The 288,358-nt window shown below is 39.6% G+C and overlaps 2 protein-coding genes, 1 non-coding gene and 2 pseudogenes across 8 annotated transcripts; 1 reads left to right on the forward strand and 4 right to left on the reverse strand.

The window, feature by feature from the left end:
- Positions 1 to 36,354: 36,354 nt before the first annotated feature.
- ANKRD12 (ankyrin repeat domain 12) lies at positions 36,355 to 170,673 on the reverse strand. Of its 3 annotated transcripts, none has more exons than XM_025364896.1 (13): positions 170,468 to 170,673; positions 131,363 to 131,499; positions 118,558 to 118,705; positions 109,531 to 109,599; positions 105,280 to 105,426; positions 102,300 to 102,500; positions 97,224 to 97,366; positions 92,092 to 92,239; positions 53,675 to 58,386; positions 48,900 to 48,998; positions 44,140 to 44,283; positions 40,484 to 40,579; positions 36,355 to 39,196 (listed from the first exon to the last, which is right to left on the reverse strand). In XM_025364896.1, the coding sequence occupies exons 2-13, from the start codon at positions 131,447 to 131,449 to the stop codon at positions 39,011 to 39,013; spliced, it is 6,180 nt and encodes a 2,059-aa protein (XP_025220681.1). In that variant the 5' UTR covers positions 131,450 to 131,499; positions 170,468 to 170,673; the 3' UTR covers positions 36,355 to 39,010. The 3 variants fall into 3 exon arrangements, with proteins under 3 accessions (XP_025220681.1, XP_025220682.1, XP_025220683.1); XM_025364897.1 differs by having other exon boundaries at positions 170,337 to 170,637; XM_025364898.1 differs by lacking the exons at positions 109,531 to 109,599; positions 170,468 to 170,673 and adding an exon at positions 169,556 to 169,860 and having other exon boundaries at positions 37,944 to 39,196.
- LOC112611764 lies at positions 42,030 to 42,130 on the reverse strand. Its single transcript, XR_003116741.1, has one exon. It is a non-coding gene; the product is annotated as a small nucleolar RNA U13 (small nucleolar RNA).
- A 2,762-nt stretch (positions 170,674 to 173,435) lies between the features above and the next one.
- Positions 173,436 to 207,856, reverse strand: NDUFV2 (NADH:ubiquinone oxidoreductase core subunit V2). 3 transcript variants are annotated; one of them, XM_025364899.1, is made up of 9 exons: positions 195,610 to 196,121; positions 194,898 to 194,905; positions 190,425 to 190,490; positions 188,968 to 189,030; positions 188,766 to 188,882; positions 185,472 to 185,640; positions 183,112 to 183,221; positions 181,202 to 181,278; positions 173,436 to 173,586 (listed from the first exon to the last, which is right to left on the reverse strand). In XM_025364899.1, exons 1-9 carry the CDS (start codon positions 195,698 to 195,700, stop codon positions 173,493 to 173,495), a joined length of 795 nt encoding a protein of 264 aa, XP_025220684.1. In that variant the 5' UTR covers positions 195,701 to 196,121; the 3' UTR covers positions 173,436 to 173,492. The 3 variants fall into 3 exon arrangements, with proteins under 3 accessions (XP_025220684.1, XP_025220685.1, XP_025220686.1); XM_025364901.1 differs by lacking the exons at positions 194,898 to 194,905; positions 195,610 to 196,121 and adding exons at positions 178,706 to 178,710; positions 207,687 to 207,856 and having other exon boundaries at positions 173,440 to 173,583; XM_025364900.1 differs by lacking the exons at positions 194,898 to 194,905; positions 195,610 to 196,121 and adding an exon at positions 207,687 to 207,856.
- Positions 202,006 to 203,604, forward strand: LOC112611265 (annotated as a pseudogene). The gene has a single exon (XR_003116621.1). The product of XR_003116621.1 is annotated as an adenylate kinase 2, mitochondrial pseudogene (transcript).
- A 78,429-nt stretch (positions 207,857 to 286,285) lies between the features above and the next one.
- Positions 286,286 to 288,358, reverse strand: part of LOC112611712 — a 3,496-nt pseudogene continuing 1,423 nt past the window's right edge.

Below are 288,358 nucleotides of genomic sequence, written 5' to 3' on the forward strand. Positions count from 1 at the left end.
CCAGCCACTACGCTGAGGATATGCCGTGTAGTAAAATTCCTCAGCACTCCTCACAGCCGCCCTGTAAGGAAGCGGCCATGGCCGGGTTCTACGGATGCCAGGCCGAGCGGGGCGCTGAGTAGCCTAGCGCGTCGCCGAGGAGGGCTGGCATGTGAACCCTTGTCGTTTGCCGTCAGAGGTAGGATTTGTATAAAATTGAGTTTCCTAGATCTGCCTCAGACCTACCGAATACGGATCTCCGAGGATAAAGCTTTCGGAACTTCGTTCACCAATGCGTTAAAACTTGCCGGGCTGGCGCTGAGCTCGGCATCCGGACTCGAGAGGAGGGGGCGCCGCGGATCCGGGCGCGGAGGTCGCGCAGCCTAGGTAGAAGGTGCGCGGTTAGCACGTAGGTTAAAAACATTGAGAATGACACTCAGTTCTTTCCCACAACTCTGGGTTGTTTCTTTTTTTTTTTTTTTTTTTTTCTTTTGAGACAAGGTCTCACCAGGTTGGAGGGCAGTGACGACATCAGGGATCGCTGCAGCCTCCACCTCCCAGGCTCAAGCAATCCTCCCGCCTCAGCCTCCCGAGTAGCTGGGTCTACAGGCGTGCACCACCACGCCCGGCTAATATTTTATTTTTTTGTAGCCATGGGGTCTCGCTATGTTTCCCAAGCTGGTTTCAAATTTCGGGGTTCAAGCGATCCACTCACCACGGCCTCCTAAATCGTTGGGATGACAGGTGTGAACCATAGTGCCCGGCCAGAATTTGCTTTTTAAAGAAGATGCCAGGGTGATTAAGTTAGAGCGCACTAGACTAGACCGTCCGCGGGGCACCTTCCCTTGGAAATAATGACCTAGTGTCAAACCCTTATATAAGCTAGTAAGTCGTAAATACCTACCACCCCACTTTGTTGATTGGAAGGAAACAGAAAGAATGAAAACAGCTGATTGACTGAGGGGTGGATTGCATTACTGATACTAGCCCACTTTTGTACAATAAATATAGGTTTTAAAAATCATCCCTGAAAATTATCCTGGAGAAATGATTAAGGGTATACCCAAATTTAAGGATAAAATTCTTATTCTTGGCATTACATACTAGTTAAGTGAATTAGGAAACTTCCGATCAATGCACTAATTCAGCCATTAAAAAATGATACTGCAGATCAGAGGTTCTCAAACTTTTTGGTCTCGGAATCCCTTTACACTCTTGAAAATTATGGAGCATGCCAAAGAGGTTTTGTGTATGTGTGCTACATCTGTTAATACTTTCAAAATTAAAACAATTTTTACATATTCATTATTTCATTTAAAAATAAACCCATTATATGGTAACAAATATTTTATGAAAAGTAAGTATATATTTTAAAACAGTAGGAAGAACAGCGTGGTTTTACATTTTTGCTATTGCCTTTAATATCAAACTTAATAGCCACTGTTTTTATATCTGCTTCTGTATTCAAACTGTTGCAGTATCATGTATTATGTAGTCTCTACTTAGTATTATGTAGTCTCTCTAGTAGAGAGAATGAGGGAGAAAAAGTCAAATAATGCCTTAGAATTAAAATTAAAATAGTTTTGAGCTCACAACCCCCTGAAAATGTCTTAGAACCCCTCCCTAGCAGCCCCAGATCACACTATGACAACTAGAGTTGCAGACGAATATTGCAACTAGAGATATTCATGATACATAAAAAACGTTAAAGTACCGCATAGTGTTTGAATAATTAATTTTGTTGTTGTTTGTTTGTTTTTGAGACGAAGTCTTGTACTGTCACCAGGATGGGAGTGCAACGGCGTCATCTCGGCTCACTGCAACTTCCGCCTCCAGAGTTCATGAGATTCTTCTGCCTCAGCCTCCCCAGTAGCTGGGATTACAGGCGCACACCACCATGCCCGACTAATTTTTTTGTAGTTTTAGTAGAGACAGGGTTTCACTATGTTGGCCAGGCTGGTCTCAAACCCCTGACCTGGTGATCTGCCGGCCTTGGCCTCCCAAAGTGCTGGGATTACAGGCGCAAGCCACCGCGCCCGGACTAGAGTTATTTTTAAAGTGCTGGAAAGATAATGATGGTGTTAGTGATTATCTCAGTGAGCTGGAGTGTTGTCTGTTGTTAATGATGTTTTTTTCTTTTTGCTTGTCTGCATTTTCTGATGTCTTTGCCTGTATTAATTTGATAATAAGAAAAGTAATAGTTATTTTTAATTTAAATTAAAGATCCTCTTTGATAGGACCTGGAAGGTCAAATGGTAGTTGAGCCCTCAGGTGAATATCAAGTGGTTCTGGATCTCAAATGGTTGGCCATTTGGGAATCTGGGAGCCACGGGGGTCACTGCAGTGGCTATTTTATTTTACCAGAAGACTTTCTGATCGTTGCAAGTGAGTCTGACAACAACATGATAGACCTCCTTGTAGAGTTTAATGAAAAGGTCAAAGGATTCCCTCCCAACCCTCAGTCAGATACAGATGTGTCAGTGGGTGGAGTCTCTCAGCCAGCCACAGCTGCTCTAACAAATTACCTCATATTTAGTGGCTTAAAACAATACAAATTTGACAGGGCGAGGTGACTCACACCTGTAATCCCAGCACTTTGGGAAGCCGAGTCAGGAGGATACTTTGAACCCAGGAGTTCAAAACTAGCCAGGGCAACATGGCACAACTCCAACTCTACTAAAAAATATTTAAAGATTAGCCAGGCATGGTGGCATACACCAGCGGTTCCAGCTACTTGGGAGGCTGAGGTGGGAGGATCACTTGATCCTGGGAGGTTGAGGCTGCAGTGAGCTGTGGTCATACCATTGCACTCCAACTTGAGCATGGTAGTGAGACCTTGTCTCAAAAAATAAATAAAATAAAATAAAAGAGCACAAATTTATTACTTTACAGTTCTGGAGGCCAGGAATTCTAAAATCAGGGTGTCAGCAGGGCTGTGTTCCTTCTGGAAGCTCTAGGAGAGAGCCCATTGTCTTGCCTTTCTAGCTTCTAGAGGCCACCTGAAGTCCTTGGTTTGTGGTCCTTCCCTCCATTTCAAGGCCTGCAGCTTTAGCATCTTCATATCAATACCTCCCTCCTATTTTTCTCACTTTTTGTCTCAACTCTTCGACCACAATCACACTCCCTCTGCAATTCTGACCCTCCCATCTCCTCTTTACAATGCCTTGGGATTATGTCCAGCCCACTTGGATAATCCAGGATAATCTCCCTATCTCAAGATACTTGGCTTAAACACATTTCCAAAGGCCCTTTTGCCATGTAAGACAACATACTCACAGGTTAGGATACAGAAGTCTTTAGGGGTTGATGGGGCAGCATTATTCTGCCTACCATGGGGTTATAATAAGGACAATTGTAGTTTGTGAATTTCTGATCTAGAACTCACTTCTCAGGGCTGGTGGATTATACCTTCTCAATTCTAGGCCTTCCTTTGCCCCAGCTAATCCACCCCAGAGAACAAGGAATGAAAAGAGGTTGAAGCACAGGTTAAGTGCTCCTATTGGTCTGTATTCCCCACTTCTAAGCTCCACATTGTTGGTTCTGTGTGGCGGGAGGGCAAGCCCCAGCCCTAACCTGCAGGAGGTAGGATGAGGAGTCTGGGAAGGGAAGCTTTCCAGCATGAGGCCCTGCAGCCCAGTAGAGGCCTGAAAATCACTGTCTCCCCTGGGTGATCAGCTGACTGGCAGATTGGGATTTTGGTTTAGAATCCATATGCCCATTCTTATCTCTTTCCACTGGAGTGAGTCAACTGAGTGAGCTGATTTGGTTTTACAGATTTGGAATAAAGTGAGCTACACTTTCTCAGCCCCTCAGCCTGCTCTTGCGGGAGGGAAGACGTGCTGGGGGTAGGAGGGAAGACGTGCTGGGGGTTCTCTCCTGTATGAGGAGAAGCCTCCTCCTCTCCTCTGCTCTCCTCCCTCCTCCCTCCCTGCTTTGTTAGGGGAATTACTGCAAAGGGGTCAAAAGAATGAGGAAAGAAAAAGGAATTACTTCCAAAGACCTCTACACTCTTCCTGTTTTAAACAAGAAGAAATATAGGAATTATCAAGGATGTTTTGGTTTGTTTTATTTTGAATTCTGAAGTCCCTGTACTTCCCTCTACAATTAAGGAGTTGTTAATCCACCAGGCAAACGTAAGGTGCAGGGGCTTGGGAGCTGTAGGATTCTCAGGTGGAGCCTGGGAAAGGAAGCATGCAGGCCCCTCCATACTGCTCTTTCAGCAAAAGATATTTGCAAACAGTTATCAAGAGCTATTGAGATATTTACAAATGTTCTTAAAAACCTCTAAGGCTTTACAAAATCCAATATTTATACCTGGCTCATTGGTGCCTACCAAATTTGGTCCAAACACTACAGCTTATGTATTTAAAATATTTAGTAATTTTCATTTTAGCCCCCTCTCCCATTACAGAAGCAATATATGCTTGACTGGGGAAAATCCAAAAACTATGGAACTTCATAATGAGAACCCCATGCCATCAAATCCCCTAGATATTACTCCTAGCAAGAGTTTCAGGTATATCCCTGCTTTCTTTTTTTAGTTATGTATCTTAAGATGTATTTGCAAAAAGAAAAGAAAAAGAAATTATCTTAAGCACACTACACTGTAATTTGTTTTTTCCACTTAATATAGGCATACCTTGGAGATATTGTGGTTTCAGTTCCAGACCACTGCAATAAAGCAAATATTGCAATAAAGTGAGTCACATGAATTTTTCTGTGTCCCGGTGCATATAAAAGTTACGTTTACACAAGAATGTATTAAGTGTACAATAGCATTATGTTAAAAATGTACATACCTTAATTAAAATATACTTTACTGCTAAAAAAAATGCTAAAGATCATCTGAGCCTTCAGAGGATTGTAATTGTTTTGCTGGTGAAGGGTCTTGCTTGGATCTCGATGGCTGCTGACTGATCCAGGTGGTGGTTGCTGAAGGTTGGGGTGGCCGTGGCAATTTCTTAAAATAAAACAACAATGAAGTTTACTGTATTGAACAACTCTTCCTTATATGAAAGATTTCTCTGTAGCAAGCAATGCTATCGTATAGCATTTTACTCCAAAAGAACTTCTTCCAAAACGTTGAGAGCCAGTCCTCTCAAACCCTGCTGCTGTTTTATCATCTAAGTTTATCTGATATTCTAAATCCTTTGTTGTCATTTCAATAATGTCCTAAGCATCTTCACCAGGAGTAGATTCCATTTCAAAAAACTACTTTCTTTGCTCATCCATAAGCAGCAACTTGTTATCCATTTAAGTCTGATCATGAGATTGCAGGCTCCATGTTTTCAGGTTTCACTTATAATTCTTGTCCTTTTGCTATTTCTACCACATCTGTACTGAAGTCTTGAGCCTCTCACAGTCATCCATGAGGGTTGTACTCAACTTCTTCCAAACTCCTGTAAATGTTGATATTTTAACCTCCTCCCATGAGTCAAACATTTTTAATGGCATCTGGAATGGTGAATCCTTTCCAGGTTTTCATTTTACTTTGTCCAGACCCATCAGAGGAATCACTATGCATGGCAGTGATAGCCTTACTAAATGTATTTCTGAAATAATGACTTGAAAGTTGAAATGACTCCTTGATCCATGGGCTTCAGAATAGCTAGTGCATTAGCAGGCAGGAAAACATTAATCTCCTTGTACATCTCCATCAGAACTCTTGGATGGCCAGGTGCATTGTCAATAATCAGTAATATTTTGAAAGTACTCTTTTTTTTTTAGAATAGGTCTCAACAATGGGCTTAAAATACTCAGTAAACTATGCTATAAGCAAATGTGTGCTGTCATCCAGGCTTTGTTGTTGTTCCATTGTTAGAGCACAGCAGACTAGATTTAGTCTAATTCTTTTTTTATTATTATTTTAATTTTTTTGGAGATAGGTTCTCTCTCTGTCACCCAGGCTAGAGTGCAGTGGTGCACAATCTTGGTTCACTGCAGCCTCTAATTCCTGGTCTCAGGCAATCCTCCCTCCTCAACCTCCAGAGTAGCTCAGACTACAGGAACGTGCCACCAGGCCTGGTTAATTTTTTAATTTTTTGCAGAGATATGGTCCTGCTATATTGCTCAGACTGGTCTTGAACTCCTGGCCTCAGGTGATCCTCCTACTTTGGTCTCCCAAAGTGTTAGGATTACCGATGTGAGCCACTATGCCTGGCCTAAATTCAGCACAATTCTTAAGGACCCTAGAATTTCTGGAATGGTAAATGAGCATTGGCTTCATCTTAAAGTCACCAGCTGCAATCCCCTAATAAGAGAGTCAGCCTGTCCTTTGACATTCTGAAGCCAGGCATTGACTTCTATTCCTAGCTACTCCTAGATGGCAGCTTTTCCCAATAGAAGACTGTTTTGTCTACATTGAAAATCTGTTGTTTAGAGTAGCAGCCTTCATCAATGACCTTAGCTATGTCTTTGGAATAACTTGCTGCAGCTTCTGCATCAGCACTCGCTGTTTCACCTTGCACTTTTATGTTATGGAGACAGCTTCTTTCCTTAAACCTAATGAAGCAACCTCTGCCAGCATCAGACTTTTCTTCTGTAGCTTCCTCACCTCTCTCAGCCTTCATAGAATTAAAGAGAGTTAGGGCTTTGGTCTGGATTAGGCTTTGACTTAAGGGAATGCTGTGGCTGGTTTAATCTTCTGTCCAGACCACTCACACTTTTTCCATATTAGCAACAAGGCTACTTTGCTTTCTTATTGTTTGTGTCTTTACGAGAGTAGCACTTTTAATGTCCTCCAAGAACTTTTCCTTTGCACTCACAACTGGGCTATTTGTTGCAAGAGGCCAAGTGTTCAGACTATCTCAGCTTACAATGTTTCTCACTAAGCTTAATCATTTCTAGCTTTTGATTTAAAGTGAGATACTTGTAATTCTTCCTTTTTCTTTAACACTTGCAGGCCATTGTAGGGTTATTAACAGACCAATTTCAATATTGTTGTGTCTCAGGAAATAGCAAGGCCCGAGGAGAGGGAGGGAAATGGGGAATGCCGGTCAGTGAAGCAATCAAACACACAGTATTTATTAATCAAGTTCACATCTTATATGGGTGTGTTCATGGCACCTCAAAACAATTATAACATCAGAGATCACTGGTCATAGGTCATCTTAACAGATAAATAATACTGAAAAATTTGAAATATTGCAGGAATTACCAAAATGTGACCTAAAGACACAAAGTGAGCACAGGCTGTTGGAAAATGGCGCTGATAGGCTTCTTGACACAGGGTTACCACATACCTTCAATCTGTAACAAACATAACATCTGCAAAGTGCAATACAGCAAAGCTCAGTAAAAGAAGGTATGCCTGTAGATATGTAAGACATCTTTCCATACCAGTCTAGGTAGTTCTACATCATTCTTTTGGATATTACACAATTCCACTCCATTGGCCAAGCTGGTCTATTTTCACACTTCACACTTTTCCACTCTTATATTTCTTCACATTCTTCTTTTTGCTTGGGACAAGATTCTTTCTTTTTTCCGGCAACACAAATTCTACTTACTCTTTAAACCGTATTCAAAGATCCAATATCATCTTCCATGAGCCAACACAGTGCCTGGCACACAGCAAGTGCTCAATCCATGGTTACTGGATGTATCGGTTAAACAAAGGGCCCTCCCAGCTGAAGTCTCCAACAGCCTCTGAGCTGCTAAGCATGTATTTGCACTGGCCTTTCACTACTATTGTACATATGTTTTGTTTTTTTCAGCTAATTTGAGATGCTTCCTCAGAGCAGGAATTGTGTCATTCATGTGTCATGTCACTGTGCACAGGGATTGCTGAGGTACTTAGAGGATCCACAGAGACTAGGACTTGTGGTCTTCCCTGTATTAGCCAAGATGACAGCAGTAGTCCAGAGGTAGAGATAAAAGAATTCATGAAAAGAGAAGACTGCATAGGCAGAGTCAAGAGCTTAATAGGTACTTTAAGAGATTAGGAAAAACAGAAATCAGTGAAGCTGCAATAATTAGGAAGACTTCCTCAAGACTTATGCTTGAACTGAAGGGGAGATTGAACTTGAAGGGGCAGAGGGGAAGGAGACATTGGAGTGGAGGTGAAGGAGGGGTAATGATGGTAGGATGTTTGGCTAGGAGGACACCTGAGTTCCCTGCAGCAGGCCACCGGGACAACCATAGTCCCTGCTGGCAGAGCCACATTACTGTGCACAAGAGGGATCATTCAAGCGCCCAGTAGACTTAATGCTCATTGTGTGCGCATGATAAAGTTTACATATCATAAAATTTACCATTTTAACCATTTAAAAGTATACAATTCAGTGGCAATTTAGTGGTTCAATTTAATACGGCCACAATGTTAAGCAACCACCATCACTATCAAATTCCAGGATGTGCTTATCACCCCACAAGGAAACTCAGTACCTGTTGAACAGCACTCCCCATTCATTCCTCCTCCCCTATCCCTTGGCAACCACTAATCTGCTCTCTGTCTCTAGGAGTTTGCCTATTCTGGACATTTCGTGTAAATGGAATCATATAGTATGTGGTTTTTTGTGTCTGGCTTCTTAGCACAATATTTTCAAGATTCCTCCCTGTTGTAGCATTTATCAAAATGTCATGCCTTTTAATAGCTGAATAATATTCCAATGTTTTTATATACTACATTTTGTTTATCTACTTATCACTTCATGGACATTTGAGTTGTTTCTGCTTCTTGGCAATTGTGAATAGTAGTGTGCTGTGAATGCTCATTTACAAGTTTTTGTTTGAACACCTATTCGTTTTTTTTTTTTTTAACAGATCAAAGTGTATGTATTTATCATGTTGTACATGATAAATGTTTTGAAGTATATATACATTGTGGAGTAGTTAAATATAGCTAATTAGTGAATGCATTAACTACCTCACATAGCTATCATTTTTGTGGTGAGAATACTTAATACCCATCATCTTTGCATTTTTCAAGAATACAATGTATGATCATTAACTATACTCACACTGGATTTCTTGCCCTTATTCCTCCTACCTAACTGTAATTATATATCCTTTGACCAACACCTTTGACCATGATTCTAGTTCTCTACTTTTTATTTATTTATTTATTTATTTATTTATTTATTTATTTATTTACTTTGAGACAGTCTTGCTCTGTCACCCAGGCTGGAGTGCAATGGCATGATCTGAGCCCACTGCAATCTCTGCCTCCCAGGTTCAAGTGATTCTCCTGTCTTAGCCTTCCGAGTAGCTGGGACTACAGGCGTACGCCACCACGCCCAGCTAATTTTTGTGTTTTTAGTAGAGATGGGGTTTCACCATGTTGGCCAGGCTGGTCTGGAACTCCTGACCTCAGGTGATCCACCTGCCTCGGCCTCCCAAAGTGCTGGGATTACAGGCATGAGCCACTGCCCCTGGCCGCTCTAGTCTCTACTTTATGAAACCAACTTTTTAGATTCCACATATGATAAGATCATGTGGGATTTGTCTTTCTGGACCTGGTTTATTTCACTTAACATAAGGTCGTCCAGGTTCCTCCAAGTTGTTGCAAATGACAGGATTTAATTCTTTTTTGTGTCTGAATAGTATTCCATTGTGTATATATGTCACATTTTCTTTCTTTCTTTTTTTTTTTTTTAATTGAGACAGCATCTCACTGTGTCATACAGGCTGGAGTGCAGTGACACAATCATAGCTCACGGTGGCCTTGAACTCCTAGGTTCAAGTGATTCACCTTCCTCAGCCTCCTGAGTAGTGGGGACTACAGGTGCATGCCACCACGTGCAGCTAATTTTTGAAAATTTTTCGTAGAAACAGGGTCTCGAAGTGTTTCCTAGGCTGGTCTAAAACTCCTGGGCTCATGCAATCCTCCCGCCTAGGCCTCCCAAAGTGCTGGGATTGCAGCATGAACCACTGCACCAAGCCTCATTTTTATTTTTATTTTAATTTTTTTAGAGAGACGGTCCCACCCAGGCTGGAGTGTAGTGGCTGTTCACAGGCTTGATCATGGCTCACTGTAACCTCAAATTCCACACTAACAGGAGTGAGGCAATATCTCATTTTGGTTTTGATTTGCATTTCTTGAACACCTGTTTTTAGTTTCTTTGGGTGTATACCTAGGAGTAGGATTACTGAGTCACATGGNAAGGCTCCGGGTTCAACACCCGCCCTGGGGACTATGGGTGACCCTTTGTTTTTAAAATTTTTTTTTTTTTTTTTTTTTTTTTTTGAGACGGAGTCTCGCTGTGTCGCCCAGGCTGGAGTGCAGTGGCGCGATCTCGGCTCACTGCAAGCTCCGCCTCCTGGGTTCACGCCATTCTCCCGCCTCAGCCTCCGAGTAGCTGGGACTACAGGCGCCCGCCACCATGCCTGGCTAGTTTTTTGTATTTTTAGTAGAGACGGGGTTTCACAATGTTAGCCAGGATGGTCTTGATCTCCTGACCTCGTGATCCACCCGCCTCCGCCTCCCAAAGTGCTGGGATTACAGGCTTGAGCCACCGCGCCCAGCCAACATTTCTTTTTTTATGTTTTTTGTATTGTAGCTATCCTTGTGGGTGGATGTTTGTATCCTGCCTTATTCCATGAAGGATTGGAGAGGCTTACAGAAACTCATACAAAATTGAAAAGGCCAAGCAAGAAGGGGGCATAAGGTTAAGATTCTCTTAATAAGATCTTAAAAAGATTGAGGCACAAAGTGGCACGAAAATGATTCATCTAGATGAGTGTAACATATTAGTTCTAAGTATCCTAGCAGTAAAGGCAAAGATAGAAAGCACAACCTATTATGATATGAACAGTGTTTGTGGGATAAAACTAGAAGTATTACTTAATACTGATGTTTGAGAGGAATTTATCCCACAGGTTCCCATGAAAAAATGCATTGAATGATTCAAAATAAGTATATATTTGATCAATAGGTTGAAGATCTATTATATGCCAAGCACTGTGTGTCAGGCACTGTCTATTGCTAGTGTGTAATTCTGGACAAGTAACGTAGTATCTCCATGCCTCAGTGTCCTCATTTGTAAAATGGAGAGAATAATAGTATCTACTTATTTTGATTGTTTTGAGGATTAAATAAGATAATGTCAAGTATCTGGCATACAGTAGGCTCTCAAGAAATGTCAGCTGCTGCCACGGTAATGATGATGTTGGTCATGATGATAAAGAAGATGCTACCCGAACTTTGGAGCTTACATTTCAGTGTGCATTTGGGGAGGAGGGAGACAGATGATAAACAGATAGACAACTAAGTCTATAATTAAAAAATAGGATGAGCTCTTTGAAGGAAGTTAACAGCATGCCAAGAGAGAGAATAATAGGGAGAGCCTCACTTAGATAGAGTGATAAGGAAGGTATCTGTGTGGAGACGACATGGAAGCAAGAGCCAGGGAGAGTTCCAGGCAGAGGGAACAGCATGGATTAAGTCTCTAAGATGAGAAAGAAGAAATGAGGTTAAAAAGATAGACAGGAGGCGCCAGATCGTGCAGGCTCTGGAAGCCCTGGGAAAGATTCTAAGTGCAACGTGAAACTGCCGAAGGTTTTAAAGCGGGAAGTGGCATGTGTACATTGATGTTCTTAAAAGATTGACCCTGGCCGGGCGCGGTGGCTCAAGCCTGTAATCCCAGCACTTTGGGAGGCCGAGACGGGCGGATCATGAGGTCAGGAGATCCAGACCATCCTGGCTAACACAGTGAAACCCCGTCTCTACTAAAAAATACAAAAAACTAGCCGGGTGAGGTGGCGGGCGCCTGTAGTCCCAGCTACTCGGGAGGCTGAGGCAGGAGAATGGCGTAGACCCGGGAGGCGGAGCTTGCAGTGAGCTGAGATCCGGCCACTGCACTCCAGCCCAGGCGACAGCACGAGACTCCGTCTCAAAAAAAAAAAAAAAAAAAAAAGATTGACCCTGGCCATGATGTGGAAACTAGATTTAAAGTAGGTGAGGGTGGAGCAAGGAGACCAGTGAGGCTGTTGAGACAAGGACGGTTTCAGCTGGAGTGATGGCTGTGGAGATGGACAGATATGATGTATATTTTGGAGTAGAAATGAGACTAGGTAACAGACCAGAAGCAGGAGGGTGTAAAGGAGAGAAAGAGGACGGTTTGAGGATGACTCCTAGGTTTCTGGGTTGAACTGTTGGTGGTGCCATTGAGTGAACTGAGGAAGAAGGGGAAAAGAGCAGGTTTCAGAGAGGAAATCAAGAGGCTGGGTCATGGAAGTTTGAGATGTTCGTTAGGCATCCACATGGAAGTGTCAATTAGGTTGCCACATATGGCGTTTGGCACTCGGAGGAGAGATTTGGGCTGGTGACTTAAATTTAGGGATGCCTACATCCCTAAATTTTCAGTGTCAGTGACACTGAAAGCCCTGGAAATGGGTGAGCTCCCCAAGTGAAAGAGTTATATAAAGAGAGAAGACAAGACGACTAAGCCTTGAGGAAGTCTCACATGTAAAGATTTGGAAGTGGTCAGAGAAGTAGGAGAAAACCAACTCTTGCTCCCCTACGTGGCGTAGGATATGCTATCCTTAGCACCAGGCTTGAAATAGGAAAGCATTCTTGAATAGAGAGGGGGTACAATACAGAGACATTTAGCTTTTCTATGAGGCACCAAAACAATGTGGCTCAATTTACTCAATTCTCTGCACTTGAGTTGTCCCCTTTCTAAAGGTCAGTTTCTTAGCTCATTGCAAGTTAATTATTTTTTTAAAAGCCTAGGTCTACTTGGGGGGAAAAAATGAAAAAGGCAATGGAATGAATATAAGCTGGTGCAAAGCAATGGAGACAACTGCTTGGATTCACCTTTTGCTTTTGTCGCAAGTGTTATGTGGTGGCCCTCTTTCTCCACACATGGAGCAGACTCTAGGATCTGCAGTTACTGTATGATGAGCCCTTCTGAGTATTTTGCTTGGTAAGTGCACACATGTCATGTCCCTGATTACAGCAATGTGATGTTGGACATTTTATCACCAAGAAAAGTGGGCGTGATTGTCTGGCTCCAATTCAAATGCTGGCATTTGCCAACTAACAATAGTTTCACCTGAAATTCATTTAACAGGGAAAAGAAGGAATGGCTTTGATGAGATTCCAAGTACAGTACAAACACCAGGCTGACCTGCAGGTTGGGCACAGCAGGGTCAGAAGCAGCAGGGGAGCCTTGCTGGGCTCCCCACTCTCATCTGAACAACAACATAACAGCAGGACCTTTCACATAGAGTTCCCAATCATGTGAGAACTGTAAGAGCCACGCAGTCTAGTCCTACCTCCTCGTGGGGCAGCTGAGGAAGGGGAAGCCTGGGAAACTGGGGGTTGCCCAGGGATGTGGGGGTATTTTGTAGTCAAAACTCTAAGACAGTAGTGGGGATCAGGCCCTGAGTGTTGACATATTCATGGAGCAACAGCCATGTGTCCAGCACAGGGTGAGGCACTAAAGATATGTCAAACTTAAATAATGAGATTTAGAAAACATTAGTAACTATATAGTTTATTTGAGCACAAACCTTGAGAACAGCCACCCAGGGAAATAGACTCCAAATGAATGGGATCAGCATCCCAAAGTGGAGAAGTTAAAATTTCACTTATGTAGGCAGAGACAAAGAAGTTTTAGCTGGATTATGATATTTTCCATATGAGACTAGTGCATACATCATAACTATTTGATTGATTACAGATTGCTACACTCCAAGGAAGTTTACTTTATTATTTGATGAGGAGGGACAATGGTCTGAGGGGATCTTATCTCTGATGCCATTTAGTCTTCATAATTATTTACAGGAAAAAAGGGCGGAAGTTGCAGCTGCATGCCACGTGACTCAGGCTGCATGGCCACATTCCTCTCAAGGCTCAGAATAATCTAAAGTTCCAACAGCTTTAAGTTTGAATTATTAATTGCACAGATACAAAGAGGAGCAAGACCAAGAAGAGATAGAGAGCTGTAAACAAATAGCCATGAACAAATAACGAATGAAAGAATGTGACCAAGTTTTCCAACAAAGGTGTGAACACAGTGCTATGGAAAACAAGAGGCCAGCTGGCTCTAACTTTGTTTTTAAATCTAAATCAGAGTCAGACTGATAATTGCCATTTTTTACTACAAATTGAGGATATAGTGTTATAATCAGTGCTTCGGGCTGAGACGGAATGATAGTTAATGCTCTCAAACCTGTAATGGCCTTGTTTTCTTTATATTTCTAAGCCTGAGTCACTGTATAGATCAGAATAAAAATGTGATGATGTTATATCCCATACTGGGAACCTGACCATTCATGGATAATAGAACCTGGTGCCTGGCACAGAATAGGTGCTCAAGTATTTTAATTAATATCTCTACAAGGCCGGGCGCGGTGGCTCAAGCCTGTAATCCCAGCACTTTGGGAGGCCGAGACGGGCGGATCACGAGGTCAGGAGATCGAGACCATCCTGGCTAACATAGTGAAACCCCGTCTCTACTAAAAAAAATACAAAAAACTAGCCGGGCGAGGTGGCGGGCGCCTGTAGTCCCAGCTACTTGGGAGGCTGAGGCAGGAGGATGGCATAAACCTGGGAGGCAGAGCTTGCAGTGAGCTGAGATCTGGCCACTGCACTCCAGCCTGGGCGACAGAGCGAGACTCCATCTCAAAAAAAAAAAAAAAATTAAAAAAAAAAAAATCTCTACAAATAGATACATTAACACTGCTCAGACTTGGAAAATAATTTAAGCTCATAAAAAAACAAACAGTGGTAATGGAGCTGATGATAAATACATCTGTAGCATTTTAACTTAAGTTAGATATAAATACTGTCTGCCCAGGTAACATGTAGTCCTCTTTCTTTATCTTTCAAAATCATCTCAGAAAATTTCCTTGTGCATATGTCTCATATTCCAGTTACTATTGCTACATGACAAATTACCCCAAAACTCAGTGGGCTACAACAACAACAACAATCATTTTTCTTCTCTCATGTGTTTTGTGGGTCAGGAATTCAGGAAGGGCTTGGCTTGGTGGTTTTCTTCTCAGCATCTCTCATGCAGGTGCTGGTGGACAGAGGCTGGAGCTGGAAGGGGGAGGGCAGGTGTGCAGTTGCAGCAGCTGGGGATAGGCTGGGCGTTGTTCTTGCTTCATGTAGTCTTGGGTCCTCTCAGGTGGTGGCTTGGATCATCTCCTTGGGCTTCCTGCCAATATGGTGGCTTCAGGGCAGTTGTTCTGCTTTTATGGCAGCTCAGGACTCACGAGTGTCCCAGAAGAACCAGTTAGGAGCTTTTTTTTTTTTTTTTTTTAAGACGGAGTCTCACTCTATTGCCCAGGCTGGAGTGCAGTGGTACGATCTTGGCTTACTGCAACCTTTGCTTCCTGAGTTCAAGCCATTCTCCTGCTTCAGCCACCCGAGTACCTGGGATTACAGGCATGCACCACCATGCCCGACTAATTTTTGTATTTTTAGCAGAGGTGGGGTTTCACCATGTTGCCCAGCTGGTCTTGAACCCCTGACCTCAGGCAGTCTGCCCACTTCGGCCTCGCAAAGTGCTGGGATTACAGGTGTGAACCACTGCGCCCAGCCTGAGCTGTGTTACCTTTTATGACCTAACATTGGAAGTCACAGAGTACCACTTCTGTTGTCCCAACCTCACCCAGATGAAAGGAGTGTCACTGTAAGAAGAGTATGTGGAATGGAATTTATTGTCATGGCCAACTCTGGAAAATACAATCTATCACATCCCACAAAACCCCAAGATTCTTATAATGGTTCCTTTTTATTTGTTTTTGTTTTCATTAACTCAGCTTAGAGATAACTTAAAACTTGCCTTTGCAGTTGTCTGCTCTGAGTCTGGTCTGCCAGATAAGATAGCAATAATGAATCAGTGTGTCTCAAAAACGCGTCAGTAGTTCATAGTTTCAAGAGACCTGATTAGATGTTGCTTGAAAAAAGTTAGAAAAATGAGGGATTGAATAGGTTTCTTTTTTATAGAACTTTTCAGAGCTCTTAATTTACTAATGAACCTTTTATTATAGATCATCTGTGGAGCACTTGCAGGACTAGAGTTCCAGCAACACTGGCCACTAATTATTTTGGATGCTTTGCTGGATTCAACTATAATCTAACAATAAGTTTCTTTATGTATCAGGGTGGAAAGTTTCTGTGTCAGGTATGTGTATTTCTAATTAAAATCAAATATTGTTACATAGGCTTTGCACCTGGCGAGGTAACATTGAGACTAGATAATCTCTACACTGGAATCCATCTGGAAGACCACTCAGTAACTCATCACTAGCGGGACATGTGGTGCAAGCCTGGAGTCCCAGTTACCCAGAGGCTGAGGTGGGAATATCGCTTGAGACCAGGAGTTCGAGGCTGCAGTGAGCTGTGATTGTACCACTGCACTCCAGCCTGGGTGACAGTGCAAGACCTCACCTCTTAAAAAAAAAAAAAAAAACAAAACTCAAAAAACCTCATCATTGAGCACCTATAATGTGCCAGCAACTGTACTCAGTGGTGGTGATTCAAGGGCGAAAAACCAGGGACAAGACCCTTGAGCAGTCACCATCTGATCAGTTAACTGGGAAAGATGAATTAATGCCCTTCCCCAAGATTCTTCTCTGATCCACAAATTCAATTACCAATTTATTTGTTCACTGCTCTTAAACTTAAATATTTTTTAGTAGGTAATAAAGATATACTAATGTAAACACTCTTAAAAAGAAAAAATACAAAAAGAAGGAAAAGGAAAGTCTATTCAAAATAAAGTATTCCAGATATCTGACATTGCCGCATTGCTGTATCATTCATTAACATTCACACACAAAAAAAATGAGTACCTTCCATGTGTGTGCAGGCACTGAAGATTTCACATTAAACCAAAACTTCTGTTCTCATGGCACCTACCTACTAGCAGATCCAAGCCATGGTAGTTGTTTAAGAGCCTTCAGCTCTTTTCTGCTCTGTTGTCAAAGGCTTCTAAAATTGGGTCCCCTCCTCCTCAGTTCTTCCTGACCTCTGACAGGGATCCTGTGCTTCGGTCAGGCTCCAATCCCAACCACCACCAACAATGAAATCACAAGAAGACACCTAGGCTATTATTCTTAACCTGTTTGCCAGTTTCAATTTGTTAACCCCCTCTGGATTAGGCATTATTGTCTTTGGTCTTGAGTTTTGTCTGCCTCTATGTGGAGTGTCTATTTTTGCTCACTGAATTTTTACTCATTAAACTTTACTGGTGCTATGCTTGCTAACTTATTTCAGATAATTAGAGCTTTTGGATGCTTTCTCTAGGACAAACTCTTCCTTTCCCCATCCTCAGTCTTCCATGCTATTAATGTACAAAATCAGATGATTTAAACAGAAATCATCTTGAACTCTAGAATGGCCTGGTCCCCTTAGGGAAAAGCCATGGCATCCAACACTGCCCCTCAGTAGTGATGGCAAGGCTCTATGGGCAGTTGTTTAACCATCATCCCCAGGTGCCCTCACCCACAGCCAGCCTGCTGGAAGGACTATTTCCCATTCAATAATGACAGAGCTAGGAGGGAGGCCATGACTAATAAAGACATATAAGATGTTACTGCAGTGCAGCACACCAACATGGCACAAGTATACATATGTAACAAACCTGCACGTTATGCACATGTACCCTAGAACTTAAAGTGTAATAATAATAATAAATAAATAAATTTAAAAAAAAACTTATTTGATGCAAAAAAAAAAAAGATGTTACTGCAAATTCCTTTTTCTATCCATATGAATTATAAACTAACTAAAGACTATTGACAAATATTAGCAATTACGTTGAAAGAAGAAGGTGGTTGTCAAAAATAAAAACCATTGTTATGTTTTATAAATGTTATTGAAATCTACGGGAAATACATTAATGTGGTGGTTTTAAAATTGGAAGAGTTGAAAAATGTAGGCAGTGGTGTAACCACAAACATAATCATGATATTTCCCTCCCTCCAGAGTTTCCTTTTGTTCCTTCTCCCAATCTCTGTTTCCTGTCAACTAATTATCTGCTTTCTATCACTGTAATATTGCTTGTTCTAGGAAATTATATGAATGGAATTTTCTATTATGTGGTCTTTTGTGTCTGACTTCTTTCACCAATTATACTGACTTTGAGATTTATCCATGTTGTTGCATGTATCAGTAATTCATTCATTTTCATTGCTAAGTGGTATTGTATGAATACAATTTATCCGTTCATCAGTTGATGGATGTTTGGGTTCATTCCAATTTTGAACTATTATAAATAAAGTTGCTATAAATAATATGCAAGTCCTTATGTTAACTTAAGTTTTCTTTTCTTCTGGGTAAATTTTGTGGAGTAGAAATGCTGGGTCATATGGTAAGTATATGTTTAACATTGGAAGAAACTGTCAAGGAATTTCCAAAGTGACTGTACCATTTGACATTTTATCAGCAATGTATGAGCGTTCCAGTCGCTCCACACTCTCACTGACAGTTGGTATTTTCAGTCTTCTTAATTTTAGCCATTCTAGTGGGTGTGTAGTGGTGTGTCATTGTGATTTTAATTTGCATTTCCCTAATGACCAGTGATGTTGAGCTTTTTTAAATGTGCTTATTTGCCATTTATACATCTTTTTAGGTAAAGTATGTTCAAATTTTGGCCCATTTATTGGTTTTTGTAGTTACAAGAATTTATGTATTCTGGAATCAAGTATTTTATCAGATACATGTTTTACAAATGTTTTCTCCCAGTATGTGGCTTATATTTTTATTTTCTTAACAGTGTCTCTGAAGAACATATGTTTTTAATTTTAATGAAGACCAATCTGCTAATTTTTTTTCTTTTACAGTTTGTGCTTTTCCTATCCTACTTAAGGAAACTTTGTCTCACTTAATGTCACTAAGATTTTCTCCTGTTTTCGGCTGGGCGTGGTGGCTCACTCCTGTAATCCCAGCACTTTGGGAGGCTGAGGTGGGCGGATCACCTGAGGTCAGGAGTTCGAGACCAGCCTGAGAAACATAGAGAAACCCCATCTCTACTAAAAATACAAAATTAGCCAGGCATAGTGGTGCATTCCTATAATCCCAGCTACTTGGGAGGCTGAGGCAGGAGAATCACTTGAATCTGGCGGGGCGGAGGTTGCAGTGAGCCAAGATTGCACCGTTGCACTCCAGTCTGGGTAACAAGAGTGAAACTCTACCTCAAAAAAGTAAAAATAAACAAGATTTTCCCCTCTTTTCTTTTCCTTCTTCCTTCCTTCCTTCCTTCCCTCCTTCCTCCTCTTCCTCCCCTTCCTCTCCTTCCTCCCCTTCCTCCCCTTCCTCTCCTTCTTCTCCTTCCTCTCCTTCCTTCCTTCCTCTTTCTTTCCCCCTTTCTTTTCTTTCCTTCCTTTCCTCCCTCCCTCCCTCCCTCTCTCTCTCTCCTTCCTTCCTTCCTTCCTCCCTCCCTCCCTCCCTGTCTCTCTCTTTCTCTCTTTCTCTCCCTCTCTCTCTTTCTCTCTTTCTTTCTTTCTTTCATCTCACTCTGTGTCCCAGGCTGGAGTGTAATGGCCACAATCTCAGCTCACTGCAACCTCTACCTCCCAGGTTCAAGCAATTCTTGTGCCTCAGCCTCCTGAGTAGCTGGGATTATAGGTGCATGCCACCATGACTGGCTAGTTTTTATATTTTTAGTAGGGACAGAATTTCACAACATTGGCCTGGCTGGTGTCAAACTCCTGAGCTCAAGCGATCCACCCTCCTTGGCCTCCCAAAATGCTGAGATTACAGGCATGAGCCACCATTCCCGGCTGTTTCCTGTTTTCCTTGAGAAGCATTATTCTTTCAACCCTTACATTGATGTCTTGATCCATTTTAGGTTATGTCTTGTATGTGGTGTAAAGTAAGGGTAAAGGTTTATATTTTTGCAAATGGCTGTTCACTTGTTCCAGGACCATTTACTGAAAGCACTATCCTTCCCCACATTGAATTTCCTTGGCACTTTTGTTGCAAATCAATTGCCTCTACATATGTGGGTCCATTTCTGCATTTCTAGTCAGTTCCCCTAATATATGTGCCTATATTTATGCCACTACCATACTCTTGATTACTGTAGTTTTTATAGGAAGTCCCAAAATTAGGTAGTATAAATACTCCAACTTTACCCTTTTTCAAAAATTTTAGGGTATTCTAGATTATTTGCATTTTCATATAAATTTTAGAATCACCTTGTCAAAATCTACAAAAAAAAAAACCCTGCTGGGATATTGATTTGATTTGTGTACAGACAACTTTCTGTATTGATTGGAATTGTACAGACAACTTATGATTGACATGTTAACAATATTGAGTCTTTCAATCCATAAGTATAGTATCTTTTTTTTTTTTTTTGAGATAGGGTCTCGCTGTGTCACCCAGGCTGGAGTGCAGTGGCGCAATCCTCAGCTCACTGCAACCTCCGCCTCCCAGGTTCAAGTGATTCTCCTGCCTCGGCCTCCCAAGTAGCTAGGACAACAGGCATGCGCCACCACACCCAGATCATATTTTGCATTTTTAGTAGAGAGGGGGTTTCACCATATTGGCCAGGCTGGTCTTGAACTCCTGACCTTGTGATCCGCCCACCTCGGCCTCCGAAAGTGCTGGGATTACAGGCGAGTATAGTATATCTTTCCCTTTATTTCAAAATTTCTCTCAGCACTATTTTTTGGGTTTCAGGATATAGAACTTGCACAATTTTCTTGAGTTTATTTCATATTCTTTTTTATTATTTTATTTTAATTTCCAGGGTACATGTGCAGGATGTGCAGGTTTGTTACACAGGTAAACATGTGCCACGGTGGTTTGCTGCACTGATCAACCCATCACCTATGTATTTTGCCCACTATGCATTAGCTATTTTTCCTGATGCTCTCCACACCTCTGCCCTCCTCCAGCAGGCCCCAGTGTGTGTTGTTCCCCTCACTGTGTCCATGTGTTCTCATTGTTTAGCTCCCACTTATAAGTGAGAACATGCAGTATTTGGTTTTCTTTTTTTTTTTTTTTTTTTGAGACGGAGTCTTACTCTGTCGCCCAGGCTGGAGTACAGTGGTGAAATCACAGCTCACTGCAGCCTCAACCTCCTGGGATCAAGCAATTCTCCCACCTCAGCCTCTTGAGTACCTGTAACTATCAGCATACACTACCAAGTCCAGTTAATTTTTGTATTTTTGTAGAGACAGGGTTTTTCCATGTTGCCCAGGCTGGTTCTGAACTCCTGGGTTCAAGCAATCTACCTTGAGCCCACCTGCCTTGGCCTCCCAAAGTGCTGGGACTATAGGCATGAGCCACTGCGCCAGACCCAGGGTGTTGTTTTAATCTGATAATTTATAGTAATTTGTTATTAGGAATTTTTGCTTGTTCGTTTTTGTTTAGAGTCTTGCTGTATTGCCCAGTCTGGTCTCAAATTTCTGACTTCAAGCAATCCTCCCACCTCAGCCTTCCAAGTAGCTAGAATTACAGGCTCATGCCACTATGCCCAGTTTATTAGTAATTTGATACGTAGTAATTTGATACTAGTGTAGCAGCAATAGAAATCTAATACAAAAAGCCTTTCAGAACTTTGAAGACTTTCCACTAGAGGCCACAGAGCATAGTTATGATCACACGCTCTGGAGCCAGACTGCCTGAGTTTGAATCTAGCTCAGCCACTTTTTACCTGGCTAATGTGTACTCTTAAGCAAGCTATTTAACCCCTCTGTGCCTCAGTTTCTTCAACTGTAAAATGGGCATGATAAGAGTACTCCTATCCCATAGGTTTGTTGTAAGGATAAAATAAGTTAATAAAGTGCTTATAATAGTGCTGATGGATGTAACAGCAACCATATATATATAGATAGATATGCTTGCTATTTTTCCTTTTCCTTTTCCTTTTCCTTTTTCTTTCCTTTCTTTCTTTCTTTTTTTTTTTTTTTTTTTTTGAGATGGAGTCTCACTCTGTCTCCCAGGCTGGAGTGCAGTTGTGCAATCTCAGCTCACTGCAACCTCCGCTTCCCAGGTTCAAGTGATTCTCCTGCCTCAGCCTCCCAAGTAGCTAGGATTACAGATGTGTGCCACCATGCCCGGATAATTTTTGTATTTTTAGTAGAGACAGGGTTTCACCATGTTGGCCAAGCTGTCTTGAACTCCCAACCTCAGGTGATCTGCCCGCCTTGGCCTCCCAAAGTGCTGGAATTACAGGCATGAGCCACTGTGCCCGACTCACTTGCTATTATTATTCCATTGCCTTTTAGCATCCTGTTTTAGTTGAGAAGTCGATGAGCTGATTTGATGCTCATTCTTTGTAGTTTATCTGCTCTTTCTCCCCAGATGCTTTTAGAATTTTCTTTTTCTTTTTAAGGTTTAGAAAAGTCTCCAGGATGAGCCTAGTTAGGTATATGTCTTTGCATTATTTCCATTTGTCATTAAGCCCCATAGACCTGAACACTCAGATCTTTATAAAGCTAATAATTATTGTGTGTGTGTGTGTGTGTATGTGTGTGTGTTTGACAAAGAATCTCGTTCTGTCACCGAGGTTGGAGTGCAGTGGTGTGATCACAGCTCACTGCAGCCTCGACCTCCTGGGCTGAAGCAATTCTCCCGCCTCAGCCTCCTGAGTAGGTGGGAATACAGGTGTGCACCACCATACTCATCTAATTTTTAAAATTTTTTGGTAGAGACAGGGTTTTGCCACATCGCTCACGCTGGTCTTGAACTCCTGGGCTCAAGCGATCCACCCGCCTCAGCCTCCCAAGGTACTGAGATTACAGGCGTGAGTCACCATGGCCAGCCATTTATCTCCTTAAAAAAAAAAAATTATCCCCTCTCTGTTTCTATGCACAGTCTCTATAATGACTACTCTATTTATAATGGAACTCCTGGTTCACTTATTTATGTTTTCTTTCTTTCTTTCTTTCTTTTTTTTTTTTTGAGATGGAGTTTCGCTCTTGTTGCCCAGGCTGAAGTGTAGTGGTGTGATCTCGGCTCACTGCAACCTCCACCTCCCGGGTTCAAGTGATTCTCCTGCCTCAGCCTCCCAAGTAGCTGGGAGTACAGGCATGTGCCACCACACCTGGCTGATTTTGTATTTTTAGTAGAGACAGGGTTTCTCCATGTTGGTCAGGCTGGTCTCGAACTCCCAATCTCAGGTGATCCACCCGCCTCAGCCTCCCAAAGTGCTGGGATTACAAGTGTGAGCCACTGTGCACAGCCTTATGTTTTCTTAATTTTCCATTTAAAATATACATTTCTTTTGATAGGAGATGGCAAGTGCCCATGGACTCCCATGGATGCTTCAAACAAACCTAATGTACTTTGTTTTGTTTTTTTTTAAAAAATCTGAACAAGGTGATTTAAAATTTCGACCAAAGACTGAATATTTAGGAACAGGCATGAGATTTTTTTTAAAAAGATAGTATTGAACTGACATATAAAAGAATAATAAAAATGATTTAATATTAGTACCAAACAAATAGATTAAAAAGAGAGAATCCTAAAACACATTCATATATACTCAACTTTAATACCATGGTAGAATCAGTATTTCAGATTGGTGAATTTGTGCAAAAAGCAGATGAATTCCCAGATATCCTCCTAATCCAGACTGTGGAGCAATAGTAGTCTATTTTCTCTATCCTGACAGATAGAGTTTTCTAATAGCTCTTGATTTTCAGAATACAAATAGAGTAAAATTATAGTATGGCCACCCAATAGATTCATTTTGCCCACTGCCCATATACAGCCAATTTATCAAGACAGGGGAATTGCATCAGAGAAAAAGTTTAATTCACACCGAGATGACTGCATGAATTAAACCCTGTATGGGATACCAGAGTTTTCTTATGACTCAAACCAGCCTCTCTGAATTCAGAGGCTAGGGCTTTTCAACGGTAGTGTGGCAGGCAAGGGAATGAGTGCTGCTGACTGGTTGGAGACACAGTTGCAATGGTGTGGAAAATGGTTCTCATGTGGCTGAGTCTACTTCTGGGTGGGACCACAGGGCCAGTTGGTAGATCCAGGTGGAGCCATCAGTTGTCAGAAATGCAAAAACCTAGCCAGGCGTGGTGGCTCACATCTGTAATTCCAGCAATTTGGGGGGCTGAGCTGGGCGGATCACCTGAGGTCAGGAGTTCCAGACCAGCCTGGCCAAAATGGCGAAGCCCTGTCTCCACTAAAAATACAAAAAATTAACTGGGCATGGTGGCGCACGCCTGTAGTCCCAGCTACTCAGGAGGTTAAGGAAGGAGAATTGCTTGATCCTGGGAGGCAGAGGTTGCAGTGAGCCGAGATCACGCCACTGCACTTCACTGCAGCCTGGACAACAGAGCAAGACTCTGCCTCAAAACAAAACAAAACAAAACAAAAAAAAAACAGAAGCAAAACCCTGAAAAGACATCCCAAAAGGCCAACGTTAAGTTCTATAATAGTGATGTTATCTGCAGGAGTAATGAGGGAAGTTGCGAATCTTGTGAGCTCTATAATAATGGCTGGTCGTTTGTGGCTACCCCTTAGCAGAATTCAGGCTCCTCTCATTCTGCTAGCCTGGTGGTCTTTCATCAGCTTTACAAAGGCAGTTTAGTTTGGGGAAAGAGCTATTATCATTTAAACTATAATCTAAATTTCTCCCAACGTTAGGTGAGCCCAAGCCCAGGAATAACTAAGGGCAGTTTGGAGGTTAAAATCAAGATGAGGGTTGATTAGATCAGATCTCTTTCACTGTCACAATTTTCTCACTGTTACAATTTTTACAAAGGCAGTTTCAATGGAGTACAAGTCTCTATGTTTCCCTTCTCTTCTCACTGCCAGCTCTGTTCTGCACCTTAAGGACCCTTGCCTGAATGTCACCTTGTCTGAATGTCACCTTGAATGAATGACACCTTGAATGAATGACACCTTGTCTGAATGTCACCTTGAATGAAGGACACCTTGCATTATGATCTTCCATGAATGATGATCCTGTGAGGACCTTGCATGTCATCTTGCAAAAACGTTGCCTTGTGGGAATGACACCTTCCATGAATGACGTCTTCAGTGAATGACACCTTGTCTGAATGTCACCTTGCCTGAATGTCACCTTGTCTGAATGTCACCTTGAATGAATGACACCTTGTCTGAATGTCACCTTGAATGAATGACACCTTGAATGAATGACACCTTGCATTATGATCTTCCATGAATGATGATCCTGTGAGGACCTTGCATGTCATCTTGCAAGAATGTTGCCTTGTGGGAATGACACCTTCCATGAATGACGTCTTCAGTGAATGTCACCTTGCCTGAATGTCACCTTGCCTGAATGACACCTTGTCTGAATGTCACCTTGAATGACACCTTGTCTGAATGTCACCTTGCCTGAATGACACCTTGTCTGAATGTCACCTTGCATGAGCATCCTCTTGCATGAATGTTGCCTTCCATGAATTACACCCGTGAATGACACTTTGCATGAATGTTGCTTTGCGAGAATGATGCCTTCCATGAATTACACCTGCCATGAATGTTGCCTCGCATTGATGTCATCTTGCATGAATGTCCCAATTCTGTCCACACTCTTCCAAACAGCAGCCCCTTGGCCACTACTTGGGTGTTGACACCTGCAGAGAAATTCACCCGCAGGGAACAGATCCAGAGGAAGGAACCATATGGACCCTGAAAGTGGCCTCAGGGTTAATTGGGTAGGGAATTAGTGTCCAGGAAACTTGTAGCATGATTAAGAAAGGGGCTGGGGGAATGCATGTGGAGTCAGTGAGCACGTTCCCTTGCCTGGCAGATGCCCCATCCTGTGAGGACCTCTAAAGCACAAAGTCTAGGACAGGGGACCCTCCTGGTTGGGGCTAAGGCAGCTCTGCCCATACGGCACAGTTTGCCCCAAACAGACTCTATTTATACCTACTGTCATGATGTACTTTTTAATAGAGCTTCCTTTCACTCATTAAAAGTGTCCAAGTTTGGATGACAAATTCTATAGTCACTCCGCATGTAGACTTCAGTTCTATGAGGGCAGGAACCACATCTATCTGGCACCTAGCATAACATCTGGCACATAATAAAGGCTAAAAAAACCCTGCTGAATGGATAGTTTATCTTTCATCCATATTGCTGACCAAAAGAGTCAAACTCTCTCTGTAAAATATTTGAAGAGATTTATTCTGAGCCAAATATAAGTGACGAATGGCCTGTGACACAGCCCTCAGGAGATCCTGAGAACATGTGCCCAAGGTGGTTGGCCTACAGCTTGGTTTTAAATATTTTGGGGAGACGTGAGACGTCAATCAATGCAGGTAAGATGTATGGTCTAGAAAGGAAGGACAACTCGAAGCAGGGGCTTCAGGTCATAGGTCAAAGATTTTCTGACTGGCAATTGGTTGAAAAAGTAAAGTTATTGTCTAAAGACCTAGAACCAATAGATGGGAATGTCTGGGTTAAGATAAGGGGTTGTGGAAACCAACTTCCCATGATGTAGAGGAAGCCTCTGGTAGCAGACTTTAGAGAGAATATATTGTAAATATGTCTTTTTTTTTTTTTTTTTTGAGACAGAGTCTCACTGTGTCGCCAGGCTGGAGTGTGGTGGTGTGATCTCAGCTCATTGCAATCTCTGCCTCCTAGGTCCAAGCCATTCTCCTGCCTCAGCCTCCAGAGTAGCTGGGGTTACAAGTGCATGCCACCACACCCAGCTAATTTTTGTATTTTTGGTAGAGACGGGGTTTCACCATGTTGGCCAGGCTGGTCTTGAACTCCTGACCTCAGGTGATCCACCTGCCTCAGCCTCCCAAAGTGCTGGGATTATAGGCGTGAGCCACTGCGCCCAGTCTGTAAATGTGTCTTATCAGAGCTGATTCTCTTTCAGATCAGGAAAAAGGCCTGGAAAAGAAACAGGATTCTCTTCAGAATGTGAATTTTCCCCACAAGAGACAGCTTGCAAGACTCCTTCAAGATACGGCAAAGAAACGTAATTTGGGGTAAAACACTTCAATTTCTTTCAGGACCTGTGATCTGTCATGTAATGCTATACTAAAGTCAGGCTGGAATTTGGTATCTTATTGTTACCAATAGTCTTCTTTGTCAGTTGTTAACACCTGTTTTAATGTTAATGCTGGTCAGCTAGACCTGACTTCCAAAAGGGAGGAGGGTGCAATGATGGGTGTCCAGCTCCCGCTTCCCACCATGGCCTGAACTAGTGTTTCAGGTTATCTCTGGAATGCCCTTGGCTAAGAGGAGGGGTCCATTCAGATGGTTGGGAGTCTTGGAATTTTATTTTTGATTTACAATATGAAGTTATATTTGAATTTGTCATGAAGTAGGGATCTATCATTTTATGTCCTCCAGCTGACCCAGTACCACGCGTAATCAATATTGTCTGTTACACACAGACAATATACAGGAAATACTGCCTATATCATGGTACAGAAGTTCAATATATATGAATCTGTTTCGGGGTTCTCTCCATTTGATTTATTTGTTCTGCACTAATATCATATTATTTTTTGTTTAGCCCATTAGAGAATGTATATTTAAACCATTATTATTTATATAATCTGTTTGTATAACACATCTGTAGAATATTTTTCTTTTTCTTTTTTTTTTTCTTTTTTTTTTTTTTGAGGCGGAGTCTTCACTCTGTCGCCCAGGCTGGAGTGCAGTGGCGCCATCTCAGCTCACTGCAAGCTCCGCCTCCCGGGTTCGCGCCATTCTCCTGCCTCAGCCTCCCGAGTAGCTGGGACTACAGGCGCCCGCCACCGCGCCCGGCTAATTTTTTGTATTTTAGTAGAGACGGGGTTTCACCGTGTTAGCCAGGATGGTCTCGATCTCCTGACCTCATGATCTGCCCGCCTCGGCCTCCCAAAGTGCAGGGATTACAGGCGTGAGCCACCGCGCCAGGCCTGTAGAATATTTTTCTTACCAGAAGTGTTGTTCCAGAGGGCAGTCGTGTCAACAGGGGATAGGGGTGGAGGCCCTGGAGGAAAGAGTTTTCTAATAGCCACAGCTGTTCAGAAATAACAGGCTGGGCGTAGTGGCACATGCCTATAGGCACCTCAGTTTCAGGAGGCTGAGGTGAAAGAATCACTTGAGCCCAGGAGGTTGCTGCTGCAGTGAGCTGAGATCAGGCCACTGCACTCCAGCCTGGGTGACAGGCTGTAACAACAAAACAAAACAAATTAAAACAAAAAACAAAAACCAAATGACTTAGAAAAGTGTACCTACAATGTAATGTATTAAAAGCAAAGTGTCAGATCTCAAACTCAGGAAGCCACCGGGGGAATTTAATTCTTATATAGCACCAGTAGCCATCAAGGAATTGGTGTGGGGGAAAATTTAGGTTTCCATTTAAATTTGGCAAAAACCAATCAACCAACCATATAAGTCTAGTTCCTTTCCCTTCTGTTATACTTACACAGTAACTCACTGGGCAAATTTATAATGTATTTTTACTCACCTTTATTTTATAGAAGTGCTAAGTCAGCAGTTCTCAAAGTGTAGTCTACAGACTTTCTAATGATAGGAAAACATTCTTTATTATTTGCAATTGTAACAGTGTTGCCATTTGTACCCAAACAATGGTACATGAAACTCTTGGTGCCTTAGCACAAACTGAGGCAGCTGCAGCCAACTGTACCAGTAATTATTGCATTCTCCACTGCCAAGCTCTCATTGTTGAAAGCAAAAACCAACCCCCACCCTGCCAAAAAAACCCACCAAATTAGCTGGGAGTGGTGGCACGCACCTGTAGTCCCAGCTGAGGTGGGAGGACCCAAACAGTGGAAGAATACAAGGTTATAGTGAGCAGTGATTGTGGCACTGCACTCCAGCCTGGGCGACAGAGCAAGATGCTGTCTAAAAAAAAAAAAACAAAAAAACCAACCTTTTTTTTTGAGACGTAGTTTCACCTTGTTGCCCAGGCTGGAGTGCAGTGGTGCAATCTTGGCTCACTGCAACCTCCACCTCTTGGGTTCAAGCAATTCTCCTGCCTCAGTCTCCCAAGTAGCCAGGATTACAGACATGTGCCACCACGTCCCGCTAATTTTGTATTTTTAGTAGAGATGGGTTTCTCCATGTTGGTCAGGCTGGTCTCAAACTCCTGACCTCAGGTGATCTGCCTGCCTCAGCCTCCCAAACTGGTGAGATTACAGGCATGAACCACTGAGCCTGGCCAGAAAAGCCAGCTTTTTAATGTTGCTGATAAAACAGTAAAAATCATTGATTTTATTTAACCTCAACCCTTGGATCCACATCTTTTTGTTACTCTGTTTTAAAAAATGGGAGAATGCATAAAATACTTTTGTTGCATACCAAAGTAAAGTGATTGGAGAAAAGTCCTTGACTGAGTTGCAAATCCAACTGCTTTTTCCATGAGACATCATTTTTACTTGAAAAAATGACTGACTGACAAACTGTGGCTATATAACCAAATATCCCAGCCTTGAAAGGCATTTTGAAACCTTTGTCGCTTGGGCCAGGCACGGTGGTTTACACCTGTAATCTCAGCACTTTGGGAGGCCAAGGCAGGTGGATCACCTGAGGTAAGGAGTTTGAGACCAACCTGACCAAGATGGTGAAACCCTGTCTCTACTAAAAATATAAAAATTAGCCAGGCGTGATGGTGCACGCCTGTAATCCCAGCTACTTGGGAGGCTGAAGCAAGAGAATCGCTCGAATCTTGAAGGCGGAGCTTGTGGTGAGCCGACGTAGCGCCATGGCATGCACTCCAGCCTGGGTGACAAGAGTGAGACTCCACCTCAAAAAAAAAAAAAAAAAAAAAAGAAAAGAAAAAGAAACTTTTGTTCCTTTTCTTCCTAACCTCAGAATATAGCCTTGTACTTCAAAACTCTTTGTTTCTCTCCCTTTGCCACCAGGCAGTTTCCGTGCACAGCACTTGTCTAATTGCGTGTTTGCTTACAGATTCTAGGGGCCAATTTTAAAACAAACCAGGCGGGGTGACCTCGTTGCAGAATCCCTTCCCTAGAGGGAGTTATGAACAATTAGTTCCTCACCACAGGCCAAGTCAGTATGACGCAAACTGGACGTCCAGATAGGCGGTTCCTCAAGATAACCACGGGAAGGAGACAGGGAGTCTCCAGATCCCTTCACTCAGCCCAGAAGGTTGAGATGGCTTCTTTGAGGCAGAAACCTGGCCATCTCCCATCTGCTAGCATTTGATCAAAAAAGTTGCTTTCCTGCCAGGCGTGGTGGCTTACACCTATTAATACCAGCACTTTGGGAGGCCAAGGCGGGTGGGTCACTTGAGGCCTGGCCAGCATGACAAAACCCCATCTCTACTGAAAATACAAAAATTAGCTGGGTGTGGTGGCACACATCTGTAAACCCAGCTATTCGAGAGGCTAAGGCAGGAGAATCGTTTGAACCTGGGAAGCAGAGTTTACAGTAAGCCGAGACTATGCCACTGCACTCCAGCCTGGGCAACAGAGTGAGACTCTGTTTCAAAGAAAAAAAAAGAAAAACTGTTATCTCAGCACTTTGGGAGACCAAGGTGGGCGGATCACGAGGTCAGGAGTTCAAGACCAGCCTGGCCAACATAGTGAAACCCCGTCTCTACTTAAAAATATATACAAAAATTAGCTGGACATAGTGGTGGCGGGCACCTGTAATTCCAGCTGGGGAGGCCGAGGCAGGAGAATTGTTTGAACCTAGGAGGCGGAGATTGCAATAAGCCAAGATCATGCCATTGCACTCCAGCCTGAGCGACAAGGCAAGACTCTGTCTCAAAAAAAAAAAAAAAAAGGAAAAAGAAAAAAGAAAAAAAAAATTGCTTTCCTTTCATCACACCTGGGTTCTCACGTTTGGCCTCTGTGTGGCGTGCAGCCAGACTTGAGCAGGTTGCAGTTATGCACACGTGGCTCCTTCACAGACATATTCTTGAAAATAAATGAAGCGAGCATGTTACTTTTTAAGGAAAACAATGGCAATTGTTTGTTGCCAATGAGAAAGCCTATGCCTTCAAGTGAAAACTGGGATTTTGGAAAACTTGTGTATGTCATGTTAGGCAGGAATCTAGACCCAACATGGTGGCATTATCCGGCGTAGCAGGCCTTTTGTTAAAGACTCCCTTCACCCTTGTACACACCCGCAGACTTACACACGTCAGAGGTTCTGGCTGGGCAACCACACTTCAGCTCACCTGCAGCTCACCTGCATTCCACAAGTTCGTAAACAGCAGTTTCGGTTAACAGTTTCCAAAGACCCCTTCCTCATGACCCTTACTCAACTCCTGCCCTAGTAGTTTCAAGAACCCCCAGGCCCTGTTTGCACAACCAGCTTCTCTACCTCTCCGGCTATAAAAAGCCCCTACCCTCCTCCCTCAGCACGACTTCCTCGGCCCGCACCTTTGGACAGAGGAACCTTGCCCGCGAGTCCTAATAAAGGCTATTCTCACTGCCATTTGCCTTGTGTCTTCATTCCCGGTTTGGCTCCAGCCTCAGTTTACCTTTACACGTCATATAGAGTTTAAGAGCTTCCCACTACTTAGAAGATTTTTCTGATGAGATCACTGGTGATAAAAATGTGAATTTTTTTTTTGATATTGTATAATGAAAGGTGTCAGCATTTGGAAGATCTGAATACTTCAGTGAAACACTATTTTCCAAATGATGAAGGCATGATGGTACAAAATAATGCATTGGCAAAAGATCCATTCAAAGTACAAGATGGTCAAATGAATTTTAATGTAACAGAATTAGGAAAAGTTCCTAAAAGCTCATGGATGTGGTTTCCGATTCCACAAGGCAACTAACCTTTTAGAAACTGCTTGTCATGTTTTGATGTGGAATTAAATAATAATGCCCATAATTATCTAAAAATCTATTAAAGTATTTCTCTTTTTCTACTACATATTTGTGATGTCATGTTTTCTTTAACACCAAAAGAGCAAAACCAAAACAGATGCCAACACACTGAGTGTGGATGCAGAAATGAAATTCCAGCTGTGGCCGGGCGCGGTGGCTCACGCCTGTCATCCCAGCACTTCGGGAGGCTGGGGCGGGCGGATCACGAGGTCAGGAGATCGAGACCATCCTGGCTAACACGGTGAAACCCCGTCTCTACTAAAAAATAGAAAAAATTGGCCGGGCGCGGTGGCTCACGCCTGTAATCCCAGCACTTTGGGAGGCTGAGGCGGGCGGATCACGAGGTCAGGAGCTCCAGACCATCCTGGCTAACACGGTGAAACCCCGTCTCTACTAAAAATACAAAAAAATTAGCCAGGCCTGGTGGCGGGCACCTGTAGTCCCAGCTACTCAGGAGGCTGAGGCAGGAGAATAGCGTGAGCCCGGGAGGTGGAGCTTGCGGTGAGCATCGCGCCATCGCGACAGAGACTCCATTAAAAAAAAAAAAAAAAGAAATTCCAGCTATCTCCTATTAGGCTACACATTAAGAAGATTTTCCAAAATGTAAAATAATGTACTTTTCTGATTAACTTTGAGAATATATTTTTTATAAAAATAAACACAAAATGGGTTTACTGATCAATATTCTTTAAAATTGTTTTAATCTCTAATATAGTAAATATCAAGAGATCTCACAGAGACAAAAGCTCTCAAAGTACTTTAGCAGTCCAGAGGGTACTATGACCAAAATGTTTGAGAACCGATGACCCAGGTAAATGCTGTGTAAATCCTCAAGTGATACACACCCTGACACACCCCATGGAGTCCTAAGTGTGTGCTGGTTGATTTCATGCATAGATGCATGTAAATCAGCAGGAGGGCTGGACACTTGCTCACGTGACCCAGTTCAGACAATTTATCTCCTTCCTAAAGTTCACTATGATACCGGGCTTTTTCATGACTATCCACCGTGTGCTTAAAAAACACCCTGTATTAAGAACAACATAAATACTTGTTCTACAACCCAGGCAATATGGAAAGGGTGGTCAAGAAGTAATAGGTTAATTCAGGAGGGGTTTTTGAAAACTCCTTAATGTAAAATACAAATGGCCTTAAAATGAATAGAGGTAGTGCTCCTAAGAGACCGACAGGTACTGTGTACCCATGTGGCCTCATGATCACTAGTTATTAAAGGGAAAAACTTGTTTTTTGGGGTGACTTAAGATATCTACTAAATACTCTGGGAGGATCATCATCAGTTTAAAGGAATGTTAAAAGGTGAGGAAACTAGTCGCTAAGAGAAATGGAAAGGCAAGCCACACACTGGGTAAAAACATCCATGACAATTGTATCTGACAAAGGACTTTTATGCGGCTTATAAAGGACTCCTACAAATGAATAATAAAAAGACAACCCAATTAAAAATAGGCAAAATAGGATATTTCACAAAATAAGATGTATAAATGGCCAGTAAGCATATGAAAGGTATGCTCAATCTCTTCAATCACCAGAGAAACGTAAATTAAAACCACAGGATACCACTACACATCTAGGAGAATAGCTGAAATTGAAGACTGACAATACCAAATATTGATGGCGATTCAGAGAAACTGGGCCTCCTGCTGGTTGCTGGTAGGGGTATAAAATGATACAACTGCTACTGAGAACTGCTTTTTTTTTTTTTTTTTTTTTTTTTTTTTGAGACAGAGTCTTGTTCTGTTGCCCAGGCTGGAGTGCAGTGGCACGATCCGATCTTGGTTCACTGCGACCTCTGCCTCCCAGGTTCAAGCGATTCTCCTGCCTCAGCCTCCCAAGTAGCTGGGACTACAGTCACGCACCACCATAACCAGCTAATTTTTGTATTGTAGAGACGGGGTTTCACCATGTTGATCAGGCTGGTCTGGAACCCTAGACCTCAAGTGATCCAACTGCCTTGGCTTCCCAAAGTGCTGGGATTACAGGCATGAGCCACCATGCCCAGTTGATAACTGCCAGTTTCTAATAAAATGAAACATGCACCTACTCTATGACCTAGTGTTTGCACTCTGTGGTATGTACCGAAGAGAAATGAAAAAATATGTCCACAAAACAGGCTTGCAGATTCACAGGTTTATTAACAATAGTCCCAAACTGGAAACAATCCAGATACCAACAAGAGAACGAATAAACACATTTGTACAATATACTACTACTCATTAATAAATTACGACTCATTACTGATAGGTGCAACACGGATGAATTTCAAAACGTCATGTTGAGAGAAACAAGGCAGACACAAGAAAGTATGTATGACTCCGTATCTATGAAGTTCAAGGCTAGGTACAACTACCGTATGGTGATGGGAAAATCAGCACAGTGGCTGCCTCGGGGGTAGTGACTGGAGAGAGGCATGAGTGAACTTTCTAGAGTAATGAAAATGTTTTACAATATCTTAATTTGGGTGATGGTAACATGAGTGTTTACATTTGTCAGGATTTATCAAACTGCCTAGTTGAGATCTGGGTAATTTTATTGAATATAGACTATAACAATGAAAAAAAAACCTGAGAAAGTTATTGATATTCTCGAGTGATGGGTGCATAGGTGGTGCCTTTTAAACTTGTAAACACATGCTACATATGTGATAAGACTTTTATTTTTGGAGACAGAGTTTCACTTTTGTTGCAACGGCGTGAGCTCACTGCAACCTCCGCCTCCAGGGTTCAAGCCATTCTCCTGTCTCAGCCTCCCAAGTAGCTGGGATTACAGGTGCCTGCCACCACCCTTGGCTAATTTTTGTATTTTTAGTAGAGACAGGGTTTCACCATATTGGTCAGGCTGGTCTTGAACTTCTGACCTCAGGTGATCTGTCTGCCTCGGCCTCCCAAAGTGCTGGGATTACAGGCGTAAGCCACCTCACCTGGCCTGTAATATACTTTTCAAAAAAAAAAGGGAGAAAAAAACATGGCTACCTAAAAGCTTCGTATCTAGTACTAGTCAGATATGTGGATATGGAATCCAATTTTTAAGAAATGCAATTAAAAGCTCATCAACAGAATAAATCAACGTACTTTATATATTTGTTCACTTCTCTGAGTAACTAACGGACCTAATAAAACTGAATCCCCATACAAGCAGATTGCATTCATCTTTAGGTTAAAAATTTTAGGCTGGGCAGAGTGTCTCATGCCTGTAATCCCAGGACTTTGGAAGGCCAGGGTGGGAGGATCACTTGTGCCCAAGTTTGAAACCAGCCATGATTGTGCCACTGCACTCCACCCTAGATGACAGAGTAAGACCCTGTCTCAGGAAAAAAAAAAAAAAAAAAAAAAAATTATATATATATATTTTTTGGAGACGGAGTCTCACTCTGTCGTCCAGGCTGGAGTGCAGTGGCATGATCTCGGCTCACTGTAACCTCCACCTTCCAAGTTCAAGCAGTTCCCCTGCCTCACCTCCCAAGTAGCTAGGACTACAGGCAGGCACCATCACGCCTGCTAAGTTTTGTATTTTTAGTAGAGAAAGGGTTTCACCATGTTGACCTATTTTGTGAGGATGCCATCCATGTACAGAAAAACTATTATTTGCAATTATTATATAGGATTTAACCACTAGGAAAACCCAACCTTTTTTTTTAAGTTTTGCTATTTTTATGCTAATACTTAATTTGTTTAAAGTCATTTTGATTAATGGACTTGTTTAAATTTAATTTGCCTCAGTTTCTTCTATGAATTCTGCTTTTACTGACTGGAAATACTTTGGGTGACTATTTCTGTGGAGGCTTAAAAGAAAACTCCATTTTAGGTACAAAGACGACTCCCAAGAAGCCACTTGAAGAATGATGAATTACAAGATATTTTAACCACTAAACTCACACAAGCTTTTCCATTACTATCTAACAATTTTGCCCTAAATATTTAAAAATAATTTTTACAAATGGTGAAAATGCTTCCTTTAAACTTAAAAAGAGGACTATTTCATTGAGTTTTACAGAGTCAATTTCTTCTATATAAAAATTTGGGTTTTTATGTTTTAAGGTATCAGAGACAATTTTTCTTTTTGGAAATGTACTTAGGTCTGCACTCAATTTCTAGAATAACTGTCTAATTGTTAAGTCCCATTCAAATGAGCTTCATGGGGTCTTTGACATGTTTCCAGTTAAGAAGTTTGTAGCATGTCTGATACAGGCAATCCCGTTTTACTGTGCTTTGCTTTATTGTGCTTTGTATATATTGGCGCTTTTTACAAATCGAAGGTTTGTAGCAACCCTGCTTCAAGCGTCTATTGGTGCTCTTTTTCCAACAGTATGTGCTCACTTTACCATTTTTTAGCAATATTTTTAAACTTATGTACATATTTTTAGACATAATGCTATTGCACGCTTAATAGACTATAGTACAAACAAAACTTTTATATACACTGGGAAACCAAAAAATTCCTCTCGACTCGCTTTGTTGTGGTATTTGCTTTACTGTGATGGTCTGGAACCTAAAGTATATCTGAGGTATGCCTGTACTTAAAAATTCACTTGTGAGACTTCTCATTATTAAATAGATTTGAACTTGAAAGGCTAATTCTTCAAAGGCTGTTTCTTTTCCCAGGATGAATATTTCTGCAATTTTGCTAGCTGCCCAAGTAAAGTTAAGTAAAAAACAGTTAGCACACATTTCACTCTTATTTTTTCTATAAAAATATAACTCTTTATTAAATAACATGCACAAATATCAACTAGTCATTAAACAGATATTTAGAACAAATTGTAAAGAAATACAAATCCTTAGGTACAATTTAGTATCTTGTTCATGATATTTGAAGAGTTTAAAAAGAATCACTGATTAAACTCACCATCCTTTTTCTTTCTGAATTCAAAACCTTTTCAGGCATATACTCCATTCCAAATTTTTTTCTAGCATTTCAGAGCTTCAGAATATCTTTAATACCAAAAGCCCTTAACTACTTATTTGATTATACATTTCCAATGAGAAGGCATTAACTTTTCTTTTAAGCTATCATTAGCTTTGAGTCTCTTTACAAAGGAAATTTGTAGAAGCATAATCATGGCAGAGAGGCTCCAGCTTTTTGAGGTACCATTGAAGAAAGTGAGAACTGTGGTTAAGACTAAAAAGCTGGGATGACTAAAATTCACCAGATTCCTTCTTGCTCGCTTTTATCTTCTAAAAGGTTGTTCTGTTTGGTCCAACAGTGCTATTTCCCAGCCCTCTGGTTGAACCATCAGAACAAAATGCCCTAATAAACTTACCCCTCTCTGATTTTCTATAACTTCAAAGTTCAATTATCTGGTTTTTGATTTTTATGATTTGCCACAGTATCCCATCAAATTTCCTTTTTAGGCAAAAGTATAAACAAACTTTGCAGTAAGTTTTCATATTAAAAAGTATTGCTTTTATAAATTAGCTTTTAATGTTCCCAGGCTTAATAAACTTAACTTCAACAGAACCAGTGCTTCGAAATCTACCCTGCCTTTCTGGCCCAATTTATGCAATAAAAAAGGCCAAAATCTGTCACCTAAATTTCTAAATAAAACTACATCCAACCTTTATAATAAAGTCCTTGCACTGTGTATTTTTTTTTTACATGTGCTGCATTATTGCGCATGCCAAGTACAGTAAGAATTAAAATATAAATTGACGTAAAAATTCAAAAATTCCTAAGCTTAATATGTACCTTTGCACTCAAAAACATTTACATTCTCTCCCATTAGCTGGAATTTCCAACTTCCACTAGATCACTTCATTCCTCACATATTTGCTTCACTTTTCTCTACTGGAACAGAAAACATTCAGTATTATAATTCAAGAAAGTACTGTGGAAAATTTTGCAAATTTTACCTCATATACTTATGATATTGTACACTAACCTAATTTCCTTTCAAAAATGTCTAACAAGTTCAGCAGCAGATTTCAGACCTGAAATATTCCTGAATATTTAATTTACATCATGTTATAGGAGAAACTGGATTTTTTTCTAAGTATATTGCTAATTTATTATAAAACAGCATATCAAGTTTTATTTCAATTATAAAATTTTGCAAATTATGTTTTGCATCTTGATACAAGGAAAAAAATACAACATATTAACCTGTTTTTCATAAACATTTCAGAGACTGACTGGAATATTCCTATATTTCTTTTACTTATTTTGACTACCAAATATCTTCTTTTGATTTGCATACTTGGTTTTTATTTTAAAAGTGCAAAGGCTATTAAGCTTAAAACATTAAGCAATGTAAAAAAGTTTTACAATGATTTAACATGACCAATAAAATTTATTAAACATATTTACATATATTCACAGATTCTTTCATAGTTGAATATTAAAATAGACATTTACAATTTCAGAATTTTCATTCAAAGGCATTTATTTTTTTCCTGGGGAAATAGGCTCTACTGTGAGATGAAAAAAGAGCTAAGTTTGTTTGTATGACTAAGTCTAAATAATATGTCCAACACAGTAAGTCACAGGTCTACTAGAGGAGACTAGTATGAAACGCCTTACACTATTGCAGGCATCAATTATGGAGAGTTAAATTATAGGAAGCATGCAATACAACTAAGCCACATCTTTGCAGTTATGGTGATGGAAAACAAGCTAACTGAAACACATGCATGCCGTATTTAAAAGTTTTCTACCTGTACACACTACTACTACACTCCATACAAACCACAACTTTGGTCCAATAAAACATGAGACAAAACAGTTTTACAGGTATTTCTTTGTACATGTTTTGACTACCAATCCCTTTGTATACAGTTTGACCATTAATTACAAGATTTACATCTGCACAATATGTATAAAATAAGTTATTAAAAAGGAAGACAATATTAAAACTTTCAAAAAGAAAACTGTACAATTAATTTACAGATAATAAACTGAAGAAATTTTGTGCCAAGTTTTTCTCCCACATTAGAAATTATTTGGTAGGAACTGATCCTTTTAGTTTACTGATATATTTTTAAATAAAACCTGAAAGAGATTTGAATACTAGTGGTTATTACTCAGAGTGCTAACAACTTCCAGCGCTGTTAGCAGATTCTCAACTTTTTAAATATCTACCAGTCTGCCAACATGCTCTAATGCAATAGTTACCTTTCCCAATATAAATAATAGTTTTCTATTAGAAACTGTGTTTGGATCTAAGATCCAAAATAATTCTCATTTTTTATAAAATGACAGTGTTTACTACATAACCAACTATAATCGAACTTTACTAACAATTGTAAAGGCATGAGTATTTTTGTCAAAAGGCAGTATTCCACAGTATAATGCCTGAGCATCACCAGTTTAGGACAAGACCATCAGGAAGTACTGACTGCTATATAGGAGTCAATTCAAAGTCGTCGTTAACATCAACAAGGGGAACATAAAACTCCTGGATTTCATAAATGCTGATAGATTTATAGGTGGCAGGATCAAGTTCCTGGAGTTTGAGCTGCCATTCTAATCTCTGGACAGCATTTAAAGCCGCAGCTTCATGTTGTTGCCTCATTAAAAGACAGGTCTATTTAAAAGAAGAGAAGAGTTACTTGATTATTCTGTTAACTTTGTTTAAAAATTAATCTCATCCAGTTTCTTTAGGGACTAAGATGGACACATCAGGAGCATAAAAAGCATTTGAATTACAAGTCCATTTCTTTCTTTTTTTTTTTGAGACGGAGTCTCGCTGTCTCCCAGGCTGGAGTGCAGTGGTGAGCTCTTGGGCTCACTGCAACCTCCGTCTCCTGGGTTCCAGCGATTCTCCTGCTTCAGCCTCTCAAGTAGGTGAGACTATAGGCATGTGCCACTATTCCCAGCTCACTTTTGTTTTTGTTAAAGATGGGGTTTCACCACGTTGGCCATGCTGGTTTTGAACTCCTGACCTCAGGTGATCTGCCCACGTGGGCCTTCCAAAGTGCTGGGATTACAAGTGCGAACCGCCACACCCGGGCTACAAGTCCATTTCTGTTTCATCCTGTTTGTACACACATACCAACTATTTGTGGGTCTGCAACTTCATTTTCATCTTATACAGCAGGGGTCCCCAACCCCCGGGCCATGAACTGGTACCAATCCATGGCCTGTTAGGAACTGGGCCACACCGCAGGTGAGTGGCAGCGAGCAAGCATTACCACCTGAGCTCAGCCTCCTGTTAGATCAGCAGCGGCATCAGATTCTCATAGGAGCTCAAACCCTACCGATAACTGCACATGCGAGGGTTCTAGGTTGCATGCTCCTTGTGAGAATCTAATGCCTGATGATCTGAGGTGCAAGTTGCATCCCCAAACAATCCTCCCAGCCCAACCCATGGAAAAATTGTCTTCCACCACACTGGTCCCTGTTGCTAAAAAGGTTGGGACTGCTGTTACAGATTTTAATTTGAAAATATTATTTCAAATTATGAGATTTCAAGTTATCAAAAGAAACATGAAAATCTAGGGGGAAAAGACTTCTGAAATGATTCAAAATCTCAAAATAATTTATAGATTTGAAAATTATATTCCTTTTCTTACCATTCTCCCATTCTTTTATATGTTCAAACTACAACTAGACAGGTACACTGGATAATAAGCATGAAGACCCACACTAGAAACTGAATCTTCTGTGGTAATTTCCTCTTTCATACTACAGCTAGTCCTTAAAATGGACTTGTGGTCTTTATCTTTCCAATTGTGACCCAGTGTGAGGATTCATGACTAACCTAACCAGTATTTCCTCTCCTAATTATTTCTCCCTAATACAGCTGTAGAGCTTTTTTTTTTTTTTAAGAAGGGGGAAACATTCATTCAAACTGACTTCTAAACATACATACCTTTAATTTGTCAAATTTATCATCCACATCTTGTAACCAAGACATGAATTGTCTTGCATTAAAGCGATCCCTCACAGAAGTTTTACTGTCATCAGACTAAAAGAGAAAAGTTGAATATTATAAAATACAATAAACCACTTTAAAATCTATATGCCATTATAGTGTTTTTATGGGATATGCCCCTTTCTTAGTAATGATGAAAATATATTTTGAAAAATATATAAATTGAATACTGTTGAAGTTTGGTAAAGCTTTTACTTCCACATTGTGTAGACAGACTGGTTATTAGAATTCTTGGGATGGTGGGTTTAATTATTAACTACAATAGATTCCTATTGCTCTAAGTCAAAGATGTTTCACAAAAAGGCATGTTACATTAAGTACTGTGCCTGTGACATTATTACTGTATAATCAATTACAGATTTAATTTTAATGTCACAGTTTACTATCTGTAGGGACAAAAAGCATCCAGTTGGGAGAGAGCTGCCTTTGAGGCCAAAATTTCTTCCAGGACCAGTATCTGGGGTGCTTATGAAGAAATTCTTTATCAACACTTAAGAATACCAGTTTTGGAGTTAACACACTATATTCAAGTTTCAGCTCTGCATCTTATTATGTCATCTTGAATTACACAGTTTGATTCTTCTACTGTGTAAAATGCAGTAACGGTGCCTCTCTTCAGCTTGTTTTGAGAATGAGAAGTGTCTATAAAGCCTTCATCATAATGCTTAGGTACACAGGAAGCACTCAATGCGGCACTCACTCCCTCTATGACTACCACCACCAGTGCTGTCAGTCACTTCCAGGCAGCAGGTAGCCCCACACTCACAATTTTTTTTTTTTTGAGACAGAGTCTTGCTCTGTACCCAGGCTGGAGTGCAATGGCGTGATCCTGACTCCACCTCCCAGGTTCAGGCGATTCTCCTGCCTCAGCCTCCCAGGTAGCTGGGATTCCAGGCATCTGCCACCACACCTGGCTAATTTTTGTATTTTTAGTAGAGACGTGGTTTCGCCGTATTGGCCAGGCTGGTCTTGAACTCCTGACCTTCTGATCTGCCCACCTCGGCCTCCCAAAGTGCTGGGATTACAGATGTAAGCCACCGTGCCTGGCCACTACTCACATTTTTAGTCGTTTTAATTTCTTCCTTGGTCTCCAAGTTAGATGTTTTGACTATTTAAAATGTATATTGTTGGTTCTTTTAAATATTACAAGTTTATTTATTTTTCTTTACCACATTTCAGGTGCTCAAACAAGTTTATTTTGAAAAGGAAGAAATGATAAGAGAGTAGACTAATGGATGATCCAAGCCCCTACCCAAAGAAAAGTAGACTTTTTTCCCTTTAGTTCCTTCCAAGGCTATTCCCATAGGAAATACGCATGCTACCTGAGACCTTCTACTCTAAAGCCAGCTGTAAAAGGGTAGATAACAGTTCCATATTTAAGTAAGTCACCAAAAATGCAGAAATGTTTTTAGCCTAAGTTTCTCTCTGTCAAGAGAATACACCTCACATTTTGGTATCTCATCAAGCTAAATTTCTTACCCCATGTCAGACAGGTAATGCGTGCACGATGCAACAAGGTTTGAGAGAGGCCTGTCTCACACAGTGTGAAAACCCAATCATCAGGCTTATGATCCACAAAAGGATCTCGGCAAGCTTAATTTAATCTAAAGTCAGGTGGTCTGGATGACTAAGAAAATCTGGGGCAGGGTAAAATGAATTACTCAAATTCTCAAAATCCCTTTATAGCTGAAAATTTATACTGTTCTAGGAAAACGCATTTTTTAACAAATTCTCTTTTTAATCTATATGATACTGGGCATTCCTCAACTCTGCTGTATTTGATTACCAATATGTTTTCATCTATTTTAAATCTTATCAGAAATTCCTTAATGTTTTTGTCTAACAGTTAGTTTCCCACCTCAATTTCCAGGTCTGCTATGAATTTGTTTTTATTTTTAACGAATTTAATTAATTACTTTATTTTTAAGAAACAGGGTGCTGCTCTGTCACCCAGGCTGGAATGCAGTGGTGCAATCACACCTCACTGCAGGCTCGAACTCCTCGGCTTAATCCATCCTCCTATCTTAGCCACTGGGGGCAGCTGGGGCTACAGGCATGTGCCACCGTGCCAGGCTTTTAAATTTTTGCGTCTTTTGTCATTTCAATGAGTTTTGGGAGAAAGAAGAAATCAAGAGGTATGTATGTTTACTCAACCATTCTGAGCTAGAAATCTTCAAGAGACTTTTCATTGTAGCTTGATTACAAAGCTCAATTTATATTGCTCTAAAATTCATTTCATTACCCTATGCCTGCTCAAAACTTGAAAAGACCTCAAGATACCACTGTTTAGTCCAGCCTATAAGAACATGGTTAAACTGTTAATTGCAGTTATTAAAAACCACCCATTCTTCCCTTTAAACATCTTTAAATATGAAAGTTATAGAAAGTCCCTCAGTGGCCTCTCCAGTGCCTATTTCTTTAACACACAGTTCTTTCTGAAGAGATTCAATTATTCATGTTAATAGCGTCCTCAGATATCTCTGAACACTTTCATTTGAAATAAAAGTTGATGCCTTAAAGTTTTTTTTCTTTTTCTTTTTTTTTTTTTTTTTTGAGACAGGGTCTTACTCTGTTGCCCAGGCTCGACTGCAGTGGTGCAATCCAGCTCACTGCAGCCTTGACCTCCCAGGCTCAACAGATCCTCCTACCTCAGCCTCCTTGGTAGCTGGGACTACAGGTGTGCCCCACCACACCCGGTTAATTTTTGTATCTTTTTGTACAGATGGGGTTTCACCATGTTTCCCAGGCTGGTCTTGAACTCCTGAGCTCAAGTGATTGCCCACTTTGGCCTCCCAAAGTGCTGGGATTACAGGCACGAGACACCACGCCCATCCGGTGCCTTAAGTTTGAAATCTACCTATCTAGTTCAATCTTGATTTTTTTATAGATGAGAAAAATAAAGCTCAGAAGAGCCTAAAAATATTTTTCTGTGATATACCATATTATCCTTTGTATTACTAGCTTATTTCCTTAACACAGCATTTCCTAGTCTGTTTTCAGGTGATAATCCTTCACTGTTTATTATAAAAATTTTAATCATTAAATTCTTTCTTTTCTGGTTTATGAGCCATAAAAAAATTCTGAAAACTAATATGACTGGTTCTGAGTTCATGTAATTTATATGTAGCAGTAAACTTTATTGAAGGTATTTCTCCAGTCTTCCACCATTCATGTATTCCACCAACATTCAAAGTTAAATCAGAAGATTCGCTGTTTTTAGGACTGTCACAACCTAGAGGTACCATCTAGCTGTACTATTTTTCAGTGTACAATAGCTTTCTAGCTGCCTGAAGGTCAGAACTAAAGGTATAAACACTCACTTTAGAAACAAATTACGTGTACCTATAAGGGCACTATCCTAAACGTACAGGTGTTTTGTGATCATCTGCTTTTATAATAGAAACCTAATGTTTACAGTGCTTTAGAAAATGGAGGACCAGTTGATCTGGAAGTACTCTGGCTTGAAAGAGTTTTTCTTCTTTGACCTTAATGATTGTTGAATTCAAGTTCTTTCCATGGAAATAGATTCTAAAAACAGCCAAGTTGCATTTTTTTCAGAGCATTCCTTCTAAATGTATCAACAAACATTTTACCTGAGAGTCCAATGGTACATTGTATACTTCGGCATCCAGCAAAACAGTACAAGCACTAAATGGCAGTGTTTGATTTGCCAATGTTCTTGCAGCTCTGTAATGAACTCGCAAAACTTCTTGTTCGTTGGATACAATGAGTTTTTCCTAGTTGAATAGAGAATTTAAAAAAATAAATTCTTCAACAGTTTTTTTTTTTTAAAGAACAATCTTACTCTCTCGCCTAGGCTGGAGTGCAGTGGTGTGATCACAGTTCACTGCAGCCTTGACCTCCTGGGCTCAAGTGATCCTCCTACCTCAGCCTCCCTAGTAGCTGGGACTACAGGGGTGTGTCATCAAGCCCAGCTAATTAAAAAAATATATATATTTTTAGAGATGATGTCTCACTATGTGGCCCAGACTAGTTTCAAAATGCTGGGCTCAAGTGATCCTCCCACCTCAGCCTCTTAAAGTGCTGAGATTACAGGCGTGAGCCACTGTGCCTGGCCTCTTCTCACTCTGTCACCTAGGCTGGTGTGCAGGCATGATCATAGCTCATTGTAATCTCGAAATCCTGGGCTCAAGCAATCTTGCCACCTCAGCCTTCTGAGTAGCTAGTACTATAGGTGTGGACCACCACACTTGGCTAATTATTATTTTAAATTTTTTTGTAGAAATGGGGGTCTCACTATGTTGCCCAGGCTGGTCACCATCTCCCGGGCTCAAGTGATTCTCCTCTCTCAGCCTCCCAAAGTGCTGGGATTACAGGTGTGACCCACATACCTGGCCCGCATATTTTAAGTGATTTTATCTTATTTCAAAAACAATTTGTTAGGCCAGGCATAGTGGCAAGACCACATCTCTACAAACACACACACACATACACACACAAGCTAAAGAACCCAAATTTCAGAGTAGTCTTTTCTTCACAGTAGGCTTAAGAAATTTGAGAACTCCCAGTGTTTCAAAAGTAGAAATATATTCTCTCTCCCCAAAACTAGCAGTTTCTCTATTTTAAAATTATTTTTCAAAGTATGGTGGTATAAAATAGTGGCTTTTAGTGTATTGACCAAGATGTTCCACCATCACCAGAACATTTCCATCACTCCAAAAAGAAACCTGCTACCCATCAGCAGTCACTCCTCATTCCCCGCACCCCTTCCTCTATGCTCCTAGTAACCACCAACCTAACTTTGGTCTCTATGAATTACCTATCTTGAACATTTAATATACATGGAATCATACAATATGCAATATGTGGTCTTTTATGATTGACTTCTTTCATTTGGCATAATGACTTCAAGGTTCATCCATGTTGTAGCATGCATCAATACTTTATCCCATTTTATGGCTGAAAAATATATTCTACTGCATGGATATACCACATTTTATTTATTCATCAGTTGACAGACATTTGGGCTTGAAGGGTGGCAGAAAATGCTACCCCAAAATATGCCTCTTTGGCATAAGGATTATTTTGAGCTAAAGGCAATTTGAACTCAGCAGGCTCAAGAGTGCCCTGACCTCCCCTTTCTACCTGAAAGCCAGAGAGAAAACTCCCATGGGAAAGATGGTCTCCTGAAACCAGGAGGAAAGAAACATTCTTATGACTAGTGACAGGGAGTCAAGGCCAAGAGAATTCTGTACAAACAGACCTTGTTAAAATAACTTTCATCTTCCTTTAGCCTTCCAGTGGATTTTAGTTACTTTTCCACAGCCGCCTTTCTTTCTTCAACCTAGCATAAAATCACTCAGGTTTTCAGTTCTTTGGCTCCCATGTGACATAAATCTTATATGAAATAAATCTGCACATTTTTCTCCTGTTAATCTATGTCAGATGAAGTAAGATAAAAATCACTTAAAACATGCTGGCCAGGCACGGTGGCTTCCGCCTGTAATCTCAATGCTTTGGGAGGCTGAGGTGACCTTAAGGCCCAGCTGGAGATCTTAAGGTGGTGGAGGTTAACTTTTGCCTCCCCTACAGGCTGTTTACACTTTGAGGCTAATATAAAAAATGCTGCTATAAACGTTCACACTCAAGTTTTTGTCTGGATGCGTGTTTTCATTTCTCTTGGATAAATAAGTAGGAGTGCAACTGCTGGGTCATCTGGTGACTCTGTTCAACTTGTTGAGGAACCATCGAACTGTACCACAGTAGCTGTGTCATTTCACATTCCTATCAGCAATGGGAGGGTTCTAATTTCTTCACATCCTCGCCAGCACTTGTTACATCTGTCTTTTCGATTACAGCCATTCTACTGGGTGTGAAGTGGTATGCCTTTGTGTTGGCAGCTTTTTTATACTGAATATTTTTATAGAAATAAACATACTGTATGATGACGTCAACTACTTGTAAACCTGCCACACACAATAAAATCCTGCCTGGATGTATTCAGTGGGGCCCAAAACTAATTATGTAATACGCAGAGTCACTCTACCACAAGGTTCATAAAACGATCCCGGCAATCTTCTGCATTTAGCAAACTGAGAATTCCTGGGGTCCAGCTACAGATCCCAACCCATTCTAATCTTGGCTACAGATTGTGCCATCTGGTCCTAACTACATTCTTTGGCCTAAATATCAATGGGGATAACCCTGGGACCTGTGGCTAGCTAGAACTTCATGGAGAGGTAAAGTGACTCCAGGAACTCGCCAGTTTCATAACAGATATCATTTTATTGGCCCTGTCTGGAAGGCTGGGCTGGGAGAATACAAAGAATATACCTAGTCTTCTCCTCCCCACCATGTTTCCCAATCTCTCCTCAACTCCAAGGAATTTTGGTCTTCTCCTGATGGAGAAAACAGGCCACAATATATCCAAATATGTATTATTGCAGAGTTTTAATGTTTTCATAAATTCACGAAAAAAAGAAGCATGGCCCTAATTAACTTAATTCTTGTATGACAAACGATATTCAAAGAGGTAGGCCTAACACTTTTGATTTATTAAGTACAATTTAAAGTGCAACTTGAAGTAATACATATCCAAAACCTTGACGCAAAAGAAAAAATAGCTAGATGTGTCTTCCTAAAAAGTTGGCTGTAGTACTGTAGAGATTAAGAGCAATAACCAAAAATCCCTCAAAAGCAAACACCATGTGAGAAATACATTTTCTTTTTTTTGAGACGGAGTCCCACTCTGTCGTCCAGGCTGGAATGCAATGGCGCGATCTCGGCTCACTGCAACCTCTGCCTCCCAGGTTCAAGTGATTCTCCTGCCTCAGTCTCCAGAGTAGCTGGGACTACAGGTGCCCGCCACACACACCAGGCTAATTTTTTGTAGTTTTAGTAGAGACGGGGTTTCACTGTGTTAGCCAGGATGATCCCAAAGTGCTGGGATTACAGGCGTGAGCCACCACGCCTGGCAAAAAAATTTTTTTAAAAATTAGCTGGGTGTGGTGGTGCATGCTTGTAGTCCCAGCTATTTGGGAGGCTGAGGCAAAAGGATGGTTTGAGCCTGGAAGGTTGAGGCTGCAGTGAGCCATGATGATCACACCACTGCCAACCTGGGTGACAGTGAGACTGTCTCAAAAAACAGAAAACAAAATCCCTGCAGTTATGAGATTTGCTGCTACATGACACCTAACTGCAGTTCTGTGTAGAGATACTTGTATGACATAGCTGGCCAGGATCAAGCAATTTGGTAGCTAGTAGTTACTGAGCCACCAGACGGTGAAGTGGTTTGTTCTCACGTTGGTGAGACATTTAAAGTTGCCCTCGAGTATTCTGCAATTCTAAATTGTTTACTGGTCAAATATATGGAAGATGTATCATTCTGTTATGTGTTAAAGTTCTACAAATTGCACAATTCAAATAAGAATTTTTAACTGTAAGGTGGCAAGACTTTCTGTAACCTGGACAGGTACACAGATGAATCTATACCAGGTGACTTCAAACGTCTGATAGTTGAAACAGCTATTGATGTGTGTTATATTATCTAACTTCTTATTGCTGACAAATTGCTCATTGTCAATGGGTCATGCAGTGTTGTAAATTCTGTATTGTGCTTCTTTTATTTGTTGCTTCTCTTTGTAATCCTATGAATTTTTCTTTATTTAAAAACATTCTGAGAAGAGGTTCCAAATTTCCCAGACTGTTACAGAAGTCCACAGTAGGAAAAAAGTTAAGAACCTGTGCCAAGAAAATCGGTCATGTATGAATCAAAGAAATTATACACAAATTTTGTTTGCATATGAGTATGTATACATTTTTGTGAAGCAGGATCATAGTTTACATCACATTTTCAGAGGTCCTCAACCCTCCCCCAAAATTAAGAACATACTATATTTTGTAAATCCAAGTGAAATGACTTATAATTTCTATAAATACTCTGATAAAAGGTTTTTCTTCCTGTAATTTCAAGCCAAGACTAACCACCGGAAGGCCGATACTAAGGCAGACCTACGTGGACAAATAAGCATAGCCTTTATAAGTATTTTGCCCTCTTGCCCTGAAATAGCTGGAACCAAGCAACGATTCCAAAACTTGGAAATTCAAATACTCCACTAGGAATCTACTGTTATAATTCTACAAATTCAACAAATAACAAGATGACAGAGACTTACATATTAAAAATATATTCAACATAAATTATAATATGGGAGCAGCAATCCTAAAATAGGCTTAAAATTTTTCCATCTAATTAAACACAAGATAAAACCAAATCATTTCTCAAAATGGTTCTAAATTTTAAAAATCCACTAATAAAAAATTATTGGCCATTTTAATGTATTGGTAAAAACCAGTTATTTTTAGCGTAAGTACAAATTTAAACATTTCTTACCCTTTCAATACTGTGTTGCAAACGTAGTTTCATCCTTACAACTTCCTGTTGCCGAAAAAGCTCTTTAAGTGGATCTGACAGTGAAGGTGGTGGTGTAATCTAATTAAAAAGACATATATAGTTTAAAATATTAGGTTTTATTTACAATAATGGGCTATTCTTTTAAAATTAAACCCTTTTAGTGCATAAAAAAATCAAATTCCAATGTCCTGTGAATTAAATAATACAGCACTAACTATAGAACTAGTTGTTACTTCTGTTTGAAACACTGAGCACAGTTTAGATGTTTTGATTCTAACGCCACAACAAATTTCAAACAGCAAATCAGAAGGACTACCAGATACATTTTAGATCATCAGTAAGTGTCAGCTCACAGACAAGGAGGGAAGGAGGGAGGAGTCGCAAAACCAGAAAAGCTGGTATAAACATGGAGGAAACACTCCTAAAGATTAAAGCAGTTCAACTGTATCTATATAAGTGAGGTCTGTCTGCAGACATAATACAATATCAAACACTAAAGTCCTGAGTGTTACACTTAATTCTTTTATAAAAGTAGATGAAATGGTCTAACGAATTTTTTTCAAACTTTATCCCACATGACTTTATCTATTCATACTCCAAAAAGCTTTTGGTTAATCTCCAATTTGATATTGTAGTGAACTGTGTTTTCTGGTAGATGCTGGAGATTAAGGAAGCTGATTCAATCTATGCATGTAACTCCACTCTTAAAGTAAGATACACTGGCCAGGCACGGTGGTTCACACCTGTAATCCCAGCACTTTGGGAGGCTGAGGTGGGTGGATCATGAGGTTAGGAGTTCGAGACCAGCCTGATTAAATGGTGAAGTCCTGTCTCTACTAAAAATACAAAAATTAGGCAGGTGTGGTGGTGCATGCCTGTAATCCCAGCTTCTCAGGAGGCTGAGGCAGGAGAATAGCTTGAACTCAGAAGGCGGAGGTTGCAGTGAGTTGAGATCATGCCACTGCATTCGCATTCTAGCCTGGGTGACAGAGCAAGACTCTGTCTCAAAAAAAACAAACAAAAAAAGGGACATCTTGGCTGGGCATGGTGGTTCTCACCTGTAATCCCATCACTTTGGGAGGCTGAAGTAGGACTGCTTGAGACCAGTAGTTTGACACCAGCCTGGGCAACATATTGAGACTCCATCAAAAAAAAAAAAAAAAAAAAAAAAAAAAAAATTAAAAGTTAGCTGGGTGTGGTGGCGTCCACCTGTAGCCTCAGCAACTCAGGAAGCTGAGATGGGAGGATAGCTTGAGTCCAGGAGTTTGAGGCTGCAGAAAACTATGATCGTACCACTGCACTCCAGCCTGGGCAACACAGCGAAGCCCTGTCTCGTAAGTTAAAAACAAAACAAAAGATATCCAAGAGATGGCAAAAACCATCTGTGATCCCTAAATACTCTTTTTCTACCCCTTGGAGAATGTGTATTTTCCCCCTCTTATTCTTGCTTACAATTCCTGCTAGCACATTAGTGCAAAGGAAGGTATCTCAGTATGTTTTGGCAAGTTATAACACTTCTGGTTTAACAGTCAATTCTATATGAAAGTGGGACAACCAGGTATTTTCCACTTCTTGATGTAGTGCCACAGGAATCATAATACAACACCATGTATGAAAAGCTCGACAAAAATCACACCTGGCTCTACAGACTCTATAATCAGCAGAGACTGAAGATATGTTAAATACAACCACAAAGACTCAATCAGTTGAATCACAATGTGGAAAATTCTACAGGACAAATAACTTACTGGAACTGATCATTTCTCAGGCCTCTAATAGAAGTAATCCATTTGTTGGATTTCTGCATCCTGTGAACTGCTTTAAATTTAGCATGAGTTATAGGTAGTTTGGTGCTGTTTTAGTTCTAGAAAACCACATGGGCCTCTAGTTATTTCAAGGAATGTAGAGGACGGATTATCTACTGTCTGATACTGAGGTGCCAGAGAAAGCTTCCTCAAGAGGGTAAATGCCTGACCTGCATCTTACAGGAAGTGCCGGAGTTAAAGAGTTAGTGAAATGAGTCATGTGGGAAGAAAGGAAAAAGAAGGAGAGAGGTAATTCCCAGAAGACAGGATGTCATGCAAAAACAAACAGAATGGTATCTGCAGACAACTCCAGGTTGGTGCAAAAGTAACTGGGTTTTGCCATTACTCTTGTCATCCTCATTTCACACCATTTTGTCCAACTTGATCTTCTAAGAACTTAAGATCGCAGAAGAGATCAGCAGGGGCAAAGTAATGCAGGCTGCAGTCTATGCCGTAAATGTGCTTTTCTTAAAGTATGTTCCACAGAAGATTGGGCCCACAATTTCTCTTACAATTCTTTACAATCTTACAATTCTGTAAAGATCCACAAAAATGCTTCCAAGAACAAGTTTGGAAAACACGGTATAAACGTACTCACTTAGAAAACTCCCAATACATCAAAGTTTCTGGTAAGTTCTGCAGTGAACCTATTTTTAGATTAATAGTGCTTCCCAAACTTACTTGACCATGAAAGCCTCCCCCATTTGCACAGGAGGTTTTCAAATAACATACTGTGGAAGAGGTATTATGTAGAACATGTTAGAGTTAAGTAATAGAGAACCATGAAAGGTCTGACAGCTTGCTGCTGTGTGTGAACAGACACTATGGGGACAACATTGTAGGCAAGGAATTGAGGCAGCAGATTACTATTGTGTTGGTGTGAGATGGAGGAGGGAGTGAAGGAAATGGGTTGGTTCAAAAAATACTGGTGACTGGCCCAATAAACATAAACAAGAGGGAATACCTCAGAAGGACTTGAGGCTTAGTGTGAGAACTGGAGGGTGGTAAGAGAGGCCACAGGAGGGAACAGGAGAGGAGAAAGAGAAGCAGGTTATTGGGTAAGTTCAGCTCAGTGCTGACTTACTGAGTTTCTGAAGCTTATGGACATTCAGGTGGAGCTATGCAGTTACAAAAAAAGAAGTCAAGGAGAGAGATCTGGGCAGGATATTTAAATGTAGGAATCATTAACATAGATCACATATAGCAGAAAGGGAAAATCAACAAAGAGATACGGAGGTTTTCTGAGGAAGCTTTCCCTCTGCTGTTTTCCTCCTCTGTATTTTAAGTAAATCATGCTTGGAGATTTTGTCTTTCAATATCCAGGTCCCAGGAGTCTTGACAATACTCCCTTGACAGCTTCTCATGGATTCACTTTCCTTTTATCATCCACTCTTGGAACCCCTTCAAGACTTCTGTAGTGTGTAATCAGTGGTCACAGCAGAGACTAGACTGTAACAAGTCTCGTCTTCCTCCCTGTTCATTTGATTTTGGGGATTTGACCTGCAGTTTTACTCCCCTTGATTTCTTCTGGAAAAATGGCAGCATTTTGGTTAAATTATGATTAAAGTACTGGAAGGATAAACAAACTGACTCTGGGTATGTTTTACCATATTTGTTTCATTTTTCATTTTTAGTTTTGTAGACATCTTGTTGGTCTTGAACTCCTGGCCTCAAGTGGTCTTTCCACCTTGGCCTCCTAATGTATTGGGATTACAGTTACTGTCATCAGGCCTGGCCTCCACTTTACAATTACTAATGGGTTCTATAATTGGAGTACATAAATGTGAGGAAAGATTACTTTCATAAAATGGCAATTAGTTGGCTGGGAGGAAACAAATGGATAAAGCCATATTGGAAAGTAAAAAAAAGAATGTAGTGCCCACAAGATTTTTGTTATTCTGGTCTTTATTGTTTTTCAAACTAAATTTTAAGTAAACGAGTTTCAGTCCAGTAAACTCAAACACACAGCATTTTATGTACAAGTCTGGAGTTCATATATTAGCTTGAATAAATACGACCCTTACAGGGATTTGCAGCTGTATAAAACAATGGTAACGACCTTAAATCTATATAGTGTTTTAAAGTTTTAATGGGCTTTGGCATATACTATTTCAACCTGTTTTGAAGTAGGGTAGACATTTATTCTTGTTTTACACATGTGAAAACTAAGGATCAGAGATGGGAAATGAATTATTTAAGATCACACAGTGGGTCTGTAGCAAAATCCAGACTGCAGTAATATATGCGAATTGGAAATCTACAGTGCTTTCTATTATATTGTGCTGTGTTTTGCTACTTTAGTAATTCTCATTAAAAAACGAAAATTAAAAAAACCTTCCCACTACATCCAGGAATATTTCTCACCTCTGCTTACAGTCCCTTTTAGAACAGTATTCGATACAGCTAAACTTCTAATATAACTAGACATATCCCAAGAATTGTTTCAAGGAAGTCAAACTTGAATTACATCACCTTTGCAAGAGTAAGAAAAGGTGACAGTACGAATATAACAAACACATTTAGGTGTTTACAATACATATGCAGATTCTATATAGTCTGTGTATAAATCCCTGGATAAATTTATACAATAAATGTATACATATATAAAGTCAACAGACTGATTTAAGGCAGAACCTAATATGGTTCATCTGAAATGATTTTTACTGAAATTGTACAAAGTTCTAATTTAAATTTGTTTTTTATAGTTGTACCTATATTTCAAGGCTATGTCACTACATATTATTTCGGCTAAAATTTCTTACTCTTTAAGAGAAAATAAAGTTGCGGAATGAAAGAAGAACGTTACTAGCTTTATATTTCTTGACTCATTAACAGACGGCTTTGCTGAAAGAATCTACCTACTAGAAAACTTCAAATTACCTATGCGGCTAGCGTTATACTTCTATCGGGCAGTGTTACAGGTGTACAGGAAGGGATGATGTTACTTACTGTGGGAATACAAATCTTGCTTAAGGGGTTTCCATCCAGGAGATATGATCCGTTAAATGTTACATATTCGTCATAATACTGAGGTGCTTGAGGAATCACACTACACAATAATTTGCGTTTTTCTTCTATTTTTTTCCTTATGTGCAAGTACTCAAAATATGGATTTGCTCTCTCTGAACTGTATGGCTGAATCTCATCTAGTTTCAGAGAATCTACAATGGCTGCCAGAGATTGCTGAGTTTTCTCTTTTGCTTGTAGTAAAGAGGGACTCACTTGCACAGGCTGAGGTACACGTGACACTTTCCTTTTCCGTGGATGGTGAATTTGTGGATCGTCATCTTCAGTTAATCTTATTCTTCCTCTAGGAGATGAGGATTCACTGTCTTTTTCTGATGATAGTGTACAGCTAGCAAGAATCTGTTTGCTTTGATTTGCCATTGTATTTGCTTTGTTTCTAGTCATTCTTTGAGGAATTTGGTTTTCAGTTTTATCATCTTCGGCATTTTCTTCTAATTCTACTTTAACTAACTGACCATATTTATGCATTTCTGGTTGAGCTGACTGTTGTGAATGGTTTTCCAGACTTGATAAAATGCTTTGTTGAGATTCTTCATCTTCTATGGAAAGCAAACACTTTTCACTTTCAGGACAATGTTTTGGATCTTGTTCATTTAGGTTTCCTTTTGGCATCCCTGCGTTCATTTCACATAAATCAGAATCACACCTATTCAAATGAGTTAAAACCAAACTCTCCAGTTTATTTTCTTTTTCATGTGAAATGACCTGAATATCAGTTGTGCTATTCTCAACTTCATGGCCACTGGAAGACTTATAAGTTAGTTTGCTAAACGCATAATGTGTATTTAGCTGGGTAGAGGCATCATTTCCATTAAAGTCCTTTTCTGATGGTAACACAGGTAAAGTATAAGCCTTCTCAAAGTTTGGTGATGCTTCTTGAATAGTGCTGTCAGAGTACACTGGGACAAAGGCATCTGTTTTTTGAACATCTCCTAGGACAAAAGTATTTTCTGTATCTTTTGTAGATTCATTATCAGTATCTAAAACAGAACTACTAATCTGAACTGCATTTTTTTGCTGTAAAATACCTGGCTCTTGATTGGCAACGTATGACAAAGACATATGTTTAGAAATCGATTCAGCATCTGAAAGTGATTGGCTGGGGAAAGAGCAAGGCTGCTGTGAAGGCATAAATGATGCTGGATCCTGAGCGCAAGAGTTTCCTGGCAGTTCAGTCTGGGGCAGGGATAAAAAATCAGCATTTTCTTTCAATATTTTATTTTCAGAATTACAAAAACTCTGAAGAGAGGATTCTTGATCGGGTATGTTAGAATTTGGGCAGATAAAGTCTCTAGTGCTTAATGTCTCTAGTCTATCAACAGGCATCTCCCATGACTTATTCTGGATCACACCAACCTGACTAGATGGCTCTAAATGCACTGGACTGTCCATTACAGTGCCCACTGGGGCAGTATTTTTGATGACATTTCTATCAGCTGAAACATATTTGCTGTTTGAAGCTCCAGTTGGAGAAATTGCAAAACCGGAATGTATGTTAGACACATTTGAAAGGTCTCTTTCAGGCACATTTGAGAATACCTCAGGTTTGGGAGAAGGACTAGTATCTCTTGGCACAGTTAATAAGCTACCTTGATTGCTCTCTTCTGATATTGTCTGGAATTGTTTTGTATGTTCACAAATGACAGAAGGCATGCTACATCTTCGAACTTCTACAGTAGGTCTCCCCTCGCTTATAATTAGTTTAACATCTTCTACAGAAGATGACCTAAGATGGGATGTTGAAAGTCTGTTTGCATACGGTGGTTTAATCCGCTCTGGCAAGTCAGCCAGGCTGTCCAATTCCCTTTCATGCAGGGCAGGAGATTTGGCAATTGACAAAAAAGGTGACTGGGAAAAGGACATCTGGGATTCTGAACTCTCTAACATAAAGTCAGAGTCATACTCAACTGGAGGCCTTGGGGTTGTCACTGTAGTATGGCAGGAATCTTCTGAACTAGCAACAGAAATCAAGGATACAGATCTGGAGCTGAGACCCGGCTTTTCATTTTCTGATCTAGGAGACCTGTTTAAACTATTATCTGAAACAAAAGATGACTTCCCTAAAGTCATTACATTTTTGGTGTCAACAGATTGTGATCTGTTACTCACAGCATCTTTAGGTTGTTTCTCCTTGGTATATGCATCAGTCAATTCTGAACTCTTTGACCTAGTAAGTTCTTTATTTTTGGATTCAGTTGGTGTATGCTTTGTTTTTTCTTTATCTTTTATTTTAAGTTCTAAACAGTTACGGTTTCTCAACCGTTCCTTTTCTTTTTGTTTAATTTTTTCCTTATGTTTTTTGTGCCACTGCTCTATTTCTAGGTCTTTAAGGCTTAGCATCCGTTCAAAACTTGTCTGCATTAAATCATCATTCACTAACCTCTTTTCTTTAGGCCGGGTATCTTTTGACGCTGGTGATGACTTAGGTTTAGGCTTATCTGCTTCAGATTTTAGTTTGAGTAAGCTATTTAGTTGAATTTTATCTTTATGTTTGTCTCGTTCTTTGTATCTATCTATATCTTTCTTATCTTTTTCTTTTCCATCTGGAGTTTTCAAAGGTTCATCTTTTGTTTTTTCTTTAAGGGATAAGGGTTTTTCATGTTGTGCTTTATTACCGTCTACTATACTTGATTTTTTTTCTTCCTGTATGTGTTTGGAGTTAGTTATATTTATACTTTCTTTATCTCTAGATTTTTCCTTTTTATCTAGCTCCCTGTCTTTTTCTTTGTTTTTGCCTTTTTCTGATTTAGTATACTCACTATTATCTGATTGTTTATTTTTTTTCTCCATCAAGTGCTTTTCTTTGCTTTCTGTTAGATGCCTCTCTTTTTCAGGCTTTTCTTTGTCATGTTTCCTATCCATCTTTTCTCTACTTTTCTCTCTGTCATCAGTTTTTTTAATAGCAGCAGTATTTTTGCTCTTCTCACTTTCTTTATGGCATTTTTCTGTGTGATGTGAATATAGCTTGTCCTTTTCTTTTATTTTATCTACACATTCACTAAGATCTAATTTGTCTTTTTCTGACTTATGCTCATGTTTTATCTTCTTTTCTTTTTCAAAGTTTTTTCTTTCCATCTTCTCAATGTCCTTTTCTTTAGTTTGAGATCGCTTCTCAGGTTTTTCTTTACTTTCCTTTATATGCTTTTCTTGTTTTTCAATTTCTATTTCCTTTTCCACTAAATGAAGCCCCATGGATTCCTCAATGGCACTCATACCCAAAGTAAATTCTGAGTCTTTATCTGTGGGTATGTTTTCTCTCTCTTCTTTTAGATCTTTTATTTTTTCTTCCCTAAAAGATTTCTCGCTTTCCTTTTTAATCTTGTCTCGTTCCTCTTTAAAGTTCCTCTCTTTTGAGACATGCTTTTCCTTGGTTGATTTATCTTCTTTGATGTTTTTTTCCAATTTTGATTTTTTTTCTAATGTTAAGGATTCATGTTCCATATTTAAAAAGAGATCTTCAGTTTCATCACTTTTAAAAAAATTCTCTTTCCAAAATTCTCTATCAAATTCCACACTCCTCTGCAGTTCTTTGGCACTATCCTTATTTTTGTATTTTTCCTTTTCACCTTCGATTTCTTTTTTATGCTTTTCTTTTTCCCTCTCTTTATGCTTCAATTTATGTTTTTTTAATGTTTTACCTTCTTTATCCATTTTTTTCAGTGTGCAATCTGAATTTTCAAATGTTGGACTATGATCTTCATCCTTTATTTTGGCATTTGATTTTTCACCAAATTCTAAGTGGAAATCTTTCTGATGTTTGCTTTTTTCTTTATGCTTACAGGATTTTACACTTGAACTTTCTGGCAAGAATTCAGATTCTGTATTATCATACCGAACAAGATCAGGTTGTAATGACATTTCGGAACTTCCTGGTGATAAACATGTTTTAGTATGTTCTTGTTTTAGTGGTGTTGACTGTTTTTCACTTAATCCACAAGAATGTTTGGGAGATTTACCAGTCGAAATATGAAATAAATGTAATGAAGTATCATCTTTTGGGCTAAAAGATTTCCTAAAGTTCCCCTCCTCTCTGGTCTTTTCTGAACAATCTAGTCCAGTATTTACTGTCAAGTTTGTTATTCTTGTATTTTCTTTTCCTTCCTTTTCTTGCTTTAGCTCTTGGTTCTCTTTATTTTTATTCTGATTTTTCAATTTTCTTTTAACTTTGCCTTTCTGTTTGTGTTCACCTGAAACTACGTATTCCTTTTTGGTCTGTATATCAGAATTTGATGTTTCAGGGATGACAGAACATGAAGTAGAAATCTTTTTATTCTGAAGAGCTTCTTCATCAGAACTTTCAGTACTTGAATATAAGACCCTAGATGGCTTTTGTTTTTTACTTTTAAATGATTTAGGATAGAAAGCTTTCTCCTGTTTTGCAAATAAATGAGTTTTTTCTGCTTCAGGTTCATTTTCTTTTCGTTGTTCTTTCCTAAGAATATGCCTATCATCAATCATCTTATTAATTTCTTCATCATCATCATCTTTGAACTCATACTCATCAAGGGCAGATGGAAGAGGTGCTTTACTGGGAAGTATTTGTTTACTTTCACAGATGAGAGAGTCTTTCTCTGTTTCAGAGTCAATATTTTCATCAACACTAGAAGGATTTACAGATTGAGCCTCTTCGGAATCTAGAATAAAAAAAGAAAATGTGGTGTTGGTCAACACACAACTGTCAGAAAAAAAATTTTCTTTTTTCTGAGAAAAAGATATAGCTTATACAATACACACTTCAAATTCATAATCACTTCAGATTTATATGGAAATAATGTAATAGCAATATGTAAGAACTCTGATAGCGTTGTAGAACAGCTTTTCTAGAGAATATGCTTTATGGTGAGGCTCCTTTTGACACTTCTAAAAGCACCGTGTATGTTAAAATCACAATATATAGTATAAAAATATAGTCCTGCAGTCAACATAGAAGTGCATATCTCTTGTATATACTGATTTCCTTTCTTTTGGGTGTATACTCAGCAGTGGGATTGCTGAATCATATGGTAGCTCTATTTGTAGCTTTTTGAGGAACTTCCAAACTGTTCTCCAAAGCGGCTGCTTCCCACCAACAGTGTACAAGGGTTCCCTTTTTTCCACATTTATGCCAGCATTCATTACTGACTACCTTTTGGATAAAAGCCATTTCAAATGGGGTGAGAGGAAATTAGTATATGGAAGAGATAACTGCACTCCCATGTTTACTGCAACACTATTCACAATAGCCAAGATATGGAATCAATCTAAGTGTCCATCAACAGATCAATGGATAAGGAAAATGTGGTTCATATACACAGTGGAATATTACTTAGCCATAGAAAAGAATGAAATTCTATCATTTGCCACAACATGGATGGAACTGGAGGACAGTACTTTAAGTGAAATAAGTCATGCACACTAAGACAAATACAGCATGTTCTCACTCGTATGTGGGAGTGAAAAATTAAACTCATAAAAATAGAATGACAGCTGTCAAAGACTGGGAAGGGTTGTGGAAAGGGGGAGATGAGAGAGAGTTAATGGGTACAAAAATATAGTTAGATAGAATAAATTAGATCTAGTGTTCAGTAGCACAATAGGGCAACTATAGTTAACTATTTATTCCCTATTTCACCATAACTGAGAGAGGAATTAGAATGCCCCATCACAAATAAATGATAAATGCTTGAGGTAAACCAATTACCTTGGTTTGATTTTTGCACATTGTATACTTGTAGCAAAGTATCACATGTACCCCACAAATTACATACAACTATTATGTATCCATAATTAAAAATTAAAAAAATAACCAAAAACATACATATTTATATATACATTTATATACATATGCATTTATATATATAACCCAGGGGTCTTGATTAGGGGGAAACATTAGCTAGTAAAATGTGTAAATTCTGCACATATGCACTTTTTTAGGAGAGAGAATATTTAACTCGAATAAGATCCTTTAATCCAAAACTGACTAAAAAACACTAACTTAAAGGGTTTAATTATATAAACATCACAAATTGTTTTACGTGTTTCAGAATATTTTTTGTATTTTTGGTAGAAATGGAGTTTCACAAATTGCTCAGGCTGGTCTTGAACTCCTGAGCTCCAGTGATCCACTCGCCTTGGCCTCCTAAAGTGCTGGGAATACAGGCATGAACCATTGCACCCATCACCCAGCCCTGTAAATTCTCTTAAGGGAGTTAAACATAAACTGAGAGATCCATGGTTTGTCATTTGTGTTCCTGATTCATCAACTTGAAGCAATGCATTTCAATTCAGATGTCTTTTTCTAAAGGTTTTTTAAAAAGATGCCTACTTTTTTTTAAAACGAAAGAACGTAAATTCTAACATACATAAGTTATCCTGACACTAATGTCCATGATGAAAGCCGAGACATTTCTACAGCTGAATGACCCTCACATGGCTCTGGATCCTGGGACACACATGCCCATCAGACTCATCCCTCTGAACACTGGTTTCTCAGTGCCATCTGCAATGACCCTGTGTTGCTCAACCAGAGGCTGGCCAGCCTGTGGGCCTCAGCAAAGACCACTACACCTCCATGATGCCATTTCATTTGCAGACCACTTCCCTTTCTTTGCCTGAGCAGTCCCCAATTTTTAAATTTACTCTAATCACTCAAGAACATAGCTCAACCTGGTCCTGGACTCTAGTGGGGCAGTAACTCTTCAAAAAAAAGTTTGTTCTGCCTTTCTTAGTAGATGACTGCTATGGTGAGAAACTCACCTAAAATCTCTAAATCCTCAAGTTCCCTTAAGTAAAAAATGGCTATGTTTATCATTACAGTAGTTATTTTCCATTTTTCCAATTTTTAAAGTCTCTGCTATCTATAAATTTAAACCTGTATTTAATAAAACATTTTATACAATTATTTTTAACAAAACGCTCTTTAAAAATTTTTAATGTTGATCATCTCAATTTATTCTCAACAATTTTATTTGGTAAACTAGGAAAGAAAGTGAGAAATAGGTTAAGCAACTGTTAAAACATTTTATTAAAATTTTTATTAAGACATTTTTCTTTTTTCTTTTGAGATGGAGTCTCACTCAGCCGTCCAGGTGGAGTGCAGTGGCACGATCCTGGCTCACTGCAACCTCCGCCTCCTGGGTTCAAGCAATTCTCCTGTTTCAGCCTCCTGAGTAGCTGGGATTACAGGCACCTGACACCACGTCTGGCTAATTTTTGTATTTTCAGTAGAGACAAGGTTTCACCATGTCGGTAAGACTGGTCTCAAACTCCTGATCTCAGGTGATCCACCCGCCTTGGCCTCCCAAAGTGCTGGAATTACAGGAGTGAGCCACTGTGCCCAGTCAGCATTTTTCTTCTCCGTGAAAAAAAATTAAGTTCTTATTATTTAAATCCATTTAAATACATTGAAAAGTTCTTGTACATCTCAAGGCAGCTTCAGATATTTGCAACTAAAAGTGTAACATTTAAAGAATGGTGAAAATGTTATTTGAATTCTCTATTATCCTTAGGCTTAACTGTTCTCCTGAACCATCAATTTCCATCTTTTCTTGTATGGTATGCAAATGGAACTGCAACCAAACGAAGCAGATGTGGCTGATGTGGGGAGATAATAATATATAGTGTAAATCCCTCCCTCAAAATCTCTCAAAAAAATAATAGGCAGAGAGGTGTTGACACATGACATCTATTCTCATGTTGACATCTGACGAAGTAACTACATTTCACATGCCTAATAAGAAATGATTTAAAAACATTTGAATTGTACTAATTACATATTTTTAGAAAATATAATTATGACTGTCACATATATTTCAGGGGTAGGTGATAATGATACAAAACTAAATATACCATAACTAAAACAACAACAACAAACAAACAAAAAAACTTATAGTCATAAGTTCCAGTCTTTACTTCCAATCTTTCCTCTGATATTCAACCTGGATATTCCTGGACTCCTTACAACTACCTCAAAAACAAGACTGAAAATATTCAACTCATTACTTTTCCTTCCACAACTGCTTTCTCTTACTGCTTAAAGTCAGTATTCCTCACCTCCGTGGCACACCAACCAATCCGGCTATTCAAATGTAAAAATTTCAGTCATTTCTAACTCTCTCAATTCCTCAATTTCCAAATTCAACTGCTCAGAGTTTTCATTTCTGGACTCTCTTGTTTTTCTGAGAGACAGGGTCTTGTTCTATTGCCCAGGCTGGAATGCAGTGGTACAATCATAGCTCACTGCAGACTCCTACCTGGGCTCAAATGATCTTCCTGCCTCAGCCTCCTCAGTAGCTAGAACTATGGGTGTGCGCCACCACACCCGACTAGCTTCTTTTTTGTGTGGAGATGGGGACTCACTATGTTGCCCAGGGTGGTCTTGAATTCCTGGCCTCAAGCAATCCTCTCACCTTAGCCTCCCAAAGTGCTGGGATTACAGGTATGAGCTACTGTGCCCAGCCTGGACTCTCTCTCTTTTTTTTTTTTTTTTTTTTTTGAGACAGAGTCTCGCTCTGTCGCCCAGGCTGGAGTGCAGTGGCGCGATCTCGGCTCACTGCAAGCTCCGCCTCCCGGGTTCACGCCATTCTCCTGCCTCAGCCTCCCGAGTAGCTGGGACTACAGGCGCCCACAACCGCGCCCGGCTAATTTTTTGTATTTTTAGTAGAGACGGGGTTTCACCGTGGTCTCGATCTCCTGACCTTGTGATCCGCCCGCCTCGGCCTCCCAAAGTGCTGGGATTACAGGCGTGAGCCACCGCGCCCGGCCTGGACTCTCTCTTAAATCCATTTTCTCTCTATTCCCACTACTATTATCTCAGCTCAGGGTCTCATCATCCCTTGGCTAGATCAGTAATCACCTTAAACAACAATGTGACCAACACTATCATCTCTCTTCTCACCTGAGGGCTCCCCACTGTAGGATAACGTAAAAACTCTGACAAGGATAAAGAACTCTCAAAATCTGGACCACCATCTCCACTATTACCACCATTTTCTTTTAAGGCTAGTCAAGTGAAGTAGTGGGAGGGGAGCAGCAACAAAGATATCTGTAACTAGTTGTAATCAATTAGCTGTAAATACCAGTGCACTTAGAATGGCCTCTACCACTATTTATTAAGCCCTATCATTAGCCGAGCAGAGGTCTTTACAACAGCTGTTATTATCCCCATTTAAGAGAGGAACCGAGCTACTAAGTAGTTTTTCCAAGGTCACCTACAAAGCGATGCAGCCCAGAGTATTTTTGTCTGATTTCACAATGTGTTATACCATGACTCTCCTCTTTCATTGCTTCTTGCTATACACATTAGCCACAGTAGTGGAGTACACTTCCTCTTCCCCAAAATTCCATGCATATTTATGTGGGTTCTAATCAGTTTCTCTATTATTTTCCAACTTTTTAGGAGATATTTCAGATTAATGGGTCAGGGAGAGGAGCAGTTCAGGAATTTATACCTATGTTAGTCCAAGTGCAATGGTGTTTAGAACTAATTGATCACAACCAGTTACAGATTTATTCTTTTTCTACTCCCACTGCTTCATCTGACTAGCCTTTTTAAAAAACGTATAGATAGGAAGGGATTAGGGTAGTAATCTGTTGAGGAAAGGAAGATGGGAAGTAGACTTGTCTTGAGAGTGTATTTGCATTGGAATTTACTTAGATTATGTTTATTTGAAGTGGTTTGGAAGGAGGTAAAGTTAACCTCCCAATCACTCCTTGGGAAAATCACTGGTTTAGAATCATTTCAAAGGTATGCATTTCTACCACAATATCCCCAATGCATTCTATGTATTCTAGATGAGTAAGTGCTCAAACACACACATTATTTAGCTTTCTGTAAACTTATCAAAGCATCACTTTATTAAGAGCACCATTTATAGCACCCAGGGAATGAAACTTTCATGTGTCATATATGTTCAGTGAAGGATGAGAGGGGTGAGAGTGTGGTTACTGAGGGAAAAAAGGCCAATTTATGGAATTTGGAAGTCTTCTGTAGAGAAGGTAACATCATCGTGGTGGCTGTAAATTTCTCCTTTTGTTTTCCACATTATTCAAAAGTTACTTCCAATATAAGCCTGTGATCTATACAGAGAGACTTTCGTAATGTCTAGCACATAGTAGGTGCTTAATGTTAAATGTCCAATGAGTTTTAGAACTGTATAAAGACATCAAGAAATTAAGTGGGGGTGCTTATGGTGGGATAAGAGATAAGTGCAGAAAGAGATACAAGCATCAAATACAAATTTATTCACCATATAATTTTGTGTAGTATCCAGGTGGCAACTACTGTCTGGATAATTCACTGCTGATGTTTCCTCTAAACTCAGCAATTTGAAGAGGTGCCAAATGTTTCATCCATATGCCATGATTTCCCGTACTGCCATGTGGAGCACAGACATGCTATTTGATTTGCTTCCCATGCCATCCATAGCTATCATATAGTATGCGCTTTCACACATGCACTGACTTGCCTGTCTTCCTACTTTTCTCAGTTGTTGAACATTTTTGCCAAACAAAATTTCTTATTTTATACAATGGAGCCACGTTTATATAGTGGTGTTCGTATAATTACTTGTATATGTACTTTATGAATATAAAAAAACTGCAGACACAGTAACACAATTAAGATAAAGGAGGAAATGATTAGGTAAAATGAATCTTTAGCCTCCTTCAGAAGCTCACTGGAAGACTGTTCAATTGTGAAGCAAGGAAAATTAAAGAACGTATATGAAATACTTATTTCACTTAGAGAGACTGAGATACAGAGAGTCATTAAGTCTGTCAACATTTTGAGAAACAGCAATGAAAAATAAGGTTTTAAAATTATGGGCAAGTCATTATGTAAATGATTTTAATAATTGTACAGCAAGTTTATGTCAATACTGAGTGCCAGAAATATTTCAAAAGAAGTCCAATGTTCATTTCAGTCTTGACAAAAATTAAGAAAATCGATCAGAACCATTAAAATTACGATCTCATGTTAAACCCCTGCAAAATCCCCACATGCAAGTTGTTCTTCCCAACGTTGAAATCACTACAGGTTAACTGTAAAAACTTGAAATAAGATAATAAAACACTTGAATAAATGTGCTTTAAAGGAAACTATGGGTTGGGCGCGGTGGCTCATGCCTGTAATCCCAGCACTTTGGGAGGTTGACATGGGCAGATCACTTGAGGTCAGAAGTTCGAGACCAGGCTGGCCAATATGGTGAAACGCTCTCTCTACTAAAAATACAAAAATTAGGTGGGCGAGGTGGTGGGCGCCTGTAATCCCTGCTACTTGGGTGGCTAAGGCAGGAGAATCACTTGAATCCGGGAGGTGGAGGTTGTACCATTGCACTCCAGCCTGGGCAACAAGAGTGAAACTCCATCTCAAGAAAACAAAAACAAAAACAAAAACAACGATGGAGATGCAATACTCAAAATCCTGACTCTGGGAAAACTTATCAGGGAGATTTATCACATTATTTCAACAGAAAATTGCAAGAACATAAGAAAAAAAGGAGGGGGAGTATCTATAGATTGAGAGATACTCAGATATATCAACCAATTGCAATATACGAACTTCACTATTATTTCAAAAAAGCTTTTAAAAACACATGTTTTTATGAGGCAATTAGAACAGTAACTGGATATTTTAAGATAAAAATTAATTAGCCTAGATATAATATTGTAGTACACTTAATCACAATAACAAGCAGCCCTATAATTAAAAAAAAAATTTTTTTTAGATAGGGTCTCTGTCCATTGCCCAGGCTGCAGTGCAGTGGCACGATCACAGCTCACTGTAACCTTGAGCTCCTGGGCTCATGCGATCCTCCTGCCTCAGCCTCTCAAGTAGCTAGGAGTACAGGTACACATCACCACACCAAGGCCATTTTTTTTTTTTTTTTTTGGTAGAGACGGGGTTGGCTGTTGCCCAGGTTAGTCTCGAACTTGTGGCCCCAAGCGATCCTCCTGCCTCTGCCTACTAAAGTGTTGGGATTACAGGCACGAGCCCAAGGATTTTAAATTAGTTAATAGTAGGTTCTATGGCAAAACAAACAAACAAAATCATTAATTTATTTCATTTTCAGCATCCTTTTTGCCCAACAGAAGGTGTAACAGTCAAACATAATGAAGAAATTGTCTTGGCACACTTCAAAATAGGTGTAATTAAATCAAATAAATGTACACAAAATTCATATTCCAGTTACATGCTAACAGCAGGATCATCTGACTCTGAACTTCCTATACTCAGTAACAATCAGCCTGCTGTAATGCAAAGTCACATTGGTTCTGGCATTAGCCCTAGGTTCAAATCTTTGTTCTTCCATGCAAAAGGTCAGTAATCTAGTATGAGGAATTAATACTCACAGGACTGTTGTAAGGATTAACTAATTTATGTAAAGTGCCTGACATACACCTGGCACATATACCATGCATGTGATAAGTAGTAACTCACTGCCTACAAAAAAGAGAAGAATGTATCATGTAAATTCAGAACTTTTAGGCCAGGCGAGGTGGCTCATGTGGTCAGGAGATTGAGACTCGAGACTATCCTGGCTAATACGGTGAAACCCCGTCTCTACTAAAAATACAAAAAAAATAGCCGGGTATGGTGGCTTGAACCTGTAGCCCCAGCTACTCGGGAGGCTGAGGCAGAAGGATGGTGTGAACTCAGGAGGCGGAGCTTGCAGTGAGCCGGGATCACGCCACTGCACTCTACCCTGGGTGACAGAGCGAGACTCCATCTCAAAAAAAAAAATTTTAAATAACGTACTTTTGACATCAAATACTACCAAATTCAATAAAGCACATATGTCAATGTTAAAAGGCCAAAGTCTAATCCCTTATTTGTTTAACACTGTACTATATAAGATTGAAGACAGAAAGATTCAAGCTTGCTCTGGGCACTTACTTCACTTATTACAGGGCTACAATGGAAGTATGTGGTCCTTTAGAATAAGGGCAATGGAAACCATCAGTCTTTCAAATAAACAATGGAAATATGTAGATAGTAATTTTTCATGGGCAGGGAAGGAGAGGTACAGGGAGCCGTAAGGGGAAAGAAGAAGTAGAGTGAACCAAGAAACTTATTTTCTTATATCTAATATTTCATGTATTAGTGCTTGGTGGAATTTATACTATTATTATAAAAGTACTAGTCATAATTGACAGTTATTTGTGTAACATATTTTCCAGTACTCCTTAAAAGGGAAAGGAAATGGAGTGGAGACAGCAAACAGGGGAGGGACACAATAATATCAACTTTGTTGCATTTGCTAACTACAATTTAATGCCAGTATATAATGTTTAAAGTTTCTACAGCTAAGCAGAGAACTTTTCACTGAAAATAGGCCTTAGTAAAAGGTTAAAATGAATACTGTATTTATGCAAATCTATAAATTGTCTCATTCATCTAAGTCTATCTTACATGTCTAGAATACCACTACGTAATGTTAATAATATATCTGTCATGACCATAAAGCTAGTAAGTGGCAGAGCTATGTCTTCAAATCCAAGTTTCTCTGACTCCAAAACTGGTACAACCATTGTGCTATGTTACCTCCTAATAGAGGTAAGACAAAAACCAAATATAGGTAAGACAACTGTATAAACATCCAAAAAAATGATGCCATACTTTGTAACCTTTCCATAAGTATTTGAGTATTTTCTACTTCTATCTTGATGTCATGATTGAGTATACTGACAAAACAGCCCTGCCACAAAAATCTAGGTTCTAGAACAAAGTATTATTTTAAAGGAGATTTACTATTATTGATTTACATAAGAGTTCAATTTATGAGCTTTAAATTAAGAAAACAAAATGCTATGAAACATACTCACCTGAGATTAAAATTGAATTTCAAATATGAATTTTGTGTTTGTCTATTCTTTACCTGATTCTGAGATATTCACAACTCAGACATAAATATCTTGATTTACATATACACTATTAATATAGTTTATAAACAAAATAGTGATACCTTGACCTTAAACAATTACAAACTAGTGATTATAAACTGGTCTTTTTATTTTTTTGAGACAGGGTCCAGCTCTGTTGCCCCAGCTGGAGCATGGTGGTGTGATCACAGTGTCCACAGCTCACTGCAGCCTCAACCTCCTGGGCTCTCCCACCTCAGTTCCCTAAGTAGCTGGGACTACATGTGTGCCCCACCACACTCACCTAATTTTTTTCTTTCTTTTTTTTCTAGAAATGGGGTTTTGCCATGTTTCCCAGGCTGGTCTCGAACTCCTGGGCTCAAGTAATCTGCCTGCTTTGTCCTCCCAAAGTGCTGGGACCCAGGTGTGAGCCACCACATCCGGCCAGGTATTCTTTTAACAGTAGAATTACTACTAAGAAAAACTACCTTTACATTGGGAATGGTATTTGAAATTTATATGGCCTTTTTTATTCAGATAGGCTAAGCGCATAAAAAAGTCCTAAGGTATATTTTAGTGATTATTTTATTTTAAAATAACATTTATTGTGCTTCTGTTATAAAACTACATGTCAGAAAGTCACAAAAACAGAGAGATGGGTAAAAGAAAAGAATAAACGCTACCTATAAAATAATCCCACCACCCAGGAGAAACATTTTTAAGCTTATTTTAAAGTATTATGCTTGATTTTATCTGAATTTAATTAACTTGGAAATAATAAAGAGAACTTTTAAACCTTAGGCTTGTCCTCTTGGCCCTTTTAAATTACCTGATCTACTACTGTCATTTCAGAAAGCATGCTTATACTCCATGAGAAGTCCAAAATCATGCTATTATTTTAGCCTGCGTCATACTTACTGAAATTTTTGTCTCTTTTCTTGTTCATCAGCACAAAATGCCATCATATCATCAACAGCATGACACAATGAACTCTCAGAATCAAAATCACACAATACAAGTACTAGGAACTACTCTTTTCTTGATAACATTCTTCACAAAGTTCTCTAAAATTTTGTTATAAAATACGTCAATTGCTTGTTGCTGTCATTCTGGAATTTTTTATCAAAATCTTGAGTTAGAGCTTGGCATGGTAGCACACATCTATAGTACTAGCTACTCAGGAGGCTTCAACAGGAGGATCTCTTGAGCCCATCAGTTCAAGACCAGCCTGAGCAATACAGCAAGACTTCATCTCAAAAACAAACAAACAAACAAACGGAGTTAAGCCTCCATGTCGTTTAGTTTTATATTTTGTGTCACTAAAACGCAGTATTTTTGAATAATTTTCCAGAAAAGGAATAGAAAGTATATCCAAGGATGTTTTTAGCCTTTTTACCCGATTGATGGTTGGCTGATGACAGCATTCTAGGTTTAAAATAACTCCCTTTGATCTAAAAGGCTGTCTGTCTTCAGTTAAGAGATACTTTCATTCATTCATTTTTTGAGACGGAATTTCGCTCTTGTTGTCCAGGCTGGAGTGCAGTGGTGCGATCTCGCCTCACTGTAACCTCCACCTCCTGGGTTCAAATGATTCTCCTGCCTCAGACTCCCGAGTAGCTGAGATTACATGAGCCTGGCTAATTTTTCTTTGTATTTTTTTTTTTTTTTTTGAGACGGAGTCTGGCTCTGTTGCCCAGGCTGGAGTGCAGTGGCCGGATCTCAGCTCACTGCAAGCCCCGCCTCCCGAGTTCACGCCATTCTCCTGCCTCAGCCTCCCGAGTAGCTGGGACTACAGGCGCCCGCCACCTCGCCCGGCTAATTTTTTTTTTTGTATTTTAGTAGAGACGGGGTTTCACCGTGTTAGCCAGGATGGTCTCGATCTCCTGAACTCGTGATCCGCCCGTCTCGGCCTCCCAAAGTGCTGGGATTACAGGCTTGTATTTTTAGTAGAGACGGAAACCGGTTACACCATGTTTGTCAGGCTGGTCTTGAACTCCTGATCTCAGGTGATCCACCCTCCTCAGCCTCCCCAAAGTGCTGGGATTATAGGCGTGAGCCACCGCACCTGGCTCAGGACACTTTCTTCAATTTAAAAAACTATCTTCTTTCTAATATTTGCATTTTGTAAGATAAATAATGTATGTTTTGTCCATTTTCTTAAAAAACCATTTTCCTCATATTTCCAACATCTTTGTTTTCTACATGCTTCATATGTTATCAAATTAGATCTTCAGCAATGTCTAGTCTATTACTTAGTCCTCGATAGAATGTTTACTTTAGTACCCATGTATTATCTTGAATTCCAAGGACTTTCTTGGTCTCTGATTACCCTTTTTCACTGCAGCTTTTTGTTATGGTTGGTGGATCCACTGCCCTCTGTAACCTCCAAGGATACTAGCAACTTACCCTTCTGCTTCCTACATTGTTTGTTTGAGGATCAACTGTTTTGTTTGTTCATGCTGTCCCTTCTTACCTGTAATCCACTTGATTTTCCTCAAATCTCTGGATTTCTTTTCATATTGATACAGGGAAAAATTCATTTTTCAGCGGTTTTGTGGAGAGTCTCCTCTGAGTGAGAGGTCTGTCAGTAGTGATCTCAGCTGAATCTGGTTCCCTGAACCAGCTGACTCTGAATTTCAGAGATTCTCTGGGGCATCACTGGGAGGAACATTTCACATCTGCAGCAGGACTCTGCCTCCTATTGAGTGGTTCCTTTGTTACACAAACAGCTCACTAACTAAAACTAATGTATTCAAGAATTATGTACATGTAACTGTTATTTATGTTGCCTAAACAAGTAACAGAAAAACGCACCTGCACTTTGGGAAACAAGTCTTTACAGCTTTCACATCCCCAAACTGATGGAGCCAGGTAGCTTCGAGACAGGAAAATCAAGTACGAGGTAATTTTACATAGTCTCTTCTAAATTTCCATTTCTAAATCTCAATTTTCTAAAGGAAAGGTTATGAATTTTAATTCTACTTTACAAAAGAAAAGTAGTCACAAACATCTGTTCAGAGATAAGTATGCCAGAAAAGAACTTATTTTCATTGTATTACTATAGTATTACATACTGGTAAGAGAATTACAGTTAGGACTTTAAGTGTGAGATGGGGAAGGAAGAGAATATAATCAATAGCTGAAAATACCTAACTCTAAAAGCAAAATCTACATACAAAATAAAATCAAGTACCACAGCACTCTATGTACTCCCCTCAATCATACAATGCCTTTCTACTAAATTGTAACACAGAATCTGATTCTATAATTAATCAAGAATTTTTCCTCTGAAAATAAGACTTGTATCACTACAAAAATTTTGATGTCGCTAAAGGAAACTGACAAAATTACCCAGTCTCAGCTCTTCCATCATAAATATATACATTACATGAAGGTCCTTTTAACCCATGGCTAGACAAAACATTTTTCTGCAGACAGGATGAGATCACTAAAGCTGAACTCATTTTTTTTGTATGCATATATGATATTTTTAAGCCAAAGGTATTTTTTAGTGTTCTGCCCAAGTGTACCCTTTATGGAGAGTTTTAGTCTTAAATATTCAGCAATATCTCACTACTATAATTATGTGACAGACTCACTTTAAGTTGATAGGCACTGATAGAAATTCAGTTTCTAAGGAAAACACATCGCTAATATTTTAAACAAAAAAATTATTAGCTTTGGTATCTGCAATAAATAACTACATTTTTTGGGCAAATACATTTGAAATTTGTCTACTATATTTACATGAACTTCAAAGAAAGATATTTAATAGTCTTATGTACCATAAAGTTTAAAGACTTACATTAATTTGCAGCCATCCAGAAAACACTGCAGCTGCAAGCACAATTTGCATTTTTCTGGTATGTCTCTGTGTGTGTGTGCGTGCGTGTGTATGTATACATATATATATGTGCAAGTCAAAGATGTTTCGATTTATAGACACTGCTAAAAGTGATTTCTTACAGTGTATGTTAATTTACGTATTCGCAATTTCTTTCCTTTTTTCCTCTGCGTAACACTGACATATATTTTTCTTTTGGAAAAAAAAAAAAAATCTACCTGGAATTTAAAACTCTCAGGCTTTGGAGCTAGCCTGATATAATTCATTTACATTTGTATGTGTTCTGTTCGCTTAAGACAGAGGCAGAAGTTGGTGATATATACATTTAAAAAGTTTAAAAAACTAAGATTCAGAAATCTGTGTGTAAAGCACACCACATACGTTACAAAGCAGAGCAGGAAAAATAAAGCATGCAAAACACTTTAAGTGTTCATTAAAGAATACCTCATTGCCTATCATGCTCTATGCTAAGCCCTCTGCACATAATAGATACCTAAGTGCCTAATTTTTCTAAGCACTCGTATCACAGGGATACGTGACAAAGGTGCTTAACACCAAACACGATGCTTGCTGCTATTCAACAGCCTCAGAAATAGGCTTAATCAGGGAGGTAGCTAATAGTCCTGGTTAAATAAAACAAGGTTCTTGGTTTACAAATGGATTGCAATTTTTTGTATGAAGCCTGAATTATTACCTAATACATACACTGGAAGCTACTAAGACGTCATTTAGAAAGGACAAAAATAAAATACTACTTACATTTTAACTACATGTTAAATGAAAAATCTTGTATTCTAGGTATACTAATATATAAACTACTCTATAAAATGCTCTATCAAGTCTAGATTCCCAATGATCAAATTTGTTGATATATGTATTTGGACATACTAAAAACATCTAATGTAACCTCTTCTTGTAGTCTTTATGCTTCTAGGTTAAAAAAATTTACTTTAAAACTTCCTAAGCTGACGCTTCTCCTGATTTATGGTTAACTGTTAACATCATGTAATCCATTTGATAAAAAATTCTGGTATATTTTGACTTAAATAATTGGGGTTTTTTTTTGATCTCTTGATTTATTAACTATTAAAACTCCATGTAAGTATGTACCAATAGTTGTATTTTCATAGTTCCTGAAATATAAAACTGACGAAATAAGTTGTACAAATTACGACAATATATTTATAATAGTACAATTTACAGTTATAACTGAGAAAAGTAGGCTTCAAAGGCCTGGTCATTTTTTTTTTTTTATTTTATGACACAGAAATGCACTCAGGCCGGGCGCGGTGGCTCATGCCTGTAATCCCAGCACTTTGGGAGGCCGAGGCGGGCGGATCACAAGGTCAGGAGATCGAGACCACGGTGAAACCCCGTCTCTACTAAAAATAAAAAAAAAAAAAAATTAGCCGGGCGCGGTGGCGGGCGCCTGTAGTCCCAGCTACTCAGGAGGCTGAGGCAGGAGAATGGCGTGAACCTGGGAGGCGGAGCTTGCAGTGAGCCAAGATCGCGCCACTGCACTCCAGCCCGGGCGACAGAGCGAGACTCTGTCTCAAAAAAAAAAAAAAAAAAAAAAAAAAAAAAAAAAAAAAAAAAAAAAAAGAAATGCACTCAGTAAACCAATGGGTAACAACATATTACTGTAATTTCCAATCTCCTAATCTGTCTTCAGTAAGCTCGAAAAGTAGCTTGTCTATTTATTAATGAAGCATTTTCTTGATTAAGTTGAAGTATGCAAGTGAGGAACATTTATAGGAGCCGCTTAATAAACAAAACCAGTTTAGACAAAGGAAGGTAGAAAATGGTGACTAGCTCTTTTGAAAGTGACTGGCATTTTAAACTTTGTTCATTAGACACTCTAAGTAATAAAACCAGTGTCTGGCAAAGTTGTTAACAAAATCTCTACTGGCAATTAATGAATGTCAGAAAGTATGCGGGAGGGGTGTTATGTGACATAAGTTACCCACTTCTCCACTTCCACGATTATGGTTTATGAGCAAGATCTTGTTCTCTGAATATGACTGAGTTCTCGCACAGTAGCAAGAAGCAATCATTTGTAGCAAACACTACTGCTGGACAGAATTTCTATACAGGAAGGTAACATGTACTTAGACTAAGGGAAAACGGCAGAAGTTAGGGGAAAAAAGACTAAATAATTGGCTGGGCATGGTGGCTGATGCCTGTAATCCCAGCACTGTGGGAGGCCGAGGCGGGCGGATCACGAGGTCAGGAGATCGAGACCATCCTGGCTAACACGGTGAAACTCCGTCTCTACTAAAAAATACAAAAAACTAGCCGGGCAAGGTGGCGGGCACCTGTAGTCCCAGCTACTAGGGAGGCTGAGGCAGGAGAATGGCATAAACCCGGAAGGTGGAGCTTGCAGTGAGCTGAGATTCGGCCACTGCACTCCAGCCTGGGCGACAGAGTGAGACTCCATCTCAAAAAAAAAAGACTAAATAATTATGTACATCTAAAAGTGCCAAACATTTATACACAAATAAGCTGTATTAACCAGGACATGTATTCCTGCAACAATATCATAAATGTCTGATATACATGATATAAAACTGCTACTCAAAGTGTGGTTCATAAAGATAGGCCAATCTGCAAATTATTACTGACCCATCATAAAATAAGGAGCTGGTACCAAACATGGAAATCAATTATGTCACTAAGCACACTGCTTATTTTAGTGGACATTTTTTCCATAGTATTTTTTCCTTTCTGATGAAGGAAGCAATGCACTGACTGACATTCTGGCACAGGCTCCTTATCTTGAGGGCTGGTAACAAACAGTTAATGGAAAGGCTACTCTGAGTAGCACTGGCATAAAGCGCAATGACTAATGGAATAAACCACATTTAGAATGCTACATACATGACACCCTCTTAGTTACTCCAAATTTATTAAGTTCTGAAATTCACAATTTTGGTTATTCTTTAACTTTCAACACTTAAAGTGTATCTGTCACACAGATGATGTGCTGTATTAGATTATGCTACTCGACTTCATATATACAAACATCTATGGGCACTTATATGATTATACCCTCGTATGTTCTGAATTTAGATTGGATGAAGTTTGGTACAGTTAAATCTAATAAGGACCTCATGTAAATTAAGTAATAAATTTTGGGTATTTTCATCAGTCTTTTTCAGCAACTCCAAAATCTTTATATGATACTTACTGATGATTTTTGTATCATTCCTTGAGGGACTTTGACCAAGCAATAATTCAGGCACATTCACCATGTGGAAAATAAATATTCTGAAAAATCAATATATAGCTGATGAACACATGAAACAATCAAGATCAGTGAAAATCAAAAAGGTTCTAGAAGGTGTGTTCTGCACTAATTAAACATGTAAGTTCAAATAAAATACCTCCCTTCTTCCGTGGGAAAATTTGTTGCAGCACTTCTTTCTAAAAGCAAGTTTATAACAAAGCTGCTTTTCATAGCTACAATCTTCAGAAGTGACAGCAATTAAAAGAATTAGCTGATTTTTGAGATTTCTTAATATCCAGAGGGCAGCCAAATATATAATATTTAGAATAGCGTAACAGTTAACATACCATATAAACATTTTTTACCTTTAAATATTATTTTCTTTCCTTTGAGACAGGGTCTCACTCTGTTGTCCAGGTTGGAGTACAGTGGTGCAAACACAGCTCATGGCAGCCTTGACCTCCCAGGCTCAAGTGAACCTCCTACCTCAGCTCCATCCCGAACAGCTGGGACTCCAGGTGTGTGCCACCATGCCTGGCTAATTTTTTATTTTCTGTAAAAATGGGGTTTCACCGCGTTGCCTGGGATGGTCTTGAACTCCTGGACTCAAGCGATTCATCCATCTCGGCCTCCCAAAGTGTTGGGATTACAGGCGTGAGCCACTGCATGCACCCAGTCTTAATATATTACTCTCTTACTTTCTCACGGAAGTTAATGCAATTCCAGCTATTATAATCTTTATTCCAGTTTAGATTGGACGAAAACGTTCAAAGGACTCTTGGCTTTTAGCTGGAAGATGGATTTACAAATATTTTGAAAGCTGAAATTGACAGGAGTTACTGGATTATGTTTTCTCCATTTTCTTAATCAGCTGTATCCTCAGTATTTAAGCAATGCCTAACCTATAATGAGTGCTCAAAAACAGATGTTGAGTAATTGAAAGAAGGAAAAGGAAGGAGTTTAGATGACTCTCGAGTGTATGACTTATATGTGCAGATGAATGACGTTAACACTAATAAAGTGAGAAAAAAACACGAAGAGGAGTGTAATGGTGGGGGTATGCTGATTTTTGAGATTTAGCTGAGGAAATCCAGGTGGAAATATTCAGAGAGCCGCCAAATATGTAAGTTTGAAGCTTAAGAGAAATGTCTGAGACAGATGTATTTGCAAATCATTATATAAATGGCTGTAAAAACTCTAAGTGTGGGTGAAATTTATTTGAGAGAGTATGCACCATGAGAAGAGGGGTCCAGAAAGTAAAAATCTTGGGAAAACCAACACAGGGGTGTTATGGAAAGGAAATGAGGAAGCTATGAAGACCAGAATCTAGGAGGAAACTGAGAAGGAAGAGTCTGGGGAGCTGGATGAAAGCCAAGTTTGTCCCAGGAACCAAGGCAAGAGAATTTTAGGAAGAATATGGTCAACGATGTCAAATTCTATGGAGAATTTCAAAGGATAAGGACTGAAATATGACTGTGGGATCTGGCAGTGACAGCAAATGCAATCTCAGTAAAACTAGGTTCCATGCAGGAGAGTCAGTCAGTCTACAATGTACCTTAAGAAGCTTAGTTGTAAAGGGAAGTGCATAAATGATTAAACAGCGATGCAGGGCAGAAGAAGATTTTGCTGAGTCTTGTAAATATATGTGTAAAAAAATTATCAATGATTGTGTTCGACTGTACTTCGACCCTTCTATCCATCCAAATCATCATCTCCTCTGCCACTAGCTCCCTAAGACATGTCTCCTTAATGGCCTGGTACACACCCTTCCAGATTTTGCTCCATGCTAATAAAATTTTTCACAAACATATGTACATAAACATACAGATTTTAAAAACAATTCATCTTACAAAAATGAGACATAACTGTTCTTGATTTTTTGAACTCAACAATACTTTATAAAAATGTCTTCAAGTAACCTTACAACTCCAAGCACGGCACTGACATGTTTTTTTCATGGTTGTGCCATAGTTTATGGTGAGGCTATACACTGATTTAATCAACCAATCCCTTAGTGAGGGCTATTATGTTTTGCCCCTAAAAAGAATGTTATAACAAACATAAGATACTCCCACAAGTCTGACTGCTAGATCATGAAGCCTAAGTATTTTTAAGAGCATTTTTGTGATGGTAAATTTTTTACTTACACAAAAGTGAACAGAATGTTATAGAGACAATTTGTCTCAGCTCCACTGACCATCAATCTTTGACCAGTTCACACCTCCATTCGCCCCATCCCTGTATCATTTTGAAGATCTTGTTCCTATCCTATCATTTCATTGATAGATATGTCAAGTATGTATCCCTAGGACTCCTGAGTTTTGTTAGCTGTTGTTAGACTCGTTTTCTAAAAGATGGTAAAATTTACATAACCTCCATTTTTACCCCTTTCCTTATTAGGTAACCATTTTATAAGTTGTTGGTTTATTCTCTCATTATTTCTTTTTTTAAAATGTGTAAGAAAATATATGTATTTATAGGCTTTTAAAATCTTTAAATGTTTGCAATTATCCTTTTACCCTGACAGATGAGTAATATCTCAGCCAGGGACAGGATTCTTATGTTGCAGTTCTTTTCTCTCAGTAGTCTATCTTCCACTATTGCAAATCTGAAGTCCAGTGCCAACCTGACAGCATTTCTTTGCCCGTAACTTGTCACTTCACAGCTAAAGAATTTGGCCAATGTATGTCAAGGAGTATGTATGTGTGTTTTCACCAAATCAATCTGAAGTCCACTGAACTTCAAAACTGATAGGCTTTTCCGGCTCAGAAAAATTTTCTTCTATTATTTGCATAAATAATATCTATCTTCCATCTGTTTTTCTCCTTTTTAAATTCCTAGAAATATTATTCCCATTATTTCTGTTATGTCTCCTGAGTCTGTTCCTTAAGTCTTTTACCTTTTCTTTCATGATTCTCTTCCTATTTTTGCTCTACATTGTGAAGATTTATCTTACTTTATTTTTCCAGTCTAATAATAGAAGTCTCCAGTTGAATAATTTGAAGTCTCCACAGTGACCATCCCCCGTTTCATCGAGTTTTAAGCTCAGAAAAGTATTTTTATGCTGTACTTGAATTTTCTTAAGTGCCCATTTTTGTTGTTGTTTAAGCTGTTTCCTCTAGTAGTTTCACTTTGGTGGGTTAACATTCTGTTTGTTCAATTTTATCATTCTCTCACTTTTCTAGGCAATCTTGGAGGGTTGGTAAGCTCGTTTATTTTTACTGGATAGTGAAGAGGTGAAAATAGATATTAAAAGCAAAGTTGCCACCTTCACCATTTTTTCTATAGTTTTAGCTCCATTCATTATTTCCTTTCAATATCGATGTCAATCCTTTACCACTGCTATCTTTTTCTTCTTCATTCCCCACTTCCCCTGTCTCCTCTTCCTAAATTAGTTACACTTTTGGACGGGTATAGTTTAGTGGAAGCCGTGATTGTTTCCTAAGCTAAACAAAAGAACTATACTATTGCTGGTCTCTTCTCAAAAGCGTGGAAAACGTATCAGGCTTTTCCCTTAACATATAATCAAAAATTTCTCAGTACCAAAAAAAAAAAAAGGTCCCTCAATATCTAGATATTATATATGCCATTTATCTTACCTGAGTTTTCTATAAGATTTTCCCAGAGAAGAATAAATCAACTATTAAACACATATTTCTCAGTCTTGCCCATTAAAAGTCTGATGTGCCTTTTAAATCATTTTTATTTTTTTCTACATGGTCTTCTTCTGTTTCTTTTCCACACAAAATATCTGTTAAAGAACCAAGGCTGTTTGGCCTTCTCACAATCTGGAATTTGCTGATTGCATACTCTTGGTATAGTTCAACTTGCTCCGCTGAACTTGGCATTTCCTGCAAATTGGTAGCTGGATCCTAAGGATGAAGAGACTAAGGTTTGATCCCTTTGATAAGGCTATAGCAGGAGTACAGTATATTCTTTCATCAGCTGTGCAAGAATATAGTATATTCTTTTTCTCTTTAGTGTTAGCAAGTGTTGATATTCAATGTTTAGATATATTGACTATGGCAAAATAGTCATATTTTAACTTTTTTCTTTTTAGCTGGATTAATATTATAAAGATACTTCTCCTTACCTATGACGAAAGTATCCAGTGACAGAGTTCATATAACGAAGGCAAGATAAAGGAATTTTTTCTCCTCCTATTCCACTTTTGTTTTTGTTAACAGACATGATCTTTCTATGTTGCCCAGGTTGGCCTCAAGGGATCCTCCCACCTCAGTATCCTAAGTAACTAAGACTTCAGTTATGCATCATTAGGCCTAGCTATTGGCCTATTTTTTAAGATGACAAACTGGTTCTCTATCACCTTCTTGTGATGATGAATTAATTTTTAACTTATCATAAAGAACTAAGCAAGATGGCAGACTAGAGATAGCAGACACCCACCCTCTCCAGAGTGAGCTAAAATTACAAATAGGTAATCATACCTTGAATAGGTTATCTAGGAAGAGAACATTAAAGTCCAACAGAGAAGTCACAGGAAACACTTGAGGCAGAGAAGGGGAAGGAACCAAGCAGCCTACTTGTCTGAGATCTGCTGGCGGCCATGAGGGGCTCAATATTGGGGCAGGGGAAAGAGTAAGTGAGAACTTTAGTAGTCCACAACCCCATCACAAACTGCTGCAATCTGAACCACAGGAGAGCTCCTCTACTCACACCAACCCTGAAACTAGTGTGGGCAGTGATTTGGAGACCCTGCACAAGCACTGCACCAGACAGGGAACTTGCACTGGGTCACTACCCCATCTCCCTGCCCCTGGTACCTAAGCAGCTGGAGTTGGGCACCACCGCGAGAGCCCAGCTGTCATGGGACTTCATCATGTGCTGGGAACCATAGCCCCCGTATCTCCACATCCCAGGAGCTTCCATTGACACTCCCCCAGTCTCCACCCAGAGGGCTAGAGTGGCACAGTGCTGGCTGGACCCAAAGATGCTATGGGGTTTCTGGTACTCTAACTCAATAGAGTATTCTCCAGGGAAATAATGATGCACTGTACCAAAAGGGAAGCCCGTGGGACAAAGGAAACTAAAGCACCAGCTTTCTAGAGCCCAGAGCTCCCTGCATACGGCTGTGAAAAGTGACCCCAGCACCAGCAGTGGCACAAACTCTGTGCTCAGCCTTGTGGGAGTGAGCCCCCCCACCTCCCACTAGTGGAGCAGCTTCTGTGCCTGGGCTCACATGTAGAGTGGGACCCCTTCTCCCACTCCAAACACCAATGCAGGCACAGCTGCTGCTGCTACCATTGGATGTTGGGGGGAGCGAAACAGAGAGCTGCCTGTCTAGGCCTGTGAGTGGTGATTGTGCCCCTACTGGTGGCATGGCCTTTGTGCTGGGGCTTGTGTACGAAGGCTGTATTCCCTTCTCCATTCTGTGCAGTTCTGCTGAAGAGAGTGAGAGAGCCTGAGAGTTGTGTCTGGGGCTGTGCGGTGACCCTGCACCACAGCCATTGCCAACACCAGCATTCACTACTTAGAATCCAGGGGATCATCCCACCACTGGCACTGCCCATACCACACTGGGACCTGAGAACCTGCTCACCTGCCCAGCCCACTGTGCTGTTACTGGCATCTAAGCAAGCTACCTGGACGTCTAAGAACTGACCCACCTGGTCCTGCTAACACCAGTGCCAGAATATGCTAGGCTGGGGCTCAGAATAAGCCATGTTCAGCCCACCACTGCCACCACTGGGGCCAAAGACTGGCCCACCCAACATGTCTGTCCCTAGCAAAACTTCACCGTAAACTCCACTAAGTGCACCCTAAACTACCAAGGAAATCACAGACACCAATGACACTGTTTACAGCCAAAGAAAATCATACAGAGTACACTGCACTATCATACGCACTCCAAACCAAAGCCAAAGGGCCCTATCAAACTAACACCATTGACACATCCTTGGGAAGAAGCTCTCCCCTATGAAAGCAAATTCGAAAAGCTGGAAGAAGTACTATTACACCAGATACACAGGTATGAATGTAGGACACAGGAAACATGAAAAAAGAAGGAAACATGACACCCCCACAGTAATTCCCGATCAACAGATCCCAATCAAAAAGAAATTCAAGAAATCCTGGGGGGAAAATTTCAAAACCATGATATGAAGGAATCTCAGTGAGAGATAAAAGAATTCCAAAGATAATACAAAGAAATCAGAAAAGCCATTCAAGAAAAGAATGAGAAACTTACCAGAAAGAGATCATAAAAAAGAACCAAACAAAAATTCTGGAACTGAAGAATTCCTTGAATGAAATACAAAATACAGTAAAAAACTTCAACAACAGACTAGACCCAGCAGAAGAAACAATCTCAGAACTTGAAAACAGGTCTTGGCCAGGCACGGTGGCTTATACCTGTAATCCCAGCACTTTGGGAGGCCGAGGTAGATGGATCACTTGAGGCCAGAAGTTTGAGACCAGCCTGGTCAACATGGTGAAACCCCCGTTTCTTTTAAAAATGCAAGAAATTATCCAGGTGTGGTGGTGCACACCAATAATCCCAGCTACTTGGGAGGCTGAGGCACAAGAATTGCCTGGACCTGGGAGGCAGAAGTTGCAGTGAGCTGAGATCACACCACTGCACCCCAACATGGGCAACAGAGCCAGATTCTGTCTCAAACAACAACAACAACAACAACAACAACAACAACAAAAAATCAGGTCTTTTGAAACAACCCAGACAAAAATAAAGAAAGAAACAAAAAAAAGAATGAACAAAGTCTTTGTGCTATATGGGATACTATAAGCAATCAAATATATGAATTACTGGTATCTCCAAAGGTGAGGTGAGAACAAAAGGGATGAAAAACCTATTTATCAAAATAGCAGATGAAAAATTCCCAAGTCTAGCAAGAGATTCAGACATCCAGATGCAGGAGGCCCAGTGATCCCCAATGCAAAAAGGTTTCCACAGCACAGTATAGTCCAACTGTCTAAAATCAGTAACAAAGAGAGAATTCTAAAACACTAAGAGAAAAGTATCCAGTCACCTACAGAGAGGCCTCCCTGCACCACCGTGAGACTAACAGCAGACTTCTCAGCAGAAACCTTATAGGCCAGGATATAATAGGAAAATAAGTACTGAAAGAAAGAAACTGTCACTCAAAGATACTACATCCAACAAAATTATCCTTCATAAATGAAGGAGAAATAGAATCTTCCCCAGACAAGTAAATACTGAGAATTCATCACCACTAGACCTGCCTTACCAGAGATGCTCAAGGGAGTCCTAAACCTGGCAGTGATAGAACAACAGTTACTACCATGAAAACACCTGAAAATATAAAACTCACTGGTAAAGTAAATACACAAATGAGGAAGAGAAAATAATCAAACGGTAGTACCACAGAAAATCAGCAAACAATAAGGACAACCAAGACAAAAAGGAACAAAGAATAATACACAAAATAACCTGAAAACAACAATACAACAGAAACAAAACTTCACATATCAATAAAACTGAATGTAAATGGGTTAAATTCTCCACTTAATAGATACAGACTGGCTGAATGGGTAAAAAAACATGATCCAACTATATGTTCCCTATAAGAAATGCATTTTACCTGTGAGGACACATATAGATTGAAAATAAGGGGATGGAAAAAGATATTCCATGCATATGGAAACCAAAAGCAAGCAAGAGTAGTTATAATTATATTGGATAAAAAATATATATATTTTTTGAGATGGAGTCTCGCTCTGTTACCCAGGCTGGAGTGCAGTGGCATGATCTCGGCTCACTGCAACCTCTGCCTCCCAGGTTTGCACTATCCTCCTGCCTCAGCCTCCCGAGTAGCTGGGACTACAGGCACCTCCCGCCACGCCAGGCTAATTTTTTGTATTTTTAGTAGAGATGGGGTTTCACCGTGTTAGCCAGGATGGTTTTGATCTCCTGACCTTGGGATCCACCCACCTGGGCCTTCCAAAGTGCTGGGATTACAGGCTTGAGCCACTACGCCCGGCTCGGATAAAATATCTTTAAGTATAAAAAAGTTTTAAAAAAGACAAAGAAAGTAATCATATAATGATAAAGAAATCATTACAGCAAGATAATATAACAATTCAAAATAATATACGCACCCAACACTGCAGTACCCAGATTGACAAAGCAAATACTCCTAGATACAAAGAAAGACTCCAACACAGTAGTAGTGGGGGACTTCAACACACCACTCTCAGCATTAGACAGATCATCTAGATAGAAAATAAAGAAACACTGGACTTACACTGGACTTCAGACAAAAGGACCTAACAGACACTTTCAGAACGTTTTATCCAACAACTGTAGAACATACATTCTCATCAGCACATGGAACATATATATGACTGACCACGTTAGGCCACAAAACAAGTCTCAACAAATTTTTAAAACTTGAAATCACACTGTATTCCACAATGGAATAAAACTAGAAATCAATACCAAGAGGAACTTTGAACACTACACAAATACACAAAAATTTAAAAATATGCTCATGAACGACCACTAGATCAATGAAGAAATTAGGTGGAAATAAAAAAAATTCTGGAAACAAATGAAAGCAGAGGCTGGGCATGGTGGCTCATGCCTGTAATCCTAGCACTTTGTGAGGCCGAAGTGGGCTGATCACTTGAGGTCAGGAGTTCAAGACCATTCTGGCCAACATGGTGAAACCTCGTCTCCACTAAAATAAAAAAAAATACAAAAATCAGCCAGGTGTGAAGGCACACATCTGTAGACCCAGCTGCTTGGGAGGCTGAGGCAGAAGAATCTCTTGAGCCTGGGAGGCAATGGTTGCAATGAGCCGAGATCGTGCCACTGCACTCAAGCCTAGGCAACAGAGCTAGACTCTGTCTTGAAGAAGAAAAAAAAAAAAAAGAAGAAGAAGAAAGTAGAAACACAACATACCAAAACCTGGGGACACAGCAAAAGCAATGCTAAAAAAAGAGGTTTATAGCAATAAACACAAATAAATATTTCAAATAAACACTCTAGTGATATACACCTCAAGGTACTAAAAAAAGCAAACACAAACTAAACCTCAAGCTAGCAGAAGAAATAATAAAGATCACAGCAGAACTAAACAAAATACAGAGACTTTAAAAAATGCAAAGGATCTATGGAATGAAAAATCAGTTCTCTGAAAAGATAAACTGCTAACTAGACTAACCAAGAAGAGAGGAGATCCAAACAAAATCAGAAATAAAAAAGGGATATTACAACTGATATCACAGAAATATCAAAAATCACCAGAGACTATTATGAACTAAACACAACGAACTGAAAAACCTAGAGGAAACGGATACAGTCCTGGAAATATACAACCTGCCAAAATCAAACCAGAAAGTAATAGAAAATCTCAACAGACCAATTCAGTAATAAAAAGTCTCCTAACAAAGAAAAGCTGGGGACCAGATGGACTCACTGCAGAATTCTACCAAAGAATTACTACAAAGAAGTACAAAGAATTACCAATTAGTACAAAGAACTAACACCAATCCTCCTGCAACTATTCCAAAAAACTGAAGAGGAGGGGATTCTCCCTAACTCATTCTACAAAACCAGCATCACCCTGATTCCAAAACCACACAAGGACACACCAAAGAAAGAAAACTATAGGCCAACATCCCTGATGGGCCAACATCCCTGATGAACAGATGTAAAAATCCTCAACAAAATATTAGCAAACTGAATCCAATGGCACATTGAAAAGATAATACAACATGATCAAATGGAATTTATATCAGGGATGCAAGGATGGTTCAAAATATGCAAGTCAATAAACATCATACATCACATAAACAGAATGAAGGGCAAAAACCATATGATAATTTCAACACAAGCAGAAAACACATTTGACTAACAACTGATAATCAAATTCAGTAACGTTGCAGGATACAAAGTCAAAATACAAAAATCAGTAGCATTTTTATACACCAATAATGAAACAGCTGAAAAAGAAATCAAGAAGGCAATCTCATTTACAATAGCTATCAAAACAAAACAAAACAGAAATAACTTTAACCAAGGAGGTGGAAGTTCTCTACAAGAAAAACTACAAATGCTGATGAAAGAAACTGAAGCAGACACAAACAAATGGGAAAATCTCCCATGCTCATGGATCAGAAGAATTAATGTCATTACAATGACCAGGCTGCCCAAAGCAGTCTACAGACTCAGTGTAATCCCTATCAAAATATCAATGTCACTTTTCACAGAAATAGAAAAAACAATCCATAAACATGTATGGAAACAAAAAAGAGCCTGAAAAGCCAAAGCAATCCTGAGCATACAGAACAAAGCTGGAGGCATCACTTCAAAATATATTACAGGGACTGAGAGAGCACAGCATTAGTATAAAAATAGACACAGAGACCAATGAAACAGAATAAAGAACCCAGAAATAAATCTGCATATTTACAGCCAAATGATCTTTGATAAAACCACCAACAACATACATTGAGGGAAGCACACTCTCTTCAATAAATGGTGTTGGGAAGACTGGATAACCACATGCAGAAGAATGAAACTGGATTCCTATTTCTCACCACATATAAAAGTCAACTCAAAATGAATTAAAGACTTAAATGTGAGACTCAAAATTATAAAACTAGTAGAAGAAAGCACATGGACAACTCTTTAGGACATTGGTCTAGGCAAAGATTTTAGAGCTAAGACCTCAAACGCACAGGAAACAAAAACAAAAGTAGGCAAACGGGGCTTTCAAACTAAAAAGCTTCTCCGTAACAAAAAGAATCAAGAGGGTGAAGAGACCTCTCGAATGGGAGAAAATATTTGCAAATTACTCATCTGACAATGGACTAATATCCAGAATATACAAGAAATTCAAGTATCTCAACAGTAAAGAAAACTCCAAATAACACCATTAAAAAATGGGCAAAGGACTTGAAGACATTTCTCAAAAAAGATATACAAATGGCTAATATATGAAAAAATTCTCGACATCACTAATCATCAGGGAGAGGCATCAAAATCACAATGAGATAGCATCTCACCCCAGTTAGAATGGCTATTATCACAAAGACAAAAAATAACAGTTACTGGCGAGGGTGTGGAGAAAAGGGAACCTCTTTTACACTGTCAGTGGGAATGTAAATTAGTACAACTGCTATGGAAAACACTTTGGAGAGTTCTCAGAAAACGAAAAATAGAATACAATCCAGCAATCCCACTACCAAGTATCTATCCAAAAGAAAGGAAATCAGTACATCAAAGGGATACCCGCACTTACACGTTTATCGCAGCACTGTTCCCGACAGCAAAGGTAAGGAATCAACCTAAATGCCCATCAATGGATGAATGGATAAAGAAAATGTGGTGCATATATACACTAGGAAGGAAACCAGTCACACAAAGGAATGAAATAATGTCATTTGCGGCAACATGGATGGAGTTAGTGAAGTAAGTCAGGCACAGAAAGACAAATACAGCATGTTCTCTCACTCTTATATGGAAGCTAAGAAACTTAAGCTCATGGACGTAGAGACTAGAATGACAGATACCAGAGAATAGTAAGGGGATTGGTGGTGGAGAGTGGGGAAGCAGTGGATGTGGATACAAACATAGGGTTAGATGAAATAAGTTCTAATGTTTGATAGCAGATTAATGTGACTATACTTAGTAACAATATTATGTATATTTCAAAGTATATTTCAAAGTAACTAGAAGAGATGACTTGAAATGATACCAACACATAAAAATAACACTTAAGGTGATGGATACCCCAATTACCCTCCCCTGATCATTACACATTCTTTGCATGTAACAAACTCACATGTACCCCATAAATATGCAAATTATTATATAGCGATAAAAGGGGGAAATCATCATTATAAACTCATGGGTTACAACATATTTGATGGGTTTCAAACCATGGCAATTTACACTGTTCTTGAAGCTCACACTGTCCCATCTTTGGTCAACACAAAACTGCTCCAAATTGTCTCCTAATACCTTTTGGTAAGATCTTATATTAGTCTTTGATAGCTTCCCTGAAACCTGGAATTTTAAGATATTCTAAGCTCAGATATTTCCTGCCCCAGACCTGGAATCATCTTCTAAGAAATCTTGGTTTTCTTTTTGTACAAAACATTTTTAGATCATAATCTGGGAGGTAGGAATGATAATTGCTATTTTAGTCATTCCTTTTAGTTATTTGTATATATATTTAATTTTATTCAGAAATAATTTCACACTCACAAAAAGTTAGAGAAATAAAAATACTGAACACTATATATCTGTAACCCAGATTTATCCAGTTAATGTTTTACCTCCTTGCTTTATAACTTGTTTTCTTTCTAGATATATATGTATATATATTACATATCTTTTCCTGAAGTATATGAGTGTAAATTAAATGCATCATGGCCCTAAACCATATATACTTTAGTACTTCCTAAGACACAAGAATATTCTCTTCTGTCAGCACAGTAGTCAACTTCATAAATTTACACTGATATGACACCAATCTACTGTATATTTCCTTGTTAAATGATCTAATAATGTTCGTTATAATCATTTTTCCCCTCCAGTACAGGATCCAGTCTAGGAGCAGGTACTGCCTTTAATTACCATCTCGGGAGATAATTTGGCATATTTCTACTGCCTTTATTGGTCTCTTATGATAACTGCCATTTCTTAATCTTTCATTACATAAAACTGGCTTTTTTAAAAAAAGAGCACTTCTCATGATGATGCATTCTCAGCTGTAATACTAATAAAGTGATGTTATATCCCTCTTAGGTATCCCATCTGGAGGCAGATACGGGCATATCTCCTTCCTTTGATGATGTACATAGAGATCACACAGTCTAGGTGCTGCTGGATTTCTCTACTATATAATCATTCGTCTATTTTTCCTCTACCCACCCTTTCTGATTTGAAAAGCGTATGTAAAAATCCACCTCGCAAGTTTATCAGCCATTAGTCACTACTGTCTAATCATGTTTACCATGATGGGTATAAAATGATCAGTGGAAGGGGCAGGAACTGACGATGAAGGGGCATCAAGGAACTTTCAGGAGTGATGGAATTTTTTTTTTTTTTTTTTGAGATGGAGCATCGCTCTTGTTGCCCAGGCTGGAGTGTAATGGTGCGAACTCAGCTTACTGCAACTTCTCCCTCCCAGGTTTAAGTGATTTTCCTGCCTCAGCCTCCTGAGTAACTGGGACTACAGGCACGCACCACCACACCCGGCTAAATTTTTGTATTTTTAGTACAGATGGGCTTTCACCATGTTGCCCAGGCTGGTCTTGAACTCCTGGCCTAAGGTGATCCACCCACCTCAGGCTCCCAAAGTGCTGGGATTACAGGCGTGAGCCACCGTGCCTGGCCTTGGAAACAGTCTACATCTTGATGGTGTTGGATTATACAGGTGGAGGCATTTCAAAAACTCATATGTACATTATATTTAAGAATTATATCATGAATATTGCAAAAAAATTTAAACTCTAGTTAATGAAATGCACGCTTAAGTACTTAGGAATGTCTTCAACTTATTACAAAATGTATAAAAAAATAATATGGATTGATGGATAGCTATGTGATACTGTAATAAAGGAAACAGAGCAAAAGGTTAACAACTGTTAAATGTAGTTAGTGGGTACAGGATGCTCATTATACAATTCTTGAGCTTTGCTACATGTTTGAATATTTTCGTAATAACATATGGGGATTTTTAAAAAAGTACTGTAAGTGGTTATGTTATAAAAAGCACAAATTTTAAGTGGGTAATCTGGGATAAATTTTCCTATGGCATCATATTTGGATTTCAAAAGTACTGAGTATCTAAGGTTGTGGACAGAGAAGTTAAGATGGAAAATCATTCGTAGCTAAAAGGTGGTTCTGGTGTTGATGAAAACATTGATTTCAAAATATGTGAACAGTTTTTACAAAATCATTTCAGGACAGAGTAGGGGGAAAATTAGTATTTCTACATTAATACATATGTTATCTCAAATGTATATATTTGAATACTTTTTTTTTTAAAGATAGGCTCTGTCAACCAGGCTGCAGTGCAGTGGCACGACCTCAGCTCCTTGCAACCTCCACCTCCTGAGCTCAAGCCATTCTCCCACCTCAGCCTCCTGAGTAGCTGGTACTACAGACATACGCCACCAGACCTGGCTAATTTTTGTATTTTTTGTAGAGATGGGGTTTCACCTTGTTGCCCAGGATGGTCTTGAACTCCTGGGCTCAAGTGATCTGTCCGCCTCGACTTCCCAAAAGTGCTGGGATTACAGGCATAAACCACCATACCCAGCCAAATTAATACTTTAAATAGATGACTATTTTATCCCTATATTGTTTATTTATTCAAATAGTTCACAAGCCTTTTGTGTTTTTAAAATCTTTATTTCCATCTGTTGTCTCTTAATTACTAAAGAGGTGTTCTTTTTTTTTTTTTTTTTGGAGGCAGGAGCTTGCTCTAATGCCCAGGCTAGTCTCAAACTCCTGGGTTCAGCTCCTGGAATAGCTGGAATTGCAGGCACATGCCACCATGCCTAGCCCATAAGACTTTTTAATTTTTTAATTCTTACTGGAGGAAAATGTAGATTATCTTTTATTTTGGTATATACGGTATATAGAAGAAACTTAACTATATCATTAGAAAAATTTACAAACACAATGACTACACAAGATACATAAACTTTAAAAATTATTTCTCTGCCCATTTTGGGGCATTTAAGTCATTCTAACTTTTTATTACAAGCACTAATATGTTAACAGCTTTACACACATATATATAGTCAGCACTTCTGGTTATATCTTTGCAGCACTTCTGGTTATATCTTTATGAATTTTTCACACTTATTAACAAACTGTTTTCCAGAAAGCACTCTCAACAACAGTGTATGATGCCAACTTCACTCCAAGCTCACCAACATCCGAATACTATTTTTTTTAAATCTTTACCAATTTTATAGGGCTGTTTTATTCAAGCACTTCTGTATGTTAAAATTACTGTGTTAAACTGAAGACTGTTCTGCAGTTTTCTAGTTGTAGTCTTCCCTTCTCAAAGTATCAGGATTTTGCTGGCTTTAAAAAAAGCTGCAGCTGTTTCTACTTTTATACCATTAGACCATTTAACAGTATGGCAACCTGAGTTTGCCTACACCTACCCCTCTCTCTGCCTTCCAATCTTTCTCCCTTCATATCCCTCTTTCTGTCTGTGTTACTGTCTGCTCTGTGTTGATCATTTTTAAATTTTTTTGGTAACATCTATATACAGTATTCTGTTAAAGTCTGAAAAAACATTTTATACTTTTGTGGTTCTATCCATTTTCTTACTCATCAGTGACGTTTATGAATTTCTACTCATTTTTCCTTAACTAGACTTCCTAGATGTTCTAGTTAATCTTGTCAGAAAAGCAACTCCTGGTTTCATTCTGCTGTATCGTCTAGAAATATTAGGACATTTGTTTCTTTATATAATACTTACAAAATTTGTTTTCCAGTCATTTAATTGTGCTCTTTATTATCTTGCTTTTCTCTGTGGATCTGCTTTTACTTCCTCCTCTTGATTTCTTAAGTTCATTTATTTTCATTCTTACCAAGTTTAATGAAGGTAACTATGAACTTTCACTGAACACAGAACAACTCTGGTCTCATCACATAAGTACTAACTGTTATGTATACAATGTCTATAACTGAGACTTTCTACTTAATAAGAAACTGCATGTGCTGGAAAAAAAAAAAACTTAAAAGTTTCCAACTAGTATTCTGTTTCTGGTCAATTTTATCTTGTATTTCTAACAACTTTTGCTTTATATATTTTGACAGTGTTATCTAGTGCTTAAGGCAGTACACTTTCCTTATTTTTTTTTCCCAAACAAAAGCTACATGCAATTAAGAAGGCAACAATACATTTTTATCTTTGCTTTGTTCATATGCTTTTATTATCACAAAATTATCTTTTGTCATGCGCTACTTTCTGACTTTAATTCTTTGTCTAATGTCAATACTGAAATTCTTACTTTGTCTTCAAAAGCATTTTTTATTTTTATTTTTTTTTGTATTTTTTGTAGAGATGGGGTAAAAAACAATTAGCTGGGCATGGTGGCATGCCCCTGTAGTCCCAGCTACTTGGGGTAGGCTGAGGCAGGAGAATGGCATGAACCGGGGAGGCGGAGCATGCAGTGAGCCGAGATCACGCCACTGCACTCCAGCCTGGGCAACAGAGCGAGACTCCGTCTCAAAAAAAAAAAAAAAAAAGAGATGGGGTTTCACCATGTGATCTGCCCGGGTTGGCCTCCCGAAGCGCTGGGATTACAGGCATAAGCCACCACACCCAGCCCTGAGTTTACTATACTTTTATCATCACCTCTCAAATGTTGTTGTTGGTTTTAATTTTGTATTTAAATTTCAGATAATTAAATTTTTTCATTTTTCCCTTTTCAAGTATGATGATATTTACATTCAATTTGACAATATTTACCACAGTTATTTAAACATCTTGTTTGTAATCAGTGCTCACTGCCAAAAGTTTTTATTCCGTGACTTCATTTTTTTTTGTTTATAATTTGGCATCATCTCAATCAGTTGGAGTATATTTACAATTTTTGTTCAACAAGTAAAACGTTATATTCAGAAGGTGCGTTCTTTCAATTGCTTTTCCATGTGAAAGATAATTTAACGATATTACATGAAAATAAAGGGTAGAACTTTCTGCCTCAAAACTATAAATGATCCACTGCCTTCTGGCAATGGCTGATATTAAATGAGTAAAGTATGGTTTTTACTCCTTCATGCGTAATATAAAAGTAACATTACCTAACTGTTTATAGGAATTATTTAAGACTTTATGAGGAAACAGCCATTTGTAAGACTGATGAAACTCTTTTTCATTGAATTTTGCCTGAAATATGGTAAACCCCTTCTATATAAAGACGACTTTCAACACAGTAAAGGTTTTTTTGTTATCTTCAAAACAAAAATTGTGTTTAAAAAAAAAATTGTCCTTCCCTGCAACAATGATCAGAATTCAACCATCTAAATCACAAAAGTAAAACCATAGAGATGACTCGTTAACACCAGGACACCAGAAAAAGACATGAAGTGTTTAGTTAGTAGCTCTGTAATTTATAACAGAATGAAAAGAAGTCAGAGTAGCAGTGGTGGCAGCTATGCATGGGGAGAGGTTCTGCAGCAGGCTTAAAAGTAATAATGAGTACTTCAGCACTTTACAGAAAACAGAAATGGGGCAATGGCATTATGACTCCATTCACACAGGGTGTATGTAGTAAACACCTAGGTTACTAACTTCATCATTCTTAGCTAGTTAGCTGAGTATGATTCTAGCTAGCCAGCAATATTCTAAGGTATGCAAACATTTTGTATATTATAAATGAATCCAGAATGTTCTATCAAATATCATGTTAAATGAACGAGATGAATGTAGATTATCTGAAACAAACCTGTGTAACTTTCATCATCATCAGATAAAGGCACCTCTCTCTTTAGTAGCAACTCCAGCTCCTCTGTTTCTGCTACATCCACTGGACGCTCCCCATGTTTATTAGCTTGAAATGGATTTCCACCATGACGAAGTAACAGCTTTACTATCTGCAACAATAAAAAGCAAGACGACTTAGTCCCTTCACAGACTGTATCACTGCACCCATTCTCTTGATAATACTCATAGTATCCTTCTGAGTGTTATCTCATTTACTATGAATCCATTCCTCACCATCTACTCTAAATTGTTATTCTCTTCAAGATCCATTTTCCCTGACACTCCCCTATCTGATGACCTCAACTACTACAAAAAAATTTCCTCCTTAAAATTTAAACTGGGTTACTTTAGCAATTAATCTCATCATTTTTTCATCCTGTTCCATCATAAAGTCAAATATTTATTGAGAACCTGTAATAACTACATTTCCGAGTTCTGCTAATAAACCAATGAACAAAAACAACAAGTTCCCTGGCCTCCTGAAATGTGTATCCTAGAAAAAGTTTCAAAGAAGTATTTCCCTTCTGCTTTAGGCTAATATCACTGTCAATGCTCTTAATCTTACTCTATTTCTCGTAGCCCAGGAACTGTAAGTATCATGAACTCCAAAGCTTAAACTTCAAGACCCTTCACTTTCATGGGTCCTTACAGGAGGATGCTGTATCTAATTTTGTAGTTATCACTTTGAAAGGACCTCTCTCCTTCTCTAACAAATTACATAAGCTTCAAGTTCCACATAACCAGGATCTGCCCTGTTAGTTATTATTTGTTTTTTCTTCATATCCTCTTCCTTTCATAGTTTTAACCTCTTTTTGGTTGGCTCCTTTCTAGAAGCCCATCTTTCCACAGTTCATATTTCTTGCAACTTAAAAAAATAATGGCATTAAAGAAATGAAACATGGACAAAACAAGGAAACTTTGTTGAAACCTATATCCTCTTCCCCTAGCTAACCTTTCTTCTTCACTGTCAATCTCCTGAAAAGACATCTGCCCTTACAGCTGTTACTTGTTGGCCCTTCACTCTTTCACCTACTACTCTGCTACCATCAATCTTATGGAATGGCTCTTTTAAGAACTGAAAAGATCTAAACCAATGATGAGTTTCCCTATGATGCTGTCCTTGATATACTTTCTCACGTTCTAATATATATATCATCTCTTTGGAGAACTTATCCACTCTGAATGTGATGACAATTATGAGATCCACGCATTCATTCTCTTGTCTGTTTTCTCTCTCAGCCCTCTTGAGCTCCAAACCCAAACATTCAAATATTCACGGGATACATCCAACTGATTGTATGTGTATTTTAATACAAAAGCATAAAACCAACAGGATCTGAATGGAGTTCACTAAACTTGTACTATTATCTTTTATCTATTTCCATTCTCAATAACTGCCACCAAAATTTACCCAGTCACTGAAGCCTTGAAGCCAGAATTTGGGAGTCATCATTAATTCTTTTTCACTCATACTCTACATCAAAGAGGTAGCCAGGTGTTATTGATTCTGCCTCCTTACCATCTCTTCTTGTTTTGATATTTTGTGTATTTCCATTAACACTGGTGTGTTCCATCATACATATAAATTCAAGTCTCTATTCTATCATACATAAACCCATACTACAATTCATCAACACATTTCTCCCCTTGGACTATAAGTTTCATATAAAATCAAGTCTCTATTCATCTCTGCATTCCGAGGACATAACTATGGTGTTTTCTGGTACTTAGAAAATATCACACCTTTAAAAATACTTAAATGAGTAACATGAAACAGATGAATATTGACTGCATTTACCATCAAAGGAACAATTTAAAACAAGATGCTGAAATCAGAAATTTGTAACGAATTAAGAATGATTCACAATGAATAAAGAAAAAAAATTTTCAAGATTACTGCAGAAAATGTGAAATGTAATAATGTGTAGAGAAAACAAATTACTCATACCAACTGTAACTGTTTAATTTTTATCAAATTACACATGCTTATGATTTTAAAAGATCAACTAGGTTTCCAAATCTGCTGGTGAAGAACAATTGTCCCTGATACTTATCTCCATATTCCAGTCATCTACCAGGGTGAGAGAGGTGCAATTACTGGGCTGTGTAAGATTGGGGAGAGGATGCGAGAGCTAAAAAAACCTTTATCTAATAGCTGTTTCCAGTCATATCTTAAGAAGCACTTCCAGAGGTCATTGGTGCTACCAATTCCTAAGCTTTTTTTTTTTTTTTTCTTTCTAGGATTCTGTGTTGTAATGGCTTTGGTTTCAATTTTCTTGTCTCTTTTAAATCAGAGGTGGGCAAATTATGACCTACGGGCCAATCTGGTCTGCCAGTTAAGAATAGTTTTTATATTTTTAAAGGACTGTTGAAGGAGAAGAGTTGAAGGAGATGGACGAGGTGAAGGAGGGAGTATGTGGCCTGCAAAGCCTAAAATATTTACTATTTGGCCCTTTATTGAAAAAAATTGTCAAACCCTGTTCTACATCAGTAACTGCTCATTTCTCCAATTTCCATCTTCCAAAATATTTGTTTCTTCTGTTCTTTGCCCTTGTGGGTCTACGTCCTTCGAAACTTCCCCTTACTGTCATTTTAGGGATTTGAGAAAGTAACTGGAAAAAAAATCTTCTAGTCATTATAAATAATACTGCAGTGGATATCTTTATGAGTTGAAATTTTTCCAATTTTAGGCTGATTTCCTTAGACTACAGCCCTAGATTGAGAAAACAAAATAAAGAATTTTGATATTGCTGAAAACTTTCTATCCCCATCAGGAATACATCAATAAATACTTATTACACGACTATGAAGAATCAGGTACAGCTGGTTCATTCATGTTACAAACACCCTAAATCAAATAATCAAGATTTTACAGATCATCCTCAAATGCAAGTAATTGTTCTTAAAGTTGCTTAAAACATAACAGTCAACAATTAGAAGTAGGTAAAAATGATGACAAAAGAAGATAGGTATCTAAAATAGAACTAGAAATAAGGCTAGTATTAAAATGTGTATTATGGTGAGGTGCGGTGGCTGACACCCATAATCCCAACACTTTGGGAGCCTGAGGCAGGAGGATCGCTTGAGCTCATGAGTTCAAGACCAGCCTGAACAACATAGGGTCTCCACAAAAAAAATTTAAAAATTAACCTAAATTGGTGGTGCATGCCTGTACTCCAGCTACTTGGGAAGCTAAAGCAGGAGGATCACTTGAGCCCAGGAGGTTGAGGCTGCAGTAATCTGTGACTGCACCACTATACTCTAGTGTGGGTGACACAGTAAGATGCTGTCTCCAAAAAAAAAAGGGGGGGGTTTTAGGAATTACTACACATTTACAAAGAGCAAGTCAAAAATTGGGTTCTTAGTAAGCTATGTCAATCCTCTCTATCATAATTTAGACCTGGCTATAGAACTGTTATGTTTCTGCTTTTCCCATCTTAAAAACGCTTTATGGATGGCTGAAGTTGTCATGACTACTACTGAAAGAAAGAAATCTAATTATTTGGGAGCGGCTCAAAAATACACATTATGGATATACAGAAATGAATTTTTCATGACTCTCCTTCTTCCTCCTAAGGCACAAGTAAAAGGAACAAGGAGAAAATAGCTCTCAATAGCTCTTGAATGGTGACTCCTACTATCCTAGGCATGTTGGTAGGAGGAAAAGCCAAGGTCCCTCCCTCTGGGAAGAGACTGGAAATAGTGTGAGTCCTTGTAAGTACATGAGCTCAAAAGGTCAGCTTCTGGAAATATCTGCAGCTATGTGCATATTTAGAAACTTGTGTTCACAGAAACCATGTCTTAGTCACAGGCACAATTCTTTAAAATTACACTTTGAAATCGGGAAACCTTTATTATCATATTCAAAGGAAAATCATTCATTCCTGGTAAACTATCAATAATATTTTTTAAAAGGGCAATATTTAAAATATCAAAGCCAGAAAATAAGTCAGTTTCCAATAAATTCAGAGGAAAGAGCAACGTACCCTACACGTTGTCGGACCTGATGGATTAAGTTTTTGTCATTCTGCCTATCCTCAGTTGCCCATTCATCTACCTATCCATCTGTCTACAAGTGCATCCATGATGGATTTACTGAACATTTCTAGGTGACAAGCAGTTCCAGAGTAAATAACAGAAAACAACACAAAATGCCAGCATGTACGGTAGTATTTGCAGTCTAGTGCCAGAAACATGACACTAGACAAGAATACCACTAAAAAATAAGGTAGTAAATGCTATGACATACGTTTGTACAAATCGCCAAAGAAGCACAGAGAAAAGAGTAGACCACTGGTAAGCAAGAATCAGTTTAGAAAAATTATTTATAGGCTACATTTTTCTTCATTCAAAATAAGAGTTCTTTACTAAGAAACATGGAAAAATGCCTTTTAACAATGTAATTGAGAAAAATAGCATTTTTAATGTCTGAATTTTAGGTGTATTTGACTGCACCCATAAAGGCAACTTTTTAATCTTTTACCCCTGGTATTTCTAGACCATCTTAAATTTCAATGTGCATTTACATGTAGTGTCTTTTTTTTTCCTTCGAAGTTATCAATTTTAGATAGGTATTATTTATCATATAATTTAAAGATGAGGAAATGGAAGTTCCGAGGAGGGAAGTAACCTGCTCAAGATTACAGAGTTAGTAAACTGGCCAGGCCAGAACTGCACTTGTATCTATCTTTACTCCAAATTCTATTTTTGTCTCAAATAAAGTAAAATGCCTTTCAAAAGATAGGCAATTCAACACTGTACAATTTTTACTATATATAATATAGTAAAATAAAGTATATATATACCCTTTAATACATCCAAATGTCTTATAAAAGAATGCCTTGAAATAAAAGTTTTGCCAAATTATTTAATCAACTATCAAATTAAATGGGTTTTCTGAAAAGAAAATGCTAAATCTAAACTATGAACTAATAGTTAGAAAGTAGAAAAAAGGGAAAACAAAATATAGATGAGTTGATCAAGCAATGAGTGGAATATGACACAGATCATATGACTAAGAAGTAAATGAAATTACTTTGGGTTAAATTTGTATTTTGAAAATGTGTATTATTGATTTTTTTCTATCATACTTACATCTCTGTGCCCACTACTAGCAGAATCATGGAGTGGAGTGTCATCATCTAATCCTTGTGTGTTAACATCTGCTCCAGCTGCTATAAGTATCTTAGCAACATCATAATATCCAACATTGCAAGCTTCATGCAGTGGTGTCCAACCTAAAGTTAGATTATTAATTTAACATGATTCACTTGCGCTACTTCAAAATAAATGCTTTTTATATACATACCTATGTGTGACACATCAATTCTAAAATTGCACATCGTGCAAAAGAAAAAAGAAGTGATAAAGAAGCTACTAAAAATAAATATCTAAGAACAATACCAATTTACTGAAGGTTCATTCAAGATAATATTACAGTTGACCCCTTGAACAAGGTGAAGGTTAGGGGTGTTAACCCCCATGCAGTCAAAAATCCACATATAATTTTTGACTTCCCAAAATTTAACTACTAATAACTGACTGTTAATTGGAAGCCTTACCAGTAACATGAACAGTCTGACTAACACATATTTTGTATATATATTAAATATTGTACTGTTACAACAAAGCAAGAGAAAAATTATTATTTAACAAAATCGTAAGAAAAATCTATTATTAAGTAGAAGTAGATCATCAAAAAGGTCATCTTCATCATCTTCACGGTGAGCAGGCTGAGGAGAAGGGAGAAGAGGGGTTGGTGTTGCTGTCTCAGAGGTGGCAGAGGGAGAAGAGATAAAAGTAAAGGTGGGAGAGGCAGGCACATTTGGTGTAACTTTACAAAAATACACTGTAATTTGTGTTTGACGTTTTTGCTTTTTCATTTCTCTAAAAATGTTTTAACACAGTACCACCGTCCTTCTTCCACTGTTTGCTTTGGTTTCAGTGCCTGGATCATACAAGCGCTCATGTTTTTTTAAAAAAAAAAAAAACTCAAAGCAACCTTAAATTATTGGAAACCTCTAAGGTCAATCTGTTTACTGGCATGGCTTCTTCTTCTGTCTTCTTCCTCATCACCTGAAACTGGTTCAGAAGCACTCAGCTCCATCAAGTCACCTATTAATACCTCTGATGTGCTATCTACTAGCTCCTCAATTTCTCCAAGATCCATATTTTGAAACTTCACCCCCTATCACCTTTTTTGCCATATCCACAATCTCTTTCATGATTTCCTTGACTGGTCCTGTGGTAAATCCTGCAACGTCATGTTCAACATCTGGACACAGTTTTCTCCAGGAGGAGAGAGCTTTCACAGCTTTTTCTTTAACAACGATGGCGTCTTCAATGGTGTAATCCCTTCCAGACTTTCATGACATTCTATCGGAGTTCTCTTCTACGGCGTTGTGTAATGAGCCTTAAAGTGCCTTATGACCCTCTAATTACAGGCTGGTTTAGAAACACTGTGTTTGTAACCCACTTCAATGCCTTTGGTGTTGAATTCATAGGGTTCCGGGAGGCCAGAGGACACTAAAAGACAGCCTCCTTCCCGGCAAAGTACTTCCTGACTTCGGGAAGAAATTAATGACATCAATCCAGAAAAGAGTTCTCATTGTCCAGGCCTTCTTGTTATATAACCAAAAGACTGGCAGCTGGGTTTATCTTTTCCCTTCAGGGTTCAGGGGGCAGTCCTGACCATAAACCCAGCTGTATTTACATAAAACAGGAGAGTTAGCTAATCCCTTCCTGCCCTAAATCTTGGTGCTTCTCTTCCTAATAAATGTCCTTTGTGGATTTTTCTTTTTCCCAGAATACAGTACTTTTGTCCACATTAAAAAACTGTTCAGGCAGATATCCTTTCTCCTCACTGATTTTCTTAATGGTATCTGGGAATTCATCTGCTGCTTATCAATGGACAGAAGCCACTTCGCCTGTTATCTGGGCATTTTTTTAAAAACTAAACCTTGCTCTAAAATTATTAAACCATCTTTGCTGGCATTAAATTCCCCAGCTTTAGATCCTTCACCTTCCTTAAAATTGTTGTATAAGATAACTTCACGTTTTCTTCAATCTAACCTATAGGTACACTTTTTTTTGTTTTTGTTTTTTTTAGCAATCTTGCATCCACATAAAAGCTGCATGACACAAAAGAATGTTTTACAAAAAAGTGCAAGGTTTTCAAACCCACTAGCATAGATGCAGCAATAGCTTCACAAATTTCCTTTCCTTTTTTCCACTGGTCCTTATGCTGGATTCATTTATCTTCAAATGGCAGGTAACCACAGCTGTAGACCTCAATTTATTATTATCAAGTACATTATCAAGCAATTCAATTTTTTCTTTTAATGTCTTAACTTTTCTGTTTCTTAGGAGCACTTCTGGTATCACTAGGAGTACTTAAAATGGGTCCCCTGGTGTTATTCAAGGCTTACGGTATTCTACTAAACACGATGAAAAATATGCAAGAATCAGATGTTTCACTGTGGCACGCAACTTACTAGAGAGATGAACTGCTTATGTGGAGATGATTTGTGTCAGTCACATGGTGTTTTAACCAGATAGTCCCAACATTTGAGCTCACCACAATGGCAACAGGAGGTAGCTATGCAATTATTACAAGAGTACAATATGTACTACGGTAAATTTTATGTAGTTATGATTTAATACTGTATCTTTATGTCAGCTTACATTTCTCCTGACTCTGAATGGTGCTATGTATAGCCTATGTTTGTATGCATATGTTTTAACTTTTTAGAACAGATTTGTTTATATTTTACGGTAGTAAGTGATAGAATAGTATCTAGGTATCTTTTATGCACTTATAATGTATTTAATTTTTTCCTCTTTTCAACATTTCTAGGCTATGCAGTTCATCTGAGTTTTTCCAAATTGTTCCAAATCTCAAAAAAATTTTCCAATATAATTACTGAAAAAAATCCACATATAAGTAGACTTACACAGTTCAAGGGTCAACAGTATTTCCACTGTGCTAAATTATTTGACAAAAGTATTAAATATTTAAGCTTACAATAAATATAAGCTTGATATATTTTAAATAATTTAAACTATGAAAAAGAATATTAAAGGGGTGAAATATTAATAAGCTTGATTAGTGTCTTTCAGTAAACAAAACTCCTAATATCTTAAGGGCTTTATTCTGTTGATACAATGTTTTCTGGACTTAATACTTATTTTAACTAAAATAAACTTAATTACTTTTGTAATTAAAAAGTTACATGTTCACAAAAGAAATATTAGATAAAAATACAAAGAAAAAAAAACTGTCCATAATCTTACCACCCAGATATAATAATTTCAAGAATCCAACATAATATCTACTCGCTCTCCCACATATTTATAAAACTTAGAAGAGTAACAACCTGCTTCCTCTACTTACTAAAGTGAAAATAATTACCTATGTCATTATACCTTCCTACAACATAGTATTGTACTAATCAAATATACCATAATTTCCTTCAACGAGTTCCTATTACTAAGGGTACAGATTATTGCCAGTTTTTAATTAGAAACAATGCTGTAACAAGTATCATTACAACTAAACCTTCATGTTCATCCATGATTAACTATTTAAAATAAACCCTTGGAAGTGGAATTGTCAGATGAAAGAAATATTTTTTAGGTTTTTGATAAACAATGTCAAGTTTTCCTCTAGAATAAATGCCATGCATTTTTAAGTCTCATTATTTAAGGTAGATACTGTATATCACACCATTCCCCACTCACACCAAATAAAGACCTAAATTCCAGGTGTATTATAATAGGGCTACATGTAAAAACAAAACAGAAACAAAATTTGAAAAAAACAGAAAATATAGGAATAGTTTTATGATACAGAGAAAGAGAAGGCCTTCTTAAATAAAATACCAAACCAAGAACCCATAAAGGTCAATTGATACGATACATAAAAGATGAAAACTTTAGTACAATAAACACTGTAATGAGAGTGTATTCAATCTAAGCCACAGACTGTGAAAATCTTTACATATTTGATAGAGAAAATCTAGACTAAATAAAGGCTCTTGTAGGTTAAAAACAGTACTAAACCAAAAGAAAATGAGCAAAGGAGTGGATCCAACAATTCACAAAATACACATAAATTCAAAATAAACATAAGAAATGTTTACCATCACTACTGATCATGAAAATCCAAATTAAGATTTTTCATTCGTCAGATTGTTAACAATCAAAAGTTGGTAATATCCAGTTTTAGTGAAGCTATGTGGAAAACGGCTCTTTCATATACTCTTGATGGTAGTATGAACTGATACAGAATTTTTGGGGCGACAATTTCCACTATTTCAGAAATTTAAAACATGTATCTCTTTTGATTTACCAATTTCACTTCTACTGAAATACTTCCATAAATATACACAAAGATGTTTCTATATAGGTATTTACTACAGTGTTGCCTTTGGAACGCTATACCAGAAAATATTATGCAGCTATTAAAAATTAATGAAGGCCTACCTATATATACTGACCGAAATATCTGTAAGACATTAAGGCAGACTGATACAGATGCAATAATTTCATTTTAAAAAGTTGATATGTAAGTAAATACTTTATATATATATAAAATAAAAATGAACTGAATGAGTAACCTCCTAGGTGTTAACAATAGTTCTATGGAAGAGAAAGAACCTGTGTGGGAGGGAGGGTAAGGTTGTGCAGTATGTGAAGTTAAAGAAAATTTTTGTATTGTTCTCTACATACTTTTACTGTTGAATTATTTACAGTAAGAACGTACTGGTATGCTACTTGAATACTGAAAATGAAAGTAACACCACACTCTCACAGTCCTCATGGTTCAAGCTAATAAATGTTCTTAAAATACTTGTGAATGAATCAACTACTTTGAAAACATATAACTCAATCTCATCTAGGGCAAAACCTAACTTGGATAGAGAACGATACAGCAAGTAATATGTCAACTAAAGTATAAGTTTAGTATGTAAAAATATGAGTAAATGATTGACATGGAATTGCAGTAGAGATGAGGGGTTTTACGTGCAAACTCCAAAAGTTTTGTAATAAAGAATATTTTTAGAACACTTTCATTTCAGCTAAAGGAATAAAAGAATATGGATTAAATTGTAATCAGGATCCGTTTAAATGTTAGTGCCTCAATAGTAGGTATTGAACTACTAGTCTTACCTGCAAAATCTTTCACATTCACATTTGCCCCTAAACTTATTAATTCTTTAACTTGTTTCACATCTCCTCGAATAGCAGCCATGTGTAAAGGAGTTTCACCACGTTCATTTCTTTTATTAACTTTATCTTTCTGTCGAGATGAAGAACTAGGAGTTTTCTTTTGGGCAGGTGTTGTTTGTGACGGATGATTTGGTGTGGAATCTGTAAGAAAGAAGAAAGTTAGCAGAAGTTCTAGGCTAAATATTTTGTATACTTACTTGAAGGTTTTTATTGGTAATATGCTAATCTCCTGAAACACAAGGAATGCCTTCTCCCCCTAACAACCTAAATGTTAACTTGGACGATACGTTAGTGACCCAAATACACAGAGATCTTCCCTTAGGGCTATCAAATATCATGAGCCAATTAAAAAAAATGTTTTATCAATTCATAAAATTGGTTTAAAATGATAAAGTATCAAATATGTACTCTAAAATGTTTGCTTAATGAATGATGTGATGAACTACGAAATATTTTTCCTAGGAATGTTATGCTATTATTCTAAGACCTACAGGAAGTGAAATTGAAGGCTGGAGTCCACACCTCTGACTCAGACAAAGCATTGGAGTTCTGTTCTTATATTATGTGTAAATCAAGGTCATGATGATTATACTATGAAAATGAAAGAGAAAAGTTACAAAAAAATAAGGGCAGTCTGGAAAAGTGCCTTTAAAAACTGTACTTTGCCTTCTCATATTTTGATATTTGTTCTAGTTTCTATATTTAAAATAAGCTAAATTAGATGATGCCCAAAGTCTCCTCTCCAATTTCAAAACTACAAAAAAAACAAAAACCAGTTTCTTAATTAAGGATTCAAGACATACATACGGTGTTAGTTAATTCTGAACATTTACAACTATCTAAAAGAAACTGCTCTAAGAGAAAAGAAATCTATGGAAAAGAACTTTTTACCAGTTTAAAACCTAACATGATTAGAGCTCTAAGGCAATATCATCCTTTCCTCAATTTAAAAAAAAAAAAAGTGTTAAGGTTCACCTTTTAGACTTTTTTTTTTTTTTTTAGATGAAGTCTCGCTCTGTTGCCCAGGCTGGAGTGCGGTGGTTTGATCTCGGTTCACTGCAACCTCCGCCTCCCGGGTTCAAGAAATGAAATTCTCCCACCTCAGCCTCCCGAGTGGCTGGGATTACAGGCGTGTGCCACCATGCCCAGCTGACTTCTGTCTCTTTTAGTAGAGACAGGGTTTCACCATGTTGGCCAGGCTGGTCTCAAACTCCTGGCCTCAAGAGATCCGCCTGCCTTAGCCTCCCAAAGTGCTGGGATTACAGGTGTGAGCCACCATGCCCAGCCCTACCTTTTGGATTTTAAAGTACATTGTCTCAGTAATAGTTTCCTACATAAGTTTTTCTAGAAATTTACACTCCCTAAGAGAAGGGCCTTATCTATCTTACTCATCACTGCTTAGAAGACTTTTTACATACCACAGTGGTATTCAAGAAATATTTGATGAATGAATAAATTTTAATATAATCCTTATAATCAAATTATTTGTCAAGAGAATTTGCTTGCTGAATTTCTTAAAATCTAAAGACGTATCTAATGAATAAAACAACCATAAACTCCGAGTGTATCTGTATGATGGCAAACATCTTGATATTTCAAGTTTTCCATTTTAATTCTATAGATATTAATACAGAGAGTTGACTAAGAATCACCCTTAAAAGGGCCAACTGCAGAACAGTATTATAGTATACTCCTATTTATACTAAAAAAAATTAAAAATAAAAAAAAATTAACCTATAACAAAAGATACATATTTGTATGTTTATGCCTAGAAAAGCCACACAAATAAAGATAAGGAACTGTTAACAGTGGTCACCTCTTGAGGGGAGGTGACTGGAGATGAAAGACTTTTACTTTTTATCTGTTGGTCTTTTAATTTATTCTAAGAAGGACAAAGGTTCACGTTATTTTAAAAAATCAGTTTTAACAAATGTCTTTCCATTTAACTATTAAATCAGACTTAAAGTCAAAGTCAAAATTTTACAGAAACAAAGTTTTTACATGGTAAAATGTCTTTAATTTGGTCACAGACTTTCCCACATTGGAGGTGGAAAAGGTAGGAGTAACCACAACGTACTCTATTTTTAAAAGCAGGAAGCCCTAAAACGTTTTTTTAGCAGTGACAGATATTAGATACACTTATGCTTTGAAATTATAATACTCAGAAACTCTTAAGAATTTAACCATGTCATCCCATTTTTTAAAAAGGGCAATACAGGAAAAACTCACTGAAAAAAAATATCTTTTTCAGTACATTTCAGCATGATCTGTTATGTAACCCAGAGTCTTACATAAAATTGCTTTGAATTCAGGGCCAACAGAAATTTTCTCCAGACAAAAGTGATTTATTTTCTTGAATCAGTCAATGAGAACTATGTAACTCAAAATTTTTCCTCTGTACTTTTAGCTGCCAGGATGTGAATAGTAATAACTGTCTCAGGCCAGCTGTCTGGATTTTATCTACCTTTTTAGCTCCCTTTTATAAATCAGCATGCTGTTTGGTTTGTTCCCTTTTTGTTTTTGTCCTGCTGGTAAGTCATCATCAATTATCTTTGGAGCACACAGTATATAAACAAACATACATACATGTGGCACAACACCTTAATTGGAAATGTGACATAAAATATGAAATAAACATAATATACTGCTGACATTTTTCCTTATAAAAGAATTCAGATCTTAATAAAATATGGCTTACACACAGTGTAAAGAGCCCTACTCTCATATAGCTTCTACTTTAGCAGAGGATACAGATGATAAACTGTCACACAAATAATCATAAAATTACCACTGACTTACGAGTAATTCTGATTAAATCCAAGAAAGAATCAAAATTGAAAGCAGTTAAAATAATTGTTAAGACCACAATTGTGTGAGGAAAACTAAGGATACACATTAACTCAATGATGGTAGGTATCACCTGGACTGTTGTCTCTTGCTGTCATCTGCATAAGAAGTGCCATCTGTTTTCGCTCAGAGAGTGGATAACCAAAAAGAATGCTAACTGGTGTGGATTTCTTATTTCCAGCTTCCTTTTTTGTTTTCTTCTTTTCTGGACCTTCTTTCTCTGGAATTATTAACACATATGTAAGAATTTGAAACAAATCCAAGTACTCAAAAGCAAGGGTAAGATGATCTTTTTGATAGATGCTGTACATATATATGAGAAATGTGTACAATATATGAACTAGTACTAGCCAGACAAAAGCACAATGGGTTTTATATTATATAAACAATTTTCTTCCTGACTGCTTTGAAAAACATAGATTCTTAATTCTATTGTTTTCAGAAAATTAGTAATACTTGGAAATTTATTACTAGTAAAATTTTACCTTAATGACTTGTTCTAGTAAAATTTAATTCCTTGATTAACAGTGCAGACATTCTTTAGTATTGCATCTTTGAAACCTCTTTTATTCAATTTTATTCATAATCGCTGATAAGCCTATATAGCAATGCTCCTTCAAATTACTTCCTTAATTCCAGCAATGATTAATACAATCTTCCAACGAGCTAAATATTTAAGACAAGTCTTATCACACAGAATAACTACTGAAAAAAAGTACCAAATCATTTTATTCCAGTCACAGGATAGCTGAACATGAAATAGTCAAAGCCAAGAACGTGCAAATTAAAGATTCTGTGTGGCTATGGGTTAACAGATCTTGCAAAGATCCAAAAATTTTCAAGGATCTTTTCAAAGAGATCTGACCCATCATCAAGTTAGCTCTCAGATTTAACTATCTGGAAAACCCATTAGCAATGCAGCCTGCATTCCCCATTAAGTGTCAGCACATTCAGACTGAACTGAATTCTGTAAGTAAGAGATACAGATATTTGTCTTTTCTGTAAGACTCCTTTGGGAGTTAAGGCAGGTGCTCTGTGCAACCAAATGCAAAGGTCTGGCTATTACCTGTCCAGGCATCTATTTCTTGGGAAACCCTATACAAATATCTGGAATTTATTGATCCAGGATTGAGGGTACCTGCAAAGAGGAGCTGCAAAAATAAATAAGTAAACTAAAGAATATTTAAAAATAGCAAAAATGGGAGAAGGAAAGGCTTAGCAGTCAAAACAGTGTCTTTTTTCAAGCATATATGAAGAGCAGCTAAAAAACTCTAAAAGAAAAGCATGTTTTAATCTAGCAAGTTTAAAAAAACTAATTAAAACCTGATATTATTAGCAGGCATAAGAAATTAAAGTAATAATTCTTCCAGTGTGCCACTTAATCAGGATACTCTGTCACCTTTATGGCTGAGAAAAATCAGAGGTCCTAATTTTAAAAACTCTGCTGCCCACAAATCTTTCAAAATTAGACATTTCCTAAAAAGTCCATTTTCTTGAATATTTGATTTTGCATAAAAACAAAATTTCAAGACTTATTTAAATCGACTTTATTTTTTCCAGTATAATCTTTTCTTTTCATATTTATTTCATTATCATAAATGATCCAATTTAGTATAAATCCAATTTTAGCACAGTACTTTTCCTAACTTACACTGTATTATAAAGCCCTAAACAGATCTTTGGAGAAGCCAATTTTTTTCCTGAAGCATATATGGATTTTTTCTCTTAATTTTCTGCATATCCTGGTTCTCTAGTATTTAATAAGGAACCACAACCGTTCTTGTTTTAATGGTTTTCCATTTGAATAACAAATCTTTACCTATAATGAATGTATTTCTCTCCTAAAATAAATATATTTAACTTTGTGAAAATTTTATAGAAAATAGAAAAGATGTTTCAAAGACAAGAAATAAAATCTAGTAATAAGAGGAAACAAAAAATACTTAGCATCTATCCTCAAAATGTTTTCTTAGTAATGGGGAAAATTTCGTATTTTTGTTTGTAAAACGAGTGCCTTTTTTTTTTTTTTTACTGCATTTTAACACAAGGTTTAAAAAAGCCAGTCTAACGTGATAAAGTAATATATATCCAGGCAACAGTAAAAAGATACTTATAAATGCATCATTAGAATGCCATGCTGCCAAATATTTAAAGATGCAATTATTTTGGAAAGAAATAAACAAATTGTATACATTCCAAATATTTAAACAAAAATTCGAATCAGATGCTAACATCCAATATAAACTCTATTTTCTTTGAGTTACCATAGTCATATGTCTGAGTTCATATTCTGCATGAGACAGGAAAGTAAGAAAACAGCAGCCGGTGTAAGGCAGCTAGGAGAGAGACAACTATACTGTTTATCAAAACTGTGTTAGACTAGTATGTCCCAAAGTATGCGTTTTCAAGTTTAAAGCAGTCAACAAGACTATCTGGGATTTGTCCTAGAAATAATTTGTTTCCTGTGATCCATCGTAAGTAACAAATGATAATATACTATATATCTTATAAAGAGTTAGCTACTTCTCTTATCAGGAAGGTGATTCAGTAATACTTAAAAACAGAGTTACTTCTCAAGATTCAGTACCTGAAAAATGTATTTATTTGCCCTAATAGACAAGAACTTTAAAGTTTAAATGCTAAGTATACTGACAAATGTGCTCATTTAGCACGGTCTACTATAAACTTCCATTCAGACAGCCTAGGGATTTTTTTAAGAAAATATACATGAGATTCACTTAAGACTATTCAAAGCAAACAGAGAAATGGACTTTTCAGTGCTCCAACATTCTTTCAAGGTTTAGAGGATCTTCAGATACACAAAGATGTTCCAGTTTTATAATGCTGAAAATTAATGCTTTCTTTTCAGGTCTTGTCAGAATAAATAGAAAGCTCAATGTCATCACATCCCAATTAAGTATTAAGTACCTATTAAGGAGAAGAGACAAAATTGTTTTTCTTAGGGAACTCGGTTCATAAACCTATTAGTGTCTCTGAAATTAAAGAATATAACATCTTCCCACAAAGCAGTCACTATAAGAATCAAACAATGGAATCACAACTCAAAGATGAACATAATTAAATCAATCCTGTTTGCAATGTGCATACTTCAATTCTGAAAAAAAAATTGCCATTACTCTCTGGTTCTACAATATCTACATGAATCTCTTAATTGAATGTCTGCATCTTTTGATTTCCAGCAATGATACTCAGATTTTGGATGGCTTCATATACATACAGCTCTTTCAGGGGCACTTTGGTGCTTAGAAGTCACCTTTTAGAAAAGCATGCATAATTCCACAGTAACTGACTGTAAATATGTGCCACCCCCCTCAATTTTGGTAACCAGGCATGACTGACTTATCAGCTCAATTAAAACTTTCAGGATAATTTGAAGAATAATTATTTGGTTCTTCCACCGCCCCTACCCAACCCCACAAATGTATAAAATAAATAAAAAGTGTATAAAAACAGGTTTACTTTAGTTTTTATAGCTAAATGTCATATGCTGAAAACTAGACACTTAAACACCCCGGGACTAAAAAAATTAACATTTTTATTTAAATTCAGAGATAACAAAGTTAGTCAATTTAAAAAAAGATAATCAAAAAATATTTAACTAATTAGCTTTCACATACTAGAAAACACATTTACTCTTTAAGAGGACACAATACTTGTATATTCTCTTGTATTCTATCTGGAGCAATTATGGATCAGTAACATATAATAACAGGTGCCACAGCTTAACAGAGAGGTTGCAACACAGTTAGTAGTAATGCCATTTCTCTAGGTAACCTGGTATTTTAATTTAGTTATAGTTAAATTTAACCTAGACAACAAAGTCACTAAAGGCTAATGAGTTCAATGGAAAAAAATTGTATTAAACGTGTTTTTTAAAAAACATCACATGACTAAAGGGTAAGATGACACTGTCTACTGAAATCAGTACACTTGGTATACCTTGTGAAGGGTATACAACAAAACACTTGGGTATCTTCCCATAGGAGTCACTGCACTATGCAATACCAGGGGTTGACTTTCACACTGTTTTCTACATGAATGGTGTTCCCCACATCGTGCTGTAAAAAATCAGAGTGGAGGTATATAGCAGTCCTACTACAAGGTTCATACAGCTTGTGTTGGATATGATACACTGAGTACCTCAGAGCAAAAATGGGAAAATGCGGTGTCACCCATGTAGTTCATTTATTTAACCAAAGATATCTATATACTGGTTTGAAAATAAGTTACTTATAGTACAATAATTAATTGTAAATGTGACAGAAACCACTGGCTAAACAGGAGCACCTGATAATCTAATTACCTGAGTATGTCCTGTAAGAAGATATAAGTCTCTCCCCCCAATTTTCACTTGTATGTCCTGGATCTGAATCTACAGAATGAGAAGAGACAGGAGAAGAGAAAAAAGCACACGGAGGGAAATGCAGAATTCAACAAACCAACATTTTTCAAAAGACCACCAGTTAATAAGCTGTCATTGTTTTGCCAAAAGATTATTTTTAAAGTAAAGCCAAAATTATATTTAAAACACAGGTTTGATCAACACCTAATATTTTAAATTCTTCAACAAAAATATCTTAAAGTTGGGAAATTCAATCATGCAGTTTCAATAACAGGTATTACTGATGTCATATATTAAAACATACTATCTTTTTTGAGGCTATGTATTTTTTCAACCTCTGAATAACAGTAAAAGCGCCAGTACTTTATCACTGGTTTTCTGTTTAGAACTTGTCTTACGCTTTTTGTTCTATGAGTGCCAAAACTACTCTGGAGATAGTAGAACACTTTGGACTGCACTATCATCCTACACCACAGACCTTTCCACAAATTATATACACTTCAAATGGTATAAATTACTACAGTGATTACTACTGAAGACCGCCTGGAAAGAAAGTAACCTAAATCAAAACAAAGTTTATCAGTTAAGAATATGGAATTCTGGCTGGGCGCAGTGGCTCACACCTGTAATCCCAGCACTTCAGGAGGCCAAGGTGGGTGGATTACCTGAGGTCAGGAGTTCAAGACGAGTCTGGCCAACATGGTGAAACCCCATCTCTACTAAAAATACAAAAATTAGCCAGGTGTGGTGGCGCATGCCTGTAATCCCAGCTACTTGGAGGCTGAGGCTGGAGAATCACTTGAACCCGGGAGGCAGGGATTGCGGTGAGCTGAGATCGTGCCATTGCACTCCAGCCTGGGTGACAGAGTGAGGAGACTCCGTATCAAAAAAAAAAAAAAATATATATATATGGAATTCTGCCTAACAATTCATGACAGAGAAACATGAATATGGAGAACTGACTTCGGTAATATGGCCAGAGCAGATATTTTTACTTATAAATATATTTTGACTTACAAATGCCATTTCAACTCACAATATTATTGTGATCTTCATATCGTTAATTGACAAACTTTTTCCCAGGATCACTGTTACACAGTATTCATGATTTCAGTTAGGTATAAGTAACCAAGTGTTCAAAAAAAAAAAAACAACTTAAGAGAACAAATAAACCCTAAGCATCGTATTTGAAAATTTTACAGATAATCCTAAAAGTTTAGTGATGAGAAAGTTCACTCAACTGAAAAAGGAATCATCAATAACATTTAGACCAACACTAAACAGGTAAATGGGCTGAATGGTAAAACTTTCAATGAACACATATTTCAAAATGGAATACATTAAGTTAGCAACTAAAAAATTTCATGAAAAATAGTATTTGACAAAGACAAGCAAAAAAATTTAAATAACCACCACAGATTGCAAAGCAAACCAGCAACCATTAAATTGTGCCAATAGGATTAAATGAATTGTTGAAAGCAGATATTATTTTAATAGATTAAACCACAGTGAATAAACTAACCTTTCAATTATATTAATGTAGTTTAACAGTTTATCCAAATCTTCCTTTGGAAGTAAGCAACCACTCTGACCCCACATTGGCTTTTACTCAAACAACTATGTTTCTATTGGTGGCATCTGCATAGTCTACAAAGCTTTAACTCAGGAACTAGAAAATTAAAGCTTCTATTAACATATCCCTGTCCCCTTCCTCAACTACTTCCTTTTATGCTGTACTAAGACTAGGCTGTATGAGATTACCACCGTTTATGAGACTGATACAAAATACTGAGTGCAAAGCAGAGCCACTCTCTCTCCCACACATGTTCTTCATAGCGAGGCAAAACAAGTGATACTTGCATTTTAAAACCAATCTTTTTAAGTTAGTATTTTGCTTGGGTTGCAAGGAAATAAGAGAAAAATACTAAAAATAATTTTAAAAGCCTGTACTGTATGTTTGAAACTTTCATAATGAAGTATCAGGAAGGGGGCAGAGGTAAATGTATCATGAATAACTGCCAGGAAAAAAATCACCAAAGGTGATTATTCTTACTAAGTAAAGCACTAATTTTATCTATTTTAATATAGTTCCCAGAAAAATTGTATCTGTTTTCTTTTCAAAAGAAGCTCCTCTCCTCAAATTTGATTGAGTCACATTATAATATGGTAAACCCTTAAACGGCATCTAAAGTCTTAGGAAAATAGAACTAAGGCTGGCTGGCAGAGATTTTGTTAATAAAATTTCAACACATTCTACAACTGCCTCCATAGACTTAGTGAACACATCATACTGTGTTCTCTGAATTTTCTCATATTCTTTTTAAAATGCCAAAAAAGGTTGGGCGCGGTTGCTCACGCCTGTAATCCCAGCACTTTGGGAGGCCGAGGTGGGTGGCTCAATTGAGGTCAGGAGTTTGAGACCAGCTTGGCCAACATGGTGAAACTCCACCTCTACTAAAAATACAAAAATCAGCCAGGTGTGGTGGCGCATGCCTGTAATCCCAGCTACTCACTCAGGAGGCTGAGATAGGAGAATTGCTTGAACCTGGGAGGCAGAGGTTGCAGTGAGCCAAGACTGTGCCACTGCACTCCAGCCTGGGTGAAAGAGCGACACTCTGTATCACTAAAAAAAAAAAAAAAAAAAAAGCCAAAAAAATTAGTAAACTATTTGCCTACTAATAATGCTAAGAGGAAACAATTACTTAAAGAAAAAAGTGAAAGACATTCAATCTTTCTGATTATTTAAACATGCAAACTAAAATGACAAAGGACTACTGGTTTATCTCTATAGAACATCAGATTTATCAACCTAAAGAAAAACGTGTCCCCCAATGCTATCTGAGGTTAAAGAACATTCATGTACTGCTGGAGGCTTTCTAACTAGGTATAATTATTTTGGAGAAACCTGAAGAATCATAGAAATGTTTAACCCTTATAACACTGTAACCTTACTCCTGGGAATGAATAAAGAAACAACTCAGTGTATGACAAACATCACAATCTGCAAAGATGCTCTTGATGGCATTATTCACAACAAAAGAATTATAAATTTAGTTTGAGGGCCAAGAAGAGACTCTCTCATGTAGCCTCAAGACAGCTGTTTAACACTTTCACATTAAGAGAGTTTGGCTTTCCCTTGGACACCATAAGACTAGGGAAGAAATTAAGTATGATTTCGTGACTGATAATGCAGGAATAAAGTTCACTTAGGTGGAAACTGTATTAATTATTAAAGATAACAAAAGTTATCAGTTATTGATTACACTATATATGGTGGCAGATATTATATGATACCTATACAACATTCATTCTCTTTTTCTTACCAGGAGTACCCCAGTTTTGATCAGAGAAACAATATGCCCGGCTGAAAGTATGATTTTTCAGACTCCCCTGCAACTAGAATAGCCTAACCAATCAGATGCAGAAACAAAAAGGCCAAATCTCACTGGGAAAAAAACACTTTTGTCCTTGGTCTTTTCCCTCCTACTTTCTACCCAGGAAGAAGCAATAATCTTGTGATTATAAGGCAAAATGATTAAGGATAAAGCCCATGTATGAGCTAAGAGTGGCACAGCATTAAGATGAAAAGAGATCAGAGTCTGATGGCATTATTGAACTGCTATGCCAACCCTGTACTGCCTATGCTTGGCCTTCTTACTGCATTAAACTGTAAAATTCCTATGTAATTAAACCAGTGTTAGTTTTTGGTTATGTTTAATTTAGTTTTACAAGCTAAATGTACATGCTATGTCACTTGAAGGTCACAATTCTCTGAAACTGATACTATTATACGTACTTTTACAGATAAGGAAGCTGGGACTTACAAAGAAGTCAAATTACTGGGCCAAAGCTTGTAGGGGACTGAGGGTCAACACTAGTCAGATTCCAAAATCTTCAGTAATAAACACTGCCATGATTTACCTCTGCTACAACTAAAAAATTTATCCTGTCAATTCTAGAGTAGCAGAGAATGAAAGGAGAAGGTAAAAATTAGTGATAAAGCAATCTGATGTAGGTGTAAGAAATGTCTTTTAGATAAGCAGTTGCTTTTTACTTCCATAGGTTCAATGGGTCATTGCATATATTGGCTTAATGTTCCACAGGACAAAATTCATGGGAATTCTTTGACACAGTAAGACAATATTAGTGATTTGTTGAAATAAATTAATTCAGAATGAACATAGTACTATGATAGAGCTACAAGGACCCACTGGCCTGATTTCAAATTACGTTGTAATTCATTCCGATTTTTTCTGTCTAGCCAAGCACTTACTTTTCTAGAAAGTGTTTTTTTTTTTTTTAAATTAGTAAGTATTAAATAATTGAGAATTTAGAAAGTTTAAGACACACTATGATGCCTCGCAAAACGGAGGCTAGGAATCTCTCATTCAGTAGACAGCATTGCTGCTAATCTGGGGTGCCAGTGGGCTTTCCTTGGACAATGTTATGAATACCTCTTTTGAAAAGTAGAGACTTTATAAAAGTAACATATGTCCATTATTTCAAGAATTCAAGCCATACAAAAAGGACCAAGAAGAAAGTAACAGATACCCCACATCCAAGAAATAAAGTGTTAACCTCTGGCAAGCATCATTCCCAGCATCCATCTAAATACGTATTAATGACAAAGGAACTAGCAGAGACAGTAATAAATTTATGTAAGAACAAGAAAACAATACACATATGCTGTTTTGAAATAAAAGGCTTAAAGACTTATTTTAATCCAACATTTAAAAAAAAAACTAAAGGCATTGCTTCTTCCTTATAAAAGATACTACTATAAAATATAAACAAAAATATAAAGAAATTTTAAATACAGGAACATTAAAAAGTTTATATAATCATTTTAAGAAACTATGTACTTGTTTAGATAATATCAGTTAATCCCTTGCTTAGAGATAAGATGATATGCTTTCTCTTTATTCCCTACCCCTTGTTCTATTATTTCCTTAAGTCAAGGTTTAAAACATTTATATTTTGTTCTGTACCCAAAACACATCCAACAGGCATAGTTCCTATAGTGAAAAAAGTCTTATATTTAGACAGTCTTAATCTTTCCACGTGTTAATATACATGTGTGCACATATATACACACAATAAATGTAAATACACAAATTACAATTTTAATGCAAATAGCACATCCTGTTTCATAATCTAATTTTTTACTTCCAATATATCATGATCATCTTCCCATATTATGTATTCTTCTACAGCTGGAGTACCGTGGCATGATCACAGCTCACTGTAGCCTCAACCTACCAGGCCAGCAATACCCATGCATCAACATCTCAAGTAGCTGGGATTACAGGCGCACACCACCAAGCCTGGCTCAGTTTTTAATTTTCTTGTAGATACAGGGTCTCACTCTGTTGACCAGTCCGGTCTCAAACTCCTGGCCTCAAGTAATCCTCCTGCCTTGGCCTCCCAAAGTGCTGGGATTTCAGGTGTGAGTCACCATGCCCAGCCTTACAGCATTATTTTTAAGGGTGAAAACTCTATTTCTTCATTGAATTTATCATAATTTAACAAATCCTGTATTAGTCAACACAATTCTCCTGACTTTTTTGCTATTATAAAGAAAGCTGAGGCTGGGCACGGTGGCTCAAGCCTGTAATCCCAGCACTTTGGGAGGCCGAGACGGTGGATCACGAGGTCAGGAGATCAAGACCATCCTGGCTAACATGGTGAAACCCCGTGTCTACTAAAAAAAATACAAAAAACTAGCCGGGCGAGGTGGTGGGCGCCTGTAGTCCCAGCTACTCGGGAGGCTGAGGCAGGAGAATGGCGTAAACCCAGGAGGTGGAGCTTGCAGTGAGCTGAGATTGCGCCACTGCACTCCAGCCTGGGCAACAGAGCGAGACTCCGTCTCAAAAGAAAAAAAAAAAAAAAAAGGCTGAGATAAAACATCCTTAAAAATAAATGCTTTCATCAATAACTATTTATTAGAGGCCAGGCATGGTGGCTCACTCCTGTAATTCCAGCACTTCGGGAGGCTGAGGCTGGCAGATCACTCGAGGTCGGGAGTTAAGAGCCTGGCCAATATGGCGAAACCCCGTTCCTACTAAAAATATGAAAATTAGCTAGGCAGGCACCTGTAATCCCAGCTACACGGGAGGCTGAGGCAGGAGAACCACCTGAACCCAGGAAGCAGAGGTTGCAGTGAGCTGAGATGGCACCACCGCACTCCAGCCTGGGCGACAGAGTGACTCTGTCTCAAAATAATAATAGTTATCATTATTATAATAAATGCCCAAAGAAAAAATTAGTCAAATGTTAAGAAACAATTTTTATATACATTGTCCTATTTACCTTAAACAAAGTATTTCTATAATTTAGACCCACTAAAGCAAATTCCTATGTCCAACCCGTAACTACTGGGTGATTCAGACCAAAAACAATTTTGTCATTCATCATAAATTGTATTTCTTTGACTACTACTGATGTATTTTTTCATGTATTTCTTTGCCAACTATAATTGTTGTTCTGAACTGTTTGTATTTTTTTGTCCATTTTCCCATTTTTGAGTTTCCTTTTCACACTTAAGAGATCTTTAAATGCTACATATATTAAGAGTTTTGATGAATGCTGCATATGTTTCTCCCTTCTGTATCTTTATCTTCACAGTTTCAGCTAATAGTTTAAAATATAGCATACTACACAAAAAAGATAAACGTCAAATATGAAGTCTGATGCTGTATTTTTCATATGGGAAATATCACTTAATGGTACTGAATTCTACTTTTGTTTTAAAATTATATAAAAGACACTTGAATCTAAATAACACATTTTGTACTGGTACTAGGGAAATCCTCCTTAATGTTTTCATTGTGTGTGATATGTTAAACTAAAGATGTCATCTATTACTTTCTAAAATTTATAAATAAAGCCTACCAAAAAAATAAATACAACTGACCTTGAACCACCTAATTTTGAACTGCACAGATCCACTTACACAGGAATTTTCTTCTGCCTCTCTCCATCCCTGAGACAGCAAGATCAACCCCTCCTCTTCCTCAGTCTACTCAGTGTGAAGACGATAAGGATGAAGATCTTTATAATGATACACTTCCATTTAATGAACAGTAAATATATTTTCTATTCTTTATGGTTTTCTTAACATTTTTTTCTCTAGCTTAAAGAGTACAGTATATAATAATATAACATATGTCATCTAAGACTTAGTAAAGAAAAAAATAACAGAGTACACAAAAGATGTGTTAATTGTTTATGTTATTGGTAAGGCTTTGGTCAACAGCAGGCTATTAGTAGTTAAGTACTTGGGGAGTCAAAAGATACACAGATTTGACTGTGTAAGGGGGGGAAGGATGGGGTTAGCGCCCCTAGTCCCCACATGGTTCAAGGGTCAGTTGTGTTTTAAATCCATCAAAATTTTGTTTGGTGACAACATGTAACTTTTCAAATGGAAGAATAAGTGTTATGAAACAGTCTTACAGAGAGTTACAATATCCCAACTAAAGTCCAATAGTAGAAAAAAATGTAAGGGGGAAAGTGTATATAACCCAATTTTAGACATATGAATTAGGTTACATTTATTCAATACCTAAATTTTTATCTTCCTAAGTAACATTTTCTCCTTTATTTTATTCTAAATAAAATAAAAATCCATCTGATCTAATGACAAAGGTTCTCATGTAAAGATTATCTTGAAACTTTATTCCTTAAAAATACTAATATTCTTCAAATTTATCAAAATCTATTTTTCGAACAACTATCAGAAATATACTCTCATTGGAAAACAAAACCCGAGTAACGTAATTTAAAAATGACTAGCAAAGAAACTTTTAATATGCGAGAAGAGTTCAATCTTAAATGGCTGTCCAAAGGCACATAAGCACCTTCTTCTCAGCTAAGCGACTTAGTAATAGCTTGAGAATATCACTTAGGATGCTTCGGGGGGGAAAAAAATAGGTTCTGAATCTCCCAAAGAAACCAGTGTAGCTTAAAATGAAAAAGCACATGATTTCGTAATCACTGCAAGAAAGAGCATCTTCAAAGTTTAAAAATGTCATGAGTGTTTAAGAACAATTTTTAATTCACACAACAGCAGTGGCAAAATACACAAAAGGAGACCTGGCTACCAAAAGCGTATACTACACGATTTTCTAAAGCTATGTTAGTATAGAATGTTTCAAAAATCTTGAGTATTTTCAGTTTCTGGAGTCAAGATCATTTCTGAACTGACCATTAAAATGACTAGAAAGATATAGGCAGAATATAAACTATGTACATAAACTCAGAATGGAATACTTTCTCTGAGGCTAAAACATTTTTAAGAACAGTTCATTATTAATATTTCATGCAATGACTAAAACTACAGTAAATACATACATTCAAGTTTATATTAGTTTCAAAAATCGGTTAGTTCAGGGCTAAAACACAAGCTAGTAATTTATTAGATAGCAATAATAAGAATCTCATCTGCTATGAATAACTGGGATTGGTTGATTTCAAGTATCAATTTCTGGTATGTAGGAATTTGGGAAACAAAAATTCTATGAAAAGCACTGAGGCAGTTTAGCCTCAATTTGTGTGTGTGTGTGTGTGTGTGTGTGAGAGAGAGAGATGCATGTTTCTAATTCATTTCTGAATCTGAAGTGCCTAAACTTCTTTGGGGTGTGACCTTATGTTCATAAAAGCTCAATAACTTTTTCTCAAATCTGCATATTCTATTGCTTATCACTGAGTAAATTTTAATCATTTGAGTGCTCTCCCCAAAATTAATTTCTTGATGAAGAAATTCACAATAAACATTTAAAGAGTAAAGAATAAAGAAAACTGTTGTCATCTCTGGTTAGAAACCACACTTGGCATGACAGATGAATTTCTGCCCCAAAATGATAAATCTGAAACAGTGAAATACAAATATTTCTCAATAAACTGGGATGTCAAGAGGAGTGGTGTACAAGAAACAAAAATCAGAATTAAAGAATGAACAAGATTTTACCAGAGAACAGCAAATTATTCTACCTGTGTCTGAATCTCGTTCTTCATTTCTTGATGGGCTAATGGTAAAAGGAAGTTTACGTTTCATGGATGATTTCTCTTTCATCTCCTTGCTCACATCACTGCGTTCAATTTTTGGAGTTTTGCTGTAGGATGCAATCTTGTCTTTACTCTATTAAAAAGTCAAATAGAGTAAAGTTATATCAACATTAGCTAAGCAATACAGTATAGAAACCCCTCCTTACTGGGGAAAAACATACACAAAAAGAGAGACAGTGTTACATATCACTGTATTCAATATACTCAAGACTCAGCTTCAACAACTATATTTTTTCCTAACCTGTTTCATATTTCCCTACTCTTATTTAATAACATAATTTTATATTTATTTTTAAATATTTTACGTTCAGGGGTACCTGTGCAGGTCTGTTATATGAGTAAATTGCATGTCACTGGGGTTTGGGGTAAAGATTACTTCAATACCCAGGTAATAAGCATAGTACCTGATAGGCAGTTTTTTGATCCTCTCTCTCCTCCCACCCTCAAGTAAGCCCCAGTGTCTGCTGTTCCCTTCATGCCCATGTATACACAATGTTTAGCTTCCACTTATGAGATCACGTGGTATTTGGTTTTCTATTCCTGCATTAGTTTGCTTAGGATTATGGCCTCCAGCTCCATCCATGTTGCTGTGCAAAAAAACACGATCTCATTCTTTCTAATGGCTGCATAGTGTTCCATGGTGTGCATATACCACATTTTCTTTATCCAGTCTACTGCTGATGTGCATTTAGGTTAATTCCATGTATTTGCAACTGTGAGTAGTCCTGCAATGAACATACGCATGTACGTGTCTTTGTAATAGGACAATTTATATTTTTTTGGGTAAACAAAAATGGGCTTGCTGGGTTGAATGGTACTTCTAACAACAATTTTAAAACAACAGTAAAACAAAATATCTTGCATAGAACCACTATATCTAGATGTAGCGCCAATGAATATGTAAATTTTAAAAAGCAATTCTGAATTGAATCAAACTGATGGTATTTTATTTAAAAAATAAAGTTGGCTGGGCATACTGGCTCATGCCTGTAATCCTAGCACTTTGGGAGGCCAAGGTGGGGGTATCACCTGAGGTCAGGAATTCGAGACCAGCCTGGTCAACATCGTGAAATCCTGTCTCTACTAAAAATACAAAAAAGTAGCCAGGTGTGGTGGCAGGTGCCTGTAATCCCAACTACTCAGGAGACTGAGGCAGGAGGATAGCTTGAATCTGGGAGGCAGGGGCTTCAGTGACCTGAGATCATACCACTGCACTCCAGCCTGGGCAATGAGAGCAAAACTCTGTCTCAATAAATAAATAAATAAATAAATAAATAATCTGTATCAGCAGTTCTCAAAAGGCTTCTTGACTAGCAGTATCAGCATCACCTAGAAACTTACTAGAAATGCAAAATCTCAGACCTACTGAATCAGAATCTCTGGGGCTAGGGCCTAATGATCTGTTTTTAATAGTCCTGCCACATGATTTTGATGCATAGTAAAGTTTGAGAACCACTATTATTTATCAATAAAGAAGAAAATATGTAAGGGTCACAGGAACCAAAGAATAATCTATCCAGGTCAGTAGATTATAACCCTATTTCTTAAATCAGAAAACCAGAAATGGATTTATAATTCAATTCAGAAAAAGAATGACATACCAAATAAAAATACTGTGTACTTGCCCAGTTAGGTGAAGTGACCTATAGGTAATATGAAGTTCACTCCTATAATCAAACATCCAAATTGATATGGCACATCTAAAACCAGAGCATGACGACTCCTTTGTGAGAAATGTGCTTCATACTGATAACTAAGCCACACTGCCTTAGCAGGAGATCTTAAAAGAACATTCCCAAGCTATGGTAATAAGTGATATTTATCATGATTGCAGAAATTCTCAAAAGCAAATGAAAAGTAGATTCAGACTATAAAAGATACCAGTTTTCAATCCAAGATGAAAAATAAAGGAGAGATAAGGAGGAAAAAGGGGCATGACAAATTAATGTCATTTTTTTAAAAAACCAAAAGATGACTCTAAAAGAGCAAATGAATAAACAAACCTTTGGTGAAATCTAATAATGAAAATCAGAGAAAAGATTAAAAAAAACAACAACACTGAGATTGAGCCTGAATACAACTATAGAGGGAATATTAAAAAGTTATGCAAGAATGCTGTTGGCTGGGCATGGTGGTTCATGCCTGTAACCCCAGCACTTTAGGAGGCCGAGGTGGGCGGACCACTTGAGCCCAGGAGTTTGAGACCGGCCTGGGCCACATAGGGAGACCTTGACCTTGTCTCCATAAAAAATTTAAAAGTTACCCAGGCATGGTGGCATGCGCCTGTGTTCCCAGCTACTTGGGAGGCTGAGGCAGGAGGATTGCTTGAGCTGGGAGGAGTGAGGCTGTAGTGAGCCATGTCCTCACCACTGTGCTTCAGGCTGGACAACAGAGTGAGATCCTGTATCCAAAAAAAAAAAAAAAAAAAAAAAAAAGCTGTATTTAGTTTTATACTATTAAAAAACTTACAGACTGTAAAAATTCGGTAATTTCCTTGGAATATATGGATTACTAAAAATGAGCTCATGAGAGGATGACAGGAAGGGAAAACCAGAATAGACCAATTACCACAGAAAACAGTAAATCAGGCTGGGTGCAGTGGCTCACATCTGTAATCCCAATGCTCTGGGAGACTGAGGTGGATGGATCACTTGAGGACAGGAGTTTGAAACCAGCCTGTGCAACGTAGTGAGACCTCATCGCCATAAAAATTTTTTAAAAACTAGCTGGGCACAGTGGCACACAACTGTAGTCCCAGCTACTCAGGAGGCTGAGACAGAAGGCTGCAGTGACCTATAATCACGCCACTGCAATCCACGCTGGGTGACAGAGCAAGACCCTGTCTCTAAAAAAAAAAAAAAAGGAAAAAAAGATAAATCCATAGTGAAACATGTTTAAAAAGGCACCTACTCCAGAAGATTTTACAACAGAGTTTTAACCAAATAAACAAAACTTCAAGAAACAAGTATTTTCCATTTCTTATAAATACCAGAGCACAGAAAGATTAGAAGTTACCCAATTCATTTTAGAAGTCTAAAATAAAACTGACACCAAAAACAGTACAAGATACAAAATTACAGACAAAAATCAACTTATGAACATAAATGCAAAAGTCCTTAACAGACTATCAAGCCAAATTCAGTATCTCAGAATATATTATAATCAAGCAGGGCTCATCTAGAGAATGCAAGGATAGTTCACGGATAGAAAACCTCTTAATTCACTGTATCAAAACATTAAAGAAAACCGGATGATGGCAAGAACAAAGTGACAATAATAATAACAATAAATTCTACATTCATTCTTGATCAATTTCCAAGCTTTCAAGCAAAATCCTCGAGTTGTTTTTTCACTTCTGCCAATGAAATGGAGCTTCAAAGACAAGGTGTTTTGCTTATAAGGTTGTTCAAAATGTAGGTTTTATTATATGGTGAGACCAACAAATCAGGATATTACTGCTATGGAAAAGATTGTTACTCACAGTTCCACGGGGTGGGGGGCATGCCATGCCACATCATGCCACTCCAGACCACACAGGGAAGCACCAGGGTGGTTGGTCAAGAGGTAAAAGAAGAAAGATGAAATGTGAGCAAGAGCCTTTATTGTAGTTTCCACAGGAAAGAAAGTGTGAAGCAGGGTAAGCAGGCTTGGGATTGGCTACCTTGAATAATTTCAGTAGGCTCTGGGGTATAGAAGCTGTTTCTCTAATTGATACCTGGTTCTGGGGTGATCAGGACAGATGGCTAGTGGCCCAGAATGTGAGAGCCCAACAAAGTTGGGAATTTGGATGTGGGGTCTAGATAGGTCAGTCTGCGAATGAAAGATGTGCTCACAGTGAGTTTATTATCTCTAGGAACTGGCTAGGCCTGGGAGGTATAGTATCTCAATGGTCAGCAATGCCTGAGAAGTCAAAGCATCAGAAATACAGAAAATAAAAAGACACAGCTAATACACAGGTTAACCAACAAAACTCCAGTAACTTGCCTTAGAAAATGAATCATTGTTATGAATAAAAGATTTAAGAATCACTTAAAAATCCGTTCTCCCTTGCAGCTATACAGGATACAGGTCTGTGCTACAAAATGAGTTTAAAAAAAAACCTATGTGATATCATATTGAAAGAAAACAGCATAGGAATATATGGAATATGTTCTCCCGTGCAATACGGTGATAAGTGTAACTATTCATAACTGCTAACTACTTGTTATGTCCTCTATAAAACTGTCCTTCAAGGCGTATTTGAACAAAGGGTTTCTGTGAGATTCTTAACACTTTAACTTTCAAAAGAAATATTTTTGATAGTCGTGAAATTTCTGTATTACCGAAGAATAGAAATACTCTATCGAATTCAAGAGACTCTCATTAGCACATACGAGGCCCATAACTCTGTTAGGTTTATTATCTTAAAACATTTCTGGAGTCTTTTCATTTAACATTATTGTCCCAATAACTGGCAACAACCATCATACATAATAATGAAAGCATCAATGGTAAGAATTATCTTCTATTAATTCTATTAAATGATGTACTGATAGCCTTTGTCATCTCAGTAAGATAGAAAAAAATGGTAAAAAATGTATCCAGAAAACAAGAATATATATACACACATGCACATATATAATCAGAAAAGTCAGGAACAACATCAAGGCATACCTTGGAGATATGGCAGATTCAGTTCCAGACCACCATGATAAAGCAATTATAATGATAAAACAAGTCACACAAATTTTTTGGTTTCCCAGTACAAAAATTATGTTTACACTATGATGTAGTCTAGTAAGTGTGCAATACTATTATGCCTAAAATATATATATACCTATTTTAATTTTAAAGTACTAAATATACTGAAATATGCTAAGGAGAGCATGGGCCATCAGCAAGTTGTAATCTTTTTGCTGGTGGAGGGTCTTGCCTCAGGTTGATGGCTGTTCGTTGATCAGGACAGTGGTGTTTGATGGTTGGGGTGGCTATTACAATTTCTTAAGACAACAATGAAGTTTGCCATGTGAATTGACTTTCTCTCACAAGAGATCTCTCTGTAACATGCAATGTTGTTGACAGCTTTTACCCATGGAACTTCTTTCCAAATTGGAGTCAATCTTCTTTAACTCTGCTGCTGTTTTATCAACTAAGCTTATGCAATATACTAAATCCTTTGCTGTCATTTCAACAATCTTTATAGCATCTTCACCAAGGGTAGATTCCATCTCAAGAAATACTTTATTTCCTCATCCACAAGAAAGATGAGCGATTTTTTCTCTTCTGCCAATGAAATGGAGCTTCAAAGACAAGTGTTTTGTTTATAAAGTTGTTTTAAAACTAGGTTTCAAGTTTGATTATGAGATTTCAGCAATTCAGTCACATCTTCAGGCTCCACTTGACTCTCATTCTCTTGCTTTTTCCAATCCCATCCACAGTTAGTTCCTCCACTAAAGTCTTGGACCCCTCAGTCATCCATGAGTGTTAGAATCAACTTTTCCAAACTCTGGTTAATATTGGTATTTTGACTTCGTCTCATGAACCACGAATGTTTTTAATGGTATCTAAAATGGTGAATCCTTTCAAGATGGTTTTCAATTTACTTTGCATAAATCCATCAGAGGAATCACTCTCTATGGCAGCTACAGCCTTACAAAGCATATTTCTTTAATAAGGCTTGTTTGAAAAGTTAAAATTATTCCTTGACCTATGGGCTGCAGAATGGATTGCATGCCAGCAACCATGAAAACATTATTCTCCTTGTATGTCTCTGTCAGAACTCTTGGGTGACAGCTCATTGACATGTTGTCAATAAGCAGTAATATTTGAAAATAATCCTTTTTTCTTAGTAGGTATCAACAGTAGGCTTAAGCTATTCAGAAAACCACGCTGTGAACAGATATGCTGTCATCAGGCAGTGTTTTTCCATTTATAAGCTACAGGCAGAGTAGATTTCACATAATTCTTATGGGTCTTGGCGTTTTTGCAATGGAAAATGAGCACTGGCTTTAACTTAACAGTCGTCAGCTGCATTTGTCCCTAACAAGACAGTCAGCCTGTCCTCTGAAGCTTTGAAGCCAGGGATTGAATTCTCCTCTCTAGCTTTCAAAGTCCTAGCTGGTATCTTTTTCCAATAGAAGGCGATTTCATCTATACTGAAATCTGTAGTGTAGCCATCTTCATCGAAGATCACAGCTAGATCTTCTGGATAACTTTGCTGTAACTTCCACATTAGCACTTGGTGCTTCACCTTGCACTTCTATGTTATAGAGACAGCTTCTTTCCTTAAACCAAACCTCATGAACCAACTTACGCTAGCTTCAGACTTTTCTTCTGCAGCTTCCAAACCTCTCTCAGGCTTCACAGAATTGAAGAGAGGGCCTTGCTCTGGATTGAACTTTGGTTTAAGGGAATATTGTAGCTGGTTTGATCTTCTATCCAGACCACTCCAAACTTCCTCCGTATCAGCAATAAGACCGTTTTGCTTTCTTATGGTGTGTTCACTTTAACAGCAGTTTTAATGTTCTTCAAGAACTTTTCCTGTGCAAAAGCTCTCTCAGCTTTTGACATACCTTCCTAAGCTTAATCATTCAGAGCTTTCAACTTAAAATGAGAGACATTCCACTCTTCTTTTTCACTTGAACACTTAGAGACCATTGAAATACAATTTCAAAATTGCTGTTTCAGGGAACAGGAAGGCCCAAGCAGGGGCGGAGTTGGGAGAACAGCCAGTAAGTGTAGTAGAACACATACAGTATTAAGCTTGCCATCTTTTCTGCATATAGCTTGTGGTGCCCACAAAACAATTACAATAGTAACAAAGATCACTAATAATCATAATGATAATGAAAAAGTTGGAAATAAGAGAATTATCAAGATGTGACACAGAAACAAGTGAGTACGTGCTGTTGGAAAAATGTTGCCAATGAACTTGCTCAAAACAGGGTTGTAAAAAGCACAATTATCTGCAAAGCACAATAAAGTGAAGGGCAATAAAATGAGGTACGCCTGTAAACCAAAATGTTAACAGCTATCTGTCAGTGGTGCCATTACAGTTGTGCTGGGACATAATTCTCTATGTCTCTCTTGCATTTTTGCACATCTTGCAAGCAGAAACACTAACTTCCTTCGTCCTGGACTATCTTTTCATGGGTATTTGTATGATAAATAGCCTAGAAAGAGAGACATAGTGTCTCCCTCTAAAGCAAAGGACATACCTCTTTGCTGTCCAGTGTAATAATGTCTCCTTCTAGGGAAAAGTTCAGGCAGACTTACTGCCCATCATAAAAGATTTGGGGTTTCTACCCTGTAATACAACCCACTGCATATGCAGTTGTCATCTGCCCATCACTGCATCCCCCTTGTGAGAAGCGAAGCTCAGGGAACAGGCACACACACTGATACTCCGGCTACTGCTATTGCTGAGTAGCAAATATTCCCTCATCACTGACCTAGCAACTGTGTCTTCTGCCAGCATCCATGAAGCTAATTAGCTTACAAGTAGGGTAAAATCTCAGAACCTTCACAGTTGTTGACAAGGTAATTGGTAATTTCTATTTTCATTATTCTTAAATGTATTTTCTAATTCTTCACAACGAACATGTATTATAATACTTGGATAATAAAAAAAAATTATCAATAGTCACTTGGAAAGGAAATAATGAATGTCTGAACTACACTGATGACGAAAAGATACGAAAGAACTATTCAGATGGTTAAAACAATTAACATCCCCTCTCACATTTTATGAATTTAACCAGGTTTTAGATTATCTTAACAGATTTTATAAAAGATCTGTTTTGCAAATTATAAATACTGATTTATAGCTAAAAGAGTAGTAGAGAAATTTCTAAACTAAACTAGAATCAATGGGAGGAAAAGAACACAGATGAGCAGTGAAAGGTGTGAATATTCTTGCCAAAATCCTAACTATTTTAGTATTTAATGAGAGGACTTTACATAAAAATTAAATTGCTATAAAATACAATTATTTAAGTTATGCTCTACTTAAATGAATTTAAGGAGTGAAATTTTGGTTTAGGTTATTTTATTAATTTAGGACCTCATAACAGCAACAGTCTGTCATATTGAACTGTAAACGGGGTGTCTACTTACCTAAGAGAACTGTTCAAAAAAATCAGAAAGGAATAGAGACAGACAGGCTCCTGCTCTGCTGCCCAGGCTGGAATGCAGTGGCACAAGCATAGCTCATTGTAGCTTAAAGTAATCCTTCCACTTCAGTCTACCCAGTAGCTAGGAATACAGTTGTATATCACCACATTCAGCTAATTTTTTTTTTTTTTTTTGGTAGAGATGGGGGTCTTGCCCAGGCTGGTCTTGAACTCCTGGCCTCAGGCAATTCTCCTGCCTTGGTCTCCCCAAAGCACACACTACAGGCACGAGCCACCATGCCCAGCCTCATTTCTAAAAATGTTATGGGGGAAAAACAACTTAGCAGAACCCAGAAGCTGGCTTCAACGCCACTCACTATGAAAAGACAATCAAAGAAATACGCAGTGAAAATATACACGTGAATAATGGTCATGCCTTCTACCCCCGACCCCAACTTACTCACTTTGTCTTAAAAACGAGCAGCAACATGGTCTACACCTAGCATCTTTGGAATAAAAACTACAGCCCTTCCTCTCAAGGTAAAATAAGGGGTTAAATATTCACTAAAAAACTGAGGAAAATACTTCTAACAACAGCTTTTGACATCAAATTGCACTGAAATCCCAAAGCATGGCAATTTAAGTACAATGCATGTTGCCTTAGAAGAGCTTCTGATCCTTACCCAAACTAGTGATCTTGAAAAACATACAGTTAAACAGAGACTGAGAATAAATACATCCCTTTATGTAAGCCAAACATTTGTTAACTAGAGGAATGCAATAGTTTGTATTCATTCTTGCCATTTATTTTATAAATCCAATGATTAACAAGTATTGTTAACTAATGAATGTTTTAAATAGAAATACGTTAGTGAAATATTTGGTTTTTGCTATTGTTGTTACACTTTTAAGAAATCACACTTTTTTCCGCACCACTGCACTCCAGCCTGGGCGACGGAGCGAGACTCCGTCTCAAAAAAAAAAAAAACAAAAAAAAAAACAAAAAAAAAAACAAGAAAAGAAAATAAAAGAAACTACAACTTTTAGGAGGGCAATATTCAGGCACTACTTATTTAGTGACAACTTTCAAAAGATACATGAAAAGTACACAGGAACAATTAAAGCTTCACTGAGTTTAGCCTTATAAATTCAAATCCAAAAAGTGGCATCAAGCAGCCCAGATGAATTTCCACAAATGTAACCTTCACTATACCTAAACATGCAGAAATAAAAGTTCTGATGCTTTCTTCAAGTCTAACATTGTATTCTGTCCCCACATCTCCAAGCAAACTACTTTCATCAAGGTCATTTAAAATGCTTCAATGGCCTCGTCTTTCCTATTAAAAACTCTCTGTTGCATTTGGCAATGCAGACTCTCTCCTCCCTTAGCCATTCTCTGTGGAAACTCCCTTGGTTCTCTCTCTGTCCTCCTCTTCCTTTGTCTCTTTATTCCTCCTAAAATATTTGAATTCCTCAGAGTATATCCTCCTCCATTCTTGTGCCACTTTATACACACTTGATACACTCTTTTGCATACTTACTTTCTACAAATCCTTGTATATTTATTTCCAATCTAGACTTGTTTTGAGTTCTTACACTCATATGTAACTGCCTACTAACCACTTCTACTTGGATGTTCCCAGGGCCAACTCAGTTCAGCAAGTACAAAGCAAATTTATTCAAACAACCTGTTCCTTCTCTTGAATTTCCTTTCAGGAAATGGCCCAATCATTAACCTAGTAACGGAAACAAGCATCAGAGTGGACCCAGACAATTTTTTCTCCATGCACAAGTTTAATGCATTCAACAGCTTTTTGATCGGCCAACTTCTCTTCATCCCGAAAGCCACTGTCCACACTGCCTCCTACTTATATTTAATTAAACAGCACTCTGACTGGTCTTTCTATGACCCTTCCCTCCCAAGTCACTGACAACAGAATGAGTTCCAAGTTCCTTCACAAGGCACACAAGGCTATAATGAACTGCTTTTTGTCTAGTGCTAGACTCACCTCCCATCCTCCATAGGCTACATCCCAACAAGTTTTTCATTTGCTGTTTCTTTCACTTATACTACCCTTTACTTTCACTTTCCTTCTGGTCAAATATGTATTCAACCTTGAGAACCCAGATTAAGTACCTATTCTACTGTTAGGCTATCCCTGAACCTGTTAAGTAGCATTCTCTCCTTTTTTCCTCCCATCACTATACACTCAGTAGTTTCATTAATGAGCTTATTACACCAGTATAGCAGTTCTCAAATTATGGTCCCTGAGACCAACTGAGGAGATCTGCAAGGTCAGTATCTTCATAATAACATTAAGATGTTATTTTTTATCTTTCTCATTATCTCAAGAGTATATATTGGGGTGAAACTTCTAAAATTGATCGTGGTTGTGACTGTACAACTCTGTAAATATAAAAACAATTGAATTGTATACTTTAAATGTATGATATGTGAATTATATCTCAATGAAGCTATTTATTAAAAATGGCAAAATCAGCCAGGGCATGGTGGCTCACATTTGTAATCCCAACACTTTGGGAGGCTGAGACAGGTGGATCACTTGAGGCCAGGAATTTGAGACTAGACTGGATGACATGATGAAACCCTATCTCTGGGCATGGTGGTGTGCACCTGTGGTCTCGGCTACTCAGGAGGCTGAGGTGGAAGGATTGCTTGAGCCTGGGAGGTCAAGGCTGCAGTGAGCTGAGATCATGCCACTGCACTCCAGCCTGGGCAACAGAGCAAAACTCTGCCTCAAAAAGGAAAAAAAAATGGCAATATCAAGATATTCCTACCTAGATCAAAAAAAGACTGACAGAATTCATGGCTGAAGACTTGCCTTATAGTAAGTACTAAGGAAAATTCTTATACCAGATAGTAACTTACATCTATAGGAAGAAACTAAGAATCAGTAAATTTATGGGGAAACCCGAAACTTCATAAACACAGATTTCTCTTGTTTCTTTAAAAGATACATTTTGTATCAAACAATTATAACATTCTTTTGTTGGGTTAATAACATATCCAGATGTAATCGACGTTATATAAATAACACGAAGGAAGAAAATGGAGCTATATTGAAACAAAGCTGCTATATTTTACTGGAATTGTGTCAAGATCAACCTGTAAGTAGACTGTGATCAATTAGGATGTGTATTACAATCTCTAGGATCAACATCTAAAATAATAAATCAAAAAACACAGTTTTAAAAAATCAGAGAAATTAAAATAGTACACTGAAAAATATTTAAAACCAAAAATGGCAACATAAAAGAGGTAACAAAAAACACATGGAATACATAATAATGAGCAAAATTGCACGTATAAATTATCATCAGATATAAGTCATATCAATAATTACATTAAATGTAAGTGGACTAAATACTGTAATCAAGAAGAGTTTGCCAGTGCAATCGGGGGAAAAAAGTGGAGGAATAAAGGTAATCAAGCAAAACAAGAAATATCCAGACTGGAAAAGAAGTAAAATTATCTTTATTCACAGATAATATGATGCCATACGTAGAAAGTCCTAAGGAATTACAAATTGTTAGAACTAATAATTGAGTAAGATCACAGGATACAAAGATAACTACATCAAAAATAATTATATTTCTGTACTAGCAATAAAGAACCCAAAATAAAACTATCCATAATAGCACTGAGAGAATAAAATACTCACAAATAATTTACCAATAGAATGCAACACTTTTACACTGAAAACTACAAAGCACTACTGAGACAAACTGAAGATCTAAGTAAATGAAAAGATATTCCATGTTCAGGGATTGGAAGACAATATTAAGATGGCAATACGACTCAAAGTGATCTACAGATGCAATGAAAAAATTCAATAAAATTCCTTCAAAATCCCAGCAGGTATTTCTAGAAACTGACAAGCTGATCCTAAATTTTATATGAAATCATGAAGGACTCAAAACAATTTTGAAAAGAATAGTTTGAAAACTTATACTTGATTTTGAAAGCAGATTTGGGGTTGCCTGGAGGATTTGGGGTTGCAGTGGAGACTGACTACAAATAGGCAACACAGATCTTTCCAGAATGACGGCAAAGTTCTAAAACTTTATTGTGATGATGGTTGCACAATTTCATTAGCTAAAAATGTCTGGGAACACCTCAGACATCTTTCCATAAGAAAATGGCTTTAAAAAAGACTTAAAAAAGCAAACAGAAAAAAAATTCAAAGACAATGTATAAAACCAGAGATAAGGAGAGACTAGGAATAGTGAGACCAGTTAGGAGACAAATTGCAGGAGTCCAAATGAAGGTTCTGAGGGTCTAAATTACATAAGAATGAAAAAGGATAGATATAAAAAGACAGAATTACATGTCATTGACAATGACTAATAATAAAAATTTTTCCCTCTCTCAATCATTATTTCTTAATTGCACCATCTTAGTAATTGTGTTTTACTTAGTAGTTAGTTGTGTGTTCACCTTAGGGAATGATAAACAATCACTTCCCCAGGAATCCAATTTATTTCTAAAGAGCATAAATGGTTTGGGTTTACCCAGCATCCATATTGGTTTTTATCTTATAAGAAATTACTAAAAATACTTAATTGGGAGTCTTTTTCCCAGTTCAAAAAGTCAACAAATCTTTAGTATAATCACATACCTTTCTTCCATATGGTTTCTCTACCATATTGCTGTCACTGTCAGAATTTTCACTCTGAACTGGTTTTGTAAACCCAGATTTGGGCATTTTATAGCTGTTCAGCTAGCTGCTTCTTTTGTCAGTCTTCTCATCCTGATCTGTAAAGAATGGATAGGTAAGGGTTATTTGAATACATATACAATAGAACCTACTTGAAGTTTATGAACCAAAGTTAGTTCAATTTGTTTTCTCTGTGTCTCTGTAAGATACCTTATTTTCTCAGAGAGGCTATCCTAAGCTAAAATAAGTTTTCGCTTTATTTTAGCTTCTGGTTCTCTTAGTCAAGTCCACTCAGCTTGTCACCGAAAAGAAAGGAGAATTACTTTCATAAATATCTTCCCATATTCTCTAGACAAGTAACATCTCCAGCTTTGGGTATCCAGAAGCAGTGAAAGTGGAAGTCGTGACAAAACGTTTCTCTTTTCAGTAGGAATCCATAATGGGAGCTCCTAATCGATGACCTTGGAGTTTTGTGTTGGTTTGGAAGTCATTTCTGAAGACCCAATCAAGAACCTGCTAGGTTTAATCAGTAATTTTACAACAACTAATTCCCTACATTAAATCCTTCCCGTTTAAAATCCCTAGAGCAGTTTATTTTCTTTACTGAACATCCTCAGCCATTTAGTCACTTTATCAAACTATTCACTAATATACTTCTATTGTACTGCAATCACCACTGTATACATTATTTTATTTCCAATTCATTCAGCCTTCTCTTTCCTATTCTACAAGCTTAATAGGTCAAAGATTCTCCCAAGAGCTTATGATTATGGCAAGTTGATGACTGAATGATGCAGAAAAAATTCCAAGGGGTTTTTTACATGTTAAAGAGGAACCTATGAGGCTACAACTATGTTGCTGTCAGATAATCTATTACCTACATGTGGCAATTTAAAATTAATTAAAACGAAATTAAACTACCCACTGTACTATACAGCATAGATATACATTTATGTAATCACAGAAAGGTCTACTGCACAGCACTGGGCTAGATTGAGGCTGTTGGCCAAGGGGACTATTTACTTCGGCTACAACAACAAGCAGAATGACTGACAAGATTACTTTGAACTCTTTCATGCTATAAATCTCCTACAGATGGATATCATAGATATAAGTCAGCTGTCATTCTAGTATCTACGTAAATTATTAAAACTCAAGACACCTTGAACAGAATATTAGTAAAATCTGCTGTCCTGTTAGTGTTTTAAAATTTCTTTCGTTTTGACAGAAACAAAACCAAAACTCCCTTAAATAAATTGAGCTAATTTGTAAACTATCAAAACCATATTAATCTGGCAATAATTAAATTAGACTACATTACAATACAAAAATCTACTAAAGAAAAATTGTTCAGATCTTTCATTTTATAGAGAAGGAAACAAACTTGAAGAAATTAAGAAACATTTTTAACATTACACTCAAGAAGCAGAACTTACCTTGGGGCCATTCAACTGTTTCATTAACATAAACAATCATTTAAACATAGCACTGTCCTCAAAGCTAGCCATTGGTAAAGCGTATGGAGTTAAAGTTATGAGCCACATGAAAACAAAAAGACTGGCTCAAAAGCAAAACTGAGCTTTTGCTTTTGATAGAAACATCAGCCTAAGTGAGACTGTGAAGATGAAACGATGTCTCCTTTGTAGATGAAGCAAAGCAAGTTATTAGTGAACTAAAGGAGCGCCAAATATTTTTTGAGAACATTCTACAGGGCAATATTATTATACTAAATAGATTCTATGTAAAGAAAAGCTTATATTATTTCTCAATAACTACTTAGAAAAATGCCACCAGTAACAATAAAAATCACAACTGGATTCCAAATATATTCCTTCAATCAACAAACATTAAGCATTTAATATTGAGTTAGCTTCTGGGTCCAAGATGTATACTGTAATCCCTAAAGCAATCACTATATAATAACTACACAAAAAGTAATACAAATCACACTAGGTAAGTTAAAATGGAATACTGAAAAAATACAAATAATCCAATGGAAGGCAGGAAAAGAAAAATTGAGCAACGAAGAACAGAAAGAACAAAATTATAAAATGATATAGATCTAACCCCAAATACGAATAATTATATAAAACACAAATGGCTTAAACACACCAAAAGACAGAGAATGTCAGATAGTGGGGAAAAAATCAACAAGAAGTTCGCTTCAAATATAATAATAGGTAGGTTAAAATAAAAGAATGGAAAAAGAACCCATGGAAGTACTTGAGTTTCCAAGTGCTTAGAAAGAAAGCAAGCTTGAGTGGCTATATTAACAACATCAACAAAACAGACTTCAGAACGAAGAGGGACATTATATATGACATATTGATAAAAGGGTCAATACACTAAGACAACATACCAATCCTACATATGTACGCAACCAACAACAGAGCTTCAAAATACATGAAAACAAAAACTGCCAACTGATAGACAAAACAGATAAATTCATAACTATAGCTGGAGGCTTCAACTATTATACTTTTTATTGACAGAACATCAGCAAGGATTATATAAGAACAGAAAAACACCATTAATCAGTTGGTTCTAATTGATATTTACAGAAATATCTGCTCAACAACAGAATACTCTTTCAAGGGCACACAGGACATTCCCCAAGATAGGCCACATTCTGTATCATAAAACAAACTTCAACAAATTTAATTAAAACCATACAAAGTTTGCTCGTAGACAACAAAGAAGTTAAACCAGGCCAAGTATGGGAGCTCACACCTGTAATCCCAGCACTTTGGGAGGCCAAGGTGGGCAGATAGCTTGAGCCCAAAAGTTCAAGACCAGCCTGAGGACAACATGGCAAAACTCCACCTCTACTAAAAATAAAAAAATTAGCTGGGCATGGTGGTCCGTGCAGGTGGTCCCAGCTACGTGGGAGGAGTGCTTGAGCCCAGGAGGTTGAGGCTGCAGTGAGCCATGATCACGCCACTGCACTCCAGTCTGGGTGACAGAATGAGGCCCTGCCCCTGTCCCCGTAAAAAAAACCAATCTTTATAATTTACTGTATTAATTCAAACCACAAAAATATATGACCATCTCAACAGATAAGAGAAAATGTATTAGATAACATTCAATACCCATTAATAACAAACAACTCTCAGCAAACCAGAATTAGAAGGGAACCTGAATGCTTTCTCTTCTAAGATCAACAATGAGGCATGGATGTTGAGTTCGCTTTTACCATTCCTATTCAACATTGCACTTACTGGCGGTCCTATATAGTTCAATAAGGCAACAAAAAAAAGGCATACAGCTTGGAAAGTGGTAAAATGGCCTTATTTCCAGATACCATGATAATCTATGTAGACAAAGATATCTACAAAGAAGCTATTAGAACTAATACATGCGTATAGGAAGGACATAGAATACATGATCAATATATAAAAATTAATTTATTTCTACATATTAGAAATAAGCAATTAGAAATTAAAATTAAAAATACAACCTACAACAGCACCAGAAATACTAAATTCTTAGGGATAATATAACAAAATATGTGTAAGAATACATGGTGAATATGTGAAAAACTTTTTCTACATACTAGCAATTAGAAATTAAAATTAAAAACATAACCTATGATAGCATCAAAAACACAATTCTCAGGAATATAGCAAAATGTATATAATAAGACTGTACAATGATAAATACAAAACACTTCGGAAAGAAGTGAAAAAAGATCTAAATACATAGAGAGATATGCCATGCTCATGAATCAGAAGACTCGATGTTGTTAAAATGTCAGTCTCTCCAAATTGCTCTATAAATTCAAGGCAATCCTAGTCAAATTTCCAGGATCCTTTTTTTTTCTTTTTGGAAACTGACAAATTGTTTCTATAATGTATATGAAAATGTTAAGAACCTAGAAAAGTCCAAATAATGTTGGGAAAAAATTAATTGGTAGACTCACATCACCTGACTTCCATAGTTACTAACAAAGATACAGTAAGCAAGACAGTATTTACTAAAGACAGACTTATAGATTAATGGAACAGAATGGAAAGTCCAGAAACAGATCTACACATATACATCCAATCCAACAGATTTTCAACAAATCTGTCAACGTAATTCACTGGGAAAAGGATACATTCCTTTCAATAATGGTCTTGGAAAAACTATATATCCAAATGCAAAAAAAAAAAAGAGAGAGAACCTTGACCCTTACCTCACTCCACAGAGAAAAATTACCTCAAAATGCATCATAAACCTAAATTTGCCACGCACAGTGGCTCAGGCCTGTAATCCCAGCACTTTGGGAGGCCGAGGCAAGCGGATCACGAGGTCAGGAGATCGAGACTGTCCTGGCTAACATGGTGAAACCCTGTCTCTACTAAAAAATACAAAAAATTAGCCGGGCGTGGTTGCAGGTGCCTGTAGTCCCAGCTACTGGGGAGGCTGAGGCAGGAGAATGGCCTGAACTCGGGAGGCAGAGCTTGCAGCGGGCGGAGATCGCATCACTGCTCTCCAGATTGGGGGACAGAGTGAGACTCCATCTCAAAAAAAAAAAAAAAAAAAAAAAAAAAACCAACACTAAATTTATGAGCTAAAACTACACCACTTCTAGCAGAAAAAAGAATATTTTAGTGGCCTTGGATTAGACAAAGATTTCTTAAATAGGCAATGAAAAGCAGAAATTACGAAAGCAAAAAATGGATAAATTACACATCATAAAAACTTCTGCTCTTTAAATGATCCCGTTAAGGCATTAAGAAAATGAAAAGCCAGCCATACTGGGAGAAAATACTTGCAAATCACATCTTTATAAAGGACTTATATCCAGATTATATAATTCTAAAGGAATTATATCTGGAACATATAAATAACTCTTATGAATCAATAAGATAACCCAATTTAAAAGTGAGTAAATGATTTTTTAACAGTTCAGCAAAGAACATATAGTGAATGGCAAATAAGCACAGGAAAAGATGTGCAACCTCACTAGTCACCAGGAAAATTAATGAGATGTTCTCACTCATATGTGAGAGCTAAAAAAAGTTGATCTCATGAAGGTAGAGAGAATGACAGATACCAAAGGCTAGGAAGGGTATCTGTGGACGGTGGGGGATGATGAGAGGTTAATTAAAGGGTAGAAACATAAACAGAAGAAATAAGTTCTAACGTTTGACATCACAGTATGTGACTATAATTAACAACAATAGGTTATATATTTCAAAATAGCTAGTAGACAGGACTTGAAATGTTCCCAACGCAGAAATGACAAATAGTGATGAATATCCTAAATAATCTGACTTGATCATTACATGTTCTATGCATAGAATAAAACATCAGATGTACCCCCATAAATATGTACAAATATTATGGGTCAATTAAATGATTAAATTTTTAAAATAATAAAAATGAGATGTCACCCACCGGAATGGTTAAAATTAAAGACTAAGAAGACCAAATGTTGGTGAGAAACTGGAACTCTCAAATGTGGCTGGAGGGTGAGAGGGGACGGGCAAGATGTATAGCGGTACGGCCACTTGCTAAATGAAAATACTTGGTGGTATCTTCATGTGGCTAAGAAGAGTTCTTCATATTCCTCCAATCTTTGTGTAACAATCTTGGTGGCTATTACACAGATTGCACTTCAATTTCCATGCCCTAAGGGCTGCACAGAGGTATTAATACTTGTTCAGGGCTACTTTCCTGTTTAAGCCAACCAGCTGCAAGCTCTACTGTAGACTTTGTTATCCAATGGCTAAATGATGCAGTTTACAGATTCTATTCTGCCTTTGAAGATGTTTCTTCCCTTAAAATTAGTATGTTCTTGCTCCTTACAGACCAGTCTATGTATTGAACAGCAACTGACTGGCAGGATTATCGAACAGCAACTGACTTTCAGGATTAACATTCTCTAAATGTATGCTATTAGACCGTTTTCCACTCTAATTTACAGCAGTAAAATATACCTTCTTCTAAAACAAAATAACCCAGTATTCTTTTGGTGGTTTTTTTCAAATGGCATTACTACTTGGGATCACTCAAGGGATACTAAAAATACATTGTTCAATATCACTGCTATTTCTAAATAATTTTGTTTATAATGAAGGCAAAACATTCTAGTTGCTATTCTGAGGTACCAAGATATACATACATCAAAAACTCTAGTGTAAACTAAACATCATTTGGGTGAAGAAGATGTACAGATGCCTTTTTTTTCCCCAAGTATATGCACCTTAAGAACTGAGTTTGGGCTGGGCACAGAGGCTCACACCTGTAATCCCAGCACTGTGGTAGGCTGAGACAGACAGACTGCTTGAGCTCAGGAGTTTGAGAGCAGTCTGGGCAACATGGTGAAACCTCGTCTCTAGAAAAAATTTAAAAATTAGCTGGCCATGGTGGTATGTCCCTGTAGTCCCAGCTACTGGGGAGTCTGAGGTGGGAGGACTCCTTGAGCCTGGGAGGCAGAGGTTGCAGTAAGGTAAGGTTGCACCACTGCAGTCTGGCCCGGGCAACAGTGCTACTCCAACCTGGGTGACAGAGCCAGACCCAGTCTCAAAAAAACAGAACGGTATTTGTCTGTTTTCTAATTCAGTCAAAACTATAACCAAAACTAAAATTTTCTATCATTCAAAGATATTAGGCAAACAGAAATGTTCACCTAGCTGTGACTCCTCATAGATAATCAATATCATTATCATAGCAATGTCACCAAACTAATGCTAAGTTATAATAACAAGACTAGCAGAATCAAAACACACAACTCAAGACAACAGCAATGATACACAGATAAACATCCTTCTTGAAAGCTGAGGTAAGTGCAATACAAGAAGTCTTGTTTGACAAACTTCTTACTACAATAACTAAATTGACTCTTCAGGAAACAAATAGTTCTTTTTTGTTCATGAATTGTCCTTCATCCTAAGGCTAACAATTTGGAGAAAATTTTATCTTAGCAGAGAGTACAAAATCACCTATAGGATGAGGTTGAACTTTGTCAAAAAGAGGTTTTGGCTGGGTGTGGTGGCTCACGCCTGTAATTCTAACACTTTGGGAGGCCAAGGCAGACAGATTGCCTGAGCTCAGGAGTTCAAGACCAGCCTGGGCAACATGGTGAAACCCCATCTCTACTAAAATACAAAAAATTAGCTGGGTATGCTGGCATGCGCCTACAGTCCCAGCTACTCAGGAGGCTAAGGCTTAAGAACTGCTTAAACCAGCAAGGCAGAAGTTGCAGTGAGCCGAGATAGTGCCACTGCACTCCAGCCTGGGTGACAGAGCGAGACTGTCTCAAAAAAAAAAAAACAAAAAAACAAAAAACAGAGGAGGCTTTGAAAAGCTGATCAAGTGATCAAGAAGGACAGAAGCCTTGGGACCATTTCTGTGGAGGAAAAACTACTGAACACTGACAAAAGGAGGGAGAAATGGAGGAAAATCCAGTAACAGAGAAAGACAACTCAGACTATTTACAAGATAGGACTGAGAGAAAAAAACACCTCTAGTTGCCAATGTGGCCTAGAGGACTACAGGGAACAGAAATAATAGAATTTGCAAATCTATATGCTACAGACATGGAGACTGCACATGTATAACACAAGTGAGTATCTACAGAAGTGTTCCAACTACAGAAAGTCTATTTTGAGATCACTTTATAGTCCTGCAGCATTTAGTGAGTTCTCTCAGAATCAATGCTTTAAATGCTTTGGTCATATAAAAACTTAGCCAAGAGTGGTGATGCACGCCTGTATTCCCAGCTACTTCAGAGACTTAGGCAGGAGTTGCTTGAACCTGGGTGGTGGAGGCTGCAGTGAGTCGAGATCACACCACTGCACTCTAGTCTGGGCAACAGAGCAAGACTCTGTCTCAGGAATGAACAAATTAAATAAATAAATAAATAAATAAATAAATAAATAAATAAATAAATGTATGTTTTGGTCTGTTTGCTCTAGTCACTATCTTCCAACTTAAGCTTGACTTGAAAATTCTTCATAGCAGTTTCACAAAGCACTGGGATTATTCCTCAGCTTCCACCTGTAAGACAAGAAGGGGGCAGGAGGGGCCAAGATGGCCAATTAGAAACAGCTGCAGTCCCTGGCGCTCTCAGAGAAGAATGACAACAGCAAGTGAATTCAGCATCTTCAACTGAAATGTCTAGGTTCTCACACCGGGACTGACTAGGAGGACGGCATGACCCACAGATAACAAAAAAAAAAGCAGGGTGGGGCAATGGCCCACCCAGGAGCACTGGGGAGCCAAAGGAACCGCACCCCCAGCCAAGGGAAGTGGTGAGTGATTGTGTAACCCCACCCAGGAAACCATACTTCTCCTACGGATCTTTGCACCCATGGATCAGGAAATCCCCTCATGAACCCAGGCCACCAGGGCCTTAGGTTCAATATACAGAGCTGTACGGAGTCTTGGCAGAGCAGTTGCTCAGGCTTACACAGAAACCCGGGAGTTTTACAGACTCCAGCCTTGAGAATCCCAGCAAGGTGAGAAATCTACCCATAAACTCCCCTAGGAAGGGGGCTGAATCCTGGGAACCAAGCAGTGTCGTTCTGCGGGCCTCACTTCCGTGGCACCTCAACCCACTGGCTTGGAATTCTAACCAGCCAGTGCAACAGGCTAGAGACTGCCTAAAATGGATGAGTTCCCAGGGGGAGGGGCGGCTGCCATTTCTGCAGTTCAGTTGACCCAGCTGTTCTAGCCTGCTCCCAAAAATCCAGGTGGTCTTGATGAGGAGAAGTCCCTCACAGGGCAGCACAGTTGCTGTGCCAGACCATGGCCAGACTGCTTTTTTAAGTGGGACCCCAACCCATCCCTCCTCACTGGGTGGGGCCTCCTGCAGGAACTTCAGCAACTCCAGCCAGGGTTAAAGGAACAGTACTCTCATCTCTCCCTGGGACAAGCCCCTAGGGGGAGGAGTGGCCAATGTCTCTGCGGTTCAGTTGACTCAGCCTTTCTAGGCTGGCTGGCTCTGGAGAGTCCAGGCAGTCTGGGCAAGGAACGCTTACTCCCAGTGCAGCACACCTGATCTCAACCAAAAAGCAGCCAGACTGCTTCTTTAAGCAGGTCCCTGATCTGTCCCTCCTGATTGGGTGAGACCTCCTAACAGGGATCTCCAGACACCTCCTACAGCAGTGTCCAGGCTGGCAACAGGTCAGTACTGCCCCCCATCCCCCCCAACCCCCCACCAGGATGGAGCTCCCAGGGGAAGGAGCAGGCTGCCATCTCAGCTGTTTCATAGCCTTCACTGGTGATATACCTACAGGTAAGGGAAAGACCAAGGCAACTAGGGTCCGGAGCGATCCCCCAGCAAACTATAGCAGCCCTATGGAAAAGTGGACTGACTGTTAAAAGAAAAACAGAAAACAACAACAGCATCAACAAAAAAGACACCACAAAAACCCCATTTAAAGGTCAGCAACTGGCCGGGCGTGGTGGCTCATGCCTGTAATCTCAGCACTTTGGGAGGACAAGGAGGGCAGATCACCTGAGATCAGAAGTTCAAGACCGGCCTGGCCAACATGGTGAAACCCCGTCTCTACTAAAAATACAAAAATTAGCCGGGCATGGTGGCAGGTGCCTGCAATCCCAGCTACTCCGGAGGCTGAGGCATGAGAATGGCTTGAACCCGGGAGGCAGAGGTTGCAGTGAGCCAAGATTGTGCCACTGCACTCCAGCCTGGGCGACAGAGCTAAACTCAATCTCAAAAAAAAAAAAAAAAAAAAAAATCAGCAACCTCAGCTGGGCAGAGTGGCTCACGCCTGTAATCCCAGCACTTTGGGAGACTGAGACGGGCAGATCACGAGGTCACGAGTTTGAGACCAGCCTGGCCAACATGGTGAAGCACCATCTCTAAAGATACAAAAAATTAGCTGGGCATGGTGGCGCGTGTGCCTGTAATCCCAGCAACTCAGGAGGCTGAGGCAAGAGAATTGCTTGAACCCAGGAGGCGGAGGTTGCAGTAAGCCGAGATCGTGCCACTGCACTCTAGCCTGGGCAACAGGGCGACACTCTGTCTCAAAAAAAAAAAAAAAAAATCAGCAGCCTCAAAAATCAAAGGTAGATAAGTCCACAAAGTTGGGAAATAATGCAAAAAAAAGCTAAAAACTCAAAAAGCCAGAGTGCCTCTTCTCTAAATGACCGCAACACCTCTTCAGCAAGGGCACAGAACTGGGTTGAGGCTGAGATGGTTGAACTGATAGAAGTAGGCTTCAGAAGGTGGGTGAAAATGAACTTGGCTGAGCTAAAGGAGCATGTTGCAACCCAATGCAAGGAAGCTAAGAATCATGATACAATGGAGGAGCTTCTAAATGGTATAGCCAGTTTAGAGAGGAGCATAACTGACCTGATGGAGTTGAGAAACACAACACAAGAAATTCACAATGCAACCACAAGTATCAATAGCAGAATAGACCAGGCACAGGAAAGAATCTCAGAGCTTGAAGAGTGTCTTTCTGAAATAAGATAGACAAGAATAGAGAAAAAAGAATGAAAAGGAATGAACAAAACCTCGAGAAATATGGGACTATGTAAAAAGACCAAACCTATGACTGATTGGGATACCTGAAAGAGATGAGGAGAACGGAATCAAATTGGAAAACATACTTCAGGGTATCATCCAGGAGAACTTCCCCAACCTAGCAAGAAGGGCCAATATTCCAATTCAGGAAATCCAGATAACCCCAGTAAGAAGATCAATCGCAAGACACATAATCATCAGATTCTCCAAGGTCAAAATGAAAGAAAAAATGTTAAGGGCAGCCAGAGAGAAAAGCCAGGCCACCTACAAAGGGAAACACATCAGACTAACAGCAGACCTCTCAGTGGAAACCCTACTAGCCAAAAAAGATTGGGGACCAATATTCAACTTTTTTTTTTTTTTTTGAGGTGGAGCTTCACTCTTCCTGCCCAGGATAGAGTGCAATGGTGTGATCCCAGCTCACTGCAACCTCTGCCTCCCAGGTTCAAGTGATTCTCCTGCCTCAGCCTCCCAAGTAGCTGGGACTACAGGTGCCCACCACCACACCCGGCTAATTTTTGTATGTTTAGTAGAGATGGGGTTTTGCCATCTTGGCCAGGCTGGTCTTGAACTCCTGACCTCAGGTGATCTACCCACCTCGGCCTCCCAAAGTGCTGAGATTACAAGCGTGAGCCACCGCACCTGGTCTCAACAGTCTTACACAATTTCCAACCCAGAATTTCATATCCAGTCACACTAAGCTTAATAAGCAAAGGAGAAATAAAATTCTTTTCAGACAAGCAAATGCTGAGGATATTCATCACCATCCTGAAGGAGCTCCTGAAGGAAGCACTAAATATGGAAAGGAAAAACTTTCCTATTTGGCAGACATAAAGAAGTCTGCCAAATAACCAGCTAGCATCATGATGACAGGATCAAGTTCACACATACCAATATTCACCTTAAATGTAAACGGGCTAAATGCCTCAATTAAAAGACACAGAATGGCAAAATGTATAGTCAAGACCCATCAGTATGCTGTCTTCAAGAAATCCATTTCACATACAAAGACACACACAGGCTCAAAATAAAGGGATGGTGGAAAACTTACCAAGCAATGGAAAACAGAAAAAAGCAGGGGTCGCAATCCTAGTTTCTGACAAAACAGACTTTAAAACAACAAAGATCAAAAAAAGATGAAGACCATCACATAATGATAAAAAGTTCAATTCAGTAAGAAGAGCTAACTATCCTAAGTACATATGCACCCAATACAGGAGCACGTAGATTCATAAAGCAAGTTCTTAAAGACCTACAAATAGACTTAGATTCACGCATAATAATAGTGGCAGACGTTAACACCCCAATGACAATATCAGACAAATCACAGAGACAGAAAATTAACAAAGATACTCAGGACCTAAATTCAGCTCTGGATCAAGCAGACCTGATAGATATCTACAGAACTCTCCACTTGAAAACAACAGATTATATATTATTCTCATTACCACGTGGCACTTACTCAAAATTTGATCACATAATCACAAGTATTAATAACACACTCCTAAGCAAATGCAAAAGGACTGAAATTATAACAAACTCTCTTAGAATACAGCACAATCAAATTAGAACTGGAGACTAAGAAATTCACTCAAAACCACATAACTACATGTAAATTGAACAACCTGCTCCTGAATGACTCCTGGACAAATACAATTAAGGCAGAAATCAAGAAGTTCTTGGAAACTAAGGCAAAGAGACAATGTACCAGAATCTCTGAGATGCAGCTAAAACAGTGTTAAGAAGGAAATTCATAGCACTGAATGCGCACATCAAAAAGCTAGGAAGATACCAAATTAACAACTTAACATCACAACTAAAAGAACTTGAGAACCAAGAGCAAACAAACACCAAAGCTACCAGAACACAAGAAATAACCAAGATCAGAGCTGAACTGAAGAAGACAGAGACACAAAAAAATCAAGTTGGCTTCATCCCTGGCATGCAAGGTTGGTTCAACATACACAAATCAACAAATATAATTCATCACATAAACAGAACTAAAGACAGAAACCACATGATTATCTCAACAGATGCAGAAAAGGCCTTCATCAAATTCAACATACCTTCATGTTAAAAACTCAATAAACTAGATATTGAAGGAACATACCTCGAAATAATAAGAGCCATATATGACAAACCCACAGCTATTATACTAAATGGCAAAAGGTGGAAGCATTTCCCTTGAAAACCAGTACAAGGCAAGGATGCCCTCTCTCACCATTTCTATTCAACACAGTATTGGAAGTTCTGACTAGGGTAATCAGGCAAGAGAAAGAAAGAAAGTGCATTCCAATAGGAAGAAAGGAAGTCAAATTATCTTCGTTTGCAGAAGACATGATCCTATATGTAGAAAATCGCACTGTCTTCGTGAAAGCTTAAGCTGATAAGCAACTTCAGCAAAATCTTAGGATACAAAACCAATGTGCAAAAATCACTACCATTCCTATACAGCAACAAGCAAGCAAGCAGAGAGCAAATCATGAATGAATTCCCATTCACAATTGCTACAAAGAGAACAAAATACCTAGGAATACAACTAACAAGGGAAGTGAAGGACCTCTTCAAGGAAAGTACCAATCACTGGTCAAGGAAATAAGAGAGGACACGAACAAATGGAAAAACATTTCATGCTCATGGATAGGAAGAATCAATACGGTGAAAATGGCCATACTGCCCAAAGTAATTTATAGATTCAATGCTATTCCCATTAAACTACCACTGACATTCTTCACAGAATTAGAAAAAACTACTTCAAAATTCATATGGTACCAAAAAAGAGACTGTACAGTCAAGACAATCCTAAGGAAAAAGAACAAAGCTGGAGGCATCATGTTACCAGACTACAGGGTTACAGTAACCAAAACAGCACAGTACAGTACTGGTACAAAAACAGACACACAGACCAATGGAACAAAATACAGAACTCAGAAATAAGATGGCACACCCACAATCATCCGATCTTTGACAAACCTGACAAAAACGAGCAATGAAGAAAGGATTCCCTATTTAATAAATGGTGTTAGGAGAGCTGGGTAGCCACATGCAGAAAACTGAAACTGGACCCCGTCCTTACAATTTATACAAAAATTAACTCAAGATGGATTAAAGACTTCAATGTAAAACCCAAAACTTTAAAAATCCTAGAAGAAAATCTAGGCAATACCATTCCAGAGATAGGCACAGGCAAAGATTTCATGATGAAAACGCCAAAAACAATTGCAACAAACGCAAATATTGACAAATGCGATCTAATTAAACTAAGGAGCTTCTGCACAGCAAAAGAAACTATCATCAAAGTGACCAGACAACCTACAGAAGTAGAGAAAATTTTTGCAATCTGTGCATCTGACAAACGTTTAATATCCAAAGTCTACAAGGAACTTACATTTATAAGAAAAAACAACCAACCCCATTAAAAAGTGGGCACAGAACACGAACACTTTTCAAAAACAGATTTCATGTGGCCAACAAACATGAAAAAGAGCTCAACATCACTGATTACTAGAAAAATGCAAATCAAAACCGCAATGAGATACCATCTCATGCCAGTTAGAATGGTGATTATTAAAAAGTCCAGAAACAGATGCTGGCGAGGTTGTGGAGAAAAACAAATGCTTTTACGCTGTTAGTGGGAGTGTAAATTAGTTCAACTATTGTGGAAGACACCGTGGCGATTCACCAAAGATCTAGAGGCAGAAATACCATCTGACCAAGCAATCTCATTACTAACTAGGTATATACCCAAAGGAATATAAATCTTTCTATTATAAAGATACATGCATGTGTATGTTCACTGCAGCACTATTCACAATATCAAAGACGTGGAATTAACCCCAATGCCCATCAATAACAGACTGGATAAAGAAAATGTGGTAAATATACACCACAGAATACTATGCAGCCATAAAAAGGAAAGCGATCATGCCCTTTGCAGAGACATGGATGGTGCTGGAAGCTGTTATACTAAGCAAACTAACGCAGGACCAGAAAACCAACCACCACATGTTCTCACTTCTAAGTGTGAGCTCAATGATGAGAACACACAGACATACTGGGGTGGTGGGGGGAGACACACACTGGGGTCTTTAGGAGGGAGGGGTCGGGAGAGGGAGAACATCAGGAAGAACAGCTAATGGATGCTAGGCTTAATACCAAGGTGATGGGTTGATCTGTGCAGCAAACCACAATGGTACATGTTTACCTACATAACAAACGTGCACATCCTGCACATGTACCCCATAACTTAAAAGTTGAAGGAAAAAAAATTAGCTGGGTATGGTGGCATCCCCCTATAGTTGCAGCTACTCAGGAGGCTGGAGTGGGAGGATGGTTTGCACCCAGGAGTTTAAGGCTGCAGGGAGCTATGATTGCGTCACGGCACTCCAGCCTGGCAACAGAGTTCGAGACCCTGTCTCTAAAAAAAATTATAAATAAATAAATAATGTATGTAAATGTTCTCACTGCAACAAAATATGTAAGTATGAGCGATAATGAAAGTGTTAGCTTGGTATAATCATTATATATATACATGCATATATATACACACACATACACACACACGTATATACGCATATATATACGTATCAACACATCACATAGTACTCTGTAACTATATAAAATTCTTTTTTCAATTAAAAATAAAAACAGAAATTGAAAAAAAAGGGACAAAAAGGGATCAAAATTAAAGTCTGTCTACAAATCTTTCACAACTAAGTTTTCAGATATACTTAGCTTTACCATGGCTACATACTGAGCAAGAAGTACTCACTCTTTAAGAGCTCATTTTTACTAAGGTACTGGAGGTCATGGAGAAGGATGGCTTCCCTCTGATTGAACTAAGGTAAGCAGGAGTTTTTAAAAATTTTAAGGAAAAAAAAAACCACCACCACCACACACACACACACACACACACACACACAGGCCAAGTCAAGAGGACTGTTTGAGCCCAGGAGTTCAAAACTAGCCTAAGCAACAGAGTAAGACCTCATCTCTACAAAAACAAACAAAAAAAAACTAGGGGAAACCAAGGAGAACAAAACACACCAAAACTGAGTGATGGACGAATAATGACTACAGATTAAATTTACCCAAAATCTAAACATGGATGCAACAAGCTAACAGTTTGTAAAATGATTTCTTTATCTCATTTCAATCCTATCTAAGATGACTTTTAAAGACAATCAAATTGTGTTGGCACTGTTTTTAGCTTTGATTAGGTGCTCCTTGATTCATAACAACTGCTTCTAGAACATTACAATTTATTCTCAAATTTAATAAGCTGTTCTTTTAGGCTCATAACACTTGATAATGCAAACTTGCCTGGTTACCAGAAGCAAGTAGAATACTTTTTTAAAAAAGATACAGATCCCTACCTTCATTTTCAGAGCTACAGAATCGGAGTATCTGAGTAGAGTGATAAAAAAAACACTTTTTAGAAAGCTCCATCAGTGCTTGCCAGGGGATTAGGAAAACATGGAGTGACTGCTTAATGGTTACAAGGGTTTCTTTTGGGTGATGACTGTATTCTGGAATCAGGCAGTGGCAACAGTTGCACATCATTGTGAATATACTAAAAAAACCACTGGATTGTATACTTAAAATAGTTCAGGCTGGGCGTTCATGTCTATAATCCCAGCACTTTGGAAGGCCAAGGTAGGAGGATCACTTGAGGTCAGGAGTTTGAGACCAGCCTGAGCTGGTAAGAACCCATCTCTAAAAAAATTATTTTTTAATTAGCCAGGTGCCTTGGCACAGCCTGTGGTCCCAGCTACTCAGGAGGCTGAAGTGGGAGGATCACCTGAGTCCAGGTAGCTGAGGTTGCAGTGAGCTGTGATCATGCCTCAGCCTCCCAAGTAGCTGGGACCACAGACTCACACCACCACACCCAGCTAATATTTTGTATTTTTGGGAGAGACACAGTTTCACCATGTTGCCCAGGCTGGTCTCAAACTTCTGAGCTCAAGCGATCTGCCCACCTTGGACTCCCAAAGTGTGGGGATTACAGGGATGAGCCACTGGGCAAGAATAAAAAAATATTTTAAAATGAGCTGTGTGTGGTGGTGGACATCTATATTTCCAGCTACTTGGGAGGCTGAGGCAGGAGGATCACTGGAGCCCAGGAGTTTGAGCCTGCAGTAAGCTATGATCGTGCCACTGTATCCTAGCCTGGGTGACAGAGCAAGACTCTGTCTCAAATAATTTTAAAAAAAGAAATCTGAAACTACTATACGTGTATAAAGAAAATGAACAATTAAATATTAATAAATGGATGGTGAATAGAAGCCAGATTTCTTGCTGTTGGAGTGGGAGATTACAGATAGACAAGTCAGGAGAAGGCTAGAATGTGGTAATGGATTACAGCTGGAAATACGAATACAGACTCATGTTTAGTTTAATGCAGATACAAAGTTACATAGGCATTATAGATATGTATATAGAGTTAGTAATATACACATACATTTCCTTACTATGTCAGCTGGAGAGAATCCACAAGCTGCAACACCCCAGTAGCAAGAAGCACATCTAAAATGCAGATCTTGGTTATTAACCTTTCTCAGTAAAAGGAGAAATGGCTGATCCCAGGCCAAGGCAGGAAACAAAAGATGAGTCTGGATAATCTTGCACTCCCAGAAAGGAAGTACTCAAAAAGTATACATAAATAATAGTGATATGTCAAAGGCATACGGGTGCAAAGTGAAAGGGGTCCCAACAGACAATGCCAGAAAAAAACTGAGAAACAGAATATAGTAGTATTGGATTATAACCCAAGGTATCAACATCTGTAAGTCCACACTGATTGGTAAATTGAATAAATGAGAGAGAATGAGTAAGTCTTCCATGAAGAACCGCAGATAGTTTATGTAGACACCTCTTCTCAAGGAGGAACAGCATGGAAGTGTGGGCTGGGCAGAGTGACTTTCTTCCAAAGCATACAGCACGGAAAGAGGAGAAAAAAAGAGTAACTGTACTGTGGAGAAATCTGACAAATACTGTATCAGCCAGGTGATCAAGGTTAACACTAATAGTGCTAAGTCATGTTGATAGTATGTACACTTGATGTAATGTGATAAAAATGACATTTTAACTCTGTGATCCTTCTCCTCAAAGCCATAACCCCAGCCTAATCATGAGAAAAACTTAAGACAAATTCTAATAGTGGAGCATCCTACACTTACCTCACCGTAATCCTTAACACTGTCAAGTTCATCAAAAATAAGGAAAGTCTCAGAAACTGTCATGCCAAGAGCAGCCTAAGGAGATATGATAACTAAATGTAATGTGGTATCCTGGATGGGACCTTGGAACAGAAAAAGGACATTCAGTAAAAACCAGGGAAATCTGAATAAAGTATGAACTTTAGTTAACAATCATTTATTAACATTGGTTTTTTATTTGTGACAAATGTATCATCCCAATTGAGGCAACTGGTATAAAGGTATACAGGACACCTCTGTACTATCTTCATAGTTTTTCTGTAAATCTAAAACCACTCTACTAAAGTAAAAAGTTTATTTTAAAAAGTTTCTCAGGTAACTGCTGGTTTGGAAGCCATTAAGCAACGACTCCATCCTTTTCAGAGCAAGCTTCTACATCTCTAGTTACTTTACCTCATATTGACTTTGTGTCACTCACAGCCTTTATCTCTATCTCAAATCCTGTCCCCATCCTGGTTTCATGTCTATATCCCATCTCAGTCTGACCACTTAGGTTCTTTGACTTCTCAAAATTAAAAACCTTTTCTACTCCACTTAAGCCACTTACTTTATTTTTGTTTTTCAGAATTTTTGTTAGTATCTTTGGTCATTTTTCTGCTGTAGCAATCATTTTCCTATCAATTTGTAAGAGAAAAACCGATGCTGTCATTTTTGTTACATATGTTTTAAAGCTGTGATTAAATATACATAACATACTGAGGCAGAAGAATTGCTTGAACCCAGGAGGCAGAGGTTGCAGTGAGTCGAGATCACGCCCTGCACGCCAGCCTTGGAGACAGAGCAAGACTACATCTCAAAACAAACAAACAAACAAAAATACACACACACACACAAAATTTACTATTTTAACCATATTTAAATACAGATGGTCCTCAACTTACAATGGTTCGACTTACAATATTTGGACTTTATAAATAGTACAAAAGTGATACGTATTCACTAGAAACAGTACTTCGATTTTTCAATCTTTACCTTTTCCTAGGCTATTGGTATGTGGTATTACACTCTTTTGTGATGCTGGGCAGCTTCCAGTCAGCCACACAATGACAGGGGTAAACAACCACGAGATGATCAACACTTTATTATAAAATAAGCTTCATGTTATTTTGCTCAACTGTAGGCTACCGTAAGTATGCTGAGTACATTTACAGACGCTAATCTAAGCTATATGATGTTCAGTAGACTAGGTGTATTAAACGTATTTTTAACTTACAGTATTTTCAACTATTGTTTAGTTGGGATGTAATGCCATTCTAAGTCTAGAAGCACTGTCTAGAGTTCTGTGGCACCGGGTAACATCCACACTGTCATGCAATCATCACTACCATCTACCTCTAGAACTTTCTCATCTTTCGTAACTGAAACCCATTTAACAGTAACAACTCATTTCCCACTTTTCCCAGCTCACTTCCCACTTTTCCCAGCTCCTGGTAATCACCATTCTACTTTCTGTCTCTATGAACCTACTCTAGGTACTTCGTGCACGTGCAATCATATGATACTTTTCCTTTTATGTGACTAGGTTATATCACTTAGCATACTGACTTCATGCTGTAGCATGTGTCACAATTTTTTTCAATGCTCTCTACACAGCCAATACTTTCCTTTTTAAAGCTGAGTAATATTCCATTTACGAATATACCACATTTTGCTGAGTGGATATTCGGTTGTTTCTACCTTCTGGCTATTGTGAATAATGCTGCTATAAACATGGGTAAACAATGCAAACACTTTTTTGATGCCTGTAGTTTTCTTGATAAATCCTTCCTTTGCTTTTAGATATAAAGCTTCTCTAGCTGAAGATCAGAATACATTCAATCTTATTTCAACTACTTTTGATGTTTAACTCTTTTCATCCACTTATCTATAATGCCAACTTTTATTTTTAAACCACAATCTTACTCCTTTATATGTTAATAACTAAATCTCTTTTCAGGCTTTCTAGTCTATTCCATCACTACTCTGTCTTTCCATTCTTGTATCAATACTGTATTGTTTTTATTGTATAGTTTTCTAATACTAATTTTACTCCCTCCTCACCATTTTTCTTTCTCAAAATTATCTTAATTCTCACCAAATGAAATTTCAGAATTAATTCTGACAAGGTAAAAATGTTGGTATCTGGGACAAAAAAATATAAAAATTAAACCACAGAAGTATTAGGGGGAAAAAAATCCTTGGAGAGAGAAAGCCTTTCCAAAATACGATATGGAAGTCAAAAGTCTTTTTTTTTTTTTTTTTTTTTTTTTTTTTTAGACAGAGTCTCACTCTGTTGCCCAGGCTGGAGTGCAGTGGTGTGATCTTGGCTCACCACAACCTCCACCTCCCAGGTTCAAGCGGTGATTCTCCTCCTAAGTAGCTGGGATTACATGCAACACCACGCCCAGCTAATTTTTGCATTTTTAGTAGAGCTTCAGTTTCATCATGTTGGTCAGGCTGCTCTGGAATTTCTGGCCTCAAGTGATCCACCCACCCCAGCCTCCCAAAGTGCTAGGATTACAGGCGTGAGCCACCATGCCCGGCCTTAAAAGCCATTTTTACAATGTAAATATCATAAACAGAAATCAGAAGACAAATGAAAACATTTGCAACACTTACGAAAAAGAACAAACCAAGAGGTATAACAAAACAGTGAAAAACAGAAAACTCATTACAAAAAAAAAAATCAGACACGAAGAACAAAGAACAAAAAACACACAAGTTAAATAAATATACAGAAGTATGCAAACCCATTCACAGTTTTGAATCTATAAAACAATGACACGACTTCTCACTTAAAAGTACGACCAAGATTAAAACTGTTGGCAAGGGCTTGGGAAAACCAGCATTTTAATCCACTGCTGATGGGGATACAAACTGGGATATTCTCTTTGGAGACGTATTTGGCAGAAACCATAAAAATTTAAATGCTCAGCCTTCTCTTCTAGTAATTCTACTTCAGGGATTATCCTACAGGTGTACTTACACAAATATGTAAAGATAACATAAAAATATATTCAACAAAGTGTTACTATAGTATGCCCAAAACACTGGAAGGGAAATCTACATATCCATTTATACCCGGTTAAACGAATTATGGCGCATTTTTATACTGAAAATTATCTTCAAGCATTTATCCTTTGTGTTGCAAACAACCCAATTATACTCTTTTAGTTACTTAAAAATGTACAATTAAATTATTTTTGGTTATAGTCACTCTGCTGTGACAGCAAACACTAGGTCTCACTGATTCTTTCTACTTTTTGTACCCATTAATCCTCCCCACTTCTCCAAAAAGCAGCTTTCTTATTTTTTTAACCTCTTCTTTTCTGAAGAACTTGTAAATATTAGGAGTGCCTCAGCATTTGAGGCTAGGTCACTTTTTATTCACTAACCCAGGCTACCTAAATGTGTGAAGTTAGAAAACCTAATCCAGTCTCACGGCTTTGAATACCACTAATAAGCTACTGATTTCCAAATTTGTATTTCTAGTCCTAGACCTTCTCTAGAACTTCAGATTTGTGTATGTAAATACCCACTTGACATCTTCACATGGATATCTAATACACATAACCAAACCAAAAAGGACTACAGAACTCTTGTCTGTTAATCTTCTCTATTCCAACACATGCCACCAACATCCATCCATCACTTAAACCAGAAGTGCTGATTCCATCTCTAAAATATACCACAAATTAAATTCATGTCTTCCCATCTCACTTGCTACCATCTTATTCCAAGCCACCATCATCTCTTGAATAGACTATTGCAAACACTTCCCAAATTATCTTCCTGCTTACATTCTTGTCACCACGTCCACCTTATATCCTATGTTCTACAGGGAGTAGCCAGAGTGTTTGTTGTTATTGTTGTCGTTTAAGAGACGAGTTACACTACGTTGCCCAGGCTGGCCTTAAGCTCCTGCCTCAAGTGATCTGCCCGCCTGTTGCCCAAGCAGCTAGGAGTACAGGTAAATGTGCTTCTGCACCTGACTTGGAGTAATCATTCATTCATTCATTTATTGAGACAGGATCTCGTTCTGTAGCTCAGACTGGAGTGCAGTGGCATGATCATGGTGCACTGCAGTCCTGACCTCAAGTGATCGATCCTCCCACCTGAGCCTCCCAAGTAGCTGAGACTGCAGGCACATGTTACCACATCCATCTAATTTTTGTATGTTTTGTAGAGACAGGGTTATGCCATGTTGCCAAGACTGGTCTTGAACTGCTGGGCTCAAGTCATCCTCCCGCCTTGGCCTCCCAAAGTGCGGGGGATTACAGGCTTGAATCACTGTGCCCAGCCGCAGAGTAATCTTTTAAAACTAAAAATGAAATTATATCACTGCCCTGCTTGAACTTTTGTATTGGTTTCCCATTCAAACTAAACTATGTATACAAAGCAGAATTAATGGAAAAGACATATGAAGAATTTTTAAAACATTTAAAAGCCTCTTAGAGCTAGAAGACTGATAACACGTAGAACTAAGTAGTTACAAAAAAGAACCAATACAGAGTATGAACATACATGGGTTGAAATAAAGAACTCTTCAGATTAGGTATATAATAGATAAGCCAAATAATGAATTAGTGAGCTAGAAGAACAAGTAGAGAAGACAGTCCCAGAACACATCAGGAAAGGATTATAAAAAAAAAAAAATATATATATATATATATATGTTATATATATATATATATATAAAGGTTTTATATATATATATATATATATAAAGGTTAAGAGATATAAAGAAACCAGAAGTGAAAAAATCCATATAACAGAATTCTCATAAAGAGAAGAAAACAAAATATTTGAAAAAATGACCAATATTTTTCCATAAAAAGAAGAACATGGAGAAAACAAAATATTTGAAAAAATGACCAGTAATTTCCCCCAAATGAGAAAAGGTGAAAGAACTGAGATTAAATTGACTGGAATACATCCTGGGACACACAGTAGGCTCCCAACAAATTCAATATTTGGTAAATGAGTGAGTAAACATGAATCCAAGGGCCAAACCAGGAAAATGAACTATACACAGACCATTATAATGAAACTGAAAAAGACAAAAGATTTCAAAATGTTCTAGAGAGGAAAAGAAATCAAATTGACATCAGAACTCCCCCAAAGTAATATCAGAGATAAGAAAACAATGTAGTGATGTTCTCAAAATGTTAAAGGGAAAATATTTAAAACCAAAATCATTACTTGAACTAAGCTACTGGTGATAGTAAGCGATCAGCTATACATGAGGCTTAACTAAAAATATTTTCAGACATCAAAAGGCTTTAGAAGGACATACAAATACCCCGTTTGAAAATCTGCTTTTGAGTAGGCACTCAAATAATAGAAAAAAATCTGTGGGCTGGGTACAGTGGTTAACGCCTGTAATTCCAACACTACGGAAGGCTGAGGTAGGAGGACTGCTTGAGGTCAGGAGTTGGAGACCAGCCTGGGCAACATTCGAGGCCTGTCTCTACAAAAAAAATTTTTTTAAAAGAAATATATGAGGATATTATGTAATATATGGGAGTAACAGTGAGTTTATAATCTAATAAGTCTATTTCATACAAAAAGAAAAAGGACAAATATGTAAAAGAATACCCCTATCAATCAACATGGCTTCTGGGAAAGGGTACGGGTCGAGGAGAGGGAAAAAGGCCACAGGAAAGTGAGAAAGCACTTAAAGGACTTATCTGGCTTAGAGGAAAAGTACACATTAAAATTTAAAAACTGTAGAAAATGAATAGAAATATAGGTCTCAATAAATCAAATGGATACCTTTGAAAACAAATGAACATTCAATCTATGTGACAGAAGGCAGAAAAAAAAAATGTTTTTAAGTGTGGTAAACAGAATGTAAATAATTTCCAATATATGTGTTACTAAAATAAATGAAATTCACTAATCAAGAGTCTGTAAGAGTGGATAAACAGAATCCAGCAATATACTTTAAAAAAAAAAAAAAAAAAAAAAAAAAAAGCAGACCACAAAAGAAGACCAAAAATGGTGACAATAAAAAGACAGGAAGAAGTTATATCTGGAAATACAAACCCAGGCTGGTAAATGGCCTGTTTTTTAAGGCCCTATTTATGAAAAATTGAGAGTCCTCCTGGTCTGGACTTTTACTCAAAGAGCCCAGTCTCGGCTTCCTGCCATTCCTGGGCTGATGGATTCCACTACTACATTAAAGCTCACACACTAAAGGTATCTTTTTATTTTCCCTATAGGACAAAGTTTCAACTTATGTTCTCTGTTATGACTGTGTTCTTTTTCATTTCAGGCACCTGCAGATTCCCCTTTCTTTAAATGTTTTATTTTTATCTAGCATTTCCATGTTTGAAAAAGAAGGGGGCATCTCCAGTCTATCCTTTTGTCCAGAAGTCCCTAAAACATTACTTTAGATTAAATACAACTGAGAGCAAGTTCAAATTATTTTTTTCTTTTTGTTTTTTAAGTATTGAGACCAGGTCTTGCTTTGTTGCCTAGGCTAGCCACAAACTCCTGGCCTCAAGCAATCCTCCTGCTTCAGCCTCTCAAAAGTGCTGAGATGACAGGCATGAACCAATGCACCTGGCCTAAATTACTTAATTTCATCATCTATATTATGAATGATAAAGTTCAATAAAAAGGCCATGAGAAGTAACTAAAATTATAACTTAGCATAGACCCCAGTGCATATAAAATATTCAAACTTACCACCCACTTTGTATTCTAACTGGAGAAACTAAAGAGAGAACTCTGAGCATGGAATGCAAGTTCCTAACTTTATTTCAGTTCCAGCTTCCACTGAGCTGCAGCCGCTTTCAGGGCAAAAATGCTTTCTTCGAAATTGATTTGAGAAAAAAAGACAACTAGTAAAGGACCAAATCATAGTAAACAATTTTGAATGGCCCTTAAGGGTCATTCAGTTAGGAAAGTGACCATCACTTTTCATGTAGTTTGATCTGGGAGCTTGAGGTCCAAGATTCTACTGAGATCTACTAAAGACTTTTTGATTGACCTTCATCAGTTCTCATTATTTCTGTTTCTTCTTGAAAGTAAAATTAGATTAGATGACATTTAAGATCCTCTCGTTCCAAAATTCTGATTCTTGCATAAGAGGTTTAGAATGATTTCACTTCAAATTCTAGTATTTTTTCTATGAATGCAAAATGATACCTTAAATTATTACATGTACTTACTGCTGTTTTCCTCACATGCAAAAAATAAACCATTAGACATAAACACTAATTCCTACTTAAACCGAACAAACAGCTTAATTCCCTCACATTTTTAAAATGGTTTTGAAAAAAATGCTGGAAAAGGCCTCAAAATAAATAGCCGTGCTTCTGAGATATTAACTGGACTTCCCTCCCTGCCTTAACTATTTAAGCCATTCAAGTGAGAATTCAGTCTATAAAAAGGGAACATGCTCTCTTTATCATATTTTCCTGAAGTAATGGTTAATTTTCACCACGATGTTTTCTGGCAGTTATTCCATAACATTTTCCCACAAAAACCTAATGGCTGCACTCCAGATCAAGAAATTAGTATCCTTTTTTTTTTTTTTAATCACAAAATTGGCCGGGTACAATGGCTCACGCCTGTAATCCCAGCACTTTGGGAGGACAAGGCGGGCGGATCACGAGGTGAGGAAATCGAGACCATCCTGGCTAACATGGTGAAACCCCATCTCTACTGAAAATGCAAAAAATTAGCTGGGTGTGGTGGCAGGTGCCTGTAGTCTCGGGAGGCTGAGGTAGAACAGTGTGAACCCGGGAGGCGGACCTTGCAGTGAGCCAAAATCGCACCACTGCACTTCAGCCTGGGCAACAGAGCGAGACTCCATCTCAAAAAATAATAATAATAAATAAAAACAAATAAATAAATCACACAATCACAAAATTTAACCACCAACAGCATGCAAAAGATGAAGAAAAAAGTACAGGCATCTACAATCTTTTACAATAAACTGTCCTCAATGATGTCCTTAAAACAATGTTCTTAAAAGTTCTTAAGGAATTTTTATGGTCTATTTTATAAAGTTCTCTAAAGTTTTAACTTTAGAATGGACATGTATTGCTTTTATCAGCAAATAAAAATTCTTTTAAAATAATAACATAGGTCCATTTCTACCTGATTTCCTCTGGAGTCCTAGAGCATTCTGGGTAGAACTCAAGAGGAAGTAATACATGAGGCGGCAGGTAACAGAGTGTTTCGGACAGTGGTAGATGAAAAGAGATAAAAGGTACTTATTTTCTAACTCTAAAACCACAACAGGGAAAGAAGCAAAAGATTTAGGACACAAGCTCAATCCATTAAATATAGGCTTCATTTTTTATTAGTGTTGCTAAATATTATACCTTTCAGGAATCTGAGCATGAGAGAATTCAGAAGACTATACAAAATAAATACATTACAGGCCAGGCACGATGGTTCACTCCTGTATTCCCAGCACTTTGAGAGGCCAAGGTGGGCAGATCACCTGAGGTCAGGAGTTCAAGACCAGCGTGGCCAACATGGTGAAACTCCGTCTCCACCAAAAATACAAAAATTAGCCGGGCATGGTGTGCGCATGCCTGTAGTCCCAGCTATTCAGCAGGCTGAAGCAGGAGAATCGCTTGAACCCAGGAGGCGGAGGTTGCAGTGAGCCCAGACTGCACCACTACACTCCAGCCTGAGTGACAGAGTGAGACTCCTTCTCAAAAAATAGAAATAAAAATAAATAAATAAATAAATCATTACAAATAGCCAATTTGCTTTAGCTATATGTCTATCATTACTTTCAAAATTCCACAAAGGTAAACCTATAGGATAGAGTTCTATATAGATAGTCCAATTACCTGAAATAATAAACAACCAATATCTACTAATCCTAGCCAAATCTAGGTAAAATACATTAGAAGGAAATTAGGAAAGTAGAAAATAAGCACTACAAGACTTGGGCTCTAATTGTAACTTGAAATTTCTAGTACACTGTTTGGCTTTCAGTTTCCTATTTTAAAACAATGTCCATTCCAATTCTAAAATTCTACCATTCTTTATCTCCCCCAGCCATCACTTTCCTTAATATAGACATCATGAAAAGTATGTTCAATAAACACTAGCTAGTCTAAATCAACTAATTCTCCTTAAAACTTCAACAAAAATGAATGAAGTCTGTGATGTTAACTTATTTAAGTGTGGGTATTTCCTTTAGCTATCATATCCTAGTTTGCTCATGCAATTATTCTATCACTTAGCATTTACTAAACACTTAACATGTCACATAATGGAACTAAGATGAACAAAACACAATCCTAGCCTGAAGAGAACTGACAGCCTTTAACAGGAAAAAGACAATTTAATTACTACGCAGAATAATAAATGCTATGTAAGCAAGCACCCAATTTGGGTGCATGTGTACGGAGGTAGGGGTGGGGAATTACAAGAAGAGGGAACACTAAAATAGAGTCTTGAGAATGACTGAGGCAGGTAGATATAGATGGGGCTGGTGTGGGAGCAGGATAAGCATATGCACAGGTGTACACACATGCACACACAGAAGCAGACCACAATGAAGGAACAGCAAAAGACTGAAGCAGAGTGGGATAGAAAATGAGGCTGAAGAAAGCAGGAAGGGATCTCATCATGAAGCCCGTTGTCATTGTGTAGTCTGTTCTTTATGGTAACAAAAAAGGCTTCCAAAAAAGTAGTGACATAATTTGAGTAGTGTGTTCAGAAAGGTGCCCTTGGTGAAACTCTGAAAGACGGACTTGAGAGGAATTAGCTAAGACACAAGGAGACCACTTAAAGCACAATGACCAGATTGTGGTGGGAGGAGGGTCACAGGGGGCAGGGGTGGAAGAGTAAACAAGAACAAGAAGGCTAGAATGAAACCTAAGTTTCCGGCTCCAGCAATAAATAAGAAGTAAAATTCCTTTGGAAATAATTTAAATAAGCAATTAGCATTTATCTGTTGTATTTATCTTCGAATAGTAATAATACCTCAAATTTTTAAAAAATAAAATTCTTGTTATCTCATCAAATATTTACAAGACATTAAAGAGATGTTTTTGACTATGTGAAACACCTGATTATAAGGGATCACATTCTAACAATGCATTTAGAGTTTGTAAATAAATATGGGCAGTTGTATTTACAATTATCTATTTGCCTAGGGTATCTCATACATACATATACATACGTGTGTTTGTGTGTGTATACAGTCTCCCCCCTCCAGAATTGTTAAGGTAGGTATATAAAATATTCATCTGCAATTGAGACGGTTGGCACAGATGACTTCTAAAGGTCTGAGATTTTTAAAATGAGCTGCAGAGTTTACTGACCTTCTGGCCCTAACAGGTTCTAAATTGCTACAACTTCCATAAACCAGTAGAGGGCTGCAACAGCTCAGAGAAAATGGTTAGGCAGCTTTACTTGCATTTCTGGCACAGGGAGCAGAAAATACTACCAATGCTGAAAAGTAGAAACCTAACAGCCACTGTATTCACTTCACTGTCAACAGGGAAAAAGCTTACAGGTTCTAAAAGGATTCTAAAATTCTGAAAACTAGAAACATCCACAATTAAGAATTCTGCTATCTCCTTTCTCTTCTAGCAAAACGGTAAACTGTTTGAAGGCCGAGTAAAATTTCACAAAATAAGTACGGGGAAAAAGTCTATCAAAATGAGTTGGCAATTCACCACTTCCTTTTAGACCTATTGTGCCACACAACTGATCTTCCTAAAATAATTATTTTGTTTCTTTCCTCTCAACTCTATACTTTATCAGTTTTGTCCTGCATATAGTGGAATGTTGAAGTTTAGCTTTCACAAGATTTCTAGGTACATTCCTACCTCATACATAAATCTTATTTTCAACTCCTCTAGTCACACTGCTCTCAATACTATATACAATGTGCAACAGAGTTAAGATGGAAGAGGTCAGGCTTCACTGAATAAGTCACAGTTGAGATGAACCATGAAGAAACAAAAGGATTTAAATAGGTCTAGAGAAAAGCGAAAGTTCATCATGCTATTTTTTGTACCTTTTAAATTATCTAAAATATTCTAAATAAATTTTTTTTGTATTTTATTTTTGCTCCCTCTGCGGCCCCCTCCAAAAGATAGGCTATTGCAGCCAATCTTTGCAACATATCATAACAATTATAAATAAGGCTGGTGCTACTCTTAAGTATTACTCACAGCTTAATCCCCAAAAGTGCCCTGTCTCACTTTTACTGCTTTCTATAAAAATGACAGGCACACACTTTAGCCTTAAATGAAAGGATTTTTAATTATTTAAATAATGGATACAGTTTTAGCAGTGGTACATAAGATAAATGAGATTGGGATAGGTCATTAAGAAACCAGAATAGTTTACAATAATCACTGCCTCTGCAACATAAGCCTGAGATCCTAAAAACTATGTCCAAATTCTTGATGCAGTTGTGGAGAGCTGAAATCAATCCCTACGAGACAGCAATCCAAGTAACAAAGTATTTCTAACTTACATACAACATCATTTCCACCCTGATCCAACAATATGATGGGTTATAACACTGCTCAAATTACACATTAAAATTGACACTTCCATGACTATACCAGGACTGAATTGTTTGGGCCTTTATTTTAGTCTTGATCTGCTACCTTTTTCTTTATCCTGCTTACTCTCCAACACAAACCTACCTCCTACAATATACACTAGATTTCAGAACAACTGTACATTCCAGGGCATTCAAAGGAAAACACACTTTAAACTGGTTTAATGTAGCATTATATGTCACTGGTAGCTCTTCTGACCAAAGTCATTTAGAATTATAAACTGTTTTCCCTGACAAAGCATGTTGATGAGAAGAAGGAGAAATATGGTAATGAAGGACCAGAACAGAGTAATTTCACTGTATTCTAATAGCTGAAAGAAAGTAGTATGAAAAAGCTGATACTCTGAAAACTCCAACAACAACGCAAAAGAATAAGCGTGTATTTGGTTGGTTTTTACTTTTTTTTTAGTTTTATGGAGATGGAAGCTCATTATGTTGGCCAGGCTACTTTCAAAATCCTGGCCTCAAGCAATCCTCTCACCTCTGCCTCCCACAGTGATGGGATTACAGGTGTGTGCCACTGTGCCCAGCCAAAACTCCTTTTTTTGTGGATGGAGTCTCACTATTTTGGCCCAGGCTGGGATCAAACTCATGCTCCTCCCACCTCAACCCTCTGGAGTAGCTGGGATTACAGGCATGTGCCACTGTGCCATGCTTGGTTTTATTTTTAAAATAGAACACTTTCTGACATATAACCACACAAATGTTTTTGAATCGGGGGAGAAAAAGGCAAATGTCACTGATGGTGCAAATGTTAAGCAGGTTTACTAAAGGAATTGTATTATAAGAAGTAACGCCTAAAAAAGAAATTAAGGACTAAGAATCTAAAAGTTCTACAGCAAAAACTGAACCTACATTTCCAAGTCAGTGATTCTCGGCCTCTTTGAAGAGACCTATTTCAGTACCTAAAACACACAGGTCCTTTTCCCTGAACTCATATTTACCAAAAAATCTACAACTTCAAAATACACACAGAACCTCTTCCTAATTATGCATCTTGATTTTAGGTAATTACCTCTTCTTGCTAGATTTTAAGTTGCCCATAAACAGAGAATGCCGTCTTCAGATATCTGCTTACAACTGGGGCCTAAAACCTTAAGAACCTTTCTAAATAGTTACCTCCTATTTAAATTCTATACCTCTAGAATTACTTTCTAAGAAAATGCGTATTATATCATTTCCCACCTTGGAAATTAATTTTTATTAAGCCCCTCATCCTAGTAATTGTGGCTGTTCTCAACTGCTACCCACTTTTAGTCCCAGTTCATCCTCTTATGCCAGTCAGACCATCCTCTTGCCACTGTCACTGAGGTGATTCTCATTGATTCAATAAATATATGCTAACCATTTACAACACGATGGAATAGAGAACAAAACAGAATGATTTGTGTCTTTACACGGCTTACCATGTTCCTTTCCACATCAACTAGAAAGCAATTTGGATGATTAAGGAATAATACTATCCTCCTATGTGATTATGTCTGTATTTTGTTTCCTGAGTGTGAATTCTTAAAGAGACATATACTATAATATTGCCTTCACTTGTATCTTCCCAAATCCCTGCCTCAACAATGCTAAATGTAGTGCTGTACCTAGAGACTTTCCTTTAAAAACTGTTAATTATGTGTTTAAAATTTCACTACATCCAGAGTCTGGCATGGTGGCATACGCCTGTAATCCCAGCTACAAGAGAGGCTGGGACAGGAGGATTCCTTGAGACCAGGAGTTTGACGCTGCAGTGAGCTATGATGGCACCACTGTACTCCAGCAGGGGCAATAGAGCAAGAACCCATATCTAAAAATAAAACTAATAAAAACTTCATTATATCTACAGTACTTGTTCATTGTGGTAAAACTGGAAAATTCAGAAATGAGAAGATAAAAATTCCAGAGACTTTCAAATTCAAGAACCCATTACATTTTCAGACTGAACACTTCATAACTTTTCACTTTTTACTCCTTGTAAAAATCCATAATCATAATACAAATTACATATTTTCCCCTAAAGTGTCTAAATTTATCATTTTATCTTTTCTTTTAATATCATCATCTTTGAAGGTGCAGTACTGAAAGGAAGCAATACAGTCACCATCACTTACTAGATATGTGTAACTTTAAATGATTTAACTTGAACCTTAGCTGCCTATGATCAACTATGGAGTAGTTGTAATTATACCTCTGCCAGTCTATTAGCACTTCCTAATGAATATGACTCAAGTGTGAGAGTACATGTTTCCCCTATGCTCAAAAGATTCCGTTTTCTGCTACTCCCACCCTAACATGTGAGTATACAAAAGCTATAGGGAGGGGAAATTCTTAGACTAGGAGTGTGAATGGAATAATAAAAGAGCATAAAGAGTAACCATTCCAATAAGGGAGTAGTACTCTGGAGACAGCCTGTTTCTTCTGGGGTTTCTGAAGGGGCACTGGTGCTATAAAATAAAATTTGTAACATATAGAAGACTAATAATCACTAATATACAAAGATTATGCAAAAGGAGGTTGGAAAATTAATAATCTTTTATTACAGTCTTTAAACAATAGCATACAATACTTGCATGCTGTAAAACCCTAATAAAAATGTCAAAATATTATTTGTTTAAATCATTGATTGCTACTCCTAGAAGTTTTGAGTAAGAAAAAAAGAAAAATGGCCAAAGGATATGATGTGTCAAGTCACAGTAGAAAAAAATGCAAATGATTATTTTCTCAGGCGTTAGCTAATGTAAAATGAAAGTAATATAATTTTTAAGTTTAACACCACAAATATAGGTATGTAAGGCTCTATGTAAGTATAGACTAATTTTGAATGGGCCCTTCCAAGAAAGAGCGCTAGTGCCTGAAGGAAGAGGAGGAGCCTCAAAGGATGATAAAGGACAAGGGAAAGAATGAGTAAGCCAATTTGCTGTCAACCATTCTTGCTTACTTTCAATAACATGAGGACAAATAGAAACACAGTAAAGGGGGGGGGTGGGGGGGGTGTTTGGTCATATTCAACTGCAGCTTACAACTGCAGCTTAAAGAGAATTCTTGGCAGGGAGCAATGGTTCACGCCTGTAATCCCAGCACTTTGGGAGGCTGAGGTGTGTGGATCACGAGGTCAGGAGTTCGAGACCAGTCTGGCCAAGATAGTGAAACCCCATCTCTACTAAAAATACAAAAAATTAGCCAGGCATGGTAGCGGGTGCCTGTAATCCCAGCTACTGGGGAGGATGGGGCAGGAGAATCGCTTGAACCCGGGAGGTGGAGGTTGCAGTACGCCAAGATCATGCCATTGCACCCCAGCCTGGGCGACAGTGTGAGACTTAATCTCAAAAAAAAAAAAAAAAAAAAAGGTTCTTCACTCCTGATATGTTTTTACAAATCCTGGAACATAAGCATAATTTCTGAAGGCTGAATAACCACTACTGGATGATCACGTCAACTATAAATACATTAGTGAATTGGACTGATCTTAAGAAAAAATTTCTCAAAGTAACAAACTTAAATTTATATAATTTATAAATTTCAACTTAAGTTCTTGAGTAAAAAAGATCCAGTTAGAGATATTCTGACAACTTTCTGAAGTGTTTTCTTAACTAGATATTTAAGATATCTGCACTTACATGTAACATATATGAAGGTATCTAATAGTATGCAGCATACAGAAGCTCAAAAGAAGTTCTTTTCCTTGATTACCAAGTAACTCCCAAGTAGTGAGAATTAAACTCTGGTAGAAAGGATTTATTTTAACTCAGTGGTTCCAAGACTAACATGGAACACTGGAATGCAAGTCAAGGCTTTATTCCTAGTTACAATATTCTTGTGCAAATTACGGTAGGAAATGTGTTATGAAATTTTAATTTTCTTATCTAATCGTCTTTATCATCATTAACCATTACAACTAAATTTTTTTTTTTTTTTTTTTGAGATAGCATCGCTCTGTCTCCCAGGTTGGAGTGCAGTGGCTCAATCTTGGCTCACTGCAACCTCTACCTCCCAGGTTCAACCAATTCTCCTGCCTCAGCCTCCCAAGTAGCTGGGATTACAGGGGTGCGCCATCACGCCCAGCTAATTTTTTTGTATTTTTTAGTAAAGGGGGTTTCACCATGTTAGTCAGACTGGTCTCAAACTCCTGACCTCAGATGATCTGCCAGCCTCAGCCTTCCAAAGCGCAGGGATTACAGGAGGGAGCCACTAGGCGCCTGGCCCATTACCACTAATTATTAAAGCTGTACAAGGAATGTTTTTAATGTTTACCTCTACTCTGTTTCAGAAGAGGTAAACAGAATAGAAAGTTGTGTACAATTTGAATTTTGTGGGAGAAAATAAAAGTGCATGTCTCTCCTTTCTCTTCCTTTAGGTTTGCTAATGCTTCTCTTTCATGAGTGAATTTCAAAGGAATCTAACATTACTCCAGATAATTTTAACCTGGATTCAATCCACGGCTCAATATCATCAGATTACCTGACAATCCTTGTTTTGCCTTACTGAGCTGTGAGGTTCAAAAGAGAATCAGATGTAAAAAGCACTGTGTGAACTACAAAGCACTGCAATTTTTAAGGTACTACTTTTCTTTTATCTTGAGAGTCAATATAGCTATTTCTAGGCAGAAGAGAGAGCCACAAATGGTTTTTGTTCTCTATTAGAAGTTAGAATGCCGACAAAACTCCTATGTGGGAGGAACAATCTGAAATCTGAGAAGCTACAGAGGTCTATTATAACTCTTTGCTATTGTTACAATAAGAGACTATATATCCAGGTAAGGTGGCTAAGACCTGTAATCTCAGCTACTAGGGAGGGTGAAGCAGGAGGACTGCTCGAGGTCAGGAGTTCGAGACCAAAACTAGTCTGAGCAACATAGCGAGACCTTGGCTCTAAAACAAAACAAAACAAAAACAAACAAACAAAAAAAACCCTATTTATTTTGAAAGGTTAACAATTCCCCAACCTATGCATATTATTAGAGATTATTAATCTTATATTGTCAAAATAAGATAGATAACAGACACAGGGTAGTTAAAAATGTACTTATCGCTAACATTTGTGTTATTTTTCCCAGTTATGGCCTAAATACACACTGATAACCAGAAAAGTAAACTATTACATATTTTGAAACAATTTTAGCTCAATAAACAGATGTTAAGGAATTGGCCAAAGATGACACAATTTTTTTAACTTTTAGAATTTTTTTAAAGTCAAAGAAAAAGAAATGACTTCCAGCCTGTAACTTGCAGCTTCATAATCTACCTCCTTCAAGTTGGAAGTGTCTCCATGTTACAACTGAATTTTCTAAGGACTTATGTTTGAATTTAAGTTTCTTAGAATTTTGGAGGATCGCACCAATCAGAAAACCTGATCTTGGATACTGTTTTCTAAGCTGGACAAACTCAGCAAATTTTCTATTGCTGGATCTATTTCCTTATGAAAGTCCTAAATGAGTTTGGTTAGTTTTTTCTTCAGTCACTGTGACGAAAGAATGTCTCTTTAGAAGAATGGTATCAATAGAAAGGTGGAATTCGTTAGGATAGCCAACAACCATGGCCCTTTCCGTAGCTGGTAAGAATAATGTGCTCTGACAACTAATAAAAAACCACCACCACAGCAACAAGTATATCTGCATCTCATAAAAAGGGTTGCTGGCCTACGTTCTATGATTCCCATAAAGGTACTTCTTTTTTTTTTTTTTTTCCCGAACCACCAAGAAGGTAGAATAGCTGTCCCCCAAACGTTTTTCATGAAATCTGGAATTTAAGAATCCCTGCCTTAAAACTCTTAGAAAACCAACTTAATTAGAGGCACAGCAGATAAATGGTTAATAAAACAGGACAATGAAATCTATTATTTAGTGTGTAAAATCTACACATCACATAACTGTTCACAGCCTCAGTTTCCTCTCCATTTTACAAGGTTATTATGAAAATTACCTAAACTGTTTCACTTAAAACGGAGATTTGCATATTCTAAGTGTTCAGCAAATATTATCTATGATTATTAGTAGCTTTATTTTCAAAACTATAAAAACTCCGATAATCTATGTAATACTACAATACTGATGTTGGTTTCCAGGATTATCAATTTACAGCACTAAGAAGTTTCAAACTTAACAGCAAAGGCAAACAAAAACTGTTTTTAACACTTCTAAATATTTTAGATATACCAGATAACCTTAACATGAACTATTCAAAGACGAGTTTTTAAAGGAAATCATCTCCTGCTTCTGCGTATCTGAAAACTAGCAAGAGTCAAATTAACATTGCTACTAAGATTACTTTCACTATTACTTTTAAAAAGCCATTGTCTGTTACAGAAACAGATTATGAATGCATGAGTATGTATGAGAATATTTTCAAATGCTAAAGAAACTTCATATTCTCCAGGGAAAGTCAGATTAATAACTGCAATATTTAAAATGTTCATAAGCAGCTTAACTAAGGTTAGAACTAAGTGGGGATCAGAAAATGTATCTACAGGAGTTATAATCTGCAAAACAGCAGAAGATGAAAACAAAGCTAGAGCTATGCAAAAATTCAGGGATCTAAACACCTTGTTATGCTTTAAGAATTGTATTTTCTTTAAAATAACATCACCACGTTGTACAGAAGTTTACAGTATACAATGTGCTTTCTAAAATATTCTCATTTGTTCCACAGAATAACATTAAATTATGCAGGAAAATTACTTTTGCAGGTTAAGAAGGCAAAGTTATTATTATTATTGTATTTTTAAAGTTGCAGCTGATAGAAGGCAAGGTTCTGAAAGTGAATGCGATATGTCAAAAACCATTGTTAGGAAGTGAGGAAGTGATAAATCAAGAATTTAAACCCAGGCCTTCTCACTTATATTTCAATGTCCTTTCCACAACTCCATAAAACTTCTGAAGAGGCAAATTAGCATCTTCACAGAAAGAAACCTCTCGGTCAAACCACAGGTTGTTTTTAACTAGCTGCAGACTAGCTTCAAGTGTTTTCACCTTTATTTTCTCATGTGTAAAAATAAAGAAAACGAATAAGAAAATCAGAGGTCCCTTCCAGTCCCAAGGATAAATCTCAACACTGTACCCTTTATAAGGTATACGCACTTTACAAATACATGTTGTTAGCAACAAATTCCAAGTTAGAAAGCAGTGTCAATAGCTCTTAAGCAACCTACAGCAATTATTAGACAAAGTCTTCACGACCACGTGATACATGTTACCTTAACATGACTAAGTCTATATACAGAAAGTAGTAGGAGAAACCTCTTATGAACTAGGATGGAAATGACTCCATTAACCATCCTCTTTTTGGACTGAAATAATGCTATTAAAACGTAAGAATGGTTTAAAGAAAAGTTTACGTGTCAGCTAATAGCAAGAAATCAAAATGATACTTTTACAACCACTCTTAATATTTTTTTAAGAATAAAAATCTCTTCTCCAACGAAGTGTTTTCCAAATATCCTACCATTTCTCCAATCTACTTCAAAAGAGTATCAGTCAAGTTTTCCAACTTCTATAGGGAAAAAGTAGTATCGACAGCTTGATAAAAACATCTTCCTTTTAAACTCATTCTACCAGCTGGACACTAGTCTGCAAATAAAATTCAGGCTTTTTTTCCCCCTTCGGTATTAACAAACCAGTATAAGTCTGCACAATATATTTTCAGCTAAATTCTTTCCTCGTCTGAATATTTTTGTTCTCTTTACTCCTCCTCAAATATTCTTCATGGAATACACACCCAGAGATTTCCACTTTCCCAGTTCTGTGTAGTTCATGAAACTATTCCAATAACTAATTCTTAACAACTACTATGAGAACTATGAGATTAAGAACATTAAAAGTATCCTACATAAGTATACTTAACACTCATTTTCCTTCCATTTTAACATCTCGTCTATCTCTAACATAAAACACATAACGAGTTAAACTTGACCTTAGCCAAGATGCCTGTAGAGCTTCAGAAATGTATTCAGTGCCTGTATCAAATAAAATATTCTGAAGCACTAAAACCTATCTCCTTGTCTATAATTTCCAGGGGAAAATATTTCAAATCTTTAAAGGTTTCGCTTTTAACCCAAATTAAAGATTTTTCTCAACAAGATTAGTTAATATAACGACTTCATCTTACACAGTGGACACTATTTCATTTTGCTTTTAAGCCACCTGGCACCAATAGAGCATATGTTCGGCCAGTTCTGAGCTAATCTCCAGGAAAGGCTTTGTATAACAATTGAAGAAACTCAGATCTGTGCCCAAGATTTTTAACGTCCTACTTCAGCATATGCTTTTGGTTTTTTTGTTTGTTTTTCTGTTTGTTTTTGAAAAGGAGTTTCACTCTTGTTGCCCAGGCTGGAGTGCAGTGGCACGATTTCGGCTCACTGCAACCTCTGCCGCCTGGGTTCAAGCGATTCTCCTGCCTCAGTTTCCCAAGTAGCTGGGATTACAGACATGCGCCACCACGCCTGGCTAATTCTGTATTTTTAGTATAGATGGGGTTTCACTATATTGGTCAGGCTGGTCTCGAACTCCTGACCTCAGGTGATCTACCCACCTCGGCCTCCCAAAGTGCTAGGATTATAGGCATGAGCCACTGCACCCAGCCGTGCATATGTTGTTAATAAACAGTTAATTTATGTTAAAATATCTATTTTCCTAGCCTTTCTTTATAATTTACACAAACCATTCTAAAATGAAAACGAAATACACGACGGAAGATGCAGGCTCATTTCAACTTTAGGATTAGAGATAATTCCGAACCATTACATACACAGCACTGGATGTGCAACACACTTCACCTTAGTTCGCAGTTTAACCACGGGTGTCCAGTGGAAATTACAATGCCTGTGACAACACTGCTTTAAATGTTTCCTAAGGTTTCAACGAGTGCAACAGTAACTTCCTATCCCAGACAGCGTCTTACTGTTATTACTAAAACAGCTGTCAGCTAAGCTTCGGATACCTCTTTGTACAACCGTTGATTCAACGCTTTGGGATCTGGAAGGATGCGTCATTCCACATCACTCCTCAAAACGAGATCTAAGCACCTGACGTGCTCCAGGGGTCTTGAAGCATCTCAAGTGGGCACTTGAAAAACGATGAACCGCCTGCCCAATGCGGCAAGGTTAGATTACGCCGACATTTAAGACAGAACTGTAGAGTGGCAGCTCTTTCCCCGTACACTACTAAAGCAGCAATTTCCCCTTCTTGCTTTCATCCACCTCTCCCAGGACCCGGGTACCTCCAACGCTCCGGGCCCGAGCGGCCCTAGCAGAATTCCCGGCGTCGGCGCACGCCCGGCGGCTAGCGACGGGAACGCGCGGCGGGCCAGGCGCGCCCCCGCCCCCGCGGGTCCGACCGCCGCACGCCAGCGGCGCCCTCTCGGCCGCGCACACTCACACTCGCACGCACACGCTCCTCCGGCCCCGCCATGTTCCGGGAGGCGGCGGCAGCCCAGCCCCGACAGCCGCGGTGAGGGCGCCCGCGCCCAGGCCAGCTCGCGGTCCTCCACCCCGGCCCCCGCCCCGCCCCGCGCGGCGCCCCCGCCCAGTTGGCGGCTCCCACCTGCGCCAAGGCTGCTCAAGACGCGGGGAGGGGCGGCGGCAGCGGCGGCAGGCGGGGCCCCGGCGGACCCGCGCCGGGGGGCACTAACGGCCTGTCACTGTCAGGCGGGCTGCGGCTCGGGCCAGGCTGGGCGGGCGGCGGGTCGGGGCCGGGTGGGGCGGGCAGGGCGCGTCCCCTACCTTGCTCTGGGGTGGGGGAACGGGAGCAGCGCAGAACTGAGGGGGTCTCCTCCCAGGCGCCGGGGACAAGCTCGAAACCGCGCCCCTCCTTCCTCCTTTCCTGTCGCCACGCCCCCCTCACCCGCACGGACCCGAGGCAAGGCCGGCGCAGGAGGCTTCACCCCCGGAACGAGTGCCTCGGCGTGGCCGTCGCTGTCGTTGTCTTCGTCGCCGCTGCAACCGCCTGTAACACCGCCGGGGCCGGGCTTGAAAACATCTCCGGTCTCGGTCCGTCTCTCACCACAGCCTCCTCGCTCCCAGGACAGGGCCGCCCCGCGATTGGCTGCGACGCGAGCACGTGACACCTGCGGACACGTGACTCCCGCGGGCACGGGACGGGCGGCGTGACCGCCCCGCCCCCCGGCGCCCGCCCCTCCTGCTGCTTAACCAGGCTCCGCGAGCTGCAGGGCGGGGAAGCGGGACGTACCAAGCGGCAGGCGGCGGAGGGGTGCGGGCCGGAACCCCGCCCTTTGTGTTAGTCGGTCTCCACGCCCCACTCGGGCTAGTGTTACCGCCTCCCCGCCGCAGACACCATCCGACAAAGGAGGGGGAATCAAAGGCTGGGTGAAGAGGCAGGGCAGGCGCCGCTGACGCTGCTGGGCAAGCGGGCTCTGCAGTAGCATTTGTGGCGACCGTGGCAGTGGCTGTGACTGGAAGCTTCTGGAAAAGGCGGCGATGAAGATCCCCACATAGGGTATACACCTGTTATTTTTACACGGGATGGGTGGACGAGCGTGATCCAACTCAGGCAAAATGACGCTGCGACCGCAGCTCGAGGACTAGGCGAAGTTCCCCCGCGAAGCCGGCGGCGGCCGCCTGGCCCCGCACCAGGCCGGAAAAGCTGCATCTGCGCCCAGAGCCCGCGGCCCCCCGCCCCAGGTGGAGCCCTGGGCCCCGCCCCGAAAGCGCAGTAGCGTCCACCTGCCCTGGGACCAGGGAATCTAGAGCGCGTCCCCTTCCAGCCACGCCTTCCAGTGGCCTCTTTAAAGAGGAATTCAGTGCACGTTCCCACACGTAGTGTTGGGGATTCGAGAGGGAGCTGCTCAGGTACTGGGAAGGGTGCCTGAGGAAAATTGACCGTCGCAGCGTGGCAACCCCGTGTGCTCACTTCCTTCTGGGCGCGTATTATTTACGCAGAGGTTAATCTGCAACAACAGCGTCCGTTTATGACTTACTGCATGCAGTTACAAGTTTATGTTAAACTGTCCTTTAGTCTTGATGAACTGAGGGTTCAGATGTGATCACAGCAGATGAAATGACATTCAGACCTGACAGGGACGGCGAGGTCCCATCAAATTACTATATAAAGCATAAACCTGCATTAAAGATCAGGAGTTTTCCCTTTCCTAGGTTCCCGATTTCTCCCACCTGCAAATCATTAGGGTCAACAAGACTAGAAAGAGAGCACCTTACGGCTAGAGGTGGAATAGTGTTACATTTAATTTGGTTATTTATGATGTGAAATACAAAGAAAAAGTCGCCTATGAGAAAGTCAAGAGAGCTCCAGGCTAGGACATTTTCATTACTTTTTTGTGCCACTTGGAAAATTAACTCTTGTTTACCGTGTCTCAATTTAAAAAAAAAAATTCTTAAAGATATACTTAAAAATAATCATTATAGCCGAACGCGGTGACTCATGCCTGTAATCCCAGCAATTTGGGAGGCTGAGGCGGGCAGATGGCTTGAGCCTGGGAGTTTGAGACCAGCCAGGGCAACATAGTAAGACCCTGTCTCTAAAAAAATATATTAAAATTAACCAGGTTGGTGGCACCTCTCTGAGGCCAGAGTACTGCAGTGAGCCATGATCACACCACTGTACTCCTGCCTGGAGACACAGCCTGTCTCAAAAAAAAAATAAACAGTGAATGGTCTGTTTCAAGTACAAGTGACTTTGAGAAATTAAGGATAGATAAATCTAATATATATAAATTTATTCATGCATTAAAGCTGGCTAATCCTATTTGTAAAACTAATGTACTACCGCTAGTTTCTTTTTTTTTTTTTTTTTTTTTTGAGACGGAGTCTTGCTCTGTCGCCCAGGCTGGAGTGCAGTGGCCGGATCTCAGCTCACTGCAAGCTCCGCCTCCCGGGTTCACGCCATTCTCCTGCCTCAGCCTCCCGAGTAGCTGGGACTACAGGCGTCCGCCACATCGCCCGGCTAATTTTTTGTTATTTTTTAGTAGAGACGGGGTTTCACCGTGTTAGCCAGGATGGTCTCGATCTCCTGACCTCGTGATCCACCCGTCTCGGCCTCCCAAAGTGCTGGGATTACAGGCTTGAGCCACCGCGCCCGGCCTACCGCTAGTTTCTTAATACACAAATGGTTTTATCCTTTTTTCTAAGTTGTAATATCCATACCACTGCAGAGTGTATACAATCATGCTTCCAATACCTTCACCCAATTATTTTTTTGTGTACTTGCAGTGTCAGAATAGCTAAGGATAATGTCAAAAGTGTTTTGGACCTTTCTTTTCTAAAGATGGTAATGCTTCGGTTGGGCACGGTGGCTCATGCCTGTAATCCTTGCAGTGAGCCGAGATTGCGCCACTGCACTCCAGCCTGGGAGACACAGCCAGACTCCGTCTCAAAAAAAAAAAAAAAAAGGTAATGCTTCTAGAGACTAGAGACAATTACCATATCCTCCTTAAACCTACCATATCCTCCTTAAACCTACAGTGCACTTGAGGTCTCACCAGTTGGAAATACAGTAACCATTATGTGTTGTAAATACAATAATGTTTACAGGGAACACTGACAAAAGTTTATAGAAAGATCATGTTAACTTAAAACTTGGCTGTGGCTAAAGATGGGAAAGCAAAACGTGAAATTTGACCAAATTTTTACTTCACAGTAACCTGATCTTGATAAAAGCAATCTGGAAATTGAAAATGGGTGACACCAGAGTAACTGTTAACTAGATTATGTAATGTCTTCACAGTCATAGATAGAAGACTTTAAAATGGTCCTCTGTCATTATGACATAATACTTAGAGCTGCAAGTTGCTAAGGTTACCACGAGGATGTACACAGAGCAGAATAAACATAATATAAAAAGTTTATGTAGATTGGAAGTCCATATTTTATTTCTCTAGTGACATATTTACAGTTCAATATAAATTAAAGGCCTGCTTGTACACCAAAGCCAGGTCCCTTGGGTGGTTCAGTCAAAGAGGTAAGACCTCCAGCTGGCTCACAAGAGAAGCGTCCACTCCTGAAATGAAAAGTAATATTAAACTATTAATGATTAACATTTTTAAATTTCTACTTAAATTGTAATTGTTACCTCACAAGAGCCCAGTTAAGTAACTATTTTTACCCCAAGAACTAGCATGGATTATTTAATTCAAACATTTCAAGTGATGCAAGATCTTCTCTTCCTAAATATGGAAAAACATCAGACTTCACCATAAACATAAAAAATACAAAAGTAGCACTAACAATAGTTCCTATTTACTGAGCAGTATGCATACATTAGCTCATTTAATCTTTACAATGCCACAAGACAAGTGATACTGACTTTATTTTACAGATGAGAAACCAAATTTGGGAGATTCAGCATCTACCCAAGAATCAAAGCAAAGAACTATGGCAAAAATACCCAACCCCAGAGAACATTTTTAAAAACCATGTTTTAATAAACTAGAGCACTGTATTTCTTATAATTGAATTTTATTTAGATCGAGATCCACAGTCACAGTGAATACAGGGAATACACACACTTATATATAGTATTTGGAAATAGAGAGAAACTGGATTCCTTGAGGAAATACGATTTGGGACAATGTCCCTTAGAAGCAGCGAAGTCAAAATCAGTTTGTATTTATGTGTTATAAAGACTGTATTAGTAGCAGTAATTTTCTGGAAAAGTTTCCAAACCAGGATGGCCACAGCAGCCACAAAAGGAAGCAAACAAGAACAAGTCCTGATGGAGCAATTTATGAAGACAGGCAGCATAGAGGGAGAAGAACCTGTCTGTCAACCCCACACACACTTTCCCAGGTAATTGCGCACCTCTGCCCTGTCTGACCTCTGTTTCTAGAGCCCAGCTCAGCGCTTACCATATCATGTCACCCGTCCACCACTATTGCCTGGCTTTGCTAATTTACCTGTTCCTGCCACAGATTTACCTAAAGAAAGAACTTGTTCAGTTTATATCTTTTCAACCCCCTCTGGCTTTGCCCTTCACATTGTGTCATCAATCCTTTAAGTCTGTTCTTTACAGCCCTAGGAAATCATTTTTTGTTGGAGCCTGGAAAGTGACACCACATAATATTTATAAGATCTTTCAAGATATCACAGCATATAATACAAGTTACTAAGTAATGAACAATGTCTACAAAGTCAGAAATCAGTTAATATGTTTGGATTACAGGTCTTGTTCACTACAAAAACAGATCAAAAAGCAGTCATATATTGTAAGAGCCTGAAACTTGTAGAGTAAGCAGCAAAATGATACTTAACTTAAAAAAAAAAAAAAGTATTATATTTTGCAATTTTTAAATTTTATTTGTTTTTGAGACAGGATCCCACTTTGTCACCCAGGCTAGGGTGCAGTGATGCAATAAAGGCTCACTGCAGTCTTGACTTTCCAGGCTCAGGTGATTCTGTCACCTGAGCCTCCCGAGTAGCTGGGATTACAGGTGTGCGTCACCATGCCTGGCTAATTTGTGTATTTTTCGTAGAGACGAGACTTCACCATGTTGCCCAGGCGGGTCGTGAATTTGTTGGCTCAAACAATCTGCCCGCCTCAGCCTCCCAAAGTGCTGGGATTACAGGTGAGCCACTGTGCGCGGCCTGTAATTTTTTATGTTATCTATTGATAGGCACCACTGCTGCTCTTTAAATGCCAATGAAATTATTTTGGAGAAACTTTATTCGCCTTTACTAGGTTTCTTCTTACGGTTTAAGCTCAGCTACCTGTTTTCTTTTCTGCCTAAAACTTTTCTCTTGATCAAATGTCAGAATGGAATAGGATTTGAAAGTTTCATTTTAGATGTCTTCTGAAAGCTGAGCATTTGGTATCTTAAAGTGTCTTACCAGTTTGGATAGATACGGATCTTCTAAAATTAATAAGCTCCTTAATATCGACACACAGTTTTTCAACACAAAGGATCAATTTAGGAAGATTATAAAAACTGAAGTTTCCGGAACAATAAATGGGAGAATTAATCGTAAGTACTTCCTGAGTTCTTCACAGGATTATACAATTTTATATATGGAAGTAATTTTATTTTATTTATTTATTTTTTTGAGATGGAGTCTTGCTCTGTCACCCAGGCTGGAGTGCAGTGGTGCGATCTCGGCTCACTGCAAGCACCACCTCCCGGGTTTAGGCCATTCTCCTGCCTCAGCCTCCCGAATAGCTGGGACTACAGGCTCCTGCCACCACGCCCGGGTAATTTTTTGTATTTTTAGTAGAGACGGGGTTTCACCATGTTAGCCAGGATGATCTCGATCTCCTGACCTCGTGATCCGCCCTCCTCGGCTTCCCAAAGTGCTGGGATTACAGGCGTGAGCCATCACGCTTGGCCGGAAGTACCTTTAAAAATAATTTGGTCATTTCCTAAAGTTTGTTCCATAAAATTACAATCCCATGGCATTGTCTAGAAAAACGGAAGTTCCAGTGATCCAGTATGTCTGGCTGTAAACCTCCCTTCCTTGCCATTCACACAGTATACCTTAAAATACTACAAAGGCTACAAAATCCTCCAATAAAGCCTATCATTTTGTTTAATCTACTAAAAATGTAACCCCCCCTTTCATCTGTAAACATGCTTCAGAACACTCAAGAGGCAGTAAGCTAGCCCTATCCACTCACCTGACAGCCACAATTTACACTAGTGTTTTTCACTTACTAAACAAAAAATGATTTTCCTGATATCTCGTGCTTAAAATGCCATCTAATAATTACCTTGTCTTCATTAAAATTCAAAAAGTATGGTTCGTCAGTCATTCCAACACTATACGTATGCGTACCATTTTAACTCATTTGCATTCTAGAAAACTTGGCCTTTCTGTAAACTTTCATGGCTTAAAGTAGTTTGTGTACACAAATCACTTTATGAAAGTTTAGTGCTTATCTTTTTACTATTGCTGAGCTATATCCAGCACTGTTCCTACTTTTAGTATAAAAAACCAAAAGTGATACTATTGTCTAGAGTCATCTACCAGCCGCACTGGAACTATAGCCTGGCTCTGTATTTTTTACATCTCAGATATTACCTGCACCCCATGGAATTATGCAAAATTTAAAATGTCTTTATAAACTAAATATGCAGAATTAAAATTGGATTTAAACTGAGTTATAAACTAATCCACGCTAAAAACTTTCTACCTATTAGTAACCTGAAAACAAGTTTAGAATTTTTCAGTACTTTAAATTCACTGAAAATAAGAACAATCTCAGCACAAACATATTTAGTAATGTCAAGTTTAAGAGAGTACAGCTGACCCTTGAACACCACAGTTTTGAACTGCATGGGTTCACTTATACATGGATTTCTTCAGCCTCTGCCACCTCTGAGACAGCAAGGCCAACCCCTCCTCTTCCTCAGCCTATACAACATGGAAATGATGACGAAGACTTGTATTATGATCCACTTAATGAAGAGTAAATATATTTTCATTATGATTTTAATAACATTTTACTTTTTCTAGATTATGGTAAGAATACAGTCAATATATAATACAACATGCAAAATATGTGCTATGTTATTTGTAAGGCCTCTGGACAACTGCAGGCTATCAGTAAAGTTTTGGAGGAGTCAAAAGTTACACATAGATCTTCAACTGCATAAGCAATCAATGTCCCTAATGCCCATAGTGTTCAAGAGTCAACTGTACTATCTTACCACTGCTTTAATATTTTCAGTGGTCATTCACCAACGATAATACAAAAGCAGTTTTCAACCACAAATAGACATCAATCTTTTACTAATTTTGGCCAGGATAAGACCTGGCAGTGGTACTCAGGGATCAGTTACTATTGAAACAGTTTAATTCCTCTTGGTTTTTCATTACAGAGACTCACCATTAGTACTTCTTTCAAAGAGCAGAGATATTTATTATTAAAATACCAATAAAAACGGATCAGACAGCTTTGGTTAAAGAGTTAACTATAACTGTATTATGGTTATTGCTATCCCAGTCTCTGTCATTATCCTATATATCCGAGATACTGGGTAAGTAAAGTGAAAAGATCTTGTTTTCATATGCTGACAAGACATTCTAGTATTGCTATGTCCAAATACAAGCTTTATATAATACAGCATTGGTGGATGCTTGCAATTATTGAAACCTAAGTAGACTTTTGTCTGCTTTTTAAATGAGGTAGTAAGTTAAAAAAGTAGATTCAGACACTAATAATTTTAAAGTATCTGGTTCAAATCCAGAACACTATCAAGAAAATCTCAGTGAAAAACTATTCATGATTACTGATAAACAACATCCCTATTATTATCAGATGTTGTTGAAAATGCTTAACTGAGTACTTAGTTCCTGCTTATTGTTAAAGTACAATGTTATAGTACCTCATATTACAAATAACAGATTTTAATTTCACCCCGATGTCATCCGGATTTATAACTTTAAATACTACCCTTAATCACTGATGAATCCCCAATTTGCATTTCCAGCCCTAACCTATTCCCTATGTTCCAGGTTCATATCTACCTGTCAGCATCACACCATGGATGTCTAGCAGGCATCCCAAACTTACTATGTCTAAAACAAAATTGGACTTTTCTTCCCCGAACTTGCCCTACCACAAATCTCCATTTTCGGTAAAGGAACCTCAGAGATGCTCAAGCCAAAAAGCTGGAACTCACTCATAAATCCTTAGTCCCACACATCTACTAAATTCTAATCTCCACATAGCAACTATGACAATATTTTTTAAGATTGCTCATTTCATTCCCTACTGAAAACATTCCAACAACAGTTTTTATTATATTTAAGATTCAGCCCAGATTACTGATCTGGGCCTTATCTCCTCTGACCCCTTCCACTGCTTGCTTTCTTGAGCACCTCACTGCAGTCACACTGTTACCTTACTTTTCTTCCAGGACTTTGATACATCCTCTTTCCCCTCCCTGGAACACTGTTCCTTCCACTTCACATGGTTCCCTCTAGCTCTTCATTCAGTTCATGGCACAAATGTTACCACCTCTAAGAGGCCTCTCCTCACTAAATTTACTCCCAATCTATCCCCTAACCCTGCTTCATTTTATTGTGTAGCCTTTTTATCACTCACATATTACACTAGTCATCTGTTTCCATCACTAGAAGATGAGAACTTTATTTTGTTCGTAATTGTACGCGCAACCTAAAACAATGCCTGACACAGCAGGCACTCAAAAAAAGTTTGTGAAAAAAATGACTGTTGAGTATGTAATGTAATGTGACATAACAAAGTAGACAAAGCAACTATCAATTTGTGTGGCAGGAGAGTAATAACTGGATTAATGTTGTGAACCATAGATCCCACAGTTCATAAGAAGCAAAGCAGAAGATTCTAAACACCAAAGTGGCCGGGCGTGGTGACTCATGCCTGTAATCCCAGCACTTTGGGAGGCCAAGGCAGGCAAATCACTTGAGGTCAGGAGTTCGAGACCAGCCTGGCCCACATGGTAAAACCCCGTCTCTATTAAAAATACAAAAATTAGCTGGGCATGGTGGCACATGCCTACAGTCCCAGCTGCTCAGGAGACTGAGGCAGGAGAATCGCTTGAGCCTGGGAGGCAGAAGTTGCAGTGAGCCGAGATCACACCACTGCACTCTAGCCTAGGTGACAGAGCAAGACTCCATCTGGGGGTGGGGGGGGGAACCCAACACCAAAGTTATGACTATAGAATTTAAAACATCTAATCAGAAGAGAGGGGCCATCTAAAGAACCCAAGTGGATTTCACAAGGAAATCTGCACTTGAGATATTCTTTAGAGTACCCAAAAGGTGAAAGAAGTTATGGGTTGAAGTACAAACCTAAGAATAGCATGCATGTATTTTAAAATACCTGACTCCTAAAAAGCAGGTGAAGCTTGTGGAAAATACTATGGAATTTGTACTTTTAGTGGGGGGAGAGTGTCTATTTAAAGCAAGAATAAGTAAAAGACAGAGGCACTAGCTAAAAAGATACTGTAATGTTAGATGACTAAAGATTTCACTTCAGTTGCCTCCATAAAGGAGAATGATTTTTCACCAGGGAAATGATTTACCTCCTAAAAAAGGGGGTATACCCAAGCAAGTGAGGAATTAGGAAGAAAATGCCAAAACTCCTTAAGGAAATTCAATTCTATACGCCCAGGGTGTTGAAAACAGTATGTGTTTCTTAGAAAAGAAAGTAATGGTCAACAGGGGTCAGCTAACATTTACAAAACTTAAGTTATCCTGAATCGACCTCAATTTCTCATTAAGTAGGGTATTATTAGTAGTTTTAGCAAACTATAGAACCACTCATAACCTCTTAGTAATTCTACTTCAGGGAATTTTTATTTATAAATAAAGCTTAAGAAAAATATTTTAAAACTGGAGTAAGAGCACATCACAGCTGTTTTAAAACATTAAAATTACCGTATGGACATCAAAACCTCCAGATGTGCTGAGGGAAGAAAAAATTTATATATATAAACACAAAAAATTTGAGGGATTATGACTAAAACCATGCAAACATTTGCTAGTATTAAGAGAGAATTTTGAGTGATTTAACACTTATATATGGAATAAGGGTTTGTTTAAAAGTAAAAGTTCAAGTTCATAACTGAAAGGAAAGTAATTAATATAACACAAGTATGGGATAGGAGCAACCTGGATAAACTGAATAGAAAAAGATCTATGTATTATGAAGTGCAGTTAATTGCGTAACGTCTCTGAAGTAGGAGTTGATGTAATTAGGCAGAATTATTACAAGCATAATGTCTGGAACAAAGGAGGCAGTCCCATAATGCTCTGTGCTGCTCAGTATGTATCTCAAAATACCATGATTAGGCTGGGCGTGGTGGCTCACGCCTGTAATCCCAGCACTTTGGGAGGCCAAAGTGGGCAGATCACGAGGTCAGGAGATCGGAGACCTGGCTAATACGGTGAAACCCCATCTCTACTAAAAATACAAAAAACAGCCAGACGTGGTGGCAGGTGCCTGTAATCAACAGCTACTCAGAGTCTGAGGCAGGGGAATCGCTTCTACCTGGGAGGCAGAGCTTGCAGTGAGCCGAGATGGTGCCACTGCGCCATTGTACTCCAGACTGGGTGACAGAGTGAGACACCGTCTCAAAATATTTTTAAAAAAAAACATGATTAAGCATCACATTAAAGCATTAAAGTCACTAGCCAACTAGAAAACCCAGAGGAGGGAGACCAAAGCTATGTCATATGAGAAAAACAATGAAACAATTGTGGATATTCCATCTAAGAAAAAGATACGGGGAAGACAGGGTAGCTATGTCAAATAACTGAAGAGCTGTCATTTGGAAGAGGTACTAACATTACCTTTTGTTGATTCAAAGGGCAGAACTGGATTTTGAGGTAGAAATTAAGAAGGAGATAGTCTTTGGGTCAATCTTCTATCAGTATGAACTTCTAAATAATGGAATAGATTTCTATTTGTAGTAAAATTTCCTTCTCTATAAATATTCAGATAGGTATCAGATAATTATCAGACATGGTTTTAGAAAAAAAAAATTCTTGCTGTAGATGACATTCATACAGATAATACTATCCAAAGCTCCTGCCAATTCCTATGAACTTAAGGTATCAAATTTTTAAAATTAAGTTTATGTGAAAGATTAATTTAGGTGAGCCACTAAAACTTCTTACATATAAATAAAGCATACCTTGGCCCAGGTTTTGGGATTTTGCCAGCCTTGAGCTCATCAATAATTTCTTCAATATCCTTAGGTGTCAAATCCTCCTGGAAAAAAATTAACAATAGTCATATTGAAATTACTTTCTTTTATATCAATATATTTATAGAGACAAGGTCTCACTATGTTGCCCAGGCTGGTCTCCAACTCCTGGGCTTACGCAATCCTCCTGCCTCAGCCTCCCAAAGTGCTGGGATTATAGGCATGAACTACCACGCCTGGCACAAAATTACTTTCTACTGCTGAAATCTGTAAATCCCTAATGCCAGTTATTTTATTGTCTGTCTCAGCTCACAAGATAGTTACCAAGGCATCAACAATGAAGTAACTCCTATATATAGTACACACTGCTAAATATAATATGCAACAAGAGCTGCAGCTGAAGAGGCAATACAGCATATTGCTTTGAATTGAAACATATTTGCATTTGAGTTCCGGCTCTAACACTTACTAGCTAGTAATCTTGGACAAGTTACCCAGCCTCCTCAAGTTTATTTGTAAACCTAATTCAGCATGTTTTTGAGGATTAATGAGAAAATATATAAAGTAGAACAATGTCAAGGTACATACTAAATAAATGCTGTATTCTTGAAGAAACAGTAAGGTACAAAGTAGCTGTAGTAACTTGTTAACTAGATGCCTAATATCTATCCCTAAAGACCTAACTACTGCTAACTGAAAGAATATCTATCTCAGACAAATCCGTCTACAGGCTACTATATTTAGACTTAACAATGCTTCACACAAAGCCTTGATTGTCTAATTCCTATTTAAATCAAGAAATAAGTACCCAGAGGCCAAATTCTCAAGGAAAACCAAAGAAAAAAAGTGGAATATCAAGCAAACTTGGCTTCAGGGTTTCAAAGCTTAGAGGGGCAAGGGGCAAGGGACCCAGCCAGCCCCAGAGAGTCTAACAGAAGACCATATAAGCTACACAAGTTAAGGTCCCCAAAAGCTTTAACCTCAGTATAAGGGTAAACTATCCCTCAAAGAAAACTGCTAGTCTGGAACCTTTCACACCAGAGGAACAGAGGCCTAGGGTATAAGGAGAGGGGCTTTTCTGGGGCCAGCAGTAGTGCCAGGAGCAAGAGAGAAAGCAAATTCCTTCTTAAAGAAAATCTACCTTAAGTACAGTCCCTCCAAAATTTCCATAAACGAATTTCTAAGAAATATGAGCTAACAAGGTATCTTGAATTAAAATGGTGATATAATTAGGGTAGCAAGCAATTTTTAAAGAAATAACTAGAAAATGCCATATATATGGATATTAAGAACATTTTTAGAAACTTACAGGTCAAAGGAAATCAAAATGAAAAACTTAAAAAAAAAATAGAAACAATCAAAAACAAAAAAAACTGCAAAACTTGTGAGATCCAACTCAGAGGTATGATACCATCTCTATAAAAATTTTTAAAAAGCCATTATTATGTATTAGTATGTATTAGTATGGCTGCATACATATATAGACACAATTTATGATAATGATAAAAGATATCTCTGGGATAAAAGGAAGAGAAAAAGATTTGGGATGGAGTATTTCACCTGTATCTGTAGCTTATTTCTACAAATGATGATAATAATATCTGAAGTAAAATGTGGCAAAATATTACTCTTAAGTCCTGATAGTTGGCTACACAAGGATTATTTTCTGTACTTATATCCAAATTATTAAATTTTTCATAATCTAAAGTTTTAAAATTTGTCTTCTGAAGTTAAATGCAAAAATGTTTAAAAAAATTTTTTAAACCTGGATATTTATGGTAACCATTTCTTCTAAATGAATAATTCAGAAACCAACATCTAAGGACACAAGATCAAATATTTAAAATATTTCAAATATGAATCATACAACTTTAACTTATATTACATGAAATACTCACATAGTAATTGTCATTTATTTGAACCATTGGTGCATTCACACAGGCCCCTAAACATTCCACTTCTATAAGAGTGAAAAGTTTGTCAGGTGTAGTCTCCCCAACCTTTATTCCTAAAAATATAAACAAACACTCTAAGGACCAGGTTATATTTTAATAGTGATTTGGTTAAAATAAAAAAAGAACAATTTTTACAGAGGTAAATTAAAAGTTTAAGACTATTAAGTTTTTTAAAAAGAGGCCAGGCACAGTGGCTCAACGCCTGTAATTCCAGCACTTTGGGAGGCCAAGGCAGGCGGAACACAAGGTCAGGAGATTAAGACCATCCTGGCTAACACTTGTGAAACCCCATCTCTACTAAAAATACAAAAAATTAGCCAGGCATGGTGGTGGGCGCCTATAGTCCCAGCTACTCGGGAGGCTGAGGCAGGAGAATGGCGTGAACCCGGGAGGCGGAGCTTGCAGTGAGCCGAGATCCCGCCACTGCACTCCAGCCTGGGAGACAAAGCAAGACTCCATCTCTCCCCCCCGCCCGCCAAAAAAAAAAAAAAAGTTTTTTAAAAAGAAAAAACTCCTAGGCCAAATGCAGTGAGTGGCTCAAGCCTATAATCCCAGCATTTTGGGACATCGGTGGTGGGAGGATGGCTTGAGCCCAGGAATTTGAGACCAGTCTGGGCAACATAGGGAGACCCAGCTCTATAAAAAAATTAAAAACTAGTATCTGGTCTGTAGTCCCAGCTACTCAAGCAGTTGAGGCAGGAGGATTGCTTGAGCCCGGGAGGTTGAGGCTACAGTGAGTCATGATTGTGCTACTGTACTCCAGCCTGGGTGACAGAGCAAGACTCTCTCAAAAAACAAAAAAAACCAAAAAAAACCTCTTTATGTAATTTTAACATTCAAGGAAGTTTTTAGTGGACTTGTTCCTTTAAAAGCAATCATATTTCAGAGGACACAGTGTTTGTTGTTATACAGAAGTGCATCAGGCTGTATTATTTTCATTTTGATTGCAATAATTAAACTACTAAAATCACAGTCACATTATCAGATTTGGTAAAGACTCAGAAAACTTCTAACGTCAAAGATTATTAAGGGATGTGAAGAAAATGGGTAGTCTCATACATTTACGGAAGGCATTTGGGAAAAATACAGCAAAGTCTGACCCTACAATTCTACTTCTTGTAAACAATCTCAGTATACAACAGGACAAGTATGCAAAGATGTGTGTACATCAAAGTAATTGTAACAGAAAAATGAGGCAGGCCAAGCATGGTGGCTCACACCTGTGATCCCAGCAGTTGGGAGGCCAAGGTGGGAGGACTGCCTGAGGCCAGGATTTCACAACCAGCCTGGGCAACATAGCAAGACCCCTCTCTACAAAAACAAAAATCAATTAGCTGGGTTTGGCAGCATGCACCCATAGCTCCAGCTACTTAGAAGGGTGAGGTAAAAGATCACTTGATCTTTTAAATGCAAAAATGTTTAAAGAATTTTTTTAAAGCCTGGATATTTATGGTAATTGGAGGCTGCAGTGAGCCATGATTGAGCCACTGCATTCCAGTCTGGTGACAAAGTGAGACCTCAACTCAAAAAAAAAAAAGAAAAAAAAAATGAGGCAGACATATATATTGTGCTGTAGAAATACAGCCAAAATAAAGTCTAAAAAGCATGCATACACATAGTACATTTATATATTTAATAATTAAAATGATATAAAATCTACAACTAATATATCCAATTGTTATCAGGATTTATACCTTGATGGTTTTGGGGGTGGGGATTTTGAGCCAACTTCAGCTTTCTGTTTTATATATTTCAATACCACCCAGCTATTTTTACAACATGCACGTACTTTATATTCAATAACAAAATAGTACTTAATTTGACATATATAGTTAGAAGTGTAGCAATAGCAGTTTTCTAGGGGAAAGTGCCCCTTTACTTTTAAAATGCTACTATAATAACATCTGTTTCAAATTTCCCTTCCCAAAGCATTCTTACTATGCTTGTATCTTATTTGTTCCATGACTTCTTTAGAAGAATATGAGGACAATAATGGGTCACTTTTCAATATACCACATGCTGTCACAGAACAATAAGTGAAACAATTTTCTAAGTGAAACAATCTTCTAAACAACGAATATTTTATAACTTCTAGAAGCATTTCAAACACACTGATTAAAAATGAAAAGATTAAAAACTCAGCTTTAAGAACCGAGGAAGAATACCAAATAGGAAGAAATAAAGATGTGGAAACACAGATCCAGTAAGATGGCACAAGTTGGAAATTTTAGATAAGAAATGTATCAAATCTAGAGAGACAATTCTATTTTTTATCAATGTTACAAATATCATGTATTCCCTACCAAGCTTTTTCTGAATGGCCTCCAGTATGCTGTCAGAGTTTCGAAGCATGCAGGGTGTAGTAGTGCAGACCTGAATGTGATACTTTCCAACTGGCTTTCGATTATACATTGTATAAAAAGTTGCTACTTCATATACTCTCATTGGAGGTACTTGTAAAACTTCTGCAACCTAAAATATTAGGACATTTAAAAATAAGATAATTACAATGTTAGTAATGGAGCTTTATGTGTACAAAGTATAATTTCAATATTGGCTCAATTTGGTAAAAACAGAAAAGTTCTTCAAGAGCAGAAAACATACTTGTCTTGGATAACTGGGAGATATAAACTCTTCAATTTTTGCAGACAGTGTACTTACACTTAAACCATACAGAGCCCAAAAGTTAATGGAGTTAACAGAACTTCCTCCTTCCACCCTACTTCTCACCTCTGTAAAAGGATATTCTTTTTCTCTAAACCCTCACCAATTTTTTTCCAAAAAGCCTACATACAAATGGTACAGCAACAGAAAAAAAGGTTGAAAATCAAAGCTCACTAATTGGCCCATATTTTAAATATGTAAACTCAAAATTTTATAACTCTACATATATGTATACACATTATCATACTTACACAATCACACACTCTTCTCCCACAATAATCCAAAACACTACTTCTATTTCATATCACAATACTTTTTTGAAAGTTGGATCATATAATCTAGTACTTTCTAACCCTTCCCATCAAGACATTAATAGAAAACAATTGTTTTGACATTCTGGTGTTCAGAACTAAGGGGATCACCAACTCAGCATGCTTTTCTTAGGGCAAGTCTGTCAGGGAAAACAAGGCTTTCTAGCTGTTTGCCAGGGCCGGTCCTTGTCTATCGTAATTTATAATTCTGTCTACAACTTTCTAGGTGACCTATTATCATTAAGACTTACGATCTGGTATTCTTAGAAATTATACATATATCCATATTCTGATATAAAAGAAGAGTGGGCATTTCAGACAAGTATGTTGAACTTTCTCATACTAGGAATTCTAAAGGAAATGTATTCTCAAAAGACGTCTAATCATGGCTCACTTGTGACAGATAAAGTAGTTGTGCTATTTCATTCGGCAGTTCTAAATCAAGGATGTATTCCCAAATCTGTGGAGCTCTCTATCAAAATATACATGCTGGAACCCTACCAAAGGAATAATTTAATAAATCTGGAATGAGACCCTGGCTCACTTGAAAAGGCTCCTTCCTGGAATTCTGCACATCTCCCTACACCTTAGTGATGGTTAAATATTAAGCTTCTGGATATTTTTTGTTGTAAGGTTGGGTGTTTCATGGGTTGGGGGGAGGGGCAGTAACATTAAAATAAAAGTCCCAAATGTAAACTGCAAAGAATCTTGAGTCTATTCCCTATACCCTAAACTTCCTGCCTTTCGCCCACACAAATCCAACCCTAAATATAATAGGACAATACATAAATACGTATTTTTTAAGAGATAGGGTCTCACCATCTTGCCCGGGCTGGTCTTAAACTCCTGAGCTCAAGCAATCCTCCCACATCAGCATCCCGAGTACCTGGGACTACAGGTGTGCACCACCGTGCCTGTCTTATTTTTTAAATGTTTTCACTTTCAGTTTCTTATTTATTTTTAGTTTGCTTTGCTAACATGACACTCAGCAAGATTTCCAACAGGCTTATCATTATTAAAAACATGATGTTTACAAAATAATAATAAAATTATAATTAGAAACATATACCTAAATCATTATAAAGTTGGCTATTTTAATTTTTAAAAAATGTTAAGTAACTTCTCAAGAAATATATAATTTATTGAAAAAATAACCACCTATGTTTAGTCAGGATAGTAACTCACTAAACTTGCTTTATAACATTTTTCATAGGGAACAAATACCAAGGATCCACACAGTGTTATAATACTATACAATGCAATAAAAGATCAATAAACTAAATCTAAAATTTGCATTTAGGATCCTAGTAGATAAATTGAGGATATTCCTATTCTCTTAGAAAGATGATAGTCTAGCCTAACAGTTATAACAAAATAAAGTTTAGAAAGTGGTAAGAATGAAGTACAACAAAATCTCTATTATAGTCGGTCAAGTAGAAAATGCATTGATTTAGAAATGAATTTAGTCCTAGTACTACCGCTTAGAAATTGTAACATAATAGGCTGGGCACAGTGGCTCATGCCTGTAATCCCAGCACTTTGGGAGGCCAAGGCAGGCGGATCACAAGGTCAGGAGATCGAGACCACCCTGGCTAACAGTGTGAAACCCCATCTCTACTAAAAATACAAAAAATTAGCCGGTTGTGGTGGTGGGTGCCTGTAGTCCCAGTTACTCAGGAGGCTGAGGCAGGAGAATGGCGTGAACCCGGGAGGTAGTGATTGCAGTGAGCTGAAATCGCTCCACTGTACTCCAGCCTGGACGACAGAGTGAGACTCCATCTCAAAAAATAAAATAAAATAAAATGAAATCGTAACGTAATAATTGGAAGAGATCTACCTAGTTCAAAACTTTCATTGCCAATGAGGAAGTTCAGAGAAAAATCAGGTGTCTTAGTTCTAAGTCAAAAACACTTTCCATTATATAACACGGCTTTAATAGTTGTGTGATTCTCATCAGAATCAAACTTTGTGTATGGCACTTTATAAATGATATGCTATAATACATCACCATACAAATGTAGTTATTTATATTAATAGGATATGAATAAACTTGAAATTTGGATTACTGCTGAAAACTATTAGAAAAAATGAATCTTATATGAATAGAGTAACTTCGTATAAAATGGGTCATCCATAGCATTTCTATAGGTTGATTCCAAAGTAGAATAAACTGTATAAACATCACATATTATACAGATTTTTCTTACAGCCTACAGCCAAAGATGTAAAATATTAAAAATCTTCAGACTGTTGAGCAGATCTTTTTTTCTGTAATTCTAGTGTTTAAATATTACATTAATTTTCAGAATATCTTGGTACTAAGTTATACACATTTGGAATCTTTTATCTTTCCTATGACCATTTCCTTCAAAAGAAAAAAAAAACACATATACCCTCTTTCACCATAATGCCTTCCCTATTTCCTGCAAGGTTAGAAATCACCTCTATGCATTAAGGGAACGAACAAAAACACAAAGATAATTCAAGGAAACATACGAATGGCTAAAGGGCTCCAAAATCCTAGATTCTGACACTGGAGATGATCAGAGTAATTTCTATAAAAGGAAATTATCATACACAATCTCTTCTCTTTTGGAACTAAGGCAAAAATGAATCCAGTACCTTGTTCATAGCAGAGATGGGCAACCACCCATTCTGCCTTTGGGCTAAATCCAGGACTGGAAGAACAGCTGCTGCTTTATGGCCTTCGGGATAGTTTTTTACTATTGCCTCTATCCTCTGTGTAAAAGAAAGAACATCATTTTCCACATCTAGAAAATATTACCTATTTGGTACATTAATTATAATGTTAATTTAGCCATACCTTATAGTTTTCTGGTGTGAAATCAAATGGAGTATCAGGGTTATTTTCAGGAGTATCTCTGTGCTACACAACAAAAAAAGTTTTTCAGAATTATCCGAATTCTCTCAAGTGTGAATAACACTGTACATTACTATACTATTACTTATTGTTTAATCTCTCCATTTTAATTCCAACATGATATATAGCACCCTATCCTTCCATCAAAAAGAATGACTAAACACACATTTGATGAGTATGATTACCAAAGTAAAGTTAGAATTTAAAATTTTACAAAGAACCATTTAAAGAATAAGAAAAGCACCTTTAGGAACAAAAAACCCAAACAACAAAAAGTGTTATCCAGCTTCATTAGAGAATAAGATCTTCTGATAGAATTACCAAAACATTACCAATTATTGGAAGCCTTTATGAAATTAAAACACAAAATTTTAAATGTGAACATGTGTATTTTCCCAAAAGAGAGGGTATCAGATTGTCAAAGGGATCTGGGATCCAAAAGGGTTAAGACCCATTACTTTAGGAGGGTACAAAAGGACCATCTCAAAAAAAAAAGAAAAAAAAGCACCATCTCTTTCCCACGTTTTCCATAATAGCCAACAGCAAGAAGCTTTATTTCTTCTTAAAAGAGCAGACACAGGCCCTCTTCAAAAACGGACAAGAAATGGCATGTCAACAGGAAATCAAATGAGTCACACTGAGATTAACACTTACGATCAATTAATGTTATGTATGTGTGGTGAATACAGAAATGAATCTCTTGATATGTTAACTCTCAGAGTTCTGCTTTTTAAAGGACATAAACCAAAAGAGGAAAGAAAACAGAAACTCTAGACAATGATCTCAAATATGTGGCCAATTTGATGATTGATATGTAGCAGGAAGCTACTTCTTACACCACTAACTAAATCATCACACAAGTCCACTATATTTCCTTCACACAAGAGTAATCCCTGAAAACTGCACCTTGTCAGAAAAGGGAGATACAGTATCTTATCCTTTCCAAATTGTGCAACTAATCTGGGGAGTTCATAGGCTTCTATCTATAGTGAAAACTCCGGAAACTAAAAATATAAAGACCAGCTGCTAATCTAGTTACTACATTACTAAAACCCATAAGTTTCAAACTAGTGTCATTTTGGGATTCAACAAGTTACAATCTTCAAACCCTTAGTAAGCCAACATGACTGAGAACCCAGAGTGTGAGGAGAATCAGGTTAGGGCTCACACAGTAATTTCACTGGAAATAAATTCTTATTCCCAGAGTTTTCCTGCTACTAATTTAAACTCATGAGGTTCAACTGGAACTACACGTCTTTTGAAATGTAGTAAATTCAATTAGCTATATGTAAATTCCCACAATTTTAGACAACGGTATTTAAGATCTTTTGGATTTTTACAATGGATTTACCCAAATTTCCAAGTCTTTTCTTTCCAAAGAAATGTAAGTAATTACTTACCACAAATAAAGCTCCTCCAGCTCCATTTTGCATAGCTGTCTTATGTAAATTCCTTACATGTCTTCCCTAAAATTTAAAATTTTAAGGAAGTTTAGTAAATCACAGCCTTACAAATTTTTTCATAAATACTTTAGGATTCATAATTTAAAACAATGGAATCAACTTATAAAAGATCTTAAGAAATATGGTATACTACCCTACCCATCTCTATTTCAGGAGAGGTATTTTCCAAATGGAGATTCAAAGGCAAGATTCACCCGCCTAACATCACACACACGAGTCAATAGGAGAACCAGGACAACCCAGATCTGCTGAGTTGTGTACCTTCCTGCCATGCTCTGCTGGCATGCATTTGGTGAATTAATGTACTATTAACTTCTTGACTTTCACTTTTGTCTGAATCAAGTTGGATGCCAGCTTTCACTTAGTGTGAAACATGTTCATAAACATGTTTTCATTCTGTACAAATGAGTCATATACTCTGTACAAATGAGTCAACTGTATCCTCCTTTTCAATCCTTTACTAAATTAGTTCTGAAACTCCAGCTGTAAAAAGTAGTTTCTAGCCGGGTGCAGTGGCTCATGCCCGTGATCCCAGCACTTTGGGAGGCTAAGGCAAGCGGATCATGAGGTCAAGAGATGGAGACCATCCTGGCCAACATGGTAAAACCCTGTCTCCACTAAAAACACAAAAATTAGCTGGGCGTGGTGGCACACACTGGTAGTCCCAGCTACTCAGAAGGCTGAGGCAGGAGAATCGCCTGAACCCGGGAGGCAGAGGTTGCAGTGAGCCGAGATCACACCACCGCACTCCAGCCTGAGCAACAAAGCAAGGCTCCATCTGGGGGGGCGGGGAAGAACAGTAGTTTTAGAAAGCTATTTATGATGCTATGCAGACTGACAATGTTCAGTTGCTTTGGAAGGAATCTGATTATTCTCTCAGCTGCATTTCATTTCTCTTGGCCCTCTTGCTCCTACCCTCCACTCCTACCCTGTCCCCCACCCCAAGTATTTCAACTACTATTCTGGATTCCTCCAATTTCTGAGTTCTGCTAACCACAGACAGCAGAACACTGGGTTAAACCAAGCATGGAACTAGCAAAGAGCTGGACAATTCAAAGGCAAACATAGAAGAAAGTAAATGGAGTAATATAACACAATAGTATATTTAACTTTTCCCTAGGTCCAAATGGTATTTCAGTTGAAGAAATATTAATAAATAAGTTTACATGGAACATCTGCTTTAATTAAGAAAAGACTAAGGTACACGATGTGAGACAGGTACAAAAGATGGGAGTGATAAATATCAATTTCAGGATAACTGGGAGGCAGGGAGGGATGCAGTCAGAGAGAAGTGCACAAGGGGGCTTCGACTGTGTTGGTTTTGTTTTGAAAAATTAACTGAAACTAAAATTTAGAAGACAGTCACTGTCATCTTAGCTCAGAAAATTTTTTTAATCTAATAACAATTTTTGAGTAACATCAGTGAGTTACTGAACTAAATCCTGAGAGAAAAGACTGTATATTTATAATAAAGGAAGGATTAATTTTAAGAGGAGGGAAAGTATTCAATCTTCTCTTTAATTTCTGAACACTAAAATTTTCTGTTTATTGGCTTTTTATCCACTCCTTGCAGGTTGTCCTCAGGGCTCAGTTCACACTTCTATCTTCTATTCTCTATAAAGCCTTTGCCTCTGAGAACTCATCCGTTAACCCTACACTGGTGAGTCTTAAATCTTGCACATGTTTGATGACAAGAGGCTAATAGCCTGAAGAGATCATAAATGCATTTAAAAAATGAAAAAAATGAGTAAAGATCATGAACAAGTTTCACAGAATTCAAATTGCTTACTAGTAACTAAAAGCATGCAATTTAAAATAACATTACTAGCTATCAAACTACCAACTCTACCAAACTTGGTAGAGATAGCACTCCATTCTGTTGAACATATAGAGAAACAAGCACACTTAAAAATTCATATAGCCTTTTAGAAAGCAAATTACCATGAAATATGGAAAGCATAAATATGTGTCTTTCTTTTTTTTTTTTTGGAGACAGAGTTTCGCTCTTGTTGCCCAGGCTGGACTTCAATGGCATGATCTCAGCTCACTGCAACCTCCGCCTCCCGGGTTCAAGCGATTCTCCTACCTCAGCCTCCCAAGTAGCTAGGATTACAGGCATGTGCCACTCACTATGCCTGGATAATTTTTTGTATTTTTAGTAGAGACGAGGTTTCTCCATGCCGGTCAGGCTGGTCTTGAACTCCCGACGTCAGGTGATCTGCCCACCTCAGCCTCCCAAAGTGGTGGGATTACAAGCGTGAGCCACTGTGCCCGGCCCCAGGTGTCCATATTTTAACTTAGTAATTCTAACCTAGATATTTTTCCTATAGTACAAAATGAGGATAAAGCTGTACATGAAAACATGTTGTTCCTATCATGTTTATTGCAGCAAAAACACAACCTAAAAGCCCAATCTGAGCAGATTTTAACTAAATACTAATAATTCTGACACTAGAACGTGATATAGCTAACAAAATATTTTGTTAAATAATTTGTATAAAAAATATTTTGTAAAAATAATCACATAGAAACTGGAACCAGGGCAAAAAAGCAAAAATGCATAAATTATCTCAATTTACAGACACTGATTAAAAGACTAGAAGGCCATAAATAATTAAAAGTGCTTATCTCTTATTACGATGTTAATGAAATAAGGGACTCTATTTTATATTTTTATATTTTTCTCTATTTTCCAAATTTCCTATTAGCATGGATTAACTGGCCCAAAAAATCCTACTTAAAACACTCATCAGGTGTAAGAAAAACTTTTCTCTATTGTAAAACCTATTTCTCCTTCTAACCTCCTTGTATATCAAATTAAATAACACCAAATCTCTAAATTAAAATAGCTTCCATTTTGGATTAATATTTGATCCCTTTCTCATTAATCCAGGATCTGGCATGCACTTTTATTTAAAATAAAAATATAGAGATAATCTTGAAAATTATTATTTAGGCCCATGTTGCTACATATTGGAAAATCTATTCTGAGGCATTCTCTTGCTGACCTGTGAAACTCTGGATATGCACATGAGTTCACAGACATATTTCTAAAAGTGGTTTAAAGTCCAAATCATTGAAGACAGACTACTGATTGAGAAGGGTCAAGATAAAGTAGCTAAATTCTAGGAAAAAACAGACTTTCAGATTTTTTATAATTGTTGTTGAGAACTTGGGTTTAGATTACCATTCTGCCACTTACTAACATCTTACCTTGCACAACTCACTTAATTTTTTTTAAGCCTCAATTTCTGTACCTATAAAACAGGGTTATCTTCTCATTGGACTATTTTGAGATTTAAGTCAAGTTTCTCTGAAAGTACTATATAACCTGTAAAGCATTATAACCTGTTTAACTGACATAAGGATAAAACATTTAATAACTAAAAAAAAATCCAAACAACTGCATTTTAAAAACTACACCTATTTTTAAAAATTGTGCTGTTAGTTGACTTTATCAAAGAGTTACTGTCAAACACAACATACTGCCAATATTCTTACATTTGCACATAATTAGTTTTTCTTTATATCCACATATATAAGGCTTACAGTTTTTCTAGTGAATTTATAATGTATTTGATGGTTAAAAAACCATCTACTTCTCCACTGAAATTAACTTATAAATTTCTTTTTTAGTTAAAGAAAGTGGGGAAGGAGGAAGAAATAGGCTGGTAGAAAGATTTCTGTGGGTCTCAGGTTTGTGCACGTTTTGTGAGCAGCAGCGCTGAACAGCTTTTGTTTCAGACTATCTTCTCAATTATTTTTGTAGAGAATATCTTCTCCTGGGGCAAAAGCTGAGTGAGTTTTCTTACAGACAGGGTTTCCCAAGCTCAAGGTCCCTTAGCTGTGATGCACAGCATTCACCTGGGCTGTTCCATATCACTCCCGTTGTACCAGGACAAACCGCGGACGAAACCCCCAAGACACCAAGTTAAAGAAGGAAGGGCTTTATTCAGCCGGGAGCTTCGGGAAGACTCACGTCTCCAACAACTGAGCTCCCCGAGTGAGCAATTCCTGTCCCTTTTAAGGGCTCACAACTCTAAGGGGGTCCATGTGAGAGGGTCGTGATCAATTGAGCAAGCAGAGGGTACGTGACTCGGTGGGGGCTGCATGCACCGGTAATTAGAACGGAACAGGACAGGACAGGGATTTTCACAGTGCTTTTCTATACAATGTCTGTAATCTATAGACAACACAGCCAACTAGGTCAGGGGTCGATCTTTAACTAACAGACCCAGGGTGTGGCTCTGGGCTGTCTGCTTGTGGATTTCATTTCTGCCTTTTAGTTTTTACTTCTTCTTTCTTTGGAGGCAGAAATTGGGCATAAGACAATATGGGGGTGGTCTCCTCCCTTACCATTAGATATGAATGTCAGGGGGAACTAACATGAAGTTCATGCTGCCTACTGACCCAGGATGCTGCCCCCTGCCAGTATCCATGAAACTGAGGCAGGTTAACTTGTTAGCTTACAAATGGGGTAAAATTTCAGATCTGTCAAAGTTCTTTTTAAGAAAGTCAATAAAATCTAGAAATGTGCCAGTTTCCATTTTTTACTGCTTTTTCTATCAAAATATCTCAACAGAGACATCATAAAAGAAACCAGTAACAGCTGCTGTCTCTAAGCAGAGGAATCAAGGATCTGGAGTGGGAAGAAAATCTAGTCTTTACTGCCAGGAGAATATTAAGCGCTTTACATGAAATACATCTCTTAATGCTCTCAAGAACCCTATGAAGTACACACTGTTGTTATTCTGTTTCTACAAATGAGGAAACAGGCTCTGGAGCTGGGCTTTTAATTGTTTTGTTACATTGTCTCTCCATACATAGAGTATTTATGGAATATTAGATAACAGTGATACATCCCACTTTCAGAGGTATTATAATGTGGAAAGTTAGGATGTGGGATGTATCATGGGTTAACATATATAATATATGCAACATATATTTTTTATCATAATACATATTCTTGTATCCCTACTCTGTACTGTTTTTTATATATATATATACACACACACACACACTATAATATGTAGCCTTGCTTACTGTTTGAATTTTTTGCCATTATATGTATTACATTTAAACTTTTAAAAACCAATGAAGGGCTGGGCACAGTGGCTCACACCTGTAATCCCAGCACTTTGGGAGGCCAAGGCAAGAGTGTCACTTGAGGTCAGGAGTTCAAGACCAGCCCGGTCAACGTGGTGAAACTGCATTTCTACCAAAAAATACAAAAATTAGCTGACTGTGGTGGCGCACACCTGTAGTCCCAGCTACTCAGGAGGATGAGGTGGGAGAATTGCCTAAACCTGGGAGGTGAAGGTTGCAGTGAGCTGAAATCACGCCACTGCACTCCAGTCTGGGTGACAAAGTAAGACCCTGTCTGAAAACAAAACCAACCAAAAAACCCAATGAAGTCTTTAGTTCTGTCCCTGTCTTACTATCACCACTATTTTAGACATTATTTCATGTCTGTACATTACTGTAAGTCTTCTAGCTGATCCCTTTGTCAATTCAAAACATCCTGTCTAATGTCACCAAACTAATCTTAAAAATACCATCCTTCTGGCCAGGCACAGTCTGTAATCCCAGCACTTTGGGAGGCCAAGGTGGGCGGATCACAAGGTCAGGAGTTCGAGATCAGCCTGGCCAATATGGTGAAACCCTATCTCTACTAAAAATACAAAAATTTGCAGCATGTGGTGGTGCACACCTGTAATCCCTGCTACTTGGGAGGCTGAGGCAGGAGAATTGCTTGAACCTGGAAGGTGGAGGTTGCAGTGAGCCGAGATCGAGCCACTGCACTCCAGCCTGGGCGACACAGCGAGATTCTCTATCAAAAAAAAAAAAAAAAAAAATCCTTCTGATGTTGAGTGTGGTGTAAAAGACAACCAACACTAAACACGTTCTAGTATAGGAAGTGTCAATTTCAGCATTTCTAAAAAGCACCATTTTCCACATTCTAGCACTCTGAAGGTGGGATGTATCACTGTTATCTAATATTCCATAAATACCCTATGTATGGAGAGACAATATAGCAAAATGGCTGAAAGCTCAGCTCCAGAGCCTGTTTCCTCATTTATAAAAAGAGAAAAATGATGGCATGTACTTCATAGGGTTCTTTTTTTTTTTTTTTTTTTTTTTTTTGAGACGGAGTCTCGCTCTGTCACCCAGGCTGGAGTGCAGTGGCCGGATCTCAGCTCACTGCAAGCTCCGCCTCCCGGGTTCACGCCATTCTCCTGCCTCAGCCTCCCGAGTAGCTGGGACTACAGGCGCCTGCCACCTCGCCCGGCTAAGTTTTTGTATTTTTAGTAGAGACGGGGTTTCACTGTGTTAGCCAGGATGGCATAGGGTTCTTGAGAGCATTAAAAGATGTACTTCAGGCCGGGCACAGTGGCTCACGCCTGTAATCCCATCACTTTAGGAGGCTGAGGCGGATGGATCACCTGAGTTCAGGAGTTCGAGACCAGTCCAGCCAACATGATGAGACCCTGTCCCTACTAAAAACACAAAAATTAGCTGGGCGTGGTGGTGCGTGCCTATAATTCCAGCTAACTGGGAGGCCGAGGCAGGAGAATCGCTTGAATCCAGGAGGCAGACGTTGCAGTGAGCCTAGCACATGCCACAGCACTCCAGCCTGTGAAATAGGGTGAGACTCCATCTCGGGGGGAAAAAAAATGTACTTAATATAAAGTGCTTAATATTCTGCCTGGCAGATGGTAAGTACTATATTAGTGCTGGCTATCATTAGCTATTATTATTAGAAGTACTACATGTCAGGCACTAAGCTTTTTATACATTATTTAATTCTTAAAGTTTCCTGCAAGGTGGGTATAATTTCCAGAAATTTAAACGAGTTATGCAAACTTCTCAAGGTTAGGTCACATCACTAATTATTGGCAGAAATTATGTTAGATCCTAGGGCCACATGACTACAAAGGCCATGACCTTATTATTAGCCACTTGACTATTTGATGCCATCAAAGCTTTAAAAGAACATAGTAGGTCTAAGAAACCAAGGAGTTTAAGGAAGAAAATTAGGCCTCCATATATACAGGCAGGCAGATAAGAAATGAAAAGCCATGCCTACTTGGCTTACAATGCTCCTGTTAAGAGAGAAAGATGCAAATTATTTGATCTTTTTTTAATCCTTGCCACCATTCTCTTCTATCCCTGCAAAAAACCTGAATGTATACACACTAGCATAACATTTGAGCAACTTAATTTCAAAGTCTGAAGTCGACCTCTTCAAAACTGCGTTAAGGGCTGAGACAATGTTTATAAAATAAAAGAAGCTGGCCAGACACGGTAGCTCATACCTATAATCCCAAAACTTTGGAAAGTCAAGCCCCGTAGATCGCTTGAAGCCAGGGGTTTGAAATCAGCCTGGGCAACACAGTGAGACCCTGTCTCTACAAAAAATACAAAAATTAGCTAGGCATGGCGGCACATGCCTGTAGTCCCAGCTACCTGAGAGGCTGAGGTGGGAGCATCGCTTGAGCCCAAGAGGTTGAGGTCGCAGCGAGCCATGATCATGCCACTGTACTCAAGCCTGGGAGACGGAGTGAGATGCTGTCTTAAAAGAGTAGTAAGTAAACAAACAATAAAGAAAGAAGTAAACTAAATAGTGAAGATAAACTGATAAATCTTAGCGCTGTTTTTTTCAACTGGCACAAACTGTTACTCATCCCTATCAAGTTACAGGTGGCCTGAAAATGGCTTTGAAAATTGTTTTTTTGTGTGTTTAAAGAATATCACCTATTTTACATTCATTGTAATGTCTATGTCAGACACTTTCAATAAAGGAATAAAATATTAAAACTTCTCATTAACATCTTTACACTACTTACTGGGCCATTTCAATTTGGTTTCACTTTGAAATAAAGAGGCATTCCAGGACCAGGCTTAAAACTGGAAAAAACAACTTAGCTAGGCTGGAATGATTCAAAGAATAAGCTGAGTTCCCACCCATCCCCTTCTTTGACTACCTATAGTCTTTTCTCTAGAATCTGGCTTCTCATTGGACTCTGAAATGTCTATACCTCAAGAAATTCCAATTGAGTTCAATTGAAAATGCAAGTAACTTCCCTTTTTTAAGAAGAAAAACATGGAACCAAGTAACTTTTTTAAGTAAATAAGATCGTAGCCTAATATACAACTAAAAATTATCAGTGGGTTTGAATTCTAGCTTTTGTGTGTGTGTGTGTTTCAGAAGGAACAGAGATTTAAGCAGGCCAAAACAGTGGCTGCCTTTGCATTGGATTCAAGTAAACTTGAGTGCCTCTGTGTTAAGCTCTTCTACATACTTTTTTTCAATTCCTAAAAAATCTGTAGTGAGTCATCATTTCCATTTTACATTTAGAGAAACTCAGGCTCAAAGACAGTAACTTGCCCCATACCGCACATTTAGTGACAGCTGGATTTTGAGCCTAGGCTCTTTGAATCTAAGGACCCTGTGCTCTTTCTACCAGCCGAAATTTCCCTTTCACTGTCACTGGCAATACCAACAGCTCAAAATGACAAAAATTAAAGTTTTATATTCTCCCCAAGAATAAGATTCCTTCATTGTTTTTTCATGGGCTCTACTCTTTTTCTGAATTTCTTCTGTTGTTCAAACAATACTACCATCCAACAAAGCTCTCCTTTCAGTTCTATCAGACATTTGCACTACAGAAGGACCCATCCAGCTAACAGAAGTTAATAAGAGACTCAGAAGCCAGTAAAACAAAACTGACAGAAGCAGTAATCTAATTATAAAGACAAGACTAAGGTCAGGCAATTCAAAAACACTTTTTTTCCCCCTTATCAGAGGCCAGCTAAGGCAAGGAATATATCCTTTAGACGATCCCTAATATTTACAGATTAAATCCACCAAGATGTGTATTTGCCTATGCAAGAGTCACGGTGCACACATGAAACATCTCCGGTGAATCCAAAGTGGTCCGAGGTCCCTCCCTCCATGCTTTCCTCTCACTGTTCACATCATCTGCTGACTTGTTACCTACAGCGTTCCCCATTGCCAGTTCAAGCAAGAAACTGAAACCTCCTCAAAAAGTCAGCGTCTGTAATACATTCATTCAGACTAAGTATTTTTACATTAAAAAAAAAAAATCCTCGAGGCTGGGTGCAGTGGCTTATGCCTGTAATCCCAGCACTTTGAGAGGCCAAGGCAGGTGGATCACCTGAGGAGTTTGAGACCAGCCTGGCCAACATGGTGAAACCCCATCTCTACTAAAAATACAAAAATTAGCCAGGCATGGTGGCATGTGCCTTTAATCCCAGCTACTTGGGAGGCTGAGGCAGGAGAATCACTTGAACCCAGGAGGTTGCAGTGAGCCAAGATCATGCCACTGAACTCCAGCCTGGGGGACAGACTGAGACTTGTCTCAAAAAAAAAAAAAAAAAAATCCCTGAAAAACAAAAGTTTTTCAGTGCATTTTATTTTAACAAAGTTGATGCTGGGTTAATAATTGTGAAATCTATTTCAAGGATAATCGTAAATACAAACGCTTACTCTATGTCAGATTTCATGGTATAAACTTTACAAATCTACACGATAATTCATTTAATCCTCTCAGCAAGCCTACCAAGTAGGTATTATTATCTTATTTTACAGGTGAGAAAATTAAGGCTCAAAGAAGGGGGAAAAACTCTCCCTAGATCACACAGCTAAATAAATGAAATGCCACATACAGATTTTCCTGACTTCAGTACATGCCTTAACCACTAAAATTTAAGTTTTGCTGTATTTTCAGATAGACATAGGAGGACTTTTACAAACATCCTCCAAGTAAAATTCCATCAGTAACTTAGCTAAAAATGTTATTCAGGTTAAAACGTAAGTAATTTTTACCATACTATGAGAGAATTAACAAATGTAATTTGGCTAAATTTTATATTATAGAAAAGCTGCACGAACAGCCCAGGTATTACAGGCACTGTGCATTACAGATTAAGATAACAACATTAATGATTCCGGTCATCTTGACCATACATTAAAGAAAACATTCTTTAAAGATATAAAATCCCACATGGATACAAGCAACAACCAACTGTTCTAAGGACAAGAATAATTTATAGAAATGAAACGCCCATCCAGTGGACCTGGGGTTCAGTCTCATCTCATGTACTTCACTGTCCTTGTATATGTAACTAGCTATACCTACGGCATTATCTCAACTTACACCTTCCACTCATCCATCATGACCAAGGTTAACCTCCTCCTCTTATCCCTTTAAAGCCCCTAAACCTCCATCTCTTTTCCCTAAGCAAAGTGAAATCATTTCCCTAGTCTGCTTACACTGGTACACTTTTTATTATTAGAGTGCCTATTAAATTTAAATCTTCACCATACATAGTGATTTCCCTTAGCAACTTCAATTGTTTCAGCAACTTCAGAAAGGTAGATTAAAAACAAAACAGGACTTGCAAATAAACCCAGCCCTTACTACTGTGTGATCTTGGGCATTTATTTGTCCAGCAATCTTCATATATCTTACAGGTAACACCTAGCAAAATATCCCATAGATAAAGCCACCTTCCCCCTAACCAAAATGTGTGTAAACTGTCTTTAATGTTTTGTTGAATGAAAGACATTTCCTACAACTGATTTATAACATGCTTCCCGAACTGATTCAAAAACTACTGACAAGATTCCCCATTGGAAAATCAGACTGACTTTCACTTAATAGGTTATACACCATGGTCAATAGACTTATAATTTATTACTCAATGTACTGAGCACTAAGGTACTCAACAGTGCCCAAAGAGAAGGGAAAGCCAACTATTTATAACTTTGAAATGGAAACTGAGTTCGCGTCTCTAATAAAAAGGTCACGTCTCTAATAAAAAGGCCTACTGAAGCTCACTGCATAAAGTTTGTTCATTCTCTCTCTCCTTAAACTGCTAATTTATGGCTATGGCAGGCAGAATAATGGTCTCCCAAAGATAACCACATCCTAATCCTGGAAACCTGTGAATATTAGTTTACACAACAAAGGAGAATTAAGGCTGCTAATCAGCCAACCTTAAAATAGGGAGATTATCCTAGATTATCTAGGTGGGCCCAATGTCATCAATCACAGCATTCTTACAAAGTGGAAGAGGAAGGAGAGTCAAGGAAGAATATGTGATGAATGCCAGAAGTAGGGTCAAAGTGATGCATGTAAGAACTAGACCTGCCTTTGCGGGGTTTGGAGATGAAAGAAGGGATCAAGAGCAGCCTCTAGGAGCTGGAAAAGCCAAGAAAAGAGATTCACCTCTAGAGCCTCCAAAAATGAATGAAGCTTGGCCTACACTTTAATTTTAGCCCACTGAGACCTATGTCACTTTTAACCTCCAGAACTGTAAGGTAAAAAATGTGACGTTTTATGCCACAAAGTTTGTGGAAATTTGTTACAGCAGGAATAAAAAACTAAATGTTTTGGGGTGTTTTTCCTACATTAACTTCTTTAGAGTCCTTTGAGTCACAATGGAGATACACTGGGAAATTACAATCAAGTTTAAGAATCTCTAATGGAGAGTGAGAGACTTCGGTGGACATGGCTCCCAGCGTGCCAGCGGCAGAACCCGAGTATCCTAAAGGCATCCGGGCTGTGCTGCTGGGGCCTCCCGGGGCCTGTAAAGGCACCCAGGCACCCAGATTGGCTGAAAACTTCTGTGTCTGCCATATGGCTACTGGGGACATGCTGAGGGCCATGGCGGCTTCTGGCTCAGAGCTAGGAATAAAGCTGAAGGCAACTATGGATGGTGGGAAACTGGTGAGTGATGAAATGGTAGTGGAACTCATTGAGAAGAATTTGGAGACCCCCTTGTGCAAAAATGGTTTTCTTCTGGATGGCTTCCCTCGGACTGTGAGGCAGGCAGAAATGCTCGATGACCTCATGGAGACGCGGAAAGAGAAGCTTGATTCTGTGATTGAATTCAGCATCCCAGACTCGGCTGATTCACCCCAAGAGTGGCCGTTCCTACCATGAGGAGTTCAGCCCTCCAAAAGAGCCCATGAAAGATTGCATCACTGGGGAACCCTTGATTCGTCGATCAGATGATAATGAGAAGGCCTTGAAAATCCGCCTGCAAGCCTACCACACTCAAACCACCCCACTCATAGAGTACTACAGGAAACAGGGGATCCACTCTGCTATCGATGCATCCCTGACCCCTGATGTCGTGTTCGCAAGCATCCTAGCAGCCTTCTCCAAAGCCACATCCTAGTATCAGAAGGCCAGACGAGACTACACCACTGCTCATCAGCCCGCGCAGCCCGCGGCGTGATCCCTGCTCTTAGGTGCTGGGCAGAAGGGAAGGGTGGTCAGGGTGAGGATGGTGAGGGAGGGCTGGTGAGGGGCTCAGAGGAATACTGGGAACAACAGCAGTGTTATTGTAGTGTGGCAGTTTCTTTTATACATAGGTGGAAGTTTTTAAAGTGTAAGGGAAAAATTAATTTTTAAAAAAATACCATGCTTGGAGGGTGGGGGTAGAAATAGAGAGATACAGTATTGTTTCTAAGGAATCGGGTTTTCATTTACTCCGGACTGGTGAAAATATTTTTTAAAGCCAGTGCACTAAAACGTCAGCTTTTATCTCAGAACCCCATGGGTTCCAGACCAAGAGTACAGGAAATCAAATTGTTGTCCTGTGTGTCTACAGCTTGCAACAGGGAGGCTTTGATTACTGACCCTGGTTCCACACACTGTAAGATCAAAAAACCGTCTCCACATTTGAAAGAGACGTAAGGTGTATTCACAGGGATGGTGGCTCAACAAATCAAGCATACTGGAATCAAGGGGAAGGGGAAGGGAATGGAATGGAAAGGGAGACTGATTCCCTTCCTCTGACTTACCACTGATTTACTAGGCTACCTACTCTCATGAGTAACCTCTCACAGCTACCCAGCACATGCCAGTCCTATGCTTCTTTTATCTGCAGTGTGTGAAGGGACTCTTTTAAATAAATGAGCAAGTGTCCTAAGCTATGTCATCCAAAGATTGTCCTTTCCATTATCAAATCCTGTGACTGGGATCACTCAACAGCACTGTGATGTATTATTTTCAATGAGGTGCCTTTCTTAACTGACCAAATGCTGCTTTGTTTGGCCCCTAAATCAATAAAATGTTAAAATTTGTAATTAAAAAAAAAAAATTCTCTAATGGAATGGGGAAACATTTCATTGTACAAAACTTAAAATTTGGAAGGAAAAGTGCCACCACACAAGATGGCATACTTCTAGTATGGCTAAGTAGACACTGTCAGGGCAAACCACTGAATAACTATAAACTCTGGACAAAATATTTTATAAAAACAAAAGCTTTCTGAAGGCCCTGGGGAACAACCAAACAGGCAGACACAGAAGGGGAGTCTACATGCATAAAAAGCCAATGAGGTTTTTGTTTTTCCTTTACATCTTTTAGCCTGAAGGCAGGCCTCACTTAGAGTTTAGAACAACAACAGACATGGTAAAGTGGGAAATCCCAGAAAAGGAAGAGTCAGAAAGGGGGAGGGAGTCCTATACATTCGCTATATAAATTCTACGGAAATCTCTGGCTGAACCCTGAACCATGCATGTACATGCTGCAGACTCCAAGGAACCTAGCTAAAAGAACAGAACCAATATTTGATCTGCTGCCCACAAGGGATATGGATAGCAACAACAAAACACACTATTTGGAGGAATAAAACAGGATCTAGAACCTCTACAACATTATCATTCACAAAATTCAGCATACAATCCAAAATTGTTCAACATATGGGAAACAAACAAAAAAGGAAAACACATTTTCAAGAAGAAAGAATCAACTAGAAACTTCAGGACAGCTATAATCATGCTTAAAGACATAAAGGAAAATATCCTCAATGAATGAAAAAATATACAATACAGATGGTCCCTGACTCACAATGGCCTGTCGTGCAATTTCCCAACTTTAAAGCATGATGAATATTCAGCATGCTCCTCGATTAAGTCCAGATAACCCCACTGTAAATTGAAATTTACATACTTTCAATTTACAGTGGGTTTAATCAAGATGTAATCTCATTGTAAGTAAAGGAGTATCTGTAATTGAAAATGCCACCACAATCCTCTCACCCTCAAAACTACAGTAGCAGCTTGGGAATGAGGCAGTGGTAAGTTCTAAAGTGGCATCAACATTACAGAAAAACCATGGGCAATTACTGAAGAAGGGAATAAACTTATTCTGATTATCTATTACTCCATAATTTATAACTTTTAGTCAATTACTACAATCACCTATGAGGTATTATCTCACTTTACAGAAAAGAAAAATGAGGCTCAAAGAGATTGTGATGGCTCAAGGTCACACAAACTAGTACTTAATTCTGGCCATATTTTAAGCAACAATTAGCTGAAAAGCCTCTTCAAGAGAATGGCAGCTAGCAAAGCAGAAATTAGAATAGGCAATTTATTTGAAAGCATAATCATTAAAGGTTTCTCATTTAGGCCGGGCGCGGTGGCTCACGCCTCTAGTCCCAGCACTTTGGGAGGCCAAGGCGGGCGGATCACCAGGTCAGGAGATCGAGACCATCCTGGCTAACACGGTGAAACTCCGTCTCTATAAAAATACAAAAAATCAGCCGGGCATGGTGGCGGGCGCCTGTAGTCCCAGCTTCTCAGGAGGCTGAGGCAGGAGAATGGTGTGAACCCGGAAGGCGCAGCTTGCAGTGAGCCGAGATCGCGCCACTGTACTCCAGCCAGGGCTACGAGCCAGACTCCGTTTAAAAAGAAAATAATAAATCAATAATAAAAAATAATACTAAAGGTTTCTCATTTAGGAAAGGAACTTAGGTAGACTTTTCTTGTACTTTTCTTGATACTTGCTCGGTTTAATGTGAAATCCCACTACTTGTGAAAGGTTAGAAGGGCCTGGTTATATAAGCAATAGAACAGCCTCACAATGGAATGCTATGTAGCATTAAAATGACAGTGTAGAAATGTCTACTGATAAGGAAAGCTGATCAGAATACATTACAAAAAAGCAGGCTACCAAACAGTATAAATAATATCTTCCCCATTTTGTAAAAACTAATTATCTGTAAGGTCTGTTAAGTGTAGACATCAAAATGTTAACAATGGTAATTTCCAGGTTGACAAGACAATGGATGATTTTTATTTTTTGAGCTTATTCTATGTGCTAATCTCAATACTGTTTTTCCTATAACGTATTACATGTGTAATAAAAATTAAACTTATTCATCAACTCAAATATTGTGTACATACTGCATATCAGGTACTATTTGTTTAAAAAAAGCGGGGAGGGAGAGGCGGAGCGGGAGGGAGACAGAGAGGCAGAGAGGGAGAGAGGGAGAGAGGGAGAGGGAGAGTTGTAGAAACATTAAACCTGATTAAAATGGTCCTCCACTACCTCAAGTTGTTCTTTTTCATTGTTAAAACTGCTTTTCAATTTATACCTCTAGCCCCTTTGCCTCAAAAACAAAAGAAAATCTACAGGCACTCTTATTTCTATTCTTTCTACCATGTCTGATGCTCATCATCTTTCACCTAGCATTCTGCAAGAGCCTCTTATCTACTTAGTCTCCCAGTTTCTGGGTCCAAATCAAACCCATTCCACCCTCAGTCCTATCCAGTGACCCATCCAAAACAGAAACCAGATCTTATTTCTGTACTCTAAAACCTTTCACTGACTTCTTACTGCCTCTGAGATAAAATCAAATTCTTCAGTATGGCACGCAAAGAGCTCCAATATCTGGCCCCTGTCTCTCCCTTATTTCATTTGGGAACACACCTTACCTCCAACAGCAGAGGTGGCTTCTCATACATACCGATCTTTTTCTTGCCAACAAGGCTTTTTTTAAGTTGTCCTTTCCACCTAGAATACCCTCTGACCCCATGCCCAATCTGTTAGTACTACCTTCAGGAAAAATCTTATGCACCTTGAAACCACATTGGATGACCCTATTCACATCTCTAACACTGTGCTTTTACATCGTCTCATATTTATCTTAAAGTTCCTCTTACGTGAGACTATCATTTCCAAAAGAATGGGAACTAAGTCTTTTCCTTATCTGTAATATGAGGAAAAAGTAGTATCAACCTCAAAAATGGGATGTGGAATGTAGATATTTAACTCAGTGCTTGGCATACAGAAAACAGTTATCAAATGACTATCATTATTATCCACACTGTTACCTAGAGCTCAGCAGTGCATGACCTACAGTAAGACTTCAAATGTTTACTGAAAGACTGAACTCTGCATAAAGGAATATTCCCATTTTACAACTGAAGAAACTGAGGAAGATTAATAGCACAAAGTCATAGAGCCACAAAAGGCAGTTAAGCTACCATCCAAACTCGAGTCTAACTCTTAAAACCCTGAATTCATTCTCAACGAACATACACTATCTCCCTCTTGCTGAGAAATGACTTAACCTATTTTACTCCTAGAAAACAAACAAAACTAAGGCTTCTTTCCAGTATTACTTGTGTAACAGGCCCTGTTGTTATAATCGACATTTCTGGAATCTGCATTTTTAGATTAACATGAAGGAGTGTTTCAACTTCTCTGCAATTCAATTTCCTTGCCTACAATGAGATGTACTTGGATCTCAAACAGACCATTTAACCTCTAAAATCCTGTGGTTCTTTAACTGGGTGCAGTTATTTGCGGCACCGTTCTTTCAGAGTTAGTTTGATACCATTTATTTACCCAGCATTTCCGATATGCAGAGCACAACTGCAGTAAATCAAACATTGGTCACCCTTTTCCAGCCCTAAGGAAGTTCTCCGTAAGCCTTCACGAAGCAAGCCAGAGCTCTCCAGTATGCTGCAACCTAACAGCACCCAGGTCACTAGGCTTGAAATGCGAGGTGCCTCCTTCGGGGCGGGGGTCTTCGAAACTGATCTGGCCAGGGCAGACCTAGATTCTGCGCTACAGCCAAATAGCAAAAAAACAAAACAAAACAAAACAAAAACACATCACCAAGCAGCCCCTCTTTTCTGTCCTCCGACCAAACTAGGAGTACACTTCCCAGTCTGGCAGCCCTCCCTCGAGGCTTCTCACTCACGGTGGGGCTGCAGCGGCCTCCCTAAGAGGGTGAAGGCCGCAGTGTCCTTGCTGCCGCCTGCAGGCCCGTGCAGAGCCCAGGGCTCTCCTGCGCCCAAAACTAAGGGAGACACAGAGAACAAGAGAAGGGCGGCAGCAGCGCCGGGCTCAGCTCGAGCCTCCTTACCCAGTGGGCGGTGAGGCCAGCCGCCCTGGCCCGGAGCGCCGCGGAGAAGAACATGGCGGGCCACACTGTTCACCTTTCCCCGGCCGCGCCAGGCGAGAATCCCGAGCGAGCCCAGGACGCACAGCGTGCGCGTTCCCGACCCCAGGCCTAGGCGTCCCGGGCGGCACGCCGCTCCCTACGCCGAGGGGAGGTGGCCGACGGGAGGGAGCGAGGGCGCGCGGGGACTGCTGGGGCCCTGTGGGCGGAGACTTCCCGGGGGAGGGGCGGGGACCAGCCCGTGCTCGGAAAGGGCGGTGTCCCACGGGCTGCCGCAGGGGTCCCGGCCTTGAAAGGAAGTGTCCCGGAGCTGCGCCCTGGGCTCCTGGGTAACGAAGCGCCCGGCTGGATTTATAGGAGTGAGGTTCCCTCATGGAGAGCCTTGTGAGTTTTAGCCACCTCCTCTTATATTGCTGTTAGTTAAAAATAAATTCGGGTTGCAACCAACTATAAATCTTGTTCTACATGTTATAAATTCAAAACACAGAAGGCTGCTACCCAGTGTGCTAGCCATAGACACCAAATGTCTTGGTTCCCATTCTTTTGCATTAGAGATATGTGCGACATATTTAGGGGTGAAATGGTATGATGTCTGGAATTTGCTTGAGAATAGTGAGGAGTGGGAGGTGAAAAATAAAGCAAGTTGGCCGTGAGTACGGCCATAGAAGCTGCATGGACGTTCTTATTTACTATTCTCGGTATTTTTGTACACATTAGATATTTTCCATAATAAAGCTGAAAAAAAAAAACCCCACTTCCTTCTTCATGTTTGTTTGGTTATCTCTGGAAATTCCAACAAGTATTTACTCAGTAACAGCTCTAATGTGCACAGCACAGTTTCCTGGTGTGGACTACCTCTTGATTTTTTACGTCACTGCCTTCTTTTCTGGAGTGTCAAGTCCTGTACCCACCCCCTTCCTTTTGCCCATTTTCTTTGCTATAATAAACTTGTGAATAGTTTCTAGAACATTCACAGTAGCACAGGGATTTTTAAAATTTATCCCTCATTAGTTTAAAAACTCAGAAATATTCCATTCCAACCCCTATGAATCATATTTCGCAAATTATAGAATTCAAGACACGGAGGACTGCTGCCCAGTGAGCTAGAAATAGATACCAAATGCCTTAGTTCCCACTCCTTTGCCTTATATTTTATGTTAGTTTGCCTCTCCTAACTCAGCTTCAGTATTTCCCTTTAAAAGGGAAAGACAGTCTGGCTCTTAAAGTAAATGTATTTTGTTGTAAAGTTACCTAAATACTTATACACCTGGCCGGGCGCGTGGCTCACGCCTGTAATGCCGGCACTTTGGGAGGCCAAGGCGGGCGGATCACGAGGTCAGGAGATCGTAGACCATCCTGGCTAACAGAGTGAAACCCCGTCTCTACTAAAAATACAAGAAATTAGCCGGTGGTGGTGGCGGGCACATGTAGTCCCAGCTACTCGGGAGGCTAAGGCCGGAGAATGGCGTGAACCCAGGAGGCAGAGCTTGCAGTGAGCTGAGATCGTGCCACTGCACTCCGGCCTGGGCGACGGAGCAAGACTCCGTCTCAAAATAATAATAATAATAATACTTATACATCTAACACTATTGTGCACATAATAGTTCTTACTGCTCTTATACAGCTAAAACCAAAACATGTCACAAATACTTGATGGATGATACAGACATTATATGGATTCTTTTTGAATCTGTAATGCATGCTTTTACTGGATTTTATTAGGGCCTTCTCTGACTCCCAATCCAGATTAGTCCTCAAGATACCATCCCAAAATATGCCTGCCCGCACTTTCACTACATTTATGACCAGATTATAACCTCCATGGATGGAGAAACCTGCCCTTCCCATATTGTTTGGTGCAGCAACTTACACTATACCTGGCAAATGGAAGGCATTCAGTAAATATTTGTTGGCTGAATGAAAATCTTGCTTAGAGTGCAAATATTGTGCCTACCTAAAAGGGTTAGAATTATGCTCATTTCTATTTGTCTTAGGTCCGAATTATGCTTGTTTTTATGTGTATCAGTGAGAGTGCTTTTCACTACAAGTAACAGGGGATCTAACAAGTAGATTAAAGGATACAGAGTTCATCGTGTCACACGAAAAACACTTCCAGAGATAGAGTAGTTCCAAGGTTAGTTAATTCAACCTTGCCCAATGATGTCTTCAAAATGTTTAGCAGCTTCCATCTTTTTACTCCAATATACTCAGCCGTGACTCCTATTATAGACACAGGATACCTGCAGCAGTTCCAAATATCATATGCAGATGACAACATTCCAAAGAAAAAGAACTCATCTCTGAAGTGTCCCAGATGTTCCTCCAGCAGACTTCTTGTCTCACTGGCTTACAAGACATAGTGGTTAAGAGGGAAGCTCTAGAATCAAACTATGGGGGTTCAGCTGCTGCTTTCTAGCTGTGTGACTTTAGGCAAGTTAGTCTCTCTGGGCTTTGGTTTAATAATGGTACCTTCCTCATGGCTTTATTATGAGAATGTGAAAGGAAAATAAATCTCGGGACCCCCAAATCACTAAGCCGAGGGAAAAGACAAGCTGGGAACTATGTCAGGTAATCTACCTCCCATTTTTTTTTTCCTAAATAAAATAGCTACAAAGATAAAAAGCTACATACCTCCCTCACAATTTGCCCACAAGGAAATTCCTTATGGACGAAGGAGAGACGCAGCTCGATGTCATCCCTCTGAGGCTCACCTGAGACAAGAGCATATCTGATTGCTTTCTCTGCCCTATTGTTCGTGTAAAAATGCAAATTCACTGAGCCAGACTAAATTTTGTATTCAGTGGAGGGCTGATCAAGGACTCAAAAGAATGCAACCTTTTGTCTCTTATCTATTTAGGATTTGGAAGCTCTCCCTCAAGTTGTCTTGCCTTACCGAAGTGAACCAATGTACATCTTACACATATTGATTGATGTCTCATGTCTCCCTAAAATGTATAAAAGCCAACCACCTTGGGCACATGTCAGCAGGATCTCCTGAGGCTATGTCAGGGTGTGTCCTTAACCTTGGCAAAATAAACTTTCTAGATTGATTGAGAACTATCTCTTTTGGTTTACAAGAATGAAACTGAAATGGCATCACCGTCTGGGGTAAATATCCACGGTTCGGCATCTCCCGCCAAGAGGATTAAGGAAACGGACACGTGGGTGGGTTAAGGAGCTTAATAGGCATAAGAGGCCGGGCGCAGTGGCTCAAGCCTGTAATCCCAGCACTTTGGGAGGCCGAGACGGGCGGATCACGACGTCAGGAGATCGAGACCATCCCGGCGAACACGGTGAAACCCCGTCTCTACTAAAAAGTACAAAAAACTAGCCCGGCGAGGCGGCAGGCGCCTGTAGTCCCAGCTACTCGGGAGGCTGAGGCAGGAGAATGGCGTAAACCCAGGAGGCGGAGCTTGCAGTGAGCTGAGATCTGGCCACTGCACTCCAGCCTGGGCGACAGAGCGAGACTGCGTCTCAAAAAAAAAAAAAAAAAAAAAGGCATAAGAAAGGGGAGAGGAGAGCAGCTCCTTGTAAGATGTCTGAAAAAAGGGGCAAGGGCGGACCACAGCAGATTTTATAAGCAGGCTTGAGGAGGCAGTGTCTGATTTATGTAGGGCTCACAGATTGGTTTGACCAGGTGTGACGTGGGGAAGGCTGGTCTCCCAACCCTAATCTTATTATACAAATGGGCTTTCCACTTGGGCAGTGCCATCTAGTCTGCTTCTTACTGTACAAGTGGCTGGCAAAAACAGAAGATGGTGCTGCCACTTTGAACATGCCTCATCCCGGGTAGTATATTCCCATGGGCACAACTGCCGGAATTCACCTGTGCAAGCTCCTAGTTTGCTTGTCTATGTCTGCAGCTCGATTTCACAGGCTGCTCTTTGTTAGAAAAGAAAATGATTGGGGGCTGTTTTTATTAAAAGGAAAACCTTACTGAGGACCTCCATACCCTCACTATCTGCCTAAGCAATTTCTTAACTCCTGTATCGAAATGAGCTGATACCTTTTAAAGTTCTTTAAAAAGTACCTAGCACAGAGTAAACGCTTAGAAAGTGTTAGCCTTCATTATCATCATCACCATCATCAGAACAAGACATTGCAATATTATGATGATTAAGCCACTAATTAGAAAGGAGAATGGAAGGGCTAGTTTGGGGCCCATTAGCTCCTGAACAAAATAGCTCTGCCAGCAAGGAAGGGGCTGAAGAAGTAAATCTAGGTGGGCAACTAATGGGGTCATCCACAGTAGACCACCCTCTTTTTGAGTTCATGACCTATAGAGAAAGTGTATATCCCATTGGTGCCTGACACTAATCAAGGACTTACCAGTTGCCTCCAATTTCTGTTACCTAAGAGCAGAACCAAAAAGTGCAAAGAGTAATGTTTAAAACAGTAAGGATGAGTGCTAACGGAGCGTCTAGCCTGTTAACACCTTCTTGAAGATGTTACAGAAAGTCAGATGCTTTTAGTTCAATTCAACTTTATTTCAATACAACTGCCAGTAAATGTGGCACCACACTGTTCACCAAGTCAAAAGACTTGTTAACGTCCAGCACAACTTTGGCTTATCCTTAGCCCAAATATTTATTTAGTGAGAAAGTCAGGATGAATATCTTTTAACATCCAGTAACGTAAGTTAATTTCTGGAGCCACTCCACTTATAAAGTAACCTCGTGTGCAATCAGCTATTCTCAGAGTCCGTAGGATAGAATTGTGGGGGCTGTTTGGAAAATTCATCTTCTTCCTCCCACTATCAAAGTCATTATTTCTGGGCACAGACCAGCATGGACATCGATGATTTCAAGTTACTGACCTAACCCTACAAGCTTGATTGAAATTGGCTTGATTATGTAATGAACCTGTAATGAACACCATGGCGCCTGGCTTGATATATTGCACTATTCTAAGTTGGCACTAGTATCATAAGCCCAGGGAAATTGGACCTAACTATAATGGTCAAGCTGTTAAATAAAGAATGTGTGGGCGTTGGGGGTGGGGAGTGAGGGACTGGAGGCGGGGGAGCTAGGATAAAGTCTAGAGGGATGACCAAATGTGGGAACTTTGACTCTTTCATTCCTAATTTCTTCGCCATTTAAACCATCACACACGGGCACTCTCAAGGACGTGGTATAATGAAAACCATGAGCTTTGTAATTGGATTTGAATTCTGTCCTTGTCACTTACTCACTTTTGTGAAGCTTTGGTTCTCAGTTTCTGAAAGTATAATTAGAACATTAAATCATTCAGTTTATGGAAAATGATGAACATAGTGCCTGGCACACAGTAAGAGTTCAGAAAAGCTTTGGGTTTATTTATTTATTTATTTTTTTCAGTATCTAACAAGTTGTCCACTCCATCTATGGAACAGTTTAGTCAGATATTCTATATTGTGATTATCTCCTAGTCACATCCTACTTATTAAAGCAGCCACAGGTAGATCGTGCACTCTGGCTCTCAGCACACCCTCACATAACAATATTGACCTGCCTGCCTTGCTGGGTTTTCTAATGAAAAATGTGAGCTGCAGGCCAGTCCTGCTTTGCAGGAAGAACTGAGAGCCAGTTGGTATAAAGTCAAAACTCAATGGAAGGGAGAGATGGGATAAGGTTACTGCTGGGTGTGTGTGTGTGTGTGTGTGAGAGAGAGAGAGAGAGAGAAGTATTTCCAGCAGGAAACTGGAGCGTGTAAAGAAGAATGATCTGGGGCCGGGCGCGGTGGCTCAAGCCTGTAATCCCAGCACTTTGGGAGGCCGAGACGGGCGGATCACGAGGTCAGGAGATCAAGACCATCCTGGCTAACACGGTGAAACCCCGTCTCTACTAAAAAATACAAAAATCTAGCTGGGCGAGGTGGCGGGCGCCTGTAGTCCCAGCTACTCGGGAGGCTGAGGCAGGAGAATGGCGTAAACCTGGGAGGCGGAGCTTGCAGTGAGCTGAGATCCGGCCACTGCACTCCAGCCTGGGCGACAGAGCGAGACTCCGCCTCAAAAAAAAAAAAAAAAAAAAAAAGAAGAAGAATGATCTGGTCACGTTGGTGACCAGAAGTGTTAGACCCATTTCGCACTGAGATGAGCGGGGGACATGAAGTTGGCGAATGAGTTCTGCATGATTCTTCCAGATTCTTCTCAAGTTATTCTTGCATATGCAAGACCAAAAGGGAAAATGAAAATCAAAACAGCCAGTAACTTAACTATATAGACTTCAAGAACAGAGTGTTTTTAAAAAATAACATAAGCAGAATGTCGCCTAAACCATTATCAGATTCACATCGCTCGTTACTTCCCCAACATGGGACTGATCCTAGCAGCTTCTGTGGCTGAAGTGAAATTTTCTGTCAGAATTGGATCCCTGCTTCCCTAGCAAGTAGTCAAAGTAATTAAACAACAATGAATGTAATTCTTGCCTGATAGATTTGCAGATTGCTGATCACTGTTGTTGTGGAGCTACATGCTCTCATTGGTGACGGTAGGAGTGTGATAAAATCAGCCTCTGGAGAGGGTAATTTGGCAATATGTATTCGGTTTCTTAATATGCATTTATCCCAAGGAAGTAACTGAAAAAGTATACAAAAATGTTCATCACGGTGTTATTTGTAATACTGAAAACCTGGAAGCTATGTAAATGACATCAACAGAGAATTTATTAAGTAACAGTACAGACATACAATGGGATATTGCTCTGCAGATTTAAAAATAATAATGAAGATCAATATTCATTGTAAAGGAGAGATGCCCATAATGTGTGGCAGCTTAATAAAAAAAGATTACAAAACATCATGTATAACATTACTACATTTTCTGTATATGCATAGGAAAAAATACGGAAAGGTAAAATGTTAATGAGAATTCTCTCTGAGTGATGGGATTAAAGGTAATTTTCATTTTTTTCTTTATGCTTTTTGTATTGCCTGATTTTATTTCAATTAACACATGCTATTTTATGGTAAGAAAAAATAAAGCTATGTTCATTTTGAGAAATAGTCTAATAAAGGAAAAATAAAAGTGAAAAATTTAATAATTCTCTTTTATACTCATTTCTTTTTAGTGAATGTAAACCTCTTTAGAGTATACTTCTTTTGACTGCTATTAATTTTTATTCAGGTTTGAATTTAGGGTATTGAGGAGTGTGGGCTGAGAAGAGGCAAACAGGCCAGTTCTTAGACTCTTCAGGCAGTTTGCATTCTAGACAGAATAGCTCTGGACTCCCTCCCTCAGACTGCTCCTTAAAATCCCTGTAAATATTTGAATTCATGTCTTCCTTGACCAGTTACAAAAATATTCACATAAAGTTTCTTTAAATAGTCAATTTTCTTGCACGTTAAAATTTTCCTTGACTAAGAAAAATCATAATGCATCTCAGTGGTTCATTTGCTGCATATGCTTGTGTAGCAAGATGTAAATAGTCTAAGCTGTATAATGAAAGAGTGGTCGGAGCAGGATGAAATTGGTCAGAAAAGACTTTCATTTATGCATTTACTATGCAAATATATGTTTAGCTCCTCTTATATGCCAGGCACTAGGGTACTGGAGATACAAAGGCAAGAGACATAGCCCTTCCTGGGAAGACCTTACATGCTAGCAGGGAAAAGATTACAGTGTATGTGCAACATGAATTGGGAACTTAGAGAGGAAGGAATCCCAAAGTCTTACTGGGGATGTCAGATGTCACAGGGCATGTAACACTCGAAGATTACACAGGAATTTGCCATAAATAGGGTTTCTTGGAGGTACGTTTTCACCTGAAAGAAATGAAAGATAAGCATTGCTAGAGAGCAGCTAGAAGGTCAAGGTGGCACATAACAAACCTAAACAGATTCTGATAATAAAGGTTACAGGAGACGTTGTTCCCCTTCTTCCTCTGGGGCCCACTTCCTGCCAGGTCATTTCAGTGCATAGTAACAGAGGCACGTGATGTTTGTGCCGAGGCTTTCATCGTCCTTTGTGGATGCTTTTGGCAGGGCCTCGCATACTGTGTGTGTTAATTGTTGTGTGCTAATGGCAAGATGACATACGATAGAACTTTCAAGACAGATAATAAGGGGCTTTTGCTATCAGGGGAGTGGAAGGACAGGAACTGTTGTGTGGATTCTGAGATAGCCTGACTTGATGGGCCCTGGTGTCAACATTTTAGAGCAGGAAAGACTAGAAAACATCTGGTCCAATCTCCTCATTTTATAGGTTGAAAAATAAAAAGTTACTGAGAATGCCAAGATCTTAGCAACCGCCTTCTTCATGAATAAATTATTGAGTGTGATAATTTTGTGTAGTGTTGCTCTAGTACGTCTCTATAAACCTTAAGGAGAAGATTCATTTTGTTCATCTGGCTGGCAGAGAAGTCCTGCTTAGTTACCTAGCTCTAGCTCATGTGTTTCTTATGTTTATATAGTCAAAGGTCAAAAGCTGACTAAGAACAGACGAGTTCTTTCCTTTTGCATCATTTTTCAACTTCTCAAAGGGCTTAAAATAAACGATCATTTTCCACTATTTACTTAAGGGATTTGTTTTGCAGTATCCATAGTTCTTGGGAACCCCCCCACCACCACCCCGTTGTAGTTATGAAGTGCACAATCTGATTCTTACTCATCTATCAACATCTAAGGACTGCTAGTGTTAATATGTATGGTCTAAGTCACCCAAAACGGAATAAGAATGTTGAAATGGCCGGCGATGTTTGTGACTTTCCACAAATATCTTACATGTATAGAATCAGGAAATCACTCCTCCTAAGACAGAGGTGATAGACAAATTTGTCAAAGGAAAGAGAGTCTGCCCTTACTTTCTCAGGGACCATACCTACAGCAGGGTGTGAAAGGCTGGCTTCTAAGATAACCATAGCAGGCCAGTTTGAATTTGTGTAAGCATATGACGCAGGGGAATGGAAAGTAGTAGGGTTAGCATCATTTAATAAACATGTACAGTGGTTACAGAAATTCCAAGTTCAGCTAAAAGCCTCCACCAACAAGTGTCATGGTGTATCTAAATAAGAAGAGTCATGAAACGCAATATGAAATTATCTATTAGAAGTATTGGCCAGGCATGGCGGCTTGTGCCTGTAATCCCAGTATTTTGGGAAGCTGAAGTGGGAGGATCACTTGAGGCCAGGAATTTACGATCAGTCTAGGCAACATTGTGAGACTCCATCTCTAAAAAAATTTTTTAAATTATCCAGGCATGATGGCATACGCCTGTAGTCCCAGCTACTTAGGAGGCTGAGGCGGGAGGATCGCTTGACCCCAGGAGTTTGAGGCTGCAGTGAGCTATGATTATGCCACTGCTCTCCACCTTGGGTAACAGAATGAAAGCCTGTGTCAAAAAAAAAAAAAAAAAAAATCAGTTTACTCCAACTGAGGCTTAATTGGGTTATGCAAGTAGGCTATCTTTGTGAATACTGATTTTGCTTAAAAATAAGAGAACCGCTCAGAATATGTTTGTCATTTTTATGGAATATCCCAGTAAAACAGTACATATGTGTATCGAAAGAAAGCCGGAAAGGAAAGAGGGAAGGAAGACAAAGAAGAAGACAGAGAGAGAGGAAAAGAAGGAAGAAGTGAAAGAATGAATGAATGAGCGTATGTATATTAGTTATGAAACCAAGGAGTAACTTCTCTTAATAAATGAACTTCCTTTTCTTTTTTTTTTTTTTTAACAATTTTGCATGTTTAAAAATATTTATTTTTTTCTTTCACTTTTATACTTTTTAAAAATTTTTTTGTCAATTATACTTTTTGGGTTTTTTTTTGTTTTTATTATACTTTAAGTTCTAGGGTACATGTGCACAACGTGCAGGTTTGTTACATATGTATACATGTGCCATGTTGGTGTGCTGCTCCCATTAACTTGTCATTTACATTAGATGTATCTCCTAATGCTATCCCTCCCTACTCCCCCCACCCCATGACAGGCCCCAGTATGTGATGTTCCCTACCCTGTGTCCAAGTGTTCTCATTGTTCAATTCCCACCTATGAGTGAGAACATGCGGTGTTTGGTTTTCTGTCCTAGAGATAGTTTGCTCAGAATGATGGTTTCCAGCTGCATCCATGTCCCTACAAAGGACATGAACTCATCCTTTTTTATGGCTGCATAGTATTCCATGGTGTATATGTGCAACATTTCCTTAATCCAGTCTATCATTGATGGACATTTGGGTTGGTTCCAAGTCTTTGCTATTGTGAATAGTGCCACAATAAACATACATGTACATGTGTCTTTATAGCAGCATGATTTATAATCCTTTGGGTATATACCCAGTAATGGGATGGCTGGGTCAAATGGTATTTCTAGTTCTAGATCCTTGAGGAATCGCCACACTGTCTTCCACAACGGTTGAACTAGTGAACTTCCTTTTCTAACCAGCATTTCTTCTGAGGTAAATGCTAAAACAATGGACACATTCTTAAACCCACTGAAGTCCCAGACTTCTAAGAGCTTACGAAATTTTATAGCTGTCCTTATATAGAGAGGACAAATTTACACAAGTTTTCACAGGAATTTCCTCTTCTGCTGAACTTCGACTCTGAATCTCTGTGGGCACTACTCCCCAGAGCATATGCAGTTCCTAAATGCCTGCTGGTTGACCTCACTAGATAAACCTAGATTCACATTCTGTTTGCCCAGTGTCTGGGCTCTAAAGGCTCATCCAACTGCCCTGGCAAGTGCGGATTTTACTGGATACAGTTTCTATTTGTCCACATTATAGGTTTTCTCAGATTTGCATTTTGAAAAGTATTATTGAAAAATGAAGATAGGCAGGGCCAACATGGGGAAAGTCTTGTTGACATTCATTTAATCAAGTATTCCTGAAATAGGCTGGGTGCGGTGGCTCACACTTGCAATCCCAACAGTGTGGGAGGCCAAGGCAGGTGGATCACAAGGTCAGGAGATTGAGACCAGCCTGGCCAATAGGGTGAAACCCCATCTCTACTAAAATTAGCCAAGTGTGGTGGCACACATCTGTAATCCCAGCTACTCAGGAGGCTGAGGCAGGAGAATCCCTTGAACCTGGGAGGTGGAGGTTGCAGTGAGCTGAGATCATGCCACTGCACTCCAGCCTGGGCGACAGAGCAAGACTCCATCTGGAAAAAAAAAAAAAAAAAGTATTCCTGCAATAGTAAATTTCCCCTTTTTATGACCACTTTCTAAATTTCATAATATTTTGTTAAATGTGTACCCTGGGACATGGGATAGATTTGTCATTCACTAGACCATTCCTCAAACCCTTTAATGTTTTCCAAGTTTCTTTCATGTGTCAGGGAAGGGTACACTAAGTGTTGAAGATGTCAAGATATTGGATATAGTCTTGCCCTCACGGAGCTCACAGTCTAATTATTAGTACATGACCGGGTTCATAGTGGACTTGTCTGTTAAAGAGTATGAAATTTATAACCCCAAAGCCAGGCGCAGTTGTTCACGCCTGTAATCCCAACACTTTGGTAGGCCAAGGCAGGTGGATTACGAGGTCAGGAGATCAAGACCATCCTGGCTAACATGGTGAAACCCTGTCTCTACTAAAAATAAAAAAAAAAAACAAAATTAGCTGGGCGAGGTGGCGGGCTCCTGTAGTCCCAGCTACTCGGGAGGCTGAGGCAGGAGAATGGCATGAACCCGGGAGGCGGAGCTTGCAGTGAGCCGAGATCGTGCCACTGCACTCCAGCCTGGGTGACAAAGCGAGACTCCGTCTCAAAAAAAAAGAAAAAGAAATTTATACCCCCAAACTCTCCTATTTATGGTCTGCCCCCTCTGAAATCTGATATTTGTGTTGCTGTAGAGCAATCTTTCAACTTGTTTTGTTGTCTTGGGAATAATAAGCATTCAAAATAACAAATATTATCAAGCTGGGCGGTAAGAACACATGATAGGCAGACTTATAAGATGGCCACCAATGATTCCTTGTGCTCATGGCCTTATGTAAGAAACCCCCTCCTCTTGAGTGTTGGCTAGACTTAGTGACTTGCTTCTAACCTATAAGATACAGCAAAGGGGATGGGATGTCCCTTCCTTATTAGGTCAGAAAAGATTGTGACTTCTTTCTCTATTGCTTTCTTGGCTTGTACACTTTGGTGAAGCAGACTTCCTATTGGAGAAGCACACCTGGCTAGGAACTGAGCCCTTCAGTTCACCAGTCCATGAAGAACTGAATCCTGCCAACTACCATGTGAACTTGGAAGCAGATTCTTCCCCAGTCTGGCCTTCTGATGAGACCAAATATTTGGCCAACATCTTGATTACAGCCTTGCAAAATACTGAGAAAAGGACCCAGTTAAGCTGTGTCCAGATTCCTGACTCACAGAAACTAAGATAGTACATGTATCTTGTTTTAAGATGTTAAGTTTTGGGATAACTTGGTATGCAACAACAGGTAATTAATTTTAAAAAAATTCTGTTCTTGAGGAGTTGACAGTAGAGCTGGAGTAAGGCAGGATGCCAACTACAGCTCAATGTTAAAGGTAGTGCCATCTTCAGTGATTCCACAGAGGTTGCTAATTGTGTGCATTTAGCATTTTAATTCTCGTGTCAAGCCATCTTGATTTCTGTTCTTATAGATTTTCCAGCTGGAAAGACTTGACCAACTCTATCTCTGCAGCTTTCATCCTGTATTCCACCTCAAAAGAATGATGACAAATAGTTTAATGTCCAACAAGACTACATGTTCCTTGAAAGTAGGAAAAGGACCAGGCATGGTGGCTCACGCTTGTAATCCCAACACTTTGAGGAGGCCGAGGCAGTAGGGCTGCTTGAGCCCAGGAGTTCAAGACCAGCCTGGGCAACATAGCGAGACCTTGTCTCTACAAAAAAATACAAAAATTAGTCGGGCGTGGTGACACACTTGTAGTGCCAGCTACTCAGAGGCTGAGGCAGGAGGATCGTGTGAGTCCAGGGATGTTGAGGCTGCAGGGAGCTAAGATCATGTCACTGTACTCCAGCCTGGGTGAGACTCTGTTTTGAAAAAAGAAAGAAAGAGAGAGAGAGAGAGAGGGAGGGAGGGGGGGGGGGGAGAGAGAGAGAGAGAGAGAGAGACGAAAGAAAGAAAGAAAAGAAAGAAAGAAAGAAAGAAAGAAAGAAAGAAAGAAAGAAAGAAAGAAAGAAAGAATTTTATACTTAGGGCTCTTTCATAGTGCTTAGTTCATGCCCTTTCATGTGGAGGGAAGGCTCACTAAATATTAAATGATGAACTATATTCTCAGAGTTAGTAAAAGAGCAAAAAACACAGGAAAGGCCTCTGAGAATTCTGGATGCATCTGGACGTAGGTTTTGGTGGGGGGCTTGCCTGAGCAGTGTTATATAGGGCTCTGATGCACAATTCATGAGCTAAACATAAGATATGGAAGAATTCTACAGGTAATAATTTTGTGATACTTACTCCAGAAGCTTTCCAGAATGTCCAATGCAGCAGCTTTGAGTGCTGTTTTTACTGATTTTTATTTATTGTAACTTTGTTATAAACAATAAAATTCATAGCACAGCTGCCTGTGCTATGCCTGTAAGCCCTAGATACTCACCATCACCATCACCATATATCACAGGGCAACCTACTGCAAGCACCCACAACTTTCCACTTGAGGGCTTCAGCCTGAAGTGCAGGTGCAGCCCTCAGCCAATGACCGTGGCAATGGGAGGGAAAAACCCTAAGCTTTCTTGCCTTTTTTATGTGGCAGGACTCTGAGATGTGCTCTATGCTGTCATTCATAGTTCTCCAGTGGGACTGAACCCCATGGACTCACATGGGTAATTCATTCAGGAATACTTCCTTGGGTCACCGCTAAAATAAACTACTTGGACTCAAATTCTTGTCTCAAAGTTGGATTCTGAGGAAATCCAACTTATGATGCAAATGAACAGAGACAAAGATAGGAGGCTTGGCTGGGCACAGTGGCTCATGCCTGTAATCCCAACACTTTGGGAGGCTGAGGCCGGAGGATTGCTTGAGTTTAGGAGTTTTGAGACCAGCCTGGGCAACATGATGACCTCATCTCTACAAAAATTAGCTGGGTGTGGTGGCATGTGGTGGCCTAGCTACCTGGGGGGCTCAGGTGGGAGGATAGCTTGAGCCTGGGAGGTCAAGGCCGCAGTAGGCCATGTTTGAGCCTCTGCACTCCAGCCTGAGTGACAGAGCAAGACCCTGTCTCAAAACAAAACAAAAATAAAAACAAACAGAAAAAGAAAGACGGGAGGTTTAAGTGATAGTCATTGATTTAGTCAAGCACCTCAGGAAACAGCTAGCCTTAGCTTGGTGAAGTGGGATCCAGTGGAGAAGGCTGGGAGGGGCTGGACTTATAAGTTGACTTGCTCACTGGGGTGGGGTGACAGCTGAAGCCAAAGGGTGTGTAACAGGAGCTGGTAGCTTATGGGAGCAGCTATGGCACTATGGCAGGGATCTGGCCTGCAGGAGTCTGGTAATGTATCAGACAGGAGAGCACTAGGTTGGCAAATCCTGGTTGGATTTGGATGTCCAGGCAGCCAGGGAGTGATGAGAAACGTCATCAGCAGGGACCCGGATTCTGGCTTCAGTCAGGGTCGGAGGGGGCTTTTCCTCCTCTAAGGATGAGCTGCTGGGACAGAGCGGCACCCCAGTGCTTAGGGAGACTTTGGTGCTGAACATGAAACAACACATGGCCTCAGGCAAAAGAAACGCAAGAAAGCTGAATCCAAGACCAGGCATAAAGACTGATGAGAGAGCAGCATGGGCTTTGGAATCTGAGAATCCTTGGTTTGAACCGGCTTCCTAACTTTCCAGAAGTGTGACCTGGGACATTTTGATTAGTCTTTCCGAGCTCAGTGTCCTTATCAGGAGAATGGGGACAGTGGTTCCTCCCTCACAGGGTTGTGGTAGAATTTTAATGATGTAAATATGAAGAGAGAACGCGAGGACAGTGGATCACTTCTATATCTGAGTAAACAAGGACGGCTCTGAGAGGCCACGCTTTCCACTGGAATCGGAACTTGCTTTGAATACAGATAGAAGATAATGATGTTCTCAGAAACATGACTGATCAAAGAACCCTATCATATCCTTTCTTACGTTACTTCCTCGTACCAGGCAACCACTTTTGCTGAAGATGATGCTTTTCAGGCAGAAGGCAGAGGAAGCTGCGTGACTCAGACATCATCACCAGGGATGTTAAGCAGGCTGGCCCATCGCAAGAGCCAAGGAGTGTATGTGAGTGCGTGTGCATGCATGTGTTCCAGAGAGGTGGGGTGCAGGGGGTGGGATGGGGAGGTCTTCAAGGTGTCAGATCGTGTTTTCGCTCCTGGGGAACTGGCATTACATCCATGTTGATGAGAAGAGAGGTTCAAATAATTCCTGCCTAAGGTTTGATGGGTCCTAGAGACTGGAAGAGGTCAAGGGTAAGGACGAAGAAAATAGCCCAACAATGAGAAGAGAAAGGTTGGAGAAGCCGTGGAGTAGGAAGGGTCCAAAGCCAGATTTCAGTGCTGAGGCACTAAACATGCCAAGACCCATGCACCTGGGGCAATAATGCCCTCCTGGGCCAGAGTAACATTCACAATGCTGAACTACTGGTAAGGTTCAGGTGCTAGCAAGTTAAGACGGATGCTGGCCAGCAGTACGTCAGTGTTTTCAGCCCTGGCTCCAGGGGTCTGCCAGATAGCACCAGGAGTACGTATCTATTGGTGCCCCAGGTAGTAATTACTACCTAGAATCTGCTGAATGTTCTATTTCCAGGACTCACACATATGAGGCTAACTTTGTATTAGGCCTGTTAGAAAAGAGAGGAGGTTACAAAAAAACACAGGAGCTTTCTGGGAAATGTGGCTATTTAAATAACAACACTGACGTTAAATGTCCTTAAACTGACGGAGAAATCTAGGGGAGAAAATTCTCAAGCTGTATGTTTCTCAAAAAACAAACAAAAATAACCAAAAAAACAAAACAAAACTACTTTCCATATCTTTGGGCTGACAGATAATATTTTTTAATGATGTAGACTTCCCAACAACTTTTACAATACTGACAAATAAAATCGTGGCTAACAACTATAAATCAACACAGAACTCGATTTCCTTCGAAATCGAGCTGGAGGAAGGCTTAAGTCATTCCACAAGCCCCATTTCTGTGAGGCAAGGTCCAGTGAAGTCCCAAGGAAGTGGCTATAGTCTTGTTGTGGCTTCTCAACCTCCTAAACCCTCCCAGCTCTTGAATGGCAAAAGCCAAAAAATATGGGTCACTTTTACTGCTGCAACTGGCTCCAGCTCTAGCCACCCAAACCAAGCCTGCAAGGGGCCCAGTAACACTGGGGAAGTGCAAGTGTTTATTTTTAAGTAAACAACTTTTTTTTTTCCTAGTTTAATCAAAAAACCTCTGATAAGGTTTGGTTTTAAACTATATGCAAATATCGCAATCTCTGAAGAATTTAGCAAAGATTTATTTTTTTCTCTTTCCAGACTCTTGACAGACACAGCCTTGCGTAAAAGCAAGCTGATTCTAAGAGCACACAAATCAGCAAACGCATTTTAGTGCATAAATTCATAAATTCGACTGTGGAGTTGTACCTTGGTTTCCTAGTTTCTGCTTAAAAATTTATAAAAAGCAGAGTTAGGTGCAGTTTTCAGTAGATAGCCTCCACTGTGTGAACCAAGTCAGATTTCAATTCTTCATCTAAAGGTACTGATTGACGTTGTCAGATGCTTTCTGACGTAGATCCCCAATCCAAGGGCCAGCAGGTGAAACAGAAGCAGAGATGGAAGAAAAACCTTCAATAAATCTTTTTAGAAAATACTCCCTTTTGGCCAGGCACAGTGCCTGTAATCCCAGCACTTTGGGAGGCTGAGGTGGGAGGATCACTTGAGCCCACGAGTTCAAGACCAGCCTGGGCAACATGGTGAGATCCTGTCTCTACAAAAAAAAAAAAAAAAGTAGCCAGCCACAGTGGTGCATGCCTGTGGTCGCAGCTACTTGGGAGGCTGGGGTGGGAGGATTGCTTAAGCCTGGGAGGTGGAGGTTGCAGTGAGCCATGATCATGCCACTGCACTCTAGCCTAGATGACAGAGGGAGGCCCTGTCTGAAAGAAAGAAAGAAAGAAAGAAAGAAAGAAAGAAAGAAAGAAAGAAAGAAAGAAAGAAAGAAAGAGAAAGAAAGAGAGAGAGAAAGGAAGAAGAACAGAACTCCCTTTCATCATAACACATGTGTTGTTCATGCTAAGAGATGTTGTGTGCTTTGTATGTTTGTTTAAAGAAGTTATCTTTTGGAAAGTGCTATGGCTTGAATGTGTACCCTCCAAAATTCATCTTGAAACATGATTCTGATTGTGGTTGTATTAAGACTCAGGGGTTTTTGGATGTGAGATGTGATTAAGTCATGAGGGCTTCCCCATCAAGAATAGATTCATGCCTTATAAAAGGGCTGGAAGGAACTAGCTTAGGCCCTTTTGCCTCCTGTCCATTCCGTTATGTGAGGACACGGTGTTTGTCTGCTCTGGAGGATGCAGCCACAAGGCGCCATCTTGGAAGTGGAGACTGGACCTTCAGCAGACACTGAATATGCTGGCACCTTGATCTCAAACTTCCCAGCCTCCAGGACTACGAGAGTAAGTTTCTGTTCTTTATGAATTACCCAGTCTATGATATTTTGTTACAGCAGCACAAACAGACTAAGACAAGGGGAAGATTTCAGACCAACCTGACTAATCCTGTGTCCAATCTGAGTTTTTCTTCAAAATGCTTTCAACGTATCTCAATGTGATCTTCCTCAGGCTGAAAGCTGTTTTATTGCTCTGGTGCGATCAGCGACTATTTTCAGGGTGTCCGTGAGTGAGGTTCATGCTGGGCATCAAGTAATGTTTTTTTTTTTTTTTTTTTTTTGAGACGGAGTCTCGCTTTGTCGCCCAGGCTGGAGTGCAATGGCGCGATCTCTGCTCACTGCAAGCTCCGCCTCCCGGGTTCACGCCATTCTCCCGCCTCAGCCTCCGAGTAGCGGGGACTACAGGCGCCCGCCACCACGCCCGGCTAGTTTTTTGTATTTTTAGTAGAGACGGGGTTTCACCATGTTAGCCAGGATGGTCTCGATCTCCTGACCTCGTGATCCACCCGCCTCGGCCTCCCAAAGTGCTGGGATTACAGGCTTGAGCCACCGCGCCCGGCCTCAAGTAATGTTTTTTGCATGTCATGACTGTAAATGGAAATTGAAGTTAGAGCCCTGCTCCATCCCCATGCTGACTAGGGTACAGTTGCACCCGCAGGCCCTGCGGGTCCTCCTCCTGCAGCCCCGGAGCTCTGCAGCTCGGTGGTCAGAGGGCAGAGAGGAGGCTTGTCAGGATCTATGGCGAAGAGCAGCAAGAGTCTAAACACACCACTGCTATTTTTTGCAATTTGTTTTCACTTATTTATTTATTTTTGAGACAGAATCTCACTCTGTTGCCCAGGCTGGAATGCAGTGGCGCAATCTCAGCTCACTGCAACCTCTACCTCACAGGTTCGAGTGATCCTCCTGCCTTGACCTCCCTAGTAGCTGGAATTGCAGGCAAGCACCGTCACTCCCGGCTAGTTTTTGTATTTTTAGTAGAGATGGGGTTTCATCATGTTGGCCAGGCTGGTCTCGAACTCCTGACCTGAGGTGATCCACCTGCCTCAGCCTCCCAAAGTGCTGGGATTATAGGCGTTAGTAACCATCCCTGGCTGCTTTTATTTTTTTAAATAAAAGTGACATAATATTCAGATCAGGTCCATTTTGCTACCTTTTTAAATTACTTTCCTCCACTTCTCTCCCCAGAGACAATAACTAATAGTTTCCTTTAGTACATGATTCTCTTTATTATTTTCTATGTATCCATTATCAATATATTTGGTGTTTTTACAATTAAAACAATTTTATCACACTATGGAAATATTTTTGCAACCTGCTTCTTTTTTCTTCTCAATGATTTTTTGGTAATCTATGTTAATAACATCAATACCTAGAGCCCTGGTTCATGTTCTAAACTGCTGGGGATTTTTTGTTTGCTTTTTCTTGCTCTATGGCCCAGGCTGGAGTACAGTGGCACAATCATAGCTCACTACTGCCTCGAACTCCTGGGTTCAAGGGATCCTCCCACCTTAGCCGCCCGAATAAATGGGGCTACAGGTGCACACCACCACATCCAGCATCAACTGCTGTTTTAATGTTCTTGGGAATATTCAATTTATTTTTCATTTCCCTATTGATAGACTTCTAGATTGTTTCCAACTTTCTGTAGATGTCTTCTGTGCAAATATTTGCAAGTTTCTCTAGAAAAAGATTTTCTGGGTCATAACATACATTTTTGTTAGATATCAGTAATTCAATATCAAAATGGCTGTACTAGCTTTCAGTCCCACTACTAGAATATGTAAGTTCCTATTTTCTACATCCTTTTCAACATCTCATATGTCTGGATAACTATTGTAGATAATCAGAGGTATATACCATGGTATCTCATTTTAATTTTTTTCTCTAATTATAGTGAGGCTGAGCACACGTTTGTGATTTTGGTGATTTTGTTTTCCTTTTCTGCTTCTTGTTCATGTTTTTGCTCATTAAACAAATTTTTTTTTTTTTTGCTTATTAATTTTTTCCTTGTAACTAATACTTTGTTATACGTGTTATACCTTTCCTTGGTTCTGTGGCTTGTTTTGTAACTTCAATTTTAAATTAAGCTTTTAATTTTAGTGTCATCTATAAAATACAAGCAAATTTATAAATCTTTCCCTTTATAGGCCAGGTGTGGTGAATCAGGCCTGTAATCCCAGCACTTTGGGAGGCCAAGGCGGGCAAATCACTTCAGCTCAGGAGTTTGAGACCACTCTGAACACCATGGTAAAACCCTGTCTCTACCAAATATACAAAAAAAAAAAAAAGAAGCCAGGCATAGTGGTGCATGTCTGCAGTTCCATCTGCTTGGGAGGCTGAGGCAAGAGGATCACTTGAGCCCAGGTGGCAGAGGTTGCGGTGAGCTGACACACTGTGAGACCCCGTCTCAGAAAAGAACTTTTCCTTCATGATTCATGTCTTTTCTGTGTTAATAAAATTTGCTTAAACTAGTCACAATAACAAAGACATGGAATCAACCGAGGTACCTATCAACAGTGTATTGGTTAAAGAAAATATGGTACATATATTCCATGGAATAGCATGCAGCCATAAAAAAGAATGAAATCTTGTTATTTGAAGCAACATGGATACAGCTGGTCATTATCCTAAGTGAATTCATGCAGGAACAGAAAACCAGATATCACATGTTCTCACAAATAGGAGCTAAACATTGGGTACACATGAACATAAAGATGGGAAGGAACAATAGACACTGGGGACTACTTGAGAGGGGAGAGAGGGAAGAAGGTCAAGGGCTGAAAAACTACCTATTTGGTACTATGCTCACTACCCAGGTAATGCAATGATTCATACCATCATGCAACACACCCATGTAATGAACTTGCACATCTAAATCCAAAATAAAAGTTGAAGTTGGCTGGGTGTGGTAGCTCACACCTGTAATCCCAGCACTTTGGGCGGCAGAGGTGGGGAGATCGCTTGAGTCCAGGAATTCGAGACCACCCTGGGCAACACAGGGAGACCCTGTTTCTACAGAAAATAATAATAATAATACAATACTCAGGCCTGGTAGCTCACCACACCTCTAGTCCCAGCTACTCCAGAAACTAAGGGGGAAGGATTGCATGGACCCGTGAGGTAGAGGCTGCAGTAAGCTGTGACTGTGCCTCTGCAATCTAGCCTCGGTGACAGAGTGACACCCTGTCTTAAAAGAAGACATTTTGCTTCATTCGAAGTCATGAAGATAATCTTATAATAATATACAGTGTTCGTTTCATATATTTTCTACAGTTCTATCTGTAACTAAACAGTGAATGGTGTCCGTCATGGATCTAATATTATTTATTTAAGTACAGGAAGCCAATTTTTTAAATGCAGTTATTTTTACAATGGAAATATCTTTAATGGGTCCTTCTGATGAAATAAATAACGATCATTGTTAAAATTCAAATAATAATTGGCTGGGCGTGGTGGCACAAACCTGTAACCCCAGCACTTTGGGAGGCCGAGGCAGATGGATTGCTTGAGCTCAGGAGTTTGAGACCAACCTGGCCAACACTGCAAAACCCCGTCTCTACTAAAAATGCAAAAATTAACAGGGCGTGGTTGTGCATGCCTGTAGTTCCAGCTACTCAGGAGGCTGAGGTAGGATAATCACTTAAACCCAGGAAGTGGAGGTTGCAGTGAGCTGAGATCACACCACTGCACTTCAGCCTGGGCAACAGAGCAAGACTCTGTCTCAGGAAAAAAAAAAAAAAAAAAATATATATATATATATATATACACACACACACACACACACACACACACACACACACACATACATATATATATATATATATAGAGAGAGAGAGAGAAATATATTAAAAATCACCAGAGGCCAGGCATGGTAGCTCATGCCTGTAATCCCAGCACTTTGGGAAGCCGAGGCGGGCTGATCACGAGGTCAGGAGATCGAGACCATCCTGGCTAACACGGTGAAACCCTGTCTCTAACTAAAAATACAAAAAAATTAGCCGGGCGTGGTGGCACGTGCCTGTAGTCCCAGCTACTCTGAAGGCTGAGGCAGGAGAATCACTTGAACCTGGGAAGCGGAGGTTGTGGTGAGCTGAGATCGCGCCACTGTACTCCAGTCTGGGCGACAAAGCCAGAGCCAGAGCCAGAGACACCTGGGATTACAGGCGTGAGCCACCTCTCCTGGCCACAAGCTTTTTTGTTTTTTGGTTTTTTTTTGAGACAGAGTCTCGCTCCTGTTGCCCAGGCTGGAGTGCAATGGCATGATCTTGGCTCACAGCAACCTCCGCCTCCCAGGTTCAAGCAATTCTCCTGCTTCAGCTTCCTGAGTAGCTGGGATTACAGGCATGCACCACCATGCCTGGCTAATTTTTGTATTTTTACTAGAGACGGGGTTTCTGCATGTTGGTCAGGCTGGTCTCGAACTCCCTACCTCAGGTGATCCACCAGCCTTGGCCTCCCGAAGTGCCGGGATTACAGGCATGAGCCACCGCGCCCGGCCCCACAAGTCTTTTAGTATCACATCTAGTATGCCAGGTACATCTCACTAAATGTTTTCAAATTAAGACCACTAGTACATCATCTTACAAATAAATTATTTTTAACTTTGTCATAGAAGTATGCAACGAAAAACAACCAATTCTTAGAAGAGCATGATATAACTTACTTTGCTAGAATGTGAAACGGGAAATACCTGAATGACTCTAATTTGGAGGTTCTATGGAAGGAAGTCATTTACTGTATGTTGTCATCACTGAGAAACAGACGATTATCTTTCTCCTGCACATGAATACCATCTTTCAGGATGTTAATACTTGCCATTCTTCATGAACTTCATAGTTAGATTCTTCCATGTGTACATTAAAATATATTTGATTTGTGAATTAAAGTATCAATCCCACACATAGACTATATTTATCTGCCTTTAAGATGAGAGTCCTTTTATTTTCTGCCCCTGGGTCTACTTAGATGTCAAATGAACACTGATGGGGTTATTTAGTTTTTATGTAGACATCCTACAATATATACAGTATGGGTTTTTGCAAATACATTCAGTCATCACTCATTTCTCTTCCAAGGTAGTTTAAAATGCTTTAAATGATTATTCAGTATAGAGTTCAGTTATAAATTGTGGTACTGTATGAAGAGATTTGGAAGAGCTATATAAGGATTAAGTCCTTCACCTCAAATATAGCGATATAGAGAAGCTAAATAATAAGATACATGTCTTATAATTTTGCCTTGTGTCAGTTCTGTGTCTTCTCCTTTTGACACAACCTAAAACCAATTGTCAAGAAAAGGAAACAGCTACCGAAAAGCACAGCTGGTGCATTCGTGGGACTGAATTCATAGCACCAGTCACTCATGAATTTGTGTACACACAGGTGGATCGGAAGGACTTCTTTTCAAGGCACATGCAATTTAGCCGGGCACTGACCAGCTCCAAATTCTCCTTAAGCACTTGCTACCTGAATACCCAAGTCCCACTTGCTTCTCAATGCAAAATTAACTCAGGCTACTAGACTGTTCTACTACCTTAACCTGTTAAGTTTGGAAAGCTGTTTTCCTCGAGAACACTCTCAAGGAGAAGAGCAAATACTGCTCATAAGTATTTCTGAAACAACTTCGAGAGGTTTTTAGCAGGCAAACATTTTCCATCGTGTGAGTCTTTTTGGTGCCATCTGAGAGATACTGTGGTTTTCAGCCAGCTTGGTGCTGTTACTACAATCACTTTACCTGACCTCTTTCTCTAAACAGGCATAAGACAAGGCTGAGCTCATACTTTCAGGAAAGCCACTCTGCCACCTAAGCAGAACTAACACTGTTAGAAGAGCATGCAAATTGTAATTTAAAAAAATCCATAGGCCAGCAGTTTCTTTTAACCGCAGTGGCTTTTTTCCCCCTCCTGCTCATTCTGCTGATATAGCAGCACTGGTGTGCACGGCAAAGCTTTAGCTTTCTGCTCTAATTTGCTGTTCCTCTGATGAGAATTGTGCATTTGAGGATGCCTTTGTCTCGTGTGTGTTGAGTGCTGCACATCCAGCTGGATTTTAAGTTTCCGAAGGCATGGACCCCCTCCCTTTTATCCATCTCTTCTGTAGGACCCAATATGGTATTCTATTGTAGGTGCTCAATTACTGTATGTTGAATGAATGTATGATTGAATCAATGAGTGGCTGAACAGATATTTCCAGTCTCCCATTTTGTAAACTCAACAGTGCAAACTGGATGGGATTAATTTTAATCAGAAAGGAAGGTGTGTGGCAATGCAGAAATAAAATGATGAGTGAGAATAAGACATAAAGATGAGACCAATATAACAAATATATTTATATATTATAATCAGTTTCATGAGAAATAAAGATGAGAATAAGAAACAGACTAAGGCAGGAGCTAAAGAGTTCACTAATTCCAAGTGAAGGTGGTTTCAATGTGTAGATGACTGAATCTGTGCAGTGGAGTATATATATGTGTGTGTGTGTATACATATAATATGTATCATAGATTTAAATACATATGTATTTATGTGCCAGCGTGGGCAACATGTCTCTACCAAAAATACAAATTAGCCAGTCGTAGTGACATGTGCCTGTGGTCCCAGCTACCCGGAAGGCTGAGGTGGGAGGATTGCTTGAACCCAGGAGGTGGTGGTTGCAGTGAGCCAAGATTGCATCACTGCACTCCAGCCTGGGTGAGAGTTGAGACCCTGTCTCAAAAATAAATGAATAAAATAAATAAATAAATATGTATTTGTGTAATTATCTGTATACTTTATACATTATATACATATCTATGATGCATGATATATGATGTATGTATATGCATATATATTATATATGTGTATATATGTATGTGTTTGTGTGTATATATGTGTATATGTGCATACATGTATATATATATATTTTAAAGAATTTATACCAAAGTTCCTCTTAGAGAACTATCTTTGTCTGGAAAAATGCCTTGATTAGCCACTTGTGGGTGGAAAGTAAGACCCTGGGGCCATTGGATGAAAGAATATAAGGTAGTAAAGTTATAGCTAAACCACTCCACGTCTAAACATCAACAATAATTTGTGAGTGGGAGTAGAACAGTCAAGAGAAGAAAGGGAGCCGGGTGCGGTGGCTCATGCTTGTTATTCCAGCACTTTGGGAGACCAAGGCAGGCACATCACTTGAGGTCAGGAGTTTGAAACTAGCCTGGCCAACATGGTGAAACCCTGTCTCTACTAAAAATATTTTTTAAATGAGCTGGGTGTGGTGGCACATGCCTGTAATCCCAGCTGCTCGGGAGACTGTGGCAGGAGAATCGCTTGAACCCCGGAAGCGGAGGTTGCATGAGACTAGCTCGCACCACTGCACTTCAGCCTGGGTGAAAGAGCAAAATTCGGAAACTGGTCTCAAAAAAATTAAAAAATTAAAAAATTTAATTAAAAAAAAAAGAGAGGCGAGGGGAGAGAAATTAAAGATATAGAGATGGGATTATACAAGGCTTTGCCTTGGGAAAGTGGTTTGGAAGAAATCAAAGAAAAGAGGTTGCATTCCAGGACAAGATTGTCCCAGAGCAGAAAAAGATGACAACAGCAGAAGTAGACACCAACACAGGCGTGCATTCAGCAAGGGCAGGATTGTGGAACTGGAAGTGAACATGTGTCTGCAAAACCTCAGGAATTAACATAAACCCAGGGAAATCATTAGACTTCTTACAGAGCTTGGGAAGAAGGCTTAAGCACATTTTAATTAAAACTTAAAAGGTACTCTTACTGGCCAGGCACAGTGGCTCATGCCTGTAATCCCAGCACTTTGGGAGGCCAAGGCAGGTGGATCACCTGAGGTCAGGAGTTCGAGACCAGCCTAGCCAACATGGTGAAAACTCGTCTCTACTAAAAATACAAAAATTAGCTGGGCGTGGTGTCAGGCGCCTGTTATGCCAGCTACTCGGGAGGCTGAGGCTGCAGAATACCGTGAACCCAGGAGGCGGAGGTTGCAGTGAGCCGAGATCACACCATCGCACTCCAGGCTGGGGGACGGAGCCAGACTTCATCTCAAAAAAAAAAAAAAAAAAAAAAAAAGAAAGGTACTCTTATCTCAATTTATGTCTCCGATTTCCTTAAATCCAGATTTAGGGCAAGTAATTTGGAAACCCTCTCCTCATTCCAACCGATAAGTTTCTAATACTATCTTCTTAAAGCCCTGAGTTACAAAACAAAGGAAAACAAAACAAACAAAAGCAAGAAAATGAACAAATAAACAAAGTCTACATCCTCTTTCAGGGGTTGTTAGTGATCGATATTGGACCTGGGAAGACATCACAAGCAACCACAGTCCTGATTCCAGTGCCAAATCTGAGCAGACCCAGCACCCCGCACAGAGCGTCCCTGATTCAAACTGGTGCCCAACAGGCCTCTCCTCAGTAGTGTGGCCAGGTTAGGGCACCAAAGGGGGTAAACTGTGACAGTGTGGCGGGTTGGTAAAAATGTTCCTAACCTGGTATTGAAATCTTTTCACCTTTTTCTCTGGGGCTATTTTCGTTAATATATGAAAATGCCAGTGTCATTGTTACACTTCTCTGATGTAGATGGTTATTGTTCCTGTTTTACAAGTAAGAGAACTGCAACAGAAGCTTGCTCAGCACGCCCAGAGCAGGATTCGGAGAGAGGAATTATGATTTCCCAGGCTGGGCTTGGTTCACTGGATACCATTGTCCTCTACAAAGGGTTTATTGTGAAACGTTTACAAAAGCACTTTTAGGACGAGTTCAATGTCTATTTCTATCTTGGTGAAAATGTGGGTGAATCTGTGTGCGTGGTGGTAGAATCCCCTTGCAGAAGGGAGCAGGGAATGAACACTGGCTGTGTTCTTACCATGAGCCCAGGACCAGAGCTCTTTCCTTCCATTCTCTGCACTTTCTGAAAGATAAAGCAGCAGTGACAAACTCTGGGGCGATGTAATAATCTATAACTTAATAGGATGCGTGCAAGATATGCATTTGTCGAAAAGTATCAGGCAGGGTGCAGTGGCTCACACCTGAAATCCCAGCTTTAGTAGGCAGAGGTGGGAGGATCACTTCAGCCCAGGAGTTTGAGACCAGCTTGGGCAACATAGGGATAATCTGTTTCTACAAAAAATAAAAAAATTAGCTGGGCGTGGTGGCGTGTGCCGATAGTCCCAGCTACTTGGGATGCTGAGATGGGAGGATCACTTGAGCCTAGGAGGTCAAGGCTGCAGTGAACCATGAGGCACCACTGTGCCTGGGTGACAGTGTGAGACCCTGTCTGTAGAAAGAAAGAAAGGGCTGGGCATGGTGGATCACATCTGTAATTCCAGCACTTGGGGAGGCCGAGGCAGGCAGATCACAAAGTTAAGAGATCGAGACCATCCTGGCCAATATGGTGAAACCCCGTCTCTACTAAAAATACAAAAATTAGCCGGACGTGGTGGCACGTGCCTGCAGTCCTGGCTACTCAGGAGGCTGAGGCAGAAGAATTGCTTGAACCCGGGAGGCAGAGGTTGCAGTGAGCTGAGATCGCGCCACTGCACTCCAGTCTGGCAACAGAGAGAGACTCAGTCTCAAAAAGAAAGAAAGAAAGAAAGAAAGAGCATCAAATGGCACAGTTAAGATTTGCGCAGCTTGCTCTTTTTAAATTTTACCCTAAAGGAAAAAGAACCATCAGCTGGGGGCAGTGGCAGTGCCTGTAGTTCTGGCTAATGAGCCTGAGACAGGAGGATTGCTTGGGGAGTAGTTCAAGTCCAACCTGGGCAACACAGTGAGACTACATCTCCTAAAAGAAAAAGAAAAAGAACCATAAACAGATATTGAGCTCTAGTTAATTACATGGATGCTGAAATGTTTCATTGTGAAATCTTCTTATGTCTAAAACTTACTTTGAAATGCATCCAAAAATTAAGATGGACTGATGGACGGTTAGAGGGATGGTTAGATGGATAGAAACGTGATGAAGCAGGTATAATAAAATGTTGCTTGTGGAATCCAGGTGATAGACACCTGGGTGCTTATTGTGTAATGCATTCAACTTTTATGTCTGAAAATTTTCCTAATTAAATATTAGGAAAATGGCTGGGTGTGGTGGCTCATGCCTGTAATCTCAGCACTTTGGGAGGCCGAAGCGGGTGGATTGCCTGAGGTCAGGAGTTGGTGACCAGCATAGTGAAACCCCGTCTCTACTAAAAATACAAAAAAAAAAAAAAAAAAAAAAATTCAGCTGGGCGGCCAGGCACAGTGGCTCATGCCTGCAATCCCAGCATTTTGGGAGGCCACAGCGGGTGGATAACCTGAAGTCGGGAGTTCGAGACCAGCCTGACCAACATGGAGAAACCCCGTCCTTACTAAAAATACAAAAGTAGCCAGGCTTGGTGGCACATGCCTGTAATCCCAGCTCCCCAGGAGGCCGAGGCAGGGGAATTGCTTGAATCCGGAGGCAGAGGTTGCAGTGAGCCAAGATCACGCCATTGCACTCCAACCTGGGCAACAGAGCGAGACTCTGTCTCAAAATAAATAATAAATAAATATTAGGAAAATAAAAATGGTACTAACAGTTCCTACTTATCTGGCTACTACAGAATGTGGGTAAAAGGTGCCCTTGAAAATAAACCAGCTACTCACGGTTGACATTTCTACAGAGGTATCTTTTCCTTTCTCATGTGCAGTGCTCTCCTCTTTGAACTGCTGCTGAGCGCTTTGCAAGCTTTACTCATGGGTTGTGTTCCCAGCTGCCTTGGGCACTGCTGGCCACTTCCTCCTTATGGGACTTTCTCTTCTCTTGACTTGTTAGACACCACACTCTCCTGGTTCTTCTCCTACCTCTCCGGTAGTCCTGCTCCAGCTCTTTAACTGCTTCCTTCTCCTTTGCCTTTTTTTTTTTTTTTAAGATAGGGTCTCACTTTGTGCCCAGGCTGAAGTGCAGTGGCACGATCACAGCTCACTGCAGCCTCCACCTCCCCTAGTTCAGGTGATCCTCCCACATCAGCCTCTCGAGTAGCTGGGGCTACATGTGTGTGCCATCATGCCTGGCTAAGTTTTATATTTTTAGTAGAGATGAAGTTTCACCATGTTGCTCAAGCGATCCTCCCACCTTGGCCTCCCAAAGTGCTGGGATTACAGGTATGAGCCATGGTGCCAGCACCCTTTATCTATTTTTAAGAGTAGAGGTTTCTCTGGGCTTGGTTCTGGATCTTCCTTTCTTTCCATCATACTCTTTTTCCCAAGATGGTCCCATCAGTTTTGATGAATTTTATTACCATCTCCCAAAGCAATTAGCTCCAACGTAAGGCTCTCTTTTCAACGACACTCTTAAATTCAAGTGCCTCCCTGACATCTCCACTTGAATGTCTCCTAGACGGCTTGCCCCTAATAAATCTACATCTAAGCTCCTGATGATACCACCTCCCCAGTCACCAAAGCTGTTCCCCTCCTGTTCTGCACCTTCACGAGTGACAAACCCACGAGCTCTTTATCAAGCCACACTTTGGAGGCATGTCCCTCTCCCTCACCCCCCTCATCCCATCCAGCACCAAGTCTGGATGCTTCCCTTTCCTGTCACCTCCTCAGCCACCGCCCCAGTGCTGTCACCACCATCTGTCCCTGGGGCCTCTGCACTGATTTCCCACGCGGACTCCCACTCCATTCTAACCCAACAGAAACTGCCAATGCCATCTTTGAAAAGGTCTGATTATGTCTCTTCTCTACTTGTAACTCAGCAATGGCTTGCCACTGATCTTCGGATAAACACAGAGTACTTAAGATGGGCAACAAGGCCTCTCTCACCTGGTCTCTGGCCACACACCCCTTTGCATCGTCTGCTCTGCCCACATGAGCTTTCTTTCAATTCTTCCAACAAACTAAGCATTTTCCTACCTCAGGGCCTTGGTATAGGGGAGTTCCTCTTCTTGAAACCATTCCTGAAATCTTTCCTTGTAAATCCTTACTCATCATTTAGGTCTCAGCTTAAATAATACTTTTATTATTATTATTATTTTTAGATGAAATCTTGCTCTGTTGCCCAGGCTGGAGTGCAGTGGCGCCATCTTGGCTCACGGCAACCTCTGCCTCCCGGGTTCAAGAGATTCTCCTGCCTCAGCCTCCCAAGTAGCTGGGATTACAGGAGTGCACCACTATGCCTGGCTAATTTTTGTATTTTTAGTAGAGATGGGGTTTCACCATGTTGGCCAGGCTGGTTTTGAACTGCTGACCTCAGGCAATTCACCTGCCTCGGCCTCCCAAAGGGCTGGGATTATAGGTGCGAGCCACTGCGCAATGCCTAAATGATACTTCTTGAGAAAAACTTCCTGCCACACCCCTCCTCCATCCTAATTATGTCTCTTTCCTGCTAGTGTCTCTCATAAAGTCTATTCTTTCGTTTCCCCGTAGAATTAGTAATGATGTGTTTGTCTTTGTGCTTTTCAATGTAATGTCTCTCTCCTGCTAGACTCCAAACTCCACGTAGACAGGGAGCCTGTCTGCTGCTCTCAACTTTGGACTCAGCATCTAACGTAGTCCCGGGTGCTTAGGAGATGCTCAACAAATACTTAACAATTGGGTGAACACATGGCTATGTTGCCACAGAATTTGAAAGGTAATGGACAATGTGATAAATGAATGTGGTATTAGGATTTAGCATGGGCTGGAAGCAGTGGCTCACACCTATAATTCCAGCACTTTGGGAGGCTGACGCGGGCAGATCACTTGATGCTAGGAGTTCGAGACCAGCCTGGGCAATATGGTGAAACCCTGTCTCTACAAAAAATACACAAAAATTAGCTGGGTGTGGTGGTGCGTGCCTGTATCCCAGCTACCTGGGAGGCTGAGGTGAGAGCACTGCTTGAGCCTGGGAGGTCAAGGCTGCAGTGAAACATGATTGTGCAACTGTACTGTAGCCTGGGCAACAGAGTGAAACCCAGTCTCAAAAAAAAAAAAAAAAAAAAAAAAAGATTCAGCATGAATAATACCTGTATTGCCATCCTCCCAGAACCCATTCCACACTGGGGGTGAGAGCATTACGGGTGCTCACAGGCTGCTCTGGGTTACTGCTGTCCTCCTGTGCTCCTCTTCACTCCCTCCAGCTCATTCCCCACGTGCAGATGAAGAAGAAGCAACAAAGAGCATCTAGCACATTGAATGCCTGGTAAAAAGGCATCCTCTTCCTCATCGACATGGATGGAGCATTCATGCCATGCCCACAGAAATGAAAGGCAAATAGCCTGACTCGCAATCAGTGCTTAGTTCTTCCCTGGCTCTGTGACTGCATAGATGTATGGTCTCATATGGAGAAGTTTGTATCCCTATGGATGCCCCACCCATTTCATGCATCTAATAGGAATATGAAATATGCAGAGGTAAGTGAGAGTGCTTCTTATGCTCTAAACCTGTGAACCACCACATGGATGTGTTACTGTGCGGTGTAAAGAATGACAAAAAATATTAGATATACTGGTTTTGCTGTTTGTCACAACTGAAGGTGCTACTATTAGGTATCTTACTAATTGTCTTCATGGTAAGAATAATGAGCAACTTGATCTTTCCTCTTTGAGAAGAATACTTAATTATAGATAAGAATAGGTAGAAGTGACCTAACTTCAAAAATATTTCCAAAATCGGCAATTCATGGTCAAATTGAACTTAGCACTTAAGTTACATGACCTATTAGTAATAACTTTCTAGGTTGTGCTATACTAAAATTTATGTTTTTCTCTGATAGTTATGTATTATTCTATAACAAAACACTTTTATTTTTCTGTTTGTAAAAGTAATACATACTCAGATTCAGATGATACAAAAATGTCATAAATTCGCAAGAGAAAATCATTCATAAATGTCTTCTCTTTAGCTACTTCAAAAAATATTTTAAAATAAGTAAAACTTCTAAGTTAATATAAAGAAGTTTTATGAACAAACATTACCTGTGGGGATTTTAATCTCTCATAAGTGTGGTTATGTCAAAAGAATATGATCATATTGCATAAAGCGTACATTTTTGTTTATGATACATTTCCAACTTATCAGCTATTAGTTCTTGCAGGGAAAATGTCTTGCCAATGTGTACTTGAGAAGACCATCCTTTTCAGTTGAACAACAAGAACCAAAATGTTAATCAAATATGTTCAGTGACTTTATAATTTGCAGAGCAACTAAGAAATATAGAAATTGGGCTGGGGGAGGGGTGGCTCACACCTGTAATCCCAGCACTTTGGGAGGCCAAGGCGGGTGGATCACCTGAGGTCAGGAGTTCAAGACTAGCCTGGCAAACATGGAGAAACCCTGTCTCTACTAAAAATACAAAAATTAGCCAGGCACGGTGGCACATGCCTGTAATCCCTATTACTCGGGAGGTTGAGGCAGGAGAATCACTTGAACTCAGGAGGCGGAGGCTGCATTGAGCTGAGATCTTGCCATTGCATTCCAGCTGGGGCAACAAGAGTGAAACTCCGTCTCAAAAAAGGCCGGATGGGGTGACTTACGCCTGTAACCCCAGCACTTTGGGAGGCTGAAGCAGGCAGATCACGAGGTGAAGAGATTTAGACCATTCTGGCCAACATGGTGAAATCCCATCTCTACTAACAATACAAAAATTAGCTGGGCATGGTGGCACCTGCCTGTAGTCCCACCTACTCGGGAGGCTAAGGAAGGAGAATTGCTTGAGCCTGGGAGGTGGAGGTTGCAGTGAGCCAAGATCGTGCCACTTCACTCCAGCCTGGGCAACGGAGTGAGACTCCATCTCAAAAAAAAAGACAAAAAAAAAAAAAAACAAAAAAAGAAAAATACGGAAATTGTTAGCAATGGGAATGATGTGAGGAACTCAGTATTTTTAAGCTGTTAGATGGTAGGGGGCGAGAGATAAAACCTTCATGGCATACGCTTACCTTGTAGGTCATTAATAAATACAGACAATACTATGGCTCTGACTTTACACAGCAACAGTTCATCCACATTGCCACAAGGAAGTAGCCAGGGATATTACTAATTTTAAATACCAGCCTGTCAGCAAGAATGAAGCTGAAATTCAGGGATGTTCCAAGAAAGGGCAGAAACATGCCAGGAGCATTAAGTAAACTTTCAGGCGGAATCTTTGTGAATTACTGGGGAGTCCTGGATTTCGAAATTCTTTTGCAGTTCACACCACCCACGTGTCAGTAAATAGGCTGAGGCTAAGGCTATTCCTGTTCTATACTGCCACCTAGTGGATGATGATACCCGCGTTCCTTCGTGCATTTGCTTCAGAGAGACTTGCCCTAGTTAGCAAACCAGCTGATGAATATTATTTGAGACACAAATGAACTAACCTTTGAGTTTGTTTCCTTTGGACTTTGAAATGTCTGTTTACTGAAGCGAATGTGGCATTTCATCATCTTCGATCAGCCTGTAGGAAAAAATAAGCAGCATTTATAAATGGCATCTCTTTTCAATAATTAAAAATGCATAAGGGTGGTAATATTCCCACTGAGTAGCCATCAATAATTAAGTTTTAAAATTTCTCTTTTTCTCCTTCTCTGTCTTTCCTATTTACTTTTGAACCTTTAACTACTCTACTGTGTCATTTCAGGCAAAAAAACAATGTTAGACCCAGGTTTCAGATTCCATTGTTGTAGAAACAACATATTGGCCAGGCGCAGTGACTCACACCTGTAATCCCAGCACTTTGGGAGGCTGAGACGGGTGGATCACGAGGTCAGGAGTTCAAGACCAGCCTGGGCAAGATGGTGAAACCCCATCTCTACTACAAGTACAAAAAAATTAGCCGGACGTGGTGGCAGGTGCCTGTAATCCCAGCTACTTGGGAAGCTGAGGCAGAGAATTGCTTGATCCCAAGAGGCAGACGTTGCAGTGAGCCGAGACAGCACCACTGCACTCCAGCCTGGGCAACAGAGTGAGACTCTGTCTCAAAAAAAAAAAAAAGAAACAATATATTAGTGAATCTTGATATCAATATAGCAGGTCATGAGCAGCATCGAAAAAAGGAAAGATCTATTTTATTTATTTATTTGAGACGCAGTCTTGCTCTGTCACCCAGGCTGGAGTGCAGTGGCTCGATCTCGGCTCACTGCAAACTCTGCCTCCTAGGTTCAAGTGATTATCCTGTCTCAGCCTCCCGAGTAGCTGGGGACTACAGGCACGCACCACCACACCTGGCTAATTTTTGTATTTTCAGTAGAGACGGGGTTTCAGCATGTTGGCCAGGCTGGTCTCAAACTCTTGACCTCAGGTGGTCCGCCCGCCTCGGCCTCCCAAAGTGCTAGGATTACAGGTGTGAGTCATTGTGCCTGGCCAGATCTATTTAAAATGATTTGAAGAGGCCGAGCTCATGTTACATTTTTACCACTTTTTTTTTTAAAGATAATTAAGGAAGACTATGAACAAAAATTAAAAAAAAAAAGAGAAAGATTAGACTAGAATCTAAAATGTCAGAAGGGGCTGGGTATGGTGGCTCATGCCTGTAATCCTAGCACTTTGGGAGGCTGCGGCAGGTGGATCTCTTGAAGTCAGCAGTTTGAGACCAACCTGGCCAACATGGTGAAACCCTGTCTCTACTAAAAATACAAAAATTAGCTGGGCATGGTAGTGCATGTCTGTAATCCAGCTACTAGGGAGGTTGAGGTGGGAGGATCACTTGAACCCACGAGGCGGAGATTGCAGTGAGCCAAGATTACACCACTGCACTCCAGCTGGGCGACAGAGTGAGACTCTGTCTAAAATAAAGTAAAATAAAATAAAATAAAATAAAATAAAATGTCAGAGTGCTTCTCACAGGTAGAGTAAATGTTGCTCTGTGAAATTTCTGTTGCACACATGTGTATTTGTGTATACTAGGGCATGATGTAAAGGGCTTTTCTTTCTGTAGGTCAAGGTAAAAAAAGTTCAAAAGCTTCTGTTCTATTGTTCTAAAAAAATCAAACTAAAGCTAAAATCCACATTGTATTTCAAATAGGTTTTCTTGTGTATAAACAGGTTTCTATATATTTCTTTTTCCTTTTTTTTTTTTTTTTTTTTTTTTTGAGACAGAGTACTGCTCTGTCGCCCAGGCTGGAGTGCAGTGGTGCTATCTGGGTTTAAGTGATTCCCTTGCCTCAACCTCCTGAGTACCTGGGACTACAGGTGCCTGCCACCACATCTGGCTAATTTTTGTATTTTTAGTGTTGGCCAGGCTGTTCTCGAACTCCTGACCTCTGGTGATCCACACGCCTTGGCCTCCCAAAGTGCTGGGATTACAGTGAGCCACCATGTCCAGCCAGTTTCTAAATATCTTTGTTTTTTTTTTTTTTTGAGACAGAGTTTCGCTCTTGTTGCTCAGGCTGGAGTGCAATGGTGTGATCTCTGCTCACTGCAACCTCTGCTTCCCCAGTTCAAGCGATTCTCCTGCCTCAGCCTCCTGAGTAGCTGGGATTACAGGCATGTGTCACCATGCCTGGCTAATTTTTGTATTTTTAGTAGAGATGGGGTTTCTCCATGTTGGTCAGGCTGGTCTTGAACTCCCGACCTCAGGTGATCCACCTGCTGTGGCCTCCCAAAGTGCTGGGATTACAGGCATGAGCCACCGTGCCCGGCCATATTTCTTTAAAAGGCTGTTAAGATGCCCATGGCAGTAAATGGGATGGAATTTGAGGCACATAAATGGGAACCCTATGCTTGCCAGTCCAGTCTATTCTTTTCTCTTTGATGCTGGGGTAACATATGACTGATCTCTGGAAGTTCCATCATGATGACGCCAAGCCATTCAAGCAAGACAATCCTAGTTTTGAATTTCGATGCATAAACTTGCTAGCTGAACCTCAGCATCCTAATATGAAAATGAGAAGCCAATAGGTGATGTGCCCACCACATGGTAGATACTCAACATTAGGTAGGTAGCTATTAGAAACAGCATGAGTTGCCAGGTGCCACGGCTCATGCCTGTAATCTCAGCACTTTGGGAGGCTGAGGTGGGAGAATCACTTGAGCCCAGGAGTTTGACACCAGCCTGCACAACATAGCATAGGGAGACCCTGTCTCTACAAAAAATAAAAATTAGCCGGACACAGTGGCTCATACCTGTAGTCCAAGCTACTCAGGAGGCTGAGGTGGGACGTCAAGGCTGCAGCGACTGATGATTGCACCACTGCACTCTGGCCTGTGCCACAGAGCGAGATCCTGTCTCAAAAAAGAAAAAAAAAAAAAAAAAGAAATAACATAAATCACTAATTCACAGATACCATTTAAATAGCTGCAGGAGCCTTCATTGCCCTAGATTTCTCTATCTTAGAATTGTAAATATCTCTAAACAATTTAAAGCCTACAGCTGAGCCTGAACCCCAACAAGGACTTTTTACCTTTTTGGGGCACTCTGACAAGACCCTTAACTCTATTCTTTTACTCTGTTTACAGCTGTAATTTATTACCAATCTCAGTGGAACTGCTTTCCTTCCTTGTGTAGCGCCTTATATATTTTACAGAGCACATAGGTCCCTGGTAGTTTTCCTCTCAAAGCAGGGCACCCTTCTGTCGCCCAAATGTCAGGACGGTGTTCTGCGGGAGTGGGACGGGCCTGGAGAGGAGTGAGGGCCTTCCCTTCCGCGTGGTCTCTCTCCTCCGTGGTCCCACTCTGCTTCCTCCTTCCTCTGCTGACCTGCTGCAGCTTATCCCAGAGGAAGTGGAACTGACAAACCATTGCTAAAAATACCCCCAGCTTGCCTCCTCAAGGGGGTGTCCCGTGAGGAAATGAGAAAATGAACGAGCAGTCTATAAGACCAACAAGGGCTACACAAACACCAGAGGCGGTTTTTATGTTATGGATCCACTCCCAGTAATGTTAGGGGCAGGGACTTGGTGAGGCAGCTGTGGCCTGCCCCTTACTAGCTGTGTGACCTCAGGCAAATCATCAAACCTTTTGAAGCCTGGGTTAATTCCTTTGTAAACTGGAAAATAATACCTACCATTCTCAGGGTTCTTTAAGAATCAAAGCACACAGGCAAGGTAGTGGAGACCTTAAAAACATCCTAGCCATTATAAGTGATCCATAAATACCAATGGTTGAGTTAAAAATTTTTTTTAAATTATTTTATTTACTTTTTTTAGAGAAGGTCTTGCTCTGTCCTCAGGTTAGAGTGCTGTGGTGTGATCATAGTTCACTACAGCCTCAAACTCCTGCCTCAAGCCATCCTCCTGCCTCAGCCTCACAAAGCACTAGGATTATAGGCACAAGTCACCATGCTGGTCCCAATGGTTGTTATAATCATATCTCCTCAGATTTGCTGCCTTTGAAGGACCAGAAAAGTGTTGCTCAAGTTCAAGTTAAAAAGTTGAAGTTGGCCGGGTGTGGTGGCTCACGCCTGTAATCCCGGCACTTTGGGAGGCTGACCGTGGGTAGATCTCCCGAGGTCAGGAGTTTGGGACCAGCCTGGCTAACATGGTGAAACCCTGTCTCTACTAAAAATACAAAAATTAGCCAGGTGTGGTGGCACACACCTGTAATCTCAGCTATGTGGGAGGCTGAATCAGGATAATAGCTTGAACCTGGGAGGCGGAGGTTGCAGTGAGCTGAGATAGTGCCACCGTACTCCAACCTGGGCAACAAGAACAGAACTCCATCTCAAAAAGAAACAAAACAAAAAAAGTTAAAGTTTCCCTTAAGTTATAGTTAAAATGTTATGCCCTTTAAGGCTCGTGAGTTGTGGGGAAAACGGAGGAAAGGCGAGAAATGTGGGGCAGAGGAGCCTTCTTGGTGCAGACTCTCATATCACATCGCGTAAACTGCAGTGACACTGCACCGTATCGGGTGAATTTCCAAACTTGAAATTTGGCTTCAGAGTGGCCAGTGTCACGATGAGCTCCATGATGGTCTAGTATTCCATTTTCAGTGAACAGTGTTTTCAAACCACAGAGGTTGCTTATCACTTTGTAAGTCTCGCTGTAATACTGTCTGCTCATCTGCTGGAAATCGCCGTCTCCCTTAGTTTATGTCCTTCTGAGTCATAGAAGGCAGGCAGACCTCAGGTGCAAAAGGCACTGATGGTGAAGGTGTAGGAGGAGGAGGAACATAAGAGACTGAAGGAGAAAGGCAAGGCGTGGGAGAGACAGTGGAGTGCTGGAAGAGGAACTTTCTGATTGTTTTTTTTTTTTTTTTTTTTTTGAGACGGAGTCTCGCTCTGTTGCCCAGGCTGGAGTGCAGTGGCCGGATCTCAGCTCACTGCAAGCTCCGCCACCCGGGTTTACGCCATTCTCCTGCCTCAGCCTCCCAAGTAGCTGGGACTACAGGCGCCCATCACCTCGCCCGGCTAGTTTTTTGTATTTTTTAGTAGAGACGGGGTTTCACCGGGTTAGCCAGGATGGTCTCGATCTCCTGACCTCGTGATCCGCCCGTCTCGGCCTCCCAAAGTGCTGGGATTACAGGCTTGAGCCACCGCGCCCGGCCTCTGATTGTGTTTTTAGGGGAATGTTTCATCAAAGGCTGCTGTGCCTACCACTCCTAATGGATGAGATGATTTTAGGTGGTAAACAGTTGAACATATGAAATTTCAGGCCAAAAAATGAAAAAAGATAAAAATAAAATAAATTTAAAAAAGAAATAAAATGCCAGGTCATGCATGGTGGCTCACACCTGTAATCCCAGCACTTTGAGAGGCCGCGGCAGGTGGATCGCTTGAGTTCAGGAGTTTGAGACCAGTCTGGGCAACGCGGCAAAACCGTGAGAACAGATTGGGGTTGGGCCCAGTTTCTGACAATCGTTCCGGATTCTAAGGCTTGTGAGGCGAGGGTCCTTAGGAGTAATCTTGTCTACTAAATGAGCTCTTTGCCCAGGTAAGCAAACCGCCTGCCCAAATACATTGATTTGCAGGAATTTTCTGAAGCAAATTGCCAAGTTACATATTGGCTTACACTCTTATTTTCCTGGGCGAGTGTTTCCTGGAACAAAAAGTTGTATCATATTGATATAGATGGACTCAGTTCTCATAATTATTTGTTTAGTTAATGTGTGTTTGAAAATATATAACTAGGCCAGGTGAGGTGGCTCACACCTGTAATCCTAGCACTTTGGGAGGCCAAGGTGGGCAGATCACCTGAGGTCTGGAGTTCCAAGACCAGCCTGGCCAACATGGTGAAACCCTGTCTCTACCAAAAATACAAAAATTAGCCATGTGTACTGGTGCATGCCTATAATCCGAGCCACATGGGAGGCTGAGGCACAAGAATTACTTGAACCCAGGAGGCGGAGGTTGCGGTGAGCTGAGATTGTGCCACTGCACTCCAGCCTGGGTGACAGAGTGAGACTCTGTCTCAAAAAAAAAAAAAGAAAAGAAAATATATAACTAGTGACATTTTGAGGTGGATGATTCAAATAAAATAAAAAACAAAACAAAAAATAAGAAAAAAAGTAAATATATAACTAGCACATCCAACCACTGATCTTTAAGGTAATATTATTTAGGACAACACTGAAGAATATTGGGTTTGAAGTTAAAAACTAAGTTGATTTAAAGAAAAATACATTAAATAATTAATAGTACGGATGATACTTATTTATCTATGACAAAATCTATTCATCTAGGACAACCTTCGTGACCACTGTAAATGAAAGATTGAAATGTGAAAAGCACTGCTCAACACTGTCAAAATATCCCGGTCGGGTCTAGGCTAGAGGACAGCCCTAGCACAGGGGCAGGCATGTAACTCACAGGTGAATCATCAGAAGGAACCAGGGGAAGAGAGTGCGGTTGCAGAGTGGGTCACCTGATCTGGGAGGGACATGAACACCCACTGGGTTTGGTGTCGTTTCTGTTGTGCAAATGAACTGAGAATTAGAAAAGTCCCCGGGCTGGAAACAGAGTTTGTAGTGGACCTACTTGGGTCTAAAGCTTTCAAATAGGAAGTAACAGCTGGGTTGGAAGACCCCATGCAAGGCAGTTGGGTTCCCCAAGAAAGGCACCTGCCATCGCGGTCACCAGGCCCCACTGAGAACAGGCCAGGTGCCAACTGAACAGCACAGTGAAGAGAGGCTGAGATTCATTTACGGTCAAGCCAGCCTATATGGCTTGGTGAGGAATATTTTGGACAAACTGAGAAGGACAGAAGGCAAAGGCAAGGGCAGCTTCTGGTTTTCTAGGAGTCTGGGCCAAAGAAACTTCTAGGGTGGAGCCAGTATAGGGAAAAGGTAACATTCAAATCAATGCAGGCCAACGTTAGCTTGAATCCAAGAAGAGGAACCTTTGGGACCAGACAGGGAATGGCCTTTCTTTGGTAGAAACACCAGCAATCAGGGCAGAATCCTGAGCGTCTGCTATTCTCAGGTGGCTGCTGAGACCAAATAAAGCTTGGTCCTGGGTCAGAGGTTGGTGTAGTAAAAAGGAAGCAAGCACAGACGTGGGCTCTGAAAGTTGCTGAGAATCTCGCTACTGGGAATCACCCGGGGACCTAAACCTTAGATAGCTTTACCAGCATTCTACTCAAGCCAAACCGGGTGAGATCCATCCTAGAGTAAAACCTAGAGAATCCAGAAAGAAGACATTCTAAAAGTAACCCTAGGCCAGGCGCCATGGCTTATGCTCATAATCCCAACACTTACGGAGGCCGAGGCAGGAGGGTTGCTGGAGCCCAGGAATTCAAGGCTGCAGTGAGCCAGTGAGCTTGGGTGATAGAGCGATACCTTGTCTCAAAAAGAAAAAGTAATCCTAGCCCTAGTCCCTTTTCTTCAAGACAAGGACAAAATATTGTTGATATTCTACAAATCCATGATTTCTAGTGATTCTTGTAACAGCTGCAGTGCTACTCACTGCCTTGTTAACTCCTTGGTAGCTTCCCCGACCAGTGTTGCGCGTTGCATTGCGGCTGGAAGTGGCTCCATGGTCAGACTGTTTAGGTACACGTGAAATGAATGTTCCATCATTCAGAACTCAGAGCACCTCACACCAGTCACTTGCCCTCTCTGAGGCTGAGATTTTTGCCTTTGTACCTACTTTGTGGACGTACTGTGAAGTGGGAGTGACAGAATTTATGTAGAATGCTCAGCACATGGCGAGCACTTCATAAATATTAGCTGTTAGCTCTTAATTAATTAATTTAAATCTTTTTTTTTTCTTTCTAGCTCTAATTTTTATGAAGCCTTAAGGGAATTTTTGGTTTGGGATTTTTGCTTCCCCTGGACCTGGAGGAAGAGAAAGGAAGGCCAATGAGTGAGCGATGACAGTGCAGAGGCACCTGGGCAAAGCTCCGTGGCCTTTGGGAAAAGAGGCTACTCGGCTCAGGTGATTAAGTACACGTGTGACCTTAATTCCTCTGTCAAAACAACAACAACAAAATCCCCAAACTATGAAAAGCCACAGACTTCTAGGAATAGAAGACAAAAGGAGGAAGGAGGGGGAGGAGGAAGATACCAAGGGGAAAATGATGGGAAAAGCTGATTTTGTAGCCCTGAGCATACAGGAAACGCCCCCACGCTCATGACTTCTTCGAATAAATGTTGCTTGAAGAAAAGAAAGGCACCAGAAAGAGCAGAAAACAATTGGGTGAATGAAAGAATGTCCTGCAGAGGAGACGTATGTGCAAATGCAGATATTCCATGAAAAGCTATAGCTTTTTTTTTTTGAGAGGGAGTTTCACTCTTGTTGCCCAGGCTGGAGTACCATGGCCCAATCTCGGCTCATTGCAACCTCTGCCTCCCAGGTTCAAGCGATTCTCCTGTCTCAGCCTCCTGAGTAGCTTGGATTATGGGCACCCACCACCGTGCCTGGCTAATTTTTGTATTTTTAGTAGAGGCAGGGTTTCACCATGTTAGCCAGGCTGGTCCCAGACTCCTGACCTCAGGAGATCTACCCACCTCAGCCTCCCAAAAGTGCTGGTATTATAGGCGTGCACCACCACACCTGGCTAATTTTGTCTTTTTAGTAGAGACAGGGTTTCATCATGTTGGTCAGGCTGGTCTCGAACTCCTGACCTCAGGTGATCCGCCCACTTTGGCCTCCCAAAGTGCTGCGATTACAGGTGTGAGCCACCCCCTGTATAGATTTTATGTACTATAGATTTTATGTGCATATAATTGTAATTTTGTGAAACATGTATCTACCTTCATAATAATTAGAAGAGAATTTAGAATAATTAAAATAAATTCTTCAGTAAATATTTAAAGATACTTAATTCATAAAAAATATAAAACAGCCTGTAATCCCAGCACTTTGGGAGGCCGAAGCAGGTGGATCGCTTGAGCTCAGGAGTTTGATACCTGCCTGGGCAACATGGCAAAACCTCATCTCTAGAAGAAAAAATACAAAAAATTAGCCAGGTGTGGTGGTGCGCGCCTGTGATCCCAGCTACTCGGGAGACTGAGGTGGGAGGATTGCTTGAGCCCAGGAGGCTGAGGCTGCAGCGAGCCGTGATCGTGCCATTGTACTCCAGCCTGGGCAGCAGAGCAAGACCCTGTCTCAAAAAAAAAAAAAAAAACCAACAAAACAAAACAAAACAAAAAACAAAACTATGTTCCCATAGGAAGATTGTTTTTGTTGACTCCCAGGCTATTACTTTTTTTACAATTTTAGTTTATGTATTTATTTATTTAGGAGACAGAGTCTTACTGTCAGAGGCTGGAGTGCAGTGGTGCAGTCTCAGCTCACAGCAACCTCTGTCTCCCGGGTTCAAGCAATTCTCCTGTTTCAGCCTCCTGAATAGCTGGAATTACAGGCACCCGCCACTACACCTGGCTAATTTTTGTGTTTTTAGTTTCACCATGTTTGCCAGGCTAGTCTTGAGCTGCTGACCTCAAGTTATCAGCCCATCTCGGCCTCCCAAAGTGCTGGGATTACAGGTGTGAGCCATGGTGCCTGGCCCCAGGCTATTATTTTTGGTAAGAAAATGTTTTGTCATTTTGCATTTGCCTAGGAAGGCAGTGACTGACACATCTAACACATTTATAATCACAAATTCAAACAAAAGCACCAGAACTCCCCAGGTCAGATAGGAGGCTGTTTATGCCGAATCGGAGCATGCAGGATGTCAGAGGACTTCTCTGAGGGCGCTTATATTTCCTTATTTCTTTATTCGCATCTGGTTCTCCTTTGTGACTCTGTAATGCCCTATATTTTTTCCAAATATAGCACTTACCCACCGTATTATAAGTACCTGTTGATTTGTCTCTCTCTCCGCCTTGAACTGCAAATGAAAAAAGTGATGATAAATATGAGTTGAATTAATGAATTCAACAATTTATTAGATGCCTAGTGTATGACAGACACCTTTTAGGCATTGGGGTTTGGAGCACAATGGCAAATAGAATCCCTGACTTCATGGAGTTTTTATTGTAGTCAGAGGAAACAGATCATAACAAGGAACTAAACATCTGTACTACCTCAGACAGTGATAAGTACTATGGATAAAAATAACACGGGGGCCAGCCGCGGTGGCTCATGCCCGTAATCCCAGCACTTTGGGAGGCCTAGGTGGGAAGATTACTTGAGCTCAGGAGTTCAAGACCAGCCTGGGCAACATGGCGAAACCCTGTCTCTACTAAAAACACAAAAATTTAGCCTGGTGTGGTGGCGGGCGCCTGTAATCCCAGCTACTAAGGAGGCTGAGATAGGAGAATCACTTGAACCCGGGAGGTGGAGGTTGCCGTGAACCAAGATTGCATCATTGTACTCCAGCTTGGGCGACAGAGTGAGACTCTGTCTCAAAACCAACAAAGGAATGGGGAATGCTGGGGTAGGGAGCCCTGAAGGAGCAGCAGAAGCAAGCCCCATGGACAGCTGGTGGAGGGGGCACCTGGGCAGAGGGAGGGGCTGTGTACATGCCAAGGGCCAGGCACAGGCATCTGTGTTCCAGGTATTGGGGGCAGGGGGATGGGGAGGCCATGAGAGGACAGTAGTCAGATATCAGATCAAAGAGATATAGAACCTGGCACGTCACTACAAGAAGTTAGCCGCCTTCTTCTCCTCCTCCTCCTCCTCCTTGTTCTTTCTTTGGCTAAAGCCATCATCCCCTCAGCCTCTTGAGTGGCTGGGACTACAAGTGTTCACCACCACACCTGGCTGGTCTTCTATTCTGAATGAGTTAGGAGTCAATGGGAGGTTTTGAGTAGGAAGTGATATGATGTGGTTTTCCATTTTGAAAGGACCCTGTGGCTGCTGAATTGAGAACGGCGTGAGAAAGTAAAGACTGAAGCAGCAAAACAGTTTGGAGGCTACTGCAACAATCCAGGCAAGAAATGACGGTGGCTTCAGCATGGAGGAAGGGAGCCACTCAGGTTCTGGATAGCCTGGGGGGTTGAGCAAGCTATGAAATGGGAGAGAAAAAGAGGAATCAAGCCTGATTCCGAGGCTGCTGGCGGGAGCGCCTGGAAGGATAGCAGTTACCTTCTCTATGGAGGGGAAGCTATGGGAGAAGACAGCATGGTGTGTGAAGAAGTCCATAAGTTTGGTTTTGGACATATTAAGTTTCAGTTGCTTAGTAGACATATCTTTCCTATTTATGTTGAATTCTCCATCCAACTTAGAGGGTAGACAGGGTTTCTTTTTCAGTGTTACAACCTAACAGGAACTGAGAACTTACATAACAGACCAGTAGGAACTGAAACAGTAGAAGGGATGGGGAAGAGGGTTTTGAGTGTTTTTGTTTAAATATAAGGAGACAAATTTACATCCCACAATCCATTTTCCTTCAGCAACTAGTAGTACTTTTCATGCAGTCTTTAACAGTTAGCCCAGGGCCACTAGCTCTCAGTGTTGTACCCTCTTGGATTAGGTAATTCTGAAGGAAAGATTGGAATAATGAGAAGTATGTGGGTCCTATTGGGAAAGGCAGCCCACCATGGACCCTGAAGGTCCCTGTCTGTTCTTGCTGAGTGTGCTGGAATTTTTTTTTTTTTTTTTGAGACGGAGTCTTACTCACTCTGTCACTCAGACTGGAGTGCAGTGGCATGATCTCAACTCACTGCAAGCTCTGTTTCCTGGGTTCAAGCTATTCTCCCACCTCAACCTCCCGAGTAGCTGGGATTACAGGCATCCACCACCATGCCCGACTAATTTTTGTATTTTTAGTGGAGACATGTTGGCCAGGCTAGTTTTGAAACCCTGACCTCAGGTGATCCGCCCGCCTTGGCCTCCCAAAGTGCTGGCATTACAGGCGTGAGCCACTGTGCCCAGCCGAGTGTACTGGATTTTAGGACTGATCTGTCTCCTGATACTGAATGGTTTCTCTGGTTAGTCACACAGGCAATTAAACAGGTCAAAGTGGAGAAAGACTGGCTCATTTGTTGCTTGCTCAAGGGCCGGGCCCTTAGCCCTGGGTTCTTCTCCTGTAACGCAACCCACTGCATGCGCAGGTATCATCTCGGACTATGATGTCATCCCTATGTTGTGTATGGGGAAGAGAACTAGGGCAAATATGCTCATGTTGTTTGCTGTGCTGTTAGTAATAAAGTCCTTTGTCTCTGACCCAAGAGGCTTCTGCTAGCATCAATGAAACAGTTAGCAGTGTAAGTTGGAGAAAGTTCCAGAGCTTTTACTGTTCTTGACAGGCCTCATCTCTCTCAAAGGAGTCTAAAGCCCCATCTGGGATTAAGGGGTAGCTTGGGGTGAAACATGATGGGGATCTGGCCAGATGCGCCAGGTCCAGCTAGGAAGAAATCCATTTTCTCTTGGGGACTTTGGTACTGAATGAAATATTTGGGGATGGGAGCAAAATGAAGGACACAGATTATATGGAGTTTAAAGGATTAGGCTAATTTCCAATTTGTTGATACTCTTTGACCCAACATATAGTGGTAAACATGAGTCCTTTTTATAATCCCTTAGGCTTGAGTGGAAGATGGGGACAGGTGGAAAGTGCATTTTCAGAGTAAAGATAGCAGATAATGACTGCTGAAACAAAAGAAATCCAAGTCCACTTTCACCTAGGGAGAGACAGTTGGCCAGGCTACAAAAAAAGGAAAAAAAAAGAAAAGAAAAAGAAAAACAGCAGGACCTGAATTTTTACAAAGAAAACCAATTCGCCATTTCCTTTTAAGAAATTTTAGCCTGGCTAGCCCACTGGTGTGCTGACCCTCCTCATTCACATTAATTACTATCGAGTCCACCTCCCTTCTCTGTGGCACTGATGCCCAGTGAGAGACCAGCCAGCAGATGCCTATGGAAGTGCTCGGGGAAGTACAAAGGCCTAGAAGAGTTTATTTATTGTCTATGAGAACACCAGAAGGAGATACCATTTCAGTAAGCATCAACCTTTTAAAAATGGACAGTAGTAATGTAGAAATGTACCAAATACCTGAAGATCTGCAAATTTATTATTATTATTATTATCATTATTATTATTTTGAGACAGACTCTCACTCTGTGGTTCAGGCTGGAGTGCAGTGGTGCAATCTCAGCTCATGCAGCCTCTGCCTCCCAGGTTCAAGGGATTCTCCTGCCTCAGCCTCCCGAGTAGCTGAGATCATAGGCACGCACAATCACACCTGGCTAATTTTTGTATTTTTAGCAGAGATGGGGTTTCACTGTCTTGGTCAGGCTGGTCTTGAACTCCTCAGTTCAAGCAATCTGCTCGCCTCAGCCTCCCAAAGTGCTGGGATTACAGGTGTGAGCCACCACACCTGGCCCCAAATCTATTGTTTATACTATATGTGGTATAATCCTTCTTCCTTCTATTGGAGCCCATCTTTTTTGAGTTGATACCAATGATGAAAAAGGGAGAGAGTGCATGATGGCGTTTGTCTGGAACCATTGACACAAAAAGCACACAGATTACTCACTACTGCAGCAATGGGCTTGAGTGAGACACAGGGAAATCTCATGTTCCCACCAGTGATTTCATCAGTGGTTTATCCCGTGGCCCCTCTAGCTTCTTCAGCCCTCTGGCTTGCCAAGTCTGTTCCTAGACGGATGAGGAGAGGGTTAGTTTGACACACTGTGACAAATGTTACATAAGTACCTGATGTTGACAGACATACTCTATCTTGATAGTCTTTCCCTTGCCCCTTTAAGAAAGTAGAAGGCTGTTCCTGTGGCTATGCCTGTAATCCCAGCACTTTGGGAGGCTGGGGTGAGAGGATCACTTACTCCTGGGAGTTTGAGACCTGGGCAACAAAGTAAGATCCCATCTGCGGAAAAAAAAAAAAAAAAATCAGCCTGGCCTGGCATGCCTGTGGTCCCAGCTACTTAAGAGGCTGAAGTGGGAGGATCGCTTGAGCCCAGGAGGTTGAGGCTGCCGTAAGCCCTGATCATGCCACTGCACTCCAGCCTGGGCAACAGAGCAAGACCCTGTCTCAAAAAGAAAGTAGGAAATACTTAATTCCAATATTTCCTTTTATTCCTTTGAACGACACTGCCATCCCCAAGAGAAAAAGATAAGAAAATGGAAAGATGATGAAATTAAAAGATGCCAGAAGCCATTTGATAAGAAGTAGGAAGCTCTGTACTTCTATACATAGACAATACTCTTATTTCACAGAGTGTGTTGGCTGAATTTTAAAAAAACTTTATCTTCCCCCATACAGAATAGTCTGTCTTATTTTAATGTGCAAAATTTCTTATTACTCCTCTTACTCACTGTTCCAAGTGTTTCTATAAAAGGACAAACATGATATCTCAAACTGAAGTCTACATCACCGACTTCCAAATTAGATTCTAATTATTTCTATCCTCTTTTGCTCTCATGTCTTACAACAAAAAAATACATTAATTGCAGACAGTCTCCGAGTCAGGCTCCTGCAATAGGGTTGGTGAATTAATGGATATTTCTGCATCATTTAAAAAACGAAGAGCACTAGTACAAATGCTCATTGTTTCTACAGCAGGGATTTTTGTGGGTAATCATTATCCGCCTGAGTCCAAAGACAGAGATATAATTACATTCTTCTCTGGGGAGTGGTCTGTTGAGAAAAACACTTTCAGCTTTGTTGCTGAGAAGCAGTATTAGGGCTGGAAAAAAAAAGAAATATCGATTATCCTGTGTTCTGGAAGGGAAGGACTGATGGTCTGAGAAGGAAGCATGTACACTGCAGGTTTCTGAGTAGAGAAATATTTCCTCTTGGTCCGCAGCTTTTCCTATGCATTCCAGACCATCCCTAGGTTGTGGTACTGGGTAACCAAACAGGCCTATTTTTCACGGTACCCGAACAGCCACATATCAGCCCTCTAACTATAGGGTTGTCATTGTGCTGTCCACTCCAGGACGTCAGACCTTCCCACATCAGTCATGTGTTGTTTCCCATACAGTGGGTGGGTTTGGTTGCTTGGTGGGTGACAGCCGAATGACCAGAACCAAAGAGGATTGTTAACAAAGGGATTTTCTTACTTGCAACAGAGCAGAAGAACACCTGGGATAGCTCCCAAAGCAGTACCTCCCTGGACTGGGAGCTGGATCTGGTTTTTATAAGCAAAGGGTAATGAGGCATGATCTCACTGGATCCTGCCATGGGGTGATGCCACAGCTCAATCTGATTGGATCCTGGATCCTGCCATGTTGTGTCCATTTCTTAATCCAGTCCCTCATCCTCAGCCTGAGCACTTAGGTTTCCCCTGTGATTCTTGGTTCATCTGGGCATGCCCAGGTCATGTGACCCGAGGGTCCAGGGCAGCTGAAAAACAATCCACAACTTTTGTTATATAAAAGGTGAATCAAATGGGTCTGGTGCTATAATGTGACTATGGAACCTGAAATGTAGCTACTTTGAATTGGAATGTGTTGTAAATGTAAAATACATTTTGGATTTCTAAGACTTAGTACAAAAAATATGTATGTAAACCATCTCATTAATTTTTACATTGATTACATGTTGAAATGAGAATATTTTGGATATATTTGGCTAAATAAAATATATAATTAAAATGAACTTCACCCATGTCTTTTTGCTTTTAAAACTGTGGCTACTAGAATTTTTTTTTTTTTTCTTTGAAACAAAGTCTCACTCTGTTGCCCAGGCTGGAGTACAGTGGCACAATCTCGGTTCATTGCAACCTCCATCTCCTAGATTCGAGCGATTCTCCTGCCTCAGCCTCCCAAGTAGCTGGGACTACAGGTGCCCACCATCACGCCTGACTAATTTTTCTATTTTTAGTATAGACGGGGTTTCACCGTGTTGGCCAGGCTGGTCTTGAACTCCTGACCTCAAGTGATCCCCCTGCCCTGGCCTCCCAAAGTGCTGGGGTTACAGGCATGAGCCACTGTGTCTGGCCTGGAAAATTTTAAGCTACATGTATTTCTATGGGAAAGCACTGCTCTAGAAATTCAGAAAAATAGAATAATTGCACGTCAGGGAGGAGGAAAACAGGAAAAAATAAGTATGCTGATTTTTCTTCCTCTTCTGGGTCCTGAGGGAATTAGAGAAGAAAAATATATCTTATATCTTAGAATTTTAGAGCTAGCAAAGCCATTAGAAATGATTGAGTCTGATATGTCTCAAAGCAGAGAACCTATCAGCTTCTGATGTAGAGGAGTCCTCAGAACTCAGCTTGAGAAGCTATGGTGGCATCCAGCGAACTTACTTTGCAGATGAGGGAACAAAGACTGAGGGAGTCTAAGAGGCATAAGGGCACCCTGCTAGTCAGTGGAGACCTACGACTAGAAACCAGGTCCTTCCTTAGCCTGCTCTCCTCTCTGGTACCCTGTGAAAATGTTTGCTTATTTGTCTTCTTAATAAGAATATCAAATAAGAATTTCATGCTTTACTTTTAAAAACATATCAGTACTGCGCATATAGAAAAGTGATATTATCCAAATAAATGTCAAGTTCAGTTCACTTCCTTTCACTCAACTGCCATGACACTTCCATATTTCCCTTTTATTCCAAATATTCTTAAGACTCCCCTTTGAGGCTTTATATTCTATTTTCTGCCACCTTGATGAGCCTTAAAAAAACCTCATTTGGATAGCTGCCGCTCTGGATCCAGACATGATTTGAGGGGATATTTCCTTTCCAGATTCCTCTCCTTTTCAAATTAATGTTTCCTCTTTAAAATATATACCCTCAAGCTATTCAAAGTCTTTTCTTCAGGATGCCTGTTAATAAAACGTGTCTTGTAACAACAGTGTCTATGGCCTCCCTGCAGCCAATTCAGCTCACTGAGAGGCAGCCCCCTATAGTACACTCTGATAAACTTCTTTAGTTTCCTTCTATTGTAGTACCATATTTCCTTTAAAAAAAATCAGCCAGGCGTGGAGGCTCACGCCTGTAATCCCAGCACTTTGGGAGGTCGAGGCAGGCAGATCACCTGAGGTCAGGAGTTCGAGACCAGCCTGGCCAACATGGCAAAACCCTATCTCTACTAAAAATACAAAAATTAGCCAGGCGTGGTGGTGGGCACCTGTAGTCCCAGCTACTTGGGAGGCTGAGACAGGAGAATTGCTTGATCCCGGGAGACGGAGGTTGCAGTGAGCTGAGAATGCACCACTATACTCCAGCCTGGGCAACACAGCGAGACTCCATTCTCACAAAAGAAAAGAAAAAGAAAAAGAAAAAGAAAGAACATTCTAGGAATGCTCCAGTTGTGTTTTTGCTGTATTTTTTGTCTTGCTTGGCGTAGATGAAGCCCTGTAGTGGATACCTAGCAGCCTTTGCCATAGTGTTTCCTTGGTCTAAGGGAGTTCAGCCTTGCACTCAAGTTCTTCACCCCGAGGCAATTGTGAAATTGACTTTAGTAATTAAACACAAAAGTTCTCTTTCATCTTTGTCTACTCTGAATGCTTTAGAATCATTAAATATAAATATTAGAACCGTCAGTGGTCTTTAAGATAATCTACTTAGCCCACCAGTACTTTCTCTTTGGAGTCTCTGTGATTGCTTTGCAGAGGAAAGCTATTATGAAGAAATAGTCTAACGAACTAATTCATGCCAGGTAAGTCTGTTTCTGTTTATCTGGTGATGACTAATACTGGCATTCATTTGGCTGTTAAGTGTAACGATGTAAAATTATTATATTGTGTAACCAAAAGATGGCAGTACTCCCTCTTCCTGTTTGGTTTTAGGACAAAACGGAAAGGTCATTTTGTTCTTATTACATTTTTCCCTTTACTCACCACAAAATGAAAATAGTGAGTAAAAATTACATAAGCAAGTAAATAAAATATATTCGCAACCTCTTTAGTACAACCCTAATTACTTGATATAGCCATATCTACGCAAAAGAATGCAAGTCATTTTCTTTTCTTTTATTCACTTGGTTTACTTTTCTAACAGTAGATGTTTGCTTCTATTTAGAACATTTAAAACGATGACACCAGAAACCTCCATGATCTTTCCCAAAGGAGAGAGAACATGTAAGTTTCACTGAATGGTAGTTCATGTCCATACATGCCAAGAGAATATTGGACGAAAGCAAAATGCAGCAATAGTGGTAGTTTGTTTTCTGATCATTACATTTCCCAAAATTATTACTCCACTCACCCTACCCCATCTTTTCTGAGGCATCTGTATTGATTTATCCTTCAAGTTCCAGCAATATTTTTCTTTTATTTATTTCTTTTCTTGTGAGATAGGCCACTAGATAAGTAATATTCTATCTAGAACATTACAATTACACCTAGACCAAATCTCTGTTTAAATAGAAAACCATACAGTTTGGCATAGCCAATAAATAATTTGGCTCCTGATGGTGCTGAACTCCCTCAAAAATAATGATTCTAATTCATTCTCTTTCAGGTGGCTACATACAAAGCAAACTTGTGGGCATCTGTGTGGACACATTGTATGTTGTAGTCAGATGGGCTTGAATTCCTGCCTAGACCTTGCTAGGCACTGTGATTTGGAGTGAGTTGTGCAACTTTGGGCAAGTTTCTGCCTAAGAAAAATGGGGATAAAATACCTACTTCTCAGTCTTGTTTGGAGAATAAGGTGAAAATATATCTACACTGTGTTTAGCAAACAGTAGGCACTCTGTTAACCTAAGTCTACTTCTTTCCTATTAAGAAGACAAACATATACATCCACTATTACTGTTGGCTGCTCAATGGAAGAAAATAAATAGGCTATATGTCTATAAATATTCTGTTCCTTTAGGAACAAATATAGCAGTAACTAACATTTACTGTATGCCAGGGCCTTTCTAAATGCCTTTACACAGATTAACTCCTTTTCCTCACAGCATCACCAAGAAAAGATGCTATCATCCCTATTTTACAGCAGGAGACTTGGAGTCACAGAGCTGTTAAGTCATTTGTCCGAGGTCACACAGCTAGATGAAAATCCTAGGATTCAAATCCAAGCAGACTGCCTCTGGAGTTTGGGTTCATAACCATTATGCCATTGCACATCTCTGAAACCACCTTTGTGAAAGTTCTAATAGTGAGAACACTATGGCAGTGAAAGAGATCTGACTTAACCAACTCCATCTTGCCTGTAACCTCCATTCCTGGGTGTGGGCCAAGCTAACTATGTGAGAAATCTATCCTTAAAGCAAGGATGATAGTAGCCCCTCCCCAAACTAAACGGCCTTTGTAAAACTAATGAAAGCCCACAAGGTTAGGGTTATGAGAAGAATCTGAGTTCTGCAAAGATGTAGGTATAGTTAAAGGATAACCAGCCATCGTTCTGGAGGTCACAAGATTTGTAACTTCTCCAATTACTCCTGTAAATAACATCTACTATTGTAGAACCTAAGATTGGCCTTTGGAGATATCTTTTCAGACTTTAGCTTTTCTGATGGCCAAGATGACTCCATTTGGACTTATGACTCAATGGGTCCTGTGGCCCCCACCCAGAAGCAGACTCAGGGCATGAGGACCATTTTCCACATCCCTGTGATTGCATCCCCGACCAATCAGCGGCACCCATTCCCTAGCCCCCTGCCCGCCAAACTATCTTGAAAAAATCCTAGCCCCTGAATGTTTGGAGAGGCTGATTTGAATAATAATAAAACTCTGGTCTCCTGTTGAGCTGGCCCTTTGTATATTGAACCCTTTGTCTATTGCAATTCCCTTGTCTTGCTAAATTGGCTTTATCTGGGCAGCAGGTGCGAAGAACCTGTTGGGCAGCTACAGCTCCAGTTTCCCTGCTAAAAAAGAAGAGGAAAAGTACACTGGAAGGATGTTTTTTCTCCTGATTTTTGGAGAATATGAGGGACCTTTATTGTTAAGATATTAACTCAGCAGAGAAAAAAGGGGAGTGGACAAACAAGAATATATCTAAAAATGGTGAGGGTAGCAAAGAATTATGTCAGAGCTATTGGGAATCCCAGTACTGGGAGATCTTCCATCCTGAAGCTGTGAGTTACCATGGATATTTCTCTTTGTTCATTAAGACATTGTAGGGACATTTAGTATTCTTCAGAAGCCTCAGCTCTCCATTTCTCCATGGGTGGTTATTAGTTCCATTAAAAGGTGAAGGCTTTCAGAGTGAATAAATTCTCCTTCCCTTACTGTCAGAGAATGAGCTTCTCGGGTATAAGATAACACGACATTGTTCCATATTCCATTCCCAACTCTGAGCTAAAGCTAGTGAAGGTGGTACACTTCCAAGGTCATTTAGACCCAAAACATTCATGGGGCCCTAGTATGCACAGTCACAGGTCATTGCTCTGCCCATTTTATTACTAACTTCAGGATATGAAGCCTACCATATTTCACCATATTCTGCCGCTGCCATCCAAAATGCCAATTTTCCTGGTCTTCCAGTCCCTCCTTTTCCCAGCCCCTATTCCTGTGCTTCCCCTTGTTGTCAACCTCCCGTCTTACACTTTCCACAGTGTTTGCTGGATTTCCTATTCCACTGTAAAATCATCCTAGCCTGCCATTTGACTTTTAGCATTAAAAAAATTGAAAAATGTTTAGTCAAATGTACTGAGTTATTTTCTCAGTCTTTCCTTCCATTGTTTTTATGCTTAAGAAGTTAGTAAACCATTTTTAAAATCTCCTTACCCATCTTACAGAATAGTTTCCCCACAACAGGTAGCTTGGGTGGTTTTAAGAGCCAGTAGAGACCAGAGTTGTGAAATTCACAATTCATATTTAAAGTTGATACTTAGGCACTTAAGTAGCTTTTAATATTTATATAGTAGGTCTAAATATTCATATCACTGGGTTTACATATTACATAGTAGGTCTAAATATTCGCATTTAACGAGAGCAAAACTCCATCTCAAAAAAAAAAAAATCAGATCTCATGAGACTTACTCACTACCACAAGAACAGTATGGGGGGAACTGCCTATGATTCAATTATCTCCCACTGGGTCCCTCCCACAACATGTGGAAATTATGCGAGCTACAGTTCAAGATGATATTTGGGTTGGGACACAGCCAAACCATATAATTCCACCCCTGTCCCCTCCCAAATCTCATGTCCTCACATCTCAAAACCAATCATGCCCTCCCAACAGTCCCCCAAAGTCTTAACTCATTTTAGCATTAATTCAAAAGTCCACAGTCCAAAATCTCATCTGAGAAAAGGCAAGTCCCTTCTGCCCATGAATCTGTAAAATCAAAAGCAAGTTAGTTACTTCCTAGATACAATGGGGGTAAAGGCATTGATAAATACACCCATACCAAATGGGAGAAATTGGCCAAAGTGAACGGGGTAAAGGCCCCATGCAAGTCTGAAATTCAGTGGGGCAGTCAAATCTTAAAGCTCTAAAATGATCTCCTTTGAATTCATGGCTCACATCCAGGTCACACTGATGCAAGAGGTGGGTTCCCATAGTCTTAGGCAGCTCTACCCCTGCAGTTATGCAGGGTACAGCCTCTCTGCCAGCTGCTTTCACAGGCTGGTGTTGAGTGTCTGTGACTTTTCCAGGCACATGGTGCAAGCTCTTGGTGGATCTACTATTCTGGGGTCTGGAGGATGGTGGTTCTCTCCTCACAGCTCCACTAGGCAGTGCTTCAGTGGGGACTCTGTGTGGGGGCTTCAACCCCACATTTCCCTTCTGTATGGCCCTAACAGAGGTTCTCCATGAAAGCCCCATTCCTGCAGCAAACTTCTGCCTGTATATCCAGGCATTTCCATAAATCCTCTGAAATCTAGGCGGAGGTTCCCAAACCTCCATTCTTGACTTCTATGCACCTGCAGGCTCAAAACCTTATGGAAGCTGCCAAGGCTTGGGGATTGCACCCTCTGAAGCCAAGGCCCAAGCTGTACCTTGGGCTCTTTTAGCCATGGTCAGAGTGACTGGGATGCAAATCCCTAGGCTGTACACAGCAGGGGGGCTCTTGACCTGGCCCCAGAAACCATTTTTTCCTCCTAGGCCTCTGGGTCTGTGATGGGGGCACTGCCGCACAGGTCTCTGACATGCCCTGGAGATATTTTCCCCATTATTCTGGAGATTAACATTCAGCTTCTTGTTACTTATGCAAATTTCTGCGACTGGCTTAAATGTTTCCTCAGAAAATAGGTTTTTCTTTTCTGTTGCATCATTAGGGTGCAGTTTTCAACCTTCTATGCTCTGTTTCCCTTTTAAAACTGAATGCTTTTAGCAGCACCCATGTCACCTCTTGAATGCTTTGCTGCTTAGAAATTTCTTCTGCTGGATACCATAAATCATCTCCCTCAAGTTCAAAGGTCCACAAATCTCTAGGGCAGGGGCAAAATGCCGCCGGTCTCTTTGCTAAAACATAGCAAGAGTCACCTTTACTCCAGTTCCCAACAAGTTCCTCATCTCCATCTGAGACCACCTCAGCCTGGATTTCATTGTCCATATCATTATCGGAATTTTGGTCAAAGCCATTCAGCAAGTCTCTAGGAAGTTCCAAACTTTCCCACATTTTTTTGTTTTCTTCTGAGCCCTCCAAACTGTTCCAACTTCTGCCTGTTATCCAGTTCCAAAATTGCTTCCACATTTTTGGTTATCTTTATAGCAGCGCCCCACTGTACCAGTACTAATTTACTGTATTACTCCATTTTCACACTGCTGGTAAAGACATACCCAAGATGGGTAATTTATAAAGAAAAAGAATTTTAATGGCTCAGAGTTCTACATGGCTGGGAGGCCTCACAATCATGGTGGAAGGCAAAAGGCACATCTTACATGGTTGCTGACGAAAGAAAATGAGAGCCAAGCAAAAGGGGAAACCCTTTATATAAACATCAGATCTCGTGGGACTTATTCACTACCATGAGAACAGTATGAAGGAAACTGCCCCCATGATTCAATTATCTCCCACCAGGTCCCTTCCACAACACTTGGGAATTATGGGAGCTACAATTCAAGATGAGATTTGGGTGGGGACGCAGCCTAACCATATCACCTATCATACATGCTCTTCTGGAAATTTGCCATTTCCTCATCAAGAGGTGGAATGTGTCACTACTGGAAGACAATTCTCCATGGATCCCTCACATTTCTGAATGTCTTGTGAGCATAAGTACTGGTGGCTTTTCTTCTGGATTATCTTTTCAAGGATCTTAGAAGATAGCATAGAGGACAGGGTTGTTTGCTGTCCAGTATAATAAAGATAATGCCTCACCCTGGGACAAAGGTCAGTTAGGTTTCCTTGCAGTTTAGGGTTCCTCAGATGTGATGCAAACCCACTGTATAACATATAGATGCATAACATCTGTTTGGATCCATGCAAGTTGCCCCTGTGGGACTTGGTGGGCAAGGGGAACTGACACAAACCTGAAGCTCCAGCTTCCTGTTATGCTATGAGTAATAAAGTCCTTTTTCTCTGACTCAGGAGTCTCGTGTCTTCTGCCGGCATCCATGAAATAGTAACAGGCTAACTTGTTAACTTGTACAATCAGTGCAAAATCTCAGACTCTTCCCACTTCTTGCAGTTCTGGTGATGAAAATGCGATTCAGAAAGAGTCATGTCTTTCTGGAAGGGGAATGAAAAAGGTCCCTGGTTAGGATAGGTGACGTGAGAATAATTCCTGGGATTTGATTGTGAATGCTCTTGCCCAAGTGTTGGTGGGTAGGGAGTAAGATCTCCCAGTTCTTAGCTCTTAATGAATGGTTTAGAGGCTATATGGCAAGAATTGAAACAAGTACCTTCCAAATGGTGCTTTAGTTGTCGCTCACTCTCCTCCAGGCAGGAGGAAGTGCTGGGTCACACACACCTTTCTAAGTGCACCGGGGAACTTAGGTGATGGGTGGAGGCTGGTCAAACTTTTATGGCTCTGTTGAATACAGACACGAAGGTGATTATCATACCCAGTTCTGTAGGGGGAAGGGCATAAGGATTCACCTGATGGGGTTTGGGCAGGGTTCTCACTGGAAAAAGAAACCTAACAGGAACTTGTGGATGGGGCACTTTGTACCAAGTCAGTGTACTGTTGTTGGACCCGGTTTGAGCTGAATTCTTTTCGGTGTCCCCGTGCACTCAGATAGACCGTACGGTTTGTGCATCTACCAGGTCAAAAGTACTAGGAAACCGGCAGACTTTTGAGGTCCTACAATCCTAGTGACCTCTTTGAGCTACAAGTCTCTGTGACTGATCGATTTTGCCAATTCAAATTTCTTACAAGGAGAATCAAAGGGAGACTAACCCTGAAGAGTTAGAAGAGCTCCATAATTTCCTGTGGGGTCAGCTGAGGCCTCTACTGCAAATAAATTGTAACTGGACTTCTCTGTCTGTCTAATCCTGCTTCCTCTTCCTTCTTACAAACGGTGTTCTCCAACAACCTCCCATGTGAAAATCTCAGCCTCAGGATGTGGGTTCAGCAGAGGAGGGTGGGACAGGTTGAGAGGTTGTGGGAGTGGTGAGGTGAGAGATCAGAGGAAACTGGACCTTCAGCATCAGGTGCATAACGGCAGTGTCTAAGTTCCTACCCACCATTCTTTACTGCTTCCATTCTGCAAATACTGGCCTTAGTTTCAATAACTGGGGAACAACACCTTCAAATTACAAACTTGAAGGAATCTCTGCCCAGGATTATATTTTAAGACACAAAAGGCCAGTCATTGGTTCATTGCCTGATAAATCACCATCTTCCATATGGCAGAATGGGAAGGAAGAGAACTGAGCTAAATTTTCAATTTTATTGAGTAAGGAGTTGGTTGTGGATAGAGAGGAACAGAGAGGAGGTTATAACTGAAGTTTCATGAAATTGAAATCAATGTTCTAGAAATATTTTGGACGCAACTTTAATGAGGGAGACGCCAACGAGGGCAACATAACCATGTGGCTGCTTTCCTTCACAGTAGGTGGCTGATCTTCCCTTGAGAGCCATCTAGCAATCATGTAGCTATTCCAGCAGTGATAGCCCTTCACAGCAGACTCCAAATAACAACACACTCCTCTGAATTTCATTCATTTTATTTTTAACATAGTGTTTTGTTTTGTTTCGTTTTTTGAGACAGAATCTCGCTTTGTCACCCAGGCTGGAATGTAGCGGTGTGATCTCGGCTCACTGAAACCTCCGCCTCCCAGGTTCAAGCGATTCTCCTGCCTCGGCGTACTGAGTAGCTGGGATTACAGGCACGTGCCACCACGCCCGGCTAATTTTTTTGTATTTTTAGTAGAGATGGGGTTTCACCATGTTGGTCAGGCTGGTCTCGAACTCCTGACCTCAAGTGATCTGCCCACCTCAGTCTCCCAAAGTGCTAGGATTACAGGTGTAAGCCACTGTGCCTGGCCTTAGCATAGTGTTTTGAAATAAGCTTTTGAAGTAAAATATTCAGGGCTGGTAGCCTTAAAGCTCTTTCTTGTATCCTTTCTACATATGTAAAACCAATACTTCCATACTTGCAATTTGTATAGAATTTTTAAAAGAGGGCTTTATGTAGCCGTGGCCAAACAATTAGGTGAACATTATTTTGTCACAAATATTGAAAAGCTCCTCAACTGCTGGCACAATTGTAAAATTGGATCTCTATTGACACTTCAATGAAAAGACATAAATTTGTTTATTAAAGTGTTACATATCTTATTTCTCCCCCCATTATTAATACTTTTTCAATACTTTTTTTTTTTTGGCTTACTATTTTGCTTCAATAAATTATCTCAAGTCAGAAAGTGGAAGAAATTGAAATGATGCTACATCAAGGCAATTCGCTATCTAGTTCTTGTTCGGATAGGCAGATCCATAGTGAAGGTGCATTTAACTTTTCTAGTAGGGGACAATAATAGTAATGCAGTAATTACCGTTCATTGAGGACTTACTCTGTTTCAGGTACTTTGTTAAGTACTTTTATATAAAAATTTAGTTTAATCCTCAATTTAACTTTATTAGGCTGGTGTTAAATTTCCATTTTACACGTGCGAATTTAGCAGATACAGCATCTTTGCTAGGGTGATGTGAAAACGTTTATGTAACACAACATCTACCTAGTTTATGATCAGAGCTGCGTTTGTTTGCATTTTCTCTGGTGAGGAAGTGACCTACAGTGGTTTGGCATTTTAAGCAACAGATCTTTGAAGAGGGTGGATGTGTTTAGGGTTCAGATTGATGTTTTTCTCTCACTATAAGTATGTCAGATGCTTATTTCTTTGAACTAGAATTTAAAGTGAATACAAGTCAGCAGACATGTATTTAGCACCCAGGGTTCCAGGCATGGGGCATACAATCTCAGGACGGTGCTTTACCCTATACCTTTTAGCTCTCACCCTCCTGACGGCCCATCCAGCCCCGGCCAGAAGTAACCACGAATCACGAATCTACCTTCCGTGTCTATAGACTTGCTGAGTCTGGACATGTATATAAATGGAATTGTATAATATGTGGTATTTTGTGTCTGGCTTTGTTCACTTGGAATAATGTTTTCAAGGTTGGTCCATGTCATAGAGTGTATCAACATTTCATCCTTTTTTATGGCAGACAGTTACGACTATACTACATTTTGTCTATTCATCTGTCTGTGGTTGGACATTCGGGTTTCAACCTTTAGGCTGAATAGTGTATTTAAAAACATTTATGTACTGGTTCTTGTATAGACATATGTTTCCATTTCTCTAGGGTATCTATCTAGGAGTGGACTTGCTGGGTCATATGCTAACTTTATCTTTAATTTTTTTTTTTTTTTTTTGAGACAGAGCCCTACTCTGTTGCCCAAACTGGAGTGCAGTGGGACAATCTCATTTCACTGAAGCCTCCACCTCCTGGGCTCAAGTGATCCTCCCACCTCAACCTCCCAACTAGCTGGTACAAAAGGTGTGTGCCACCACAGCTAATTTTTGTATTTTTTGTAGATACGGGGTCTTACCATGTTGCCCAGGCTGGTCTCAAAATTCTGGGGTCAAGCCATCCACCGGGCTCAGCCTCCTAAAGTTCTAGGATTACAGGTGGGAGCCACCATGCCCGGCTCTTTAATTTTTTGAGGAACTGCCAAACTGTCTTCCACAATAGCTGCACCATTTTACATTTTCACCAGCAACACATGAGGGTTCTAATTTCTCTATAACCTTGCCAACATTTGTTATTTTCTTTTTCTTTTTTCTTTCTTTTTTTTTTTTGAGACGGAATCTCACTCTGTCGCCCAGGCTGGAGTGCAGTGGCGCCATCTCAGCTCACTGCAAGCTCTGCCTCCTGGGTTCACCTAGTTCTCCAGCCTCAGCCTCCCAAGTAGCTGGGACTACAGGTACCCGCCACCACGCCCGGCTAATTTTTTGTATTTTTAGTAGAGACGGAGTTTCACCATGTTAGCCAGGATGGTCTCCATCTCCTGACCTTGTGATCCGCCTGCCTCGACCTCCTGAAGTGTTGGGATTACAGGCACGAGCCACCATGCCCGGCCAACATTTGCTATTTTCAGTTTTTAAATTCTAGCCATCCTAGTGGGTGTGAAGTGGTATCTCATGGTTTTGATTTGCATTTCTCTTATGGCAAATTATGTTGCACATCTTTTCATGGGCTTTGCACATTTTTAAATCAGGATTTTTGTTTTGTTTTGTTTTGCAGTTGAGTTGTAGGAGTTCTGATATATTCTGGAAACTAACTCCTCATAAGATAGATAATTTGCCAGTGTTTTCTGTCTTTCCATGGGTTATCTCTTCAGTCTGTTGTGTCCTTGGATGCACAGAAGTTTTAAATTTTGATGTAGTTTAATATATCTATTTTGTTGTTGTTGCTATTGTCTATGTTTTTTGGCAAGAAAGTATTGTCAAATCCAATGTCATGAAAATTTTACCTATATTTTCTTCTAAGAATTTTACAGTTTTAGGCCTTAAATTTAGGGTTTGGGTCCATTTTGAATTAATTATTCTATGTGACATGAGGTAAGGGTCCAACTTCATTATTTTGCGTTTGGATATCCAGTTATTCCCAAGATTATTTGTTGACATACCGTTCTTTCCCCCATTGAATAATCTTGGCACCTTTGTTAAAATTCAATTGACCATTCATGTATGGGTTTATTTCTGACCTCTATTCTATTTCATTAGTCTATATGTCTATCTTTGTGTCAGTACCACACCGTCTTGGTTATTATTGCTTTGTAGTAAGTTTTGAAATCAGGAAGTGTGTCTTCCAACTTTGTTCTTCTTCTTCAAGGTTGTTTTGGCTAGTTGGGGTCTCTTGCATATCATATGAGTTTGACGTATTCTTATTCTCCCCTGCAGTGACATTCCTACTGGTCCAATTTGGTCAAGAGAGCTCTTTGCCAGAGCCACAAGGATACTGCTCTTTTAGTTCACACTCATGTGCTACAGTCATTCTGCAAATACAGCACCCAAGCCTGAGTCACCTCCCTCAGGCCCTTCAAGAAAGAGTCCTTTGTGTTCTTTCTTGCTAACATTTATCATTTGGAATGCCTTTAACCTATTAGAGCTGTTCTAACATTGAACTCAAAAGAGAAAGGCCCAGAACCTTTCCTCCCAGGAGACTCCATAGTCTGTATGCAAATGTATCCACTGCCACCCCAGTGTCAAACTTGTTAGATAAGTTGGTCTAACGCAAAGGCACAGAAGTCACCAAAGTGATTTTGTCTATAATAGTAAACATTTTCTCTAGAGTGACTTACAGCCTTCACCTCTAAAAGGAGATACAGGCCAGGTGTGGTGGCTCACACCTGTAACCCCAACACTTCAGGAGGTGAAGTCGGGTGGATCACGAGGTCGAGATCGAGACCGTCCTGGCCAACATGGTGAAACCCCGTCTCTAATACATGGGGACATGCACCTGTAGTCTCAGCTACTTGGGAGGCTGAGGCAGGAGAATCTCTTGAACCTGGGAGGCAGATGTTGCAGTGAGCCGAGATCGCACCACTGCACTCCAGCCTGGCAACAGAGTGAGACTCCATCTCAAAAAAAAAAAAAGGGAGATACAACTAACATCATTTGTAAGATTGGCTGTGTCAGCACCTTGCTACAAAGGAGCGAATCCTCCCATTCCAGAGCAAAGCATAACTTTTGTTTTAAGTCCTTCATTAAAGAGGAAACTTAATAGGGTTCCTCCAGCTTTGTGCTAGAGCAGTGGTCCCCAACCTTTTTGGCACCAGGGACCCGTTTTATGGAAGACAATTTTTTCCATGGACAGGGGTTGGGGGATGGTTTCAGCATGGTTCAAGTGCATTACATTTATTGTGCATTTCATTCCTATTATTATTACATTGTAGTACATAATGAAATAATTATACAACTCACTGTAATGTAGAATCAGTGAGAGTCCTGAGCTTGTTTTCCTGCAATTAGGCGGTCCCATCTGGGGGTGATGGGAGACAGTGACAGATCATCAAGCATTAGATTCTCATAAGGAGCATGCAAGCTAGATCCCTCGAATGTGCAGTTCACAGTAGGGTTTGTGCTCCTATGAGAATCTAATGCTGCCACTGCTCTTATGACCGGAGGCGGGGCTCAGGTGGTAATGCAAACAATGGGGAGTGGCTAGAAATACAGAGGAAGCCTCACTCACTCGTTTGCCCGCTGCTCATCTCCCGCTGTGCAGCCCAGTTCCTAACAGGTCACCGGCCACTACCAGTCCATGGCCTGGGGATTAGGGACTCCTGTGCTAGCGGAAGGAGGAAGAGAGGGTAGGAGGCAGCTGTGATTCCATGAGGGGGCAGAATGACTGCATCCCCAGGTCTCTTACTAAGGATCTCAGATTTCACAGAATCTTGGGAGTGTTTAGTGGCAGGCAACCTTAGGAATCATCTCATCCATAGTCTCTCCATGTGACACTTTTCACAAACGTGTGCTTCCTTTTGAGAGGCTGTGAACTTTTTCTGGAGCTGAAACTGTGTCTCCCTATAATCCATATTGGATTGTCTAGACAACACAGACCGGGGCAAGAGAAGGTAGCCTTAGTGAGGATAATAGCTAATACCTAATGACTGCCTATTAATGCTAAGCACCATGCTATGCATTTTAAATAGTTTTTCCTTCTAATGCAACAAAATCTTACCGGTAAGTCCAGTACTATGATTCTTGTCTGGATTTTACAGCTGAAGCTGTTTCCAAAGGTCACCTAATAAGTTTTGGCACTTGTCTTCACCTTTATGAAGTCTCTGTGATGGTGGCTAGAGTTCCTGCTCTTACCCCAAGGGATACGGTCTCTTAGGACACTGGGACGCTCAGATTGCTCCTGGGATAGGTGTCCAAAAGGAGGAAAGGACCTGAAACTTTTTTGCTTCCTCTCCCAGTTTTGCCTGGGACTTGATCTGAGGTTGTGGCTGCCTTTGGATTTCCTGATTTACCAAATGCCAAAAGATGAGGATTAAAGATAAACAAAATCCCCAGGTGAGTGGAGCCAGTAGCTTCATAGACTTGAAATTTCAGAGCTCTAGAGAGTAGAACCACCTTCATGCTGAAGTTCCTTTCGGTCCTGGTGATACTGCTATTTGTGCTGAGATCTGCACCAATGCAACGAAGATTTTTAAAGTCTCAGGTGAGGCTGAGTACAGTGGCTCACACCTGTAATTCAAGCACTTTGGGAGTCCGAGGCGGGTGGATCACTTGCGTCCAGGAGTTTGAGACCAGCCTGGGCAATGTGACAAAACCCCATGTCTACGAAACATACAAAAATGTGCTGGGCAAGGTGGTGCAATGCCTGTGGTCCCAGCTACTCAGAACGCTGAGGTGGGAGGATTGCTTGAACCTGGGAGGTTGAGGCGGCAGTGAGCCGTAATCATACTACTGCACTCCAGCCTGGGTGACAGTGAGACCTTGTCTCAAAAAAAAAAAAAGTCTCAGGTGAAATATCCAGATAGGGAGGTAAAAACAACCATTGTTCCATGATAGTCTAAGCTGTGCTATTTTCCAGGCATGATTTTCTGTGTGCGTGTTGTCTGCCCTTTCCCGATAGATGTATTTGAATCCTTGCCCCTTTCTCTGTGTTACTTTTCTTCCCTGCGGTGTTTGTCTCTAACTGGTCTTTGTTGTTTGTTTGTTTGTTGAGACAGAGTCTTGCTCTGTCGCCCAGGCTGGAGTGCAGTGGCGTAATCTCGGCTCACTGCAACCTCTGCCTCCCAGGTTCAAGCGATTCTTCTGCCTCAGCCTCCCAAGTAGCTGGGATTACAGGCGTATGCCACCACACCTGGCTGATTTTTGTATTTTTAGCAGAGACGAGGTTTCACCATGTTGGCCAGGTTGGTCTCGAACACCTGACCTCAGGTGATCTGCTCAACTCGGCCTCCCAAAGTGCTGGGATTACAGATGTGAGCCACTGTGCCCGGCGCCTCTATAACTGGTCTTAATATAAAAATAAAACATATTTTAATGTATATAATCATTTACTATGTATATATTTCTTGTTATTAATATAAAAGGCAAGCATGTAGAAGATTTTAAACTTTTTCTTTTAAAAATAAAATTTCTTTTTAAAAAGAAGCAGAAAAACAAAACCAGGTGGCTTGTAACTTTTTCTCTTTCTCTTCCTGTGGATTAATAATTGTTGATTTAGAAAAACGTTCTCCAGCCCTACTTTAAGAGACAATTAGGCCTGAGTTGTTTTCTTCCTTCACGTCATACCTGAGAGAAGCACTGAGGGGGAGATTGTTAGTACCTGTTAATTAGCCTCAATATTTAGAATAATATTTTTTTTGTTTGTTTTTTTCAGATGGAGTCTTGCTCTGTTGCCCAGGCTGGAGTGCAGTGGCGTGATCTTGACTCACTGCAACCTCCACCTCCGGGGTTTAGGTGATTCTCCTGCCTCAGCCTCCCGAGCAGCTGGGATTACAGACACTCGCCACCTTGCCTGGCTAATTTTTGTATTTTTATTAGAGACAGAGTTTCACCATGTTGGCTAGGCTGGTCTCAAACTCCTGACCTCAAGTGTTCTGTCCGCCTCGGCCTCCCAAAGTGCTGAGATTATAGGTGTGAGCCTCTGTGCCCAGAAGAATAACTCTTAAACAGAATATCTGAAAACAAAACCGCCAGATAGTGAAAAAGCTTTTAAATATTCAAACTTGAGGAGTCTACAACTCTACTTAGTTGGTGATTAAGAGAAAAAAATAACCATTTAAAAAATATTTAGGAATGTGCATTATTCAATTTTATTAATATATTAATAGCTGTTCTATCAGATTTAGCTCCTACATAGAATAAATTATATATTTTATTCTGAGTGTTTCCCTGCTTAACACTCAGTATTGAGACTTTTCCTATGGAATTTGGAATAAAAAGTCTAGAACATTTGGATGTACATAAATGTTGCTTCCAAGTAGTTTGAAGTGTATCCTACCCTGTTTTCTGTCTGTGTCATTTAAAAAAAATTATGTTTATTTTACTGTGGTAAGAATACCTAACAAGAGACCTACCATTTTAAGAGTTTTTTTTTTTTTTTTGAGATGGAGTCTCGCTCTGTCACCAAGCTGGAGTGCAGTGGCACGATCTTGGCTCACTGCAAGCTCCGCCTCCTGGGTTCAAGTGATTCTCTTGCCGCAGCCTCCGAGTAGCTGGTACTACAGGCACGCACCACCACGCCCAGCTAATTTTTGTATTTTTATTAGAGACGGGGTTTCACCATGTTGGCCAGGATGGTCTCGATCTCTTGACCTAGTGATTCGCCCGCCTCGGCCTCCCAAAGTGCTGGGATTACAGGCATGAGCCACCGCGCCCGGCCAGTTTTTTCTTTTACTGTGGTGTCTGTCTCATTTTGGCATCAGGATAATGCTGGCTTCACAAAATGAGTTTGGAAGTGTTTTCTATCGTCCATCATTTTGTTGTTAACTTTTCTAATTTAGTATATACAAGAAGAACAATGCAAAAATCGTGTTGATACTGAAAGTTACTAAGTAAAACATGCTAAAATGGCACCTGGGTACTGTTGCCATGGGGACAGGCAAGGAGAAGAATGAATGCAGCTTGAATTCTTAGAAAGACAATATGTGAGTTGCTCTTCAGTAAACTTGTGATGAAAATATCTTAAATGTGGGCACTTGGTTGCTATTTTTTAACAAAAACAAACAAAAAACGGCAGCAGCATTAACAAGGGCAAAGAACATCACCAAAATCCTAAATCAAATAACTTCAGCTCAGTTGAGCTTTGATTTGTGTGTGCTTGTTCCTTATGATAATTACCTAAGTTCCTCTGCAAAGCAGTGAGCCTGGGAGGCATGACATCTAACATGGGTGCAAATTAAACCCTCACTCCCACCCCAGCCTCCTCAGCCTCTATCTCTGAAGAAAATATGGGATTTACCTAACGTCTATTCAAATAGTGTATATTGAACTAGAAGACAAAAAAGGGATTTTGCATGTTAAGCTGCAGCTGGCATAAGAAACACATTCATTCTATCAGAAAATTGGGTAATCTGGATTATAGTCCTGGCTTTGGCACTGCCATTGGCACAGCAATGTATTTCAGTGTGTGTGTGTGGGGGCAATTTATAAGTATCTGCAGTTCTCAGCCTCCAGCTTCCAAGGAGGAAGGGTGCTTTGTACAGACTGGAGTTGTATTATGCATATCCCTGAAAGGATGAAGTTGAGAGAGTTGGATGGAGCCGAAAAAGGCCAAAACAATTTACATTTGAAAGAAACAAATACAATATTCCTCAGAGACGAATGGTTCTGAACAGATGAAAGGAGGAGTGAAAACAGAAACCCAATGAAGCTGATTTGGAGAGATGGAAAAGTATAGGGAAGAAAGGATTTTTCTTCTCTTTTCTTTTTTTTTTTTGCGACAGGGGCTTGCTCTGTTGCCCAGGCTGGAGTGCAGTGACATGATCTCAGCTCACTGTATCCTCCGCCTTCTGGGCTCAAGTGATCCTTCCACCTCAGACTCCTGAGTAGCTGGGATTACAGGCGCAGGCCACTAGGCCTGGCTAATTTTTGCATTTTTTATAGAGACAGGGTTTCGTCGTGTTGCCCAGGCTGGTCTCAAACTCCTGGGCTCAAACCTACTCTCACCTTGGCCTCTGAAAGTGCTGGGATTACAGGCATGAGCCACTGCTCCTGGTGGAGAATTTCTTTAAGTTTACATACACTGGAATGCACCCATTATAAATGTACTATCTGATGAGTTTTGACAATCATACTTTTAAACAAAATTATGGGAGGCTGTTGTTTTAGGCTGAGCTCCTGTGCTAGGCCCCAACAGACCAGACCAAACCAAAATAGAGTCACTTATGCTAAATGCCACATAATCAAACTGAAACTTCAAGGAAGCAAGCGGATAGATCCCCAGACAGACCCGTTTTTTGAGAACAGGAGATTCCAGTCTACCTGAGTCAGCATAATAAGGAAGTTCCTCTGCTTTAACTTTCAGAAAAAAAAAGGAACCTGATATTAATCAGTGCTATTGTTCTGTTTCCTTGTTTTCGTCTCACAAACCCCAGTGTTTTGCCTTAGCTTGGTGGGAGTTCTCATCATATTTTGTAGAACGGAGGCTGTCCCAATTCACAAGTCTTGAGCAAAGCTAAACAGATCTATAACCAAATGTGTGGTAATTTTATCTGTTGACAGTATACAGCTACGTGACTACTACTGTGATTAACATGAGCATTTCTGTCACTCCACAAAAGTTCCCTTCTGCCCAGTCTTCTTTGTTACTAAAGATTAGATTTGTCTTTTCTCATTTCATATTAATAGAATCATACAGTACGTACTATTTTGTGGTTTCTTTTGCTCATTGCAATATTTTTGAGATTCATCTAGGTATCAGTAATTTGGTTCTTTTTATTGCTGATGTGTTTATTGCAGGGACATATACAACTTTTTATTCAACTACTGATAAACATTTGAGTTGTTTTCTGTTTGGGACTATTATGGCTGATGCTATTATCATTAGTATACAGATTCTTGGACATCAATTTTTATTTCTCTTAAAGAAAATACTTAAAACTGCAATAGGGCTGGGCGCAGTGGCTCACAGCTGTAATCCTAGCACTTTGGGAGGCTGAGGCGGGTGGATCACCTGAGGTCAGGAGTTCGAGACCAGCCTGGCCAACAAAATGAAACCCCGTCTCTACTAAAAATACAAAAAATTACCTGGACATGGCGGTGGGTGCCTGTAGTCCCAGCTGCTTGGGAGGCTGAGGCAGGCGAATTGCTTGAACCTGGGAGGCGCAGGTTGCAGTGAGCTGAGACTGTACTCCAGCCTGGGAAATAAGAGTGAAACGCTGTCTCAAAAAAACAAAACAAAACAAAACAAAACTGCAATAGCTAGGTTAGATGGTAAGTGTATGTTTGACTTTATAAGAAATTGCCAAGCTATTTTCCTGAGTGGTTATACTGCTTTACATACTCCCCAGCAATGTATAAAAGTTTTGATTGCCTTAAAGCCTCTTCAACAGTTGGTATTTTCAAGCTTCTTTTTGTTGTTGTTGTTTTGTGAGATGGAGTCTTGCTCTGTTGCCCAGGCTGGAGGGCAGTGTCGCAATCTTGGCTGACTGCAACCTCTGCCTCTTGGGTTCAAGTGATTCTCCTGCCTCTCTGCCTCCCAAGTAGCTGGGACTACAGGTGCACACCACCACGCCTGGCTAATTTTTATATTTTTAGTACAGATGGGGTTTCACCATTTTGGCTAGGCTGGTCTCAAACTCCTGACCTCAAGTGATCGGCCTGCCTCAGCCTCCCAAAGTACTGGAATTATAGGCATGAGCTACCGCACCCGGCCCTCAAGCTTCTAATTTTAGACATTCCAGTGGGTGTATAGAGGTATCTCCCATGGTTTCAATTTGCTTTCCTAAGGACTAATGACTTTGTGCACCACTTCCTGTGCTTATTTGATATTTGTATAGCTTCTTTGTTGAAATGTTGTTTTACCCATTTTAAATTTGGTTATTTATTATTTTATTATTAAGTTGTAAGAATTATTCATATATTTTCAATATTAGTCTGTCAGATACTACAAATATTTCCTCTCAGTCTGTGGCTGGCTTTTGCATTTTCTTATTTGCATTTTTTAAAGAGCAGAAAAATTTAATTTTGAAGTCTATTGGTCATTTTTTTTCTTTAATGATCTATGTTTTGGTGTCTTTTTGTCTATTGATGAGACAGAATCTCACTCTGTTGCCCAGGCTGGAGTGCAGTGGTGCAATCACTGCTTACTACAGCCTTGACTTCCTGGGCTTAAGCCATTTTCCTGTCTCAGCCACCCAAGTAGGTGGAACTACAGGTGCATGCCACCATGCCAGGCTAATTTTTATATTTTTTGTAGAGACATTGACGAGGCTGGTCTCAATCTTCTGGGCTCAAGTGATCCACCCACCTCAGCCTCCTAAATGCTGAGATTATAGGTGTGAGCCACTGCACCTGGACTTTTTAGAAATTTTAGTGTTTTCTACATATGTCATCAGCAGACAGGGATAACTTTATCATTTTCCAGTTTCTATGCCTTTTATTCTTTAAACTAATTTTAATTGATAAATAAAAATTGTACATATTTATCATGTGCAACGTGATTTTTGAATTATGTATGCATTGCAGAATACGTAAACCAAGCTAATTAACATGTATTACCTCACCTACGTATCCTTTTTGTGGTGAGAACACTTGAAATCTACTCTTTTAGCAATTTTCAAAAATAAAATACACTGTTACTCGTTAGCGTCACCATGTTGTACAATAGATCTCTTGAACTTGTTCCTCATATCTAACTGGCCAACATCTCAAACCTCCACTGCTTTATTTCTTTTTCTTGTCTAATTGCTCTGGCTAGAACTTCCAGTACTATCTTGAACAGTAGTGATGATAGTGGGCATCTTTGCCTTATTCTTGGTCTTAGACGAGCATGTGATTTTAATTGAGCATATTAATCACTTGGAAGGCATTACAAAATTCTATTGGATTCTCCTCTTGATATTTGCTTTTTAGCAAATCATTACATTGTAGACAATCTCTTCAAATTAAAGTTTGTGTGGAAGCTCAGGATTGCACAGTTAAATGGGTTTTGAAAGATGTAAATTTCCTTTGTACTTGCATTGAGGTCTACAACATACTACTGGGACTATAGTTTAAACTTGAATAATATATCCAGTGCAAACTTGTGTCAGGATGAAGATCTCACTTCTTATTTTAGCTTTTGTTAGTACCAGAAGTAGACAAAGCAGATTGACATTACTTATGATTCAAACATTAGTCGTGGTCAAAATGACTGTCTTAGTCTATTTGTGCTGCCGTAACAAAATATCATAGAGTGGGTAACGTATAAAGAAGAGAAATTTGGCAGGGTGCAGTGGCTCAAGCCTGTAATCCCAGCATCTTGGGAGGCTGAGGCAGGTGGATCACCTGAGGTCAGCAGTTCAAGACTAGCCTGGCCAACATGGTGAAACTCCGTCTCTGCTAAAAATACAAAAATTAGCCAGGCATGATGGGTGCCTGTAATCCCAGCTACTCAGGAGGCTGAGGCAGGAGAATCGCTTGAACCTGGGAGGCGAAGGTTGCAGTGAGCCAGGATTGCACCATTGCACTCCAGCCTGGGTGATGAGAACGAAACTCTGTCTCAAAAAAACCAAACAAACAAACAAAAAAAGAAGATAAATTTATTTCTTACACTTCTGAAGGCTGAGAAGTCCAAAATTAAGGAACCAGCAATTGGTGTCTGGTGAGGGTTGCTGTCTGCTTCCAAGATGGTGCCTTGTTGCTGTGTTCTCACCTGTTGGAAGGTGAAAGGGCGAAAAGGGATTAAGCTAATTCCCTCAGCCCTTTTATAAGGCAATAATCTATTTATGATGGTGGAGCCCTCATGACTTAATCACTTTCCCAAAGGCCCCACCTCTCAATACCATTATAGTGGGGATTGTATTTCAATATGAATTTGGGAGGGAATACAAATGTTCAAACAGTAGCAGTCCACCCCTTGGCCCTTCAAATTCGTGTTTTTCTCATATTCAAAATACATTCATTCCATCCCAATAGCCCCCAAAAGTCTTAACTCATTCTAGTATCTACTTTAAAATCTAAGTCCAAAGTCTCATCTAAATATCATCTAAATCAGATATGGATAAGACTCAGGGTGAAACTCAAAATATGACTCATTTTGAGAAAAATTTATCCTAACTGTGAGCTTGTGAAATCAAACAAGTTATATACTTCCAAAATAGAGTAATGGGACAAGCATGGCATAGACATTCCCATTCTTAAAAGGGAGAAAAAGGCAAGAAACAAGGGGTAATAAATCCCAAGTAAGTCCAGAACCCAGTGAGGCAAACAACATTACATCTTGAGGCTTGAGAATAATCTTTGACTCCACATCTTAGCTTCCAGACACACTGGAGTGGGGATTGGGTCCCCAGTCCCCCAGGAGACCCCACTACCATGCCTTTGCTGGATGAAGCCCACGCTGCAGCTCTCAGGAGTTGGAGTTGGATGCTTATGGCTCTTCCTGGCTGGCATTGCATGCTGGTGGCTCTACAGGTTTGCGGCCTTTAGGAGTGGCTGTCTTGCATTGCCTCACTAAGCATTGCCCTACTGGGGGCTCTCTGCAGTGGTCTTGACCCTGTGGCTCTGCTGGGCATTGCCATAGTGGGGACTCTCTGCCACACCCTGCCTTGTGGCTGTTCAGAGCTCTGAGACTGAGGTTGTGAGGCATCCTTTGAAATCTAGGTGGAGGTAGCCATGCTTCCACCATTCTCGCATTCTGCATGCCTGGAGAGTTAGCATCACACGGATGCCATGAAGATTTACATACTGTGCCTTCTGGATTGTTGACCTGAGTTGCATCTGGGCCCCCTGAGCCACAGCTGGGGTGGTCAAGGAGTCTATGTTGTTGCATTCCAGTGGCACCAGAATTCAGGGAGCAGAAGCTTGGGGTGCCCCTGGGCTGTGAGCCCCAAGGTCTCATGGGTGCCCTGGGATCCTCCTTTGAAACGTTCTTCCCTCAAGGCCCTAGCACTCTGGGCCTGTGATGAGAGTGGCAGCCTCAAAGATCTCTGAAGTGCCTTTGGGGTCATTCTCCTATTGTCTTGATGAATAGCATCTGGCTTCCTTCTGTCCATACTAATCTCCTTAGCAATATTTTGCTTGGTCACACCCTTGATGTTCTTGCTCAAACACACTTTTTCTTTTTTAACGACATGGCTAGGCTGATAATTTTCCTTCTCTTTAACCAGGCTGAGGGCAGTGGCACAGTCTCGGTTCAACCGCAGCCTTGATCTCCCAGTCTTGAATGATCCTTCCACCTCAGTCTCCCAAGTAGCTGGGACTACAGGTATGCACACCATGCCCAGCTAATTTTGTTTATTTTTTGTAGAGATGAGGTCTCATTATGTTGCCTAAGCTGGTCTCAAACTCCTGGGCTTGAGTGATCCTTCTGCCTTGGCCTCCCAAAGTGCTGGGATTATAGATATGAGCCACTGCACCCAGCCCTTTGTTCCCTTTTGATATAAATTCCATCTTGAATTCATTTTTCTCTTTCTGAATTTCATTATAAACAATGAAGAGAAGCCATGCAGCACCCTGAAACACTTTGCTTAGAGATTTCTTCTATCGAATATCCTAGTTCATCACTCTTAAATTCTGATTTCTACAAAGTACTGACACAGACAAAATTCAGCCAGGTTCCTTTGCTAGTTTGTAACAAAGATGGCCTTTCCTCCAGTTTCCAATAAGATATTCCTTATTTTCATCTAAGATCTCATTAGAATGGGCTTTACTGTTCACATCTCTACCAGCATTCTGATTGCAACCACTTAGATAATCTCTAAGAAGACCGAGGCTCTCTAAGCTTTCCTCTTCTTCTGAGCCCTCACCAGAACTGCCTTTAATACTCCGTTTATGGCCATCTAGGATGTTTCCAGTATGCGGTTCAAAATTGATCCAGCCTCTACCCATTACCCAGATCCAAAACTGCTTCCACAGTTTTAGGTATTTGTTATAGCACCATCTCATTTTCAGCACTAAAATCTGCATTCGTTAGGGTTCTCCAGAGACCAGACCAACAGGATATAGATGTAGATATAAATATATAAAAGGGGATTTATTGGGGAAATTGGCTTATGAGATTATGGAGGCTGAGAAGTCTCATGATAGGCCACATGCAACCTGGAGAACCAAGGAAGCTGGTAGCATGGCCCAGTCCAGGTCAGAGGCCTCAGGACTAGGGAAGCTGATGTGTAATTCTCAGTCCAAATTCCAAGGCCTGAGAAGCAGGGGCGCTGCTGATGCAAGTCCTGGAATCCAAAGGCTGGAGAACCTGGAGTTCTGATGTCCAAGGGCAGAAGTGCGTCCCAGCTCCAGAACAGAGACAGAGAGAGAGAGACAGAGAGAGAGAGAGAGGGAGAACAAGAGAGTGCACAAATTTCCTTTTCCTCTGCCTTTTTGTTTTATCTAAGCCCTCAGCCAATTGGATGTTGCCTGGTCATACTGGATGAGGGCAGATCTTCCTTATTCAGTCCACTGATTCAAATGCCAACCTCTTCTGAAAACACCTTCACAGACATACCCAGAAAAAATGCTTTATAAGCTGTCTGGGTATTCCTTAATCCACTTAGAAGGTTGACAACTAAAATTAACAATTACAATGACTTTACCACAGTGTAACATTTGCATAGAAGTGCTGTTTTGCCTTGTAATTTTAGCTTGACTTAATGAAGACACATTGTCAAATCTGCAGCAACAACTGATTTTCTTGTTTTGAGACAGAGTCTCACTGTGTCATCCAGGCTGGGGTGCAGTTGCACAAACATGGCTCGCTGCAGCCTTGATCTCCCCAGCTCAAGTGATCCTCCTGCCTCAGCCCCACAGATAGCTGGGAATACAGGCAAATGCCACCATGCAACCATGCCTGTCTAATTTTTGTATATCTATATCTTTATCTATCTATCTATATTTTTTGTAGAGACAGGGTTTTGCCGTGTTGCCCAGGCTGGTCTCTCCAACTCCTGAGCTCAAGCGATCCACCTGCCTCAGCCTCCCGAAGTGCTGGAATTACAGGCATGAGCCACTGCACCTGGTCAACAAAAAGTAATTTCTAAATCCATTCAGTGCATAATAATGACAGGGACAGGAGGCAGGGAAATTCTGGGCAGAAGAGGGTGGGTCCCTGGCAAAGGCTCCACTCTCAAGGCGAAAAGCCTAATAATACTGTGGCCAAAACGAGGACTTACATCCCTGTTTTCCCACGCTCATGTTGCCTTTTCCAAAACCACCCTTAGCTCACCCCACCCCCTATCTTGTGCCCATAAGAAACTCAGAACTCAGCCAGCAGAGAGGAGAAGCAGCTGGATGTCAGAGACTACAGCTGGACATCAGAGAGAAGCAGCTTGACTTCAGTGATGAGGAGGATGGGAAAGGAAATTGGCCAAAGCCAGGTAAAAGGGCTGAGGAATAGCCATAGAGGGTTGGGGTCTAACCTGGAGTTTCACGAATCTGCCCAGTTGTGCAGCTTTCTTTAGCCAGTTGGATATAGAAGTCTATGTTGTTGCATTCCAGTGGCCTAATGAGTAACATGCTTAAAGTAAAAACAAAAAGCAAAGGAAAGTCAAAATACTACCCTCATTATGGATAAAACTGATAATTGAAGATGTGGCTTATATAATCAAGTGGACTTCCAAATACTGATCCCTAGAATTAGACTCATCCATCAGCCATAGGCATTGCTGAGGCACCTCAGGGCCCTCATTCCCCACTGGAGGCGGCCCCTATAACAGGGAGGGTGTGGGGAGCAGGGCCACTTGGACCCAAGAGAAAGATGTCCCCCAGTCGTGACAGCCTTCTCCCCAGGATCATAAAGATAGAATGGAATCATCAGTGTGCAGTCACTGATCCCATGTTCACAATACTTAAACCAATGCCTCCTCTCCTGTTTTAGAAGTATCTGGCATTAAGTGCTCCATTCTATTAAATCACACAGAAAATTAAAGTGCACCCTTTTAAACCAATACACATGCCCCACGAAGGATGCCTTTGAAATGTGGATGACAAATGGTTCCAGGCACCTGTTTGACCAAGGCTTAGCTGACTACAGATGCCTCTTCTGGTTCCAGGGGGACTTACCACCCAATTCTGCCATGAAACTACCCTTGCAGGCTTTCTAGAGTTGGAGGCTACCCAGCAATGAATCAATGGGCTGAGATGCCTTATTGCCATCAGACGTGTTCACGCACTGGATGAACACTCAAGCACTGTTTCAGAGGATACAGACGAGATTCCTATGAGCACAAGAGCTTTAGAAACACAACCACCAAGGAATCTGAAAATTCGAACACCCTATGGTTTAAAGGAACTGTAGTTTTTCTGAATTGAAGCATAAAGCTCATATCATCATCTCTCATCGTGATGTACGCTGCTAATGCTTTCATGAACAGTCCATGGAGCAAAATGATAGAAAGTCTGTTCATGAATTTACTGGTTAATCTAGCATATACAATCTAGTTACTGTGAGCAGTCAGATGGAGAAAAATGATTATGATGAAAAGACCCTAGGGAAAGGATTTTTCTGCTTGAATAGATGAATGTCAAAATTAAATTACTTCCACTGGGAAAAGCATATCAAATTCAAGATGGAAGGAACCACGCACTAAGGAATGGAGACTAGCCCCAGAATAATGTTTCTTCAATTTTTTAAAAACCACAATCCAAAATACACTTAACATCATAATGCAGCACACACACACACACACACACACACAGACACACACACACACTTCTAACTATAACAAAAGTTTCACAAAACAACACTTACCCTTATTATGGGCAATGCGTTCTGACTTCTACTATATTCGGATTTTTAATAATTCTGTTATTGAAGCATAGCAAATAGGCAGAAAAGCACATGATTGTAAGTGTAGATCTTGATAAATTTTCACACAATAAACACATCTATGTAACCTATATTTTATTCTACTCCTTTTTATTTTTTATTGTAAAATATTTATAACATAAAAAGAACCATGTTAATTTTTAAGTGTGTGGTTCTGTGCGTTAATTACATTCGCACTGCTGTGCAACCATCACCACCATCCATCTCCAGAACATTTTCATCTTCCTAATCCCAAACTCCATACCTATTAAACAGCCATTCCCTATTTCCCCTCCTTTGCCTCTGGTAACCTCCATTCTACTTCCTGCATCTGAACTTAACTACTCTAGGTACCTCATATAAGTGGAATCATATTTGTCCTTTAGTGACCGGCTTCTTTCGTTTGGCATAATGCCCTCAAGGTTCTCCATGTTATAGCATGTGTCCAAATTCCTTTTCTTTTTAAGGCTGAGTAATATTCCACTGGATGCATATGTATCCAGATAGATAGATAGATAGATAGATAGATAGATAGATAGATAGAACATTTGGTTTATCCTTTCATTCATCGATGGACATTGCATTGCTCCTGCTTTCTGGCTATTGTGAATAATGCTGCTATGAACATGAGTGTACAAATATCATTTTAAAAAATACTAGTTGCAACACATTAAATTGATTTTCTTGATGTTGAAAACTCTGGTGTATTAGTTCAAAAATGGAAATCAAACATATTCTTTCCTTTGAGCCTGATTAAGCTAAACAGGCCACTTTCAGACTCTTCATTTCCCTGATTTTTTGAACTGAGAAGAGACTTAGTGTGCCTCAGACGGGAAGCTGTAGGAGTGGATTTCCTTCCCTTTCACTTTGGAAGCTGCCCAACAGTGAAACGCAATGCCTCACGGGGACGGGGGGACCCCTTCACCTAGCCACCCTTGACACACACTCAGCCTTCCACTGTCTCTTTGTGAAAGTGAGACAGTGTGCTGAGTCGCCAGGTTTTTGGCATGCTCAGGGTTGAGGTGTGGATCCATAGTTCCTACACTCCCTGCTAAACGAGACGAGCTGAATTGGACTTGCTCAGAAAATTTCTGAGAGTCCACAGGCTACTCTGAAAGTTATTTACCTGCTGTGACTAACATACTGTATATCCTTTCAAAAAGGTTTTGTGAAGAGAAACTACTTCCCTGAGGCATGGGTTTTCTATTGCTGCATAATAAAGCACCTCAAACTTTCAGCAACATCAGGCCTCTGGGTTGATGATTGGGCTTGGCTTGGCTAGGTGTTCCTGCTGTCTGGCCTGGGGTCACTTGCATGTCGTCCACAGGCTCCAATGGGGCTGGATGGCCCATGACGGCCTTCCCACCTGTGCTGGTTGCTGGCTCTCTGACTCTCTCATCCTTGTGGAGGCACCCAGGCTTTTCATGGAGGACTCAGGGTTCAGAAGGAGACAGAGGGAGCCGCAAGGCCTTTCAAAGCTCCAGCATGGAAGTCCTATAATATCACTTTCTCCACATTCTATTAGCCAAAGCCAGTTACTAGCCAGCCCAGATTCCAGGAGTCAGGAAGTCAACTTGACCTTGGATTAATGGGTACAAATATATATGAGAGAGAAGATATAAGACCTGATGTTTGATAGATCAGTACGGTGACTATAGTTAACATTGATTATATATTTCCAAATAGCTAGAAGAGAATAATTTGAACATTCTTAGAATTAAGAAAAGATAATTATTTAGAGTGATGGATATTGGCCGGGCGCAGTGGCTCACATCCCTAATCCTAGCACTCTGGGAGGCCAAGGCAGGTGGATTGCTTGAGCCTAGGAGTTTGAGACCAGCCTGGGCAACATGGCAAAACCCTTTCTCTACAAAAAATACAAAAAATTAGCCGGGTGTGGTGGCACAAGCCGGTGGTCCCAGCTACTGGGGAGGCTGAAGTGGGAGGGCCGCTTGAGCCTGAGAGGTCCAGGCTGCAGTGAGCCATGAGCATGCCACCACACTCCAACCTGGGTGACAGAGAAAGACTCTGTTTCAATTAAAAAAAAAAAGTGATGGATATCCCAATTACCTGATTTGATTATATGAATGTATCAAATTATCACACGTGCTCTGAAAATATGTACATGCAACATGTGTCAATAAAACTAAATGTGTAAATAAATAAACGTGACCTCTTGATGATAGGCGCGGCAAAGTCACAGTGAACCGGAACATACAGAGAGACGGGAGGAATAACTGTAGCCATCTTTGCCAGAGTCTACCACTCTCCACCACAATCTACCAACAATCTATAACATCCTGTTATTGCTTCTTTTTACTTTCCTACAAATAAGCTCATGCAAATCTTGCTTCTAAAGAGTAGGGTTTTGACCCAACATCCTTACTTCTGATAATTTACTTACAGATCTACCTGCACAACACAAAATGATCTATGTACAAGATTACCCATGTAGCACACTTCATAATTAAAAACAACCCAAGTATCCATTAATAGAGGACTACTTAAATAAATCATGGTACACCAACAGGAGAGGACACTGTACAACTATAAAAGAAAAAAAGAAGCCCTTGCATATCGACACAAAAACCCTAAGATATACTGTTGACTGACAAAAATCAAAGTGCTGAGCAATATCCATTGTATCCCAAAAGTCTTAGTGCAGTTCGAAACTTTTATAATGTTAGAAGTACAAGTACTATAAACATAGAAGAAACACGACTTGAAAACTTAATTGTATAAATTTCTTTCTTTTTTAGATTAATCATGCCATATAATAATTATTATTATTTATTTAATTAATTAAATAATTTTTGAGACAGAGTCCTACTCTGACACACAGGCTGGAGTGCAGTGGTTCCATCTTGGCTCACAGCAACCTCTGCCTCCCAGGTTTAAGTGATTCTCTTGCCTCAGCCTCCCGAGTAGCTGGGATTACAGGCACAAGCCACCATGCCTGGCTAATTTTTGTATTTTTAGTAGAGACGGGGTTTTGCCATGTTGGCCAGGCTGGTCTCAAACTCCTGACCTCAGATGATCCACTCCCTTTGGCCTCCCAAAGTGTTGGGATTATAGACTTGAGCCACCACACCTGGCCCATATTATTTTTAATTACATACAAAGATCTAACATGTCACTCAGAGACCATTTCACCCACTGCTCTGTTTGGTCACCAGTCTCTTGTCTGTCTCTTCAGCAATGGTGAAGTGCATACCCTTTCCTCGGGGAAGAGAAATCCAGGGTTTGTTGAGGTTGCTGTTGGCATCTTTCCCATGAACCACATCAAAAGAACCAGGGTGCCTCTCTCTGTTGGTGACCACACCAATTCTTCCCAGGGTAGCACCTCCAGTCACCATACACAGGTTCCCAGTGTCGAACTTGATAACCAGTAATCTTGCCATTCTCCAAATCAATCTGAATGGTGTCATTCACCCTGATGAGGGGATCAGGGTAGCAGATGGTGTGAGCATCGTGAGTCACCAGATGAGGGGTTCCTTTTGTGTCCACAAAAATTTTTCTCACTTTGCACAACTTGTACTTGGCCTCCTCAGGTGCAATATGATGTACAGGAAAGGGAGCCTTGGTGTCATAGATCAGAGGGAAATTCTCTGCATCTTGTCAGTGCTCATGACATTCATGAATCCAGCAGGGTAGGTTACATTAGTTCAGACCTTGCCATTGATCTTAATGAAACTGTGCACGCAAATCTTCTTTGCTACGTCTCGTGTCCGACATACTTAAGTCTGCTCTTTAGGAAAAGATGAGGGAGAGACACTTTCTTAGCTTGTGGGGATGGGTGGATTGATGAGGAGCAAACACACGGGTCAATTTATCCAGCATCAAATGCTATGAAGCTGCTGCCCGCTTCAGCTGCTTCTTGGGACCACAACCATGACTGCGTTCGGCAAGGAAAGAGCTTTTTATTTTTTATTTTTGAGACAGGGTCTCTGTTGCCCAGGCCGGAGTGCAGTAGTGCCATCACAGCTCACTGCAGCCTCAACCTCCTGGGCTCAAACGATCCTCCTACCTCAGTCTCCGAAGTAGCTGGGACCACAGGCATGTACTACCACACCTGGCTAATTTTCTTTTTTTGGGGGGTAGAGACAGGGTTTTGTCATGTTGCTAGGCTGGTCTCAAACTCCTGAGTTCAAACAATCCACCTACCTCAGTCTCCCAAAGTGCTGGGATTACAGGCGTGAGCCAACATGCTCAGCCTTGTATACATTTCTTATTCACTTAGTCTTGTGAATTTGGAATAATAAATTTTAAACTTAGTATTTTGTTTCATTATTGTTTTCTATCTTTGATCAGAGATACTGAAACAAAAAATAAAATGTGCTATTTAGAATTCACAAAACTAAATAAGCGTAAAAGAGATTTATACAATAAAACTTCCAAGTGATGTTTGTAGCATTTATAATTCTCAAGTTATTAATGCCTAAAGTTCCACCAAGGCTTTTGGGTTACCCTATACAGGGTATGCTAACTTTCATTTAAGAAAAAAGTGGATTCCATATCTTTGCTATTGTGAACAGTGGAAATAGGGTACATACACACCATGGAGTACTATGCAGCCATAAAAAGAAAGAGATCATGTCTTTTGTGGGAACATAGATGGAGCTGGAAGCCATTATCTTTAGCAAACTAATGCAGAAACAGAAAACCAAATACTATATGTTTTCATGTATAAGTTGGAGCTAAATGATGAGAACACATGGACACAAAGAGGGGAACAACACACACTGGGGCCTACTTGAGGGCAGAGGGTGGAAGGAGGGAAAGGATCAGAAAAAATAACTACTGGGTATTAGGCTTAGTACCTGGGTGATGAAATAATCGGTACAACAAACCCCCATATCACGAGTTTACCTACATAACAAACCTGCACATGCATCCCTGAACCTCAAATAACAGTTAAAAAAAAAAAAAAGAAAAAGAAAAAGGTGGAAATAGTTGTGTTCATTTCCTGTGGTGTCTGTAACAAACTACTACTAACTTAGTGGTTTAAAATAACACAAATTTATTCACTGCTAGTTCTGGAGGTCAGAAGTCTAAGGAACGCTGCCTTCCTGGAGGCTCTAGGAAACAATCCATTTTCTTGCCTTGTTAGCTTTTAGAGGCTGCCTGCATTCCTTGGTTCGTGGCCCCTTCCTCCATCTTCAAAACCCACAGTATAGCATCTGCCAAGTTCTCTTTTTTTTGGACTCTGACCCTCCTGCCTC

Source organism: Theropithecus gelada, chromosome 18, assembly GCF_003255815.1.
Source record: "Theropithecus gelada isolate Dixy chromosome 18, Tgel_1.0, whole genome shotgun sequence".
NCBI lineage: Eukaryota > Metazoa > Chordata > Mammalia > Primates > Cercopithecidae > Theropithecus > Theropithecus gelada.

Bases quoted from the DNA above. Each gene is read 5' to 3' on its own strand.
- ANKRD12 (XM_025364896.1), bottom strand. From the start codon at position 131,449: ATGCCCAAATCTGGGTTTACAAAACCAGTTCAGAGTGAAAATTCTGAC. The intron at 109,600-118,557 runs GTAGAATAATTT...CTCATTCTGTAG, and splicing joins AGAACGAGATTCAGACACAG to ATTCAGATCCAGGACATACA. The intron at 40,580-44,139 runs GTAAAATGTTTG...TTTCTCTTTTAG, and splicing joins ATGTACCATTGGACTCTCAG to TCTGATGACAGTAAAACTTC.
- NDUFV2 (XM_025364899.1), bottom strand. From the start codon at position 195,700: ATGCAGTTTCACCACGTTGACCGGGCTGGTCTTGAACTCCTGACCTCA. The intron at 189,031-190,424 runs GTAAGTAATTAC...TTTGTTGTGTAG, and splicing joins CTGGAGGAGCTTTATTTGTG to CACAGAGATACTCCTGAAAA. The intron at 188,883-188,967 runs GTATGGCTAAAT...TCTTTTACACAG, and splicing joins TCACACCAGAAAACTATAAG to AGGATAGAGGCAATAGTAAA.